The 279036-nt window shown below is 47.7% G+C and overlaps 11 protein-coding genes, 2 long non-coding RNA genes, 1 other non-coding gene and 1 pseudogene across 34 annotated transcripts; 8 read left to right on the forward strand and 7 right to left on the reverse strand.

Annotated features, from left to right (window-relative positions):
• The first annotated feature begins 3092 nt into the window (after positions 1–3092).
• ABCG4 (ATP binding cassette subfamily G member 4) lies at positions 3093–16633 on the forward strand. Of its 4 annotated transcripts, none has more exons than XM_004273303.3 (15): positions 3094–3569; positions 4286–4538; positions 8763–8880; positions 8996–9128; positions 9261–9311; positions 9519–9664; positions 10829–10952; positions 11079–11193; positions 11388–11530; positions 12544–12642; positions 12867–13035; positions 13131–13231; positions 14250–14408; positions 14580–14698; positions 14849–16633. In XM_004273303.3, the coding sequence occupies exons 2-15, from the start codon at positions 4301–4303 to the stop codon at positions 15072–15074; spliced, it is 1941 nt and encodes a 646-aa protein (XP_004273351.1). In that variant the 5' UTR covers positions 3094–3569; positions 4286–4300; the 3' UTR covers positions 15075–16633. The 4 variants fall into 4 exon arrangements, with proteins under 4 accessions (XP_033290307.1, XP_004273351.1, XP_049569363.1 ...); XM_049713406.1 differs by having other exon boundaries at positions 3094–3396; XM_033434416.2 differs by lacking the exon at positions 14580–14698 and having other exon boundaries at positions 3093–3569; positions 14849–14994.
• Positions 16634–20480: 3847 nt separating this feature from the next.
• Positions 20481–35272, forward strand: NLRX1 (NLR family member X1). 6 transcript variants are annotated; one of them, XM_033434412.2, is made up of 10 exons: positions 20481–20838; positions 23220–23289; positions 23760–23848; positions 24395–25014; positions 25778–26593; positions 31910–32505; positions 32748–32834; positions 33619–33870; positions 34184–34463; positions 35134–35272. In XM_033434412.2, exons 1-10 carry the CDS (start codon positions 20487–20489, stop codon positions 35149–35151), a joined length of 3180 nt encoding a protein of 1059 aa, XP_033290303.2. In that variant the 5' UTR covers positions 20481–20486; the 3' UTR covers positions 35152–35272. The 6 variants fall into 6 exon arrangements, with proteins under 6 accessions (XP_033290303.2, XP_033290302.2, XP_033290304.2 ...); XM_033434413.2 differs by lacking the exon at positions 35134–35272 and adding an exon at positions 22527–22654 and having other exon boundaries at positions 20696–20934; positions 34184–35044; XM_004273302.4 differs by lacking the exon at positions 35134–35272 and adding an exon at positions 22527–22654 and having other exon boundaries at positions 20707–20838; positions 34184–35044.
• Positions 35273–35691: 419 nt separating this feature from the next.
• Positions 35692–40077, forward strand: NHERF4 (NHERF family PDZ scaffold protein 4). 2 transcript variants are annotated; one of them, XM_033434419.2, is made up of 9 exons: positions 35692–35944; positions 36504–36715; positions 36985–37174; positions 37265–37401; positions 37663–37867; positions 38092–38288; positions 38389–38607; positions 38756–38956; positions 39213–40077. In XM_033434419.2, exons 1-9 carry the CDS (start codon positions 35692–35694, stop codon positions 39240–39242), a joined length of 1644 nt encoding a protein of 547 aa, XP_033290310.1. In that variant the 3' UTR covers positions 39243–40077. The 2 variants fall into 2 exon arrangements, with proteins under 2 accessions (XP_033290310.1, XP_033290311.1); XM_033434420.2 differs by lacking the exon at positions 35692–35944 and adding an exon at positions 36060–36174.
• Positions 40078–40199: 122 nt separating this feature from the next.
• Positions 40200–46153, reverse strand: CCDC153 (coiled-coil domain containing 153). Its single transcript, XM_033434690.2, is given in 8 exon segments — positions 40200–40947; positions 40950–40989; positions 41255–41384; positions 42803–42899; positions 43399–43518; positions 44054–44119; positions 44545–44626; positions 44929–46153. Coding segments are annotated over 8 exon segments (834 nt in total). The 5' UTR covers positions 45166–46153; the 3' UTR covers positions 40200–40885.
• Positions 46154–49961: 3808 nt separating this feature from the next.
• CBL (Cbl proto-oncogene) lies at positions 49962–138851 on the forward strand. Of its 3 annotated transcripts, XM_049712963.1 has the most exons (17): positions 50373–50507; positions 69493–69661; positions 71300–71547; positions 102386–102532; positions 104346–104502; positions 105324–105445; positions 105783–105920; positions 107230–107317; positions 108133–108264; positions 108478–108681; positions 114992–115123; positions 115210–115590; positions 117333–117427; positions 127922–128062; positions 128441–128541; positions 129260–129442; positions 130428–138851. In XM_049712963.1, exons 3-17 carry the CDS (start codon positions 71420–71422, stop codon positions 130694–130696), a joined length of 2418 nt encoding a protein of 805 aa, XP_049568920.1. In that variant the 5' UTR covers positions 50373–50507; positions 69493–69661; positions 71300–71419; the 3' UTR covers positions 130697–138851. The 3 variants fall into 3 exon arrangements, with proteins under 3 accessions (XP_004273348.1, XP_049568920.1, XP_049568921.1); XM_004273300.3 differs by lacking the exon at positions 69493–69661 and having other exon boundaries at positions 49962–50507; XM_049712964.1 differs by lacking the exons at positions 69493–69661; positions 71300–71547 and having other exon boundaries at positions 50392–50507.
• LOC125965103 (uncharacterized) lies at positions 50724–65284 on the forward strand. The gene is made up of 2 exons (XR_007478610.1): positions 50724–55666; positions 55868–65284. It is a non-coding gene; the product is annotated as an uncharacterized LOC125965103 (long non-coding RNA).
• Positions 138852–139228: 377 nt separating the features above from the next.
• Positions 139229–147161, reverse strand: MCAM (melanoma cell adhesion molecule). 2 transcript variants are annotated; one of them, XM_033434410.2, is made up of 16 exons: positions 147024–147161; positions 145080–145204; positions 144780–144987; positions 144625–144695; positions 144442–144529; positions 143194–143373; positions 142996–143117; positions 142751–142913; positions 142537–142655; positions 142309–142450; positions 142020–142141; positions 141770–141911; positions 141600–141671; positions 141262–141409; positions 140822–140939; positions 139229–140341 (listed from the first exon to the last, which is right to left on the reverse strand). In XM_033434410.2, the coding sequence occupies exons 1-16, from the start codon at positions 147088–147090 to the stop codon at positions 140312–140314; spliced, it is 1917 nt and encodes a 638-aa protein (XP_033290301.1). In that variant the 5' UTR covers positions 147091–147161; the 3' UTR covers positions 139229–140311. The 2 variants fall into 2 exon arrangements, with proteins under 2 accessions (XP_033290301.1, XP_033290300.1); XM_033434409.2 differs by lacking the exon at positions 140822–140939 and having other exon boundaries at positions 147024–147160.
• A 19669-nt stretch (positions 147162–166830) lies between these two features.
• Positions 166831–169633, forward strand: RNF26 (ring finger protein 26). The gene has a single exon (XM_004273298.4). The coding sequence runs from the start codon at positions 167417–167419 to the stop codon at positions 168716–168718; it is 1302 nt and encodes a 433-aa protein (XP_004273346.1). The 5' UTR covers positions 166831–167416; the 3' UTR covers positions 168719–169633.
• A 1635-nt stretch (positions 169634–171268) lies between these two features.
• C1QTNF5 (C1q and TNF related 5) lies at positions 171269–173280 on the reverse strand. 3 transcript variants are annotated; one of them, XM_049713317.1, is made up of 3 exons: positions 173081–173280; positions 172486–172776; positions 171269–172186 (listed from the first exon to the last, which is right to left on the reverse strand). In XM_049713317.1, the coding sequence occupies exons 2-3, from the start codon at positions 172724–172726 to the stop codon at positions 171669–171671; spliced, it is 759 nt and encodes a 252-aa protein (XP_049569274.1). In that variant the 5' UTR covers positions 172727–172776; positions 173081–173280; the 3' UTR covers positions 171269–171668. The 3 variants fall into 3 exon arrangements, with proteins under 3 accessions (XP_049569274.1, XP_033290297.2, XP_004273345.3); XM_033434406.2 differs by lacking the exon at positions 173081–173280 and having other exon boundaries at positions 172486–173021; XM_004273297.3 differs by lacking the exon at positions 173081–173280 and having other exon boundaries at positions 172513–173020.
• Positions 173281–173493: 213 nt separating this feature from the next.
• On the reverse strand, positions 173494–178797 carry MFRP (membrane frizzled-related protein). Its single transcript, XM_004273296.3, has 13 exons — positions 178602–178797; positions 178375–178477; positions 178149–178262; positions 177899–178060; positions 177552–177765; positions 177003–177133; positions 176750–176875; positions 176445–176521; positions 175923–176071; positions 175303–175433; positions 175026–175157; positions 174304–174431; positions 173494–174213 (listed from the first exon to the last, which is right to left on the reverse strand). The coding sequence occupies exons 1-13, from the start codon at positions 178653–178655 to the stop codon at positions 173989–173991; spliced, it is 1746 nt and encodes a 581-aa protein (XP_004273344.1). The 5' UTR covers positions 178656–178797; the 3' UTR covers positions 173494–173988.
• A 7355-nt stretch (positions 178798–186152) lies between these two features.
• On the reverse strand, positions 186153–212199 carry USP2 (ubiquitin specific peptidase 2). Of its 6 annotated transcripts, none has more exons than XM_033434404.2 (13): positions 212049–212199; positions 203132–203940; positions 190804–190854; positions 190160–190259; positions 189852–189963; positions 189643–189753; positions 189418–189482; positions 189129–189232; positions 188960–189040; positions 188747–188825; positions 188414–188521; positions 188108–188228; positions 186153–187890 (listed from the first exon to the last, which is right to left on the reverse strand). In XM_033434404.2, the coding sequence occupies exons 2-13, from the start codon at positions 203897–203899 to the stop codon at positions 187803–187805; spliced, it is 1788 nt and encodes a 595-aa protein (XP_033290295.1). In that variant the 5' UTR covers positions 203900–203940; positions 212049–212199; the 3' UTR covers positions 186153–187802. The 6 variants fall into 6 exon arrangements, with proteins under 6 accessions (XP_033290295.1, XP_004273342.1, XP_033290293.1 ...); XM_004273294.3 differs by having other exon boundaries at positions 190160–190283; positions 212049–212198; XM_033434402.2 differs by lacking the exon at positions 212049–212199 and adding an exon at positions 210997–211132 and having other exon boundaries at positions 190160–190283.
• A 151-nt stretch (positions 212200–212350) lies between these two features.
• On the forward strand, positions 212351–235279 carry LOC117202608 (uncharacterized). Of its 2 annotated transcripts, none has more exons than XR_007478739.1 (3): positions 212351–212468; positions 233667–233779; positions 234130–235279. It is a non-coding gene; the product is annotated as an uncharacterized LOC117202608 (long non-coding RNA). The 2 variants fall into 2 exon arrangements; XR_004485075.2 differs by having other exon boundaries at positions 212372–212468; positions 235051–235279.
• A 118-nt stretch (positions 235280–235397) lies between these two features.
• Positions 235398–240294, reverse strand: THY1 (Thy-1 cell surface antigen). The gene is made up of 4 exons (XM_004273292.4): positions 240148–240294; positions 238020–238080; positions 237187–237522; positions 235398–236666 (listed from the first exon to the last, which is right to left on the reverse strand). Exons 2-4 carry the CDS (start codon positions 238054–238056, stop codon positions 236554–236556), a joined length of 486 nt encoding a protein of 161 aa, XP_004273340.1. The 5' UTR covers positions 238057–238080; positions 240148–240294; the 3' UTR covers positions 235398–236553.
• A 6486-nt stretch (positions 240295–246780) lies between these two features.
• Positions 246781–247678, reverse strand: LOC101289327 (60S ribosomal protein L26-like; annotated as a pseudogene).
• A 10078-nt stretch (positions 247679–257756) lies between these two features.
• Positions 257757–257905, forward strand: LOC117202651 (small nucleolar RNA SNORA76). The gene has a single exon (XR_004485129.1). It is a non-coding gene; the product is annotated as a small nucleolar RNA SNORA76 (small nucleolar RNA).
• Positions 257906–279036: the final 21131 nt, after the last annotated feature.

The following is a 279036-nucleotide window of genomic DNA, read 5'->3' on the forward strand; positions in this document are numbered from 1 at the left end:
TAGGAGAGGATCAATTGCAGGGAATGGAGGAGGTCTATTTGAGGAAAGGGGAGGAGGATCCATTTTGGGCGTTGAGGGAAAGACCATGGTAGGAGATTGGAAATTCGTTCGGAGGATGAGAAATCAAAGCATGCCCCCAGATTAGCAGCATCAGCATAACCTGGGGACTTATTAGAGATGCAAATTCTCTGGCTCTATCCCAGATACTGACTCAGAAACTCTGGGAAGGGGGCCTCGTGATCTGTGTTGTAAGGAGCCCTCCAGGGGATACTCATGTGTGCTAAGCTTGAGAACTACTGCTCTCGAGTTACAAGGTCTCTTCCAGGAGTCAGAGGTGTGCGTTCTACAGAATCAAAGTTCTGTCTTGGAAGGTATGTGGAAGGAGTTGGGGGTATCTCCCAGAATGGGAAGGGTCTCTCCTAGTGGACCTCTAGAAGGTTGGAAAACTTTTATATCCTAGAATGGGAAGAAGCCTGTTCAGGGGAGTGGAGACGGATCTGCTTCATAAAATGGGAAGGTGACACTATTAGGGAATGAGGAAGTTGGACATAGTAGGTCAAGTCATCGTTTAGAATGTGTAGTCTACGTTTTGGATCCCTGGATCCACGACATGAGCTGTGTGACCTCATACTTGTACTTAACATTTCTGAGCTTCAGTTTCCTTATCTGAAACATGGGAGGATAATACTGGCCTCATAAATTTGTTGTGAGGACTGGTTAGACTGTTTAGTCAATATGTGGCTATACAGTGGGTTTCCTGTGCACAAGTTCTGGGAATTCAGGGGAGAAAGAGACAGACCTAGCTCTTTCTTCAGAGATCATATCTCTATGCTGAGAGCCTAGCACGTAGCAGGTATTCAGCAAATGTAGTTTCCCCTCCTTTGCCAAGGAAATGGGAGATTCTTCTGCAGGAAAAGAAATGACCTTGAACCATGGTAAGTCTGACCTGGAGAGTAAGGATGTATGATCTGTTCTTGAGAATTAACAATCATCATCTATTGCTAAGCACTTGAACACTTGAATCTCATAAGAACCTTTTCTTCTGAGAGGCAGATATGTAGGATTTTTTTATCATCCCCATGACATGGATGAGACTCAGAGAGGTGGAGAAATTTGCTTGAGTACAAAACTAGTAAAAGCACAAAGGGTAGAATGTAAATCTTCCGACTGCAAATTCAGGACATGGAAGATGTGTTCACAAAATGGGGAGAGGGTGTCCTGTGTCCTAGAGAATGGGGAGGCCTGTTTCAGGGAAGAGAAAGACTTTTAGTGGCTGCATGACAGGTGTTCTAACCCAGGGAATGGAAGGTTCATCAGGGCAGTGGTTCTCAACTTTGCCCACTCAGTGCGATCAGTTGGAGAGCACTTTAAAATACTAGTGCCTGGATCCTACCTCAGAGATCAGCATGAACTGCTTTGGAGTGTTATCTAAACATCTTTTTTCTTTTTTGCCTCTCACTGTTGTGGCCTCTCCCGTTGTGGAGCACAGGCCCCCCGACGTGCAGGCTCAGCGGCCATGGCTCACGGGCGCAGCCGCTCCGCAGCATGTGGGATCTTCCCGGACCGGGGCATGAACCCGTTTCCCCTGCATCGGTAGGCGGACTCTCAACCACTGCGCCACCAGGGAAGCCCTAAACATCTTTTTGAAAGTCCCCAAGTGATGCTAACTCTCAATCAGGGCTGAGGACTACTGCTCTGGGGCAGGGGGTATGAACCGCACAGGGTGGAAAACTGGCAGAAGACTTGGAAATGTTGGTCTCTGAAGATAGGGAAGGCTGTCCTGAGGAATGTGGACAGAGCATTTCTAAGGGAGGGGAGGAAATTTTCCTGAAAATTGGAAAGTTGTATGCCAGGGAATGGGGGGGAGTGTCATTAAGCTATGGAGTTATCTTGAGAGAATGAAGAGCCTGTCTAGGAAGTGGAGGGAGACAGTCCATTTGGGAATAGGGTTCCCAGAGGCTTCATAGCAGAGAGGACTTTAGGGTTTAAGCCGTGTTCTGTTACCAACTAAATGTGTCCTCTTGACACATGGTTAACCGCACTATGCCTCAGTTTCTTTATCTGTAAAGAGAGGTTGTAACACCAGCCTCATAGGGATATTGTGAGGATTAAATGAGACAATGCAACTGTTGGGGGGGAATCTACAGTAGAGCACTGGGGGTTAACTTGGAGAATGGGGGTTCCTGAGGAACAGTGGTGATGTGGCGCATGGGGTCAGGGGAAGGTAGAGAGGGCTGTATGAAACTCTAAGTCACAGGGTGGGGCCTGGAGACGTCCTGCAGGGGCCGCCAGCCTCCAGGCTTCAGAGAGGCTGGCAGAGGGGGGGACCAGCGGGCGAGAGGTTTGACTGCTAGTAACCTCTCGTCTGCTGCAGCAAGGAGAAGCCTCAGCCACAGCAGCAGTACCAGCAGCCTCCCCTCCCATCCGTCTCTGCTGTGGGACAGGTGGGAATTTAAAAGCTCAGGTCACGTGTCTCTGCTGGTTAACCTACTTACCCCTTGAAGACTGGGGCGGGGGCAGGCGGGGGCCAAGAGGAGTTGCCTGAGGAAGGCGCGGAGCAGGGGAAAACCCCGAGAGTGCTCTGGGCACTTTTGAAGGCTTGTCGGGTGAGGGAGAGAATGCACGCGTATGTGAGAAGACGCCAAAGACAGTGTTCTGTGAGCCCTGTGCACGCCCTGGCACACATGTGCCCCCAGCATCAGGCAATGCCTGTCTTAAAGGCCTGAATTTGCCTGGGAGCATAAACATTTCTACAGTTGGAGCAGGCTGAGCTCTGGGTACCAGTTTAACCTTGGAGCTGCCTGCAAGCTCTCCCAAAGCAGCCACGCTCTGTCTCTTTTTAACTAGTCTCCTCGCCCTTAGAGAGGGAAAGGGTAGGCGGGGGAGGGGGCGGGGGGAGGGAGGATGTCCCACGATTCTTGCTTTCAAAGCATTTTTATCTAGTTTGGGGATTCCCAGGGGATGCCTGAGCTCAAGGGCCAGAACTGAGGGAAATTAATGGGGGTGGTGGTGGTGCAGACAGGCTGACAGCTCCACAATCCCTTGAGAGTGACGGAATCTGCACCCCCAATTCCCCTCCCCCTCCGCCACCACCGTTGTATAGTCTGTAATCCAGGGACGTGTCCCCACTGAGTGACTTCAGCTCTCCCTTCCTCAGTGCCACCAAGTCGGCCCTTCGCTACCAATTCCCCAGTCCCGGGTCCACAACTGCACTCGCTGCGGCACCCCACGTCGCCGACGCGTCGCTCCCCTTCGCCATCCTCGCCCCCCGCGGGCTGCGGGGCGGCGCGGGCTCTTTAAGAACAGCGGGAAGGGCGAGCAGCAGCTTGGAGGAGAGCGCAGTCGCCCGGCGGGTTCGGGAGGACAAGGCACCGAGGATCGGGCTCAGGGAACCAGGTGTGCGCGGCCAAGCTGAGTAGGGGCGCGCCCCTGTCGCCCCTCCCCAACCCTGTCATCTCTCTTCAGACCTGAGGCCCGAGCCCTCCCCTGTTGCCCGCCCCGGCCCGGCCCCGGCCCGGCCCGGCCGCCGGGACCGGGAGCCGGGACGCTGGTGCCGCAGCCGGAGGCAGGTAAGAGGGCCTGGAGTCTTCATCCTCCGCCCGCGGCAGCGCTAAGCATCTCGGCTCCGCACCGGCCCGGGGGCACCTCAAGGTGACCAGGCTTGCGGAAGATGGGAGGGGGATGAGCCCGCCATGGGGGGCTTAGTTGGCAGTGGGGATTTTGAGTCCCGGTGGTGCTCCCGTCTCTGGGGAGAGCCCAGGGCGCGCGGACCGAGGGGCGCAGGCGGGAGGGGCTAGCCAGGGCGTCTCGCCCAGGGATGGGGAGGGAACGCAGCGGGAGGCCCAGAGCCTCCTCTTCCTCCGCCTTCTCCTGGTCCACCCTGTGCTCACCCTGCTACCCTGACCTCCTAGCCTGCAGTCTCCGCCAGCCGCCCCTTCCCACCCACCCCCCATCCAGTCCCCTGGGGCTGCTGGCCTGCGGGGTAAGGAGATTAGAGCCTCCGTGGGGAGGAGGGAGCGGGTGCGGGCTTCGAGGGGCCGAGCTGGGGCCAGGCTAGGGCTGGGGCTGCCCGGGACCGAGGAGAGGTCGGGACTGATCGTTGCTGCGCGGGGAGTGGTGGTTGGGGGAGGGCAGATGCTCTGGCGGTGGGATGTGGGCTGCTCCCAATAGCTGGTCTACCCTGAGAAGGAGGTGGGGAGTGGGGGCGAGGGCACATTAGAAAGCAAAGGAGCTCTGAGCCAGGGATCGGGGTCTGCCCCAAACTGAGCAGGCCCTCTCCCTGCAGGCCGGCGGCGGCGTGATGGCGGAGAAGGCGCTGGAGGCCGTGGGCTGTGGACTAGGACCTGGGGCTGTGGCCATGGCCGTGGCTCTGGAGGATGGGGCGGAGCCCCCTATGCTGACCACACACCTGAAGAAGGTGGAGAACCACATCACCGAAGCCCAGCGCTTCTCCCACCTACCCAAGCGTTCAGCCGTGGACATCGAGTTTGTGGAGCTGTCCTATTCCGTGAGGGAGGGACCCTGCTGGCGCAAACGGGGTAAGGGAGCAGCCTGATGGGGAGTTGTGAGCCCCCATGAGTTGCCCCTTTGGGAGCATGAGGCCTGGATGTCCCCTCTTCTGCAAATCCGGCAGGAGCGGGTCCACTAAAATCTATGCACCTCATTCACTGTGCACACAGCTGAGGTGCCGGGGGTCTGCACTCCCCCTACACCTGTAAGCACCATGGGACACTAGATTCAATTGGTTATTTCCTCTTGCAAGTTGACACTATCACCTCTGGTCCATGAGGAGTTTTCCTTCATTGTTTCAGGTAGAGCTCCTGCCTCTGAGGGCTGATATGAGAAAGTAGGGGCTGTGCTGCAGGGGTTGTCCTCAGTGGTTAGCAAAAATCCTTGGACCTACAGAGCTCTGCTAATTTTAAAAGATGTTCTCATTCCTGTCTTCTTACTTCGTTCTTGCCAAAGTCCTCCGAGACATGGAAGGTGAAGGCTTGACAGGATAGATGACATCCATGTATTAGTAATAAGGAAACTGAGGCCCAGAGAAGTTGAGTAACTTGACCAATGTCACACAGCTAATAAGTGGCAGACTTGGGACCAGAAGCCAGGTTTTCCAACTCTCCATGCAGCGTTCCTTTCTCTCTCTTAACTTCCCTGTTAAGCATTCCATCTCCTCCTTGTTTCTCCCATTAGGACAGTGGGGTAAGGTCTGGCTGGGGCTCTGAGTTCCTTTGAACCCTAAGCATCTCCTGCATCCCTTGCAGCTTTTGCCCCCCCCCCACCCTCCCTGCCCTGGGCAGGTTGAGCTGGGAATAGGGAAGCTGGGGTTTTCTCCAGAGCCTGGGTGTGGATCAGAGGTGGAGCTGGGACATTGTTCTCTGAGGTTTAAGAAATGTTTGGGGTGCTTCAGAGCAGGGCTGAGCCTGAGCTCTCTCTGCACTCCCTACCCTCACTCCCATGAGGGACCAAAAGGTCACAGGGCTTGAACCACTGGAAACTGAGGTATCCGGGCTCCGTGCTCAGCACCTTAACCCTAAGCAGCCTCTCGGCCCAATGAGGAGGTAGTTGTTATTTTCCTAGCCCTCACAGTTTTAAGGAGAAATGAAGATACAAAAGAAATGTATCTAGATGGGCCAACTCTCTTGCTTCAAGCCACCAGCCACAACAAATGGGCACCCCTGACCAGGTCCTTCCCTGCTTTGTCCTTGCCAACCTCATTCTGCTTTACTGGCCATTTTGCCATCTCGTCCATCCCTTGCCCCTTTCTCTGCCCTCTGTCCTCCCCTTTCTGCCTTCTCTTTTCACTTGAATCCCTGTCCCCTTCTCTGGAGGACAGAAGGCAATCAGAGGTAGGCAGAGAGGAAAAAGAGCAAGGGGCGTGGAGAGAGGGAGATTTCTGTCTTTCCCACGTAAGGATTTGTCACTCACCTCTCCTAATTACAAAGGACATTTCTTGATTTTTAAAACCCTTTTCTATTAATTATTATTAATTATCTTACTTATTATTCATAGTAACCTTATTATGTCCTTGGGAGGAGATATACTATCCTTATTTTATAGATGAGGAAATGGAGGCCCTGAAGGATTGACTTCATAAAATTGTGAAGAGAGTTACTGACTGAGGCAGACCTAGAACTGTGGTGGGTCTCCATCCTGAAGGCATGGCAGGCCCCTCCCATGCTGAGCAGTTGTGGTCCAGCAGGAGTCCCAAGACATGGGTTCCTAGCCACTTGTAAGCTGTGTGACTTTGGGCAGGCTGCTTACCCTCTCTTGGCCTTACTTTCCTCATCTGTAAACAGGGATGATAAGAATACCCACCACACAGGCTTGTTGTGCGGCTCAGCTGAGATGTTAGCTGTGAAAATGCTTTGTGAAAGGCAAGCATAGGGTGATACTTGAATTCGGCAATAGTGTTCAATCGAGTGCTTGGTGGGGATTAAATGAAGGGAGGGGTCATCACTGTCAATTTCTTCACCTGCAAAAGAAATTGCTTCCTGTGAGTAGCTCTGAAAGGCATACACTGGCACACACAACCACACGTCTTCCTAATTGACGGTGATGATGAATGAGGCAGAGGGTCGGAATCCATGATTTCCCCTCTCCCAGTAAAGACCTTGCTGTGTGTGTGACCTTGGGTAAGTCACTGGATGTCTCTGGGCCCCAGTTGCCTCATCCATGTTGCTACAGCAGTGACTGAGGCAATGAGCTTTGTAAACTGGAAAGCACCATACGGGCAGTTGGTGTGATCAGGATCCCAGAGTGGGCAGCAGCTGATCCCCTGTCTGACCGGATATGTCCAGAGGGATGGCTGGGTTCTGTGGAGGGAGGGTGAAAGATCACATCCCTTCACTGCCTCTGCTAAGGAGGTAGAATGGAGAGGGAATTGGGCTCCGTACGGGTGGGAGGAGGGTAGTAGTGAGCAAAGTACCTGGTAGGGGATTGGTGTTTCCGCCTCACTGAGGCAGGTCTGCAAGCACAGCAGGCAAGGCCAGCCTCCTTGGCTTCATTCCTCTCCACCCACTTATCTCACCAGTTGACTCCATGGAGTCTCTGCCCTTTGTTCCCTGGATTGTATTACATATATGCTGTTGTATAGCAGAGCTTTTCCTGCCAAAGCCTGGAGAGCCTCTGCCTTCCTTTTCCATTTTGAAATGCTGTTCATCCTTCAAGACTTAGCTCAAATGCCACCTCTTCCATGAAGCCACTCCTGATTTTCCCCTTGCCCTTCCACCCTCATCAATTCCATTTTCTGCATTCTCATTGCACATGATTTGTACTTCTGTTATAACCCTTATTTTATCTTTCTTCAGATCCATAGATGGTTTCTTGTCCATCTTTTTAACCTAGACTATCACCATCTTGAGTGCAGGAACTATGTCTTCCTCATTCTTTTGGTGCACTGTCTGGTACAGAGCTTGGAATGTAGTATATATCAATAAGCGCTTGCCAAATGGGATTAATTATAAAATGTCACTTGTTTTTAATGGGCTCTATGTGCCAAGCACTGTGTCATATGCTTTACATATATTATCTCATTGAATCCTTATAGCAACCCTATGAGATAGGTATTATCATCCTCATTTTACAGATGAGGGACCTGGAGCTCAGAGAGGTTAAGCAACTTGCCCAAGGTCACACAGCTGGTAAGTGTGGAGCCAGAATTTGAACGTAGATCCACCCGACTCCAAACTGGTTCTCTTAATGCATATGCTGCCTCCCAGTGAGTGAATGAACGGTGAGACTTTACTGGGCCATGTTAGGGTCTGCAGAGACAAGCCTGGTGGGCAGAGAGAGCACCCCGAAGAAGGCTTTTTAGAATGAGGCCAAGGCTCTGAGAACACACACTCATAGAACCAACACTTACTGAGCATCTAGTATGTGCCAGCCAGTCTGCTAAGGTTACAAAGATGAGAAAGACACAGACCCTTCCCCCAAGGAGCTCACTGACTAAGAGGCTGGAGGAGGGGAATGAGGGGCAGGCACATGAAGTAACAAACGTGTTGACATATGAGAAGTGCTGTGGGAGTGCAGAGGACAGCCAGCCAGCTCAGGCTGGATCGCTGGGAAAGCCTTCCTGGAGGGGATGAGCGAGTGGCCGCTGTGTTTGCAGAAGAGTAGAGTCTACTGTAACTTTGATCTCCTCTCCACGCCCATCCGTCAGATGTGGAGGTTTTCCCACGACCTTCAGAAGAGCACTGCCGGGCTTCCCTGTGGCACAATGGTTAAGAATCCGGCTGCCAGTGCAGGGGACAAGGGTTCAAGCCCTGGTCCGGGAGGATCCCACATGCCGCGGAGCAACTAAGCCCGTGCGCCACAACTACTGAGCCTGCGCTCTAGAGCCCGTGAGCCACAACTACTGAAGCCCGCGTACCTAGAGTTTGTGCTCCGCTACAAGAGAAGCCATCGCGATGAGAAGCCTGCGCACCGCAACGAAGAGTAGCCCCCCGCTCGCCGCAACTACAGAAAGCCCGCGCGCAGCAACAAAGACCCAATGCAGCCCAAAATAAATAAATTAATTAATTAAAAAAAAAAAAGAAGAACATTGTCACCTTGGGTACTTTGACATTAGTGGTGGTCGTTTCTAGGGGGACGGGATGAGAGGGTATAGGTTATTGTTGGGGCTCTGAGGGTCTCTCCTCCATCCTAACCAATTCACAGTGAGCAGGGACTGCCTATTTCACTGACAGCCATGGCTCCTAAGAGTTTGGGGTGTCTCTGTTCACTGTAGCCCTGATCAAAAGTTCCTCCCTCCCTCACTGCAGGTTATAAGACTCTCCTTAAGTGCCTATCAGGTAAATTCTGCCGCCGGGAGCTGATTGGCATCATGGGCCCCTCAGGGGCTGGCAAGTCCACGTTCATGAACATCTTGGCAGGATACAGGTGAGGACAAGGCTGGGGTAGAGTGGGGGCAGGACCAGGCAGAGGGGTCCCCTGGGGAGCACAGAAGTTGTTCTGAAGTGACGCTGAGCCCCATCCCCAACCAACGTTCCTTCAGGGAGTCTGGAATGAAGGGGCAGATCCTGGTCAACGGGAGGCCGAGGGAACTGAGAACCTTCCGAAAGATGTCCTGTTACATCATGCAGGACGACATGCTGCTGCCACACCTCACAGTGTTGGAAGCCATGATGGTGAGAGCAGGGTGGCCAGCCCCTCCTCCTAGTTCTCCCTTTATCTGCTGTCCCCGTCCTTCCCATTGGCTAAGGGGTCAAGCCTGTGCCCCCTCCCACACATATCTGATCTGCCTTCTCTCTGGGCCCCAGGTCTCTGCTAACCTGAAGCTAAGTGAGAAGCAGGAGGTGAAGAAGGAGCTGGTGAGTGGGGGAGGGTGGGGGGAGGGGGATGGGACAGCTGCCCTTTTCACTGCTGCTGAGTTCTGGGGCCCCCCGAGTTGGGTGGTAGGAGAGGGGCGGCCAAGGCTGGGACATCACGCTTCAGGGAGATGCTTACTTAAATTGGGGTGGTGCTGGGGGAAGCAGAGACTCTGAAGCTGACCTGGGGTTGGTGGGCGGCCGGGCCAGGTGACAGAGATCCTGACAGCACTGGGCCTGATGTCCTGCTCCCACACGAGGACAGCCCTACTCTCCGGAGGGCAGAGGAAGCGCCTGGCCATCGCCCTGGAGCTGGTCAACAACCCACCTGTCATGTTCTTTGATGAGCCCACCAGGTATCTCTCCCGCTCCTCTCCCACCAGGATGCCTCCTCCCCTCAGCCCAGAGCCAGGGCTAGAGGCTGCATCTGCTCCACTGCTGGAGACAAGAGCATGTGTTTGCAGCCTCCTGGGACCAGAGAAGGGCTCCACCCCTGCCAGTCCTGTTGCCATAGCAGCCCCATCCTTCACCCTAGCAGAAATCCCGATGTCCTCCTTGACAGATGTCGCCTCGCCTGCTCCTTCTCTCCCCCACAGCCAATCAATCGCCAAGTCCTGCTTTTTCTACGTTCTTTTTCCATCTCTCAGATTCGCCCCACCCCCATTCTTAGTGCCAGTGCTTAAATTCAGGACATCATCAACTCTTGCCTGCATTTCTGCAATAGACTCCTATCTCCTCATCTCCAGTCTCTCCCAGCCCACCCTTCTTCCAAACTGCAACCAGAGTGAACTTTCTAAAAGAAGAGTCTGGCAATACTCACTCCCCTGCTTAAAAATATGCAGTGATTCCCATTTGCCCTCAGAATGAAGTCAGGGGACTTACAAGGTCCTGGTCTGAACCTATTTCTCTGGCCTCACGTCTTGCTTCACACTGTCTTGTATTTCATGCTCTAATAATACTGAATCACTTATAATTCTCTTAGCCCAGCCATGTGTTTCATGCCTCTGAGCTTTGCACATGCTGTGTCTTCTGCCTGGAATGCCCTTCACCACCGCACCTGCCCTTCCTCCCTCCCTCACCTGGCTTAGCTCTTTCTTCTGCCAGACTCACTCAGGAACCTTTTCCGACTACCCTCCGACACATTTGTACAACAGAGCTGAATCCTCCCCCCGACTTCACCCCGTGTTTCTACAGCATGGTGCACATTACCTCAAATGATCTGTGCATTTCTCTCTCTCTCCCTCCCAACCAGAGTCTATGTCTTATTTATTCATCTTTGTAATCCCAGTGCCTGGCATTCAACAGGTGCTTAATAATAGCTTGTTACACCTAACAGTACTCTGGGCTTCTTGGTACCTCCAAATGCCTGAATCGTACAGTGTGGATGGGATAAAGCGATGGCCAGGGTGACCCCCTTCCTGCCAGCTCCCTCGCCCTCATAGCAGCTGCCCCACCCAAACAGTCCCTTCCCTTGTCTCTGCCCACCTCACCCCGCCCCCTGGTGGCCTCTCTCTGGACAGTGGTCTGGACAGCGCTTCCTGTTTCCAAGTGGTATCCCTCATGAAGTCTCTGGCCCAGGGCGGCCGTACTATCATCTGCACCATCCACCAGCCCAGTGCCAAGCTCTTTGAGATGTTTGACAAGGTGAGGGTCTCTAGGACTCAAAGGTGACCGGCCTGCGATAGGGAGAGGGAAGGGGTCAGTAGAGGTGTCGTGGGGCCTGCCTGACCCGCTCGTGGTGTTTTCCTCGTCCTTCTCTTTCTGCCTCAGCTCTACATCCTGAGCCAGGGTCAGTGCATCTTCAAGGGCGTGGTCACCAACCTGATCCCCTATCTGAAGGGGCTCGGCCTGCACTGCCCCACCTACCACAACCCAGCTGACTTCAGTGAGTGGGGGCCTGTTGGTAGGGGCTGGGTTATGGTGGCGGGCCAAACCTGGGGGTTCAGATCATGCATTTGGGCCTCCCAGGGGCAGAGATCTCACTGTCGCCTGCCTTCCGCACACACCCTAGGAAGGGCTGGCTTGCCCTTGGGAAGCAAGGATAGATCTTAGCTGAGCACACCCCTCTGTGTCCCCCAGTCATCGAGGTGGCCTCTGGCGAGTACGGAGACCTGAATCCCCTGCTGTTCAGGGCTGTGCAGAATGGGCTCTGTGCCATGGCAGAGAAGAAGAGCAGCCCTGAGAAGAATGAGGTCCCTGCCCCCTGTCCCCCTTGCCCTCCGGTGAGTAGGGGTGGAGAGGGCAGAGTGCAGAGTGGGGGAGGAGAGAGAGGGCCTTGGACATGGCCCTGCCAAAGAGGACATGCCCCAGAGGCATCACAACCACTGGGTACTTAGAAAGAACCCAGGACTTGGAATAGACACGCTATTAGCTGTGTGACTTTGGGCACATTACTTAACCCCTCTGAGCTTCGACTTTCTCATTCATTTATTTGTTCAACAAATTCTTACTGAGCATCTGTAGCACGTTGTCCTTAGTGCCACCTGGTAAGCAAGACTGAAGCTGTCTCTGGCCTCGTGACCAGTGTGGTTTACTATCATCACTAACTTGGAGGTGATGATACTTATTTCACAGGGTTATTGGGAGGACTGATTAGATCATCACACAAAGCTCTTCGCACCGTAGCTGGTACAGTTGGTGTTCATTCCATGCCAGCTCTTTTCCTTAAATGAGATACTATAACCCTGGAAGACTGGGAGGGTTATTGTTGCTGTTGTCATCATTATTTTTTTTTGTCATCATTATTATCATTGTTAATAATATTGTGAAACTGGTGGCATAAAGGTATTATACCCTTAGGGTAAATGTTTTCAATGGATTAAAGAGTAGTGACTGGGGAATTCCCTGGTGGTCCAGTGGTTAGGACTCTGTGATTTCACTGCCGAGGGTGTGGGTTCGATCCCTGGTCGGCCAGTAAGCTGCACAGTGCGACCAAAAAAATAAATAAATGAATAAAATAAATAAAGAGAAGTGACTGATCTATGAGTAGCCCCCATGGGTGTCCTTAACTCCTTTCTATCTCCTCCCTCCCAAGTTTTTTCTCCCTCTTTGTGTCTCTCTCTGAATCCCACTCTGATTCACACCGCTAAGGCCAGCTTCCAGGTACCCAACTCAATGGTGGAGAATTCTGGAGGACCCTTGCCCCAGGGACGGGCTCAGGGGTTTTCCCACCAGCTGAGCTGGGTGCGTGGTGGGGGGTAGGGTAGGCTCACCTGATCCAGTGTCCTCTCTCCAGGAAGTGGATCCCATTGAAAGCCACACGTTTGCCACCAGCACCCTCACACAGTTCTGCATCCTCTTCAAGAGGACCTTCCTGTCCATCCTCAGGGACACGGTGAGACATCAGGTTGGGGGAGGGGAGGCTGGCATAAGCCTGGCCTTGGGGGTGTAGGATCCCAGCAGCTGGGCTGGTGATGGGGCCCCTCCCCCAGCAGCTCCCCCTGATGCCCCCGTGGGTCCCTGTGCTTGTGAGGGCACGCCCACATTCCTACCCAGGTGTGACCTGCCCATCCCTAGCCTGTGATCCATCCCCACTCCTCGTCATCACCCCTCACACAGGTCCTGACCCACCTGCGGTTTATGTCCCATGTGGTGATCGGCGTGCTTATTGGTCTCCTCTACCTGCACATCGGTGACGATGCCAGCAAGGTCTTCAACAACACGGGCTGCCTCTTCTTCTCCATGCTCTTCCTCATGTTTGCCGCCCTGATGCCAACTGTGCTCACCTGTGAGCCAAGCTGCCCTGGGCGTGGGACGGGAGTGGGAGGCACGGGGTAAGGCCAGGGTGCTGGACAGCTGTGCCTAATCGGCCTGTGTCCTCAGTCCCCTTAGAGATGGCCGTCTTCATGAGGGAGCATCTCAACTACTGGTACAGCCTCAAAGCGTATTACCTGGCCAAGACCATGGCCGATGTGCCCTTCCAGGTGAGCCTCTTCCTCCCCCGCCACTGCCTCCCTCCTGTCTTGCTCCTTCCATCCTTGCTTGCTTGCCTCCCTTAACCTTGTTACCTGCCATCCTTTCCTTGACTTCTTCTCACTTAGCAACAGGTGGTGAGCACCCACCATGCACCAGGCTCCATGCCAGGCACTAGGGATATAGCAACAAACATGATGGAAGTAGTCCTGACCTTGTGGAACTTATGTTCCGGTGAGAATAAGAGAGGACAAACAGAAAATGATGAAAATAACAGCCCTACAAATGACTCTGTGAATCTTATTCGAGGCAGTAGAGAATAGCGTGGGCTCTGGAGCCGTACTGCTCCTCGTTAGCTGTGAGACATTGGGCAAGTCACCTAATCACTCTTTGCTTTAGTGTCTCATCTATAAAATGGAATGATGATAGTATCTACCTCGGGATTGTTTACGAGAAGGAAATGAGTTAATACATGTAAAGTACTTCCACTACCCTGTTCCAAGCACCAGGGCCACCAATAATCCGTAAGGCACCTTTAAGCAAGTTAGAAAACATGTCCCTTCCTCAGGGTGGAGGCTGCACTCTGCTAGGGTGAGAAGAGCTCAGCTCCACCTCTGGTTGCCTCTTGGTTGGGCGCCTTGTGCAGGGAAGAACTTGCCCTACTGTACGTGGTAGGCTCGGTCCCTGTCCTCCAGGAGTTGACGGCATCCAGGGGAACAAAACCCTCTCATATATACAGTTAATTAATTAACAATATAAGGAATATGCTGGTCCAGATGGGAAGGACCTTCAGAGAAGTCACCGTGCCTGAACGGGTCCGAGCGGGCCTGATGGAAGAGGTGAGACTGGAGGATGAATGAGGTTCTTAGAGCCGGGGTGGAAGGGGATGTGTCAAGTTCATGCGACTGCGTGAACAGGAGTGCAGAGGCCGGAGCAGGCACGGATGCTCTAGCAATTGCTGTCCTGGAGGTTCTGCCTGGGTGGAGTGGAGGGTCTTGGCCTCTGCCCAGCCCTGTGCGCACTCCCCAGGTGGTGTGCCCGGTGGTGTACTGCAGCATCGTGTACTGGATGACAGGCCAGCCAGCTGAGACCAGCCGCTTCCTGCTCTTCTCAGCCCTGGCCACCGCCACGGCCTTGGTGGCCCAGTCTTTGGGGCTGCTGATCGGAGCTGCCTCCAACTCCCTACAGGTGAGGGGCTGGTGGGTGGCGACCCCCAAGAGGGGGGACGGAGTCTGGTGGAAGGAATCAGGGGCTGGCCTAAGGAATGGGATGGATCTATGGGAAACCTGGGGGCCACCTCAGTCCTGGGTCTGTCCTGATCACCCCTGTGACGGCCCGGTCGCCTTTCCTCCCCTCCAGGTGGCCACATTTGTGGGCCCAGTTACCGCCATCCCTGTCCTCTTGTTCTCCGGTTTCTTTGTCAGCTTCAAAACCATCCCCACTTACCTGCAGTGGAGCTCCTACCTCTCCTATGTCAGGTCGGTGCCCCTTCCTCACCATCTGCCCCTGCTCCTGCCTGTAGGAGGCCATGCCCCAAGCGTGAGAGGTTGCACCTGGGCTCTAGCAGTTTGCCCAGGGAGCAGGGTCCCTGTGCTCTGTGTCCCGCTCTGATGCCCTTGCTTGCCTAGGTATGGCTTTGAGGGTGTGATTCTGACCATCTATGGCATGGAGCGAGGAGACCTGACCTGCTTGGAGGAACGCTGCCCTTTCCAGGAACCACAGAGCATCCTCCGAGCGCTGGATGTGGAGGATGCCAAGCTCTACATGGACTTCCTGGTCTTGGGCATCTTTTTTCTGGCCCTGCGGCTGCTGGCATACCTTGTGCTCCGTTACCGGGTCAAGTCAGAGAGATAGAGCTTTGCCCTGGCCTGTGCCCCAGCCCCTGCAGCAGGAAGCCCCCGGCCCCGGCCCTTTGGGACTGTTTTAACCTTGTAGACTTGGGCCCTGGCTGCTGGTGCAGCCGTCCTCCCCTCTCTCAGATCCTCCACAGGCTGGCTGTTGGACTGCGCTCCCAGCCGTGGCCCTGGGACTGGGGGTGCCAGGCCTCCCCGCCACGCCCAGGAGTCTTCCCAAGTTGATGCGGTCTGTAGGTCTGTAGCTTCCTCCCTCCTCTTTCCAACATCTGCATGCAAAGACCACGGGGAGGCTGCCACCCGCCTTCTGCCCCCACAACTCCCCACCTCTGTTGTCTGTCTGGGAGCCCCAGGCTCTCCAGGCCCCCTGACAACTGACCAAAGTGGCCCCCCCGGGGGTCCCCACCACACAAGTGTTTGTAAACTGGGCTGTTATAAGGTTGGTGTTCCAGGGCTGGGCCCTGGTAGGGTCCCCTGGATGTCCCATTTGGACGTTGGAATGGAGCAGGGATGGACTCTGGAAGTCTCTTCCTCCTCCTCACCTCTCCCTGCCCCTAGACCCTGGCTGATTTGGACAATCTGTTGGGACAGAAGCTGGGTTTTCTGTCTGGATCATCCCTCCCAGTCCTGCGGATTGGAGAGGCCTGGCGCCGTGGGCTGTCCCCTGGACTCCTCCCCGTCACCTCTGGTGGGGGCCGGGCCTGTGGCACCTCTGCAATAATGTCTGTGTTTCTCTCCCATCCGCCACTGGAACTGGAGAATGCACTTTATTCTCGGGGGTGCGTGGGAGAAGACCCAAGCCTCCTTTCTCGCTGCTCGCGTGGTCCCGCAATGCTCCCTCACCTCTCCTGAGTTACAGGCACATATATGCGAACAGGCAATCTCAGCCCTACACACACTCGCTGTCCCGCTGTGGCTCACAGGAAGAGTGATGGTGGTGGTGACGGTGGGTGCTGTGGGAAGGGCTGTGTCAACCTCCTCCTGCGGATTCCGCTTTGATTCTAAGGACGAGGCTGGTGCTGCCCGGGGCGTCTCCAGGATCTGCAGGTGTCTACCCACCAGTCTTCCCTCCCTCCCTCCGTCCCAAGCCAGGGGTGGCACAGGGCACCAGCTCCCTGGAGTTCAGGAGCCCACACGAGCACAAGCATGAGCATAAGAGGGACTTGGCCGCTGCCACCCCATGGCTCTTCTTTTGTGTGTCAAGCTGGCGGTCTCACTCCCCCTCTCCTTCCATGGCCACTTGCTGCTCATTCAAACTCTTGTCCGCGTCTCTCCACCTGCTTTCTATCAGCCAAGGTGGGCCCTGGGCACCAGAGCAGCATGCCCACGGCACCAGAGCGACAGACACACCTAGAACATGTCTGGCTTTCCTGGGGGTGCGGGTCCAGGCTCATTCTTCTTCTGATTTCACCTTCCCCTAGGGCTCTTGTCCCCCCTTTGTCCTGTACACACACCTCTCTACCTTCCTTGCCCTGCCACGGATTCTCCCCATCACACAGAGATGCCAGTTGTATTTGTGGGAGTTCACCCATTATTAATAAAACCTATATTTATACAGTATGCAGTGTGTAAATGTGTGTGGGTCTGGCACCTGGTACCACGGGCTGTGAGAGCTCTTGGCAAGAAGCCTATGAGCTTCAGGGAGGCTGTGGCAGGGGATGGGAAGTCAAGCTGGTGAATGTGTATCTTATGGGATATTTGTATCAAGCTTCACGTCTTACAGATGCTTATGTTCATTATCTCAAGGGAGTGTCAGGTCAACCCTGCATTATCTCTCACGACGATCCATTTTGCAGATGAGTGAACTGAGACTTGGATTAAGTAACTTGCCCAAGGACCCTTAGCTAATGGAAGCGGGAACCAGCTCTGACAACCAGGTCTTCTGCCTCCGGACTCCTCATCCTTGGCCTCGGCCCATGATGCTTGTTACTGGTGGATCTGCAAGCTGCGTGCAGGGGCTCTGTGTCTGTTGCATAGGTGCATTCTTGCCTGAGTGACATGTGACTCTCTTTTCAGAACTCGCTGAGCCCTGGTTCCCCAGTTGTGCCTATGGGGGAGTGGGGAGGTTAGGGGCTGTGAAAGCAGTGAGAAGCAGAAAGCCCCAGGGACCTAAGCCCCAGGATGAGGGTGGCAGGAACCCCACTGGGCTCAGCACAACTTTCCTCATTTCTTCCTCGCTTCTTTCCTACCGAGCCACACTCCCACGGCCAAACCATCAACCACCAGGACTACAAATGGCTCTGGTAGCCTGAGATTTGGAGTAGGCGATTGTCCAGAAGGTCTTGAGGGCTGGTGGCAGGATGACCCAAGAAGCAGTACCTTGTCTCTCCCTCTTCCCTCCTGATCCTGAGCTTGGGGACTAAAGGAAGGGGCTGCCATCAGTCCTGCCGGCTGCCTGGAATACCCTACTTGTGCTATGCCCCGGGCTAGGGTAGGGCCCAATCTATGACCGGATGGGTGCTTGCCTGGAGATGGACTAACTTTGTTTCTTATGGGGGTGGGAGCAGGGGGGTGGGAAGTGGGGCATGGGAATGGGAAGTGGGAAGTCTGAGTCCTAGCTCCTGGAATTCTAGCTAGCTAGAGGGGGCACTCTGGGCGCCACCTTCTCCCTGGAATGATACCAATACGTGGCTCCTAAAAGTCAGAGGGCACAAAATTCTGCCACTATATAGTCTTTCTTAAGATTCTTCATTTTTACTCTTTCTCTTTTAAGATGAAATTTAAAATACTCCCCAAAGAGTAAAATTTGTAAGTTCACACATCTGTAAGTTCCCCTTGGAGCTAAAGGAAGTGAACAGCCATTCCAGAGCCAGCAAGGGCCATTCAGGCCCCGAGAACATTCGTAGAGCGGCTCACAGAGAACATTCGTAGAGCGGCTCACATATCTGGGAAGAAAGCTCTTTTGATTCTTGGAGCACCCCCATGAGGCTACTAGGATGAGTATGATCATTTCCTCCTTTTACAGAGAAGGAAACCAAGGCTTGGAGAAGCGACTTGAGCGAGCTCTCAAGATGCTGTGCTCTTTGCCCCGGAGAACCACCTGCGATTTCTCCCCCCACCGGTCTCAGTAACCTGCAGAGGGGGGGCATCCAAGCATGTTTTGAAATGGGCCCACTCTCCCTGAATGCCGAACTTCCTGGACCCAGAGATCATTTCCTTCAACGCAGCTGACTTCTGTGACAGGGTCTGTGCAAGGTGCTGGAGGGCAGAGATGACCAAAGCACTTCTCTGTGCTGTGGCTCTATAGCACCTGCTGCCCCATCCTGAGGTCCGACGACAGAGCACATGCCCACAGTGTGACTCACAGTACGTCTGTCTGCAAGAGGCCAAATTATATGTTATTAATAAAACCTACATGGCTGTCATGCCCGCTGAGGGGTGGGGGAGGGGAATGTCTTGCTCTGAGCTGTGTCCAGTAACGCAGCCAGGGGCCTGTCAGTCTCACGTGGCTAGGTAAGTGGAGTGAAGCTAGAGGAGTCCTCCAGGCCTGAAATGTCACCCCTAAGATCACATTCACAGCGTTACTCTACCTCCTCTCCCCGCACCCCATCCTACTCCTCGTTCAGATCTTTGTTAAAATCAAATGTGCTCTTTTCCGTGCTGCCTGGAATGCCCTTCTCTTCTCTGGCTTTTTAAATTTATTTATTTATTTATTTATTTTGCGGTACGCGGGCCTCTCACTGTTGTGGCCTCTCCCGTTGCGGAGCACAGGCTCCGGACGCGCAGGCTCAGTGGCCATGGCTCATGGGCCCAGCCGCTCTGCGGCATGGGGATCCTCCCGGACCGGGGCATGAACCCATGTCCCCTGCATGGGCAGGTGGACTCTCAACCACTGCGTCACCAGGGAAGCCCTATTTTTATTTTTTAATTGAAGTATAGTTGATTTACGATGTTTCAGGTGTACAGCAGAGTGATTCAGTTATACATGTATGTATATATATACACATATATATTCTTTTTCAGATTCTTTTCCATTATAGGTTATTACAAGACACTGAATATAGTTCCCTGTGCTATTTGTTGTTTATCTAATTTATATGTAGTAGTGTATATCTGTTAATGCCCAATTCCAAACATATCCTTTTTGGTAACCATAAGTTTGTTTTCTATGTCTATGATTCTATTTCTGTTTTGTAAATAAGTTAATTGGTATCATTTTTTTAGATTCCACATATAAGTAATATCATATGATATTTGTCTTTCTCTGTCTGACTTACTTCACTTAGTGTGATAATCTCTAGGTCCATCCATGTTGCTGCAAATGGCATCATTTCACTCTTTTTTATGACTGAGTACCAGCTTATTATTTTTTTAATGTTCATTTATTTATTTGTTTTTGGCTGCATCAGGTCTTAGTTGCTGCACATGGGCTTCCCTCTAGTGGAGCAGGGGGTCCAGAGTGCGTGGACTCTGTAGTTGCAGCACGTGGGCTTAGTTGCCCCGCAGCATGTGGGATCTTATTTCCCTGACCAGGGATCGAACCCACGTCCCCTGCATTGGAAGGCAGATTCTCAACCACTGGACCACCAGGGAAGTCCCCCAGCTTATTTTTTAAGATCTAGTTCAAATGTCACCTCCTGTGCCAGAGGCAGTTCGTAACTTCCTCTCCCAGGCTTTCCTAAGGCTTCCATCTCCCTCTGAAGTACCATCATTTGGGCCCCCTGGAGGGGGGCTGCTATGGTCTGGTCCCTGTTCACCTTGTTCTGGTTGCTAGCCCAGTACCACGTGTTCAGTGAAAAAACAGATGTTTACATGTATAAGTGAAATATCCCCACAGTCCTCAGTCTGGACGGAGGGTAGAGATCATAAAGCCCTCTTCTCAGCCCTGCCCAAGTCTCCTCTCTACCAGTGCCCGACTGCACACCTCCGTTCAGTACAGCCTGTGTTTGCATGTGGAGGGATGCCCTGGCTGTGGGTGGTGGGAGGCTCCTCCATCGGTTACATGGGGCCTGGGTGTGCCCAGTATGGAAGCACAGGGATGAGGCTGGGGTCTTTGAGGACCAGGAAGCCCTAGGGCCAGGCTATGGTTGGGTGCCAGACAAGAGGAGCAGGTTGAGGTGGGAGCTGTCCCTCAGCCCCATTCTTCTGCCTGCCTTGACCCAAATGACCAGAAGCCACACACAGAGGTGTGGGGTCTGAAGAGAGCCAGGTACAGAGGGAGGACCCAAGAAGACCTTGACTCAGATCTCTGTCAGGAGGCAGGCTGAAGCGGTGAAGAGGCACAGAGGGAAGAATGCCCTGGGGATGGGGGATGGGGGATGGGGGATGGGGGTTGCCTCGGGAAGGCCCCGGATTCTTGTTCTTCCCCTTCCTAGTTGGGTCAACCTGCGCAAGTCATTTCACCCTTCTGAGCTGCAGTTCCTGCATCTGTAAAATGGGCATAACAAGAAGCCCTGCCTGGGTGAGTAATGGGATGGAATTGGCGCTCAGTGACCTGCAGAGGGCAGTCCCCAAGGCAGGGCCCGCCTGGATGGAGGGCTGTACCACTGAGGGTGCGGGGAGGAGAGACAGATGGCGAAGAAGTCCCCGCCCCGGGCCTGCTCTCCGGGACACTAGCTCCTCTCGCCATCTCCCTCCTCCCAGGACCCGGCGGCTCGGAGCGCCTGGGATCGTGCTCGCGCTTGCCCGTTGCCGGGCCGGATGCCAGGGCTGGCAGGGCTCCGCGCAGGCGGGCGGGGCGTGCAGGAAGCGCCGTGCGCGCCGGGGCCTCTGGGAGCAAGCGGGAGACTCTGCCGGCGACCGGCTCCCGGGCCTGGGCAGCGGCGGTAAAGGTCTAAGTAGCAGGGGCGGGGCGGTGCTGGGCTAGTGCCACTAGGAGCTGGCGGCTGGGGACGCGTGGGGCGCAGCCGGTGCCCTGAGAGGTGGGCATTCAGGCGGGCTTTACTCTTGGGCTCTGAAACCAACTAGAACTAGGAAAGCTGGGACCCAGTTTAAGAGGAGGAGCTCTGGACCTGTGCGAGCACAGACCCCGTACCTTTCCTGCTGTGCCCTCTCCTTTTCTCACTGCCCTGGAGACCAGCGGTGATCTTCCGACAATTGGCCTCATGCCCCCATCCCCACCGCCAGTCCCATCTTGAGTCACAGGCCCTGCAACTGATTTTATCCCACTGAGCTAGTTTCCCCAAGCTTTTCCAGCCTTCCGGGGCCGTCTCTTAACCCTTCTATACTCCCGCCCCCGACCCCGGGACTCCTGGTCTGAGCCCCAGGCTGCGCCTCCACTGGTTGGCCCTGCTGGCAATAGGGCCCAATGCACCCAATTCTCCCTAAGTGTGCTCTGCCCTTAAGGAGTCACATCTCAGTGGAGACCAGGTGCCAGATAGCTGTATGCTTCATTTAAGGGAGCTCAGAGGGATCAGGAAAGACTTCCCAGGAGAGAGGACCTTTGACCAGGTTCTGAAAAGATTGGGTAGGATTCTGACAGGGGAGAAAGGTCATTCCAAGCTGATGAAAGAGTATGAACAAAGTTAGGGAAGTGGGAGCAAGAATTCAGTAAGCCTGGCCGGTGAGGTACGGGTCAGGGGGAAACTCAGGAAAATAGCTGGTGTGGGCCAGGTGTTTGGACGCTACATAACCTAGGATTTTAGGGAGGCGATTGGTGCCTGGGATCAGGGATGGGAATGGAATGAGACTGAAGGCAGAGGCCACTAAGGAGGAGGAGGGCCTAAGTTAGCACAGGGTGGTAGGGATTATGCAATAGGAACAGGCTGGCAAAGTACTGGGATGAGGAACCGGCAGGGCTGTTTCCACTGTGTGAAGGAGGGGGGAAGGATTTGAAGACAAGTGGAGGAGGGGGGAAGGATTTGAAGACAAAGAGGTCAGGTTTCGAGTAGAAATCATGTGATTGGGAAGATTTGCAGTAAAGTAACTGGAAGGGGAAGAGGGATGCTGAGTTCAGTTACGCGAGCGTGCGGCTGGAAGCATTGGCAGGATGTCCATATGGAGATATCAAATAGGAAGTCATTCATTCATTTATCTATAATTTATGCCAGCCTCAAAGGCAGGTTACATAAAAGTCACAGAGAAGGTAAAATGATCAAACCATTAAAACTCAGCTAAAAGGACCTGATAGCTAGGGAAAAACTTCAGAGGAGAATAGATGATTGTTACTGGAAAACGTTGGCTCAGAAAAGCCACTGAAAATGAACACAGGACTCATAGGAGCGTGCTGGCAGCCAAGCAAAAAAAAGGACACCTAAATAAAACAGTTCACTAGGCTGGAATTCAGGAGAAAGGTGATCGTGAGGCCTCAGGGGAGAACCAGTGGGTGGTAGGATCACTCAGGTGGGGAATGTAGAGGAGAGAGGTCTGAAAGCCAGGCCAGGGCCTTGGCGATGCTGGCATTTAAGGAAAGGCTGATGTTCTCCTGAGGAGGAAGGGCCTCCCTTGGCCTGCATGAGAGGTGGGGTGGGAAAGTGGGGGTGTGTGGGGTCCATTCACACCATTCTTCCTGCAGTGGAACAGGATAGAAGGTGGTGTGCTCAGTCCCCCAGGCCCTGACCTTCTCTCCTGCCATGAGGTGGGGCTGCCATTTGCCTAGGGCCTCTTGGGGCCCTGGTCTGGGAAGAGTACTCCAGCCAGCAGGTGAGCAGGAAGCAGGGGTTTCTGTTGCCACTTCTCACTTTCCAGAGTCCAGCTGGCACCTCCAAGAGAGAAGGGATCCAGACCCCAGGCATGCTAGTCCCAGCTCCGTGATTTACTAGCTGTTGGCCTTGGACAAGTCACCGTACCTCCCTGAGCTTCCTTTTTCCCATCCTAAACTAAGGGAGTCAGACTGGATGATCTTTGAGTGTCCCTGTAGCTACATAAGTCCAGGAACACTTGTCTGATTTCATTTTGCATTCAATGAGTATTTATTGAGTGCCTGCTATGTGCCAGACCCCATGCTAAGTTCTAAGTAGGTACTTGTGAACCGAAACAGATGTGATCCCTGCTCTCATGGAGGAATGGGGGTGAGTGTGTGAATGAATGTTAATCAAATAATTACATGATGAAATATAAAATTTCATAATGACTGCTACAAAGGGGCAGTACATGATGCTATGAGAGCAAATGATGGGGCTTTGATGTAGATGTGGGGTCTGTGTATTGTTGAGCTAATGTGGGTGAATTCTGGATGCTGTTTCTTCCTTCTGCTTTCTCTCTGTAGATGAACGGATCCCCTTCCTGATCTACTGGAGTTGGCCCCTTAAAGGGGAGCGCCCCCTTGGGCCCCCGAGGTGAGGCCTCAGTGTCATACCTTGGGACACATCTGGGCACAGCAGAGTAGCCTGGGAAGGGTCAGGACTTGGAGAGAGCTTGATCTCCTGGGGAGAGTTGGTTTTCCGGGGCTGGAGAGGGTACAGACTCAGCTACCAGGCCTAAGGGGAAGTTAGCTTATATCATCCACAGTACAAGTCACAGTGGTCAGCCAGAGGGAGGACCGGTGGGAAGTGGGTGGAGTCTGGCAGTGGTCAGTCTGAGTTCCAGGCAGGCAGTCAGCAGTGGGGGACTGGAGCGGTAGGGGCAAGACCTCAGGCCCTGGGAAGGGTATGAGAGTCAGATGAGGCTCTGGACTTGGTTGTCCAGAGTCAGGCCTGGATCTCAGGAAGCCAGCAGTTCATCAGTCCAGGCAGGCCTGGACTCTGAGCTTGTGCAGAGCCTGAGCCCAGTAGCCAAGCCCCAGCTCATCCCTTTTCCTTGCTCACAGGGCCTTTATACGCCATCACGGAAGCTCAGCGGGCAGTGGTCCCCCATCAGGGAGGCACGGACAGTTGTTCCAGGGCATCGCTGCAGCTGGTAAAGGGACTGGCTCCTCAGTCAGCCTGAGGAGAGGGGCTGCTGGGCTCCCAGTGTGGGGGTGGGTTCAGGGAACGTGGGGAAGAAGGGCTTGGAGAGAGAAACAAGCAGGAAGGGGGTATAGAGGATCCCTTACAATCAGCCATTAGTGGACCCACTCTCCCTGGCCCCATTATCCATCTGCCCATGTATCCCTTCCTGCAACATTCATGCAGTGCACACTTACGATGTACAAAGCACTGGGAGGGATATAACATCCCTACCTTCAACACACTGCCTCTAGCGGTCAGGTGAAGATCACACATGGATAATCATACAGCCAGTCAGCCCAGACTCACCCTCACTCGTTCATGGCTTCCCACTTTCTGCCACAGGGGTCCAAACTTTCTGGACAGTCTGAGGGAGTCCTGTGTGTCCAGCACCACTGTGGGTCCTGGCATCTCCTGGTGCTGTGTCTTGACCCTGCAGCCTGACCCTACCACCTCCTTAAGCTCCTGAATTTCTCAGCCCCTCTCCCTGACATATTCCCTTTGCCTTCCCATCCAGAAGCTATCCAGCGGCACCGCCAGAACCTGGCCGAGTGGTTCAGCCGGCTGCCCAGGGAAGAGCGCCAGTTCGGCCCAACCTTTGCACTAGACACGGTCCACGTAGACCCTGTGATCCGCGAGAGCACCCCTGATGAGCTGCTTCGCCCACTGGCTGAGCTGGCCCTGGAGCATCAGCCACCCTCTGCTGGGCTCCCCCCACTGGCCCTGTCTCAACTCTTTGACCCAGATGCCTGTGGGCGCCGCGTGCAGACGGTGGTGCTCTACGGGACAGTGGGCACAGGCAAGAGCACGCTGGTGCGCAAGATGGTCCTGGACTGGTGTTACGGGCGGCTGCCAGCCTTCAAGCTGCTGATCCCCTTCTCCTGCGAGGACCTGTCATCCCTGGGCCCTGCGCCGGCCTCCTTGTGCCAACTTGTGGCCCAGCGCTACACACCCCTGAAGGAGATTCTGCCTCTGATGGCCGCTGCTGGTTCCTGCCTGCTCTTTGTGCTCCACGGCTTGGAGCACCTCAACCTTGATTTCCGGTTGGCAGGCACAGGGCTTTGCAGTGACCCGGAGGAGTCAGAGGCTCCAGCTGCCATCATCGTCAACCTGCTACGCAAATACATGTTGCCCGAGGTGAGTGCACCCTGCTCTGCCTCCACTGTCCCCAATTTGCCCCCTCAGGATTTTCGTGTCCTGAGTCCGCATGCTTAATGGGTAGGAACGTAGGCTCTGGATTAGTTCAAATCCTGCCTCTCCACTTCCAAGCCGTGGGACTGAGCAAGTCAGTAACTTCTCCAGCCTTCTGTTTCCTTCTCTCCTTGAGTTGTACTGAACAAACGAGATACTGCCTATGAAGTGCTTAGCACAGCGCCCTGGATCATAGTGGGTGCTCAGTAAGTGTGAGTTATAACTACTGTGGTCGTCATTATCTTCATCCTTGAACACTCAGTCTTCAGGGACGCCCTGGCAAGTGAGGCAATCAGGACACAAGGGTCTTTTTTTTCTTTTTTATAAATTTGTTTATCTTATTTATTTTTGGCTGCGTTGGGTCTTCGTTGCTGTGCACGGGTTTCTCAAGTTGCGGCGAGTGGGGGCTACTCTTCGTTGCGGTGCGCGGGCTTCTCATTGCGGTGGCTTCTCTTGTTGCAGAGAACGGGCTCTAGGCGCACGGGCTTCAGTAGTTGCGGCACGTGGGCTCAGTAGTTGTGGCTCGCAGGCTCTAGAGCGCAGGCTCAGTAGTTGTGACTCACGGGCTTACTTGCTCCGCAGCATGAGAGATCTTCCCGGACCAGGACTCGAACCCGTGTCCCCTGCATTGGCAGGCGGATTCTTAACCACTGAGCCACCAGGGAAGCCCACAAGGGTCTTTCTTAACTCTCAACCATGCTCTTCCCAGGCCAGCATTCTGGTGACCACCCGGCCCTCTGCCATTGGCCGCATCCCCAGCAAGTATGTGGACCGCTATGGCGAGATCTGTGGCTTCTCCGATACCAACCTACAGAAGCTCTACTTCCAGCTCCGCTTCAAACAGCCAGACTGCGGGCACGGAGCTGGGGGGTTCTCAGCCACGCCGGCTCAGCGTGACCACCTGGTGCAGATGCTCTCCCGGAACCTGGAGGGGCACCACCAGATCGCCACTGCCTGCTTCCTGCCCTCCTATTGCTGGCTTGTCTGTGCCACCCTGCACTTCCTGCACGCTCCCACACCAGCTGGCCAGACCCTCACGAGCATCTACACCAGCTTCCTGCATCTAAACTTCAGTGGGGAGATGCTGGACAGCACTGACCCCTCCAAGTTGTCCCTGATGGCCTATGCAGCCCGAACCATGGGCAAGTTGGCCTACGAGGGGGTGTCCTCCCGCAAGACGTACTTCTCTGAAGAGGATGTCCGTGGCTGCCTGGAAGCTGGCATCCAGACGGAAGAGGAGTTTCAGCTGCTGCATGTGTTCCGCCGGGATGCCCTGAGGTTTTTTCTGGCCCCGTGCGTTGAGCCAGGGCACCTGGGTACCTTCGTGTTCACTGTGCCCGCCATGCAGGAATACCTGGCTGCCCTCTACATTGTGCTGGGTTTGCGGAAGACGACTCTGCAGCGAGTGGGCAAGGAAGTGGCCGAGCTCGTGAGCCGTGTCGGGGAGGATGTCAGCCTGGTCCTGGGCATCATGGCCAAGCTGCTGCCCCTGCGGGCCCTGCCCCTGCTATTCAACTTGCTCAAGGTAACAGCCCTAGGATCCCAGGCTGCCGGCCCCCATCCTCCTCGTTCACTCTTGCTCCTGCCCAGAAGGAAACTGCTTCTTCCTGCATGACCGTGAATCCTCTTCTTGGCTCTGTTTCTGATTTGGGCAGTCTGGCTTTTAGTGGGAATGGGTCATAAGGAAGGGGGAGAGAGGAGCCGCAGGCTGGGGAAGGCTTGGAGGGGAATCTAAGGGTGCAGAGACTTTCGTAACAATCCCATAACTCTAAGGATAGGTTTTTGTTTTTTTTTTGTTTTTTGCCTTTCTCCTCCTAGTCTTTGTTGCTGGGCGGCAGGGGTCACTACTGTCCAGGGTCTGTCCTGTGTTTTGCAGGTCCAGAAACCCAATTGTATCTGTTCCTCAGAGGTGATTAGACTCTGGGAGTGATGTCTCATCCTAACTTAATCACCAGAGGCAGGTTTATAAAGCAGATGCCGTTTTATTCATTTATACCAGGAGGATAAATGGCATTGGTAATTGGCTTAGGACGGTCCATCCTGGGTGCAGGTCTGCTCCAGAAACCAAATTACAGGCCTGAGGACTGTGCTGTGAGCAGGGCGGATGTACTAAGTTTTTGATGGGAAGAAGTAGCCACTTTCGGCTGATGTCTGCCGGGTGCCTTGTAAATGAAATATAATTATGATCCCTTTTTTTAAAAAAATTATTTATTTTTGGCTGCATTGGGTCTTTGTTGCTGCGCGTGGGCTTTTCTCTAGTTGCGACGAGGTGGGGTTACTCTTTGTTGTGGTGCTTGGACTGCTTGTTGCGCTGGCTTTTCTTGTTGTGGAGCACGGGCTCTAGGTACATGGGCTTCAGTAGTTGTGGCACGTGGGCTCAGTAGTTGTAGCTCTCGGGCTCTAGAGCGCAGGCTCAGTAGTTGTGGCGCACGGGCTTAGTTGCTCCGCGGCATGTGGGATCTTCCCGGACCAGGGCTCGAACCCATGTCTCCTGCGTTGGCAGGCGGATTCTTAACCACTACACCACCAGGGAAGCCCTATGATCCCTTTTATAGATGAGGAAACTGGCGCTCACAGAGGCTAAGTAACTTGACCAAGGTCACTCAGATAGTAAGGAGAATGACTGGGATCTGAGTGCAGGTTTTGTGTTTCTGAATCCTGTGCCCTTTCCGCCAAACTTTATTGATGTGCTATGGATATTTCTAGGAAGCTATGGCGCCTTGCTAGGTAACCCTGGTTCTCTTTAGAAATGTTTCAGTAATCGGTCTTGGGGAGCAGAGCCCTGGTGAGCTGACAACATTTTAACAAGTTTTCCTTTTTATAGGGAGCAAAGCCTCAGGGTTAAAAACAGGGATTCTGTAACGCAGCTACCTGGTTCACATCCAGGCTCTGCCACTTACTAGCTGTGTGACCCTGTACAAGTTACTTAACCTCTCTGTGCCCCAAGGTCCTTATCTGTTAAATGAATAATAATAGATAATAATAGAATCTATATCATTGGCCCCATATGAGGATTAAATGTCTTCATCTGCAGGACCTGGCACATAGTAAGCGCTATTTAATTGTTTGTTAAACACAAAAACAGTCTCAGGCAGCCCATCCCTTCTTACACCATTGCCTCAGGCAGGGAGGTAATGGCCATTGCTGAGGCCACCCACCTCTTTGAGGATCTGCTTGCATCATCTGGATTGCAGTGAGAGGCCGTGGTCTCCTGACAGGATTCAGAAAGCCACTCAGTTACTTAAGGGGACACCACACCCCTAAGCCCTCTCGGAGGGAGGGTTGCCTAGCAGAGGATGGGTCCCATCTGTTTCTTTATGAGCCTATTGTTTCATTTTCCCAGAGTGACAGTTTTTGTGTCTTGTCTCCAGATGCTTATTGGGGCAGGGGCACTATAACCTCCATGGTGGGAACCTCGCCTGTAAAAAGTGAAGAAAACACATGAGAGGAGGTGCCACAAAACAACCTGGTGGCTCCTGCCAGAGGAATGGACCTCTCCTTTCCTTTCAGAACCATTGCAAGGATGGCAGCTCCCAAACATTCAGTTCTTCAACAAATATTGAGTGCCAGGCAATGTGTTAGATTCGGAGGAAAAAGCAACAGGACCCCAGGTCTCTGCCTTTTCTGATCATACAGTCTCAACATAAACATGTCAACATAACCATGGGATTAAAATTTCTGGGAAGTGCCTGGAAAACAAAGTTCCAGGTGCTATGGAAGTGTGTAAGGGGGGAGGGGGGACCTGGTTTGGGGGGATAAGTAAAGCCTCTCTGCAGGAAGGGCTTTTAATCTGATCCCTGGAGGATTAGCCAGAAGAACTGGGTGTGGGGGGAACACTCCAGGAAGAGGGCACAGCTCTGAAGGAGGAACAACCTTGGCACTGTCAAAAAACAAAAAAGAGAGAGAGAGAGAAGCCGAGAGGACAGCAGAGTGAGCGAGGGTGAGAGGCTGTCATGAAGGCGCCGGGGCTGACAGGGGCCTGTCAATGAAAAATTGATCAATAGTTCATCTGTTGCCAGAAGGGGGACCCCTTCCAGGGCCTGAGAGCGAGCTGTTTTTTTTTTTTTTTTAAATAAACTTATTTATTTATTTAGGCTGCATTGGGTCTTTGTTTCTGTGTGCGGGCTTTCTGTAGTTGCAGTGAGCGGGGGCTACTCTTCGTTGCGGTGTAGCGGGCTTCTCATTGCAGTGGCTTCTCTTGTTGCAGAGCACGGGCTCTAGGCGCGCGAGCTTCAGTAGCTGTGGCTCGCGGGCTCTAGAGGGCAGGCTCAGTAGTTGTGGTGCACGGGCTTAGTTGCTTCGCAGTATGTGGGATCTTCCCGGACCAGGGCTCGAACCCGTGTCCCCTGCATTGGCAGGTGGATTCTTAACCACTGCACCGCCAGGGATGTCCCTGAGAGCAAGTGCTTGTGTAACACTCGGAAATCAATTGTCTGAGGAGACACACGTACTGACAAAGCAAAAGACTTTATTGGGAAGGGCCGCCCAGGCAGAGAGCAGTGGTGTAAGGGAGCCCAGGAGAACTGCTCTGCCACGTGGCTTGTAGTCGCAGGTGTTATGGTAATGGGGTTAGTTTCTGGGTTGTCTCTGGCCATTCATCTTGTTGGCCCTTATTTAGTCTGACTCAAGGTCCTTCCCGGTGGCACGCGTGTCTCAGCCAAGATGGATTCCAGCACCAAGGATTCTGGGAGGTTGGTAGGACAATATTATGGGCTGGCGTCTCCTCCCTCTTTTTGGCCCCTCCTGAATTCTCTAGTTTTTGACAGCAGCACCATGTTCCTTATTGGGAACTCCTGTTGTGAGACAACTCATGCAAGTGGTCATCATCGTGCCTGGCCAAGGCGGGTGGTTTTAGTCAACGGTTCCCTAACCCATCTAAGAAAGAAATGGAAATTTTAATTCAAGCCAATCTGAGGATTATAACCCAGGAGACAGTCTCTCAGAGAGTTTTGAGAACTATTCCAAAGACATAAAGAGGGAGGCCAACGTATTCAATATACGTGATTCAATATATGTGATTTTGGCAACGGGGGTATGTGTAATCAAACACACATCGCAGTAGAAAATTGCACCTAGTCACGAGGAACAGACATCTCAGTTAATGGTTTTAGTGCTTTTCTAAGTATGGAAAGATGCAAGAATCCGGGTTCGTAAAAATTTCTCCTGAAATATCTAAGGACCAGTTCTGTCAGTTTTCCCAAAGCACACAGTGCCTTTTCCTCATCTTCGCCCTGAATTCCTTTCAAGGTTGTTGTAGCCAGTGACTGCAGTGGCTGATGACTTGACGTCGTAGAATTGGGTGGTGGGCGACATTCTTTATTTTACAATCCCTTCCCTTTCAGTCTTAGTTTCAACCAAGGTTTGGGAGGCATTTCGTGACCTATTTGTTCCACAGCACTAGGAATGCTCATTCCCAGGTCAGGCAAGGATTTCACCGATAGGTCACTCAATGTGCTATTAGTGGACTAGACCCTATTAACAGTAGCCAAAATCCTCTGGACCTCTTAATAGTCCGTTGTGATCCAAGGAACGGTTCCCTCTTGTTGTTTCTTCCCTTATCTAGAGTTACACTATTACAGTCATTCATCTTATAGAACTATATATTTGATCGATTGTTTCAAGTCACCTAATCATTGTTAATTTTTTTGTGTGTGTGGTACGCGGGCCTCTCACTGTTGTGGCCTCTCCCGTTGTGGAGCACAGGCTCCGGACGCGCAGGCTCAGCGGCCATGGCTCACGGGCCCAGCCGCTCCGCGGCATGTGGGATCTTCCCGGATCGGGGCACGAACCCGTGTCCTCTGCATCGGCAGGCGGACTCTCAACCACTGCACCACCAGGGAAGCCCCTCATCGTTAATTTTATCTGAGACTCAGTCACACATTTGGTAATGCAAGAAACAGCAATCTTATAAAATAGGCAAATACAAGTAATATAGCTAGTAGTATTAATAGGATCATAAGTAAGTATTGAAGCTAAGATCTTCCACAAGGTGAGGCCCAGTATCTCCTCAGGTCTCTGAGCAGTCTGTTTTGCACCAATCTCTATCTTTAAGGAAAATGATATATTGGCATTGTACATAAAGTTCACCGAAGATGTCTGCATATACAAGGCGAGTGGTGGGTCACTGTGACTCCTTACAGGATTGAGAAAGGAATGTTATCTTCTAAGGAGTTACGTGGCTGGCGCCAGAAGGCGAAAAAGTGATCTTTATGATTGAGCGGGTATTTCTGCCATGGGGGAGGTCTAGTTAAATGCATAGTGCAGATGCACCATGCACACTGGAGGGGAGGGAGGAGGCCCAAATGGGCAGAGAAAAATTTCATGTTTAAATTTTTCTTGTCTTTCCTTAAAATATGAATTTTATTTCATGAGGCCGAATCGTGCAGGGTCTGAAGCAGTAGGAGCAGCATCCGTCATCGCTGCTGTGATGACGATGATGGTGTTGAAGATGATGATGTATTTAAACCATCTAGCCCGGTACCAAGCTGAATGCATAATATATGCTAACTCCTTCCCACCGCGCTTGGGCTTGAAAATGTACGGGGTGTTTGGGAAAAAGAAAGAATTTCCCAGTGTCTGGAGTACGTGAGACGAGTGTTGAGAGGTGACGCCGGAAAGGTCACATTGGGGCCAAATTACGCCAAGTTTTATATTCCACATGGGCAGTGGGGAGCCACGGAAGGTGCTGCAGCAGGGGGAATAGTATGATCAGACGAGTCATGCTCAAGTTTAAGGGAGATCACCAAGCTGGAGCAGTCAGGAAGACTGCACCTTAAGCTTAGGCCAGAAGGCTGAACAGCACGCAGTAGGCTGCAGCGCCCTCACCCTGCTTCTCTTCCAGGTGGTTCCACGTGTGTTCGGGCGTGTGGTAGGTAAGAGCCGTGAGACAGTGGCCCAGGCCATGGTGCTGGAGATGTTCCGAGAGGAGGACTACTACAATGACGACGTCCTGGACCAGATGGGTGCCAGTATCCTGGGTGTGGAGGGCCCCCGGTGCCGCTCGGACGAGCCCACAGAGGATGAGGTCTTTGAGCTTTTCCCCATGTTCATGGGCGGGCTTCTCTCTGCCCATAACCGGGTAGTGCTGGCTCAGCTTGGCTGCCCCATCAAGACCCTGGATGCCCTGGAGAATGCCCAGGCCATCAAGAAGAAGCTGGGCAAGCTGGGCCGGCAGGTGCTGCCCCCCTCAGAGCTCCTTGACCACCTCTTCTTCCACTATGAGTTCCAGAATCAGCGCTTCTCCGCCGAGGTGCTCAGCTCCCTGCGCCAGCTCAACCTGGCGGGCGTGCGCATGACACCCCTCAAGTGCATGGTGGTGGCAGCTGTACTGGGCAGTGGAAGGCATGCCCTGGACGAGGTGAACTTCGCCTCCTGCCAACTGGATCCTGCCGGGCTGCGCACGCTCAGGCCTGTCTTCCTGCGTGCCCGGAAGCTGGGGTGAGGCCCTGTCCTCGTGCACGCGTGGAAGAGAAGGTGCTTGGGAAAGCAAAGGGAGTGAGGAAGGACCAGGGGGTGGGGTGAGATCTGGTACGGGTGGAGGTGACAAGAGCTACAGAAGGGGACACAGCTGTGGACTACAAGAGGCAGGATGGTGAGGGAGGGGCCCGGTGGGTGGGCAGGCTCCATGCCGAACTCCTTCCTTGGTTTCTCACCTCCTCTCTGCCCACCTTCTGCTGCAGCTTGCAACTCAACAGCCTGGGCCCCGAGGCCTGCAGGGACCTCCGAGACTTGCTGCTGCATGACCAGTGCCAAGTTACCACCCTGCGGTGAGTGCCCTGGGAGGGGGCTCCATCCTGCTGGCCAGCTAAGGTCAAGGGTGAGCTCCCCACCTCCCAACATGCCTGGAACAGGCGCACCCATGCTGTAGTAAAGAAGGTGGGAGTGTAGACCTTGACCTACTCCCCACCCCACGACGTCTAGTACAAGCAGCCAAGCAGGGGGAAAGATGCCACCAGCCATAAATTGGTGCTAAAAAAGCCTCTTGCCTGGCTAAAAGCAGCCTGGGGTGGGGGGGTGGAATAACACCCAGGCTGGTTACCTGGTAACGACGCCACTGATTCCCTCCCAGGATTTTCCCTGTCGCCTCACAAGGATGACCATGACGCTGGGCACTCAATAGATGCTCCCAAAGTGTTTACTAGCAACCCAGACGCTGGGTTCCTGATTTTGGGTTGGAGGAAGGGGAGGTGAATGAGGAGGGAGGGAGAGGGGGATGGGGAAACAGGAAGGGAGGATGAAGCAGGGGCTGGAAGGGGGGGAAAAAAGGAGCAAGAAGGAACATGGTAACGAGGAAGGGGAGAGGGAAGAGGGGAGTCTCAAAGGAGAATGGAAGGCGGGAGGAGGGGAGGGAGAAGCCGGCTTCCACCCCACCCTCCCTCCTCTACGGTGAGCCTCACCCCCGTTTCTCCATTCTCTTTACCTGGGCCTGCATTTCTCTGCGTCCAGGCTGGTCTCTGCCCCAAGCGGTGCACCGTTTTGGCCCAAGTCCCAGTGCTTAGCACAGGACATCTGCTAGGGGCCCTCATAACCTTGGGGTGCTTGTGGCCCTAGGCTGTCCAACAACCCACTGACGGCGGCAGGTGTGGCCCTGCTGGTGGAGGGGCTGGCGGGAAACACCTCGCTGAAACACCTGTCTCTGCTGCACACGGGCCTTGGGGATGAGGGCCTGGAGCTGCTGGCTGCCCAGCTAGACCGTAACCAGCAGCTACAGGAGCTGAATGTGGCCTACAACGGCGCTGGCGACACAGCGGCCCTGGCCTTAGCCAAGGCTGCCCGGGAGCACCCTTCCCTGGAGCTGCTGCAGTGAGTCTTGCCCTCCACTCCCATCTCCCCACCCACCCCTTGGTGATTGGCCCTTCCCCTGCCCTGATTCTCCACCACCATTTCTCCTAGGGTCCTAGTGGCCCCATTTCTATTGACCCTGGTCCCACTGAATTCTAGCATCATCCCTGCCTCCCAGTGGCCACCACCGTCCATCTCTGGCTTATTGCAAACACTTACCCCGTTGCATTTCACAAGCAGGGGAACTGTTATGAGACCGCTTACTCTCTGTCCACCCACCCTCTGCCCCTTCTTCTCAGAGCTGAACAGCATCTACTGTTCTCTCTCCTGCTAGCCTCTACTTCAACGAGCTGAGCTCAGAGTGCCGCCAGGCCCTGCGGGACCTGGGGAGCACCACTGAGGGCGGTGCCCGGGTCGTGGTGTCGCTGACAGAGGGGACAGCGGTGTCCGAGTACTGGTCAGTGATCCTGGGTGAAGTCCAGCAGAACCTCAACAGCTGGGATCGGGGCCGGGTCCGGCGCCACCTGGAGCTTCTGCTGCGGGATCTGGAAGATAACCGAGGAGCCACCCTTAATCCTTGGCGCAAAGCCCAGCTGCTTCGAGTGGAGGGCGAGGTCAGGGCCCTCCTGGAGCAGCTGGGAGGCCCTGGAAGCTGAGACAGGGGCAGCAGTGTGTGTCCCCTGGCCCCAAGCCGCTTCTGTCTGTGGCCTCCTAGCTTGCACTACCGCTTCCAGAAAGATCCCTTCAGGGCTGGAGGCAAAGGAATGGGCACAGCTGTGCCAGTTGCTCTCCTGGGGCATGTCCAACCAGTGCTTCCAAGTCTGGGGTTTTCAGGGTCGTGGAACACGCTTCCCCTCCCTTCGGCTAGAAGGACTGAAAGATGTGGCGTTTTGGTGGCCCCACCTTGTCCTGTAGCGCCACCACCAATCTCCTCTTGGACTGTGCCACCTGGGGGCACACTTCTTTTGTCGGCCTTGCCAGGGGCCTTGCCAGCCAGATGTGTTGGAGGGCCTCCGCGTCCTGCCTTTATGCTTTCTGGGGACACCCTGGGACACCCAGGATGCCAGCAGCCACTTTCCTCTCTCACTGGTGCTGTGTCCTCACCCTTGTTTCCCCTTCACAATGGTACCCAAGCTCGGTGGCCCCTAGGGGCGTGGGTGCTGACTTGCTGCTATTAAAGAGCTGTGTCTTCCAACTACTGTGGAGTCTTTTTTGCCTGTTGCTTTCAAGAAAGGGTACTGTTTTGGTCATTCTGGTTAAACCACTGACCACTTTCTGTTGCAGATGTTTCTTGGGCACTAGTTTCAGAGGCCCTGAGGGTGGCGCAAGAACAAGATGTCAGCATGGAGGTAGGCCATGTTGGGCCATAGGGCTCCTGTCCCCCTTCTCACACTCTTATTCCAGGCTTGGAATTACAGTGCCCAGCAATTACAGTGATCTTTCTCGCGCGGAGGGGGAACTGGGATGGCAGCAGAGTCTCCTGAGAAAGTCGGGGCTCGAGAATAGGGCAGGAGGGACAGACACACTTCCCCAGAGGACAAGACTCTCCTCCCGTTAACCATTACCGACCGCTTCTAAGGCAGCGTCTTGGAGGAGGCGGGACGTGGCGGGGTAGGTGGGAGGGCCAGCTGGTTTCGATGGACCTTGTCCCTGCACTGAGCCTGGCTCGCTGATCCAACCATGCAGGCAGCTGCAGGTAAGAGGCCAGGAGAAATCCTCTGCGGGGGGCTTTAGGGCAGAGGGCAGATTGGAAGGCTTTGGGACCAGGACACACTTGGTACTGGGGCTTGGAGCCCTGAGGCAAGTAGACTGGAAGTCAGGAGGGGAGAGGTGAGTGGTTGGATGTGTCTGCCTTACTGGTCCACGCCCTGTACTGATATGCTGGGACTTCCGTGCGTATCAGGAGGCCTTGGCCGGGGAGGGGAAGGAAGGGGAAGGGAAGACCCTTTTGGAGCGAGTCCTGAATTTGGGGGTTCCCCGAAGTCCTTTCAGTTAATGACCATGGAAGAGGAGTCTCGGGGGGGCAGAATGTGCCTCTCCTCCCCTCACCCCTTCTTTTCCCAGCAGATCTTCAGGACACAGCTTCCTTGGCCCCGTAAGTGCTGTGCTGTGAAGGACTGGGGCAAGGGGAGGAGGGATTGAAGGTGGGGAAGCTCTTCAGCTGCCATTAGCCATTAGCACCTCAAGGCGAGCCTGGGACCCAAGTCCGGATGTCAGTTTTCTCCTACCTGCTTGACTTGCTTCCTTGCAGGAAGTTTGAGTTTAACCCCAAACTGGGCATTGATAATCCTGTGCTCTCCCTGGCTGAAGACCACGAGCCCTCTGGTAACCCCCCACCACTTGGGGCAACCGTTTCCTTTCCCCAGAGCCACCAGGGCTCCACACAGCTTCCCGTCTCCTTGGTAACCACTCACTCTGTCTCCCTCTGATAACAGCCTTGGTGGGAGTATCCACGTGGCGGTGGAAGGGGGCCAGGCATTTCCTGTCCCTGCCACTCTGCCTGGTCCGTGTTCAGTCCCCCTGCCCAATACCTAACTGGGCAGAAGCCTGTCTGGTGTTCTATCACAGGGCAGGGTCTGCCAGACACAAGGTGACTTGTACTTGGGTCATGTCCCCTCTCCTCCCGCTTTTCTGCTGCCCACCTCCCCTTCCAGATCTCTGGAGCCTGGAACGACCTCGCTTCTATCTGCTCAACAGAGAGGAGGGCAGGAGTTTTGGCTTCCACTTGCAGCAGCAGCGGGGCAGGGCTGGGCATGTGGTGTGCAGGGTGGAGCCAGGCACCTCTGCCCAGCGCCAGGGTCTTCGGGAAGGAGACTGTATCCTGGGGGTGAACAACCATGTCGTGGAACATGAAGACTATTCAGTGGTGAGGTTGGGCTGGGACCCCTGTGGTACAGGAGAACATTCTATAGCACCTCAGGGAGACAGAAGCCGGTTGGCCACCTCCCTGGGTATATGGGGGCAGGACCCAAGCCTGAACCTCCCCCACCTCCCAGAACTTAGGGACGCCCAGGCCCGAATGGTTGCGTGAAGGTCTCCAGAGAGCTGGTTCCCATGGTGAAAAGTGTAGCTTCCAGGGAGGGGAAGCTGGCAAGAGGGGCCAGCCCAAGCCTGCTCCGTGTGCCCACCGTTCAGGTGATACGCCGCATCCGGGCCAGCGGTCCTCGGGTACTGCTGACGGTGTTGGCGCAGCACGTGCGTGAGGTGGCCCGAGCTCAGCAGGGAAACGACGCCCACCTCTGTCCCACGCTCGGCCGAGGGGTCCGGCCTCGGCTGTGCCACATAGTGAAAGACAAGGGCGGCTTTGGCTTCAGTATCACCCAAGGTGGGCTTGGAGCTCGGGAGGGCTCAGGAGGGGGCTCTCAGCCCTGCTCTGGGCAGGCAGCAGGCAGGGACTTGCTGTTTGTGCTTCCAGGACATCGGGGTCCTTTCTGGTTAGTGCTGAGCACTGGAGGAGCAGCTGAGCAGGCAGGAGTGCCCCCTGGGGCCCGGCTGCTAGAAGTGAATGGGGTCAGCGTGGAGAAGTTCACGCATACCCAACTCAGCAAGAAGGTATGACTGCCTGTTTCCCATCCATCCTCACCCCTCGGGCCTGGTCCCTGCCTCTGGAAGCAGACTCCTCCTCCACACGCCTAATTGCCTGATCCGATCTTGTAGCTGTCACCATCCTTCCCTTTATGCTCTGTGCTGGGTCCTCCCCTCCCTTCCCTAGTGCCTCATTCCTGGGCCTGGGGAGAGGGGCTGTGAGGAGGCGCCTGCCTCTGCCCTCCCTACCCAGGTGGTTGACGCTGATGCCCTGCTGGGTCCCCACAGCTTTGGCAGAGTGGCAAGCAGGTGACCCTGCTGGTGGCAGGGCCAGAGGTGGAGGAACAGTGTCGCCAGCTGGGAATGCCCCTGGCTGCACCCCTGGCAGAGGGCTGGGCACTGCCCACCAAGCCCCGCTGTCTGCATCTAGAGAAAGGGCCCCAGGGCTTCGGGTTCGTGCTCCGAGAGGAGAAGGGCCTTGACGGTAGGCTTGGTGAGTGAGAGCCCTGGGGGCAGGGAGGGAAGGTGGGCCTTGGGGTGGGCACACAAGTGTATATATACACCTCTCAGTGCACACAAGTGGTGGCCCTGGCTGAACCCCAGCCCGGGCCTCCTCCTCTTGTGTAGCCCTGGGTCAGTCCCCCGGTGTGCATATGGTGGCCTGGGCCGGCACTGGGGGTCAGTGGGGAAGGAGCAGTGAGGATGTCTGCATCCCAGGTCAGTTCCTGTGGGAGGTGGACCCAGGACTGCCAGCAGAGAAGGCCGGGATGCAGGCTGGGGACCGGCTGGTGGCTGTGGCTGGGGAGAGCGTGGAAGGGCTGGGCCATGAAGAGACAGTGTCCAAGATCCGGGCGCAGGGCTCCTGCGTCTCGCTCATCGTCGTTGACCCCGAGGCTGACCGCTTCTTCAACATGGTGCGAGCTGAGGGGCGGGGGCTAGAGAGAGGGCAGGAAGAGAGCAGGGCTCGGGTGGGGGAACAAGCAGCATGGTTTGTCCTATCTTCCTCTTTTCCAGGTTCGCTTGTCCCCACTTCTCTTCTTGGAGAGCACAGAGGCTCCTGACTCTCCCCAGGATACCTGCTCAGCCTCTCTGGTTGAGACCAGGGACCCACCAGTTGAAGACACAACCGTCCCACGCGGCTTCCGCCAGTGCTGCCTGTACCCTGGGCCTGGCGGTGGCTATGGCTTCCGACTCAGCTGTGTGGCCAGTGGGCCTCATCTCTTCATCTCCCAGGTGACTGATGCCCCAGGGACCTTGGATCTTTTCAATCATTTGCCTCTTGACAAGCCTTCCTCTGCTTCCCTCCCAGAGCCTCAGTACACCCAGCAGACTTTTCCCTGGTGTTCCAAGCTCTACATTCCCCCTCACCCCATTCCACCAGGTGACCCTAGGAGGCTCAGCTGCCCGGGCGGGACTGCAAATGGGAGATGTGATTCTGGAGGTGAACGGGAATCCCATGGGCGGAGAGAATGACCTGGAAAGACTTCAGCAGCTGGCTGAGGCGGAGCCACCCCTATGCCTGAAGCTGGCGGCCAGATCTCAGCAGGGCTTGGAAGCCTGGATTCCCCCAGGGTCTGGAGAGGTGAGGAAGAAGAGACAGATGGACTGTGAGTCAGCCAGAAGAGGACAGAGGGGAGCCAGAGCAGAGGGCAGAGCGGGAAGCTGCAGGGTGAAGCAGGGTGGGGCACTCAGGTTGGGACTTTAGGCCATGGTACGTGGGGACAGAAGGACCCAGGGAAGAAGCCCCGTTCCTGGGCATCCCAGTGAGGGGGGGGGGGCACAGGGAAAGGGAACTCTTCTGGTCTCTGAATGACCTCTTCCCTTCTTTCTCTGCTTAGGACTGGGCTGTAGCCTCAGATCTACTGTAGCACGCCCCATGCCTGGCACAGATCTGCCCAAGCTTTCCTGTCTCCACTCTCCAGCCTGAGGTGGTGGGAGCTGAGATGCTCTCTTTAAACCAGAAGCTGCAGCTCTAGGACTCCGGATACCTCCATCACAGGATAGTCCTTGGCCTCCCTCCCTTCCCATGGGCCCACATCCTAGAAGAGGGTGTGGCCAGAGGCCTCAGGTGGGCCCATGAGGGATTCTCCCCTTTGATTCCAAAGGAAGTCACATGGGATCTTTGGGAGCTGTGCCCCAAGGATGAAGATCTGCGTGAGATGAGTGGTATGATTTTGTGATTTATAACAAGAAATATATGTGTGGCCTTCATACCCTTTCCTGGCACAGAGCTCCTAAAATGCTTGGAATTTCCTAAGTAGTAAGAGAGAGAAAGCTGTCTTCTGTTTTTGACAATAAGCCCCTTTCAACTACACCTAGTTTTGTTAATGAGGTGACTCTTGAAAAGCACCTGAGAATGGGGCACTGGTTTCCAGGGGAACCAGTCATGTGATTAGAGGTTTGGAACTTTCAGTGCCCCACCCCCACCGCTACCCTCAACCTCCTGGGAGGGGAGAGGGACTGGAGGTTGAATTAATCACCAGTGTTCAATGGATCTTGCCTACATAATGAAGCCTCCATAGAAACCCAAAAGGACAGTTTCAGAGAGCTTTCCGTGTTGCTGAACACGTGCAGGTGCTGGGAGGGTGGCGCACCTGGAGAGGGCGTGAAGCTTCCATGGTCATACCTCGCCCGGTTTATCTCTTCCATCTGGCTGTTCCTGAGTTGTGTTCTTTATAATAAACTGGTAATCTAGTAACTAAACTGTTTCCCTGAGTTCAATCACTCTAGCAAATGATTGAACCCAAGGAGGGGGTTGTGGGAACCTCTGATTATAGCTAGTAGGTCAGAAGCACAATCTCTGGACTCGAGATTGGTATTGGAGGTCGAGGGCAGTCTGTGGGACAGAACCCTTAACCTGCGGGATCTGATGATACCTCCAGGTAGACTGTGTCGGAATTGAGTTAAATTGTAACACAAAAGTTAAATTGTGTCAACGGAGAATTACTTGGTGTGGGAAACCTCCCTCCTCCACGTTTCACCAGAAATGAAGTAGAACTGAGAACGTTGTAGCAAAATAGAGAAGAAACAGAGTTTTCCCTTTCCCGGCGGGCTGTGGGGCCGGCTAGGATTGAAGCCACCTGGAATTTGCCCTAAGCATGACTCCAGGACTGTTGGGTATATTGCAGGAACTTGGAGACCGGCTGCACCTTCCCTCTGTGGGCACCTTAGGATTGTGGGAGCTGGTGCCTGGTCACCGTTGGTCTATTATAGAAATGGCCTTTCCCCACAAATCTGGCTGCCTTTGTTTGTGTTGGTGGGGGTAGGGTGACCAAAAGGGCCTCAGGCTCAAGGGGTGGGACCCAGTTTCTCTAGGAGAGAAGTTGAGACCTTGTCAAATTTCTCTCTTCTTATTCAGTCTCCAGGGTAATGGGTCAGCCCAGAACTGAGATGTTCCTATGAGGGGCACTCATCTCTGCCCAAAATCACAGCCCCCAGTCCTGTTGAGTTCTACATACAGACAGCGTTATTGCTGGGGCCTCAGAGGGCCCCAGAGACTAGAGGCTCACAGTCAAAGATCCAGGGGGTTGAGTCCAAACTGGCGGAGCTGCTCCTTGTGCCGGGCGTGGACGGCTTGACGGCTCTCAGTTTGGCCGAGAGCCAGTCCAGGCTGTCCTGCAGACACCAAGCTTCAGATCTCAGGAAGGGAGAGGGCTGGCTGAGGGGTGTCCCAGGTTGGTCTGTAAGCTGTCCTGGACAGTGTTTTTTCAAAGCTCTTATTCTTCGTGGGTAGGCATGGTTGTATCCCCTGAGGATAGAGCAGAGTTCCCTACGGAGATGCTTCTTTTCCTTCCCCCTGGCCTGTCATTGTCACATTAGCTGGGATTTTTGGGGGGGTGCTGGGCACTGGGATGGCTGGCCTTCAGAGGGTAGGGCTTACATGTAAGATTTCCTCGTATTTGGCCTCCATGTCTGCCACGTGGGCCCGAAGCTGAGCCAGAGTTCGGTCCCACTCTCCAAGGGCCTGCAAGGCCTCTCTCCGTGTAGCCCTCAGCCTCCCTTTGGCACATCTCTGGGGACGGGGGCAGAAGGATGAAAGAGGACAGGACGGTGACACTCCACCCTTGAACAGAGTCTCCAAAGGGACCCAAAGAGCAGAACTTGAGTGGGATCATTCCAGACTTCCCCAGAGCCATCAACTTTCCCATAGTTCCTATAAAGAGCTGAAATATACCATTAAGGTAGAGTAGAGAGAGTGGGCTTGGGACAAGAGATCTGAGTCCCAAATCTGGTTGTCATTTACTACTTGTGTAATGTCTGACATCTCTCTCTCTGAGACTCAGTTTCTTCATCTTTATAGAGAAAATGACCCATACTTCACAGGCTTGTTGTGAGAGTTAAATGTGATAATGTATGGGAAAGCACCTAGTAGGCAGGAAGTGCTTCATAAACGCTGACTGCGTTTAAATTTGAGATAAGGCAAAGATTAGGAAAGGGGCTCAGGGCCTGCATGGCAGATAAGCAGCTCTTGGATATCTATAGCTAAAATAAAGCTATTTTAGGATAAGAAAATTTGAGGCCAAAATTGTGGAAAATCTGTGCACCATGCTAAAATTTTTCAACTCTATCCTGTTACCAAGATGGAAGAGAACAAAAGCTTATATATATATACACACACACACACACACACACACACACACACACACACACACACATACATGTATATGCTTATTTAGAAGCTCTCCCATTTATTAGCAAATAGTTATTTAGGACCTACCATGCATTAGGCCTTGAAGATAAGGAAATAAGTAGTTAAACAGTTTCATTTAAGCTTGGTTTCATTATAAAAATCAGCCAAACTGAGCGGGAATATGTTTTGCTTATGGGAGACATGGCGGTGGTGGGGAGTGAGAACTGGATTTGGAGACACCACTGAGAGAGGGAAATGGGGTGAGAGACTTAGGTCGTCTTCTTCTTTTTTTTTTTTTTTTAAAATTTATTTATTTATTTATTTATTTATGGCTGTGTTGGGTCTTCATTTCTGTGCGAGGGCTTTTTCTCTAGTTGTGGCAAGTGGGGGCCACTCTACACCGCGGTGCGCGGGCCTCTCACTGTCGTGGCCTCTCTTGCTGCGGAGCACAGGCTCCAGACGCGCAGGCTCAGTAGTTGTGGCTCACGGGCCTAGTGGCTCCGCGGCATGTGGGATCCTCCCAGACCAGGGCTCAAACCCACATCCCCCGCGCTAGCAGGCAGATTCTCAACCACTGCGCCACCAGGGAAGACCAAGGTCTTCTTCTTATAGCTTAAGATTTTTTTTTTGCTGTCCTGAACCGTCTGCTGCGATTCTCAATGGTGGGAAGGTCAGTGGGGAAAGCAATATGAGAGCTTAGATTGCAGTCTTCTAGAGAAGAAACATCCTAAATCCACCTCTTCAGTCTGGGCAGCAGCAGTGATCCCCCGAGAGAAAGGGCTTCGAGGGTGGGGAAGCTGATCTAACTGCGCCCAAAGGCGCCTCACTTCCTCCTCCAGCTGCCTGCTTTGTGTCTCCATCACCTCCTGCAGGGTGCAGCACTGACGACTCATGTCTGTGGTGGGGATGGTGGGTGGCCAGGGACCCAGGTGGGGACAGAGGGATGGAGAAAGGATGGGAAGTTGTGAGTAGGGAGGGCTCTGCTTGGTCCAGTGGGGCAGATACATAAAGGCCTTTTGGTTCTTCTTGTGGTGATTCTGAGAAGCTGGGGAAGGAGCTAGGAAACAAGGTCCCCTTCCCCCTGCCACTCAGGATGGGGATTCAGGCCCTTCTCTCCACTCAGTCCCACAGGATGAATGAGATAAAGGCTGTGGCTGCGTATTGTAACCCACACAGCATCAAGCGTGTGGCATGGGCCATCATGGAAGCTCCCTGCCCAAGATCCCAGAGGCCTTTGTTTGGTTCCTTCAGGATTCTTGTGTGTGCTGGGAAGGCTGAGACTAGGCATGGCAGATGCGAGTCCTCCTTGTCTCCCTACCCAGCAACCTCTGGCCCTCTTGGGTGTCCTCTTCCAGGCCCCTGTCTCCTGCCCACCTGCTTAATCAACTGCACACCTGCATATATGGCCTTCCCTTCACTCCAGGCCCCCTCCAGTTCAGCCTCCAGTTCTTGTATCCTCTGCTTCAGCTTGTCTTCAGAAGCCTTGGCTTGGCAGGCCTCATCCCTCCACAGAGCTGTGAACAGTCCCAGAGCAGCCCTCAGGACTGGCTGGGGACTCCACTAAATCAGCCCTGATGGCCTTGATGGACTCTGCCCACCTTTGGAAACCTGGCAGCAGGCTGCCAGTCTCTCATTGTCATTCTGGTGTTTGTATTTTTCCCCCCTAGAATCCTACAGGCTCTTCGTTACTAAGAACCACAAACTCCCTCTGTGTTCTGGCTATGAAAAATAGCTGCCTTGGGACTTCCCTGGCAGTCCAGCGATTGGGACTCCATGCTTCTACCGCAGGGGGTGAGGGTTCGATCCCTGGTCGGGGAACCCTCATTCCGCGTGGTGCGGACAAAAAATTAAGAAAAATATAGCTGCCTTTATCAGCCCTTACTGCCCACCGTTTCCTCACAACCCTAACTCTTGACAATCTTTTTCCACTAGGGGATGGTTAGAGATCAGCTCAGCCCTCTACCGTAGCTCCAACCCTTCAAGCTCCCAGGGGTACAGAAATGCCCATTGTCCCACCTCTATTGCCCCCAGAACTTCCACTCTTCTTACCCAAGTGGTCTTGGAGCATCTCCTTTTCCAGCAGTGCCAGCCTGTGTATGGATTCAGTCTCCACATCTGCCCTGGCAAGATGGCAGAGCCTCAGCTTGTCAGGATCTCAGCCTTACCTACTCCCCTCCCATCCTCATCCCACACCCTGGAGTTTTTTTTTTTTTTTGCAGGATATCTCAGGACCACTAAATGAGGGATCTCTGATGGCAAAGTCTAATGAGTTCACTGCCCAGCACATAGCAGGTACTCAAAAGATGTGTAATGAATACATAAGGAAGGCACAGAGCCAGAGGGGGCTCAGATGGGCATGGGTGCTGATTTTCCCACTTCCCCAGCTCCATGGAATCTGGATGCAGATACGAAGGAGGAGGGTCAAGACAGCTCCGTCTTATCGGGCAGAGGGCTGAGTTCTCTCTGGAGGACCTCTGCTCGGTCTCTGAGCCAGAACGTGGAGAAGCAGGGGGCACTCACCTCCACCCAGCCTGACTCACCAACAGCTGCATTCCTTTTCTTCTTCTGTGTCCCAGGTTTTGTCCCTTTCTCTTTGGTCTTAGGTCGTATTTCCTTGCTGTCCTGGGGGAGAGAGGGGACTCGTATTTAGGTCTGGACAATGGAGATGCTTACCTGACCCCTAGACTGAACCAGGAGTCTCAGGAGAATTAGTGTTCTAGTCTCCAACTCTGTCTCTTATACTTTTCAGAAGCTTCTGTTCTTGGTTTCCTTGGAAACTTAGGCAAGGCTGAGGCCACTGGGAAGGATGGAGTTGTTTCTCTCTATCGGTCAGGTTCTGAGTACAGAAATCATTCCTCTCAATCCTCTTTCAGAGAAAACAAAGCTCAGTACCTGGTCCCCTTCCCTCTTCCCATCATCCTTACCCTGCCTCTTCCTTTCTGCAAGACCCTCTCTTGCCTCTGTCGTGTCTCCCTGTGGTGTGACCCACTCACGAGGAGGGGCAGAGAAAAGGCCCAACGATCTAGGAGCCAGAGGAGGAGACTGGGTTCTGGGAACCAATCCAGAGTGGCAAATTTCTGTCCGGGGCGGGACTGAGAACTGGAAGGTTGGGTTTCTGGAGGCGGCATGTTGTCCGGGCAACTGGGAAACATGGTGTTCATAGGAAGGTAGAAGGGACTAAATACAAAGCTTAAAATACCAAGGTCTCAGAGGGCCAATACTCTCCTTATCCCCAAATCCTAAGTGTAGTTTGAGGAGAAAGGGCTTTGGAGCCGATCATCTATGATTCACTTCTCTGTAGCACAGCCTGCAATTTGGAGACTTACAAATTACAGATTTACACATCTGAAATAATGCTGTTGTGCTGATACAGAGGAAAAGGACTGACAGTAGCCATTTTGGGCAATTTACACATCCCAAGGTCTCATCAGCAAAATGACATTCTCAGGTTTAAAACTGAAGCTCTCCTTCAGGAAGGCACTCTGTGGTGTATGAAGGAAAGAAGTGCAGAAGAAGGTGGTTGAGAGAGTTTCCCCTTTCAGAGAAATGAGACGCAGAGGAGAGGTAGACCCAGGACCCCAGGGTGTTGACATAGAGAGATGCAAATGGAGAAGAAAGGGCACTGGTTAGAGATAGGAGCTGTGAGTTCTTTTCCCCTCCGTCCGGATATGTAAACTTGAGCAAGCCATTTAAACTTGCTCAGCCTCAGTTTCCTGGTCTTGAAATATTTGATTTTGGGGAATTCCCTGGCTGTCCAGTGGTTAGGACTCTGCGCTTCCCCTGCAAGGGGCACAGGTTCGATCCCTGGTTGGGGAAATAAGATCCTGCAAGCCACAGCGTGCGGCCAAAAAATAAAAAAGAAATCTTTGATTTTGTAAATCTTGAAAGGCCTGGATTTCCCCTGGGTATTTACAGGACTATCTTCTCTCATTGTGACTTAATGTATTGCTTCTTTTCCCGTATTCCTGTCTGTGGTTGACTTTCAGACAGGTGCTGAGAAAATACCTTGCTTGGCTCTCTGCAGTACTGAGTTGGTTGGGGCTCCCTCTAGTGGACTTACTTGACCTTCTACTGAGTCTCCTGCGTTTTTCTTTCTTTCTTTCTTTTTTTTTTTTTTCCGGTACGCGGGCCTCTCACTGTTGTGGCCTCTCCCGCTGCTGCGGAGCACAGGCTCCGGACGCGCAGGCTCAGCGGCCATGGCTCACGGGCCCAGCCGCTCCGCGGCATGTGGGATCTTCCCGGACCGGGGCACGAACCCGTGTACCCTGCATCGGCAAGCGGACTCTCAACCACTGCGCCACCAGGGAAGCCCATTTACTGCCTTTTTTTTTTTTTTTTTTTTTTTTTTGTGGTACGCGGGCCTCTCACTGTTGTGGTCTCTCCCGTTGCGGAGCACAGGCTCCAGACGTGCAGGCTCAGCGGCCATGGCTCACGGGCCCAGCCACTCCACGGCATGTGGGATCTTCCCGGACCGGGACACGAACCCGTGTCCCCTGCATTGGCAGGCGGACTCCCAACCACTGCGCCACCAGGGAAGCCCTTCTGCGTTTTTCTATTTAAATTATTTACTGAGCAATGTTGGGGGGTTGCCCCCCACTTAGGGATGCTTCTTGCTGGAGTCATGAAGAGTTGGAAAAATAAATCTGGGGAAGGGACAATGACGAGTGGTTTGCCCTGGTCAGCAGCCCTCGTCCCCCACCCCCTCTCTCCAGCCCTGTGCTATTGGGAGCCTTGTTGTCTGTCTGTCACTGGGATCTCTGGACACCATACTGGCTAGAATGAAAACAGCAGAAACTTCAGGGCTTTTCCCCTTGCGGATTAAGGGAACTGCAGACTCTTTCTTTAGATATTTCTATCTCTGTCTTCCTCAACATTTTTTGGTCATTTTTGGTCAATTGCCTGTTGTCAGGAACAGATCTGAAGAAATAGCCGTGAGATCTGGGGGAAAAAATCCTTCCTCTAGGGAGCAGGCAGATTCAGGCAGAGGCTGATGATATTTATTTGTCACCTTCGTGGCTGCAGGGTACCTCTCTGACCCCGGGGACATTTTACAGAGTAAAGAGAAGAAGCGGCCTTGTCCTTCCCGTTGCTTACTGTTCCTGTACCTCAGTGTCAGATAACCTTGGGCACATCTCCCAAATCGGAGATTTTTCTTCTAATCTTGAAGCATGTTTTTCATTTATTCCCCCCCTCCCCCCAGAACCCTCTCTCCCTGAGTAGGAATGCAGTAGAGGTTCCTGTCCTGGTCCTTCCCTTCATCCAGAAGCCTGTTTGAGGACTTTTGAATAGAATAATTAGTGTCTCTGTTGTGCTGATGCACGGAGTCCCATATTGAGGACAGAAATTACAGAGTATAAACAACATATCGTGTCTCAGAAAAGCATTTAGTTTTCAAATATATTCAGTCAACCGACTTTCAGGTGCAGAGAGGATGTGGTTTGGGGCGAAGGTGAAATGGAATAAGAAAATTGCCACAGGTCACATGATGTGATACAAACTGAGCCAGCTGTAGAATAATCCAGGAATGAGAATGACATTGTGATCAACAATTCAACCTCCAGCACATTATGAAAAGAAGCCAAGTGAAAATTGTGAAAGAAAGGCCAATCTTTCTTTCTTTCTTCATTAACCTCAGTTCATAAGTGAAAACAGGAACGATCATTTCAGCACAACTCTGTCTTCCTTTGAATAGGATCCCTTCTGGGGGTTTTAAAGAGATACAGAGGAGAGAAGCATCACCCTCTCTACTTCATGCAAATGTGAGACAAATATAGGTCATCATATATTAAAAGAAATATGGGACTTCCCTGGTGGCGCAGTGGTTAAGAATCTGCCTTCCAAAGCAGGGGACACGGGTTCAAGCCCTGGTCCAGGAAGATCCCACATGCCGCGGAGCAACTGAGCCCGTGCGCCACAACTACTGAGCCTGCGCTCTAGTGCCCGCGAGTCACAACTACTGAGCCCACGTGCCATAACTACTGAAGTCCACGTGCCTAGAGCCTGTGCTCCGCAACAAGAGAAGCCACCACAATGAGAAGCCCGCACACCACGACGAAGAGTAGCACCTGCTCGCCCCATCTAAAGTCCGTGCGCAACAACAAAGACCCAACGCAGCCAAAAATAAATAAATAGATAAATAAATAAAAAAGAAATATGGCTTACTACAGCAGAAAAAGAGTGCAAATTTTACAATTCCATTCTATACAGACCATACTGAACATAATGCAAATTGGAAGCCTTAAACCAAGCCAGAGATGTACAATGATGATGTACATTGTGAAGATGACCTACAAGCTCATACACAGCTCCAAGGGTTAATTTCTTAACCTATATTCCATAAAATCTAGGATTTGACTACGAGGGGAAAAAGTACCCTTGCATGTCTATAGTGTGCTAGGTACTGTGGAAGACCAAAGTCGATAAGACAATATAGCATAAATTAATGTGTGGCAGGTGAGAAATAGATGGTTATGGAAATTTAGAGGAGGACTGTCTGGAAAGGAGGACAATATTTGAGTTGAGTATAAAAAAATGGATTGGACTTTAGTAGCACTCTTTAGGCAGAGGGAATGCTCTGAGTAATAGTGATGAAAAAAGAAAGAATTGTGGTATTTTGTGAGTTGGTGAGTCACCCAGCATGGGATATATGTACTGGAGTAGTACAAAACTGCAAGGTAGTTTGGAGTTAGATCATAACTGTTAATTTCATTCAGGAGGCAATGGGGAGTGTTTAAAGTGTTTTGTTTTGTTTTGTTTTATGCTGTCAGACCTATACGTTAGGAACACTGGTCTGGTGGCAGCATGGATTGGAGGTGGCAGGGAAATCAGTGAGGAAAAGGTTTCAATAGACCAAGGCAGAGGGAAGGAGAGCCTGCAACTAAGGGTGGATGCACTAGGGATGGGAAGTTTTGACAATTATCTAAGAGCTTTGCCTATATGTTTTCTTTAGACGTTTTAACTCTTTCTAGGTAGGAATTGACTAATGGAAATTCTACTGATAGGAAATAATAATTTTGACTCTGCAATCAATCTTAGATACAGGCCATTGAATTACAGACAAGGATATTTTTTCCCCTCTTACAGGACTGTTTGATAAGCTTAATTCCCTAATCAGTCAAGAGCTTTGTAGAAGAGCTAGGTGGGGAATCTAAGGAGGAAGTGAGTACTTATTGAGACACCAGGGCCTGCATACTCCCAAAGCGGAGGCTCAGAATTAGCAAATTGGGGCAGGGCACTTCCTTCTTTGGGAGAGAGGTTCTTTTTTTCAAAGTTTTCAAAGGAACTTTGAGACTAGAAAAGTGGAAGTGACTGGGAACCGCATTACTGTTCCCTGGGAGGAGCGAGGACTCCTCAGGCCAGGGCTTGAAGCTCAAGGTTTCCGTGGTCAGGGCTTGATGCTGGCAGTGCCCACCTGTGGTGCAGTGTGCTGCGCAGGGGAATCTTAAGTACACATTCAATTTCCAGAAAAGGAACTTGTGTTCAAAGCAAAAAAAGGGGTAAGTGTTTTGTTTTCAGAAGGGTCAAAGGGCCTGGAAGAAGAGCTCGAGGCCTAAGTGTCTCAAGCCTTTCTGGGGTCTAATCAGGATGCAACAATCTGCAGCATTCACATTCCTGTCCTTGGTCCTGACTTAACTAGTTTAAAACACTAAGGAGTGGGGAAAAATTTCCCTTTTTCTCCCACAGTGTTAAGAAGCAAACAGCTTTAAGTTCAATTTCCTCATTTGTCAGGTGTGGGGTAAAGACTTGAAGTTCAGATTCTTTCTATGGCCACCTGTCTTAATTTAAATAGCCCAATGACCGCCTCCAGGAGGGTCATCCCACAACCCACAAGGAACACGGAGGGCTCGGCTTCTGCCTAGTGCGCAGGCTCCACGTTAGACCCCGCCCCGCCCTTTCCCCGCTCCTCCAGCAGGGGGCGCAGCGCGAAGGTTCTGCCTGGGCAGCGTCCCCCCACCTCGCGGTAGGGGCGGGGGAGACGGCGCGGAAACTTGGCCGCAGCTTTCCGGGAGCTGTGGCTCGGAAAGGGGTGGCGCAGGAGGGGTCGCTCCCCAGTCCCGACGCGGCCGCCGGCTCCGCGCGCTCCTCCCTCCCCCGGGCTCGCGCTCTCTGAAGGGGCGCGCCCGCGCGGACCCACGCTCCCGGCGCCGCCCACTCCCCTCCCCGCGACCGCCCCTCCCTCCGCCCGGACGGCCGGCGGCTGTGACGGCGGCGGCCGGGAGAGGCCCCTCCTTCACGCCCTCCTTCTTTCCCTCACTTGCAGCCAAGCGGAGCCGGCGGACGCGGCTGGGCCCCTAACCCTCCCCGGGCTATGGCCGGCAATGTGAAAAAGAGCTCTGGGGCCGGGGGCGGCGGCGGCTCCGGGGGTTCGGGCTCGGGAGGCCTGATCGGGCTCATGAAGGACGCCTTCCAGCCGCACCACCACCACCACCACCACCTCAGCCCCCACCCTCCGGGCACCGTGGACAAGAAGATGGTGGAGAAGTGCTGGAAGCTCATGGACAAGGTGAAAGGCCTGCAGAGGACCCGCGGGAGCAGGGGTGGGCGTGGGCGGAGGGGCCGAGGGACGGGAAGGAAGGGACAGAGGAAGCTGGGGGAGGGGACGGGTCATGCGAGGCTGGGGAGGCGAGGAGCTGGGGTGACGGGGCGCAGGGGTGGGGAATATGGGGGTGGGGAGGAGACCTGGAGGATGGGGGTCGGCGGTGGGGGAAGGGCTGCGGTTGGGAGTGAGGGAACGTTGAGATGTGTGTTTGGGGTTGCGAGACAAAGATGGGGTGGCGGCTGGGGTGAAGGGTAACTGGGGAGCCACCAGGGAGGAAGTATAATGGGGGTGCAGAGTTTGCGGCTCTGTGTAGGGTGTAGGGATGTGGGTCACGGAATTGGCCCCGGGAAATAGGAGGGAGGGGGTGAGGAAGAGCGCTTGATTTACCAGCTGGGACTGTTAGCTGGATGAGCTCTGACTAGGGAATTAGGTTTACGGGCTCTGGTTGAGAGACCTGGGGTCCTGACAACTCCGCAGGCAAACTGCGCTCTAGGTGAGCGTATAGTTTTTGTTTCTGTTTTTTTCTTCTCATTAAGATGCAACACCAAGAGAAAATAAATGGGGGGTGTTTAAATGAGCCAAGGAAGGAACTTTCCTCCACATCTAGCGCTGGCTCAAGTTTTTCTCCTCCAAAACATTGAATGGGATCCATTGCTGGTGCTGAGATAGATATGCACTGATTAAACCACAAGTTCTGGTCATAACCATTATTTTAGGAGAGATATGTTGACTGAGCGGGTTAGGCAGCAGATTCTGACTTCTTCCAGAACTTCCTCCTTACACACACACTGCTTGTCGTTGGGTTCTACTTTTTTTGGTAACAGAACCTGACTCCTTATTATGGAACCTGACTTTAAACTTGTTAGATGAGCTGCTTTGGTCACTTTTTTTTTTCTTTTTTTTTAGCAAGTGTGAAAAATAACCCCACTTTAAGTTTGGCATTTGAGAGAATTTTACTTCCTTATAGTTGTGTCTGTATAGTGAAACATAGTAGTTAGTCCCAAGTATTTAAAAGTGTTTAAACAGTCTAACGGTTCGTTCCAGAGAATTCAATATTTCCTTGCTATTTTTCACATTTATTAATAACTTATTTTTGCAAAATTCATTCTGCAGATGAAAGGTGATTATTAGAAGGATCAGGCATAGCTTGTAAGAGAATGGTGTTATTTCCTCCAGAGTAAAATTGTTTTTCTTTGGTGCCTCTCTGGGCCTAGATTCCTCTTCTGTAAAGTTCTTCATGGATTGTTTTGCACTAGAAACAGCTAATAAAAGTGACTGTGAAGCACTTGGCAAATATAAATGTTCTATATAAATTCTTAATAAGTCCCGTGTATGAGTTAGCACTCCTGTAGTGCATACCAGTGGTTTCAGAAGCTACTTTTTCACTGCTGGTTTTTCTCATGTTAAGTAATTGGTATGGTAATTAATAAACAAGTATTTGTATGTTGATTATATTGGTGTTATAATGCTAATTTCATTATTAGAAATTGTAATAAAACCATTAAAGAAAGTTAGGCATAAAGGAAATTTTAAATGCATTGACGCCTTGAAAATATATATGGAATATATTCAAAAGCCGAAGATTGTAGGTTTGCATTTTAGGGATTTAGAGTTAATGACTTAAAAAGTTTCTACTGGAATGAAAAAACATTTGCATTTCTAATTAGTTTCTCATGGTATCAACATGCGATGTATCAAAATCATATTGATTAGAGACCTCTCCTTAAAAATAATAAACTTTTTATCAAACTTTTGAGTCTATGTAACGTAGTCCTTAAAATAAGATTTCCCTTTAAGTCTTTCTCATTCATCTCTTTAAAGAGTGTGTATTGAATTATGATTTCTTCCGCAGAATGTTTAATTATTTGGGAAGTATAAAGACCTCTCAGTTTTGAGTCAATGCTTTTCAGGTTTCGGTAGTTTCAAGGAAAGTAGGCTTCTAGCTTTTCCATTCTAGCGTTGGGAAAGGAATGTTTTATTCTTGTGTTGCTTGTTTTGGAAAATGATTTTTAGTACTTTTTGCCCCATATCACATATTACTGGTTGTGCTGAAATGAAAGTAGTTCTTTCTGATGTATTAGTCCAGTAGGTTCATACTGCTTTCTAGATTTTCTGACTAATTCTGTGGTGGTGTTAGATTGCACCGTCTCTTTTACTCTTGCTGTTTAGAGCATAGATGTTCTCTTTTTTCACTTTATTGTTGAAAGCCTTAAATGTATCACTAACCCTTCTTGACTTTATGCCATATGATATAAGTGGAGAAGAACTTAGTGTCAGATCTATAGATGTCCCACACATTTATTGACTTTAGCTCTAAGTCACCATCTCATATCTGTTTTAACCTTGTCGTTGAAGCTAGGTGAATATTATCCCAGCCTATTATTAATCAGTTTATTGGTTTAGCCCTGGGAACTGTCTCCTCTTCTCCAATATTGGATGTATACGGATGGAGAAGTTGGCATAAGTCATGGGTTCTGGTCAACATAGGCCCAATTTACTATTCCATTGCAGAACTTAAACTCATTCTTGGAAAAATGCTTGTGCTAGAATGCTTGCTATTAAACAGAAGATGTGGTCAGCCTCTAGGTTTTTTTTTTGCCACCTCGGTATATTGTAATTAACATTTGTGAGGATACTTGTATGTGAAGAAAGTGGCTAGTAAGTAAAGAGACAGCAGGGCAGGGGAGTGGAGAGAGCAATCATATAAATTGCCTTGAATGTAAATGTAGAAGTATCAAGGTATTTAATTTAGTGAGAGACTCAAAATTCCGTTATGAAGTAGAGTGGGAGTTGGCAAACTTTCTGTCACAGGACAGATAGTAAATACTTTAGGCATTGCTGGCCACATATGCAGTCCTATATTATTTTTTTTTTAAATAAATTTATTTTATTTATTTATTTTTGGCTGTGTTGGGTTTTCATTGCTGCACACGGGCTTTCTCTAGTTGCCGCAAGCAGGGTCTACTCTTTGTTGCAATGCGTGGGCTTCTCATTGCGGTGGCTTCTCTCATTGTGGAGCACGGGCTGTAGGCACGCAGGCTCAGTAGTTGTGGCTCATGGGCTCTAGAGCACAGGCTCAGTAGTTGTGGTGCATGGGCTTAGTTGCTCCGCGGCATGTAGGACCAGGGATCGAACCCTTGTCCCCTGTATTGGTAGGCGGATTCTTAACCACTGCACCACCACGGAAGCCCACTATATTCTTCCTGTTGTTTTTACAACTCTTTAAAACTGTAAAAGCTGGGCTTCCCTGGTGGCGCAGTGGTTGAGAGTCCGCCTGCCGATGCAGGGGACACGGGTTCGTGCCCCGGTCCGGGAAGATCCCACATGCCGCGGAGCAGCTGGGCCCGTGAGCCATGGCCGCTGAGCCTGCGCGTCCGGAGCCTGTGCTCCGCAACGGGAGAGGCCACAACAGCGAGAGGCCCGCGTACCGCAAAAATAAAATAAAATAAAATAAAAGCCATTCTTATCTTGCAGGTGTACAAAAAAGGCTGCAGGCTATAGTTTGTCCACCTCTGAAGCAGAGCATCATGCTGGCAGTATTTTAGGTCCATGCTATGTTTTTATTTTAAATTAGCTTATGTTAGTAAAACCTTAAGGTGTTCGTTTTTTTTTTTTTTTTTCCCTCCCGTATGGTACGCGGGCCTCTCACGGCTGTGGCCTCTCCCGCTGCGGAGCACAGGCTCCGGACGCGCAGGCTCAGCGGCCATGGCTCACGGGCCCAGCTGCTCCGCGGCATGTGGGATCTTCCCGGACCGAGGCACGAACCCGTGTCCTCTGCATCGGCAGGCGGACTCTCAACTATTGCGCCACCAGGGAAGCCCAGGTGTTCATTTATTTAATGGACTATAATTTATGGGAAAAATGCTTTCCTTTAAAGCATGGGTTTAAAAAAGCATTGTAAAAAGATAATCCTTCTGCTACCTACCTTCTCCTGCTTGCCCTAAAAAAAAGCACCTTAAGTAACTTCCTGTATTTTGGAAATAAGATGCACTTAATAGAATTTATGAATCGGTGTATTTCATTGGACTCTTTTCTCCCTTTCTTCTTACCTTTCTTCCTATGCTTGCATGCTCACTAAATCAGGAGCATAGTAGTGCTAGGTGTAAATTCTTATATTCCAGGAGATTACATTATAGTGATAAGTGACTGTGTGTTCAAAGTGATATGGGATCTCTTAAGTTTAAACATCATGTACATATTTCTTCTCTATCTTAACCTCTGAAGATTGTAAACTCCGCGAGGACAGCAACTGTAATCTCTTTATCTCCTGCAGTGTCCAGTCACAAGGCCTTACACAATAGTAAGTGCATTGTAAATATTTGTTAAACTGCTTTGTGTGCCCCAAAGGAATTCTGAAAGGAAAAGGTATGGGGGTGGGAATCATTTTTAATTACATTAAACTTATTTCTTTCTTTCAGTAGTTCTTTGGCGGTGTCATCCCTATTTTATGCATACTTAGCCTCAGAGAGGTTATGTAACCTAGTGAATAGGGGAGCTTGACTTGGAATCCAGGATTACCCACCTCCTAAGGCTTAGTTATTTCCTCCGTACAGTGACTTCTCAGGTATACAACAAAGTCTTGATGACAAAAGTCATTTTTCAGAAAGTGACCTGTGTAGGTATACAACAGCAATTCTCACACACGCACACACACACTCTCACACCCGCCATTCACACACTCAGGCAAAGTAGATGTTCTCTTGAATGATGTTAACGTGGTGTTTAACTAGTACCATTAAAAGAAATCTCTTCTTTTAAGTTAAGGGTTTGTGTCTCTTCAAATTATGTGGACTGGTTACTTTGCATGGTTATCATGGAAGTTTGTACACGTTATTCTCCCATTGCACTTAATTCATGCCATTCAGCTCTGATGGCAGCTGTCCTTGATGAAACATCTGCAGTGCGGTGGGGGGGCTCTCAATACAATAAATGTGGGCATTTCATCTTGTAACACCCACCAGGTGGTGCTGGTTCATGTTATGTTTCTTCTAAAAATTGGAAACCCTTTCTGTTGCTATTGTATTAATAAAGTAGGTGTTTATTTTCTGGTAGTCAGCCCCTTCCCAATTTAATTTTAACTCTAGGAATTTTAGTCACCCAGGAATTTGTGATTAAAAATAAAGGTAGGGACTTCCCTGGTGGTCCAGTGGCTAAGACCCCACGCTCCCAATGCAGGGGGCCCGGGTTCGATCCCTGGTCAGGGAACTAGATCCCACACGCTGCCACTAAGAGTTCGCATGCCACAACTAAAGATCCCGCATGCCGAAACAAAGACCTGGTGCAGCCAAATAAATTAAAAAAAAATAAAATAAATAAAAATAAAGGTATTGGGATTCATTAAAAAAAAAAGTGATAGCATTTACCACTTTTTATTTCATCTGTCTCTCCCTCCACTAGAGCTCTTCAGGATCAAGGCTTTGTCTTTTTTTAAAATTTATTTTTGGCTGCACTGGTTCTTCGTTGCTGTGCATTGGCTTTCTCTAGTTGTGGCAAGCGGGGGCTACTCTTCGTTGCGGTGTGCGGGCTTCTCATTGCGGTGGCTTCTCTTTGTTGCGGAGCACGGGCTCTAGGCGTGCGGACTCAGCAGTTGTGGCTCGTGGGCTCTAGAGCGCAGGCTCAGTAGTTGTGGCGCACGGGCTTAGTTGCTCCGTGGCATGTGGGATCTTCCCGAACCAGGGCTCGAACATGTGTCCCCTGCACTGGCAGGCGGATTCTTAACCACTGCGCCACCAGGGAAGTCCCAAGACTGTCTTAACATCAGTTCCTGTGCCTAACACATAGTACGTGCTGAATGAAGTGCAAACATTTTAACAAAGTAAAATGAGATCAAAACATGTTCCCACATTTTCTATGTGATTAATTAGGAGGATCAGGTAGGGAATCTTTTTTTTTTTTTGAGTGTTGAATTAAAGTAACATTTACTAAAAGTAGTTTTACCTTTTTTGGTTATAAGGGTAATATACAGTCATTGTAAACAAAAAGGTTGTGTTGTTTTCATGCCTATTAAAAATTCCCCCAAGGGATGTAAAATTCTCCCTAGTTCCGTATGAAATGTGAGCTCACTGAGCATTTCATGTGATTCATGATAGAAATTTTGAAGGGTATATGGAATAAAAGTAGGGTTAGGCCAGGGAAGAACGTAATCTGCCCTGTTCATTTCATGGCTTTGGTTGAAGTTTTTGGTGACCCTTGCTGTAGTACAACCTGTTTTTAATATGTTGTTTGTTGGCTGTATACACATGGGCAGATTGGTCCCCAAGTCTTCACTTTCAGTGGAGTTCATGTTATAGTCAAACATACAGATAATGCTTATACTATGAAAATCACCCCCCTAATAACTAACCTAGAGCATTAAAAGAAAAATGGACTAAGCATTAGTTTGAAAACTGAGTCTAAATTTCAATCACATTTTCCAATGAAGTTGTTAATTCTGATCTTAGAATTAATTCTGATTGTTAGGTTTGTTGGAAGAGGGGGATTATAACAAGCAAGTCATTGTGAAATGTTTTCATGATTAGCACATTTTGTGCTGGAAGGAAATAGGTGGGAGTAGTCAACCAGGAGCACTGGAAGCCAGCCTCAGCTCTGTCCCCACAATGTTCCTTCCTGCAGCAGCTTCCAAAAGGAGGAGGGGAAAGGGGTGCAGTGATGGTATTGGTGGTACACACCCACTGGGGATTCAAGCCCTAGGAGATGGAATGTCACTGCCATAGAAACTCCTAAATCAGCAATGACCCTGGGTCTCCCCTCTGCAACTTTTGGGATGGGTGGCGAGTCTTGCTTAGCAGACTCCTCTGCCTTGGGTGCCTTCTTACAGCCACCACTGACCTTCCCTCTTGCTCTGGGATCAACCACAAGAAATCTTAAAATGAGGCCAACTCACTGCTACTTCATTGAGGGGGATGGGATACTAATTCCTGCCTCCTTCTTTCTTAGACCTACTTTGAATAGCAGTACACAGGTGTAGCACTCTTTGTGAAAAACAATTTATGAACCATAAAATATGCAGAACAAAAATGTAAAGGTCTCCATTTACTCTCATACCTCAAAATGACTGCCCTCTCCAGAGGTAACCAGTGTCTACTGTTTGGGGTCCATCCCTCCAGTCCCTTTTTCTAAGCAGCTCCGAGAAGGCTGGATGGATAGCATTGCCCTTGAAAGATTTATGACTTGAGCAAGTTGTTGCCTTTTTAGCATTTACTCACTAAGACTGATAACCGAGTTCTAATAATTCCTTATATTGCTGAGCAGTTTATAATTTCACATCTGATACAGCAGAAATTTCAAAATAATGTGTCTTATGAGAAAGAAACAGATTCAGAGAGTTTAAGTAACATAAACCACCCAACTAATACTTTTATTTTTTTATGTGGATCTTGAACTGCTGTTCAGACTCTAAGTGATTATTTTTTTAAAAGATTATTTATTTATTTATTTTGGGCTACATTGGGTCTTCGTTGCTGCACGCGGGCTTTCTCTAGTTGCGGCGAGCGGGGCTACTCTTCTTTGCAGTGCGGGGGCTTCTCATTGTGGTGGCTTCTCTTGTTGCGGAGCATGGGCTCTAGTCGCACAGGTTTCAGTAGTTCTGGCACGCGGGCTCAGTACTTGTGGCTCGTGGGCTCTAGAGCGCAGCCTCAGTAGTTGTGGCGCACGGGCTTAGTTGCTCCACGGCATGTGGGATCTCCCCGGACCAGGGCCCGAACCCGTGTCCCCTGCGTTGGAAGGTGGATTCTTAACCACTGTGCCACCAGGGAAGTCCCTCTAAGTGATTCTTATAAGCCAGTGCCTCTCAGACTTTAACATGAATTCAGATCATCTGGGGATCTTGTTAAAACATAGAGTCTGAGTAGATCTGATGTAGGGCCTGAGATTCTGTGTTGCTGACAGGGATCACACAAGTAGCAAGGCCCCATACCACAGTTGCTTTTTTTTTTTTTACATCTTTATTGGAGTATAATTGCTTTACAATGGTGTGTTAGTTTCTGCTTTATAACAAAGTGAATCAGTTATACATATACATATGTTCCCATATCTCTTCCCTCTTGTGTCTCCCTCCCTCCCACCCTCCCTAAAAGGTGTTAATTATTATGTTCTTAAATTTGGAAAGTAATACATACTTATAAAATTACACATTTTTAAGCAAAAGTGGGATTTTTAAACAAAAACGCTTCTAGAATTAAAAATTTTTTTTGCTACATTATGGAGATTATCCATGTTAATACTACATGTAGGTCTCCCTGAATAATTATTTTTTATAAATTTGTTTATTTATTTATTTATGGCTGCATTGGGTCTTTGTTGCTGTGCGCGGGCTTTCTGTATTTGCAGTGAGCAGGGGCTACTCTTCGTTGCAGTGCGTGGGCTTCTCATTGCGGTGGCTTCTCTTGTTGCAGAGCATGGGCTCTAGGCAGGTGGGCTTCAATAATTGTGGCACGCGGGTTCAGTAGTTGTGGCTCACGGGCTCTAGAGTGCAGGCTCAGTAGTTGTGGCGCACGGACTCAGTTGCTCTGCGGCATGTGGGATCTTCCCAGACCAGGGCTGGAACCCATGTCCCCTGCACTGGCAGGTGGATTCTTAAGCACTGCGCCACTAGGGAAGTCCTGAATTCTTTTTTTAAGGGGTGTATAAGATTTTATAATATGGATATATATGTTTATTTAACAAATTCATATTGATAGTCTTCTAGGTTATTTCTGATTTTTAATACTAGAAACAATGCTGCAGTGACTATTATGCATGTGCTAAACATTCTTTAGAATAAACTTCTAGAAATGAAATGTACTGGGTCAAAGGAATCATACATTAAAGTTTGAAAAGTATAATATTGGCACATTGCCTTCCAAAAAGTCTGCTTTCATCCACAATCCTTGTCTAGTTTGTTGATTTAAATATGGTAGCTGATTCCTAGTTACTTTAGGTGAAAATTACGTTGGCACCTTTTCCACCATCACACTTTCATTAAACATGAACTTTTTGCTGGGTGCTAGGGAGTTAAGGATGACTCAGTCCTCATACTTGCAAACTGGTGATATAACTGAAGGTGTTCAAAGGGATCAGGGAACCCCCTGTGGGAATCATTAGGCAAATCTTTACTTAATCCTTGAGACCAGAGAGGATTGGGACTGGGGAGGGACTAGACCAAGCAGAGAGCTCCACAATATCCTAATTCACAGTTGTGCCTTAATTAGGGTCTGACATCCAAAAATGATGCTAAAGTCATTTAATCTCTTGTTCATGCTAAGTATTGGTTTGAAGTTGCACTGATAAGTCTGAGAAGAGAATTATATTTTCCTTTTAAAAACAGAATCCCTGTATAAAAACTGCATGGTTAAGCTGTTAGCGCATGTCGGTTATTTAATTTCCTACATTGTACTGGCTGTATTTTTTTTTCTGCAATTAATGTGATAAATGAAAGTAATGAGATTGGTAATTAGTTGTAAGTGACATAGTGCTTTAAATAAATAGTGTTGGGAGGTATTTGAGAAGTGTTGGGTAGTAATTACAGTTCAAGTCCCTGAATGGGTTTTGATAAATCAGTAATGGAGAAGAGTAATTAGAAGTAAAAGACTTTTTTTTCTTGGAGCCATTATCTAGTGATGATATGTTTCTTTTAAAAAAAGTATGGGTTTCTGATTTCTCTTTGAAAAACTGTCATAAGTTTTCATTTAAAAGCTTCACTGTGTAGTTACACTTGTAAAACTGTTAAATCTCTTCAAATTTCTGAGTTGATTAGTTTCTAAAACTTGAAGCTTTAAGAAAAGAAATTAATTGATCTAACTCTTAATTTATAGAGGGAGAGAGACCTAGAGAGATGAGTAACTTGCCCAGGGTCACATAGCCAGTTAATGTCAGTCACCAGACTAAGACCCAGGTCTCTGGACTCCTACCCTGGTGTCCTTTCTGCTGTACCTCCTGTTCTCTTGAGCAACTGATTCTTTTAAAACTGTAATCAAATTTTATGTGTTTTATGTATAGCTCACCATACTGAATACTTGCTTTTGAAGCTTAGTGCTTATTTTAATCATGCTTTTTAACATATGAAAAAGTTTGAAATGAAAAATGATTCCATGGATAAGTTAAGGTCTACAGAGATAAAAATACTTAGTCATTCACAGTCATATATGCTTATAGTTTTCTGCCTAGTTAGAAATACAATTCCTTAGTGTTAGAAAAGATTCTGTGTTCAGAACAGAATTAGGCATAGGCACTGTTCTTTGTAACTTTTCTGTTTTTAAAAATTTAGCAATTTCCAAACATAATTTTACTCCTCTTTGTTGTAATCATAGCACTTTCCAAATTTTTTCTATTGACCATTGAGCCCTTGGCAGAAGCAAAGGGAGGAGCTAGGCCAGTGAGGAAGCTATTATGAATGGAGTATATAGCAGCTGTGCAAGGATACTGTTGGTTTCCCAGAACTAAGCATATTTCTTTTTGACATTGTTCTGAGTGATGCTGTAAATGTACAGGCAGAAGTAAACAAAAGGAAGGCATTTTTGCTATTGTAAGACTTGGAAAGCAAAATAAAATTGAGAACAGACTAAGCAGGAAAGTATCTTTCGGAAATTTTTTGGTGAATTTTTTACGCTCAGAATGCACATTTGTGCTTTAGAGGTTAACTAAAACTGCCAATTTAACATTCACTGATAAAGGCAGGTTCTTTTGGCTTTTGATGTTTGTTAACTATTGACTTGAATTATTCACAAAGCCTTTTGGAAACTTTTTCCCTAGAGGTTATAAATATTTAGGGAATTTTTTTTTTTTTCTTTACAGAAGATTTTAATGTCAAAAGAGTTGCTCTACCTATATACTTACTTTATGGTCTGTGTTAGTGTTAAGGAGTGCTGATTTCCCTGGTCATGTGATTGATTTGTCTTTGAAAGATCTTGAGAAAAGCAGATATTTAACCTACAGTTGATCTTTACAAGGTCACATTCTAAGGAGGGACAGATAACATTTGTGGAACGTACCTGATAGTAGTTTGAAAATGCGAACTAATCAAGTGTTTGGGAGACATTTAAAAACTCATGATATTTTAAATCTGTTATGAGGGGTAATATGTTTTTTCAGGTCATTGTCATTAATCAGCGTTTATTTTATTTTATTATTTATTTATTTATTTATGCGGTACACGGGCCTCTCACTGTTGTGGCCTCTCCCGTTGCGGAGCACAGGCTCCAGACACGCAGGCTCAGTAGTTGTGGCTCACGGGCCTAGTTGCTCCGCGGCATGTGGGATCCTCCCAGACCAGGGCTCGAACCCGTTTTCCCTGCATTAGCAGGCGGACTGTCAACCACTGCGCCACCAGGGAAGCCCAATCAGCGTTTATTAATTGCTTACTATAGGTTGGGCAGAGCAATTTTAGTTTAGTTTTGTTGTTGTTGAAAGGAAGTATACCTTTTTTTCCAGAGGTATTAGGCGAATAATGCATTTTAACCTGAATTCTTAATGTTAATGCATTTGCCTTTAAATAGGAAGAATATATTATGGGTTGGCATGTGTAGCTCTGGATATAAATGTAAATAATTTGGGGGGAGCTCTGCTTGCTTTGGACCTTTGAAGGAGTGGATACTGTAGTTTTTGCAGATTGTTGGTCACCCTGTTCTTGGGTGGCCTGCTGCCTTTTCTCTATTCCTTGGTTACCAAGTAGTCAGAGACTATGCAGGTTTGGAAGGGTAGCTGTGGCATGGCCAGATGGTAGGAATAAGGGTGTCAGTTTCTGGGAGTCAACAAAGGGTGATGTGAGGTCTAACATTCTGTCTTCAATAGATAATTCCTGCCTAACCTGCAGTTAAACCTGGTCGAGTTGTATGGAAATGGGGAGGGAACTGGCATTGAATGTCTACTTTATTGGAAACTCTGCAGTCCTTTCATAAACATTTATTATGAGGTGGGTATTGTCGCTGTGTTACAGGTAAAAGAACTGAGGCTCAGAGGTTAAGAAATTTACTGAAGGTAAATGACTGAAACAGGACATCCTGATGTGGCTATTTGGTGTAATCTTGTCAAGATACTAAAACATTTTAATTTTAATTCAACACATAAAAGCTTATATTTTAGTCTTCATCATACTGTCTCCTTGTTAATTCCCTGATACTCCACATCTCTCCCTTAATGACCCTCTTCACCTCGCTCTCTACACTTTAGTCTCACTGACCTTTCTATTCCTCAAATCCAAACCTATTCTCATAGGGCTGTTGGATTAGTTGTTCCCTCTGTTTGGGCTACTCTTCTGCTGATTCTACATGACGGGCTCCTTCCTGTAATTTTAACTCTTAGCCTAAATTCACCTCAGAGAAGCTTTCCCTACTCACTGTGCTAAAGTAGTCATCCAGCATTTTCTTATTATTCTATTTTAATTGTCTGTATAGAACCTGATATTTTTCTTGTTGATTTCCTTTTTGTTGTTTATTGCCTGATTCCTCTCAGATTCAGGGGTATCGTATTTTTACTTCTGTGTCCCAGTGCCTGACATATATTTGTTGAATGGATACGTTGAGAAAAATCAAAATCAGGTGCAATCTTCTTAAACGTACTGCCTTCATATCTCTGAATCTGTATCTGTCTAAACCTGTCCTCATTCCCTTTCTGCCTGTTTTAAAGGAAGGAGGTGTCCCTTCTTTTAATGGTATTGGGTGTTTAGTGCTCTAGCTGTGTTGTAGATCCCGTTTTCCATTTTCTTTTAATTTATCTTTTTCTCTTCTGGTTCTTTTTCCATATAAAACATGCTCAGTATTCTCTGAAGATAGAAACCTTCGATCATGTACCTCTTGTAGTCTTTGCTGAATCTTGATCTCTTAGTCTCAACATCAGTCTCCCCTAACTCCCTCCATGGACTATTTAAGAACCTACCATTTTAATATTTTTATTATAAATATATATTCTGTAAAAATATATTCTGAATATATTCTTCCAAATGAGGTTTTGGAATGTAATACTTATAAATTGGGTACTATTTATTTTAATTGGTATGAGTTCTTAACTCTGTTGCATTTAGAATATAGCTGTCTTCTGAGGTAGAGTCTTTTTTTCTTGACTGTGTTGTTCCCTTTTGGCTTGAAACCCTTGATAGGATGAGCAGCTTCCTAAAACACTGTTAAAACATTCATAAATCATATATTTTTGTTGATTCAGCTTGTCTTTATTTGCCAGGCTTATATAGGGCTCTTTTTCAAGAGTACAGGAAATGATGTACAGAGGATAAAATATTTAGTTTAAAAATTTTAATACTGTCTTACATCATTTGAAGAGACATTAGTAATTAAATTGGAATTTTGCAATTGTTCCAGGTGGACCTAGTGATCCCACTTCTGGGGGATCTATCCTAAGGAAATAATCTGATGTTTAGAAGAATAAAATGCCCAAAGATGTTCATCACAGCGATACTTGTAATAGCAAAGACTTAAAAACAGTATAAATGTTAAAGTGGAGGGGATGGTTTAAGATATGGTATGTCTATAGAGTGGAATCATTTAGACATCTTTAAAAAGTTTATAATGAGCTTTTGGTGATGCAAGAAAATAGGCATTTTAAAATATTAAAGAGTAAGAAGTCAGACTTCTGCTTCTACCATTGTTAGACTAGGCTGTTTCGAACCAAATAATACTGCTGGCAACTAGAAAAGCTAGAAGATGTTGAAGAGCTATGAAGGCAGTGAGGAATTAGAGGCCAGGTTCTGGAAGATAAGGAAAGCTCTGAGAGGTAAGCCTTATTTTTGAGGCTGCCTTTTCCATGAGGTCATTGCTGATTCTGGAAGTGATAGCTGAGAGGCTGAATAGAGTTTTCAAAATGCTCATGTCAAAAAAAAAAAAAAATGCGCATGTCAAGGAGGACAAAAAATTGGAATTAGGGCCTGCCAAGGTGGAGGGCCCTGGGAAACACTCTAGGTTTTGGGGTTGGGTCCCTGAGGGCCTGAATTGTAGGAGTAAGGGTGAAACAGAAGTAAACCAGTCTTTACAGGGCACTGAAGACTGAAGCCCAGCTTTTTAATCTTCTCAATTTTGGGTTAGATTAAGATGACCTGGAATTCCTAGTGTCCCTAGCCAAATCTGACTGCTAGAAGCAAAAGTAAATCCTTTCTGGGCTTCCCTGGTGGCGCAGTTGTTGAGAGTCTGCCTGCCGATGCAGGGGACATGGGTTTGTGCCCCGGTCTGGGAAGATCCCACATGCCACGGAGCGGCTGGGCCCATGAGCTATGGCCGCTGAGCCTGCGCGTCCGGAGCCTGTGCTCCGCAGCGGGAGAGGCCACAGCAGTGAGAGGCCCGCGTACCGCAAAAAAAAAAAAAAAGTAAATCCTTTCTGAATAACATCATCCGTAGCCTCAGATTGTCTCTATAATTTTTTATATACAGTGTTCAGCACTCAATAAAAAATAATTAGGCTTACGAAAAAACAAACTACAACTGAAAACCAACAGGAAAGATTGATAAAAGGTACATACAGGGGATACAGATATTTGAGATATCAGTCATGGACTTATATCTATGATTAATGTGTTAGAAGAATTAAAGATAAAATAGAGGGCTTCCCTGGTGGCACAGTGGTTGAGAGTCCGCCTGCCGATGCGGGGGACACGGGTTCGTGCCCCGGTCCGGGAAGATCCCACATGCCGCGGAGCGGCTAGGCCCGTGAGCCATGGCCGCTGAGCCTGCGCATCCGGAGCCTGTGCTCCGCAACGGGAGAGACCACAACAGTGAAAGGCCCGTGTACCGTAAAAAAAAAAAAAAAAAAGATAAAATAGATAATTTTGTCAGAGATCTGAAATGGTAAATGATGAAATAGAAATTCTAGAACTGAAAAACACAAGAACTGATTGTTAACTCAGTGGGTGGGTTTAATAGCATAAAGCTGAAGGAAAAATTAGTGAGGTAGAAGGTAAGTCAGAAAAAAAAAATCCAGACTGAAGCATTGAGAGACAAAAGGATGGAGAATACAGAAAAGAGTATGGGAGGCATATGGAATATTGAGTAAAGGTCTTATGTATCAGTACTTGAAGTTCAGCAGGAGAGAGGAAAGAGAATGGGGCAAAAGCAATATCTGATGAGAAATTGGCTGAGAATTTTCCAAAACTGACAGAAATTATCAAGTTCCAAACTGAAGCTCTATAAACACCAGGAAAAATCCAGAGTAAACTACACCTGGGCACATCGTAGTAAAACTGTTGAAAACCCGAGGCAAAGAGAAATCTTAAAAGCAACCACAGAATGAGACATTTTATCTTCAAAGGAGCAACAGTGAGACTAACAGCCTGACTTTTCAACAGTGACAGTGGCATCTAGAAGGCATTTCTCATTTTATTGCACTTCATTTTATTGCACTTAACAGATAATGCGTTTTTTAATAAATTGGAGGTTTGTGGCAACCCTGTGTTGTCAGTTGATGATTAGCATTTTTTAGTAATAAAGCATTTTTAAATTAAGGTATGTACATTGTTTTTTACTAATACTATGTCTTGTACACTTAATAGACTATAGTATAGTGTAAACATAACGTTTATATGCACTGGGGAACCAAAAATTTTGTGTGAGTTGCTTTATTGCAATTCTTGCTTTATTGCCGTACTCCCTTTATTGCAGAGGTTTGGTACCGAAACTGCTATATCTCCGAGGTATGCCTGTAGCTATAAAATGATGACAGAAAATAACTGCCAATTCTTATCCAGGGAAAATAGCCTTTGAAAGTGGTTACAAAATAAAGATGTTTTGAGATAAACAAAAACTGAGGAGAATTTGTAGCCAGCAGCCTATACCCTAAAGGAAATAAATACTAAAGGATGTTCTTTAGGCTGAAGGAAAATGATTTCAGATGCAGTGAAGAGCATTGGGAAGGGGGGTTGTGTGGGTAAATGTGAATGAATATTGGCCGTATAAAATAATAACAGAAGTAATAGTAATAATAATGACTTGTGGACTTTATATGATATATGGAATTAAAATGTGTGATAGTAATAGCACATAACTTGAAAAGAGTAAATGGAGTTAGTGTCCCAAGTTCCTTGCGTTGTCTGGGAAGTGGTAAAAGTACTACTTTATATAAGATTTAATGACTCAGAGATGCATTTTATAATTACTAAGGTATTCTTTTAAAGAGTAGTAAAAGAATATATATTTGGCAAGCTGTTGGGGGAGAAAATTGGGAAAATAAAAAAATGCTTAAACCGGAAGAGGGCAAGAAAGGGGAGGTAAAGGAAGATGAAACAGGAGAGATACATAGGAAACAAATAGTAAATTATTTTATTATTTATTATAGGATCAGTACTTATTAAGTGAACCATATGAAATTGCCAGTATTTGACCTACAATAATAACAGTTTCATAGTTGAAGTGTAAACAGGTCAAATTGGTTAAAATCAGAGGTTGTCAGAATTAAAAGGAAACCAGCTATATTCTGCATGACAAAGTCATGCATTAAATGTAAGAATACAGAAAGTTTGAAGATAGAAGAATGGAAAAAGATACACCATGCAAACACCAACCCAGGAAGGTTGGTTTAGCTATATTAGATACATTAAAGGGGACTTTAAGGCAAGAAGTGTTTCTAAAGAAGGATATTTCGTTGATGAAAGTACAGTTTACCAAGAAGAAAATAAAAAGGATGTTGAAAAAAAAATACAGTATTATAATTGCATTGATTTTTTTTAAACAAATGGAAAAAAGGAAAAAGTAGTTCAGTAGTTCTTATGATCTATCGTTACTAAAATGTTAGTGTTGTCAAACTAATCAGTCTTTGCATTTATGATTTAAAAATATTTTTTTAATTGGAGTATAGTTGATTTACAATGTTGTGTTAGCTTCAGGTGTGCAGCAAAGTGAATCAGTTATACGTATACATACATCCACTCTTTTAGATTCTTTTCCCATATAGGTCATTATAGAGTATTGAGTAGAGTTCCCTGTGCTATACAGTAGGTCCTTATTAGTTATCTATTTTATATATAGTAGTGTGTATATGTCAATCCCAATCTCCCAATTTATCCCTCTCTCCCCTTTCCCCCACTGGTAACCATAAGTTTGTTTTCTACATCTGTGACTCTATTTCTGTTTTGTAAATAAGTTCATTTGTACCATTCCTTTAGATTCCACATAAAAGTGATATCATATGGTATTTGTCTTTCTCTGTCTGACTTACTTCACTCAGTATGACAATCTCTAGGTTCATCTGTGTTGCTGCAAATGGCATCATTTCGTTCTTTTTTATGGCTGAGTAATATTCCATTGTATATATGTACCACATCTTCTTTATCCACTCCTCTGTCAATGGACATTTAGGTTGCTTCCATGTCTTGGCTACTGTAAATAGTGCTGCAGTGAACATGGGGGTGCATGTATCTTTTCAAATTATGTTTTTCTCCAGATATATGCCCAGGAGTGGGATTGCTGGATCATATGGTAGTTCTGTGTTTAGTTTTTTAAGGAACCTCCATACTGTTCTCCATAATGATTGTACCAATTTACATTCCCACCAACAGTGTGGAAAGATTCCTTTTTCTCCACACCCTCTCCAGCATTTATTATTTGTAGATTTTTTGATCATGGCCATTCTGACCAGTACGAGGTGATACCTCTTTGTAGTTTTGATTTGCATTTCTCTAATAGTGATGTTGAGCATCTTTTCATGTGCTTTTTGGCCATTTATATGTCTTTGGAGAAATGTCTATTTAGATCTTCTGCTCATTTTTTGATTGGGTCATTTGTTTTTTTGATATTGAGCTGTATGAGCTGTTTGTATATTTTGGAGATTAATCCCTTGTCGGTTGCTTTGTTTGCAAATATTTTCTCCTGTGGGTTGTCATTTTGTTTTGTTTATGGTTATGATTTGCTTTTGTGTCTTAAGAAATACTTCCTCTCTGAGATCATAAAGTTCAACAAATATTTTCCAAATTTTTTTCTAAAAACTTTAAAGTTTTTTCTCCACACAAGATCTTTAATTTATCTGAACTTTACTTTTCATGTAACGTGTAAGGGATGTAATTTTTTTTCCCATATGGATAACCAGTTTTCCAGTAGTTTTTCTCTTGAACTGATTTGTGTGTGTTTTTTTCTTTTTTCGGCCACACTGAACGGCATGAGGGATATTAGTTCCTCTACCAGGGATCGAACCCGTGCCCTCTGCAATGGAACCACCTAGTCCTAACCACTGGACCTCCAGGGAATTCCTCTTGAACTGATTTGTAATGCCACTCTGATGCTGAATTTCCATACATGTGTGTCTCTGTTTGGGCTCTCTTCTTTTCCATTTGGCCATTTATCTGTCTTTGGTCAACATCACACTATTTTAATTCTAAGATTTAAAAAAGTCTTGATAACTCATTGGGTAACTACCACCTACTTTGTGACTTTTCAAAATGGGCTTGGCTGGTTTTGGTCTCTTTTTCTTCCGTGTGGGTTTTGGGATCAACTTGTTAAGTTCCATGAAAAATCTTTTTGGAATTTTGATAGGAATTGCACTGCATTTATATACTAATTTGGGGGAGAACTGACGTCTCCTTAAACATGATAGGGTTCTTCATTAATTTCTGTTTTTATGTTCTTCAGTGAAGTTTTGTAGTTTTCTTCATAAGAGTGTTACACATTTTTTGTTAGATATATTCCTAGGAACCTTAAATTTTTATTTATGCCATTCAAAATGGCAGCAATTAAAATTACATTTTAAAATTATTTATAAAATTTTTATGAATGCTATTTTGGTTTTTTTTTTTTTTTGGTATATCAGTTTTGAATCCAGCAACCTATTAAACTGTTTTGTTTCTAATGTTTTGTCAATTCTTTCATTTTATTCATGGACAGTTATATCAGCTACAAGTAAAGTAAAATTATTTTCTTTCTGTTACTTATATTTTTACCACCTATGTATGCATATTGCATCAATATAGTTTAGAGGGATATCTTTGTAATAGTAATGTAGTCATATACATGTAATTGTAATGTAAATATTTTGTTTCTGGTTTCTTTAGATCTACTTTGTTTGAGAGGAGCATCCACATGGTAGTGTATTGTTGCTAATAAATATACTACAGTTTATCCACTCTACTGTTGATGGACATCTGGGTTGTTTGCAGTTGTTAGTTGTTACACATTTTTGTATGTGTATCCCAGTATACCTTTCCAGGGGGAGATCTGCAGGTTTGTAGGGCATATAAGTCTTTAGCCTGACCATACAGTGCCGAACTATCTTCCAGGGTGGTTTTATTAGTTTAGATTCCCACCAGCAGTATTTGAAGGTCCTTGCTCCTTGCCAGTGGTTGGCATTGCCAATTTGGTGTGTGTAGTGATAGTATCTAATTGAGAGCTTACAATTGTCATTTTAATGAAATTAAAATGATTAATGAGATTAAGCACAATTTCATATGTTTATTGGTTATTTGGATATCTTCTTTTGTCAAGTTTTTATTCAAGTCTTTTGTCCATTTTTGGGAATTCCCTGGTGGTCCAGTGGTTAGGACTCCATGTTTCCACTGCTGGGGGCACGGGTTTGATCCCTGGTCGGGGAACTAAGATCCCGTGTGCTGCGCGGTGTAGCCAAAAAAAGAAAAAAAAAAAGATAGTCCCTATCTTACTGATTTGTAGATGTTCTTTATATATTCTGGATATGTATGTCTGGATATATACATATTGTAAATACCTTCTCTGATTTTGTACATGTGTTTTTACTCTTTTGTGGTATCTTAGAAATTCTTTTAGAGTATAGTAGAATTTAATTAATATTTTCCTTTATTAATGTTTTTTATGGTCCTGTTTAAGAATTTTTTCTCCATCATGAAGTAATGAAAGATAGTTTTCTTGTCTTCTAAAGCTTTATTTGCCTTTCGCATTTAGGTCTAGAGCCCATCTAGGTTTTTTGTTTTGTTTTGTTTTTTGCATAGTGTAAGGTAAGGATTTAGTTTGATTTTCTTTTTTTCCTATATGGATTGTTCCACTACTGTTTTTGGGAAAGATCACTCCTTTGTGATGTCAAGGGTCTATATATGTGTGGGTCTATTTCTAGAATTTTCTGTCCCACTAATTTATGTCTCTTCCAGACACACAAAAATCCACATAAATGGAAAGTACTAAATAAGGTGGTAGGAATAAATACAAATTATTAGTCATTACAACAAATATAAACTCACCAGGTAAAAAAAAAGATTGTTACATTGGATTAAAGAAGTCTAACTATATGTTCTTTAAAAGAGACCTACTTAAAACTAAGAACTGAGAAAAGTTGAAAGTAAAAGAAGGTAAAATGAATTAACCAGGCAAATTCTGAGAGTTCTGCATTTATATGGGAAGGAATGGTGTCTCAGTTCAACTCTTTGCTGGGTCCAAGGCCTCTGTGCTCCTGTCCCCTAGTGGTTGTTAAAGCTCTAGGCTCCTACGTTACCAGGTTTACCTCCCAGGGCAGCCTCGTTCTTTATTTCTGCCCCTGGAAATTTTCTTTATTCTGCTGTGGCGTGAGCCATGCATTTCAGAGGAATTCGCCATGCTTCATCTAGCATTTTTTAGGCATGTATGTGGATGTCTTCCCCACCCCAATTGTTTAGTCTTCTATGTGTTGTCTGAACTGTTAGATATGGTTTTAAGAACCCACCCTCTAGGGAGACTACTAAAAATGTAAAGTGATTGCCTGTGGGTGTGGGTGTGGGTTAGGGATCATTTCTTATATTCTTGTGCATTTTTCGTATTTCCGCAAAAGAGCACATATTTTATAATTTTCTAAACTTAAAAAAGGAAATTGCCCTTAAGATCCTCCAAGTAATAGCCCTTCTTTTCCATTTGTTGCAGGTGGTGCGGTTGTGTCAGAACCCAAAGCTGGCGCTAAAGAATAGCCCACCTTATATCTTAGACCTGCTGCCAGACACCTACCAGCATCTCCGCACTATCTTGTCAAGATATGAGGGGAAGATGGAGACCCTTGGAGAAAATGAGTATTTTAGGGTGTTCATGGAGAATTTGATGAAGAAAACTAAGCAGACCATAAGCCTCTTCAAGGAGGGGAAAGAAAGAATGTATGAGGAGAATTCTCAGCCTAGGTAATGGAGAATACTACACAAATATTTATTCAGGTCTGTGACTGCCTGAATAAGTAACACATAGAAATAGTTGAGTTGGTTTTAATTTTATGTCAACAAGAATAGAATGCAAAGTTGACATTTGACTTAAAGCTGTGTTTTGTCTAAAAGGTTACCTTGGAGAGTATTGATCCATCCGTAGCTCTGATTATTTGTTTACCTCTGAAGTCAGTGACTTACAGTCATGAAGATGAGTTGGAGGCAGTAGGTCTTTCAGAGGCCCTGAAGATCATGAAAGTTTGTGGATAGGTGAGAGTCTGAAAGAAAGAAGTTGGGGTTGGCAGTAAACAATAAGAGGATTTTGCCCGAGCTGGTAGCATATTAGGTAGGTTATAAGTATGGGATAATAGGAAAAAAATTAGCCAGTAGTTTGGATAACTTTTTTTAATAAAGCCAAGTGAAATGACATTTCCTTTATAGGTAAAGTAACTTTTCAAATAGGATAGAATAGAATACTTTTCAAATAGAATTGGCAAAATGCAGTTAATTCAATAAACATTGGAGGGACCAATAGGTATTCTTTTGTACTTATTAAATACTAAAAACTATACTGACTGTCCCATATGTTATTGGCTTGGTTGTTGTATATTATGCACTGGGAGAGAAACAGGTTGATTGTATCCATGGTATAGTTGTGTTTGGTTTTGTCTTATTGGAATTAAATATTAACTCATCTGGAACAAGTAATAAAATGTAAATTCTATTATAATTTTTAGGGAGTAACTTACTCTTGAGAAGTGACTTGAATTGGGAGGGACAGTAATTTCTGAGGGCATTCAGTTAGCATGCCGAGCAGTAACTTACTAACTGGTATCCTTGTAGCGTTTGACTCTGTTGGCTTAGATTCTGGGAACCTTCATCTCTCACTTAAAATTTTACCCACATCATTATTCATGTTACCTTTACTGGGACAGATTACTCAGGTTTGGTCCAGAGTATTAGTATTTTCTTCTTAAAAAGGTTTCTGGTAACTGAATTCAATCTGTAGGAACCTTTGTAACATCTCATTTATGTGAAAATGAACTTTGTCCATTTAAATTATTTAAATTTCATGACTTTTGTAGTTTTGTATTGCTGAATTAAAAAAATAATTTTGGACTTTATTACGTACCAAAACTTAAAAATTTTATTTATTATCCACAGTGTACTAGGTTCTAATTCTAGGCGGTGAAAAGGAGAGTTAAGATTCAATTCTGATGTCATGTGATAAATACTTTAATAGAGATATGTACAAAATGCTGTATGAACACAGTTTTACCTAGTGGCATCGGGGAAGGTGGCACAGAGGAAGTGTTATTTGAGCTAGATTTTGAAGGGTAAGTAGGAACTTTCTAGGCAGAGAAGTGAAGAAAGGGCCTTTAACACAGTGGCATGAAAATGCAGGCTCTGTTTGTTTAAGGAACGTGAGCGATCTGGTTTGGCTAGAATTAGGGGAGATAGATAAGCTGGAAATATGGGTTGGAGTCAGATTGTAAAGAGCTGTTTTTTGACCTCAAGACTTTCTCCTATAGATAACAGGCTGCCATAGAACAGGTTTTTTTTCTTTTTTTAATAGTGGAATAAAAATTGTAGATTTTTCAGTCTTCTTAGACACACTGAACATTGTTTGACTTTTTTTTTTTTTTTTTTTAAATGACACAGTTCGTCACTGAGAGTCAGAATAGTCTACTGGTTAAGAAGAGGAGGGACTCTGAAGCCAACTGCCTTAGTTTGAATCTTAACTTTTCCACTTAACTTAGCTGTGTGATTCTTCGGTTTCTTCATCTGTAAAATGAGATAATAGTATTACTTTCCTTGTAGGATCGTTGGGAGTTTAATAAGTAACTAAATGTTCGGTACTTACAACAGTGATTGGCACATTGCAAGTGATAAGTGGGTTAGCTCTTATTATATTAATCATCTTCATTATTTTCATTACTATAAGTATAGATTGTTGTATCAGGCTGTTTATCATTGGTACTGCCAGAACCTAATGAAATGCGTAGACCAATTTGCCCTTACTAAATGGCTTCACACAATGCTTGTAAGTTCTTTTACCTTTTTAACAAAACCTTACTGTCAGTATGTCTGTCCGTATCAATTTCATTTCCCCTAATACGAAGCTTTTAATCCACTATAGGCTTTGACCATACAACCAGGTTTGTACAAATTATATATAAAGTGAGAATAAATAAATTTGAGGTGAGAGTACATTTTTTTTTTCCAGTAAAGGAAAACATGTGGCTTTACTGTACCATCTTTGCGATCTGTATTTTGGTTGTTAGGAGGCTTTTTTTGTATTCAGTTTAAAAAATTGAGATATAATTCATATACTATAAAATTTACCTTGTAAAGTGTATAATTTAGTGGTTTTTAGTGTGTTCACAAAGTTGTGCAACCATCACTACTATATAATTCTAGAACATTTCTGTCACCCCAAAAAGAAACCCCATGTTCATTAGCAGTCACTCCCCTTTACCCACTCCTGCTTCCCTCCAGCCTTTGGTGATCACTAATATTTACTTTCCGTCTCTGCGGATTTGCCTGTTCTAGACATTTCATTTAAGTGGAATCATGTAACATGTGGCCTTTTTTGTCTGGCTTCTTTCTTAGCATGTTTTCACGTTCATCCATGTTGTAGCATAGAATAGTACTTCTTTCTTTTTTATGGCTAAATAATATTTTATTGTATTGACATTTTGATTATGGACATTTGGGTTATTTCCACTTTTGACTATTATTAATAATGCTGCTATGAGCATTTATGTACAATTTTTGTGAAGCTCTATGTTTTCAGTTCTATTGGGTATATACCTAGGACTGGAATTACTGAGTCATATGGTAATTCTATGGTTAACATTTTGAGGAACCACCAAACTGTTTCCACTGCAGCTGCACCATTTTACATTCCCCAAGCAATGTATGGGGGTTCCAACTTCTCACCAATACTTATATTATTTTGGTTATAGACATCTTACTGGGTATGAAGTAGATATCTCTTTGTGGTTTTGATTTTCATTTCCCTAATGAGTAACATAATGAGCAGTCTTTTTACATGTTTATTGCCCACTTGTATATGTTCTTTGGAGAAATGTCTGTTTGAATCCTCTGCTCATTTTTTTTTTTTTTTTTTTCCTTTTTTGCGATACGCGGGCCTCTCACTGCTGCGGCCTCTCCCGCTGCGGAGCACAGTCTCCGGACGCGCAGGCTCAGCGGCCATGGCTCACGGGCCCAGCCGCTCCGCGGCACGTGGGATCCTCCCAGACCGGGACACGAACCCATGTCGCCTGCATCGGCGGACTCTCAACCACTGCGCTACCAGGGAAGCCCCCCTCTTGAGATTCTTAATGAATTTTAGGATTAGCCTGAAAATTACTACCAAAAGGGCAGCTGGAATTCTAATAGGAGTTGCAGTGGACCTCTAGATCAATGTGGGGAGTACGGCCATCTTAACAATACTAAGTCTTCCCAGTCTATGAACATGGAATGTCTTTCCATTTATTTGGGTCTTCTTTAATTTCTTTCAGCAGCATTTTATTGTTTTCAGTGTATAAGTCTTTTGCCTCTTTGGTTAAATTTATTCCTAAATATTTTTATTCTTTCTGATGCTATTATAAATGGAATTGTTTTCTTAATTTCATTTTTGGATTGTTCATTGCTGGTGTGTGGGAAGAATACAGTTGAATTTTGTGAAGTTTTGTATTTGACCTTGTATCCTGCAACTTTGCAGAACTCATCTATTGGTTCTAGTCGTAGTCGTTTTTTTAGTGGATTACCTAGAATATTATGTAAATAAGATCATGTTTGCATGATCTCTATTTGTATGCAAATGATGATAGTTTTACTTCTTCCTTTTCTTTGTGGATGCTTTTTTTCTTGCCTAATCGTTCTGGCTGGAACCTCATATGTCGAATAGAACCTATGTTGAATAGAAGTAGTGAGAGCAGACATCCTTGTCTTGTTCCTGATGTTAGGAGGAAAGCTTTCAGTCTTTCACCATTGAGTATGATGTTAACTGTGGGATTTTCATAGATGCCCTTTATCAGGTTGAGAAAGTTTCTGTTTTTTTGCTCAATGTTTTTGTTTTTTATCACAGAAGAATGTTATAGACCTTTTATGCTTTGTTCCTGCTTTTTCTTCTTGGGAGAGAGAAAATTTGTAGACTTGTAATATTCTAGAAGAAGTGAATATTTTGAGTTGCACTAAGGGCAAGAATGCAGGCAAGCCTCAGGAATAACTGAAACCATGGTTGAAAATGCTACCAGGACACTGCATTCTCTCAATGCAGATTAATGTCTGAACTGTGGGGAAATCTGGCCTCTGCTACACCCAAGATTTACATCTTACACGTTTCTTACGGTAGCAGAGCATCTACCTCTTGGTTCCAGTTTTGACTTAGGCTTGGCATAGATCAATTGATTATCTCTGGACCAGTCAACTCTGGAAAGAAAAGCTAAGTGCTGTGATTAGTCCAGCGAGGGCAAGGTGTCATCTCTAAACAAACCTGCTATGACTTGGGGAACATATCTGTTCCCCCAAAGCCATGTACATGAGGGAATTTGTTGCCAGATTGTATGTTGAGGAGTTAATCCCTTAAATATTCTCTAGAAGAGTGTACATAAGTGTACCTATCAGTATATAATATAGTTGCTTCCTGGTTTTGTTTTAGAGAGGATCTTAGGTAAATTAACTTCTCTAAAGATATTTGCCCTCATTCTTCTTAGAGTTTATAAAAAATTAATTCAGCAAAACCATAAGCTGCTTTCTTGCCTTTTATCTTTAACTCTCATTTTTGCGCCTGTTTTCTTTAGAGCGCAGGACGTTATAGTAGAAGCTGAATGGGATTATACAGTGCAGTTAATTTTAAATTGTCATTGTCTTATTGTATCCATTTTGGAAGTAAGATTAGACTTTTCTGTTGTAATTATGTTATCTTTTTAGAGGTAGTTATAAACTGAAATTGTCAAAATTTGGTTTTGTTGTATTCAGCCAGGAATAATTCAGAAATAACTAAAAGCTTATGTGCTAACCATTCATTAAAGAAAAAATAGTAGTATTTTCTCTGTGGTAGGCACTGCTCTAAGAACAGTGATAGAGCAGTAAACAGCTCTCATGATGCTTATAACCTTATGTTCTCTCGTTTTTCCATTAGTTTCCAAGCTATAACCACTGAACTAGTATTCTTTTGGTTTCCAGATTATCCTCCAGTGGAAGAGTGGTGATTCACAAGCTAACAGCAGTATTTGTACTGCTGTAGTTTTTCCCTAGCACCCTGAAAATAGGTTTCAACAAGTGTGCCAAATCCCATTGGTAGATAATGGTGGCTTAGAACTTTTTGTTGAGGACTTTGGGCTTGGTGAGAAAAGATTCCCACTTACATTAGGAATGCCTTTCTTTCTTTTTTTTTTTTTTTTCGGTACGCGGGCCTCTCACTGCTGTGGCCTCCCGTCGCGGAGCACAGGCTCCGGACGCGCAGGCTTAGCGGCCATGGCTCACGGGCCCTGCCGCTCCGCGGCACGTGGGATCCTCCCGGACCAGGGCACGAACCCACGTCCCCCGCATCGGCAGGCGGACTCTCAACCACTGCGCCACCAGGGAAGCCCAGGAATGCCTTTCTTACAACTGGGAAAGGGGCAGCACCAAGCTCCTGTATCTTTTTGGTTCAGGAGAGAGATGATGATGGCTTGAAACAAAGTGGTGGTAGTAGAGATGGAAAGAAATGGACAGAACTTGCTGTGTTTTAAAGCTAGCATAACATGATTTGCTAATGGATTGGATAGGTTTCTGGTTTGAGCCAGTGTATAGATGGTGTAATGGGAAGCCATGGAAAGCCATAAAACGGGAAAGTCATAATCTGATTTTTCTTCTACAGTGATAGTATTGGCTGTTGTGTGGGAAATGGATTAGGCTTGTGGAAGTAGCAAGGATGGAAGTAGAGGGATAGGTTAAAAGGTTACTGCTGTATACCAGGTAAGAGATGAGATAGTATAGACTAAGGATGAAAAAGTTGAAAGGAAGAAAAATGGACCAATAAGAGGTGGACTGGAGCTAGACTCAATAAGAATTGCTGGTGGATTGGACAAGAGAAGGGTGAGAAAAGATGACAGGGAAGAATCAAGGATGTAGGTTTGTGGTCATTAACTCTGTCAATTGGTGGCGGCAGTTACTAAAATGGGGAATTCAGAGTACAAATGTGGGGAGAAGTACATTGAGAGAGGGGAATTAAGAGTTCCATTTTGGACAACTTTAAGTTTGAGATATTCTCATGAGCCATCTAAGGTGATATGTCAAGCAGGCAATTGGTTGTCTATATTAGAGTTTGGAGTTCAGAAGGAGAGGTCTGGAATAGAGATAGAAATTTGGTGATGTTCAAGAACAGTATTTAAAGCCATGAGAGTGGGCAAAATCATCTGGTGGGGGAGAGAAGTCAGCAAAGCAGATTTAAAAGGAGGCACAGCAAAGGAAGAAAGGAGAGAATAGATTAAAGTAGTAGGCAAGGAATAAAAAAACAAAAACAAAAAATTCTCTCTAAAAGGGGAACCCTCCTGTACTGTTGGTGGAAATGTAAATTGGTGCAGCCACTATGGAAAACAGTATGGAGGTTCCTCAAAAAACTAAAAATAGAGTTGCCATATGATAATAGCAATCCAACTCCTGGGCATATATCTGGACAAAACTGTAATTCAAAAAGATACATGCAGTCCTATGTTCATAGCAGCACTATTCACAAAAGCCAAGACATGGAAGCAACCTAAATGTCCACTGACAGATGAATGGATAAAGAAGATGTGGTGTATGTGTGTATATATATGTACAATTGAATAGTACTCAGCCATAAAAAAAGAATGAAATAATGCCATTTGCAGCAACATGGATGGACCTAGAGATAATCCTGCTAAGTGAAGTAAGTCAGACAGAGAAAGACAAATATCATTTGATATCACTGATATGCGGAATCTAAAAAAAATGATACAAATGAACTTATTTACAAAACAGAAACAGACTCACAGACTTGAAGAACATACCTGTGGTTGTCAAAGGGAAGGGGAGCGGAGGAGGGATGGAGTGGGAGTTTGAGGTTAGCAGATGCATACTAGTATATGTAGAATGGATAAACAACAAGGTCCTACTGTATAACACAGGGAACTATATTCAATATCCTGTGATAAACCATAATGGAAAAGAATATAAAAAAGAATGTGTGTATATGTATAACTGAATCTCTCTGCTGTACAGCAGAAATTAACACAACATTGTAAATCAACTACACTTCAATTTAAAAAAAAGGAAAGAAAAATAAGTATCTTCCCTTCCCCCATCCAAATTCTGTCTAAATAGAAAATTAACAAAGGAAATAAATAATCCATGAAAGAAGAAGCATAAAAGACCAAATATGAATATTAAAGAGCAGTCCAATTTGTTAGTCATAAAATAATTTTCTTTTGACCTGAAAAATTGGCCAAAAAAAGGGAAAAATCAAACAACAAAAGGAAAAATCTACTTATAATTAGTGTTTAAAAGGGGGGTGTAGGAATGTGAGTACTCTCATACCCGGTGGTGGTAGAATGAAACTGGTTTAGCCTTTCTGTCTGGAGGGTGATTTATATAGAAAGATTTAGAATTTTGCTCAATAGTTCCACTTTTAGAAATTTATCAGAAAGAACAGAAAAGGGATTTGGGTTAAAATACAATTACAAAGCCATTCATTTAGATGCTATATATGAAAGGCAAAACCTAGAAACAACCTAAATGTCCAGTGTAAGATGAATTACATAAACAAGAGAAGATATGGTGTACAATGTAGACACTAAACATTTTTTGTCGATGAAGATTAATGATAGGCAAACAATGTATTAAAGAAATAGGTGAAGGTGTCAAAAGGTACAAATTTCCAGTTATAAGATGAATAAGTCCTGGGGCTATAATGTACAGCATGATGACTATAATATTCCTATAAAGGAGAAGAAAAGAGACCACAGAATTGTATGTATAACTAATAAGATCACATTTTTGTAAAAAGTAAGAAACATAGAAAAAACCTGGAAGGAATGATACCAAAATATCAACAGTACTTATTTCTAGGTACTGGAATTAGAGGTAATTTAAATTTTCTTTCTGTTTATATATTTTCTAAATTTTCTATAATTAATATATAATCAACCAAATTGTATTTCAAATGAAGAAAAAGATGTGATACCTCTTAGGTGACAGCTTGGATTCACAAGGACGATCCTGGAAAACTTCCCATTTCTTGTAGTAACATGATTGGTAGATTCAGTTGAGTTCAGTGAACCTAGTCAAAGTCCTAAGTTCCCAGCTTAAGAGGCTAGAAAACTGGGCTAAAATGGAGAAGGTGAAGTTTCAAGGCGGTGAAGAAGTCACATTTAGTTCTCAAAACCATCCTGTACAACTCTAATATGACAGTGCTTGCAGACCAATCATAAGTTACTATGGTTTGTTAATATGTGATAATAAGATCTTAAGAAATTCTAATGTAGGGGTTGGCTGAAATTCTAATGGAGGTGTTGGCTGAATGAGTGCCTAAAGTACTGTTTGTTTGCTTTAAACCAAATATCTACTTTGCTGTGTAGAGCTTTTGTTAATTAATACAGTTTTCTCCTCAAGCTTTTTGGGTTCAGGACCCCTTTACACTCTGTAAATCACTGAGGACCTCAAAGAACTTTCATGTATGTGGGTTATATCTATCAATATTTACTATATTCAATATTAAAACCAAGAAATTGAAAAATATTTAAATATTTAACATAACTATTAACATTTAATAATAACAGTAACAAGCCCATTACATGTTGACATAAAAACATTTTTTTAAACGTGAAGACATTTTAATGGAAAAAAATTTTTTTCAATTCTTTTTTTTTTTTCCTTTTGGCCACGCCGCACAGCTTGCAGGATCTTAGCTGCCCGAGGAGGGATTGAACCTGGGCCACGGCAATGAAAGCCTGGAATCCTAACCACTAGGCCACTAGGGAACTCCCTGGAAAATATTTAAAAAAATAAGTAGTTTTACATTTTTGCAAATCTCTTAAACTGCCTCAGTGGACATTTTATACCTTGTTACATTAACATTCATTGGTCTGTCTTGCACTTGGAATGAATCTTTAACCCATGCACGATTTTGTAGCATCATACCTTGGTCGCTTGGAAAATATTGGTTCACTAGGTTATGTAGATTTTCAAGTGTTGACACATCATTCTACAATCACATTCATTAATTAAATATCATTAGAAAAGTTTTATTTGGAAACTGTTAAGCTCATAGTGGAGGATAGGCTTTTTTTTTAAAATTCTAATTTTTGCTTAGAAGCTTGAGTTTTATCATTGACAGCAAAAACTATCAGTTGTTTTCCTTGAGGTGACAGGTCACTTTGTTTATTTTGGAGAAACTGTCAGCCAAATATTCGAGTCTGAGTAACCATACTTTGTCTATTAGTCATTCTTTTAAGTAGAAATGGTATTCCGTGCCATGTATGAAAATCCCACAACTAACATTATACTCAATGGTGAAAGACTGAAAGCTTTCCACCTAACATCAGAAATAAGACAAGGGTGTCTGCTCTCACCACTTCTATTCAACGTAGGTTCTGTTCAACATATGAGGTTCTAGCCAGAGCGATTAGGCAAGAAAAAGAAGTAAAAAGCACCCACAAGGAAAAGGAAGAAGTGAAACTATCTCTGTTTGTACATGACATGATCTTGTTTGTAGAAAATCCTAAGGAATCTACTAAAAAAACCACCATTACTGGAACCAATAGTTGAGTTCTGCAAAGTTGCAGGATACAAGATCAAATGCAAAACTTTACAAAACTCAATTGTATTCTTTCTTCACACTAGCAGTGAACAATCCAAAAATGAAATTAAGAAAACAATTCCATTTATAATAGCATCAAAGAGAATAAAATATTTAGGAATAAATTTAACCAAAGAGGCTAAAGACTTGTACACTGAAAACAATAAAATGCTGCTGAAAGAAGTTAAAAAAGAACCAGATAAATGGAAAGATATTCCATGTCATAGATTGGGAAGATTTAGTATTGTTAAGATGGCAGTACTCCCCACATTGATCTATAGGTCCAGTGCAATTCCTATTAGAATTCTAGCTGCCCTTTTGGTAGAAATTGACAGGCTAATCTTAAAATTCATTAAGAATCTCAGTAGGACTTCCCTGATAGCACAGTGGTTAAGAATCTGCCTGCCAATGCAGGGGACATGGGTTCAATCCCTGGTCCAGGAAGATCCCACATGCTGTGGAGCAACTAAGCCCGCATGCCGCAACTACTGAAGCCTGCGCGCCTAGAGCCTGTGCTCCACAACAAGAGAAGCCACCGCAATGAGAAGCCCATGCACTGCAACGAAGAGTAGCCCCCACTTGCTGCAACTAGAGAAAGGCTGCACGCAGCACCAAAGACCCAATGCAGCCAAAAAAAAAAATCTCAGGGGACCTCAAAAAAAGCAATTTAGAAAAACGACAGAATTGAAAGACTCACACTTCCTGATTTCAAAGCTTTACTACAAAGCTACAGTAATCAAGATGGTGTGGTACTGGCATAAGGACAGACATATAGACCAATGGAATAAAATAGCCCAGAAATATACCTTCACACATATGGTCAATTAATTTTCAACAGGGATGCCAAGTCTTTTCAACAAATTGTGCTGGGAAAACTGGATAACCACAGTCAAAAGGATGAAGTTGGACTTTTACCTTATATACAAAAATTAAGTTTAAGTGATCAAAGACCTAAATTTAAGAGCTAAATAAAAACCCTTAGAAAATCTTCATGATCTTGGATTGGGCAATGATTTCTTGAGTTATGACACCAAAAGCACAGACAATAAAAGAAAAAATTGATCAGTTGAACTTCATCAAAATTTAAAACTGTATCCATCAAAGGACACTAACAAGAGAGTGAAAAGACAGCCCACAAATTGGGAGAAAATTTTTGCAAAACATATATTTGGTAAGGGATTTAAATCCAGAGTATGTAAAGAACTCTTAACAACTCAACAGAAAAACACACACACACAAAAACCCAATTCAAAAGCGAGCAGAAGATTTGAATAGACAGTTCTCCCAAGAAGTTATACAGTTGGCCAATAAGTGCATGAAACGAAGCTCAATGTCATTAGGGAAATGCAAATCAAGGAGATACCACTTCACACCCATTAGAATGTCTTATGAAAAAAGGGAAACTGACAAAAGTTGGCGAAGAGACATTGGAGCCCTCATCCTTTGCTAGTGCAGATGTAAAATAGTGCAACCACTGTTTAAACAGTTTAGTGGTTCCTCAAAAAGTTGAAAATGGGATTACCATATGATCCAGTGATTCTTCTAGGTATTTACCCCCAAAGAATCAAAAGTAGGGACTTGAACAGATATTTGTACAGCCGTGTTCATAGCAGCATTTTATGGTAGCCAAAAGGTAGGAACAACCCAAGTGTCCCTCAGTAGATGAATGGAGAAGCAATATGTGATGTATACATACAATGGAATATTATCCAGCTATAAAAAGAAATGAAGTTCTGATACATGCTACAACATGGCTGAACCTTAAAAGCATTGTGCTAAGTGAAATAAATCAGACACAAAGAGACAAATATTGTATGATTACACTTATATGAGGTATCTAGGCAAATTCATAGAGACGGAAAGTTAGAAATGAGGTTACCAGGAGGCTGGGTTGAGAGAGAGTAGGTAGTTACTGCTAACATTTCTGTTTGGAATGATGAAAAATTCTGGACATGGATAGATGTGATGATTATACAACGTGTGGATGTACTTAATGCTACTGAGTTGTACACTAAAAAATGGTTTAAGTGGTTTACAAAAAAAGGTATTCCACCAAAAGAGCGACTACTTCAACTATTTAAACATTGCGCATGTAAATCAACTATGCTCCAATAAAAAATTTTTTTAAAAAACAACAAAAAAAGACATTGTACAAATGTGTTTCCTGAGGACAACTGTTATTACAACAGGAGTGCTTTTCATGTACTTCTTATTTTGTCACACACAGTGTTTTTAAAAATGTCCTCAATATTCAAAATTTAATAAAATTAATGGTGTTTCCTGCTTCATCAAGGACATTCTTAAGTGCAACTCGCATTTTGTTTTTGTTTTTACTGCAAGTCATGGTGAAGAGTACAGTGCCTACATGTACAGTTCAGTGCCCCTGCCTTGATTCAGCTAAGGCACCAGCAGACTCAACCCAACTTTGTGCCTTCAATGCAAGTATCAACACAGTGGAAAAGATGAATCATGTGGTGTCTTAATATTATTATGGAAATAATTTTAACATTGCAGACCCTCTGAAAGGGTCTCAAGGACTCCTAGGGATTGCATAACACACTTTAAGAACTGCTATATTGATGTCCACATTTCAAAAATGCTATAGCCATTTTTGAAAGTGATTAATGCTGCTGTCATTTAGGTACTGTTCCTTCTAATCTCTTAAAGAGTAAACTTGTTATACTGTTCCAATACTGCTTTATAATTCTGGCGCAAGGCAGGCTAATCTTACCCCTTTTTATGTTTGAACCATTGTACATTTCAAGGGAACAGAATATCAAGGCTGGTAAATAGATTTTAATAATTGCTGGTCCTGTGGATAGGTTGTAGCTGCTTAGATTGTTGTCTCGAGGGGTTCAGTGGATAAAGTTTCCTGGGTGGAATAGAAATGTCTTCCTTGGACTTGGGAAAGAGATATGACAATGCCATAATTTGCTCTTTGTACTATTTTAATCTAAAATTTATAGTTTTGGAAAATTTTTATCTTATAATTTCTTCAGAAAAAAATTCTTTTGTTCCCTTCCTTCTACTCTCCTTCAGGGGACTCCATTTATATATATATTTGGCCACTTGATATTGTCCCACAGGCCACTGGTGCTCTGCTCACTTTTTTTCCAGTGTTTTATTTTGGGGAGTTTCTATCACTGTGTTTTTGAGTCAGTTAATCTTTTCTTCTGCAGTAGTTAATCTGCTGTGAGTCCCTTCCATTTTAGTTTTCATCTCTAGAAGTTGGATTTAGATCTTTTTTGTGTTTTCCATGTCTTAACATGTACAAGAGTTTCTCTACCTTTTTGTATAAATAGAATATAGTTATAATAACTTTTGATATCCTTGTCTGTCAATTCTGTCATCTGTGTCACTCATGGATTTAATTCTACTGATTTGTTTTTATCCTCACTAAGTCATATTTTCTTGCTTCATTGCGTGTTTGCTAATTTTTGATTGGATGCTAGACATTGTTAATTTTACTGTGGTAGATGCTGGATACTTTGTATTCTTATAAATATTCTTGAGCTGTGTTCTGGGATACAGCTGAATAGTTTGATCCTTTTAAACTTTGTTAGGCAAGGCCAGAATAGCTTTTGTTTTTTTTAATTAACCTTTTTTTAATTGAAGTATAGTTAATTTTGTAATACAATGTCATGTTATTTTCAGGTGTACAGCAGTAATTCTCTCTATATATGTATGTGTGTATATATATTCTTTATCAGATTCTTTTCCATTATAGATATTGAATACAGTTCCCTGTGCTATACAGCAGGTCTTTGTTTATTTTATATATAACAGTGTGTATATGTTAATCCCAAACTTCTAATTTATCTCCCCCCGCCCCTTATCCCCTTTGGTAACCATGAGTTTTTTTTGTATGTCTGTGAGTCTATTTCTGTTTTGTAAATAAGTTCATTTGTATCATTTTTTTAGATTCTACATATAAGTGATATCATATGGTATTTGTCTTTCTGTCTTACTTCATTTAGTATGATAATCTCTAGGTCCATCATGTCGCTGCAAATGGCATTATTTCATTCTTTTTTATGGCTGAGTAATATTCCATTATGTGTGTATATGTATGTGTATACAGACGCACACACACACACCCCACATCTTCTTTATCCATACGTCTGTTGATGGACACTTAGGTTGCTTTCATGTCTTGGCTATTGCGAATAGTGCTGCTGTGAACATTAGGGTGCATGTATCTTTTCAGATTAGAGTTTTCTCTGGATATATGAATAGCTTTTAATCTAGCCACATGCTAGATTCTACCCATGCTCTACCCATCTACAGATTTCCACCCCCCTCCTTCTCCTTTATGAGAACTGGGGAGTGTTTGCTGTACTCCTTTCAGGTGGTTCTTTCCCTGTGTTCATCAGTGCTCAGCTGTAGATCTCCTAAGCTTCCTCTCTCTATGCAGCTCTCTCCTCTCTTGTATTCTGTACTGAGGACTCCAACTGACATGGTTTCCCCAGACTCACAATTCTGTCTCCTCAACTCAAGAGACTATCAGGCTCTGCCTGAGTTCCCCCTCCCAGTTCTGAGGCCTAGAAACTCCAGGCAGTAAGTTCAGTCAGTCATAGAGTTCACTTCCATTTGTTTCCCCTCTCTTAGGGATCACAGTCCTCTGCTGCATGATGTCTACTGTCTGGAAACCATTATTTCATATGTTTTGTCCAATTTTTCAGTTCTTTCGAGGAGGGTAAAGCCAGTCCCTGCAGTTCCCTCTTGGCTGAAAGCAGGAGTCTCGGTCTAAAATTTAATTTGGGATTTTTGCAAATTCAGATGCCATTAATATTACGTGCTTGCTATATGCCTGAAAAGTTCCAATGTGGTCTAGCCTTTACTCGCTCCCTACCTCGCCACACATGTTAATTGGGTACTCTCTCTTTTATGTTGAACAAAATGAACATGGCCTTTGCTTTATGTATTTTACACTTTATAAATATGGAAACCGAGGCTCGGAAAGTTAGAATATGTTACCCAAGTACATACAGCTAGTAAGTGCCAGGGCCCTTTTTTTTTTTTTTTAAGCTAATCTACCACATGTTTATTACCAATTACTTCGGTTTTCTTTGTCTGAATGTAAAGGAATGATGATTGTGTATTTCATTTCACATTGCAGAAATGATCCCATGGAGGCCATATTTCAAGTAGTATATGAAATGGTAAACTACATAAACTTGGGGAAGTTAAAACATTTTAATAGGCATGTCATTTGAACACAAAAAATACCAATACTGTGATTTACTACAGCATTAGGTATTCACATAGCAAGAGAATTTCACTCATAATACTGCTAATAGAGCATAGGCTTGATTATGCAGATAAAGAGAGAGAGAGAATGTGAAGGTACCCTCCCTTGCCTCCCCTCGAAGCATCAGTGATGACTTTTATAAAACCAGAGCAGTATAGAGAAGTAGGCAGTGAATGTCAAGTAGAATGTGCAAAAGCCTTTTCTAATCACGTTGCTCTAATAGTGCCAACCAAGACTTGCTCTAAAACCATAGTACTTGTGAAGTCTACAACTGCATTTAAATTAGAACATCTTAAAGAACAAGCTCAAAAGCTGGCTACAGGAATTTTTTTTTTGCCTGGCTGTAGTATACAAAGCAGCAAAGGCTTGCTAGAGGTACCTAGTAGTGTGAAAATGTTAGAAGCATTATGAACTTGAATCCTGGCAATGTATTTTTTTTTACTTACTGTGTATTGAACCTGAAATATATATTATCTTCGGAAAGCTTAAATCCTATGTATTAAATTTGTTAAAGAAATGGAATAAAAAACGTTCGTTAACATTTTTCTTTCCTCTTTGTTTAAACCCTCCCCCCACTCCTTTACATGCAAAACACTCATCCTGCTTAGTGTCTAATAAAATATATCTAAATGATTTAAGTATTCAGAGTTAATATTTCTTAACTTGTTTCATTCTTATTCTTATGGTATTTTTCTTATATTATTTACATTTAAAATAATTAGTTGAATGTTTTATTTTCCCTGTAATGTTGAACCAGATTGTAGTGATCCCTTTTCTTCTATTCTTCTGTTCTAACTTCAAAGAGAATGATTAAAAAGCCACTTAAGAAAGGAAATCTTTCATCATGATTGCTGTTAACAGCGGGCTTGAGCTAAGTTCTCTTGACGTGAACTTTTGTGAAGGGCTCTTTAGGCCTGTATGTGACTGAATATTATCTATTTTATTTTTTATCACTGGATTAAGGTTTTATAGACTAGGTGAGTGATTAAGGTACTGCCTAATTGCACAGTTTCTCAGTGTGACTTTCACTTAGTGGCACACACACAGGTCAGTAAACACGTAGTATGGTGCCGTGAGGTTCAAGCAGTCGTCGTGTTAGATGCTAAGTGTGTGAGCTGGGTCAGCCAGATGGACTCCTCTGCCATTTACTATCTCAGTATATGACCTTAGACAAGTTACTTCTCTTTGCCTCAGATATCTCATTAAAAATGCTTTCGTAGGATTGTTGTATTATAATGAATAAGTTAATGTTTAGAAAGCACCTAGAATAATGCCTGGTTCACAAAAAGCAGGACCAAAGTATTTGATTTTTTAAAAAAAATTAGAGATATACACTTATTGAAAAATTATGGGAGGGAGCAAATTGTTAAGAAAAATGTATACACTTCAAAATAGTTGAAGTAATAAATTTTATGTCATGTATGTTTTATCATAATTTTTAAAAAAGAAATGTCATGGTTCACAGGCTACTGAAGTTTTCTTTATGCAAGTATTCATTCAGCAAGTATTTTTGAGATCTTGCTCTCAGTACATTCCAGGTGAACATCAAGCTTGAATTCATAGGTGGAAGGATGATCCTGTATAGAGACGCCATATTCTCTTGGTGTCCTGTGGAGAGGAGTGTTTGAGTTGAGCACAGTTGGCTGTATCATGAGACTGGGCTCCAGGAAAGGGACTCAACCTACCCCAGTATACCCCTGCACTCTCTCTTTTTATGGGGGTCAATGTGATAAGTGAGGTAAAAAGTGTGAGTCTTGGGTGCCACCTATTTACAGGAGTTGCTAAGAACCAGCTGTCTGGTAACTAGAGACTGCAGAGGTCCCTTGGGAAGATGTTAGGAGGAGCCCCTGGTCCTAGTTAGCTCGTTGCCAAGCAATCCAGAAAGAACAAGATGACTGACCAGTCAGGAGTCAAATGCAGTAATCCAGGTAGGGTGATGGTGGTTTGGACTAAGGCGGCAACTGAACTATAGTGGAAATAAAGTCATTGGCTCTATGAATTAATCATATATATATATATTGCATATGAATAGCTTATTCCTCTGTTTGCTAAGTAGTTTTATTCTATGGGTGTACCACAATTTGTTTATCTGTTCACCTGTTGGATGTACATTTTAGTTGTGTCCAGTTTTTGGCTATTATAAATACAGCTAATAGGAACATTCATGTCCAAATCTTTGTGTGGGCATATATTTTAATTTCTTTGGGGCAGATATCTAGGGTGATATATAACGCTTCACTGGATTCTATTTAATAATCGTTTAGGATTTTCCCATCTATTCTGGTAAGTGAAATTAGCATATAGTTTTTTTCTCATGGTCTTTGATTATGGAAGTAATCAAAATGAATGAGTTTTCTTTCTGTATTTTTGAACAGCTTGTAGAAATAAGAGCTTTTATGGGGAACGTATAGCAAAAATTCTTCCATAATGCCATCATGGTCTAATACGCGTGCTTGTACACACATGTGTATGTGACTGTGTCTATGTGTGAGAGCAGGGAATGGATTTTGATACCTACTCTATTTAATGGTTTTTGGTTTACTCAGGGTTTGGAATAGTCCATTTCCCCTAAATAAGTTTACGTATGGTGCTTGCCATATAGTAAGCATTCAATGTTTATGAAATAAATTAGTGAAAATTACTGGAAGAGAGTTCATTGTATTCTGTTATTAAATTACTGTTTATATTTTTAGTTATGTCTCTAATTTTGTTAGATTTAAAGTTTGTGCATTCTGAAGATTTTTACAATTCGTCATGAGAGGTTTAATTTGGAACTCTTATGAAGCTTTTAAATTTCTTGTATTCAAGTCAAGATACATGTATGATTTTTCTCCATTTTTTATATATTCTTATGCTTTATTTTCCCCCATTCATGAATATACCTCTGCTCCTCTGACAATAATTGAAATTTTATCACGAGTTTTACTTTACTGAGTAGTAAACACAGTAAATGTTGTTTACTTTTGCACAGTGCCTCTAATACCTAAGTTCCATATAAGTTTTCCTGCTGGGAAGTATGATAAATACCGCTGAACAGGTGTTAGAAGCCCTAACATTTGAGAATCTTTGAAGAAGTGTTAAGAAACTCATTGCGTTTTCATCAACTCTGTGTTTCATCTGCATAGAAGATACGGAGAAACAAAGATTGGGTCTCAAAGAGTGGCATTAATTCTGCCTCATGTGAGAAAAACTAAAAAAATTAGCACTATATTCTTATAAAGGTGAATATAGCACACTTAGAACATTGATTGCCCAGTGTTTCCAAATATTTTTCACATGGTTTTGTTTTTAAAGAAGAGAAGCCTGCCACTCCTGTCCTTTTCTGACTCCATCATACTACCTACCCCCCTACTCCCAAAGGGAGAAATTCCAAATCTTTTCAAAACTGTACTTCAGTTTCTTTTTAATTTTCTTTTTTCTTGGCCACACAGCGTGGCATGCGGGATCTTAGTTCCCTGACCAGGGATCGAACCTACGCCCCCTGCATTGGAAGAGTGGAATCTTAACCACTGGACCGCCAGGGAAGTCCCTCTTTTTAATTTTTAAAATTTTATTGAGATATAATTGGCTTACAGCGTTATTTAAGGTTAAGGTGTGCAACATGATTTGGTAAAAATTCTATTTCATTTTGATTATCCTGTGTGAGGGAATTAGCAGACAGGTCATTCCCAACAGTGTCAACAGTCTTATACATGATTTCACAAATCTGTTTCCCTACTTGCTCCTCTTTCCCAAGCTGCCTGCTAGACATGCCATATTATTATCTTTCAGACATCTCACACTCGGCATGTCTGAACATTGAATGTATCCTCTTCATTAGCAAACCAACTTCCTCTTCTGAGGTCCCTCAGTTAATATTATGTAGTGGTGACAGGTGTGAGTTACTGAGATTGCATCTTGGATTAATTTCTTTCTGCTGAGGTTTGTTAATCTATAAAGTGAGGATAATAGAATCAATCTTAGAGGATTGTGAATGAAAATTAATTAAATAATAAAAAATATAAAATGCCTGACACATAGTAAGCCCTTTAAATGTATTAGCTTTATTAATATATATATTTTTTAAGACCCTACTCTCAGCTGCTCAGGCTCAGTTTCAGGTTCATCATCTCCGCTCTCCTACTCAGTCATCTCATCTGCTTGGTTTTGCTTCTGCAGTATCTCTCAAATCTGTCTTATTTTACTGCCCGTGTTCGGGCTCCCATTACCTTTCTACTGCAGTACCATCCTGATTGAGCTTTTTGCTTTTGTCGTGTCCTCACTGTTTCATCTTTCACACTGCTTGCTGTCATTTATGGCCTCGAAACAGATTCGATGTCACTCCCCAGTTCCAAACCCTTAATGACTTCCTGCTGCGTTTGTAATATCTCTCACCCCGGTAGTTAAATCTCTACATTTTGAGTCCTGCCTGTGTTATTCAGTTTTATCCTATGCTACCATGATTCTACATTCTAGCCATGTCCGTTTATTTTCGAGTCCCTGAACTTTCTTCTACTGAGCCTTTGCTTTGGTCATTCCCTTGGCTTAGAATCCCTTTCCCTTCCATATTGTCTGTTGAAATCCCATCTATTTCTTTAAAATCCAAGAAGCCTCCTGAATTATACTAGTTTTAATTAGTGCTTCTCCTACCCATGCTCTTGTGACTCCTTGTTTTTATTGATACTTCACTCTTGCACTCACCAAAGTCTGCCTAAATGTGAGTCTGCTTTGATAACTAGTCAGGGCCAGGAACACCTTCTTTCCTGTGTTATCTGACGTCTTTATTTATAGCTTTTTAATAAAAGTATGTTGAATTTGATAAAAATACTACTAATTAAATACTAACTAAATAAGTAAAATGCTAATACCAGAGTTTTACAGAGACATAGAATCTTGAACTTGAGGAGGATTATTTTTCATGGAAAATATATTGAAGAAAATGGCAGTGATGAAGATTTTTCTGGTATTGATGCCTCCAAACAGAGATGCAGATAGATATAGAAAATTTCATTATCTTTCCCAAGTTTTGAGAATAACAAAGTTTAGTAGCTACTCTGTGTTTGTTCAGAGAAACAGTATATTTAAATGGAAATGGATGTCTGATATGTCATATACTCAGGAGTTAAATAATTAATGATAATTAGATATACTTTCTATATACTTGATTAGATTGTATTAGAGCTGTCTCTTGCTCGGTATATAATTTTCTTTGTCTGTCTATGTATCTATATACTTTTAAGTTTATTTTTTAAGTTCACAGGATAAAACTTCTGAAAAGGGCTTGGTGGTTTTTGTCATTTGTTGGGGGGAGGGTATGAGAAGTTTTGGAGATTTCTGTATTATGTTACTGATGTGCTTGTATGTTCTTTAAGGAACTGGTATAGAGAAATAGTAATCAGTTCTCAGGGTTAATATGCTTTTAGCTGCAGACAGATGCTCCAGTGTATGTAACTTACATAGCTGTCTTTCAGAACTTGGGTTGAGTAAATTCAAAGGTTGTTTTGAAATATAGAGAAGTCTGATTATATTCTTGAACTCTTTAGGAAATAATGATGATAGTACCATAAGTTAATGTAACTTAGTGAACATTTGCTGAATGTTCACAATGAGTTTTAAGCTATTTTTGTTTTTTTCCAACCACACTAAAACCAAAGGTATTAACTTATAAATATTATGTCTCTATGGTATGTGCTTTAATGAATCACATTAATCATTTAAAAATACTGACTTGGGCTTCCCTGGTGGCGCAGTGGTTGAGAGCCCGCCTGCCGATGCAGGGGACATGGGTTCGTGCCCTGGTCTGGGAAGATCCCACATGCCGCGGAGCGGCTGGGCCCGTGAGCCATGGCCACTGAGCCTGCGCGTCTGGAGCCTGTGCTCCGCAACGGGATTGGCCACAACAGTGAGAGGACCGCGTACCGCAAAAAAAAAAAAAAAAAAAAAAAAACTGACTTGGGTGTAAGTGATCTGTTTTACATGAGTTAGGAAAGAAGGAATATATCTGTGAAAAAATAAATCTTTTCCAATAGTGACTACAGTGGAGAAGCATGGCAAATACTTACTGCCTTAACCAGGTGGTCAAGGTTAACATCACTAGTGATGTCATGTGGACTTCATGTACCCTCCAATATGATGTGTTGAGATAGGCACTTCACTTCTGTGATATTGTGTCCATAAACTCATAACCCCAGTCAGAGCATGAGAAAAACATCGGCTTTACATATTGAGACACGTTTTACAAAATACCTAACCCCAGTACTCCTCAAAACTATTAAGGTCATGAAAAACAAGGAAAGACTAAGAAGCTATTACAGACCAGGGGAGACTAAGGAGATGTGACGAATAAATATAATGTAGTATCCTAGATTGGATCCCAGGATAGTTAAGGACGTTAATGGAAAAAACTGGTGAAACCTGAATAAAGTCTAGGGTTTAATTAATAGCACTGTACTGATGTTGGTTTCTTAGTTTTGGCAAATGTACGACAGTAATATATTAAGGGAAACCAGAGCTGAATGAGGGGTATATGGGAATGCTTTGTACTATCTTTGCAACTTTTCTGTAACTCTAAAATTCCAAAATAAAAAGTTTATTTAAAAAATAAGTAATATTTTTCAAGTCTATAAATGTATTGAATGTCTCTTAAGTGCAAGGCAGTGTGCTCGCCACTGCAGGGCATAGAGTGTGTAAGGTACCTTCACTGCCCCTGCCCTTAAGGAGTTGTCATCCAGCTGGGGAATAGGACAACTGATACAAAGTAGAACATGATGAAGCCAGTACAGAGTGTGAGCAAGATGCTATAGGGGTGTGGGTGTGGGGTGTCTGAGTTTGAAAGTAGACATTGAATGAAGACTGGGAATCCTTCCCCACCCGCCCCCCCCTCCCCCGCCCCTAGCGTCCACACCAAGAAGATAGCATTTAAAATGAATTTTGAATGGGCAGGACATAGGTAACCATAGTCATTGGAAAGGAAATACATATCATACCAGCAAGTCTGGGCTCTTGAATCACAGACCTGCTCTGCCACTTATTTGCTCTGTGACCTTGGACAGGTTATTTGATGTCACTAAGTCTTTGTTTCTCCTTGTAAAATAGGATTAGTAATTTCTATTTCAAAGCATTATTATGAGAATTAAATGAGGTATACATGTAGCTTAACAAAGTATCTGATACACAGTAAGCTCTTAATGTTAACTATTAGAGAAGGAGAGGACATATATTACTGATGTAACACCATCACTGAAGGCCTGGGGCCTGGAAAGTATAGAATGTTTTGGGAAATATTGAGTAGTATCTGTCTAGAAAGGTGAATCAGGACCATATTGTGAGTGCTTTGACTTACAAGCAGAGCAACTTGAACTTTTTTGGTGGTTATTGGGAAGTCATTGAGGATTTTGGTGTAGAAGGATTAAGGAGATTGAGTCTGTGTTTTAAGATTAATCTGATAGAAGTACGAGGGGCATGTTGGAGATTCTCATGTGGGCTGCTGCCTTCCCTTTTATCTGGTGAATTAGATTAGTGTTTCTTTAGGTTTAAAATTCTATGAAACAGCTCAAAATGCTCTGAATGATAATGTTGTAATCTGTTACCATGTAACTTGGGGGTCTCGGAAGCAGGACCATTAGTATATTATCAAATATACTTAATATGTTTAGTGAAAAAGGCCATTGATATTTTTAGATACATTGGCTTAGAATTTTTTTGAATAGGTGATGCTTTTTGCCTCGACACCCCTCTTTTTTTTTTTAGCAGCTTAAGCAGATACGAGTTAAACAGTAATTCATTGACTTCCTGTGAAGCTTTGTTGAAAGAAGTTCCGTTGTATCTATTTTTAAAGCTGATTACTGTGAGCAGAGGACGCTGCTATTGAGTTATAAATGTCATCTCAGTATGTTCTCACTCAGCATTCTTTGGATGACACTAGTGTTTGCATATAAGGTTTTGGAGTTTAATGAATAGAAAAAGCAGCACAGTTATCACTGAAATAGTACCAGTAAATGAAATACTTAAAAACATGGATCACTTCACTATTGAGCAGTATAATTATTTATCATCATTTATGTAGGTTTTACAGCCCACACCATGGCTGAATGGCAAAGAGTGAGTTATATTGTGACCTCATTTGGGAAATATTTTACAGCTCCAAAATGGCATTGTGTAATGTTGTGCAGTTTGTCTGTCAATCATTGTATTGTGTTAATCATTCTGAAACTTACCTGCTGGGAAGTACAGGATCATTGGGTCTACAGATATTATTAAAATAGATTATTGGGGTTTTCCCCCAATGTTTTATTATAAAATTTTTTTATTATAAAAGTCAAACAGAAATTGGAAGAATTTTATAATAATTATATACATATTAACTAAATTATTGTTTTCAAAAGGAAAGCTCCACTTTCTTCTCTTTTTAAAAATCAAAAAGACTTCTGAGTGTTTGAACCATTTTCACATGTGATAGTATTTTCATATAGCTGAGATGATTTTTGATGTTTCCATGTTATTTCTTCAGAAATGATAAAATTCTTTGAGTAAAATAATTCACTACAGATTCTGGAATTTAACCAGATCCCTAGTGTTACGAGTAGATAACAGTATTTTAATTTATCCCCATATATGGTTCATACAATTAACTGTTCATTTAAATTCCATAAGATATAAGTTTATTTAAATTCTTTGCAGGCAGAAATAAAATATACTTTTAAAAATTATTATTTCTTGACATAATTTCTAGCCTGTCACGTAAGGATAAAGTGCTAGCTTTCTTTCTCTCATGTCTTCTTCAATATTATGAAAATAAACTGCTGAAGTTAAGGTTTCTTTTCCAGTTTCAAATCAGTGATATAGCATAAATTTATACATTTTTATAAATGGAAAGATATCTTTAAGAGTAATTGGTTCCAGCTTCCTTATATTACATTGGAATCAATGGAGGCCCAGAGAGATTAAATAACGTCACAGGACACAATAAATTAATGCTAGACCAGGAAATACATTTTAGATTTCTAGTCGTCTTGACTATTATTATATATATTTTCAGGTACTCCTTTGTAGAAAGAATAAACAGAGCATGCTTGTCAGTTATAGAATTTATCTCTTGACTGTCAAAATGGAGTTTCAGAAAAAGTAACCATAAGTGAGAATATCTTTATGAATACATTGGACTGATTGTTTTGTAAGTCATCATTTAATATTTTTCTAGAAGATCTCAACCTCTCTCTCTTTTTTTAAATAAATAAATTTATTTATTTATTTTTGGCTGCGTTGGTCTTCGTTGCTGCAGGCAGGCTTTCTCTACTTGTGGCCATCAGAGGCTGCTCTTCATGGGGTGTGCAGGCTTCTCATTGCGGTGGCTTCTCTTGTTGCCGAGCACGGGCTGTAAGGCATGCAGGCTTCAGTAGTTGTGGCACGTGGGCTCAGTAGTTGTGGCTTGCGGTCTCTAGAGCACAAGCTCAGTAATTGTGGCACACGGGTGTAGTTGTGGCGCACAGGCTTAGTTGCTCCACTGCATGTGGGATCTTCCCGGACCAGGGCTTGAACCCATGTCCCCTGCATTGGCAGGCGGATTCTTAACCACTGCGCCACCAGGGAAGTCCAAGAAGATCTCAGTCTCTTAATATTCATTTCTCAACAGTCTTTTTCTTCTTGAAACTTTTATTGTACTTCTAAGCGATGGAACATTCTCATTGAAACAAAAAAGAGTGGTACTACTCTCCGTACTTGTCTTAAACATTAATAAATACATTTTAATATAGAGGGTTAATATATCTCCCCATACTATGTTCTTTTTTCCATTTCCTCTTTCTCTGCAAGGTACTTTGTGGCCAAGAGTTACAAGGCAGCTTGTTTTTCAGTATTTTGTGTAATAGAAAATGCATTGGTTGGCATCATTTGAGGAGTTTTCTGTTTATCTCATATTCATATAAAGGCTACTTTCCCACACTGTCTTGCTTGCTCTATAGAAATGGTGATTGTGGTTTCTATCAGGTTGTATTATCTTTCTACTTTTTTTTTTTTTTTTTTTTTTTTTTTTTGCGGTACGCGGGCCTCTCACTGCTGTGGCCTCTCCCGTCGTGGAGCACAGGCTCCGGACGCGCAGGCCGAGCGGCCATGGCTCACGGGCCCAGCCGCTCCGCGGCACGTGGGATCCTCCCAGACCGGGGCACGAACCCGCGTTCCCTGCATCGGCAGGCGGACTCTCAACCACTGCGCCACCAGGGAAGCCCTATCTTTCTACTTTTGAAGCTGAAACAGAAGCTATAATTGTGCATTTAATTTTTATATACTTAAATATTAGTGACATATAAATCTTAGTCCCTTACTAGCTGAAATTATGCACAAGAAAATGTATACCATTACTTTAGGCCTGAGGTACAAAGGTACATTGGCTTTTAGAGTAGGACCTGAGGTAGGGGGAAAATAACTCACACCAGTCTTGAACCTTTTTAAAAATTGACACTGCATACTGAATCAGCATTTGATTATGGGGAAGTTGTGAGAGGACAAGAGAAGGGAAAGATGGAAGCTATAGAGTAGAATTTGCAGTTACTTAGATGTAAATGGTTAGCGTGAAAGGTAGTAAAAATTACCTTCTTCAAATACTGAGTTAAAGAAAAGCTTGTATTGATCCTACTTGCTGCTACTCAGAGAAGGAAAAGTTTTGTCTTCAGGGCATTTACAAAAAATAGAACAATTGTTGTTTCTTTGTGGATATTTGGAGAAATGTTAGAACATATTGTATGAATTGAAGTAACTGCTGACAGAATTTTGAAATGTATTGCTTACTTGTAATAAGCCCAAATATCTATCATGCCTCATTGTTCTAAGTTTACATGTTTAGACAGATTTTGCTGATTAAATTCTGCCCTATACACTGTAGACACGGAGCCATAAGCCTAAGGCCTTAAAATGTTATTGAAACAGAATTTAAACTTGGACCACTTACAAAATACCCTGACCCATGGGCTTTTGTAGATTCTTTTTTCTCGTTTTAAGAAGTGTGATGCTTACAGTGCACATCTCTGGTGGTTTTAAGAAATGTAAGCTGGCTTTTTGGGGGATGCATCCTTGAGTATGAAAGTGTCTTAAATTGATTTTCAGTAACTATTTCAGTCAGCACTTCAAATTGCTCTTAGGCACCTGGTGACATTACATCTTTGCGGTCAATAACTTTCACCTTTTTGTGGCTTACTTCACAAATTAAAACTTTTTGTCCATTATATTTTGGTATGTATATTTTATCTCTGATCTAGCATAGTACTGGATACCTGGTAGATTCTCAGGGGAAAATTATTTAAAGAGTCAAAGATGCTGACATGGCCCAGTCATCCAAAGACTCGCTTCCTGCCTTCTCTTCAGAATTGGCTTAAAAATCAACAATAAGAGAGGTTCCTAAGACCACTCCCTCTAAAACGGCAATCTTAACATGCCTCTCTTCTCATACCCTCCTTTGTTTTTCTTCAAAGCCTTTTTCTCCTACTACCTGATATTCTACCATGGGAATGTGAATGCTATAAAACCAGGAATTTTGTTTTGTTGCATTGTTGTATCCATCCCTAGTGCCTAGCACACAGTATGCAGTCAGATGTTTTCTAAAGGTATAATAAAGGTTAGAAATTATGCCAGATGCCAAAGGGTTATAAATATATATCAGAAATGAATTCATCCCTCATGTACACAAATAACTGTAGTACAAGATGGGTTCAGATGACATAAGAGAACTTCAGTGAAAATACTGGGGGTATTTTAGAGGTTTATTACTTCTAGCTGGCTTCTTAGGAAATGACAGTTAAGCTGTGTCTTTTGCAGACTAAGGAACAAATAAGCAGTGGTTCAGAGGTGCAAAAGTGAATAAGGGTAGTATGTATAAGAAGAGGTAAAACGTTCAGTTTGAGTAGAATATACTAGTGAAATTAGTTATAAAGGTAGGTTAGACCCAGGTTAGTGGAAAGTCTAAAAATCAAAGTTGAGTTTGGATTTTGTCCCACTGGTACTGTAGAAATTGGTTTTCCCCCCCTCCTTGAAAGGCAGTTATGTGTGGTATGATTGAACGTGCATAGGAATAGACTGAAGATGGAAGTTTGAATTATGGAGTAGGTAGGCGCAGGTAGCAAGGAGTGCATATTAGAATAATAATACAAATTCAAAGGTAGGATTGACAACAAATGATTAGCAAATTGACAAGTCAGATATGGAGACTAAAGAAAATGGAGGCAGCTAAGATGACTGACTCTAAGGTTCTGAACTTGTGGGAAGTAAGATGGTGTTGTCATTAAATACAGAAAATAGAGAACATGAAGAAAGAGCAGGTTTGAGAAAGAAGGTTAGTTTATTTATTTTTTAGAAGTATATTTATTTAATTCCAATTAACAAATTTGTTTTTTTAAATTGAAGTATAGTTGATTTACAGTGTTTCAGGTGTATAGCAAAGTGATTCAGTTGTATATATATATTCTTTTTCATATTCTTTTCTATTATAGGTTATTACAAGATACTGAATATAGTTCCCTGTGCTATACAGTAGGTCCTTGTTGTTTATCTATTTTGTATGTAGTAGTGTGTATCTGTTAATCCCAAATTCCCAAAATCTGTTATTACCGCCCCACCCCCACCCCAATCCCCAAGGAAGGTTAGTTTAATCTTGAATGTGTTGCTTTGTGGTGCTAGCGTTTGAATGGAGAAATGCAGTAGGCAGTTGGAAAGCTACTAAGGCCTAAGATTTGGGAACCTTTTGCAAAGCAGTTTTTGAAGCCTTGAGATTGCAAAGGAAGAGTCAAGAGGGAAAGAAAGGAAAATGATGGAGAGCAAATTCTTGGGAAATAGTTATGTTAGGAGAATAGAAAGAATAGCCAAAGGAAGAACAAAAGCAAGTAGGAGAACCAAGAGAGGATGACATTGGAGCGACTAAGGAAAGACATTTTCAGGAAGAAGTAAGATTCAAACCTGTTTCTTGCAGAAAGAGTTCTGTTGTAACCTTGGGAGTATGATATATGTATTGTGTGGGCCAAAAGGTTCGTTCAGTTTTTTCCATAAGATGGCTCTAGTAGCACTTGGTTGTCTTTAACTTCATTGAAAACAATTTTGTTAGGTTGTATGTGACAGCTGTCATATCAGTGTGCATTTAAAAAAAGACTTATCAAAATTGGTGAATTTTTGTGTAGTCATTTTAATATTGAAGATGGAAGAAAAAAAGCAACATTTTCAGCATATTATGCTTTATTATTTCAAGAAAGGTAAAAACGCAACCGAAATGCACAAAAGATTTGTGCAGTATGTGGAGAAGGTGCTGTGACTGATCGAACGTGTCAAAAGTGGTTTGTGAAGTTTCATGCTGGAGATTTCTCGCTGGATGATGCTCTATGGTCGGGTAGACCAGTTGAAGTTGATAGCCATCAAATCGAGACATTAATTGAGAACAATGAATGTTATACCTGGTGGGAGATAGCCGACATGCTCAAAATATCCAAATCAAGCGTTGAAAATCATTTGCACCACCTTGGTTATGTGAATCGCTTTGATGTTTGGGTTCCAAATAAGCGAAAAAAACCTTCTTGACCATATTTCCGCATGCGATTCTCTACTGAAACATAATGAAACATTCCATTTTTAAAACAAATTGTGACGGGCGATGGAAAGTGGATACTGTACAATAGTGTGGAATGGAAGAGATTGTGGGGCAAGCGAAATGAACCTCCACCAACCACACCAAAGGCTGGTCTTCATCCAAAGAAGGTGATGTGTATTTGGTGGGATTGGAAGGGAGTCCTCTATTATGAGCTCCTTCTGGAAAACCAGACGATTAATTCCAACAAGTACTGCTCCCAATTAGACCAACTGAAAGCGGCACTCGACAAAAAGCGTCCAGGATTAGTCAACAGAAAGCACATAATCTTCCATCAGGATAAGGCAAGACCGCATGTTTCTTTGATGACCAGGCAAAAACTGTTGCAGCTTGGCTGGGAAGTTCTGATTCATCCGCCGTATTCACCAGACATTGCACCTTCGGATTTCCATTTATTTCGGTCTTTACAAAATTCTCTTAATGGAAAAATTTCAATTCCCTGAAAGACTGTAAAAGGCACCTAGAACAGTTCTTTGCTCAAAAAGATAAAAAGTTTTGGGAAGATGGAATTATGAAGTTGCCTGAAAAATGGCAGAAGGTAGTGGAACAAAAGGGTGAATACATTGTTCAATAAAGTTCTTGGTGAAAATGAAAAATGTGTCTTTTATTTTTACTTAAAAAACCAAAGGTACTTTTTGGCCAACCCAGTATTTTCTCTGATACACGTTTTTCTGCTATACTGTTTAGCATAGCTCTTTACACATAGTAGGTTCTCAACAGCTTAGCATATCCTAAGGGAATAATGGACTCTCTCCTGCTTATCTTTAAGGATTAACATTTGGCAAAATGTTATATAAATATTGAGTGCAGTCAGGTGTCCTGCAGAAGTCTTTGGGAAGTCATTGGGACTAATTTGTGCTTTGCAGATTTTCTATCATGTTATCTGTGATATATTCTCGATAGTTTCTATTTTTGTTGCCTCTTTGGTAAAATAGTAAAAGTCCTAACCAGCAATAATTGAAGGCTCTTAAAGTACCAGGAGGAAAACAGTTAATGGAGTTTAGGGATTGGATAAGTGCTTGTATTTTTTATCTTACTTGAGCTATTTAGCATATGAATTATTTTAGACTGTCTTCAAAGAATATTAATTTTATCACTTTTGTAGGTGCTTTCAGAAATAAGAGACTAGAAAGAATATAACTTGATACAAGTGCAGGAAGACAAATATCAAAAAACTGAAGCTGATTTGTTGAAAAGCTGATTAGAAAGATTTCAGCAGTGTTTTGCAGAAAAGTTAGGGCTATAGGGACTTAGTGCAGCATTTTATCCAGGAAAGACAAAGATGGGACTAGTGGTGACCCTCCAGTATAGCATTAAAAGAGAAAAATCTATCTGTATTAAAGAGAATTTTTAGGCAATAAAATTGATCATGAATTGACTTGAAATTTCATAGTCCCCTTGTGTGACAAAAATTGACTTTTAAAAAAATTAATTAATTTTATCTTTGGCTGTGTTGGGTCTTCATTGCTGCGCGTGCGGGCTTTCTCTAGTTGGGGTGAGCAGGGGCTACTATTCGTTGTGGTGCACGGGCTTCTCATTGCGGTGGCTTCTCTTTGTTGCAGAGCACGGGCTCTAGGTGCATGGGCTTCAGTAGTTGTGGCATGTCGGCTCAGTAGTTGTGGCACACGGGCTTAGTTGCTCCGCGGCATGTGGGATCTTCCCAGACCAGGGCTCAAACCCGTGTCCCCCTGCATTGGCAGGTGGATTCTTAACCACTGCGCCACCAGGGAAGCCTTTATTTTTAATTTAGATGAATTATGGTAATTTAAACATCCAGATTAGTTCATGCAAAGCAGGAAATAATATATTTTGCTTTCCTAACATTTCTTTTGTGAGTGAATGGTTATATCAGTGTACAACTTCTTACACGTATTTGTTGAGTCCTCTTTACCTGTCATCCTAAAAAAGTAAGTTTGTTCATGTAAGTTTATGCTCAGTTATTAGATCTGATTAATTTAAGATTAAAAGTCTTAAAATAGATTTCTGTTAAATTTTTCTTATTTACCATAAAACATTGAACAGAGGGAAAGGAGTAGACCTAGTGAATGCAGCAGTCTTTCTTGCAGTATAAATTACACACCTAGTGTAGTGAATTCAGCACATTTAAAATAAAAATAATTTTATGTGTTCATTTAATCATTGCACTTCTGATCATTTGTAGGCGAAACCTAACCAAACTGTCCCTGATCTTCAGCCACATGCTGGCAGAACTAAAAGGAATCTTTCCAAGTGGACTCTTTCAAGGAGACACATTTCGGATTACTAAAGCAGATGCTGCAGAATTTTGGAGGAAAGCTTTTGGGGAAAAGTAAGACTCAAAATAATGAATTTGAACTATGAAGAACTGAAGCTTGTGTTTTGGGTTTTTGTTTAGTTTTTTATTGATGGAATATTTAAAACATGGGAAACAGAAAAGTAATATATGTGTACCTACTTCCCAACCTTTTTTTGCTCTGATTATTTTTTTTAAAAGAAATAAACCTTTGCAGTTCCGTTGAAACCCACGCTCTTTGACTGAATGCTCTTCTCTTTCTTTACTCATCCATTATGCTGTTAATGGACATTTACATTTCAAACTATTTGCTATTGCAAAACAGTGCTGCAGAAAGCAAAATTGTATTTGTCTTCATATGCAAGAGTTTCTCAATAGTTACATACCTAGAAGTGGGATTGCTGAGTCAGGGGGTTTCACATCTTCTGCTTTGCCAAATATTGCCTAATTGCTTTCCACAGTGGTTGTACCAGTTTATATTCCTATAAGTAGTGCACACATGTTCCAGTAGCTCTGCAATTTGACTAACACTGATGATATGAATTGGTATCATATTTTGCTTTATATTCCTAAATGACAAGGGAGCTTGAGCACCTTTTCACATTTGTCACCAATTAAGAGTCTTATTCTGATCTTCCTATTCCTATTCCTGACTTGTCCATTTTCCTATTGAGTTGTTTGTCTTTTTCCTATTGTAAGATACTAACTCTTTGTTAGTCACTTACATTAGAGATATTTTCTCCTAGTCTACGGCTTGTCTTTCCACTTTGTTATATTGTCTTTGATATTCAGAAGTCTTACATTATATAGACAGATTTATGAGACAAGTTTCTAAGTATTAATATAAATGTTCTTGAATATCCCCTGAAATTTTGGTTCAAAGAACTGAAAAGGTAGAAAACAATAAAATTTTTCAGTTGAATATACAGATCCTAATGTAAATCTCTCTTTAAATGCTTTCTTTCTTTCTTTTTAATTGAAATATAGTTGACGCACACTATTAAGTTAGTTTCAGGTATATACTACATATTGATTTGAAGTTTGTTAAACGCTTGATTTATTTTAAAAAATCATGTTTAAACATTAAATATAGAATAATTAGTGATTTTTAAAAACTTAATTGAAGAGAATGGGAATGAGTTTAACTTTGTTCCTTTAACTTAATAACTAGCTACATTAGAAGAGTTTGAAACGCCACTTGTTCTCTTACTTTCAGGCAGGTGAATACATAAACTTTTCAAAGGCAATGAGATTTTATTTTATTTTTTAAGATCTTGAGAAATAGAAATCCCACAATATCTTTTGCTAGCCATATCTGGGGTTTAATCATTCTCATGTTAAATAATTTCTTCTTCATCTCTATCAGAACTCTGTTCTTCCTGTACCTTAAGCCTATATTCCTCTAGTGAAGTCCTTGATAGTGTGGGTTCCTCAAAAGAACACAGAGTGTTTTATGTGCTTTTAAAAAGTTAAACACAAGCTTTCAGTTAGTAAAGATCTGGACACAGATTATATCTGTTATACAAAAAGGATAATCTTATCTCTCTTTCCAAAGCTTTTCTAATAGAACAAATGTCTGAAGAAAGATGAGAAAGGGAATGAACTTGTAGCATTCTGCCGAAGAAAAGTAGAAAAAGATGTCTCTATTATTAATTTATTCATTAGAAAGTTAAGAAATGTATCATTTATGCCCTTTCTGTTCTCAATGTAAAATATAGTTCAGCTTCTTTAAGAAAATTGAAATTGATATTGAGAGCTTAATGTGGCTCTCTTTTCCTTGAATGTAGCAATGCCTGAAATTATCTGTTATCTCACTCCGCCTTCTCTCCCACCCCCACTCCCATCCTAGGACAATAGTACCTTGGAAGAGCTTCAGACAGGCCCTTCATGAAGTACATCCCATCAGTTCTGGGCTGGAGGCCATGGCTCTGAAATCCACTATTGATCTGACCTGCAATGATTATATTTCAGTGTTTGAATTCGACATCTTTACACGACTCTTTCAGGTAGGATACTAAAACGTTGGCTAAACTAGTTATTGCTATTTTTCTGAAGAGAAACCTTTTTAAAAAATAACATTTGGACATTTGGGATTTTGCCTATTATGAAAATATTTTTATTCGTTCTAGAAACTATAGCCAAAAAAAAAGGTTAAAACTACTCTATTTTATATATACAAATTTTTTTTGTAAAAAGAATAACTATATAATCTGCTTTATTCCCCTCACATTTATAATCTTTCTCTATTATTAAATATTCTTCTTTGCATCATTTTAATGGTTGTAGAACATCCTAAAGATGGGTATAATATATTTAGTGGTTCTGTTATTGAACATTTATGTATGTTTCCAGCTTTTTCTCCTATGGTATTGAAATTCTTGATTGTTAATACTGAGATGTATTGATGCTCCACAAAGAACTCACTTCTTTCTTTTTCTAAAAACAATGGGTGTATATGCCACCTTGTGTAAACCTTTATTTGAAACTTCTTACTTGCACATCTAGGCCTTGCCCTGTTTCTCTGTTTTTGTTTGTTGTTTAGCCTCACTACTGTTGGTTAGAGCTGCTTGGAAATTTTCTGAATTTCATTTTGTATAGTTAAGTTTCTCCCTATAAGCATGTGTAATTTTCTTCTTAGCTTTTCAGAGTTCTTATTTTCCAAACATGTTTGTCTTCCCTTAAAGTAACAACATGATTGAAAATATGTGACACTAAATGGAGAATTTATAATTGAGAATTCAGGTTGTTTTTCCTTTTGTTCTTCATTGCTCTGAGGCTGGTTGTATGTCTTGAGCCAAATGGTCTGATTGATCTCTTGTTTCCTTAGCCCTGGTCTTCTTTGCTCAGGAACTGGAACAGTCTTGCTGTAACTCATCCTGGTTACATGGCTTTCCTGACATATGATGAAGTGAAAGCTCGGCTCCAGAAATTCATTCACAAACCTGGCAGGTCAGTGCAATGAAGCAAAGAGGTTTATTCACCTGAACTTTATTCTCCTGTGACCTTTGCTGAAATAGAGGAAACATGATCTTTTACTAGTTCCCCAGTGACCACATTTCTGCGGCAGAATTGATATCTGTTTATCAGAGGAATTGACATATTCAGATACTATGATTTGATAAATGCTTTCAAGCCACTTAAGAATTGAGCTTATATGTCTTTTGCTTTTGGTCTGAAGCCATTAAAGAATCTATTATTGATGGTCCTTTTGATTTTTGTCTCTGTCTTGTCTTTCCACCCTAATGCAAGTATGTATATTAAAGATTTTGTTTCTCTCTGTTCTCAGTTACATTTTCCGGCTGAGCTGTACTCGTCTGGGTCAGTGGGCTATTGGGTATGTCACTGCTGATGGGAACATTCTCCAGACAATTCCTCACAATAAACCTCTCTTCCAAGCGCTGATTGATGGCTTCAGGGAAGGCTTGTAAGTACATACTGTTTGCCATCTGCTAGAGTCTAGGAACTTAGGGGCTGTAAAACTGCATCATTAATGACTTTATTCCAGGTTTCTTCTGCAGATAAAGATTCAGGACACATATTGACAGGTTATATTGTAGCCCCCGCTATTGGGGCTATTGGATTTTCAGGTTCAGTAGGACTTTGGTTTTTATTTTGGAAGGATTCCTTGAGTGAAATTATTTTTCTCTACTACTTCACTTGTTACCCTGAGTAAATTTTATCTTTCTTTTTTTCTAAATGTTAATTTATTTTCAAATCTATGCTAGATTTTAAAATATACCAATTAGCAGAAAACGTTACCTGTTATTTGACTAGCCAACATCAGAATGATTAGACGTTCCTGATGGCAGCACGCTCAGTGGCCTTCATCAGCCTTCATCCTAACTTCGTTTTGATTCAGCAGCATTTCTTCAGGCTGTGGGCTTTTGTAACCTCTGCTAATATTTATGACTAAGTTCTTATTTATTCCAGAATTGCTATTCCTTTTGGAATTCAAATTGATTATCAGTTGGTAAGCACTAAAAATACTAACAGTTGACCAGGTATCAGAAAACGACTTGTGTTTTAAAGTGATTAGGAAAATCCATTTTCCATCATGCATCGTCTTCTACAGTAACACTGGAGCTGAAAGGGGTACTTCCCCAAATGGCAGAGCAGTTTGATGCTAGAAGCTTCCTGGTAGTTGATCTCGGTGGCTTAATTTGCTTCTTGTTACATTTCTTTTAAATTAACAGACTTCTCTGGTGGTCCAGTCTTTAAGTTAGTGTCTCTCTGTGTTAAATCTGTAAACAAAGGTATTTCAGGTCTTTGGTCAAAGCAAATGTCATTTAAATTAAGAATTTCCACTTTGTGGCCATCCACAGATTAAAATAGGAGTTGGTAAACTGCGGCCCACAGACTAAGTGTTTTGGTACAGCCTGCATCTAAGATAGTTTTTCCTTTTTAAAGTGTTGTTAAAAAAACAACCAAAGAAGAATGTGTGGCACAGACTTACGCGGCTTGCACAGCCTGAAATATTTACTCTCTGGTACTTTACAAAAAAGTTTGTCAACCCCTTGATTAAAATAGAGAAAGAGTATCAGTGTTTGGAGAGTATCTTCTTGGAACTGATCTGTGTTATTTAATTTTTTTGAAGTACTAGTAAAATTTATCTTTGCATTTATGCAAAATTGCCCTTTTAGAATGAGAGAATTCCTAGATAACATTTGTCTGTATTAGTAAGCAGTGATAAATTGGCTTCAGTAGAACCCCAAGATTGGTTACTCTTTTTATAGCTATTTGTTTCCTGATGGACGGAATCAGAATCCAGACCTGACAGGCTTATGTGAACCAACTCCCCAAGACCACATCAAAGTGACCCAGGTGAACTTTGTTTTAAATTATAACCATATTACTAGAGCCAAGCTTTTGTATAATACTTTACAGAACTGACAGTAGAATTATATTAAGTGATTGGAACACGTAAATTTTAAACCATTGACTAGATTAGTGAATTTAGGTGTGTGTGGCTTCTTTTCCTTTTTTTAAATAAATTTATTTATTTTAATTTTTTTTGGCTGCGTTGGGTCTTTGTTGCAGCGAGCGGGGGCTACTCCTCGTTGCTGTGCGCGGGCTTCTCATTGCAGTGGCTTCTCTTGGTTGCAGAGCACGGGCTCTAGGCATGCGGGCTTCAGTAGTTGTGGCTTGCTGACTCTAGAGCATAGGCTTAGTAGTTGTGGCGCACGGTCTTAGTTGCTCCACGGCATGTGGGATTTTCCCCGGGCCAGGGCTCGAACCTGTGTCCCCTGCATTGGCAGGCAGATTCTTAACCACTGCGAGACCAGGAGAGTCCTGTGTGGTTTCTTTTTAAGCTGTGCTTCTTAAAATAGGGCCAAAGGACTTCTCTGGTGGTCCAGTGGTTAAGACACCGTGCTTCCATTGCAGGGGGCACAGATTCGATCCCTGGTCTGGGAACTAAGATCCCACATGCTGCAGGGTGCGGCCAAAAAAAAAAAAGGACCAAGACTAGGTGCTTTCTGTTTTAATTGAACACTGTTGTGACACTTTCATACAAGCAAAAGTAGTATTAAAAGTAACAGTTTTCAATTTTCCTGTTTTTAGCATTTACAGTTGCAGTCATTCATTCAACAGATATTTGCAATAGGCTGAATAATCTCTTAATTTCTTTTTAATCAAAGGAACAATATGAATTATACTGTGAGATGGGCTCCACATTCCAACTGTGTAAAATATGTGCTGAAAATGATAAAGATGTAAAGATTGAGCCCTGTGGACACCTCATGTGCACATCCTGTCTAACATCCTGGCAGGTATGGATCCAAACCATGCTCTTTTCTCAGCTAAGTAATGACAATGAAGAATTGGGGATTATATATCCTTTACGGATATAAAGAATGGCCTGGTTTGTGGGGTAGGTTCTAAACTTTTGATTCTTTTTTCGTTTCTAGGAAATGTATTTTTAGTGGACGAATATTTTAAGAACTTTCAGATGTGTCTATTACCATCTCCTGTTTCCTTTGCAGGAATCAGAAGGCCAGGGCTGTCCCTTCTGCCGATGTGAAATTAAAGGTACTGAGCCCATTGTGGTCGATCCCTTTGATCCTAGAGGAAGTGGCAGCCTGCTGAGGCAAGGAGCAGAGGGAGCTCCCTCCCCAAATTATGATGATGATGACGATGAACGAGCTGATGATTCTCTCTTCATGATGAAGGAATTGGCTGGTGCCAAGGTAAGCTTCAGTTTAAGAGACTGTGGCAAAATCCATTATCAGTTGTGTCCTAAAGCAATAGAGCACTTAATGACATCCAAAATACAAGGAGTAACAATAGCTAATATTTATTGAACGTTTACTGTGTGAGAAAAAATGATGCTAAGTACTTTACTTATTTTAACTCATAATCTTATACTGATACATATTCCCGTAACCATATGAGTAGATATTACTGTTATCCTCATTTAGCAGTGGGAGAAACCAAGGCACAGTGAGGCTAAGGAATTTGCTGAAGGTCACACAGCTAGTAAGTCGAGCCAGAATCTGTGGCCAGACATTCCGGCTTCAAGGCCCATGCTCTTATTGTCTGTATGCTAGAACAGGGCTCTATTCAGATACCTTGGTAGAGAAAATGAGGGGTGAGTAAAAGAATTGGACCCATTTTGCTACTGTGAACAGAATATTTTCTCTAATGGAGTCTTGGCATTGGAAAGTTAGGTTTGGGCGGGAGAAATGAGGCACCGTTAACAACCAAATAAATGGCAACTACAGTGATCGGAGGGTAATAGGAGGTACCATACAGAAACTAAAACTAGAAAGGTCCTAGTAAAGATGGGAAAGATAAAGGCTAAGAAAGTATGTGAACAAGTTCTGTTACGTCAGTGGTAGGGTAAAACAGGGATTTATTCACTAATTAGAAGTAAGGCAGTCATTGAAGATTTTAATAAATATAGGGCAAACAGAGGTTCTAATATGTTGTCAGTTCTCTAGTTTGGACTGTTATAACTTCATAGGAGGCATTTTTTTGTACAAAAGAAGCTTTCTTTTATACCAGCACCTGACTGCCTGGCACATAGTAGGTGCTCAATAAATATTGAAAGGATGGATTCCATCTCTTAAGTGATTGTATCCAGTGTATCTTTTCCTTTCTGTCCTCAATGTCACTGCCTTATTTCAGGCTCTTATAATCATCTGTTCGTCCCGCTTCCAGAGTCATTGATCTACAGCACATACCTTGACTACCTTATTCCTTTGCCTCACACTCTTTAATGACTTCTCATTACTTAATGGAGTAATAAGTCCATTCTCTTTTCTAGGCACTTTGCCCTGGTAATCCTTTCCACTTCGTATTTTGTAATCCAGCAAGACTGAACCACTAAAAATTTCTCCGTGCTTTTGTCTTGATAGTTTCTATGTAATTTAGCTCAGTTTTCATTTCCTAGGAAACCTTTCCATACTCTACCCTGTTTCCCCCATGCCCAAGACCCACAAATAATCTAGGTCTGGCCAAGTGTTTCTGGGATGCTATGAATATGTCTGCCATAGAACTTATCACCTTGTAATATTATATTAAAAGTATTTCCTGGGAATTCCCTGGCTGTCCAGTGGTTAGGGCTCCACGCTTCTGCTGCAGGGGGCACCTGTTCAATCCCTTGCTGGGGAACTAAGATCCTGCATGCCACGTGGTGTGGCCAAAAAAAAACCCAAAAGAAAGTATCCGCAGGGGATTGGGTCCTGGAGTCCCAGCAGATAAAAAAATCTGCAGATGCCCAAGTCCCTTATGTAAAGTGGCACAGTGCAATGAATACAGTCGGCCTTCCTTACTCATTTGGGTTTGGCAGAATTCAGTTCCTTGCCGGTCGTAGAATTAAGATCCCTGTTTCCTTGCTGATTGTCAGCTGACGGTATTTTTTAGGGGCCAGCTACATTCTTTGGCTCCTGGACTCCTTTCCTCCTCCTTCAGTCATGAAGGTTCTCAACTTTTAAGGACTCATGTGATTAGATTGGGCCCACTTGGATAATCCAGGATAATTCCCCTATCTCAAGATCTGTACCCTTAATCACATCAGCAAAGGTCTTTTTGCCAAGTAAGATAACAGATTCTCAGATTCTAGGTTTTAGGGCATGAACATCTTCCTGTGGGAGAGGGGACCGTGATCATTATTCTGTCTACTACAGTCCATATAACAGAATGCTCTGCAGAGTGAACTCAGTTTACATATACTTAAGTGGAAAGCTGTCAATGTGTATTAAATTAAAAAAACAACTGTATATTATATATAATATCACCTTATTTCTGTTAAAATTATTTAGTTACAAAAGAATTATTTTAACATGCATGGGGGGAAAATTGGATGACTACACATCACATTACTATTATTTCTGAGGCTACAGGATCAGAGGACTTTCATTTTATGGTATGTTTGAATTTTTCACGGTTAACACATACTACTTTTGCAAGCTGTTTGTTGTGCTAGTTAAGTAGCTCTCTTGAGTGCTATATGGGATAAGAAACCTAAGACAAAGGCCCAAAAGGAGATAGTAGTTTTATTTGGGAAGAGAATATATATACAGGTGAAACACTATTTAATACAAGCCAGACAGTGCACATTATTCTAAATTGTTGGGTGCACAGTCTAAGTGCTATAGGACTTTAGAGGAAAGAAGAAATTTAACAGTTTTTTCTGTAGCTAATATATATAAATGAGATTAAATTTACTCATTTAAATAAAAGTAATAAATGCATACTGTAGGGCTTCCCTGGTGGCGCAGTGGTTGGGAGTCCGCCTGCCGATGCAGGGGACACGGGTTCGTGCCCCGGTCCGGGAAGATCCCACATGCCGCGGAGCGGCTGGGCCCGTGGGCCATGGCTGCTGAGCCTGCGCGTCCGGAGCCTGTGCTCCGCAGCGGGAGAGGCCACAGCAGTGGGAGGCCTGCGTACCGCAAATAAATAAATAAATAAATAAATGCATACTGTAAAAATTCAAGTAGAAAAACGAACAGCTTCATATATTGTTTTGCACTTGGCTATTCTGTAATTCATTTAGTCTCTTCTTAATGGACATTCCTGTTGTTTCCAGGCTTACACATATGGACATTCTTTTGCAAGTCTGTCTGTAGGGTAAATTTCTAATAGTGGAATTGCTAGATTAGAGTATGTCCATTTAAACTCTTTGAGAGAGGAGAGGGATATAATTAGTGGTGGGACACATGGGAATTTCAGAAAGCCATGGTGTTTCATTTCTTAGCTGAATGATAGGTTCTACGTGGGTGTTTCATCTTTTATTATTCTTTGTACCTTATAGTTCATCATCTACTTTGTATGAATAAAATACTGGAAAAAAAATATCTTAACTTTTTTTGTTCCCAATTTTTTGTCCTAAAGTCACTCCCAAAGTATATGAGACTATGAGAGTGTCTGTTTCGTTATATCCTAGTAGCTTGTTGTTGCTTTTTGCTGTTTGTTTCGTTTTGATTTTTTTTTTTTTTAAATTATTTTTGGCTGCATTGGGTCTTCCTTGCAGTGTACAGGCTTTCTCTAGTTGCGGCGAGTGGGGGCTACTCTTTGTTGCGGTGCGCGGGCTTCTCATTGCGGTGCCTTCTCTTGCTACAGAGCATGGGCTCTAGGCACACGGGCTTCAGTAGTTGCAGCACGGTGGGCTCAGTAGTTGTGGCTCGTGGGCTCTAGAGCACGGGCTCAGTAGTTGTGGCACACGGGCTTAGTTGCTCCGCGGCATGTGGGATCTTCCCGGACCAGGGTTCGAACCCGTGTCCCCTACATTGGCAGGTGGATTCTTAACCACTGTGCCACCAGGGAAGTCCCTGATTTGTTTTTAAAATAGTGAATCTACTTTTTAAAAAATTCCATGTGATCAGTGCACTTGGATTTTTTTTTTTTAAGTTTAAAAGAATTGCTAAAAGGTTTACAGAAATGTCAGTTCCCTGCTTCTACCCCCTCTAACGCCTGTGTCCCATTCAGATTTTTCGGTTCTAAAAGCTGTTCCTTAACCATATACTATACTGCTTTCTCTTGATTCTGCAATATTAGTTATCTGTTTAGAAAAGGATTTAAATGTCTTATCTCCCTCCTTCCTACTCCCTATCTTCCGACTATAGTTAATTTGAATGTTTTTTGGTTCTGTCAGTATTCAAGTGATTTTTGCTCCCTATTGTATCAAGTAATATACTACAATGTGTTGATAATTACTTTTGCTTTCTTTTACAACCTTCTGCTTTTCTGAAATAGTTGATTTACTTTTATTTCCTTAGTGTTCAGTTTGTACCTGTCACGACCACGTCTTACCAAACATCCTCTTGATATGATTTTCTGTGGAGTAAATTCTATTAGCATATTAATATAGTAGATATTATGTTATATAGTATACTAATATATGGGAGTCTGCCATGTTTTGGCTCCAGTCTGGACTGGTTTTTCGCTGGGTGTGCTGCATTCCATGTCACGCTGAGGTGTCTCCCCTCACCATCATCGTGGGACTTCATTGCCTCTTCTTTGTGTTGGAGTGCCTATTTCTTAACTCCCATGTTTTTATGTTTCTTGCTTTAACTTCCTTGTTTGGGTGGAGTATGCTCTCAAAATAGCTTTCTGTGAAAAGGTGAGAGGTGAAATTTTTGAGACGTTTGATATCTTAAAATGTCTCTATTCAACCCTCAAACTGACTAGGTACAGGATTCTAGGTTGAAAAAAAAATTTAGCTCTATGAATTGTTACAGCCTCAGTGACTTCTAGTTTCTGGTGTATTTTTGCTCTTTAGTACCTCCTTTCCCTCTATCCTCAGAAGCCTTTAGGATGTTTTCCTTATCCTTGATTCCCTGAAAATTTAAGTGTTTTGTTGGTTGGTTGATTGGTTATTAGTTTTCTTTTCTTTCTTTGGGCTAGCTATGCAGTGAACGCTTTCTATATGGGTATTTATGTCCCTTAGGTCTTAGAAATATTCTTGTATTATTTCTTTGATAATTCGTCCCCGTATGTGCTTTTATCCTTTTCTGGAACTTTGTTGTATGTTGAGATAAAGAAACATCTCGTGGGTCGGTTATGATATTGAAACGTGAATTGAAGAATATGATTAACTCAATCCTCTGCCCTTTAGGAATGAGAAGGAGGGATGGATGGTGGGAGGGATCAAAATAGGCAGAGAGGGCCTTCCAAATTGAGAAACAACTTGAACAAAGTTAGGGAGGTAGGAATTGCAACACAGGGCATTATGGAAAATGCTGTTGGTTAGGGAGACCAAATTAGACTTGAGAAAGCGAGGCAGGAAAGTGACATTTTGTGACATGGGAAAGTGGAAGTTACTGATGGATGGGTTTTGAACTAGTGAGTATTTAAGGATGGTTAAGCTGGTAATGGTGAGCAAAATGATTTGGTGAGATAAGAATCTAGAAGTTGGGAGAATCACTAGAAGGGGGTTTTAATAAATCAGGTCTGAAGTTGGTAAGTAGAATGAAAAGGAAGATATGGATATGAGATTATTTTATGGGAAAATCAACAAGATGCAGTGACTAGATATTGATGATGAAGTGAGAGTTAGTTTGACTAATCACTTTTCACTTCCTTAACCCTTGAGGTGTTTAGCTGCTCATGCTGCATTGACATGGAGCCCGTTTTCTTAAGCATGAGTAAAAGCAAGTAGCTGATGATGCAGCCTTTTTTTCCCTCATTCACCTCCCAGCATTAATGATAGGACTCAGTATGGGGATGGTTGTTTCTCTGTCACCTTACATAAGTGCTTGTAATACATGTTTGCCTATTTTCCATCTATTTTGCTTTTAGGGAATGCAAATGTGAATTAGTATTTTGTATAAATTCTTGTATATCTCTTGACAGCTTACTTGGACAAGCTTATCAGCTACTCATCACCCTGCTGTAGGCAGGGAAATGGAAAAGGTTATACATTTATTTGTTTCTTTTGATTTGGCACCTCAATTTTTAGAATACAAATTGACAAAAAAAATTATCCCTTTTAATTACTGAATTGAAATAGCATTTCTTTGGAAGAACTAAAGATGCTTTTTAGTAATACCATTGATCATTTTCTCTTAAAAATCTCTTTTTTTCTTTTAATCACAATAACCCATGGAGAATTTATTAACTTTGATTTCTTTCCTCGTTCTGCCCCTTAATCATTATTTTCCTAGGTGATTTGTTGAGAGGTTAATGTATGCCCCTTTCTTTTAATATGATTTTCTGTTTTTAATCTTGGAAAGATTTTTTTCTTTTTCTGAAGAGGAAAATATGGGAAATTGTAAAGTTTTCTAAAATTATAAGCTAGGAAGCTTTTTATGTAGCACAGCCTTTTCTAGATATTACATTTTGCCTGTAGCTTGCATCTGCATGGTATTTCTGTGATTGAGAGCGCCCTCTTCTGGTGACATAGAAATAATTCAGGAAGCACTACCTTAAGCCAAAGTCAGGCTCATTGGTATATTCTGTGTTCATGTAGTACTTGTTGTGTACATCTTTCAGAGGAGTTGAGAGATACCATTCCACCAGACAAGAATAACCTATTAGGAAATTTTTTTGTGTTAGGTGGAACGACCTCCTTCTCCATTCTCCATGGCCCCACAAGCTTCCCTTCCCCCAGTGCCACCACGACTTGACCTTCTACAACAGCGAATATCTATTCCTTCAAGTGCTTCTGGTCTTGGAACTGCTTCTAAGGTAAAGCATTATCCATTTCTACATTTTCTGATTCTTTGTTGTGTATTAGTGGGGTTTGATTGATTGCTTCCATCATGCTTCCACAGGCTCCTTCTGGCTCCCTTCATAAGGACAAACCATTACCAATACCTCCCACTCTTCGAGATCTTCCACCACCACCCCCTCCAGACCGGCCATATTCTGGTGGAGCGGAAACACGGCCTCAGAGACGCCCCTTGCCATGTACACCAGGCGACTGTCCGTCCAGAGACAAACTGCCCCCTGTCCCCTCTGGCCGTGCTGGAGAAGCATCATGGCTGCCTCGGCCAATCCCCAAAGTACCAGTAGTTGCGCCAAACCCTAGTGACCCCTGGACAGGGAGAGAATTAACCAACCGGCACTCACTTCCATTTTCCTTGCCCTCACAAATGGAACCCAGAACCGATGTGCCTAGGCTTGGAAGCACATTCAGTCTGGATACCTCCATGGTGAGTCCTGATTTTGAAATTATTTATCTTAATAACAAACATTCGTGGATGGCATTGAATGGGTCAGTTCTGTGGTATGTTTTGTACAGGATTCAAGGATAATATTAATCCCTACCCTCAAGAAGTGTATATGTTAATATGTTTGTTATGCAATAAATGTGTTTCTGGGTGTGTATGCCATGAGTAGTATAAATAGAAAACACTTCAGTTTTAAAGAAAGGAGAGATTATTTCTAGATAGAGCAATCATGAGGGCTTATGGAAAGAGTGGCATCTGAATTTGAAATATTCTTTCCAAAGTGGATACAGTTTTAAAATAGACCTACAATGACAGAAATGCTCAAGATGTATTGTGGGATAAGAAGTAGTTTAATTTGAGAAAAACAAATTTTGGGTATCAGAGTAGGAAAAGGGGCTAGAAAGGAGCCTTGCTGCTAGATTAGAGCACTTTGTATACCCCCTCCCAAAAGAATTGGAATTTATTTGGTACAAATGAAGAGTGCGTGAAGATTAAATTAGTGGAGTGACGTGACCAAAATGATGGTTTAAAGAGAGGAATCTAGGAATAGTATGCAGGATGGATTGGAAAGAGAATAGATTGAAAAAAGGGAGGTTAGCAGTCCATTGGATAAGCATGAGATAATGGGTCCAGAACAGGGGGTGGGAGAAGTATATTCCTTCTTTTGTTGGTTCGTTTATGCACTGAGCAAAAAAGTTTGCCCTCACAAAGTTAACATTCCACCGGAGGAAAGATGGAAAATGAACAAGATACGTTACAAAACATGTAAGATAGTGGATTCCGACGAATGCTGTGGAGAAAAATAGGGTAAAAACAGGGTATAGGGAAAGTTGGGATGGGGCAGGTACATGTAGGGATGGGGTACAATTCTGAGCAAAGACCTGGAGTAGTGTGGGGAGTGACCTGGAGCAACGGGGGATGAGGGAAAAGCAAGTGAGTTTGGGAGAGTCTATTTGAGGAATAACAAAGGGGTCTCATATAGCTGGTACTGGGTAAACAAGGGGAAGAATCCTGGTCTAGGAGCAGGAGGGGGAGCTGGTTTAGGTCGAGACTTTAGGGAGCATGAAACAAAGACCCAGAAAGGCTTGAAAGTAGTCAGTGGGTGGAAAAAAGGATGAAAAATCGCATACACACACATATACACATGCACACACCCCAGAGGTTTTGAACCTGGCTAACTAGCGACAGACATGTTGAATTTGAGATGAGCCATTGAAGGAAGAATTGTCCAGTAGGTAGTTAGAAATCCAAGAAAAAGATGGAATTGGAGGGTGAAGTTAAGAAATCCTGTGGTCCTTAAATGAACTATGTATTTCTTCGTTGAAAGGGAAAGGGGAGGGTAACTTAGCATTCAAGTGGCATTTATGTGATAGGCAGTCTAATTAGTGAGAGTGGATTAGGTTTGACTTTCTGGTGGCATCAGTATGGAAAGATGTATAGATTTTTTAAGCTAGAATGGTATTTGTGCAGACAGCCAGTTTCCTCAAATCTTTCTACAATTAAAACAAACAAAAAAAACCCATTTCCTAGAACTGTCTCCCTAACCCTTACATTTGAACTTTCAAATATACTTTTGTCACACATAATAATCCTTAAGCATGGCATTGGGGGAGAGGTCTGTGTCTGTATGATTGTTCTTGTTATTTTGAATAGATTAAATAAGTAAGAGGAGATACTTAGCTGTATTAAGAAGGTTCTTTTTTTTTTAACACTTTTCTTTCCAGAATACGAATAGCAGCCCGTTAGCAGGTCCAGAGTGTGAGCATCCCAAAATCAAACCTTCTGCATCTGCCAATGCCATTTATTCTCTGGCTGCCAGGTAAGTTTACTAAAATTATATTTCATACAGTAGAGTTGATACTTTTAAACAACTTATTTATAGAAAATTTAGAAAACCCAGAAGAGTATAAAGAAGAAAATTAAAATTGACCTGTATTTCCATTATGTAAAAATTATCATGTTTTGGACTGTTTCTTTCCATTATTTTCTCTGTGCATATGTACATAGATCAGTCTTGCTGGGGCTCATCAATTTTATTAATCTTTTCAAAGAAGCAATTTTTGTTGGGTTTTGTTTTTTAAATATTAATTTATTTGGCTGCACTGGGTCTTAGTTGCAGCACATGGGATTTAGATTTAGTTCCCTGACCAGGGACTGAACCCGGGCCTCCAGCATTGGAAGCATGGAGTCTTAACCACTGGACCACCAGGGAAGTCCCTAAAAGAAATTTTTAAAAAAGCCAACTGGGACACTTTCGCGGTGTGGCCAAAAACAAAAAACAATGAAAAGGTCGGCAGCAATCATTTGACCATATATGTGAGGATTTGTTGATACTTCTAGGCTTTCCACTCTATTCCATCAGTCTATATGTCTGTCTTTATGCCAACACCACACTCTTTTTTTTTTTTAATTTATTTTATTTAATTTATTTATTTTTGGCTGCATTGGGTCTTCGTTGCTGCGTGCAGGCTTTCTCTATTTGCTGCGAGTGGGGGCTATTCTTCGTTGCAGTGTGCGGGCTTCTCATTGCGGTGGCTTCTCTTGTTGCGGAGCTAGGGCTGTAGGCGCGCGGGCTTCAGTAGTTGCGGCTCACAGGCTTTAGAGCGCAGGCTCAGTAGTTGTGGCGCACGGGCTTAGTTGCTCCGCGGCATGTGGGATCTTCCCAGACCAGGGCTCAAACCCGTGTCCCCTGCATTGGCAGGCGATACTTAACCACTGCACCACCAGGGAAGTCCCTGGACCTTTTTTTTTTTTTTTGCGGTACGCAGGCCTCTCACGGTTGTGGCCTCTCCCGCTGTGGAGCACAGGCTCCGGACGCGGAGGCTCAGTGTCCATGGCTCACGGGCGCAGCAACTCCGCGCCATGTGGGATCTTCCTGGACCAGGGCACGAACCCGTGTCCCCTGCATCGGCAGGCGGACTCTCAACCACTGCGCCACCAGGGAAGCCCCCCTGGACCATTTTTAAAGTCTATTGAATTTGTTACAATATTGCTTCTGTTTTATGTTTTGGGGTGTTTTTTTTTTTTTTTTTTTTTTTGGCCGTGAGGCATGTGGGATCTTAGCTCCCTAACCAGGGATTGAACCCACACCCACTGCATTGGAAGGCAAAGTCTTACCTACTGGATCGCCAGGGAAGTCTGGAGTTTTTCTATTTGTGCAAAAAATGTCACTGGGATTTTGATAGGGATTGCATTTAATATGTAGGTCACTTTGGGTAGTACTAACATCTTAACAATATTAAGTCTTCCAATCTATGAACATGGAATGTGTTTCTGTTTATTTGTCTTCTTTAATCTCTTTCAGTGGTGTTTTGTAATTTTTTAAAAAAATTTATTTATTTTACTTATTTATTTTTGGCTGCACTGGGTCTTTGTTGCTGCACACGGGCTTTCTCTAGTTGCGGCGAGCGGGGGCTACTCTTCGTTGCGGTGCACGGGCTTCTTATTGCGGTGGCTTCTTTTGTTGCGGAGCACCGGCTCTAGGCGCGTGGGCTTCAGTAGTTGTGGCACGTTGGCTCAGAAGTTGTGGATCGCAGGCTCTAGAGCACAGGCTCAGTAGTTGTGGCCCACGGGCTTAGTTGCTCCGCAGCATGTGGGATCTTCCCGGACCAGGGCTCGAACCCGTGTCCCCTGCATTGGCAGGCGGATTCTTAACCACTGCGCCACCAAGGAAGCCCTGTAATTTTTATTGTACAAGTCTTTCACCTCTTTGGTTAAGTTAATTCCTAAGTATTTTCTTCTTTTTGATGCCATTACGAATGGAATTGTTTCTGAAATTTCGTTTCTAAGTTGTTTATTGTTCATGTATAGAAATGCAACTGACTTTTGTGAGTTGACTTTGTATCCTGCTACCTCGCTGAGTTGATTTATTAGTTCTAACAGCTTTTTTGTTGAGTCTTTAGGGTATTCTACATATAAGATCACATCATCTGAAAAAACGGAGATAATTTTACTTCTTCCTTTCCAATTTGGATGCCTTTTATTTCTTTTTCTTGCGTAATTGATTTGGCTAGAACTTCCAGTACTATGCTGAACAGAAATGGTTAAAGTGGGCATCCTTGCCTTGTCTGTGATCTTACACGAAAAGCTTTCAGTCTTTCACCATTGAGTATGGTGTTGGCTATGGGTTTTTCATATATGGCTTTTACTATGTTGAGGTACATTCCTTCTATCTATTTTGTTGAGTATTTTTATCGTAAAAGGGTGTTAAGTTTTTTCAGATGCTTTTTCTGCATCAATGAGATGATCATGTGGTATTTTTTTCTTTGTTGATGTGGTGTAGTATATTGATCAATTTTCATATATTTAACCATTCTTGTATTCTAGGTATAAATCCCACTTGGTAATTCATTGTATATAATCTTTTTAATACGCTGCTGAATTCTTTTTGCTAGCATTCTGTTGAGGACTTTTGCATCAGTGTTCATAAGGGATATGGGTCTGTAGTTTTCTTTTCTTGTAATGTCTTTGTCTGGCTTTGTATCATGGTTATGCTGGCCTCATGGAATGGGTTCCCTCTTCAATTTTGGAGAAGTTTGAGAAGATTTGGTATTAGTTTGTCATTAAATGTTTGGTAGAATTCACCAGCGAAGCTGTCAAGTCTAGGGCTTTTTTTGTTGTTGTTGGGAGATTTTTTGATTACTGATTCAATCTCCTTACTAGTTATAGGTCTATTCAGATTTTTTTTTTCTAATTTATTTTGTTTGTTTATTTTTGGCTGCGTTGGGTTGTCGTTGCTGTGCACAGGCTTCCTCTAGTTTTGGTGAGCGGGGTCTACTCTTCATTGCAGTGCGCATGCTTCTCATTGTCGTGGCTTCTCTTGTTGCGGAGCATGGGCTCTAGGCACACAGGCTTCAGTAGTTGTGGCACACAGGCTCTAGAGTGCAGGCTCAGTAGTTGTGGCGCACAGACTTAGTTGCTCCACTGCATGTGGGATCTTCCTGGACCAGGGCTTGAACCTGTGTCCCCTGCATTAGCAGGCGGATTCTTAACTACTGCGCCACCAGGGAAGCCCAAGTCCTCTGTTTCTTTACTTATCTTCTGTCCTCTTGTTCTGTCCATTATTATGAGTGGCGTATTGAAATCTCCAGCTGTTTTTGTAGAGCTGTCTGTTTCTCCCTTTAGTTCTGTCAGGTTTTACTTCATATATTTTACTGTCATTCGGTGTATAAATGTTTATAAGTTTTAAATCTTCTAGTGTATATAATGTTCTTTGTCTCTTGTAACGTTTTTTGATTTAAAGTCTATTGTTTCTGATATTAGTATAATATCAGAGTCTCTTATAGACAGCATATAATTGGATCGTGTGTTTTAATCCAATTTGCCAGTCTCTGTCTTTTGATTGGAGAGTTTAACTCATTTATATTTAAAGCAATTACTGATAAGGAGAGACTTCTGTCATTGTACTATTTGGTTTCTGTATGCCCTGTAGTTTTTTGTTGCTTATTTCCTGCATTACTGTCTTCTGTGTTTAGTTGGGTTTTTGTGGTGAAATGTTTAAGTTCCTTTTGCATTTCCTTTTGTGTATACGCTATAGATATTTTCTTTGTGGTTACCATAGGGATTACATTTAACATCCCAAAGGTATAACACTATAATTTGAATTTATGCCGGCTTAACTTCAATAGCATACAAAAACTCTTCTCCTTTACAGCTCCACCACACCCATTTTGGTTGTTGATCACAAGATTACATCTTCATACATTGTGTGCCCCTAGTTCTTTTTAAACGAGTTCATGAACTAGTTCTTTTAAATGCATTAGTTTCCTAAATTATGCAGAAAAAGAGATTTGGAGTTACAAACCAAAGTTACAGTAATAGTGGCTCTTACACTTTCCCTTTAAATGTATTGCTGTCTTAAATCATGTGGAAAAAACCAGAAGGTACAGTTACAAACCATTGTTACAATAGTACTAGCTTTTATAATTCTCCATGTACTTACCCTTATTAAAGTCTTTATTTCTCCATACAGCTTGAAATTACTGTCTAGTGTCTTCATTTCACCCTGCAGGACTCACTTGAGCATTTCTTTCAGGGCAGGTCTAGTGGTCATGTACTCCCTCAGCTTTTGTTTATCTGGGAATGTCTTGATTTCTCCCTCACCTTTTTTTTTTTTTTTTTTTTTACCCGATACGTGGGCCTCTCACTGTTGTGGTCTCTCCCGTTGCGGAGCACAGGCTCGGGACGCGCAGGCTCAGCGGCCATGGCTCACGGGCCCAGCCACTCCACGGCATGTGGGATCTTCCCAGACCGGGGCACGAACCTGTGTCCCCTGCATCAGCAGGCGGACTCTCAACCACTGCGCCACCAGGGAAGCCCCTCTCCCTCACTTTTGAAAGACAGTTTTACCAGATACAGGCATACCTTAGAGATATTGTGGTTTTAAGTGTGCAGTAGCATTATGTCTAAAAATATATATGTACATACCTTAATTTAAAAATACTTTATTGCTAAAAAATGCTAACCGTCACGCAGGCCTTCAGCAAGTCATAATATTTTTACAATAGTAAAATCAGAGATCACTGATCACTGTAACAAATATAATAATGAAAAACTTGAAATATTTTGAGAGTTATCAAAGTGTGACACAGAGACTTGAAGTGAGCAAATGCTGTTGGGAAGATGGTGCCAGCAGCCTTGCTTGATACAGGGTTGCCACAGATCTTCAATTTGTAAAAAACACCATCTGTGAAGTGTAGTAAAACAAGGTATGCCTGTGTAGGAGTCTTGGTTGACAGCTTTTTTTTCTTTTAGCGCTTTGAATATACCGGCCCACTGTCTTCAGGCCTCTAAAACTTCTGATGAGAAGTCTGCTCATAATCTTATTGAGGATCCCTCGTACGTGATGTTTTGCTTCCTTCTTTATCTTTGTCTTTTGAAAATGTGGGTCTCTTTGAGTTCCTTTTCCTTGGAGTCTAATGAACTTCTTGGATGTTTATATTAATCATTTTGGGAAGTTTTTGGCCCTTATTTCTTCAGATATTCTCTGCCCCTTTCTTTCTCTCTCTCCTGGGACTCCCACAATGTATATGTTGGTCCTTTGGTGGTGTTATGTCCAACAGCTCCCTTGGGCTCTGTTCAGTTTTCTTCAATACTTTTTCTTTCTGTTTGTTCCTCAACCTTGATAATTTCCATCGTTCTGTCTTTCAAGTTCATTGATTCTTTCTTCTCGGTGCTCAAATCTGCCTTTGAATCCCTCTAGTAATTTTTTTTTTTCATTTCCCTTGTACTTTTCAGTTCCAGAATTTCTTTTTTGTTTCTTCTTAGGTTTTCTGTCTCTGTTGATACTTCCATTTTGTTCACATATCATTTTCTTGATTTTCTCCACATCTTCCTTTAAAATCTCATGGAAGTCACTTCAGCCAGAGCAGGAGGGGCTTACAACAATGCTGGGAGGTGCAACAACAGTGGTTGCTGCCCCTTTGTCAGCATCTCTGTGAACAGGAGCAGCAATCAGCAATCAGAACACAGATTCCCAATATTTGGAGGGCTGAGTCCTTTGTGCCACCCTGGCTCCTGCAAGCTGTGTGCAGGCTGCTCCAGGAACATTTGCACAGCTGCCTGCTATGTGGCAGGGTTGAGAATGGGTAGCTGCTACTATGCTAAGAGCTGAAATTAACAGCGATTTAGCCTCCCAGTCTTCACCTGGAAGTTACAAACCTTCAACAGACTCTAGAGTTCCAAAATAGTTACATCAGACAACTTCTACCATCTTCCCAGAATCCTCGTTGAGTATCTGCTTTTTGTTTGTTTGTTTTTGCGGTACGTGGGCCTCTCACTGCTGTGGCCTCTCCCATTGCGGAGCACAGGCTCCAGACGCGCAGGCTCAGCGGCCATGGCTCACGGGCCCAGCCACTCCATGGCACGTGGGATCTTCCTGGACCGGGGCACAAACCCTTGTCCCCCTGCATCGGCAGGCGGACTCTCAACCACTGCGCCACCAGGGAAGCCCGTATCTGCTTTTTGTTTCATTGCTTTCTCCTCTTTATTTTATTCTTCCAACTTCCTTTAGGTTTTATTCGTTATTTTTCTAGCTCCATGAGATGTGTGCTGTATTAATCTGCTCAGGCTGCCATAACAAAATACTATCTACAGACTGGGCAGCTTAAGCAGCAGAATTTAATTTTCTCATAGTTCTGGAGGCTGGAAGTCCAAGATCAGGATGTCAGCATATTTGGTTTCTGGTGAGGAATCCTTTACTGGTTTACATGCTTGCATAACCTTCTCAGTATGTCCTTGATACATGGCCTTTCCTTGATACGTGCACACACAGAGAGGTAAAGAGAGCAACAGCAAGCTCTCTGGTGTCTCTTCTTATAAGCACACCAATCCTACTGAGTCAGGGGCTCATCCTCAGGACCTCATCTAACCTTAATTCCTCAGATGTGGCCCCATGTTCACAGACAGCCACACTCAGGATTAGGACCTCAAAAGTAATTTTGGGGAGGACACAAACATTCAGTCCATAACAGATGCTGTAGCTGCATTCCACAAATTTTGATATGTCCTGTTTTCATTATCATTCACTTCAAAATATATGGTTTTCCATTTGTGATTTCTTCTTTGACTCATCAGTTATTTATGTGTTGCCTGATTTTCAAACATTGGAAGATTTTCTGGTTACTCTTCTGTTACTGCTTCCTAGTTTCATTCCAGTGTGGTCAGAAACCATACTCTGTGATTTCAATTTGTGCTATTTGTTGAGACCTTTATTGACTAGTTTATGGTAAATTCCATACATATTACTACCTTCATTTTATAAAAATGTATATTCTGCAGTTGTTGGGCACAGCATTCTGTATGTGTCATTTTTTAATTGTATTCAACTATACTATCTTCCTGCTGATTTTTTTTTTTTAAGTCTACACATGTTCTGTCAAATACCAAGAGGAGTGTGTTAAATTCTCCCCCTATAATTGTGGGTTTCTCTTTTTTCCTTTAGGTCTATCAGTTTGTATTGTATATGTATTTAGTATATGTAATTAGGATACATAGAAATTTAGAATTATCAACTAAATGATAATTGTTTTGATTATTCCATTTACTCTCTAGTTCTGCTTCTAACCAGCTTTAGTCTGTTTTTACTTGTATTAAAATGGCCACATCAGCTCTCTTGTAGTGTTTGCATGATCTTTTTCCATCCTTTTACTTTCAACTTTTCTGTGTCCTCATTGAAGGTATGTTTCTCGTAAGTAGTATATACTTGTTGGCTTTCTTCCCCCCTAAATCCAGTCTAGCATTGTTTTTTGTTTGTTTAAAAATAATTGGAATATTTGTTCCTACTCTTTTCTCCATTTTCCCCATCTTTTCTGTGTTCATTTTTTCCTACTTTCTTTCTTTGGGATTAAAGTATTTTTTATTATACCGTTTCGCTCCTAATACTCTTTTAACAGTTACCTTAGGGATTCCAACATATCCCTTTGACTCATTAGAGTCTACTTTGAATCAGTCCCTCTTAACACTTTCTGGACATTTAAATTTCCCACATATTTATACTATAGCACTACTCATTTCTTCCTGCTTTACCACACTTCCACCTGGAACCTTTTTCCTTCTGCCCAAATCACTTCCTTTAGAGAGACAGGGTGTGGCGGGGAGAGAAAGAGGAGGGGCTGTTAGTGTATCTTCTATTAATGGATTCTCTCAAATTTTGCTTGACTTAAAATATCTTTTATTTCACTTTCATTTTTTTTAAGATATTTTCACTAAACATAGTACACTTGACCCTTGAACAACTTGGGGGTTAGGGACGCTGACCCTTCCCGCAGTGGAATATCCAGATATAACTACAGTGGGCCCTCTGTATCCACAGTTTCACATCTGCAGAATCAGCCAACTGTGGCTTGTGTCGTACTGTAGTATGTATTTATGGGGAAAAATCTGGGTAAAAGTGGACCCGTGCAGTTCAAGCACATGTTGTTCAGAGGTCAGCTGTATTCTGAACTGGAGTTATTTTCTTTCAGCACTTTAAAAATATCATCCCACTGCCCTCTGACTTTCATTGTTTCTGTTGGAAAATTAGCGTAATGTTGCCCCTTTAAGGGCATGATTCTTTTTCTGACTACTTATAAAACCTTTTTGTTTTTGGATCCCAGCAGTTTCACTATAATGCGTCTGTGTAGTTTTCTTTATATTTATCCTTCTAAGGTTTGTAGAGTTTATGGATTTTGTCATTGGATGTTTTTAATCAGTTTTAGAAAATCTCAGCCACTGGGAATTCCATGGCGGTCTAGTAGCTAGGGCTCTGCACCCTCACTGCTGAGGGCCCAGGTTCAATCCCTGGTCGGGAAGTAAAATCCCACAAGCCGGGCAGCGCGACCAAAAAAAAGAAAAGGAAGAAGAAAGAAAGAAAAATTCAGCATAGAAAATCTCAGCCACTATTTCTTTTTTCTTTTTTAAAAAATTTTTATTGGAGTGTAATTGATTTACAATGTTGTGTTAGTTTCAGGGGTACGCTGTTTCTTAAAATACACTGAATAGTGCAGTCTCTTTCTCCTCTCGCTCTGTGACTCCAGTTACCTGAAAGTTCTACCTTTTCACCACACCTCATATAGCTCTTATGCTCATTTTTGTGTTTTCCATTCTTTTTCCTCTGTTTAGTTGAATCTGAATAGTTTCTGCTCTATTTCAGTTCCCTAATCTTCTGTTTTGCAGTTTCTAATCTGCCCCAGGATCCATCCATTGTATTTACAAATACTGTGTTTTTAGGTCCTAGAATTTCCATGTGAATTAAAAAAAAAAAATTATTCTGTAGTTTTCTAATAAAATTCTCCATCCTCTGTTTTAATGGAATATATAAATTATAATTATTTTAAAGGCCATGTCTGTTATCTCCAACTTTGTCTCTCTAGTTTGGCAAGACAACCAAAGTACTACTACTTTTTGCCTGGTTTATCAGAATCTAGTCCCACTCATACGTGGTTTAAGGATTCGCAGTAGCTCTGGGGAAAATTACAGGCAGAATTTCAAACCTACTTCTCTACTGTTCCCTTCTCCAGGATTTTTGACCCCTCGTGCCTTGGCCCAAATTCCAATCCCTCTCTCCTCAGTCTCTTGAAACTACCTTGAAACCCCAAGTTCAGAACCCCTAATATGGGGCTTACTGTAGTGTATTCTCCTTTTCTCTGGAATCTTGGCCTCTCAAATCTTGGCTGCCTGGTTGCTCTCCAATGCCTTCTTTCTTTTGCATATTTTCCTGCTTTTATAGCTAGCTGTTCTAGGCAGACGGTTAGACAGTGCTTGTTACTTGGCCATAGCTACAGACATGTAAAGTGTATATATGTTTTAGATCAAGATGTAGTTTTATGTTTTCCCTTTTTTTAAACTTAGCATTATATCTTGGGCATTTCTTCCTATCAGTTAAAAAGTTCTTCAAAATCCTCACTTTATTTTTTTTTTTTGATATTTATTTATTTATTTGGTTGCATGGGGTCTTAGTTGCAGCAGGCAGGCTCCTTAGTTGCGGCTCACAGACTCCTTAGTTGCAGCACGTGGGCTCCTTAGTTGTGGCGGGTGGGCTCCTTAGTTGCAGCTCCAGAGCTCCTTAGTTGCGTCTTTCAGGCACCTTAGTGGTGGCACACGGACTCTTTAGTTGTGGCATACATGTGGGATCTAATTCTCTGACCAGGGATTGAACATGGGCCCCCTGCGTTGGGAGTGCAGAGTCTTATCCACTGTGCCACCAGGGAAGTCCCCCAAATCCTCACTTTTAATTATTGCATATTATTATGTAATGTAGCTGTAACATCATATATTTAATCATTCCCTGTTGTTGTATATTTATTTTGTTTAAAAGCTTTTACTGTAATAACTTTGCTTCAGTGAACGTCTTTTTACATAGCCAGAGATGCAGCCAAGGTAGAATTACTGTGACAAGAGAATGTGAATGGTTTAAAGTGTGTATTGCCAAAATGCTTAATGAGTAAGAGGTGCAATTGTATCTTTTTATTAACATCATCAACAAAAAGAATTAAAATTTTTGGATTACCCTTTTAATGATCCTTTTCTCTTTATGAAAATAGTATGTGTTAATTATAATAATATTTAGAAAACACAGATAAGTGATGCTAAAGAAATAAGTTATCCATAATCTTACCACCTAGAGTCAGACCGTGATCAGCAACATGTGACATGCTCATTGCCAGTTTTGTGTGTATGGAATCGTGCTGTACGTGCTGTTTTTCACTAGGAGTATCTTGAACATTGTAGGATGTTATATATTTCTTCTACAATGATTTTCAAATTATTTCAAATAGTTGCAAAGCAGTTCATTCTTTTTGTTTTCTTTTTCTGTTTTTTATTCTTCATCTTCCAGACCTCTTCCTGTGCCAAAGCCGCCACCTGGGGAGCAGTGTAAAAGTGAGGAGGACACAGAGTATATGACTCCTTCCTCTAGGCCTGTGGGACTTCAAAAGCCAGAAGTGAAGTGGCCTCTGGAGACAACCCAGAGTTCACGGTAGGTTCACAACAATCCTATTTGGGAATTCAGTTGACACCAACTCACCTGTTTGGCTTGCTGCCTGCACATAGCATTACCCAGCCAGAAATGAAGCAGAAAGATGTGTGTAACCTCTAATGTTTTAAGCTTCTTGCAGCTGTAAGCAATTCCACTTAATGTTTCTTCAACATCACAGTAATTTCAAAAACATACACAGCTACTACTAGTAACAAGAGTCAATCTTTTGATATGTACTAGTGATACTGGCAAGAGGAGGATGGAGATTCTTGATAGAATCAGGGTCTAGAGAAGTTGTGAATAGGTATATCTTAATAAGTTTGCGGATAACAGAGTTCTGTTTCTGAAGATCATTATGCCACTTTCCTTCTGGTCCAGAGCCTGTGATTGTAACCAGCAGATCGATAGTTGTACATACGAAGCAATGTATAATATTCAGTCCCAGGCGGCACCGTCTGTCACAGAGAGCGGCACCTTTGGTGAGTAGTCGTTCTGCTACGTTAACAATCATTGATGTGCCGGAGGAATGAGCCTGTAATGTTTGGCCAATGAGAACTTGACCTACGCGGAATATTCGTAAATAATTTTCTTGGCAAAATACCTTTGATCTACGGCAGTAAAACCACCTCCTCTGTTTTATTTCCCATTTACACAGCTAGTTCCTTTTGTGTTTTTCATCCTTCTAGGGCCTGGAGGCCTTTGTGTTATATGGCCTGGATCGGCAGTGCTGACAGCTAGCTCCCTCTTATTCCCATTGCTTTTCAACACTGATGAAATTCTTGTGTGTGTGGGTGGTGAATACTCAATTCCCATACTAACTAGCTTACCAAGTTGAAAGTTCAGGAAGGCAGTGCACACAACAGGGCCCTTTGGCTGATCTTCCAAGGTGAACTGCAGATGAAAATGTTGAATGAATGCTATAAAGCGGTGCTTGAGTCTTGGACATCAGTGACTGTTAACCTTGGCAAGGGTAGCTTTTGACATGTTCAGAAAAGTAGAGCTGCAGGATTGGTGCAGATCTTATTTTCCCTGTTTCTTTTATCTCTATGCACAGGGCCACACGGTGTTTGGCCCCTAGTGGTTATTCGGTAACCATTTGATTCCGTATGTGTTTGAATGAACGGATGCCCCCGTACTGAAATGTTAGAAGGTGAAGTACGTTGGAGAAAGAAGATAACTGCACAAACTGTTCTCTAGGTGAAGGGAATTTGGCTGCAGCCCATGCCAACACTGGCCCTGAGGAATCAGAAAATGAAGACGACGGGTACGATGTCCCCAAGCCACCTGTGCCCGCAGTGCTGGCCCGCCGCACGCTCTCTGACATCTCCAACGCCAGCTCCTCCTTCGGCTGGCTGTCTCTGGAAGGTGATCCCACAACGAGTGAGTCTCCAGGCTACCTTGGGTTTGTCCTGAAATGCTGTATGCCTTCTTATTTATACTGAAACAGAGATGACTGCCTGGTGACAGTAAGTCAGTAGCTGGAAGGAGTGGACTGAAGTGGGAGGAAAGCTGGTCCTGGGTCCCAAATTAGGAAGTTAAACTGTATTCAGGCTCTTGAGGATTTTGCCAGACTTAGAAATGAGGTTGTTCCTTAAACCCTGGCTCTTCCTGCACTGGGGGTAAGTATTAATAGGATTTCTGGCTCTTTTGAGCGTGCATGGTGACAGTAGTAATTCATTTTGATGGTTCAGACCACACTTCTGGGCGCTGTCCCTGTCCCATTGGAGAGGAGGTGTGCCAGCTCTGGAAAGCACACTGAGTAGGCCTGGAGCCAGCCCGCATTTGAGCCTTGACTGTTAAGGACTGTTCTTCTTGCACCTGTGGCCGCCTGGGAGGGCAGCAGCCAGAGTTGCTGTCACTTTAGAAATGGAAGACAGCCTTCAGGACAGCTGGTGAAAAGGATACATGGCGTCCAGTTGCCCAAACAGGCAGTGGTCCCCACCCACCCAACCTTGTTTAATGCTTCTTCACTGCAACCTAGACTTCTTTCTGTTTCCTTATTTGTATAGGGAGAAGTTTAGCGTCTTCTCTGGCCCCTCAGAAGTGTTTTTTAACTAATTCAGGCAGTGATGTGTGTGAAAACTTGGTGCTCAGTGTAAAGCGTGGTGCAGGTGCAGGTGTTCTGTGTGGAGGGCAGCGTGGTCCCTGTCGGTAGGACAGGCGCGTGGTGTCTTTAGAAGGTTGTTGTGCTGCGAGGGGAGGAGGCTGTAGACAGAAGCCCTTGAAACGGTAAAACCCCGCCTTGTGACCGCACGTGTACCTGACGGACAGTAGGTCCGTAATATCTCGTATTAGCACATCGTTATCGGATGAGGATTCCCGCCCCGCCCCGAGTTGCAAACATTCTCTTTCCTCTTTCTTCCAGACTTCGCTGAGGGTTCCCAAGTTCCTGAGAGGCCACCCAAACCGTTCCCTCGGAGAATCAACTCTGAACGAAAAGCAGGTAGCTGTCAGCAAAGCACCGCCGCCACCTCACCGCAGCTCTCCAGCGAGATTGAGAGCCTCATGAGTCAGGGATACTCCTACCAGGACATTCAGAAAGCTCTGGTCATTGCCCACAACAATATTGAAATGGCCAAAAACATCCTCCGGGAATTTGTTTCTATTTCTTCTCCTGCCCATGTAGCCACCTAGCACACCCACTCCGTGCCGCAGCTTAGAGGACCGAGGAGCCGGGAGCTCTTGCTCGAGTAGCACCTAAAAGGGCAGAGAGGTTCCTTTGGAGACTTCACAATGAGGTCTTGCCCTGTGTGGGATATCACATCTGTGGTTCCAAGATTTCAAAGCAGTGGAATGAGAATGGAGCAGCTAGGATGCTTTATTATTTTATTTGTTTTGAGAGTGCATTTGAAGGTGTCCTTCAGTCCCTCCCCACTTGGAGAGAGTGTGGATTTTTATTAAGTGGTAGCCTACCTGGGGAACGGTCCAGAAAGCAGTCGGAGAAGCACTGTGCTGTAAATCCTAATTGAGGACTTAAGACTTTCTTAGGTTAAGGATGTGGTTGTGTGCGTCTTGTCTGTCTGTCTGTCTGTGGTTGTGTGTGTCCTGTGATTATAAGATTTACCTGCTGTGTGTGTTAATCCCAGGCAGGGAATTAGCACAAGAGGTTTAAGAAGGAATCTTAAAGACTGCCAGCAACTGTGGTTTTATACCCAGCCCCAGTGTGTATTACAACTCCAACACTCCCCTTTGGCTTGGATTATAATGTGCATAGCTGAAGTCTTGTATTTTTAAAACACCCTCCCTCTGTCCTTTCCTCAGTCTCCTCCCCCCTCCTCCTTCTTGGCGTCTTGTCATTGGCAGTGGGCTTGCTATGACCAGCCTTACTGAAGCCGAGCAGCTTATAGGATGTTCTTTATTGTGTGTGATGGTGTTGATTTGTTTGGTAGATAGGTGGGAAAAAAGTACTGTTGCTCTATCATTATGGTCCTGTTTGATACTCGCAGCGAACACTGGTCACTCCAAAGCACTGTTTCTATAGGAACATTGAGTCTGTTTTGAAAAAGGTGTTTTAGTTATCCTAATGACATAGTGACTGATTTGAGATAGAGGCCTTCAGATACATTCCACGCCCTCCCCAGAAAATAGTCTGTGGGAGTCAGTTGCCTTGGTGCCAGGTGTGTGTTCTAATGTAGGTCACGAGGTTTTCTACTTAATGGGAAGGGAAAACATTTGTTTCCAGCATGGCTTTCTGGCCCAAATACCATGAAGCTCTTAGGAAGCTCCATTCACACGCTCTTTACCTTGTTGTACATAAAATGCACAAAACAGACAATAAAGATTTATCTCTTCAGTTTTTCTTCCCAGTGAATTTCAGCTTATATGGGTGTCTCCCTTTGAATATGAGCCAGGTTGTAGTTTCAGAGATGATTTTTTCCTTTGCCCTTTAAGGAATGGGGGGAATACCACCCATGGTAGCACAGCATTCTGCTGGTAATTAGCACCAACCCTACCTTGGTGCCACCCTTGCTTTTCTCTTGTGCCTATGGCTTTGGGAATGTAACGTTTCCTTCTTCCTTTCCTTCCCCTTTCTTCTTCACGTTAGGTCCTATGTACTCTTTAGTGACTGCATTCCCCACAGTAATTAGACATCACTGGGTGTAATAAATGACTTCACTGCGGACAGACAACATGTGAAAAGCCCTGCAGCTTGTGCCATCGCCAGTTTGTAAAGAAGACTCAGAGTCTTGTGTGGGGCACCGTTGGTACGTTCCTGCAGATCCTGCCAAGATACCACTTGAGTTCAGTTAGTTCTCTGGCTAGGGCCTCTTACTGACTTCCCTATAGCAGTGTGTAACCTTCCTCCTTGCCAGAAGCAAGCCTGCACTTTGATAAATCTACCTTCCTCACAATCTAAATCATGGTTTTGTCATGAGATCCAAAGAGAAATGACTTTCCTTACACCTGTTTTCTTTCCCATCTTGTCATCTTTGGACCTAAAACTTTAACTCTTCTCTTGGCTTTCAGCTACTCCTAGGTCCTTTGATTTTCTCCTCTTGCCTCAGAGCCATTTATGTTCCCAGAGGAGATAGTTCAGGGCTTTTTGCTGACTTGCTGTGGTTACCCAGTGTCTCCTCTACGTGGCAGAAAATAATACAGCCCCCACCAGGTGCAGGAGGGCCTGAATCGCGATGGAGAGGGCAGAGGAAAGCGGCAGAGAGTAGGAAACAGTAACTAGCATCTCCTTCTCAAAGCCAGCGTAGTGTTTCACTTGTGGTAGCGTTCAGTTTTGCACTTTGTTTAGATGTCGAAGCCCTAGACAGAGAGCTAGAGAAAATGGCCGCAGTCTGCATACCTCTCCACACTGGAATTTTTCCTTGTCTGTAGATACTGCCCGTGGTCTGAAGATCTATCAAGAGAACAAAGCACTGGTTCTGCATATCTGTTGCCTTTTCAGAGTGCATCCCAAATCTTCCTTGAAGATTACATCCTCACTTACCTAGGCTAAAGGCAGGTTCATCCTTTCTTTTCATAACGGAATACGCTCGAGGCTCGTCAGGTCAGCCCCCAAACTAGGTGTCAGATCCCTGTGTTGAACGTGGGGATCCAGGTTGAACTGGGTGTGCGCCATTGCATGGCTTGGTTCTTAGCTTGTCGGCCATGTATCTGCAGGTGTTCAGGGTCTTAGACCATTCTGTGAGGGGTTTTCTCTTTGGATGCTCTGAGGTCACGCCTGGGTCCACGCCTGAGATTGCCAGGTGAGGCTCAGGAAAGTTTTTGCGTGGCTTTTGTGTTGAGGATATTTCCAAAACTTTAACTTCTTCAATTTTCCTTTGACTAAGGCACCGATAACCCATTCTTCGTCCTCCATTTGTATGGCAACTTTTAATTCTTTGGCTCTGCTGTGATTTTAACTAAAATTGACCTTTCACAAGTGGGCTTTGAATTTCGCCATTTTCGGCAAACACATCCCCTTTCCCGCTCTTAATTACAAATGGTTCCTCCTCTGTTACCTGTCAGGTAAGTAAGGTAAAAACCACTTTGATGTTTTCCTTTTTCTCAAGTGCACTAGGCTGTTCTGTTCAACCTGGCCTTCTGCTTCCCCACGTCTCCCTGGGCTTTACACAGCCGGCCTTGTTGCCGGGTGCCTGCTTTGCAGTACTTAATCAGCTGCACTTGCTGTACTCCTTCCATTAAAGTCAGGAGTTATCAAAGTGGAAAAACCCTGTGGGCTCAATGATATACCTCCCTTTAGGTAAATAATAGATTAGGCAGTTTATCGTCTCAGCATTTATGTGTTAATATTTATATAAATAGTGATATATATCTGTGGATGGCCATTCTCTTCCACTAGCTCTCTCTGTCCCCCAGTGTCACTCTACGTATTCTGCCATTCTTCTGTTCTTTTGCTCCCTGTACAGACTCTCAACACCAGGACCCAGGGTGTGGGGTGGTACTATTAGTATCATTTAGCTGTTTTGTGGATTTAAAAAAAAAGCTGGGGGGTTGCTATTCCTCACACTTAAAATATTTATTTCCTCTATAGAAAGGTAAAATATATTTTATGGTCCAGTCAGCAATCTTCCACATGAATTTTTGTATATTTGCTTGCAAAATAGGGACCAGCTATATGTTCTCTTTAACAAGATGTAGACCTTTTTGTGTGTGATCAGCCATGGCGTTAGTGCAGAATATCTCCTACCTCACATCATGAAAGGCGGAGGGATATAGGCCCTCTTCCCAAACTGTAGGCGGAGGGATATAGGCCCTCTTCCCAAACTGTAAGTCCCCCTTCTTGCTGTTGGCCCTTCTGACTCTGCAGTGACCACTGCCCATGGAATAACGGTGTTCTGACTATTGGCTTAGCTCTAGCATTGTGTTTGTTCATTCAGCAAGTGTTTATGAGTGATTACCATGAGCGTGAAGTGTCAGCTCTGTGTTCTCCCCTGCCACCATATGGTGGTTTACTGATGTTGAGCGGTTGTACTTGGGCTGTCTAGCATGTGCATTTGGCCCTAAAATAGCCGTTCCCAATAAGATTGTGCAGGTTACATTCACAGCTCTTTTATGTAGACATTTCCTTATAGAGCTGTCCTGGTTAAAAATCAGTTCAAGACACTCCCATTAACCCCTATTGTCTTCCCATAGCTTTGACAATGTCTGGGAGATTCCTCCATGTAAACCTCATGGATACCCACCATTTCTATGTGTTTAAGTAGAATCTGTTTGGTGGTGGGTTGGTATGTCGGCTCCGAGTTGCACAATAGGGCAGTTAAATGTTTAAGTAAAGCATCTGCCTACAGACCCCTTTCCACTCTAGTGCCTTCCTTGATCTTTTTACTGAGCTGCCTGTACCTCTGATCCCCTTTGTAAGGAAGTTTTCTTATCACCCTTCTGGGACCTCTCACCATCTCCCATTCTATATGGAACTTGTTTTCCAATCCTTCAACAACCTTTCAGCTGATCCTGTGTCTTAGAAGGGCTGAAGGCGTGCGAGAGGGATGGGCACCTGTTTCTGGGTCCTGATCTTCAACCAGTTGTTTGGTCTCCCAAGAGCCAGGCAGTAGCGTAGGTTGAACTCAGTCAGTTCTCAAAAACGTCAGCCTGTATCTCTAGGGGTACGGAGCTTAGAGACCATAGAACTTAGGATGAAAGTCAACACGTTATTATCCTCCTAGACCTTCAGGCCCTAGAAATTCTATCTAAAGTATTCTCAGTTGGCATAAAGCATTACTATTTCTACTTTGATCTCAGTCTACATTAGCAGTCTCTCTTTAGAAATGCGTGTAGCCATGTAATGCACGGAGATGGATGCATAGTGGAAGAAGGTCAGGGCTGTATCTTTGACCGTCCTGTTGAGCAGTCCTTTGGATGCAAGAAACAGAAGGATTAAAGCAGGGGAAAGGACGGAATCATACGGACGCAGGGTATTTCCCAGAACCCAGGATAAGCGGTACAGTTGATTCTGCGTGGAGCTGAGAAACTTTGCAGCTAGTCCTTTCTCCTGCTCGTCGGTCTGTCGGTATGCATGGCCCCAACACAGGCACCCCAGTCCTCACGACCCCCAGCTCACCATTAAATGGGATCACCGTTTTAACAGATTCCCAGTGCCTCTTGGTTCATATTCTCAAGAAAGACTATGATCAGCCCAGCACATGGATCAGGTATCGACCCCCGACTTTGCCACACAGGGCAGAAGCGGCATGCTGGTTCAGATGGGAAGCAGGGGCAGGGGGAGGTTCTCAGGGAGGCGGGGATAGATACCCTAAAATACTTTACTCTGGTAGTAAAACTTACCATACTGCTCTTCTGAGAGTGGAAAGGCAGGCATGGGACTATGTCTGGGACTTGGAGGAAATGCTTAGGTTAAAGTTAATTTAGGTTACTGTCTTCTTTGTTGCTTTATTTCCTGTTTTTCTTCCCTTTATGAGTCTTGGCATCCAAGATTTCTTACCTCCCTCTTTAGGACCAGTTTCTCCTGTTCTGGAGCTAATCTTTTCTTAGGTGACATTTCTTAGCCTTCATTCAGTCTCAGGTTTCTAGGCTTCTTTGATTTCATTTAGAGAGCAGATCACAAATCCACTGTAGCCCCTACCCATGGACTTCTGGGCTCTCTTCAGGTTTTAGTGCTGAGAACATACTCATTCTATGGGCCCGTGGCCTGCCTCCCTCCAAGCCCTCCTCCCCACCCTTTTATCTGGTCTTTCCTCTATGAGGGGAGCTCTGCAGTAATATTCTTAGGCAGGCCTTCCGAGGTACCTCAGAAACTACTTTGCCAGTAAGAATTTATAAAGTTGGGACAGTTGCCAGGATATAAATTAGGTATAGATTCCAATTTAGAGAAACTTTTTACTGAGAGCTCTTTAGACAGGATGCATTTGTCCGCCCTGTCCAGTTGCTTCCTTTGTCGTCCTATAGTAAAGCCTTTATTTTTTGGTTTTTTAAAACTGTGCTTCTGCTTGCCTGAATCTTTTGATCTTATTTATCTCATCCGGGAGCCTGTCCTGTGTTATTAAGGCATTTCATAATCACTTATAACTTTTTTAAACTACTGGAGTCATTTGATGTACACAGAAGTAACCTAATAATCCAAAGATATACACTGAGGCCCGTGATGAAGGCTGGGGCCTGTGTGTTCGAAATTCCCTTCTAGGCGCCAGAATTAAGGGGCAGAGGGATAGCGGTGCCACTCGCCTTCACAGAGTTCTAGGAAATCTGGGTTGGTTTCAAAGGCGAGCACCAGTTTTTCTTGGTTCCAGAAAGTAGCCCAGGAGTAAGTGGGGGAGATCGGGGTGGGGAGAGCGAGGCCTGCCTGGAGGCTTACTCGCAGTTGGCTGGAGAGCATGGTGCCAGAGGGCCAGCTGTTGACTAACAGACTAACAACTGTTTGGAGATCTCGCTGCCTCTTCCCTTGTTCAGTGCTTGAGAAGAATGTGGCTGACCGCTCCCTGTGTTTGTGGAGAGCAGAGGCTGAAAGCGAACCTCGCGTCTCCTACTGGTTTGGCAGTGGAACAAATCAGAGTTCTGATTGCCCGGCCCCGTGTTCTTATTCAGTCCCCAAAATGAATGTGTGAGGCGCTCTCCCGCAGTTCTCCTTCTGCCCCTGGGCCGGTTTGGGAGGCCAGAGGAGTACTGCTCCGTACGTGCTCTCTGAGCCTCCTCAGGCCCTGCGCTGCCTCCATGCTGAAGCCCTGAAGTGGGGTGTGCAGTGTGCCCACGCCTGGCACTCTGGCATGGGCGCTGATGTGCCCTTTGTGTCAGTTCCCTCCGCCCTGTCTACCTCTGACCCTGTCCTGGGTGAGGGTGGCCATGCTTATGGCTGTCTGGAGACTGAAGAGGCAGAGAACTGCTTACAAGTCTGTAGACCACATGTTTTCTCTTCCTTGGCTTGTTCCTTCTGCTGTCTGGGTGAGTGAGCCATGCCCATGAGAGTGGATACCTCCTCTCCTGACCTGCCCTTCTCAGCACTGTTTTAGTGTCTTGGCCTTGACCTCCTGCTGAAACGTGTGGTAGGGGTGTGGCAGCTATGAGGTACCTCCTACATCTGCTTTCTGGCTGTGGTGACTTGGGATTTTTAACCTTATATATCTTTTTTTTCCTTTATTCAAAACAAAACAATTTTTAGCACACTGAAAAAAAAAAAAAAGCCAAACATTTTGTGCCTTTCTAAGGCAGCACTGTATCCCAGGCTGCATTTTAGGACTTAATATGGAAATACCAGAGTCTTAGCTCCTCTACCTTGAGTGTCATTAGTCCCTCTGGTCTAGGGGAGAGGAAGTGCTCCGTGTGCCTGGGGAGGTGACCCCCAGGTGCAGCGTGTCCGCGGTCCCTTCTCCCTGCCACGGTGCTTAGTTGGAAGAAATGAGCATTGTATCCCAGGATCATCTGGTTGGTTCCAGTCAGAATCTCAGTTATCAGGTTGAATGTTCTGTGTTCAGCAGGAAGAGACAGAACGTTCCATGATTTCCAGGCATACTCTGGACCATTTCAAGTGACCCAGCCTCCCGATCCTATTAATGACCCAACTTCATGGAACAGTGTAGGGTGGACCCTCCCGAAGAGGGGAGGTGGTTTGGTTGTTCGTTTTGTCTTGTCTTTTTGCTGGGTCCTGAACTGGCCTAGACCTCCTGCCTGTCCCTTAGACTTGGCTTTCCTTTCATTTGAAAACTTCAGACATAGAGCATTAAGCAACTAGTGCCCTCTGCAGGGGCGAGTTTTCCCCTGGGAAGGGCAGCAAGGACCACATACCGGAACAGAAGCCTGTCCTCAGTATTGTGGCCACTGTAGGTTTCGACCAAAAAAAAAAAAGTTTTCTGTATGATGACATTTTACTTATCTCTTTTCCTTTTCTCACTTCTTCCCTGCCTTTAACTAATAAAGAATTGGGAGATAGAAACAATTCTTTTCAAAGTCCTCCTTATTCAGGATTTTGACATTCTTGGCCTGGGTGGGGCTGGAGAGAACTTGATACTTTTCTCCAGAATGAAGAGTCCCATTTGTATATCAGTGTTAAAAATAAAACAAAATGAAAACTTAGATGAGATTTTTGTGGACTATTTTAAAAATGTGTCATTAATATAAAAAAATTATATTAGCAGTATTTAATCATTCTCACCTGTAAAGAATAAAACAGAAGGTAAATATTCTTACAGAGAATAGCAGAGCTTTAAGATTCATTTTCATTTTAAGTCCGTTTTTGTTTTGCCAGTGTATTAATGTTTAGAGGTTCTGTTATACTAATGTTATTTATTAATTTTTTTCATTTCCATACACAGTTAACTAAAGAGCTTTTTCAGGCACCCATGTCTGTAAAAAAATATTTTTAAATAAAGTTTCTTTTGTTGTAGCAGACCCGAGTTCTTGGTCATTTGTGGGTTAGGGAGTGATATATCGGGGAGCTATGGGGCCAGATGCCTACTCGTACCAGTTCATCAGCAGAAGTCTGTTTTGCTACCTTGAGGGCAGTCTCAGTGACAGGGGAGGGGCAATAGCTCCTTGCCAGCAGCTCGCCAGGCTCTGCAAGCTGCCCAGATAGAGCAGGGCGGCTTTGCTGCTCAGTAGGTTCATTATCCCGTGTTAGAGCTTGAGCCCTCTGCTCAGAAGCAGAGGTAACCCCCGGTCCCTGCTCCCAACTGCAAAGGGTTTTGTGTTCCTTTTGGTGCAGTGCTAATTCTGGAGGCCCCAGGCTGCTGTGGTACCCCATGATGAATAAAAAACAGTGTAAGATTTCTGGGACAATTAAGCTTTATTTTTCATATATATACACATATATAAAAAGGAAACAATTTGCAAATTTACAACCTAACAAAACCATATATATACACACACACGTACGCACAGACACACGCAGAGACATACATACCCCAAAGCTCTAGCCAGGCCCGTTTCTCATCTCCAAGTACCATTCTCCCATTAGGGCCTTTCTTCTAAGGTCTAGGCCCATTAGCTCAGGCTGTAGAAGTCTGGTGCTAATATAACTTTATAGCCTTAACCCTCGTAAAGGACAGTCTGGACCTCATCTCCAACCCCTACCCCCAGCATTCAGTCTTACGTGATTCCTTGAGAGGGTAGGGGAGCCAAATGAATGCAGGGGCTCGGGCCCAGTTGCCTTAACTCTGGAAAGCGGCACCCAGCTTCCTTACTGCAGGGACAATGAGATACACCCAGGATACCTTTTAAGGGACGACACCAGGTCCTGACTTCTGCCCAGAGAAAGAAAAGAGTGTCGCAAAGGGGACTCCAGAGGCAGGCAGGCAGGCTGGCAACTGCTTCTAGATACTGCTGGGGTCTCTCCAGAACTGGTGTGAGCAACATACGTCACCAGCAGAGAGAGGCCTGGGCTCACCGCATCCTTACTTCAGTGATACAGCTGAATTATGAAGCCAGCCCTGGAGCAGTGGAGCAGGAAGTCAGCTCAAGATAAATAGGCTACCTAATTCGGCTGCTGGTAGAAGACAGGTATTTACATCCATATGTGTAAAGAGGAAACAAGTTCTGCAAGAGACTCTCCTGTGTGCTTCTGGGATACCGAGGCCCCCTCCTTGGCATGAGCGTCACTCAACAAATTGAGACAGTGGTGGACAGGTCCCTGAAGAGGGGGCCTCCAGGGCCACGTGAGGTCCTTCTCAGGACAGCTCTGGTCCTGGCCCATGTGCCCTCTGAAATGGGGTCTGCAGGTGAGCTGGAGGGGGGTCTTCTGTGTTGTCCACTTTAGAGGCTTTGGTGACCATCCTGAGTGCTGGGGAGGAAGGTGAGCAGGGAACAGGAAATGTTCCAGGCGGGGGAGGGAGCGCCGTGCGATTCGGTGGGCTAGTGCCTCAGATCGATGTATTTCTCTCCCTAAAGATGGGTGAAGAGCAGAAGTGAGGGGGGTGTTCAGAGACACTGACCAGGGTTTAAGGTGTGAGCGCTAAAAGAGAGGAGGGACCAAAGCCACAGCTGATGAACTAGGTGCAGCCGCCTGGAGGGAAGAAGCCGGGGAGGGGGTGGGGATGGCAAGGCGGGGAATAAGAGATGAGGCCCCCGAATCGCACTGGGCCACACTTCACACCTAGTGACGTGAGCCGCCAGCTCTGTTCAGGAAATGGTGATGGGACGGGGTCTTGCTCTCAGTCCTGGCAGCTACCCTCTCTCGGGGTCCCTCAGCCACCTGCCTGGCCCTATCGTCTGTGCGTGGTGTTAGGAAGGCAAGATGGGGCCGGCTCCCCATCTCCAACAGGGAAGGATGAAGGATAAAGTTAGTGTTCAGCAACCGTCAGCCCCTGCCACTCCCGGTGCCTGAAGATGTGTCAGGCTCTGGCCACAGGAACTGCCTCCTACCTGGTCTCCTGGAGCCCTCTTGTCACCGTTGCTGCCCTGAAGGAGGCCCATCTCTTCTGGGAGCTTATCTGACTTAACTTCAACTACAAATTCGCCCTTACGAGACGGGGGCAGCGTGCTGGGAGGAGGGAGGGAGGCAAGAGGTTGGCAACTCGGGGGCAAGGGGATGGGGGCTGTTGGGAGGGACGTGGGACTGGGTACTGAAGGGCTCTTAGGTGCTCCGGTCTGGCTCAGGGAAGGGCCACAGGGGTGAGAGGGAGGAGTGTGGTGGACGGAAGCTGGGTAGTGGCGGTGAGGCGGGGAGCGCTCAGACCCAGGGTCCCCCTCCTGCTCCTAACGGCTCAGTGGGCACAGGGGCCAGCAGGGCAACATCCCTGAGGAGGCAACAAGCTGGCAGCGTGAGATGGGGTGGGGCGCGGGGTGCCGGGTGCCGTGCTCACATCTCTTGTTTGCCTGACCGTCCGCACGGCAGCTTGCCCTTCTTGTAGAAGAAATAGAGGACAGCGCCCAGCACAGCCAGGACCAGGACACACACGGTCACGGCCACGATGACCACACCCTTGCTTTCGGGCTCTGTCAGCTTTTTCTCTGTCCCAAAAAGACACCCCGAGTCACTCCCTGCCCCAGGCTGCCATGTTACCATCGCGGCCCCGCCCAGCCCAGGGCTGATGGAAGATGGGCCGCTGATCGTTTTCTCGACAGAGCTCCCCTGGGCTCCCGGTCAGGGCAGAGTGAGGACGTCCTGGCACAACCCTGCTCCCGATCCAGCCCAGCTCACCTGTGGAGGTGCTGTTGGCTCTAGCATAGGGACTGACGGTGGAGGTGCTGAGGCTAGTGCTTCTGTTGGAGTCTGGGGTGAAAGAGGTTAAACAGATGGGGGGAGGGTGGGATAGGAACGTGCCCTGCTTGGGCTTGCCCCCACCCCACTCTGCAGGACCAAGCCCTTACCCAGCTCCAGGATAATGATGGTGGTGTTTCTGCCCAGGGAGTTGGAGGCCACGCACTCGGCACCTGTCTCCAACAGCTCTGGGGTCACAAGGACATTCAGGACGCTCAGGACACTCTGCGGATCTTGGTCCTGTTCGCTGGCCTACAAGGAAGGAGACGCAGTTCAGGGGTGGGGAGGATGCTGGGTCGTGGCAGCAGAGCCCGCGCAGGGATGGACGAGAGCCTGGGGGGCCGCCATGTGCCTGCTCACCGTGCCATCGACGCTCCAGACGACGCTGGGCCGAGGATGCCCTGAGGCCTCACAGGACAGATTCAGCATGGAGTTCTCCTTCACCCACATCTTCCTCTCCCTCAGTGCCATCCACGGGGACCCTGTGGCAGGGCGGGGAAGGGTGAGACAGCAAACCCTGCCCGCCTGCCACCCCCCTCCCCACCAGAGCCCCCCAGGGCAGCGGGTGGCTTTCGGTCCCCAAAGAGCTTGAAACCACCCAACTCAAGGTGGCTTCAAGGGGCCACCTGATCTCTGCCTAGGGCCTCACCAAAAATGGCCACGTTGACGAGCTGGGTGCGGTTCAGGCCGGGAACGCTGGGCACAGATGCCACGCAGCGGTAACCTCCCCCTGCCTCCCGTTTCAGGTTGCGTAATTGGAGCACAGGCCCCTTTGCCAACACCTTGCCTGTCTGGGGTGAGAGATGGGTCAGAGGTCACTCCTAGGCACACCCACCCCACAGCCCCTTGCCCCGGAGACCTGAGCCCACCTGGGTACCTTTTCTCTCAGCCACTGGAACTCAAGGTCCTGGTTACTCTCTGCCTCACAGGTCAGGGTGAGGCTGCTGCCCTCCTGGCTCTCGGGGGCTGCGGGGCTCACCCGGACTTCAGACACATCTGGGGACGCAGCAATCGTGTCAGGCAGGACAGGGCGGGGCAAATTCCCTCTCGCCCCAGCCTGGTCCCCCTGTCCTGGGCCCCCAGCCCCTCACAGTTCACCACCAGCTCCTGCTGGTCGCTCAGCAGCGATGCCGTGCTTTCCAAGTCCAGGCCCTGACATTCGTAGAGGCCGCTATGCTCCTTCCGGGCGGGCTCCAAGACCAGGACCCCGTTGTCATCGGTCCTCTCTTCCTCCATCTCCCTGGTGCTGAGGTTCTGCGAGAGGACAAAGGCATGATCAGAGTGCGCCTCCAGCCACTCCTGCTGCCCCCCTGCACCCAGAACAGAGGCCCCGCACCTGCTTGCCGATGCTGAAGTGGGGCGGGGGGTTGCCATCAGCCAGACACCTGATCTCCACGCGGTCCCCCTCCTTCAGCATCCCCTCAGGCTCCACTTCCAGCCACACTCTCTCTGCCGGGTCTGCACAGACAAAGGGGGCAGCTCTCAGCCCAAGAGCTAGCAGGACCCAGCCCCACAGCGATGGGTCGGTACTCACAGAAAACAGGGACAGTGACCTCCTTAGATTCCTTCATGTGGTTCCCACTGGGCAGCCGATAGCTGAGCTCGCAGTAAAACTGGGCATCTTTGTCCTCCTTGGTCAGCTGTGCCTTCAGAACGCTCCTCAAGGTGTACAGACCACTCGACTCCACGATCTGGGACGACTGGATGTGGACCCCTGGGCAGGGAGGAAGGGGCGAAGGGCTCGGCCTCAGCTCCGCCTCTAACCCCACCCTATGATCTCCTGGGTCGGCGGAATGGCAGGGGAGCCCTTGTAGAGAGAGGGCCAGGTACCAATGCCAGCTGCGGCCCTTCAACCCAGCAGTTTCCTGCTCGAAATCTACCCTAGACAAACACACATAGGCACACATACAAGGATATGTGCAAATACTGCTACAGGGATTTAAAAAAAAAAGGAAATGAGAAAACACTCTGGACATCCACTAATGGGAACGAATGGTTAGCTAGACTATATTATATACACCGTGTGAAATGCCGGCAGTAGGAAAACGATCAGGTAGATCTAAATAGAGTGACCTGGAAAGATTTCCAAGACTTGTCGTCAAAAGGAAAACAAGGTTGTGTAACAATGTGTAGCGCACAGTGTTATTCAAATCAGGGTTTCTCGACCTCAGCACCACTGACGTTTGGGGCTGGACATGCCCTGTGCCCTGTAGGATGTTTACAGCATCCCTGGCCTCTACCCGCTAGATGACAGTAGCACCTATCCATTTGCGACAACCCAAAATATTTCCAGACACTCAAGTGTTCCGGAGGGGAGCAAAATCACCCCTAGTTGAGAACCACTGATTTAGATAATAAAAAACAAAAGCCTATGTAGTCCTAGATATATTTACATGTGTGAGTAAGTACCTAGAAGTAGGCTAGAAATCAAGGATTGCATCCGTGTGAATACGTACACACTGATAGCACAGCTATTTCTGGGAATGGGTCTGGGGCAGGAAGGAAATTTTCCTTCTAGATTTTCCATAGTTTGAATTCTTATGAGAATATTTTCAAGGATAACTTGTGTACTTAAAAAAAAAGTAAAATAGGAACTTCCCTGGTGGTCCAGTGGTTAAGACTCTGCGCTCCCAATGCAGGGGGCACGGGTTCGATCCCCGGTCGGGGAACTAAGATCCCGCATGCTGCGTGGTGTGGCCAAAAAAAAAAGTAAAATAAAATGCAAGGTGGTCCCCATATTGTGCCACAAGCATGGCTTTTAAGGGCAGAGAGGATGACTTACGGTTCTTCTCCTCCTTCAGGGACTGGCTGTTCTTGTACCAGGTGACTTGAGGAAGGGGGTACCCATTCCTCCCCACACAGGTGGCAACCTAAGGAGGACAGGGTGTGAGTCTCCCTGCCTCTGCGACCCCGCCAAGCCCACCTTAGCTCCTGCCTACCCGCCAGCCACCCCGGCAGATCTCACCTCCCCAGGCTCCTCACTGTTCACAGAAATGCCCAAGGCATTGACCTGGATGAGTGGCTCCTCCGGAGCTTCTACAAGGGAGAGAAATGGGGAGGGGCATGGGACCACCACTTCCGAAGCCCCACACTGCCCACCAGGCACGGACAGGCACTCACTGTAGACACGGAGCTGGATTCGGTGCTCCTGGGACTGAGGGCGCTTGCCCTGGCACAGGAAGATGCGCTCATCGTGGGGGGTGATGCCTGTTAGGGCCAGAGTAGTCCCTTTGTCCTGGAGGCTGAGCCGATTCTGGTACTCCCCAGGTTCGCTCTGGCCCTGGCCCTGACGCACGCGGAAGATGAGTGTTGGCTTCTCCTTGTGGACCTAAGGGGAGGTGGCAGGGAGGAGGTGAGCGTCCTGGGGCTACATGAAGGGCAGAGCCTCCCGCCCCTGCTGCCCTCTCTGGGAGCACTCACAGAAAACCAGTCCGCGTGGCTGAAGTTGCCCGGGGAGTGGGAGGGGCCACATTTCAGAAGGGCCGTGCCGCCCACTTCCACCTCCACCAGCTCCGGGTCGGGCTGCTCAGCCTCTCCAGGCACACCTGGCGGGGAGGCGGTGGGGGAGGAGCTGTGTCAGCTCCAGCTGCTCTCCATACCCTCCACTCACACCGCCCGCTGCAGCTGCTCTTCCTGCCACTTCGAGGGTCTGAAGGGCACTGTCCTCTCCTACCCCTCAACCACTCTTTACCCCCGAACCCTGGGCCAGCCCTCTCCCGGTTCAAGGGAGTTGGGGATGGACATTTCTGGTCATTGGAGCAGAGACCCTGAGCACCAGGAACCTCCCAGATGAGGCTGGCAGAGGGGCAACCCAGGCTCTGGGCCAAGAGGAAGGCCCCTTTCCTTCCAGGCTCCCTCCTCCCCGGGTGAGCTCAGAGTGTGGGAATGCAAGGCATGTGCGAGGCCGGGGCACACAGGCCCTTTTTGTCCCCACACCCAGAGGAAGACATCTCTACCCTTTGCCCCCCCACACCCCCTCCCCAAATCCCCCATAAAACCCAAAGGGCAACCCTGGCCAGGAGGCCCTTATTTCATACTCCTTAAGCAGCACCGCCGTGAACATCCGACACTCTCAGGGGACCCCATCCTGGGAGTCTTGTGAGTATGGAGGGGTCAGAGTCACGGAGGGGGCCAGAATCTCTCCCCGGGGTCAGGGCAGGGGTCAGGCCAAGGGCCAGGCAGTGGGCAGGAGTGACGTCAGTGGTGCTAGTGCGCTGCCCGCCCCGCGAGGAGGTGATGTCACTCCATACCATCTGGCTGGACTCGGGTGCCTGGGTGGTTGGCCTGGGCTGGCTCCCAGATAACAAGGGCAGATGGAGTGGTCTTCAACCCAGAGCAAAAGCTCCACACCCCTGACTCCGTTTCCCCGGAGCTAGAAGAGCAGGGCCGGGTGGGGCTGGACCTTCTGCAGCGGGTGGAGCCCGATTTAGCCCTTTCCCCAGAAGGGATTGGAAGGCAGCAGCCAAGGGTACCCCAGGGACACCGTCGGCATGGGCACGAGGCCATCGAGTTGGGTATTGCTTAGATACCCAACCAGGGTATCTAAGCCAGGCAGCGGCTGGAGCCCGGGAAAGGGAGCCAAGAGAAACAAGCGACACCGTTGCGGCCCATACAAGGGCAGCGTGAACCCGGGAGCTCCCGGCTCCTAGGCAGTTCCAGAGAAAAACTCCGAGGTGCAGGGGCGCATTTCCCACCTGAACTTGGTCCCATTCCGGGAGGTGTAACAAGTCTGGGGCGCTTCCACTCTGGTAACCCTCGATCCCTCGTCCCTGCCATCTGTGATCCCGTCACCCGGGTAGGCGCGAGGCGACCCACACCGCCCTCCAGGCTTTGCCAACGCCCTGCCGGGGTGGGAGCCGCCGTTCCTCCCCATCTCGCTCACCTCCAGCCTGGCTCGAAGCCCAGGCGGGAGAGGGAGGGGTCGGCGCACCCCTCCAGCTAAGAAAGCTGCCTTTCCCAGCAACAGGCGGGCGTGGGATTCAGGATTTGGGGATGCGCTGTAGAGGCGCCTCCCGCCAAGGCTCCAATCACGGGCTCCCCAGAGAAAGCACCTGAGAAAAAGCTCTCACCAGCGGCCCCAGGGACTTGGCTCCACCCCTTCCCGCTCCAGGCAGCAGCCCCCTCCCCGCCTCCCCAGTTCTGCTCCCGGGAAGGTCTGGAATAGAGGCTGCAAACTGGCTGCAAAGAAGAGTTGCACGCGCGCAACGCGCCGGGTGCCTGGGACCCGGAGAGAGGAGCGCACGACGCAGCGCAAAGCCCCGGCCCCCGCCGCGATGCCAGCTCTCCTCCCGGGCACGCTCCGCCGGACTGCCGGGCCGCTCCGTTGGGGGCGCGGGCCCCCCCCACCCCAGCGAGCTCACTCACCCGCGGCGCGGCGACAGCAGCAGCAGGCGGCGATCAGGAAGGCGCAGATGAGCCCGGACCGTCCCATGCTTCCCGGCCGGAGGGCGAGAGCGAAGTGAGGGAGCTCGCAGCTGCCGGGGCTGACGTCAGGGGGGCGGGGGAGGGGGCCAGAGCGCTGAGGCCGGCCCGCCACGCCCCGCGCAGCCCCCCCCCCCCCACGCCCCCGCCCCGCGCGCCGCAGCCCTAGGGGGCGGGCCCGGCGCCGAGATGCCCGGAGCTGCGCTGCGGAGCCGCGCGGCGCGGGGTGGGGGTAGGCCGGAGCCTTCCTCCCAGCCCCCAGCTGGGGAACGGAGAGGGGGCGGTGACAGGTGTCTCCGGGGCGAACTGCCTGGCCGAGGCGGCGGCGAGGAGAAGCTGGCCCGGATACCTGGAGTCCCGCGGGGTCAGACCCCCGCCGCGCTCACTCCTGCGCAGCCCCAGCCAGCCCGTGTAGCCCTGGGGGACCTCCTGGCGGGGGAGCCGCCGAGCAGGTTCTTGGTGTCCCTGATGGGGGCCTCCCTCCCATTTAGGCTCTTCTCCCCGCCTCCTCCTCCACCCCGCCGGACCCCTGCCACAGAGAAAATCAGGCTTCCCAGAATGATTGCACCACTGCAGCTGCCGCCGGCCTGGCACTGCCCCCAAGCCTGGCAGTCCTGGCAGCTTTGAGGGAAGAACACTGAGCCGGGGCCCACAGACCCAGAGGTACCTGTACTGGCGAGTGGAGATGGTGTTCTAAGGACTGCCCCTTCCACCCCAGCTCTTGCAAGTCCGTCTCTGACTAGAGGAAGGAGGGAGGGGCTGAATTCATAGGCCCAAGGTTGTCACACTTGTCCAAGCCCAGATCTTGAGAATTCTGCTTCTGCCCTCTTCACTCATTGAGCCCAGCCTGGACTCACTTTCCTCTTGCCTGAATGAAGAAAAGAGGGGGAAGAAAGAGTTAACAGGTGCAAGGTCTCCAGCTTGACCCCCAGCACCTGTTGCTGTTCCTGAGGGTTGAAAGGACCCCCTGCAGCAGGGCTCCGCCCCCCTCCACCAAGCCCCCTAAGCTCCCCTATGGCTTATGGCTCAGCAGCTGGGGGTAGGGGATCGGAGGAGGAATCAGAACTGACTCCAGGCCGCCCTGCCCGAGTGGGATCTGCCACACGGTGAGGTGAGGGGGACCCTGCAGCTCCTCTCATCCCCAAACCCTGGGTCTTCTGGCCTCTTGAACTAAGGCCCTGGCAAGTGAGACGGACTTGCCTCATAGAGACCCCAAGCACCCTGGCCCTGGGAAAGGGCTCCACTTCCGCGGGGACTCCTTCAACAGGGAGGGTCAGAAGGGGGCCTGGATTGGGGGTAGAGTCCTGTCACCAGGCAGGCAGCCTTGCTGCTGGCTGGGGGAGGAGCAGGGTGAGGCAGCAAATGCCAGAGATGGGCAGGTGACTTGAGAGGATGCTCTGGGATGGCGTTTTGATGACGCGGAGATGACTCTCAAACCACATCAGCCTCTTCTTTCACAACCTTGCTGACCCCCTCCTCACCTCCATTAGTTTCCAGCCAGAGGCTATGCCAGGCGGGCCAGGCCAGAGGCCTGGCGCCTGGGGGAGGGGGAGGGGGGGGGAAACAAGAGGAGAATGGTGCTTCCCCATCCCCCAGAGTGAAGGTATAGACTGGCCCAGGGCCCAGAATGGAATGGATGCGTTTGCTTGTCTGCAGGGGCAGGAGTGGGAATGGCTGGAGGATGCTGTTTGCCCTGGCAAGCTCAGAGCGGGCATGCTGCTCTGCTTCCCTGCCCCACCCCCTTCCCTTCACTTAACACCATTAACTAATCATTCTCCTCTCTCTGGCCTGAAAACAAAGCCAGCTAACCACCAAGGACGGTCAGTTCTTAATTCTTCTTCCGTCCTGAGCCGAGTGAACGTAGGTGGGGGTGGAGAAGCTGCCTCCACAGTGAAGGGGAAATGAGGTTAGAGCCCAGGGTGACATCCATGTCCTGCACGTCCCCACCAAGGAAGCACAAAGACTGTCCTTTAAGTAAGCCAGTAGCTTGGGGCGATCTGGGCTGCCAGAGGTCAGGGGGCAGACAACTCCAGGACAGCTTCACCAGGGGGGCACACTAGGATTCCAAACCAGAAAGAGGTCAGGACTTTGGAGAGGACTCAGAGGGGACTGGAGACAGAAGAAAGGGGAGTGACGGCAGCACAGGGTGAAGGAGCAGAAGGTGGAGGGGATCAACCCTCCAACTTCTCCAAGATGCCAGAAGACAGAGCTTCAGCAATCGCGGGAAAGAGAGAAGGCGGCAGGGGAAGAACTTCCAGTGACAGAGGACGGAGGTCCAGCAGGAGGGAGATCAGGGAGGCCGCGGCAGGCCTTCCGTCGGCAGATACCCTTGCGCCTGGACTGGGGTGGAGGCGGCCTCGCCCAGAAGCAGGCCAGGATCAGAAGTGCCCCAGGTCACAGTCCTAATGCCCTGCCTCATTTCTCTCCGAAGGAAAGGGTAGGAAGGCTGCCTTCCTCCACCCCCATGGTTGACCCAGGCCACTCAGACACGAGGGGATTCGCGGTGCAGAATGCCCTCGGTGTGTCTCATGGGCATAGGTCTGACCACAGGTAGAGAAACTGAGGCTGGGTGGGGTGGTGGCCTGGGTCTGGGTCCCTCAGCTCCCGTCTCCAGGGTGAGCGGGGGCTTTCATTTCATTGTGCCCCCCCACCCCGGTGGAGTTGGAGGTCAAAAGACAAGGCTGGGCCTGCCCCTGGGGGCTCGCTGGGGTGAGATTAAACCCAGGAGCCCTCTCTCTCTCTCTCATAGTGGGTACAGTGGTCTCCCACTCACCCCTCTGGTGGAGGGGCCTTAACCGGGAGGATATGAGGAGGGCGGGTTGGGCGGAGGAAGGAAGCTTAGAAAGGCAAGCTTACAGCTGCAGTGAGAAGGAGCTGCGGGTGGAGGGGCAGGTCAGCAATGTCGGCCATGACCAAGGCTGGGCGTCCTCCCCGGCCTGGCTGCAAAGCAGGGTTCGGTCTGAGTCTTTGGAGGGGAGGAAGGAGAATTTTTCCAGAGTCGGGATCTGAGCTGGGAGAAGACTGTGCTGAGGGAGTGAAAAACTGGGTAGGAGGAGGGTTGGGGGGCAGCTGCTGCTGAGGACATCAGCGGGCCAGGAAACCGGATACTGCGGGGCTGGGTGGGAGATGCTGGGGAAGAGGTTGAATGGGGGGAAGCAGCCCCTATCCTGGCCGGACGCAGTCTCACCCATGTCCTTCGCACCTGACCCGGGGGCAGGAAGAAGGAGGTGCGGCCTGGATTGAGGTGTGCCCCAGAAACACCATGGAAGAGGAGGAGGGGGACTTGGGGGGGGATGGGAGGGGCTATTTTTAAACTTGGAAAAACCGTGAGTGCGTTCATCTCCACCCTGAGTGCTGGAGGAGGCAAAGGACCCATTGTACAGGGGTGCAGAGAAGGGGAGGGGAAGGGAGGTGGTGGCACAATGGCGGGGATTATGCTGGAGCAGGCCGGGGAGAGGAGGGCGGGGGAGGGGCGTCTCCGTCACAGCTGGCCTACTGAACCCTGGGGTCGAGCCAGGCTGGGGCTTGGACAGGGGTTTTCCCACTCTCACAAAGCCCCCCTCTTGGGGAGGTGGGGTCTGTCTCTGGCATCCGGTGTCGCCTCCTGGGGAGGGGTCTGCGGGTGGGATTCCCACAGCCTGGCTTTCCCAGGGACTGACTGCGGGGTCTGTTCCCAGGCTCCCAGCATTCCAGCGACTCCCCTGGGAGCTGCTGGCCTCCCCTCTCAGGCCCTTCTCTGCCAGGGAGTGCGGGAGAGAAAGAGAAAGAGGATGTGGGTGCATGGGGACACTTCCTGGGGACTAGGGACCCATAAACCAGAGAGAGGATAGCAGTGGGTGGGGTATACTGAGGGGGATCACATCCTTCCCATCCTAGCCCCCGCCCTGTTGAGCCATCCTTCAGACCGAGATTGTCCCTCTAGTCCTCTCAGACCCCAGGGGCCTCTCCACGTGGGCAGCCCTCCAGCACCCAGGGCCTCAGCCCAGGGGATCCCAGGAGCCCCTGCTCCCCAGGTCTTGACCGGCGGAGGCCGCGGGGAGGCGGGGCATCCGGCCGCTCTCGCACCAATCCAAACATTACCATAAATGCTCAGGCCGTGGCGGGCCGGGGAGGGGCTCGGGCAGGGGACCCTGGGGCTCTCCGGAAGCCTCGAATCCGGTCTCCAGGCCTTTCTCAGCGAGGGCTGGTAGTGGTGATTCAGCCTCCGCTTTGGGAAGTGAGGGGGGCAGGGGCAGAGTTGCGAGTAGGGGTGGGCTGGGGTGTTGCGGAGAGAGCCAGGCTGCGTGAGGAGTCCCTGCGGACGGCCTCCCGGGGGTGCAGTGACCTCTGATCGAGGAGAGAGTAGGACTGCGCAGCCAGGATTTCGGCATCAGAGCAGGGGTGCGGGCTTCTGGGTCGCCCTCTAGCCCCGCTGGATCCACTCCTGTCAGCTGTAAGAATGGAGCCTCTTGCTCCCAGTGCTGGGTCTCTGCTCTCTGGCCTCAGAGGACCTAAACATCTTCCCACTTCCTCCTGCCATCCTAAATTTGGAGAATGGAGCAAGTTGGGGGCAGGGGGAGGGCACAGGGCAGGATGCTGGGAGCCTACACCTCTCCCCCTCAGGGAAGTTCACATCCGCTCCCCAAAATACCACCACCCAGGAGGAGCAGTGTCCCCAGAGAGCTGTTTAAATTTGACTTTGAGTTGTCCCTGAGGAAAGCCTAGGTAGTCTACCAGAGAGGAGCCTACAGGAAGCCTAGGGATCCCGGGTTCTGCTGTGTCTCCTCTCTGAAGGCCACTTCTGCATTGCGTTTTCCCTTCCACACAGAGCTTTGAACAACCCAGGAGGAGCCCTGGAGGAGGGGAGCCTTGTTCCACTGCACCCCTGCAGGGGCCTGCGATCCCCTCTGTAGTTGCCACAGCTGATCTTGGAGGTGGGGAGAGAGATGGGAGGGAAGAGGGGTGGCAAGTCGATGACCTGAACCCTGCCTCCCTGACCCATACCCCAGGGCCCAGGGCTTCAAGGGGACTTGAAAAGAGGAAGGATTCGGAGTCAGAGAAAAGCCCCAGGGGCTGTGCTCTCCCTGGCACCTTCCCTTTGTGTCCCAATCACACTGGAAAGTGCTGGTTCAACTTTGGTCTCCAACACCCGGCTGTAAACTCCATGAAGGAGGCTTTGAGACAACACTGCTGTTTAATTAGCTAATCTTGGGCAAGTGGCCAAACCAGTGACTGTTCAGAGGGGACATGGCAGTGCTCGGAATGAGAGAAGAAGCTGCTCATAGCTAATATTTGCACAGTGCTTTACAACTCAGCCCGTCACTTAAGGGTCATTTTCATCACTAATGTTTATCTTGATCTTTGCAACAAAAAATGACGAAACAGAAGTGAAAAGAGTTACATGACCTAAAGTCAGGCAGCCTGTGAGTCATGGAGCTACGTTTTCTTCACCGTGGTAAAATACACATAACATAAAACTTACCCTTTTAACCATTTTAAGTGTACAATTCAGCGGCGTTAAGTACACTCACAATGTTATGCAACCGTCACCACTGTCTAGTTCCAGAACTTTTTGATCACTCCGAGGAGCTAAAATTTGAACCAAGGTTGATGTAACTCCAAAACCCGGGCCCCATACCTGTCATGATTTACAGCCGAATTTAGTAAGCATCTCATGGAAATGAAAGCAGCGGATTGGAATATCACCGAATTATGTGTATAAACAGGAAATGCAACAGGGGTTCAGAAGAGGGAGCATCCACGTGGACTCTGCCTGCACTTGCCAGGAAAGGCTTTCTGGAGGTGTGGCGGCTTCAGTGAAAAGTCAAGTTTAGATAGAGGAGGAGTGAGGATAGATCATTCCAGGCAGGGCAAGTGGCACAAGCAATGAGAGGGGGTGGGGAAGAGAGAAAGGGGCATGCACAGTGAAAACTGCTTCTTCTGTATAAGAAGAGCTTCAGCATGGGCAACTGGCTAGAAGATCAGGCTGATGGGGGAGGCTGGGAGACCTAGCTTGCCATTTGCATAGCAAGCCCACTGCTTTCACTTTTATTATACGTTTACTTGGAGTGTCTTAAGGAGAGCTTCAGCCACTGCTACCACCTGTTGGTACCACCCTTATGCAAACAGCTGGTACTAAATAAACTGTTACATGGCTAAATAGAAATTCAACAGGGTAGAGGGTGCATCTATGTGAGAGCTTGGGCAGATGAGGTGAAGTTAGGTCATGGGGGAGGAACTTGGATCTTGAGATAGAGTAGGCAATGGGGAGCCACTGCAGGTTCTTGAGCAATGGCAAAATGATGTGATGAAATTGAAATTTAGATTTATAATAGTTTCTTTATTTCTTCTCTGCCTGAGAGCGCCCCCTGGCGCCCCTAGTTTCAATTGTTCGCTCATCTTACGGAGTAGGTGGGAGGATGGGGGTACTGAAACGCTGGACTGATGAGTTGCAGAAACCAAACTCTTAGGCCTCATTTCAATTCGTCCTGAGCGATGACAGCACTGCAGTACAAATAGAGGTGACATGTGGACAGATAGGGTTTGCTTTGAAGGAAAAGGGCATTGTGGTGGCTCCCTTCTCTGTCTTGTAACTGAACTAGGATATCGTGTTTAGGGTACTAAGTTGGGGGCGGGGGATGGGATGATAACTAAGACGAGGTCCATGTGCTTGAGAGTTCTGTACTCTAGTGAGGGGGACAGACAAGTAAACAATTAGAATACAACGTGCCAAGTACTAGGGTGCAAAGATGCACGTGAAACAGTTACTTAACTCAGCTTGAGGTGACCAGGGAAGGCTTCCTGGAAGAGTTGACACCTAGCTTCAAATTAAGGGATAATGGTAGGTACCTGGGTAAATGGAGTGTGACAGCATGCTCTGTGCAGGAGACGACTAGCGGTTGGTTAGTATCCTGCAAGGGAGGAATGAATTGAGTGAGGGATGAGGCCAGATTACAGAGGATTTGTAAACCCTGGTAAATGACCTAGCACAGCAGGGTGTGTATAAATGGTTTTGAGTAGGGGAACACCTGCCAATCAGTTTAGATCCATCTGAGTTCAGCCCCAGAGGGACAGAACCAAAGGTCCCACTTTCTAAGGTCCCATTTCCCCTCCCAGCTTCATCCTCTCCCTTGGGTGACTGAGGTTGGAAACTTCCAGCCGCTTCTGGGGAGGCTGCTGCTACACCTGGGGTATGGCCTTATTTCAACAAGTCAATCCATCCCTCTGATCATAGCAGCTCCACACTAGAGTGAAAGATAAGCATGGGAGGGACCTTGTCCCTTATGTCACCCACCATGACTGAGAGCCTCTTGGTAGCCTTTTCTCCTTACCACATCCAACTTGAGGTGGGACACAACACTTTTGAGTCCTCTATAAACAATCTTTGAATAAACTCCACTCAGTGGAGTATATGCAGCTGTTAAAAGGATTAGGACACTCCCTATACGCTGATATGGAGTGATCACTAGAATGTAATATTACTTATTTATTTATTTGGGGGTCATTGACACTTTTTATTGAGGTATAGTTGATGAAGACTACAGTTTTAAATTAAAGCTTGATATAGAATGCTACATGTGGAATGCTACCTTTTGTGTAAGAATATTTTATATTATCTACATCTATATTTATACTTTCAAATAGAAACAATGAAAGGACCAAACCCACCAATATTTGTGTGGCCAGGTCAGATACAAATGAAGGTTGAAATATTTGAATTATTTGAAGGCTAACCAACTCTGTTAAATATGCTCTGTCCTCTTACCTTGACAAATAGCCTTTCTAATGACAAAATTAAAAAATATGTGAAGCTGTAGTTTTTGTATGACAAAGTCAGCAAAATATCCAAGATAATTTAATTAAACTATCATTGCACGTGCCTGGGTGTTCTCACGTTGGCCCAGCAATGCTTGGATGGATAATAAAGTCATATGCAACTCATAGTTATTATATAATATTCCATTAAATAAATTCTTCTTGCCTTCATTTTGCCAAAATCCCAAATGCATATTCTGTTGCCAGTAATGCCAAATTAACTTACTTTTCTTGAGTTGTTGTTCTTAGATGTTTACAAAATTAATTTCAATAAAGAGAAACTTTGCTCCAAGCTGAAATTATTACTAATATTTTTAAAGCAATACTTAGATCAGAATTGAATCATAAATTTTATATGTCATATTCAAATATTATAAAGGAGTCACAGATTATAAATATTAATATTTTAATAATAAATTTTAATATTTATTTATATTTTATATTATTTTTATATATTTATAATTTATTTATTATAATAAATATAATATTTATTATATTATTAAATTTTAATAATAAATTTTAATAATTAAAATATTTTTTATCTTATAAAGCTTTATCATTATAATTTTCAATATATTTTAAACCAATATCTAGCTCCATTTGCTGTTTAAGTTTTACTTTTTTCAAATTATTCAGTGCTAACCTATTATTTAAAAAAAACCCCAAAGAGTAGTATTTTGCTACATTTCTTCAAATCTCTCTGCAATTGAAACTGTAATTTGAACTTGACCAGAAGTTAGTCTCTCTAGAAATTAGTCTGGGGATTACTTGCACGTGATTCCTTTCCTTTAGGCCCATGCAAACATTTTTATTTCCTTGTTTTAGTTTCTGTGTATATGTATTTAACTCTATTTTGAAATAATTTCAAACACTCAGAAAAGTTGCAAACATAGTATAGAGTCTTTGTATATACCTTTTGCCTAGTGTCAAAGGTGATTAACATTTTGCCACAGATTTTGCTTTTTTTGGCTGTGCCCTGCAGCTTGCGGGATCTTAGTTCCCCGATTCCCCGACCAGGGATTGAACCCGCGCCCTTGGCAGTGGCAGTGAGGAGTCCTAACCACTGGACCGCCAGGGAATTCCCCAGATTTTGCTTTTTTATCCTCTCTAAGTTACAATTACTAAAAATTTTTATTTGATATGTGTGCACTTATGTATAATTTGAGTTTATGAATCATGAAAGTAGGTTGCGTACGTCATGCTCCTAGGTCCCTTAATACTTCAGTATTTCCTGAGAAGAAGGATATTGTCCCATACAACCACGAAACAGTTACCAAATTTAGAAGATTTAAACTGATACAAAACATTTCTAGTCTATAATCCATATTCCAGTTTGACAAGAGTCCCAATAACGTGCACTGTGGCATTTGTCTTTCCCCTCTGGTACAGAATTCTCTATTGCCTTTAGTCCTCAGGTCTCATTACTCTTCTTTAATCTGCAACAGTTCCTCAGACTTTGCTTCATATTTGTCAATTTGGATTTGTCTGGTGTAATCTTGTGCTTAAATTAGGGTTATGCACCCCAGGCTGGAATACTACATAAGTAATATATACGTTAGCATCCCTTAATGGTTCTGGCCTGAACCAGTTTTTACCATGATGGTTTTATTTTATTTTATTTTTAAAATTTAATTTAAATTTTATTTTTATTTTTGGCTGCGTTGGGTCTTCGTTGCTGTGTGTGGGCTTTCTCTAGTTGCGGCGAGCAGAAGCTACTCTTCGTTGCGGTGCGCGGGCTTCACATTGCGGTGGCTTCTCTTGTTGCGGAGCACGGGCTCTAGGCGCACGGGCTTCAGTAGTTGTGGCTCGTGGGCTCTAGAGCGCAGGCTCAGTAGTTGTGGTGCATGGGCTTAGTTGCTCCGCGGCATGTGGGATCTTCCCGGACCAGGGCTTGAACCCTTGTCCCCTCCATTGGCAGGCGGATTCTTAACCACTGAGCACCAGGGAACCGCCTATGTTTTCTTATTTCCCCGTCTCTCTCACACAGAAGGTACCATACGATATATAATATTTTGCACTTTGCTTTTTTTCACTTAAAAGTGTAAACTGGGGCTTCCCTGGTGGCGCAGGGTCCACACCCATGTTCACAGCAGCACTATCCACAATAGCCAAGAGGTAGAAGCAAGCCAAGTGTCCACTGACAGATAAATGAATAAACAAAATGTGGTCTATTCAGACAATGGAATATCATTCACCTGTAAAAGTGGTTGAAATTCCGACACATGCCACAACGTGGATGAAACATGAAAACATCATGCTAAGTGAGAAAAGCCAGTCACAAAAAGATGAATACTATACAATTCCACTTATATGAGGTATATAAAGCAGTCAGATTCATAGAAACAGAAAGTAGAACGGTGGTTTCTGGGGGTCGGGGGGAAGGGGAAAAGAGGAGTTTTTATTTAATGGGCGTAGAGCTTCAGTTTTGCGAGGCAAAAAGGTTCTGGACATCTGTTTCACGATAGTGTGAATATACTTACCACTACTGCACTGTTTGCTTAAAAAGGGTGGAAAAGTTAAATTTTACTTTATGCTTTTTTTACCACAATTAACAAAACCAAAAAACCTACATTTGCATTTACCTTTTGACCCAGATATCCACTTCTAGGAATTTACTGTTAAGACACCTTCAACAAAATGAAAATTTATTGTAACATTATTTATAATGGCAAAATATTGAAAATTATCTAACAGTCTGGACAGGAGATTGGTTGACAAAACTCTGGTAGGTAAATCCAATGGAGTACAATGCAGCTGTTAAAAAAAAAGGAATAAGGAAGAACTATTTAATACAGGGTAATTTCCAGTTTACACTTTTTTTGTTGTTGTTATAAATTTATTTATTTTATTTATTTATTTTTGGCTGCGCTGGGTCTTCGTTGCTGTGCGAGGGCTTTCTCTAGTTGTGGCGAACGGGGGCTACTCTTTGTTGCAGCGCGCGGACTTCTCTTTGCAGTGGTCTCTTTAAGACCCTGCTTTCAATTCTCTTGGATATATACCCAGAAGTGGGATTGTTAACTCATATGGTAGTTCTATTTTTAGTTTTCTGAGGACCCTCCATACTGTTTTATATAGCAGCTGTCCCACTCCACAATCCCACCAACAGTGCACAAGGGCTTATCCTCGCTATGTCCTTGAGGACACCTGCTATTTTCTGTTTCCTTGATAGCAGCCATCCCATTGGGCACAAGGTGGCATCCTTTACCAGCACCTCTGTCAGAACCAGAAGTGCCCAGCATCCCCTCATATGCCTGCTGGCCAAATGCACATCGTCCTTGAAGAAATGTCCTTTCAGATCTTCCGCCCATCCCCAATCAAGCTATTTGATTTCCTGTTGTAGAGTGGTAGGAGCTCTTTCCACATTCCAGACACAAACCTTCATTAGATACACGATCTGCAAATACTTTCCCCAGCTCTGTAGGTTGTCCTCCCTACTCTGTTGATTGTGTTCCTTGATGCACAAAAGCCTCCAAGCTTGGTGTAGTCCCATTTGTTTATTTTTTCTTTTGGTGCTTATCGTTTTGGTATAATATCCAAGAAGTCATTGCCAACTCCAGTGTCATGAAGCTTTCCCTCTATGTTTTCTTCTGGGAATTTTAAAGTTTGGGGGGTCTTATGTTTAGGTCTTTGTTCCATTAAAAAAAAAGTTTATTGGAGTATAGTTGATTTACAATGTTGTGTTAGTTTCAGGGGTACAGCAAAGTGAATCAGTTGTACATATAGATGTATCCACTCTTTTTTAGGTTCTTTTCCATATGGGCCATTACAGAGTATTGAGTAGAGTTCCCTTGTTTATATAGTGTAAGCTAAGTGTCTAAATTCATGCTTTTGCATGTAGCTATCCCAACACCGTTTGTTGAAGAGACTGTCCTTTCCCCATTGAGTGGTCTTGGCACCTTTGCTGAAGATCATTTGACTATATATGTGAGAGTTTATTTCTGGCTCTCTATTCCATTCATTGGTCTATATGAATGTCTGTTTTTTGTTGTTGTTTGTTCTTGTGCCACAAGGCCTGCAGGATCTTAGTTCCGGGGCCAGGGATTGAACCCGCGCCCCCTGCAGTGGAAGCATGGAGTCTTAACCACTGGACCACCAGGGAAGTCCATGAATGTCTGTCTTTATGCCAGTACCACACTGTATTGATTACGGCAGGTTTGTAATAATGTTTGTGTAGATATTGCCAAACTCCTCTCCACTGGCGTGGTAACATTTTACTTTCCTACCAGCAACGTATGAGAGTGCCTGTTTCTCCAGTGCCTTGCCAACAGAGTGTACTGTCAAGCTTCATTTCCTTATAGTTTCTTAGAATGCAGCCTCTTTAGCTTTAGGTAGTATTTTGAAATTTAAAAGAAAGTATTTCATCCTTTTGAAAATAAAACAACTACTGGACATGCAAAAGTCACGGATCTTACATGTTTCACAAAAATTAACAGTCTCATAGACCTAAATGTTCAATGCAAGACTCTAAAATTTCTAGATAACAGGAGAAAATCTAAGTGATCTTGAGTTTGGCGGTGAATTTTTGGCATACTCTGTGAAAGAAAAAAATTGTTAAATTGGGCTTCATTAAAATTAAAAACTTAAGTTCTGTGAAAGACATTGTTGAGACTGAAAAGACAAGCCACAGACTGGGAGAAAATATTTGCAAAACACATATCTGATAAATAACTGGTAATCCCCAAATATATTTATAAAGAGCTCTTAAAACTCAAAAATAAGAAAACAAAAAACCCAATTTAAAAAATGGGCTAGGGGCTTCCCTGATGGCGCAGTGGTTGAGAGTCCGCCTGCTGATGCAGGGGACAGGGGTTCGTGCCCCGGTCCGGGAAGATCCCACATGCCGTGGAGCGGCTGGGCCCGTGAGCCATGGCCGCTGAGCCTGCGCGTCTGGAGCCTGTGCTCTGCAACAGGAGAGGCCACAACAGTGAGAGGCCCGCGTACCGCAAAAAAAAAAAAAAAAAGGGCTAAAGACCTCAACAGACACCTCACCAAAGAAGATGTAGAGATGGCAAATATCCAAAGATGTCAGCGTCACTTGTCATTGGGGAATTGCAAATTAAAACAAGGAGAGGGATTTCCCTGGTGGCACAGTGGTTAAGACTCCGGGCTCCGAGTGCAGGGGGCCTGGGTTTGATCCCAAGTCAGGGAACTACATCCCACACGCATGCCGCAACTAATAGTTTGCATGCCACAACTAAGAATTTGCATGTCACAACTAAGGAGCCCACATGCCGCAACTAAGGAGCCTGCGAGCTGCAACTAAGGAGCACGCCTGCCACAAGTAAGGAGCCTGCCTGCCGCAACTAAGATCTGGCACAACCAAATAAATAAATAAATATTTTAAAAAACCCAACAACAACAAGGAGATGCTATGGCACACCTATTAGAATAGCTAAAGTCCAAAAACACTGACAACACCAAGTGCTAGAGAGGATGTGGAGCAACAGGAACTCTCATTCATTACTAGTGGGAATGCAAAATGGTACAGCCACTTTGGAAAATAGTTTGGAAATTTCTTATAAAGTGAAACATACCCCTATCATACGATCCAGTAATCATACTCCTTGGTATTTACCCAAATGAGTTGAAAACTTAGGTCTACATAAAAACCTGCACACAGATGTTTATAGCAGATATATTCATAATTGTCAAAACATGGAGGCAACTGCGTCATGTCCTTTAATAGGGGAATGGATAACTGGAAGGTAATCCATACAATGGAATATTATTCAGGGATTAGAAAAAAGTGAGCTATCTAGCCATAAAAAGAAATGAAATTGAGTTATTTGTAGTGAGGTGGATGGACTTAGAGTCTGTCATACAGAGTGAAGTAAGTCAGAAAGAGAAAAACAAATACTGTATGCTAACACATATATTGGAATCTAAGAAAAAAAAATGGTCATGAAGAACCTAGGGGAAAGATGGGAATAAAGACGCAGACCTACTAGAGAATGGACTTGAGGATATGGGGAGGCAGAAGGGTAAGCTGGTACAAAGTGAGAGAGAGTCATGGCCATATACACACTAACAAACGTAGTAAGGTAGATAGCTAGTGGGAAGCAGCCGCATGGCACAGGGATATTGGCTCGGTGCTTTGTGACAGCCTGGAGGGGTGGGATAGGGAGGGTGGGAGGGAGGGAGACGCAACAGGGAAGACATATGGGAACATGTGTTTATGTATGACTGATTCACTTTGTTATAAAGCAAAAACTAACACACCATTGTAAAGCAATTATACTCCAATAAAGATGTTAAATGGGAAAAAAAAAAGAGCATATGCAAAAAAAAAAAAAAAAAGTGAGCTATCAAGTCACAAAAAGACATGGAGGAACCCTAAATACATATTGCTAAGTGAAGGAAGCTAATCTGAAAAGGCTGTGTACTGCACGATTCCAATGATATGACATTCTGGAAAAGGCAAACCGATGGAGACAGTAAAAAGATCAGTGATGGTCAGGAGTTGGGGCTGGGGGTGAAGGAGAAAAGGGATGAACAGGTGGAGCACAGGGGATTTTTAGGGCAATGAAAATATTCTGTATGATATTGTAATGGTAGATACACGGCGTTATACATCGGTCAAAACCCATAGGATGTACAACACCAAAAGTGCACCCTAATGTAAACTACAGACTTCAGTTAGTAATAATAGTGTATCAATATTGGCTCATCAATTGTAAAAAAACAAAGAAACTAAAATAGTCAAGTTTAGATTTAGATTTGTTAAACTTTTGCCAATATTATTAATAGTAAGCAACAGTCCATCTCAAATACATGTGGGTAGCAAGAATAATTTCATTTTCTACTTGTGACCATGATTTACTCTTTATTTGAGAATCTTCTGTTGTTTTGCTTAACTCTTCAAGTTCTTTTAGCATCATGTGTTAATTATATCTACTTGTTTTAACAACCTGTAACCAGAATGCTCGTCATGCTTCCAAGAACGGTTGGAAGGTCAGATGTGATAGGTGTCTTCCTAAGATGTTTCAACTTTGGGTAGATCCAGAAAATATTGTATATAATCTTTTTAACATTCCAAAGAAAGCCATCATGATCACAGTCAAGGTAAAGTCTAGTAACAAGTTCAACTATGTGCCACACAGGGTATATGGCGCAAAAAAACGCTTCTGGATTTTTCGTTAAAAAAATGACCTGGGGGCTTCCCTGGTGGCGCAGTGGTTGAGAGTCCGCCTGCTAATGCAGGGGACACGGGTTCGTGCCCTGGTCCGGGAGGATCCCACATGCCGCGGAGCGGCTGGGCCCGTGAGCCATGGCTGCCGAGCCTGCGCGTCCGGAGCCTGTGCTCCGCAACGGGAGAGGCCACAGCAGTGAGAGGCCCGCGTAACGCAAAAAAAAAAAAAAAAAAAAAAAAAAAAAAAATGACCTGGGGGCTTCCCTGGTGGCGCAGTGGTTGAGAGTCTGCCTGCCAATGCAGGGGACATGGGTTCGAGCCCTGGTCTGGGAGGGTCCCACATGCCGCGGAGCAACTAGGCCCGTGAGCCACACTACTGAGCCTGTGTGTCTGGAGCTTGTGCTCCGCAACAAGAGAGGCCCGTGCACGGCGATGAAGAGTGGCCCCCACTCGCCGCAACTAGAGAAAGCCCTCGCACAGAAATGAAGACCCAACACAGCCAAAAATAAATAAATAAAATTAAAAAAAAAAAAATGACCTTGTTCACCTTTATTTTTACTAAACCATGTCAGTCCCATTATCATGAACTTGCTCTCAACATCCTTTTAAATCAATGCCTAAAATTGTAAGTTGCTTTTTTCCAGTCCTTCCCTTAAGTCAGAACAGGGCTAAAACCAATTAAATACGCACACATATTTCATCCAGACACACATATAGACAAATTTTTAAAAATATGAATTAATATTACAAATGTTCCTCAGCCACTATGGCAAATACCGCATTAATTTCTGAGTATTTCTGGAACCACAAACTGGAACAGGAAGAAAAGAAAGAGGATTTGACTCGTTAATTAATGTATTTCTTTTCTTCCCTAAGTGCTTCAATGGCTCAAATCCTCCCTGGTACAAACCACAGGTCTTTGTGGCATTTTGGACAGTCACCTCATGTTTCCAGGACACAGATTATGAGACGTGAAGTGATTCTCTGGACCTGAACAGCGTTATTACCAGAGCTGATGTTTAGGGTTATGGGTTCTCCTGTACCGGTGCCAAGCCTCGGATCCTGATTGAAAGAGGAAACTATTTTTTGGTATGTTTGTGATTTGTGAGGCTAGGGGGGTACTGGGAGGGAACAGGGTGGAGGGGGCAGGATAAAAGCAAACCTTTCCGTTTTTTGCTTTTTGTTTTTGGCTGAGTTGCGTCTTCGTTGCTGCGCGCGGGCTTTCTCTAGTTGCGGCGAGCCGGGGGGTGGCGGGTGGGGGCGGCTACTCTTCATTGCGGTGCGCGGGCTTCTCATTGCGGTGGCTTCTCTTGTTGCGGAGCACGGGCTCTAGGTGCGCGGGCTTCAGTAGTTGTGGCTCGCAGGCTCCAGAGCTCAGGCTCCGTAGTTGTGGCGCACGGGCTTAGTTGCTCCGCATCATGTGGGATCTTCCTGGACCAGGGCTCGAGCCTGTGTTCCCTCCATTGGCAGGCGGATTCTTAACCACTGCGCCACCAGGGAAGCCCAAAAGCAAACCTTTTAGGAATGTACCTTTTTATATGGTGTTGATTTGGGGACCCTGTAAATGATTTGCCTGATTAAAAAGCCAAATTAAATCAAAAAGGAAAAAAATCCAACTCTAAGACCATGGCAGTAATATGGATTTTACTGAATGCTTGATGGGGAGATGAAGGGGAGGGTTATAGTACACACAATACCACAAAACAAAACTCCTGAATTAGACATTCTTTCTGGTTTTATCCCATCTCTTAATCCTCAAGGCTGAACAACCTCTAAAAACCCCTTCTGTTGTCCCAGCTAGCATCTCTCACCTAGCAACACAAAAGCCCTGCACTTAGCGCAGCAGCAGAAACCAGCTGTTTTTCCAGGAGGCCCCTGGGCCAGATGTCTGAGAGTTTTAGGTCGTACCACTATTATCTTCCATGACACAATTCTGCAGGGGTAGCGCCTCCAGGCATTAAGTTTTCTCCAGATCTGGCTTATTTTCTTCTCAACCACTGCAACTCACACTAGTAAGCAATTTGAACTTCCTCCCTAAAGTCAGGTGCTGTTAGTTCTTTCGACCAACACTCTCCAGTCTTCCAGCCTCCAAATAGAGGATGACCCCTGCTATGGCAACAGTCAGTTTGAACCAGCTGTTATCTGAAACACAGTCCTAGAAAGAAACATTATTGAGTCAGTAGAGATACTGCTTGAGTCCAGACCCAACCCAACCACAATGATCACCTCAAGGGGAGTGTTAACAACCTCTCAGCACTGGGAAGCGCCTTGGCTTCTCTAAGGCGGGGGTCATCCGAGCACTTCTTTTGCCTTGTGGTAGCATGGTACTTTCTTATATTTCTAGCTTAAGAATGGATAGCATTTTGCAGTAATTCATTTGTCACAAGAATTTTGGCCACAGGTCACCTCTGCCTGCCCACAACTAGAACGCCCGCAGAGTCAAAGGTTGTGGCTTGTTTATGCTAAACTAAGCTGGTTTTGGCTTAGTGTGTCTCAGATCACTCAAAGGGGAGGCTAATTAGTCCCAGACTAATGGAAATATTGTCTTAGAGGATCCTGCCAACTTCAAGGTCTTTCTCAGCCTGGAAAGCTGGCTGGTTAATTACACACAGTGCAGGCACAGCAAATTTGCTGAGTTTGATTTTGGACACATTGAGTTTGAAGCACCAGTGGGATATCCAGCAGCTGTCCAGGAAGCATGTGGAACCTGAACTTTACAAGAGAGATTCAGGCTGAAGACACAGATTTGGGAATCATCGTGTAGAGAGGAGAGGGGGCCATGATGGAGACAGAAAGAATACAGGAGAGGGTAAGGTCCAGAGGCCAAGGGTGGAGGAAGTGGTCATTGATGTCAAGTGCTGCAGGAAGATAAATTAAGAACATAATAGTGTTCACTGGACAGGTAAAATTTCTGAAGAGGACAAGTTATGCGTGGTGGGTTCAAGTATCTTGAAGAGGAGGTGGGCATTTTCTCCAAGATTTGAAATTAGGGGAAAAATGCAAAATAAGACCCCCAGCAACAATAACCACAACAGACTGTGATCTGGGCAGGAGGTTAAATAAATCTTTATATTATTCTCCTTTGTTTAGAGAAATTAGCATTTTGTGGCTAAAGCATAGGTGGGGTTGGGGGTAGAAATAGACTGTTCTGTAATATAAAATAACAATGGGAAGTTGGAGTCTGATGGCTAGAGAAAGGGAGGGGAAACCTCAAAAGGAAGAGGAAGACAAAGGGAAAACATGTCTCAGAGAAAACATTAAGTTGGGCCTGACAGATGTGAGAGAGAGGCTGGGGAAAAACCAGTGGAGTTTTAGAAGTTGCAGTCCTTGCCCTGCACTATGGTGTAACCCCTATTGGGAGCCCCTCGTTTCAGTAAAGGTGTGCTGCATCCCTCACCTTCGTATGCATCAGTGGTGCTTTGGGGAAGAAAGGATTCAGGCAGTATTCAGGGTGGGGTGGCAGAGACAGACACTTTCAGCAGTCCAGGCCAGAGTGGAGATGAAGAATTCAATGTGCTAACTAAAAACTGTCACTAGCCACCATAGTCACTGACCTTCAACATCCCCTGAAAGGAGTTCAGGGCAGAGATCAGGAATGAGGCACTCTGTGCTCTGGGAAAAACTGGCAGAACAGGCCTTCAGATAGTTATTTTCAGGAGAAGATTCTACGAGCCCAAATTCTTGCATCTTCTCACATCTAGAAAAGCACTTAAATCATTAACGGAGACATCTGCTCCTTGTGACCAGCAGCAACCTTCTGCCAAAATGTGTGCTGAATTGCACGTATGCCCCCCTTACCAAAATTACACATATATTCACCTCTCCCCTTACCTCTTCAGAGTAGTTCCTCAGAACTATCTCAGAGGCTGTCTCCTGGGCTATAGTCCTCATTTCACCCCAAATGAATCTTAACTCACGACTCTCATGTTTTGCTTTTTTTTTTTAAGTCGACAAATGCAAGCAGGAAATGAAAGCAATGGAGGCCAGGGGAAGGATAAGACCTCCAAGTATCCTTGGGCTTAGTAGAGAACACTAGGCTTCCCAATATACTTGGGATAGGATCTTAGATATTTTGAAGATTATTTGAATATTAAAGAAGAGGGTAAATTTTTGAGGAGCCTACTAAGGATGCCCAGGCAGATATCTAACTAGAGCGTTCAAGTAAACAAATTAGTAGGGCCTGGGCTAGGAGGGTGAGCTATTTCCGGCATGTGACCTCCTTTTCTCACTGACAATGAGGTAATCTCCTGAGGATGCTGAGAAAACGTGATAGAGCTTGAGGAAACAGTTTGGAAATAGCACCTTGGGAATCCCCTATCACAATCTGTTTCCCCTTGAACTACTTGTGAGCAGGCACGTCTTAAACATTTTTTGTATCCTCATTTGTACAAATACAAATCCTCATTTGCATTTGTAGCAGGCTCAATAAACGACGGAATAAATGGATGAATGGAGGAGGACGAACGACTGAGTCTGAGGCTGCGGAGGCGGTGCAATCTTAGAGCCCAGCTCAGAGGCAGTGACCGCCAACCCGCACCTAAACAAATCAAGGCTGGAGGCCAAGTGAAAAGAACAGCGCCCACATTATCCCAGTCCAAAGTCCTGCTCCTTTAGGGGGCGGGGCTAGGGGGGCAAGTTCACCTCTGCCCTTCAATTGACCAATCCTCGCCTCAAGGGGGCGGGGATTTCAATCTGTTCCCCCCCACCCCTTAAAGTACTAAATATGTTTGGGCGCCGTTCAAACGGACCAATGAGTGCTCGATGTTTCCTGCGCTTGGGCCTCACCGATTGGCCAGAGTTCGTCGTCCCTCCCTCCTTGTTACGCCTTTTGCCCCACCCGGTAGCACACAAGATGGCGGCGCCCAGCGGAGTAGAGGCCGCGCCTGGGGTTTGCTGAGGCTCGTTCCCTTCCCCGCTGTTCCCTTGGGCGCGAAGCGCCGCGAGCCCAGAGGACGGGGGCCGGGCGGGGACAGAGGCACCTGCGTAGCTGGACCGCGAGCCCGCGCCCAGCCTGCGCCGCCCCCACCCGGCCCCGGCCTGGCCCGATCCCTTCCGTTCCCGGTCTCCTCTCGGTCTGACCCGTTGCCTGGCCGTGGTATGCCACCACCAGGCCTCCAAAGCTGAGGTTTCTCCTCCAGCCCGGGATCACCTCCACTCTAGAGATGTTTGGGCTATTTCCTCCCAAAGATCCCGCCTTTGGGGCTCCCGGACCGGCATCTGGCCCCCTTTCCCTCCGTTGAGACTCCACTTCCTTCTAACCCACTTCTTCCTCAGATTCTCCCTGTATTGGAGACTGCTCACTTCCCTTCCAAATTAATCCCCGACCTCCTTCTTCCCCCAAATATTGACAGCCCTGACACCCCCCTCAACCGGGAGCCAGACTTCCTTTTGGACTAACCCCCATAGCCCTATCATGGAGGCTGTGTACCTGGTAGTGAATGGGGTGGGCCTGTTGCTGGATGTGCTGACCTTGGTGTTGGACCTCAACTTCCTGCTGGTGTCCTCCCTCCTGGCTTCCCTGGCCTGGCTCCTGGCCTTCATCTACAACCTGCCACATACGGTACTGACTAGTCTTCTGCACTTGGGCCGTGGAGTCTTGCTGTCACTGCTGGCCTTCATCGAAGCCGTGGTTCCCTTCACCTTTGGGGGCTTTCAGGCCTTGTGTACCGTACTATACAGCTGCTGTTCTGGCCTGGAGAGCTTAAAGCTCCTGGGGCACCTGGCCTCTCACGGGGCGCTTAGGAGCCGGGAGATCCTGCACCGGGGTGTCCTCAATATGGTCTCCAATGGCCATGCTTTGCTGCGCCAGGTCTGTGACATCTGTGCCATCACCATGAGCCTGGTGGCCTATGTGATTAACAGCCTGGTCAACATCTGCCTCATTGGCACTCAGAACCTCTTCTCCCTGGTGCTGGCCCTGTGGGATGCAGTGATGGGACCGCTGTGGAGGATGACGGATGTAGTGGCTGCTTTCCTAGCCCACATTTCCAGCAGTGCTGTGGCCATGTCCATCCTCCTCTGGACCCCCTGCCAACTGGTACTGGAGCTCTTGGCCTCTGCTGCCCGCCTCCTGGCCAGCTTTGTGCTTGTCAATGTCACTGGCCTGGTGCTGCTGGCTTGCGTGCTGGCAGTGACAGTGACTCTGTTGCACCCGGACCTCACCCTGAGGCTGGCCACCCAGGCGCTCAGTCAGCTCCATGCCCGGCCATCCTACCACCGGCTCAGAGAGGATGTTGTGCGGCTCTCTCGCTTAGCACTGGGCTTGGAGACCTGGCGCCGAGTCTGGAGCCGTAGCCTGCAGCTGGCGAGCTGGCCTAACCGGGGAGGGGCCCCTGGGGCCCCCCAGGGTGGCCCTAGGAGGGTGCCCTCAGCCAGGACCTGGCGACAGGACGCTCTTCCTGAAGCTGGGCCCAGATCAGAGGCAGAAGAAGAGGAGGTCAGGATGGCCAGAGTGACAGCTGCCCGGGGCCGGGAGAGGCTCAATGTGGAGGAGCCTGTAGCTGGGCAAGACCCATGGAAATTGCTGAAGGAGCAAGAGGAGCGGAAGAAGTGCGTCATCTGCCAGGACCAGAGCAAGACGGTGCTGCTTCTGCCTTGTCGGCACCTGTGCCTCTGCCAGGCCTGCACTGAGATCCTGATGCGCCACCCTGTCTACCACCGCAACTGCCCACTGTGCCGCCGGGGCATCCTGCAGACCCTCAACGTCTACCTCTGAAGACTCCCTCCCCGCCTGCCCATCCCTCCACGCTCCACACAGCCACCTGCGCTAGGACAGCATTCACACCTGATCTCTGGGTCCCAGCCTGAAGCCCCTCCTGCCGCTATGGCCGTCCTGCTGAGCCTCGGAGCCATACGTCCGGGACATGGAGATGGGAAACTCTGGAAGACGGTGCCTTGGCTGGGGGCAGGGTAACAGCTTATCCTTACCCAGTGGGTCCCAGTGATGCCGAGGGTGGTGAGTGTGTGTCACTCCGCGAGGCCCTGAGACTGTTCTCTGTGGACTCCCCTCCACCTTGCCAGGGCCCACCCAGATACCCGCGTGTGGGGCTCCCCCTCTCCGCTTCTGGTTGTTCTGTTGGGGATTTGCAGGTTCTCTCCCTGCTCCCTTCCCACTTCCTCCCCCGCTTCTGCAGCCACACACATCAGTGTCATTTGGGTGTTGTGGCAACTCAAGGGCCTTGGAATGATCTTGAACATTTGCTTTCAGCTGGAGCCCCTGTGCTCTGGCAGGCTTTGGGGGTAGTGTCTCTCAGGTGCCCTTAGAGCTCCTTCTACCAGTCATGATCTTACGAGGCTCCCTTCTGACCTGACCCAACAGCTGGGATGAGAATTAACCCCCAGGTGTGTGTGTGTTTGCACCTGGCTTTGGGACCATGTGCCCTCTGACACCCCAGCACCACTGGGAACTGCAGGGGGGATAGCCAGATTTCTACTCCTATCCCTTTCACTCCCCACATCGCAGAGTGAGAAGGCATTCCCCTTCTGTTCGTCTCTCCCTGGCATCGGGGAGGGCAGACTGTGCACATTTCACTAGGGTCCAAATACAGAAGGGGCCAGGGCCGAGAGGCATGCAGGTCCCTGAGGTGTCTGTCTGGCCCAGGATCCAATGAATGAAGTTCTGTTACAGCTCTGACGGCCTCTGTGTGCATCCTTGCAAGGGCGAGCCATTGGTTAGGGTGACGGATGCTGCAGCAGGGTCCTTCGGTCCTGCCGGAGTCACAAGTGTGGTTGGTGGGGGACCTGGCAGAGAGGTAAGATAGGGTGCCTTGGGGAGAGCCCCTGCCAGGTGTGGCTGGCTTTGCTTTCACCCTGTCTGATTTGTGCCCTCTCACGTGCACAGCTTTTGGAAAGCTCTCCTTATCTTTTCTATCTTTCCAGAATTAGCCCTAGGAGAGAGGAGTGTGAACTTGCTCACCCTTTGGGTCAGCCCTCCCAGCTTTTTCTCTGGTGCCACTGTTCCCAGGAGGGAACTTGGGGTTCCTACTGCCTGGAGTCCAACCTGCCCTCAGATCCCTGGAGGAGTTGGTGCTTGTCGTTGTGACTCTTGGCATAGAATGGCGCCGTGATGGGCTGGAGTATGGCTGTGGGGCCTCCTGGTGGACAGCTGGGAGGCCTGTCTCTAGCTCACTGGGTCCAGTCGCCATTGGTCATATCCATCCTCACATGACCTGCAAGGGGGGGGGGACACTACCCCATAATTGTATGTTAAATCTAGGAGCATGGTGCCAGGGACAGCCTTCTGGAAGGGGGTGGGGGAGGGGAAAGCGGTAGATGGGAAGAAACCCCGAGGAGAGGCCCCTCCACTTTCTCTTGGGTTGAGAGCCTGAGCCGATGTGGGCGGGCCAGCCCGGGTTTGTTAGTCTTCGGGTCGGGGGTGGGGCAAGGAGAGGAGCCTTGGAGGGGCTTTGCGGCTAGCCTCAGACTGAGTGGTGTGGCCGGGTTCAGTGAGTGACTGTTCCCCACATGCACCTTGGAGTTGGGAGGCCTGAGGAAAGGCTCTTTTTTCCCCTTCCCCCAACCCTGGAGAGGGAGCTGAGCAAGGGGAGGCTTGGTTCCTTCCAGTCTCTGTTTAATGTGAGGATAAACATTTTATGAGAGAAGATAAACTTCCTGAGCTGGGAGCAAATGACCCCCTTTTCCTCCACCCCCATCTGGAATCCCGCTGGCGGAGCTCAATACCCTTCCTCCCCCTAACCACCTTAGCAGTCAGGAGCTCGGCTACCTAGGGTCATTGCTGCATCCTGGAACTGGGCTGCCCCCTCGTGGCCATCTCCAAGATGACATCTCTGGACACCCAGGGACACTCCACTCCCCTGGCATGCGGGACAGAGAAGCTTTCCAGTCATCTAGGGACCAGGCAAGTAGCCAGAGCAGCCATGAATGAAAATCCTGGCTTCCTTTCTGTTGGTCAGGGCAGGGATGTGTGTGGTGAAGTCCCACCCAGTTCATATGACATCTCTGAGTTAGAAAAAGGGCTCCTCCTTCTGGGTGGCCAAAGTCTGACACCAGGACACCCTCCTCAGCAGGGGCTCCCGTTCACAACCTCCACCGCTTACCCAGCAGGTCTGTGGAGTGGCCTCTCCTTCACCTGGGCCTGCTTCCTGTATCTCCTGGCCCATAGCTCCATCCAGCCCAAGAGCCCTCCCTTCTGCCTGAGCACCCTCCCCACCCACCGTCCTCCCTCTTCTCCCCATTCTCAGAATCAGGGCATCCCCACCAGTAAAGAAGAAAGGCTGAAGCCAGTAAGAGGGTTTTTGTTGTTGTTGTTTTAAGATTTATTGAATGATCTCTGAGAAAAGGGCCCAGGAGCAGGAGGGATGAGGGAAGACCCAGAGAAGCAGAGGACTGGGAAGGGAGCACCCCACCTTGGGGTCCTGGGCCAGAGCAACTGCGGGGACTCCCACCTGCCAGCACACCGCCAGCACGCTGCCTGCCAGCACTCCTTTGGTCTAGGGCAGAAATCCAGCCACTGCCCCGTGCTGCCAGCCCTGATCTCAGCCTCTGTCCCCATCCCCTGCCTGCAGCAGAACGGAGAGGCCCCCACCCCACCTCCGCGGTCATTCACAACATTCCAGGGGGGCCAGCCCTCCTGGATGACGTGGCTGTCAGTGTCATGCCCTCCTGCCCTTCGAGTGAGACAGCGTGCGCTCACTTTCCAGTGGGCATCAAGCGAAGACTGGGGAGTTGTGCCAGTCAGAATACACTAGAAATCCAGAGAAGGTGCTGTCTGTCTTGATGCTGGCATAGATGCCAATATAGTCACCCACGCCCACCTGTACCCACACCTGGTCTTTGGGCTCCAGCCTCACCATGGTGCCCCCGGAGAGCGAGGCTGGCTTGGGCCACCCCCCGAAGAACTGGAAGAAAGAGGCGATGGACTCTCCATTCTTGACCAGATCGAACTGCAGGCTAGCCCGGTAGACGGTGGCGTGGACGGCGAAGTAGTAGACCCCGGGCACGTGGCAGGTGAACTTGCCGGTGACGGCGTCGTAATGTCCCTGCTCATTCACCAGCACGCGGTCGAAGGGTAGGGGCGCGTCCGACGGCGGGGGCACCCGGCTCTCTGAGCGCTTGGCACTGAAGGCGGAGCGCGGAGGCACCGAGCACTCGCCTGCCGGCCCGGCCGCCCCCACGGGGCCTGCTTCTCCTCGCGGCCCGGGCTCCCCACGCGGCCCCGGGAGGCCTGCAGGGGTGGGGGTGGGGGGAAAGCGGAGCAGTTAGGGCGCGCCTGCCGCGGGCCTCCAGCATCCTCCCTCAGCCTCCCAGCTGCCCCTTCCCGGGCGGGGCCGCCCTGCGCCCCAGGACCCGCTCCACGCTTCCTGCAGGCCTTGGGGCAGATCTGAGGGTCCCAGGGGTTCTGGCTCCCGCAGCTGAGTCCCTCTCTCCCGGCTCCGGCCGGGTCGGACGGGGACGGGAGCGGCGCCCCTAGCGGCAACCCCGAGCCCCGGGCCCCTGGGAGCAGGAGAGGGGCCGCACTCTTACCAGCCTCCCAGCGGAGGCGCTTCTTACCCGGCCTCCCGCCCTCGCCTTTCTCTCCCGGAGCGCCGGGCGCGCCGTCGCGGCCGTCGCGGCCGTCGCGGCCGGGCAGACCCTGGCTGCCATGGTGGCCCGGCGTGCCGGGGAGGCCGGGGTGCCCCGGGCACAGGCTGGGGATCTTGTTGTCGTCCAGCGGGGGCGAGCCGGCCGCCAAGCCCAGGAGCAGCAGAGCGAGGAGCGGCCTCATGGCGCTGGCACGCGGAGCCCGGACGCCGCGGGCCTCTGGTCGTCTGTGGGCTGGGCAGGACAGGAGTCGGGACCCAGAATCCTGGGACCTGCCTCGCTCCCCGCCCCGGCGCAGCCGGCTCGGTCCCCACCCCACTGCCATGTCCCTGAGTGAGGCTGAGTGGCCTCGAGGGGACGAAGAATGGGGCGCCCCTAGACCCAAGAACCCCGAGAGCACTGCGCAGGGGGAAGGAGAGGCCGGCCCTCTCCCCACCACCACCCCGGGCCGGCGCCCAGTCTTTCCCACAGTCCCCTCCCCCATCCCCATTTCCCCGCCCCCCCCCCCCCCCCCCCCGCCCTTCGCGACCAGACTCACCCCCCTCCCGGCTCCCGGGGCTGCTCGCTCTCTCTGTGGCCTCCTTCGGGTCTCTCGCTACTCCGGACCCTCCAGTTGACTCCTGCTTGCTACCTTCCTTCCCTGCGCTTCTCTCTAGCCAGGCGCCCCCTGCCCTAGGCGTCCCCCTGGTCCCGGTTCGTTCCTTGCCGGCTCTGCTCTGCTCCTCCCAGACTCCAAGAGGAAACCAGTTGTTCGGGGGCCAAGAGCCCGGGCCGGGAAATAGCAGGGAAATAACTCGTGGTGTCGCCCGGCGGCCGGCCAAAGTTTGGTGGAGAAAGGAGGGAGAGATTTGAGGCGGGCGCAGAGAGGCAGAACCATGAGAAACAGACGCTCAGGGCATCTACAGCTCCAAGGAGCTGGAAGGAGAGATGGTGCCACGACGGAGATCAAAGACAACACTCTAGTCCAGGAGAAATAGAAGCTGAGAGCCGAGGGTGGACGGTTCTAGAAGCAGTAGACAACTGGATCCCCAGGGCTCAGAATAGAGGCTGCCACATGACTAGGCACTGGATACATTCTTTTTTGGAATAAATGAAAAAGTGAGAGAGAGGGTGGTAGAGAGCCTGAAAAAGCAGATGGAGATGAGGAAGGTAGAAGGTGGGAAATTGGGGTCAGAGGCTTGGGTGGGAAGCAATCTAGATGATCACTGGTACAGTGTGGAGTCAGGCCAGCTGTTTGCAGCAGCTGGGGCAAATAAAAGGATAGGGAAGGATCTGGCAGGGTGGGAGGGTCCCGTTAGCCCCGCTGAGGACTCCTCTTCCCCTCCCTGGGAGGACCCAGAGGGGATGGGCAGAGTCCCATGCTGGTCCCCTTCCTTTGCTCCCCTACCTGCCCACCCTGATAGGCAAAGGAGGCTGGGCAGCAGAGGGCAGGGGCCCGCCTCAGGGTCAGGGCTGGGCACAAGCCTCCAAGCCAGCTGCTTCAGGCAGCCTGTTGCAGTTAAAGGGCCAGGGGGTGCCCAGTAGTGCCAAGCCAGACTGGCACTGGCGCTCTGCCTCCTGGCAGACAGAGCGGCAAGGGGGAAGGACACTGCCTAGCGGGGTGCAGTGGGGCACAAGTAGCCCACAAAGGAGCCTCCGGAAATTCTGGTAGCAGGGCAGGCTTGTCAGGCTCTGTGGAGGGAGGAGACCAGCCCTCAGGCACCCTGGTCCCCCAGTTCCCTCCCCTGCCTGGGGGTTCCTCCTTATCTCTCCCTGGAGCACCTTGTAACCTCTGAGGACCTCCACCACCTCCTCCTGGGTGGCCATGCCCACCCAGATGTTAGGGAAAGCCGTGGTGTTGTAGCTCAGACCGATGCACATCTCCACCTGGACAGGTTCACAGGCCAGCTCTGCAGGGGTGGGAGGGGAGGGTCACTCTGGGGAATACTCACTGGCTGTGTGAGCTGGGACAAGTCACCTAAGTGCTCCCTATGGGTCAGACGGGGAGAATCAAAGGAGATAACACAGAGAGATGCTTTATCCATGTTGAGGATTCCTGTTTTCCTTGAGAGCCTACTCCAGGCATCATTCGCCAGCCCTGGGCATCATGCAGGCACATCTATGATCTCAGGGAGCTAGGGGCACCAACATTGGCAGGACCAGGGCATCTGGAAGGAGCTCCCCCGCTCTCCCCCCATCTCCGAGGTGGGCCCTGGAGAGGGCCTCTCTGTGTGACAAGGCTGGATGGGCTCTTGAAGCCTCAACCATCAACTCCCAGATTCCCGTTTCCCTCGGGGGTGACACTAAGTACCCTTGCCACTCCTGGGGGAGAATCCCTCCAGTATTTGGTGGAGTGGTCCAGAGTCAGGCTAGTGGGCCCCCCACCCCATCAGGGAAGATAGGGATGGCTGTTACGACACGTGCCAGTGGGTTTCTAGGGATGGGCACCCAGCCCGCTCAGGCCTGCCAGCCCCCCTTGCGGTGCCCTGGGGCAGGCTCCTCACCTGGGGGTGGGAGCAAGGGGATGCTGCAGTTGTCATCGCTGCTCTCTGTGCAGTCTCTCCACATGCCACACATCCACTGCAGATTCTTACACCCTCCATCCCGGCAGGAGAACTCTCCGGGCCCACAGGGGTCTGCAGGCACAGGGGGCATGGCAGTGCCCTGGGACATGCCTGTACCCCCACTGCCTTCACAGTGCCCTGACCAGGGTCCAGAGCCCTTCCCTGTTCTCCTGGAGGTGCCTCCACTGCCCACACTCACTCTCCCAGGGCCACCTACTCTCTGTGGCATTGAGGGCCCGGTAGGTGGCCGAGAAGCCCCCGATGCTGATGCCATGGTCTGTCCTAAAGAGCACAGCCAGCTGGTGATGCGAGGAGATGAGGCGCGGAGGCGGCTCTGCTCCACAGAACCTGCCCAAAGCAGACAGCAGTCCTGGCACGGGCCCCCCCCGCAGACGCGGCACGGAGCTGGGTGCTCTGGGCGACGCCAGAGGGGATGGGAGGCATAGTCACTGACTCATGGGACTGGTGAGGAAGACACACATGTTCAGGAGACAAAGTACCAAACAAACGAAACAAACTGCTTGAACTGGAGCCCCTTCGACCTGGGGAGAATCAGTGAGGGTTCTGGGGGAAGCTATAAATAGACCGGGCAGGTGGGAGAGCTGGGACGGGGAGAGCCTCCTGGAGGAGGTGATGTAAGGAGCAAAGGTGAGAGGGACAGGTACGAAGGTGAGGAAGGACGAGCCTTTTTCAGGGTGACAGTGCGGGACCTCCAGCTTGGCGCAGGACAAGACAATGAAGCTAGTGCCTGTGTGGGCCGGTTTGTAGGAAGCCTTGACCTCGGACTCTGGAGGATGGGGTTTATCCTCAGCTCCTCCCCGCTGGCTCCGCCAGTACCTGCCCAGGAGGCTGAGGGCCCCTGAGTTGCGGGTCTCATACACTTCCACGTAGTCAAACTTGCACTCGTCCTGAGCTTCCAGGCTGAAGTTGTGGAACAGCAGTTCGACGCCATGTCCAGCGGGCACCGAGATGTGCCAGGTGCAAAGCTGGGGGAGGGCACAGGTGGAGTAATTTATGGGTTCCTTCTTCTGTCCCAATCGGGGCCTCCAGGCTTGAGCTCCAGATGGGCTTCCCCCTGCTGCAGGCCGGGTAGGGAGTGGGTGGGCCCTGCCCACACTGCTCGCATCATCGGTGGTGGCGGAAGGGCCTTTAACTTATCTGGTCTCAGAGATAAGCTTACCCAGCACGGGAACATGGATACCTAGTAAGCACTTAATACTGTTCTCTTCCTGCCTGCTTGATCTCTGACCTTCCCAAGTACAAGGCAGCATCTGCCATGCTGTTCTCAATCGCACTAACCCGGATGCTCAGGTGTGCCCACGTGGGCTGCACCACCCTCCCTATGGAGCGCTGGCTTACCTGTTGGTGAGGGTACTGCTGCAGGTAGCTGGGAGCAGAGAAAGTGCCCTGGAGCCCAGTCAGATTCCCCCCACACCCTGTAGAGAGGAGGAGGAGCTCATGAGTTTGCCAGGGTCTGTGCCTTCGCCCGGTAGGGCCAGCAGGGATGGCAGCGAAGAGTTTTGGCTGTGCCCGTGGGGAGGCAAGTTCTGGGCCAGAAGAATGACCAGGCAGGTTTGGAGCTGGGCCAGGCCTGGGGAGGCCAGCCTGAACCTGGATCAGATGCCTGAGGACAGTACCCGCCCTGAGGCTGGCCGGGCCCTTACCCGAGAACTTGGCGCTGCAGTTGGCCTCGTCACTGCCATCAGCGCAACTGGCAAAGCCGTCGCACACCGAGTCGGGTAGCAGGCAGACGAGCTGGTCGCAGGGGAACTCATCGTGGGCACAGCTCCCTGGGGGCGGGCATCTGGATTCAGAACCCCCTAGAATCTCTACCCCTTTTGCAGGGCTGGGAGTGGCTGGAGAGGGGGGAAGCGGACAGTTGACAGGTAGCTGGGGACCTGGCGGGAAAACACTCACCATGACCGGGGGCCACGGCCTGGTACCAGGCATGGAAGCCAGATCCTTCCACGCTGCTGTCGGAGACGAAGGCCACGCGGAGGTGGCTGGCATTGGTGTTGAGTGTTGGGGGAGGCACCCTCCCACACACTCTGCAAGAAGCCAGATTGGGAGTGACGGAGGCTCAGAGCTCAGGGCCAGCCAGAGTGGAGCCTGCCTGGGCCCTGCGGTCCTCTTCCCTCAAGCCCCGTCCTGGGGACGATGTGTCCAAAAGGTTCCTTTCATTTCCAGCAGAGCTCTGACCTCCCTAGCTCCTGCACGTCCATTCTTGAGGCATTCATCCATGGGAAAGATATGTGGGAGTTCCAATTTCCAGATTTGGAAACCAAGGTCAGAGAGGGGAAGTGACCTTCCCAAGGTCATACAGCAAGATGGTGGCAGAGCTGGGCCCAGAGGCCAAGTCTCTCCGTTTCCTCCCAGTCAAGAATTTCCCACTGCAGTTCCCTGGTTCTGCCCTCCAGACAGTGGTTCAGGAGGGGGGTGGGATCTCCTGGGGGCAGAGGGACCCACCTGAGGAGGGGGCCTTCAGGCTCAGGGGAGATTTCCAAGCGATCAAAAAGACAGGAGGCCACACTCTCCACGCTGAGAGCTTCGATCTTGAGCTGTATTGCATGGTCTGTGGCCACTTGGATATGCCACACGCAGTGGGCGTTGGGTGGGTAAGGGTCTGGGTAGTCGGGGCTGCTGAAGAAGCCCCTTGGGCCAGGAAGGAGGCCCCCACAGGCTGCAGGGACGGAGGTTAGAGTTCAGAGGTCAAAAGGAGAGAGACTTGTTTTTATAAGATGCCTCTTCCCGGCCTCCCCTCCCCCCTGCCGTCTTGGGCCCTTCTCCGGGAAGATCTGCCCCGTAGTACTCACTCGACTGGGGTGCGGGGCTCACGCCTGCCTCCGGTTGCCCTTTAGGGGTCCCAGTTGCCTGAGAGGTGGTGGGGATGGGAGTGGGGGTGGAGCCAATGGTGGTGAGGCCTTGGGAAGGCAGTGGATGATGGGAGGGCCCGGACGCGGCTGTAGCCTGCAGTTCTGGAGGCAGGAAGACGGGGGAGTGGGATTCAGAGGTGCTGGATCTCTTGCAGGGCATGGGAGACTCATGGAGGCCTTGGGAACTTACGGGCCAGGATGATGGCCACCAGCAGCCCCAGCAGCAACAGCAGCAGGCTGGCCAGCAGGAGGACACACAGCCAGGAGAAGTGGCAGTCAGGCTGCAGCCCTCGGGGACGCCGACCTGCGGGCAGGCGGGGTGGGCTTTTGAGAGCCCTTTCGCTTGGGCATCTCTCACACAGCCCTTAGCCGCTGGGCCTTTCTGTCCTACCCAGCTCACCCCGTGAGATGGTTACCATGCCAGGGAGCTCGGGTGCTGCAGCTGGCGTCCTCCTGGAGGCTGGGTAGGGGGCAAGGTGGCCCTGATTCAGGCTCAAAAGCAGGATTGCAGAATTCAGTCTGAAGGGAGAGACTTGAGGGCTGAGGGCCGGTGGCAGCACTGCCTGGCAGGTGTGTTCACTGGGCACTGCCAGCCCTAGGTGGGCATCTGGGTCTTGCGGGAGTGGTCCTGTATGACCCTTACCTTGCTCAGCTCTGTCGCCTCCACGCAGAGGATGATGTCTGAGCAGTCCTTCATGGCTCTAGGCTCTGCATGGCTTTCTCGAGTCCCTGCGACAGCCCAAGACCCCAGAGGGCCTGCTCCCTGCCCCGAGGCCGCCTCTCAAAGGGGCAGCCTCTGCTCCGCTCCCTGAGGACGAGGGCTGCCAGGCTAGACCAGCTCTCCCGCTGCCCTGGGCAGACTGGTTCCAGGCTGGTTCTGGCTACTGGCTATTCTGTCTCTGTGTGGGGGAAGGGACAGCAGGCAGAAGGAATCCGCAGTGGCATGAAATGGTCCCTTAATCCAACTCAGCTGAGGATGCCGAGGTCGAGACCCTGGCACAGAGCAGCGGTCCTTAAAGGCGCAGGCTGAGAACACCCCGTGGAGGAAGCTCGGTGCTCTGTCGGGGGTGTGACCAGGGGGCTGGCCACCCCATCTCCTAACCTCACTGAGGTGCCGAGTGAGTGTCTGAGGGGTGCTGGGAAGGAAGGGAGACAGCGGGGCAGTTTTACAGGCACGAGGGAGCCTTCGAAGCCAGGCGTGACGGTTTGGCAGCTTCAAGGCCTGTGAGTCCTCAAGGTCCTGGACAGACCAGCAGCCCATCGCTCCTGGCCATCAGGGCGACCGAGGCATTAGCCAGGCTGGGTCTTTGGAAGTTCCCCTAAAGCACCTGGGTGCCTGGGACAAGGAGATAAGTCTTTCTGGGCTGCTTGTGTCTGTGCTGATGTGAGTCGGGGAGCTTGAGGGGTTGGCTGCCTCAGCCCGTAGGAGAAAGGGCAGTGGAGGAGGTGACGCTGCCCAAGGCCTTGGACGGGTCGGTCAGGGCTGGCCCTTCAGATGGGCTGTGGAATCCGGCAGGTGGTACCATCTGCTGTTGCAGGATAGAAAGCCTGCCCTCTGCAAACTACATCACTCCGTGACTCTCTTTCTCCACGAGCGAAGTTCTCTCGGAAAATCCCAGCCTGGCGCAGCTGTCCTCGGGGAGAAGGGAAAGGGCTTGTTAATCTGTTTTGTGTTAGCCGTGCTCACACTGAGTTGGGTAGGGCAGGAGGTGGGGAGGCAGAATAATATTTCTGGCTACTGTTTGTAGAATGTCTGTTACGTATTAGGCCCTGGGCCAGAGGTCCTACGTGCAGTTTCTCTCCTTGAATCACTCTGGGAGGTAGCATAACCATTTTACAAATGATGGCCCAAGGCTCCGAGAGGTTAAGTAACTTTCCCAAGGTCACATCAGCTTCCCCAAGATACAGAGACAAGAGTTGAACCCAGGGCTGGGTAAATCCAAAGTGCATGTTTTCTCTGACACATGTCTTTTTTTTTCCTTTTTTAAATATTTATTTATTTATTTTTGGCTGCGTTGGGTCTTCGTTGCTGCTCACGGGCTTTCTCTAGTTGCGGTGCACAGGATTCTCATTGCGGTGGCTTCTCTGTTGCGGAGCACGGGTTTTAGGCGTGCAGGCTTCAGTAGTTGTGGCACTCAGGCTCAGTAGTTGTGGCTCACGGGCTCTAGAGCACAGGCTCAGTAGTTGTGGCGCACGGGCTTAGTTGCACCGCGGCATGTGGGATCTTCCCGGACCAGGGCTCGAACCCATGTCCCTTGCATTGGCAGGCGGATTTTTAACCACTGCTCCACCAGGGAAGCCCCACACATCTTTCACTCTACACTGGCCTAAGGCAGGCTGGTGACAGAGGGGAACTAAGTGAAGAACCCAGTGGGGAGAGAAGAAACAAAGGAGACAGATTCTGCGATCCCCGATCCCCCGCGGCAGCTCTCTTCACACTCAGGAGATCCCCCTCAACACCCAGCTCCTCTCCTTTCACCCCCTAGAGGGCCCGGGGCTGCTTTTGTCTAGCGGACAAGCCTTTCCTTGGTCCTAAGATGTGAACTGCTTTTAGAGGGTTTGAGAGGTCAAAAGTATTTCTATAATAACACGTAGGTGTTATTTGTCCTTCTCCCTTTCTTTCCTTCCTCTTGAGTGAACAGCGTGGTTTCCAGAGGCTGCATGATGTGAAGGAGGTGAGAATCCAGTTAATGAGATTTGCAAAAATGTAAAACAAAGTTATCCTTCTTACTAAGTTCTTTTTGTTTTGGAAAATGTAGTTTTTAAAAAAATGGGGGCTTCCCTGGTGGCACAGTGGTTGAGAGTCCACCTGCTGATGCAGGGGACATGGGTTTGTGCCCCTGTCCGGGAGGATCCCACATGCCACGGAGCAGTTGGGCCCGTGAGCCATGGCCGCTGAGCCTGCGCATCCGGAGCCTGTGCTCCGCAACGGGAGAGGCCACAACAGTGAGAGGCCCGCATACCAGGAAAAAAAAAAAAGAAAAAAAAAAGGGACTTCCCTGGTGGTCCAGTGGTTAAGATTCCATGCTTCCACTGCAGAGAGCACTGGTTCGATCCCTGGTTGGGGAACTAAGATCTCACAAGCCAAGCCATGCGGCACGGCCTAAAAAAAATTTTTTTTTTGTTAAATGTTATTTATATTAGCATGTAAAAGATTTGCTGTTATTTTAAAATTTATTTAAAAATTAATAAGAAAAGGGACTTCCCTGGCGGTCCAGTGGTTAAGATTCTGTGCTCCCAATGCAGGGGGTGTGGGTTCAATACCTGGTCGGGGAACTAAGATTCCACATGCCGCGTGGTGTGGCCGAATAATAATAAAAAAAAAATTAATAAGAAAATATTTTAATTCCTTTCCATTCTGATTTTAACACGGTAAATGTTAATAGCTATAACAGCCAGGGAGACTTCTTGGAAGAGGTGGGCATTTAGTCTAAAGTTAGAGAGTTGAAAAAGATTTTAATAGGTAGAATTTGGGGGTTGGGTAGGGATTCCAGAAAGGAGGGGGTACTTAGCACTATGGGCCTAAGAAGGCTGGGTTGTAACCCATTTTAAGCAGGGAGTGGCTTGGTCAGATCTGGGTCTCAGAACAGCCCCTGTTTGTGGGAAGGTGGTGGAAAGGAGGCAAGGGGGAGGCTGGGAGGGCCAGAAGCTTCTCTCTGGCTTTGCCATTGCCCATGGCCATCCTCCACGACACCCCTGGCTCTGCCGGCACAGGTGCCCTTGCGACTGGCTGCTTCATGGACGTGTTCCTAGGGGAGAAGGTCAGCCAGGCCAGGGGCCAGGTCAGGGTGGGAGAATGGCACCGGTAAAGGGACAATGAGAGAAATAGAACAGACACCCCTCAGCTCATCAGCTCATTTGACCCTCATAACAGCCCTGGGAGCCAAGGTCAGGGAGGTGTGTTTGTTCCCATTTTCCAGATGTAACTGAGGCACCAGTTACCAGGCTGGGTTTCAGAGCTGGGTCTGTTGGATTCCTGATTCTCAGCTTTTGGTCTTCCTTTCCTTTTCTTCCCTTCCCTTCCCTTTCCCTTTCCCTTTCCTTTCCTTTCTTTCATTTTATTTTTGGCTGTGTTGGGTCTTTGTTGTTGCATGCAGGCTTTTCTCTGGTTGTGACGAGTGGGGGCTACTCTTCATTGCAGTGCGTGGGCTTCCCATTGTGGTGGCTTCTCTTGCGGTGGAGCATGGGCTCTAGGTGTGTGGGCTTCAGTAGTTGTGGCACACGGGCTCAGTAGTTGTGGCTCGCAGGCTCTAGAGCACAGGCTCAGTAGTTGTGGCGCACGGGCTTAGTTGCTCTGCAGCACGTAGGATCTTCCCGGACCAGGGCTCGAACCCATGTCCCCTGCATTGGCAGGCGGGTTCTTAACCACTGCGCCACCAGGGAAGCCCTCCCTTTTTTTTTTCTTTCCTTTCTTTTACATTTTCCATGTTCTTTCTATAAACCATGTAGAATAGTGGGGGCGAGAGGTACTGTGGGCAAGGACTCCTGCAGGCTATGTGTGCAGAGGACGCCTGGGCTGTGAAGCCCTGGGAGGTTTCAGGCCTGCGGCCATTGAGCTCCAGGTTGCTTGCTTCATTCTTGGCTGCCTCTTGGGCTTCCTCTTCTTCCTTTGCAGGCCCCGGGGCCTCGGCCTTCTTGCCTCTTCCTTCTCCGGGGGTCTCCCCATCTCCCCCACTGCCTGCAGGGACACTGTGTCTCCAGCCCTCCCTTTTCTTGCTGCTGTGGGGACGTTTGCATGGACTTTCCTGCTGACGGCTATGGATAAAACTAACAAGCAAAGGGAAGTTACCTCTTTTCTTGCTCAAGTGATTTCTACACCCCCGGAAGCTCCACTGGGCTTTTGCTTTTGTTCCTGCAAGCTTGGATCCTGGCAACTCGGCCTGGCTGGCTATCTGTGGCTCCCCCCGACCTTTTTTTTTTTTTTTTTTTAATTTATTTGTTTTATTTATTTATTTTTGGCTGCATTAGATCTTCATTGCGGTGTGCAGGCTTCTCATTGTGGCGGCTTCTCTTGTTGTAGAGCACAGGCTGTAGGCACGCGGGCTTCAGTGGTTGTGGCTCCTGGGCTCTAGCGCGCAGACTCGGTAGTTGTGGCACACGGGCTTAATTGCTCCGCGGCATGTGGGATCTTCCCGGACCAGGGATCGAACCTATGTCTCCTGCATTGGCAGGCGGGTTCTTAACCATCGTGCCACCAGGGAAGCCCTCTGTGGCCCCTTTATAACCAGGAGGGGCAAGGCCAGCTTGAGGTTAGCTATCACCTTCTAGACTCCGGCTCACTAGCTCTCCCTCCTGCTGGCCCTCCAGCTCCAACCCTCCACTCCAGCCAGACCAGCCTCTTCCTTGTCCCTGGCACACTGTACCCACCCTACCTGTCTTTGTCCAGGCCTGTGCTCTGATCTGAATGCTTTCCTTTTGCTGGCTCCCAGGGCCAGCGTTATAGATGTGCATTAGGACTTGACTCCCCGCCACCCTCCCGAGATCCATCAAATACTCTCTCCTCTCCTTGTTCATTGCCACCCCTACCCTTGACTCTTACCCTCTGGTTCCTGGATCTTTAGTCTCTAGGAGCCCGGATGCCTGCAGCTCCATCCCAGCCAACCCACTGCCGTCTCCAAGGGGCAGGTTACACCGAGTATCAGGAAATCAGAAAAGCTCAGCCCTTGGCTTTGGAATGCCCAACCAGTGGCTCTGCCTCACTAACTCTGTGTGGTTTGGGCGATGCTGTACTTACTTCACATTCCTGAAAAGTCAGAGGCACCCTGAGAGGCCAGGGGAACTCAGCATTTGCTGAGGATCACCCAACTAAGAGAATCTTAGTGGAGCATTGATGGTGCAGTACTGGAAATAGAGGTGAGGTGGGGGAAATAGACATTCGTTGAGTACCTACTATGTGCCGAACACTCACAACTCTGAGTAGCTCTTGTTATGCTCAGATTACAGAGGCGGAAACTGAGGCTCAGAGAGATTAAGTAATTTGCTTGGACTGGGAACGCTTGGACTCCGCTGTCTCCTGCCTCCTGCACAGGTGCTTGTTTGTGCCCCTAGAACAGTGAAGGACGGGACCCTCAGAGATGTGTGGGCCCAGGTATGCGACAGATAGTGCTGGTTTTGCCCTTGGGTGTGTGCATGTGTAGAATCAGGGAGTTCCCTGGTTACGTTGCTGTTCAGCTCAGTTGATAATAGACACGGGGTTGGGAAATTTGCTGCAGAATGTCCTGCAAAATGCTGTCAATTATTCGACCAAAAGGAAGAGTATTCAGATGGAAAGAGATCTGCGTGGGGAGTCAAGATCCCTGGGTTCCGTCCTGCCCCCGCCACCGACGAGCTGGTGGACTCGCGGCTTCTTTACAGCTCGTGTCCTCACTGGCAAGGTAAGAAGGTGGAGAAGGTGACCCCTACGGAAAGTGGTATGCATTTTCTGAGCACTGATCACTTTAAAACGTATAAACTCTCTAACGTGGAATCAGGGAATCAGAGGTGTGCAAGTCCTCTAACGTAGGACTTGTACTTAGGGAAAAAGTGACTTGGAATAACACTTGAGCTGAGACCTTCGAGGTCCTCTAGTCCAATCTCCCTCATTCACAGATGAGACACTAAGGCCCAGAGGGAGGGAGGTTCTTGCTCAAGGTCACACAAGAACAGGTGCAGGGAGAGCTCCACCGCTAGGGAGAGGCCTGTTGGGATGCCAGCAAGGAATGGGGGAAGAAATCCCAGTTGCTAGGAGGCAAAGCTGATGGGTAAGGAAACACGGGGACAGGTTGTGTTTGGGGATCTGTGCAGCACTAGGACCTGTTGCCATGGGGATGAGAAAGCACCACAAGTACAGAAAGGAGGGCTGGGAGCAAGGGTGGAGGGGGCTGAGCCCCCACCCTCGATGTTAGTTATAGTCTGTTCCCCAGTGGAAGACAACAAAAGCACACAGGTGGCTTCTACCTCCAGTGAAGAACTAGTCACAGGAGCGGTACAGCACCTTACACTGATTTGAGGCTCAGCCATCCATTTTGCTCTAAGCCTAATGTTTCCATCTTGAAGGTGATCCTGTTCACTTGTGGTTTGGGGGAAATTATTTTTCTTGCATCGGGCCCCTTCCAGGGAAGGCCGGGGAGAAACCTCAGGCTTGAGTCACTCTTATTTTCAATCCTTTCTGGGAAATGCCTCCCTCCCCCCCCAAAAATGGCCGCCTCCAGTCTCAGCCCAGGAGGTGAGTGTGACAGCAGGTGCCGCTGGGAGGGAGAGTGACAAGCAAGGGAAGGAGAGATAGGCCTTGATTTCTCAGTGTGTGGAGCACGGATGGCAGTTAGGAAAATTCCCCATAAAACACTTTAAGCTCAACTGGTGGTGACTTAAGTTTCCCAAGTTCTGGGATTGGTGGCAGAAATGGAAAATCTGAACAAGTCTGAGAGAAAACTCAAGGAGCCAAGTCCCTGGCGACCCCAACGAGGCCCTCCCTCCAAGGAGTTAAATCTGGTGATGTCTTGAAAACACCATTTTAGAGAACAACACCTTTAATGTAAAGGCTGCTGTTTCCAGGTATTAGTGGGGCAAGTTGAGATCTTTCATTTAATTTATTGAGGACCAAGCCTTGATCACCCCACACCCAGGCATAGCCACTCTGCTCTAAGAGCAAACGTTGCTGTATTCATCTCTGCTGGAGAGACCTGTCTTAGCTCGTCACAGGTCTGTACAGGCACCCAAGTGCGTCAGCAGAGAACCACCAGAGTGCCCCTACTAGCAGTTAAAAAGCAGACAGTCCATTTAAAGTGATGTCCGTTAGACATGCTGATTTCCTTAGGTGTGAAGCCAGGGTTGTAGTCACGTGGGAGATGCACACTGAGGTATTCCAGGGTTGTGGTTATGTGGGAGACGCACACTGAGGTATTTAGAAGTGACAGGACACCTTGCCCGTAAATGTTTTGCCCCAAAGAATAAAGTATACATAAACAAATGTGGCAAAATGTTAATGTATCAGTGAATCCAGATAAGGAATATAGTGTTCAAAATGTGTACTAGTCCAGCATTTTTTTTTTTTTTTTACAGAATTGAGAAGTTTAAGCTAAAAAGTGGGTAGTTAACTTTGTCCAGAACTTGGAATCTACAATCTGATTGCAGCAGTAAACTATCTCCACTGATAGGCTAGGAGCGCTTCCTGGGTTCAGACCTGTCCCAGATCAAGATTCCATCACGTACCAACTTACTTCTCAAAGCTATTATTTATTCTGTACAAGGTTCCACTGTACATCACACATTCTTCTCCTCTTGCTTACACAGTAAACAAGTGTACACCAGCCCTTTGGCTCAGGTTCACAGGTCTTCCCTGGAGAAGGGTGTCAGGCCAGTTAGACTCAGGGTGTCTTTTTCTGATGCTTCCTGGGAACACTGGAAAGTTCTGGGCTCCGAGGGGCACAGGTGGGGCCCAGCCGTGTGGGTGTGCAGAGGGCTCCACGCACAGACCTCCGTGCCTTGGTGCGGAACAGCTGTTTTCTAGGGGGCAGCACAGAGTTTTGCCCGACTACTTAGGGCAGAGTCAAGCCCATGGGAAAGAACCATACAACTGAGGCAAGATGTCCCCAAACACCCAGGCTCCAGCTCCCAGGTTGGACTGTAGACCGATGCCGAGAGGAGCTGGAGCTGGGGGTGGCATGGGCATCCCTGAGAAACTCGGTCCAGAGGGCCTACGTCAGGAGGCTCTGAGAAGGGCGTGTGGGGCAGGAAGGTCGGAGAGGAAAAGCAAGTTAAGGAGGAATAAATTAAAGGTGAGAGAAGCTCGAGGGTAAGGGGCTCCTGCTATCCTTCCAACAGCTGGGGAGTAGCCCGGGACTGGGTTAGAGGAGGCTGGCGGGAAGAACTTGATAACACTATCAGAAGAAATCTCCTTTCACCTGCTCTCCTCTTCACCTCACTGCAATGCAAAACAAGCCAGGGGCTACGGGCGCGACCCTGAGGCTCCCCGGCGCTCTGAACATGGCACTGGGGAAAAGGGAAGAGGCTGAGGGATATTTCAGGGAGGGGCAGTCACCCCCTGGTCCCCAAATGCTATAAGGCACAATTCTTGGAGGCAACTAGATTCCATCCAAAACGTTAAAAAAACAAACAAGAAACCTGTCAGAGCCCAGGTCTACTGTGGCTGTGCTTGGGGCCTGGCCAACTCCCACCTAGCACCACTGGGGGCTGGCACGAGAAAAGCTGTATTTTGAAGAATTAAGGAAAAAAAAAGAAAAATGACCAGCACAACGTCCCAGCTGTGAAGAGGTGTGAAAGACAGCATCTCCAGTCTGAAAACTTTAGTTACGGTAAATTAAAAAAAACAGCTGGGCTTTTAAAAACCAAAAACAGCTTTTTTCAAAGACGTCCCCTCATCTGTCCCCCCGGAGTTAGCAGCGTTAAGAGGGCTCTTGGCTCATGGGTGTTTCTCTTGCTCCTGGGCCGGTGAAGACGGGCAGCGATCCTCCCCAGCAGGCTCTAGAGGGCGCTGTCTCTCCGGGAGGCCGGGGCTGGAGCCGCGGCCAGCGGATGAGGAGCTTCTCCCCACAGACGGCTGTTTAATCACACACAGGAAGAAACCACAAGCTTACAGATGCAAACATGAGAAGCCGAGGGACACTGTGCTGGCTCGGTCTGTGTCCTGCCGGTCTTCCCTGCCAGGCGGGGCTCGGGGGCAGCAGGCTCCCCACCCCAGACGCTGGCCAGGCTGCAGCAACTCCTGCTCGGCAGCTTCACTTTCCTTTAGTTTTCGCTTATTAGTCAGGTGGGTTTTTATTTTTTTTTTGCCTTTTTTGGTCTTTTTAAAAAAACTTAGGGTGTAGGGCCACCACGGGGAAGGATGAGGTGTAGCTCGTCGTTGCTACATGCGGGAGGGTGGACTGGCCAACTCGTAGAAGAGCAAGTAGGCGTCGCTGGTGCGCACTTGGCCGGAGGACATGGGGGAGACGCTGTGGAGAGAAGACAGGTCAGCCTGGCGGCCGCGGAGCCCCAGGACACGACAGAGCGGCTGGGGGAGCGTGAGGGCCCGTCTCTGATCTACTGGACACCCGAGGCCACCCTCTTCTGGAGGGTCTTCAAATGCACAGCACCCCTTTTGGCCCTGACCTTTTCCGGGTGAGGTACAGGTGCCTGACGGCCGGGAGCCGCGCTCGAGGCCTGTCTCACCTGGAGTCATTGAACGTGTGCCATTCTCCCGTCACCGGGCTCCGGCAGTAGGCTGTGTAATGGCCGCCCATGGTGGTTCCGGAGTGATTGGACACAGCATACAGGTTGTAAACAGCGTGGTCTGAGGAGGAAGCACAAGGCGTCCAGCCCCCGAGGCATCCCTTGCCCTCGGGCCCCCCCCTCCTGCCGCTACTCCCAGTTTCCACGTCTCACTCCTTAGCAGCGTCCCTCCACCTCTTGGCCTCCCCGCTGTACCTTAGACACTTGTGCCTCGGTTCTGCGCCTCCAGTGCAGAAAAATACTTACTGGTGTTTTCTGAGGCAAATTCTCTCAAGTCCAGGTCTCTTAGTGGGAAATTCACAAATGTTGTAAGCTTGCTGGTTCGTATCCTGGATTCTGAGAACCGCTTCAGATCTGGTATTGGTGTGAGTCAAGGACAGACAGGGTGGCAAGAACAGAGTCCGAGAACAGGAGACAGAGCCCCTGAGGGTGACTGCGCTTCTCAGGAAGCAGAAGGGCACGCGGGAGGAGAAAAGCCGCCTGACGTTCTGAGGTTCCTACTCCGTTGGCCCTCACCTGGGCCCTTGTCATCAGTCACTCTCTAATGTCAAGTCCCTGCCCTGACGAGCTGAAGGATACGGAGCACCAAGATCTTTGGGAACCTCTGGATGGAGAACTTCTTTATACACCGCTTTCTGGCTCGGCAGCGACAGCATGTCTGAAAGACAGGATAGACAGAGCTGGGAAGGACTCACGAGAGAGGCCAACAGGCGAATCCAGCAACTCCTAGGCTGGTCCGCCCCCGAGAGGGCTCAGGGAGATGCACTCTCGCTGCCAAGGAGGGTGACTTACTGGCTTTTCATCGCCATCAAGCACATCCTCTTTGGTGAAGAGCCTCATGCAGTCCATTAACGTCACCTCAGGATAACCTCGCTGGGAGAGAGAAAAATGAAGGTCAGAGGTCGCTGACATGAAAGGGTAAGAGCGGGAGTTTCAGATGCAGGGGGACAGGGGTGCGTACCTTAGCAATGGGCAGAGACAGGTCCCAGAAGGGATCAAAGACTGTAGAACAGTAACCACAATCAGTACACGTCAGGGAGCTCTTCAGCTGCCCGACAAAGAGATCTGGGGAGAGACGGACATGCGATGCTTAAACACTGTGTCTCCTTTCTCACCGCTCCCGCCTCAGACCTTTGGGTGCTGGGCACTGGATAGCAGGAGGGGTCCCCGGGAGAATGGGCTTCTCATGCTCTGCTCAGGCAAAGCACTTAGCAGGGAAGGCAGGCATTGCCCCCCGTGCCCGCACTTACCCCCGATCCGACTGTCTTCCCGTTCTAGATATTTCCTCCACATCTGGCGCCCTTTCTCATCATCACTAGGACCCAGAGAGAGAGGAAGACAATTGGGTCAGAGCTCAAACCATGATAAGTTTAAAGGCCTAGGGATCTAAATCCTTAATATCCAAAATTCTCCCCAAATCATTACCCCCAAAGAAGTTCGTGTAGTTCTGCCCCCAGCACTCTCCTCCTACTTACGGAAGATGGTCGAAGTTTTCAGGGTTGGACCTGGGCCTCGCTGTGACCCGGTTCACCTCATTGTGGAGCCCGTCCAGAAGGAAGCGAAGAAACTCCTGAGCGTCCTGCTGACTGAACCCGAAGAAAAGGGAGTGAGCGACACCTCTGGCCCCTAGAACCTGCTGCTGCTGCCACCCACCCCGGGGAGGTCACGTCCCCAAGGCCCTTACTTATAGCCGACGAAGCGCGGTGCGTATCTCTGGATCTGGGTCTTGAACTCAGAGGGGCTCACCACATCATTGGGGGATGAGGTCCATATGGTCTGGATTAGTTTTGCAAACTCTATTGGAAGGAGAGGGTAGAGAGGGGCGTGGAGGACAGCTAAGCCATTTTCTCTATGAAATTCTTAAACTAGAGTCCCAACTAAAAGAAGCCAAAGAAAGAGAAATAGGAGAGGAACACATGACACACAACTACTAGTGCAGCGACAGCAGAGTGGGAAAAGCGTCCTGAGGGGGAGCAGGGCCGCGCCCCTCACCTTCCATGAGGGCTGTGTGTGCACTGCTGCTGTGGCCGAGGTCCCGCATGTAGAGCCTCTGGAGGCAGTAGTCCCTCAGCTCCCGGGTGTTGCTCAGGCACTGCAGAATGGAGTTCATGAAGCACTGCGAGAGACCACCTGCATGTCAGCCGCGGAACAAAGACCCTGGCTGGCATGTCTAGTTACGTCCTACCTAGAGCCCTCTGGTCCATCGGGCCCAGAAATGAATCCTCCCACAGCCTCAAGTGCCTCTTTTTGTAAGTAAAGCGGTGAAGTGAGGCAAGTTCCCACTGCTGGCACAGGTGATGTAACTGGTTATTTACTACAGAGGTGTGCAAAAGGGAGTGGGGGAGCTGGACAGAAGTGGGTGGGAAGTGATGGCTGTCCTCGAGGAGAAGGATCCAGGACAGTACCTAAGCTGCCAGTTCAAAGGGCAACTCCTCTTCAGCAGGGCTTCCTGCTGGGGGCGGGGCTGAGGAAGAGGTCGGCAACTTTGTAAAACACCAGCCAGGAAGGGCAGGTACCAGCTGGCCTAGCGGGTAGGGAGGGAGTTGGCTGGAGCCAGGAGGGGACTCTGGTTAGACGGTCCCAGTTGGGATGGTAGGGAGTGGCCTCAGGAAAGAAGTGGGCTAGGAAGAACTCACCGTGTTCCCAAGGTTTCGGAGACCAGCCAGACCCTGGGTACTCTTAGAATTCTGTAAGCAAAGAACACGTGGCATATTCAGGCTGAAGGAAGAGGCCTGGCCTATGTTAGGTTCTCTCTGCAACTTTCTGCCAGTTGTAGCCACTGGCATCAAGCCACACACATTATTCTCTCTTCAACTTCAGTCTACATACGTTGTAGGCAAGAGGGGTGTGGAATGCCTGTCATTTTCAACACACAAGAAAAATGTTCTTCGAGGCTTTGCTTTCTTTTATCGACTACGTGTTTTCCCCCATCTTTATGTTACTTTTTATTCTCTGCCATATTGGAGACTGGAGATGAGAGCCAGAGACCAGGAGTTCATATACCTGGCTCCAAGAAATTTCAGGCCCCAAATCCAGGCATTCTCTCAAATGACCTCCATCAGTATCCTGACATGCCTGATGTCTAAAGCAGCTGTCACAATGAGCACTTCAAGGAGGTCTTGCAAAGTTCAATGACAAAACATCTCAACTGAGTCTAGATCTTCATCTGGGGAAAAACCCTAGTTGGCCTGCCATTCTGAACCGCCAGAGACAGGTGGAATTCCTTCCAGCTGAGCTCAGCTCCTGAGGGCTGATTAAAGCCTGGGAGAATCCTCCTCGCCTGGTTCAGGTTTCAACACCCTGACTGGCCACCGGCTGGGAATCCTTCTGATGGCAGGTTGGGCCAAGCAGAGGTGAGCACCTGGCTGAAGGCGCTCCTCTTGCTCTTGTCCCTACTGTGGAGGCTGGTGAGGGGGTGGGAGGGAGAAAAGGTGCTCCGGCGAGGACTCTGAGCGTGTTTGTCCAGGTCTCTTGGCTGACCCTGGCCTGACCTCCAAGGAGTCAGAAAACCTTCAGGCTCAAAGGGTTAACGCATCGGCCTACAGATGAGCCTTCCACCCTCCGTCTCAGGGAGGGGACCTGGGAGCAGGCAACTCTGGAGCAACACTGGCTGGGGCATGCGTGGGGCCAGCTCAAGCCTGATCAGAACAGGAGCCTGAAATAACTCAGCTAAAATTACTCATGCCGTGTGCTGTCAGCAGCTCAAAGCCCATGAGGTTGTCAGCATAAGGGGGTGGGCTGGGGAGAGGCAGGCTGAAGGAGGGCTTTTCTCAGGTATTGCCCTGCTGATCCCACAAGTGGGAAGATCCTTCCTTGCCAATTCTCAGGTCTAACACTAATAGGTAGGGAAGGAAATACCTAAACCAGCAGAGAGACCTGCTGTCCACCTGCAGCTAGAAAGAAAAGCCTATTGGCAGCAGGTGGGGTACAAACACCCGCTGAAGAACAGCAGTGTATGGCCCCAGACACAGAATTTAAATCTTCACGACAATCTCAGTAAACCCTGATGCTCCAGTCAGAGGGCCACAACAGAGATAACTCCCCGGACAAAGACCTTATCAGCATTTTGAAGTAGACATGGGGCCCAACAGAAACACTGATGTCTCCGTGTTGCCCATTCGGAACTAAACGTTAAAGCCTGCCCACGACCGAATACCTGCTCTTTCTTCCCCAGGACACCCACTCTTACATCTATTTCCGGCAGTGCTTTATTAGTTCTTACCCCCCCTCCCCGTGCCTCAGACAACATCTGTCTAAACGGGCCACAGAAGCAAAGCATTCTACCGCTGGTGACTGTCGCTGTCCACCAAAGGGGGCCCGTGGCTGAGGCAGTAGTCATGCAGCTCTAGTGGGGGTGGGGCAGTGGGAGACTGGAGGCATCTCTCTAATGAAGCATTCCTGTGGTGTTGACACTTTTAACTGTGACCCAACAGAGGGAAGGTCACGGAGAACAGCTCACGACCTACGGCAGTTACTATTCTCGAGGCTCTACCCCTGCTTATGGCCTGGCGGGTGGAGAGATGGGGGAGGCTCCTTCAAGGCATCGCTGGGACCCTCTTAGTTCTGGGTTGTGCCTTTGTCTAAGATTTCCTGAGCTCAAAACTACTTGCCAATTTCTAAGCACTCTGTGTAGAAGGCGGCTGGGTAACAGAAGTCAGGGGGTGGGAGCGGAGGGGAGAGCAGGGCTGTTCTCTGCCCAGCCAGATATTCTTCTGCCATGAATAGGAAATCAGGAGCTGCAGGGAAAGTCAGCAGTTTCCATTCCAGAGAGAAACAAAATGTCCCAGGAGTGACCTTTCTTACGGGAAAAACAATCCTACCTCAGGGCCGACAGGGAGAGGCCCAAACTGGAGAAGTGGGGAGAGACCCTGAACAGCCAGCCTCTCACCAGGAGACAAGGAAATGACTCCAGTTGGGATGCTGGAACTCAAGTGCAAAGAGCAGAGAAAGTTCGGGTCAAGAGCTTCCTTAAAATTAGCCATCAGCAAACCTAATTTGACTCGGTAGCAACTACTGTTCTTGAAGGTAGATGCCACCTCCATTGCCAGCAAACAGACAGCATTCACCTCCCAGGGAAGGAGCAGGGGGCTCATAAGAGCCTGTTCTATGTTAACGCGGGGGAAACATCTGGGAACACGAGCCATAGAAGAAAGGCTGATGGAGGTTTGTGTCTTCACACTCGAGACCCCAGGAAAGGGCTTTTCAGCTTACTTCACCTGTGCCATGAGGGTCAGCCATGGCCAAGGAGGCTGGTATGGCCCTGGCACGGGGCAGTGCACACACTGCCAACACGGGAGCTGGTGCTGTTACATAAGACTTGTCAAGCTCTGGCCCCCTCTCTCTTCCCCGAGGGGGCAGTGCCCAGCCTTTAGCCCCAGCATCACTCTGGGGCGGCTACGTCATTTGAGGGATCCAGTGCCCACTTAGCTGAACTGGGGAGGGCTGGGAAGGGAAGGGACGTTGACCTCTTTCCCCGTCTGCAACTCCTCTGCCCTTCACGGGGTCAAAGGACCCCTGTTACCGACCCTCTGGGAAAGGGCCTTTTGGAACTGAGTGTCGGGGAGGCGGCCCCTTTCCCACCAGCCTTTCTTGCTGGGTTTGGCCTTGGAGGAGTCACGCCCGCGGGGTCCAGCGAGCTGCCCGTTCCCTCACACACCGAGAACTAGTCAAGGTTACGCTTTCCTGCACCTGTCCTGATAGGTGCCAGGAATTAAGAGTCCAAGAGCCACCTGGTGCAGGGGTCGACGAGAGGGAAGGGGAAGGGGGGTTCGGAGGACTCCGGGGCTGGGACCTCAACAAGGGGTGGGGGCCGCGAGTAAGCGTGAGATCACCCGGGGAGGGGCGTTCCTTGCCGGGAGACCCTGGGAAAGGAGGGGTGGGGGCTGAGGACGCTCCGTGCCCGGGCCCGGCGCGCGGCAGCAGGGGGCGGGAGGGAGGGCATCCCGGGGAGGAGGCGGAACCCCAGCCCTCGGCGTTGGGGGTCCCGGAAAAGGGCCCCGCGTACCTTGGCTTTGTTGAGCAGGAGCCCCACGAAGGTGGAGAGCAGCAGGGAAGGGGAGAGAGGGGAGCGCGGCCGCAGCTCCTTGGCGAGGGCGGGAAAGGGGGCTGCGGGGGGATCCTCAGGCAGGGTCACGGTGTACGAGGTGCGCATGCTGACGGGCGGGTGGCGGGCTCGACCCCTCGCCTAACGTTGGCCAAGGGGGCGCGGGGTAGTACCGCGCGATCCCACGGCCCGGACGCCCAGGCCGGCGAGGCCGCCACAGGACACCGTCCGCGGCGCCCGGCGGCAACCGCTACGGCAGGCTGATCGCGCGCTCCTCCGCCTCAACCTCCGCGGCGCACGCCGCCAACCGCCCCTGCACCGGCTCTCTCTCTCTCTCTCTCTCTCTCTCTCTAGCAGACTGGCGGCCCCGCCCGCGCCGCTAGCCGCGCGACGTCAGCGCTGGGGCGGGACCAGGGCTCCAGCTCCGCCCCCGCTGGGCCCCGCCCCCGGCCGCCAGCACGCGGACCCGAGCGAGGCTGAGACCCCGCCAGACCTCGCGCTTCCCGCGGGTCCGCCCACCGCCTGGCTGCCCCCAGCCCCCTGCCGCCGACAGAGCCCGCCGGCCGCAGAGACCTGGCAGCCCCCGGGGGCCGGCAGGACCGGAGCGCGGAGTCCGGCACCCACCTCGGGGTTGGGACTCGAGAAACTGTCTTTGAGGCCCGCAGAGGACACGTCTCCAAGGACGAGTGTCAGCCGGGTGAGCTTCCCCCAAGGCGGCAAACGATTCCTAACTTTTTGGGGGCTGCAGATCATTTTGAGAACCCGATGGAAGCTCTGTACTCATTTTTTTCAGGGAAAAATGCACCCACGCACAAACTTTTGCACAGCATTCAGGGGGGATTCAGCATTCAGGGCTTTCTTGGAGCCCAGCATCGACACAGACCGTGAGGGTCACAGGGCCCAGGTTAGGAAGGTAGATTTCCACGGCTTTGGCATTGAGCACCCCTCCTCCCTCCAGCCCTAGTTTGGCCCACTGTCAAGAGAGGCAATGCCCATATTTTTATATGGTACAATACATCACCGTACCTTTTGGCCCCAGGAAGGAACCTTTTCTGGCCTCTTCTACCCAGTTACCCAACTCCATCTCTCCTAGAATCTCAAATTTTGATTTGTTTTCGGGAGATGGGGAGAAAGTACCACCACGGTGGAGAAATAGGTGCTCAGCTGGTGTGGGGTGAGTGTACTCCTCTGACCCGAAGGGCAGCAATGCTTGAAGGTTTCTGCTGCTCCACCCCCCTCACCTATCAGGGACCCACACAGAATCTGCCTGGAGAAAGTATCTTGTTTGGAGCTTGATGGGTATTTTTAGCCAGTATTTTTAGCATTTAAAAATACTCTGGGAGGCAGCAGTGTGTGCTGTTACTCATCTGTGGCCTCCTTCTGTTTCCCTTGGCCTGTCATCCCTACATGTACACGCACACGGCACACACGACCACAGCCACATGGGGAGTGTGTCCAGGACGCATGTATGGCTTGTACCCCAGGACTCCCACAGAACAGCGATTTTGTGCTACTGAGGGGGGAGCACAGACGGTTGCCCCTGTGTGTTCCAGCAGCGGTGGTGGGAGGAGTGCGCAGGTGGCAGGAGCTGCAGGGCGTTCTCCTGGGTGATAAGTGAGGCTTGATGTTAGGAGGGGTGATCTCCACAGTCACTCTCCTTGCCGGGTGACCAAACCTGGACCCTGGACAAAATGCAACAGCCTTCCTCCATGCTTCCTTCTTCCTAACCACACCCTTCCTAACCACACTGTCTGCAGCAAGGCTTGCATTTCATCACATCACTCCCCTGCCCTGAAACACCCGACTCTTCTATCCATTCTGGAAACCTCAGGTAGCCCTGTCTGTGAGACTGTCATCCATAGGCCGGATGACACCACTGTCACCACCCTCACTCTTCTCTGATCCCCGCTGTCAACCAACCTGCTTTAGCACTTGCCTTCTCTCGCTTAAAAAACAAAATTGCCGGGCTTCCCTGGTGGCACAGTGGTTGAGAGTCCACCTGCCGGTGCAGGGGACACGGGTTCGTGCCCTGATCCGGGAGGATCCTACATGCCATGGAGCGGCTGGGCCCGTGAGCCATGGCCACTGAGCCTGCGCGTCCGGAGCCTGTGCTCCGCAACGGGAGAGGCCACAGCGGTGAGAGGCCTGCGTACCGCAAAAAAAAAAAAAAAAACAAAAACCTGCCACCGATGAAGTACTTACTAAATGCCAGGCACTGCTAAGTGCTTTATATATATTAGCCCAGCTAACTTGCATAATAACACAGTGATGTAGCAACTATTACCTCTATTTTCTAGATGAAGGAACTTAACCCCTGAGAGGTCCAATGACTTTCCAGGACCACGTAGCTGGTAAATGGCAGCATGGGGCTTTGAACCCAGACAGGTCCTACAGCAAAACCCATGCTAGGAACAATTACCAGGAGATTCTGGAATGCCTTTCCTGTTCTCTGCCAGTTACCAACCTGTAAATTCTGCTCAAAACTCATGTTTTCCACAAAGCCTTCTCTAATGAACTCCACCCAGCTCGAAACACCATCCCTGTATACCCTCAGTCTACTAGCATTCAGTTTCCACTGTATGAATTTGTCTTAATATGTTTATCTTTGTGTTATAAGTGTCTCTAAGGCTTCTGTAAGTGGTCTGAGCTTGTGTGTTGATTGTACCATCACACTGATACCTCCTGAAGGGCAGCGTTGTGGGTTCTCTTAGTGGGTGCTTAATAAAGATGTTGAGCTCATCATGAAAGGGGGCCAGAGCAGGCTCTGCTGGCCATCCTGGAATTCCCATTGAGCCTCAGAGGGTGGGGCGAGTCTGGGTTTGCATGTTGAGTAAGTGAGCTGCAGGAAGCGCTATCAGGTGCTCACCCCCTGGAGCATTTGGCCTGTCTCCCCATGACGTAGGCCAGCCACCCCAGGACATCATGACATTCTGCCAGCTCTCTCCATCTTTCCTGGGATGCGGGAGGTTAGGGGCATTGCTGGGAGAGGGGAGGCCCAGCTGGAGAAAGCTCCTGCATGGGAGCCCTTTGAGAAGCCGGGGCGGAAAGAATTCCCACAGGGTCCAGTCTTGTCAGGCAGGTCTGACGGCTGCAGGACACCGCCAAGGAAGAACCGAGGTCCTTTCTCAACTAGCCAAGCCCCTCTGAGACCCTTTCTCCTCAGTGCCATTTCGTGAAGTGGGGTGGGTAAAGCATATGGTCTTCTGGGATCTGAATCTGGCTCCGGCTCCATGACTTTCTGCCTCAGACACACTGAGCTGATCTCTGCAGGGCTCATTCCTGCAGCCCGAGACGGCCATTTCTCAGACCCTGTGCTTGGCCTGCCTCCCCCGTAGGTATTTTCTCACCTCAGATCCTTCCTGGCACGGATGGAGTATTTAAATAAATTAAAGTCAGCGTTAGCTCTACGAAGGCAAGACGGCGAATACCTTGTTCCCTCAGATCTTAGTGGGCAGCTTGGTCCTGGATTTGGAAACACTGCTTAGGCCCTGCTCCTGGGCGCACCTGCTGTTACCACTGCAAACGGGACAGACTGGTGGCCTGATTGACTGAACTGGTAGGGGCTCAGAGTCCTTGTTAGGAGGTTTGGCTTTCAGCCCACGAGTGCCCTTGGGGACGGAGGGCCAGCCAGCGGTACCTAGGTCTGTAGGAAGCTCCGCCTCCCTGCATCACTCAGACTCCAGGAGGCCAAAAGCTCTGTACTCCTTTGAGCCCCTGGGCAGTCTGGCCTGAACCAGCTGGATTCCAGAGGCCCACACACTTCCCTCTCTCGTTTATACCTCTGTGTGGGGCACCAGTTTCTATGGACCCATTGAGGTGAGAGGGTGCAGGGGGCCACGTGTGCAGCTCTGGGCCCTGAACATGCTGTTCATTTCTGTAGCCGATGGTCAGTGGAGCGGCTCTCCCGGGGGCAGGGAACATTTTGCCAGGCTTGGATTAACTTCTGCCTTGCTGAGCCCACCCCTGCGCCACGTTAACTCATGGAGACATCCCCGAGGCGGGGTGGAGGGGGAGGCAGGGAGCACAGTGCGGGGCACTGATTGAGAAAACGAGCCTGGGTAAGGCAGCACCAAGGCCACCAGCCAGGTCATAGCCCACAGCCGGTCTTCAAGGGCTGGAGACATCAGTGTCTGGCTGATTCTAACCACAGACTACAAACCGACTGCCCTTTCTTTCTCAGCAGCTAGTACTAGTCCTGGCCGTGGGACTCCTCTGGCTTAAGGGCTCCTCTGTGTGACCTTCCTATGCTGTCAGCACAGATTCAGGCCCTGAGGAAGTTCAACCTCCTCTGGGTGGCCGAGTGGGTGAGGACAAGCCCCAGGGTCTCAGGCCGCCAAGCTGGACAAATAAGACAGCAGGGATGCAGTTCGGAGTGGCTGAGTAAACAGTGAGAAGGCAGGGGACGGAGAGGAAGGTCACACCTCTCACCCAGGAGCCCTAGGGCAGCCCCTGCTGTCCTCAAGTAGTTCTCTTTGGAGTAAAACTCCTCCCTTCCCCCTACTGCTTGGCAGCAGTAAGTCCAAAGTCCCACCCGAGAGAAAAATCACATGACCTCGGCTTATATAATCTCCCTGTCACTGAACAGCTGGAACCCGAGGCTTTGCGAGATGAGTCAGCAGCCCCAGTGGCAAATAGGACCCAGGTGCCCAGGCCGTTTGCTCCTAGCAACAGGTCCCAGAGCAGAGGGCACGGGTGTGCAAGAGGCCGGGTCAGGCCCTGCATCTGAGCCGCAGATGCCCGGCCCGTGGCCTGTGCTCTGGAGGGCCCCAGGAAAGAAGGAGGGTGGCCTCGGCAGGGCTGAGGCCAGCAGGCAGAATGCCAGGGCCGGGGAGGGAGCAGCTGGAGGGGGTGGAGCGGAGGAGGATTAGGATGGATTGTAGGGGTTAAAGCGCAGCCCTGGAAGGGCTCAGTGGGAACAGCTTGTCCTTCCATAGGCCCAAGGGAACAGGAGAGGTGGGGCAGAGGGGGGACGTGCTTGGGCCCCTGGCTCTCTGCAGGGCCAACTCACCTGGCCTGGCTTCCTGCCTTGGAGTCCCCACTGAAGGTAGTGAAAGGTTTTTTTTTAATCAGTTCTGAACCAACACACCTCCCTCCTCTCCAGTCTGTCATAAGGTGGAGCCTGGGGCAGCCCTCACTGTCCTAGGCTGAGCTGCACCCTCCGTGGAGTGGCATTTTGTTGGTACTTAAGCAAGCTGGGGGTGAGGTGGGGGGTATTCAGAATTCTTGTCCCCCTACACCAGTTCTTCACCCGTGTTCAGCTGAGTCTGTGACAGTCCAAGTTCACGTGGGCTGTTACTATTAACAAGGGGACTGAGTCTGGTTAGAACTGTTCTAGTCACCGGTGGGCGGTCCTGCTTGTGACCTCCCTTTACTGTACTTCAGCTGTAGTTCAGGTCAGCTACCCTGAGAGCCCTGGGGCCACGGCTGCCCCAGAGGAGTCAGATCATGCTGGCTCCGCCCCAGGATGCACTTCTTTCTCACCTTTGTTCCTCCCAACGGGGGTCCCCTCTCCCACTCTAGTCAGTTGCCAAGTGCCCCTTCTTTTCCATCATCTCCTTTCCCCACTTAAGTTTAAACCGACTCTCCCATCACATGTTACTGGTTTCAGATTCCTCCACATCCATTATTTGCTTTGAACCTCATGACATCCCTGGGAGGTGGGCAGGGCAGGCATGACCATTCCCTTTCATGGGTGAGGAAACAGCTCAGGTGAGAGGTGTCCAAGGTTAAAGAGGCAAAATGTTCTTCCAGTGGTCAGAGCAGCCCATCCCAGCCTCGGATGACCTCTCCCTTCCCCATCACCTATGACACCGCAAAACACCTAGGGAGGCCTCCTACTGCCGCTGTTTTTGGAACTTATCTCCCCAAGTTAGTTGTGCATATGCCCGAGGGCAGGGGCCATGGCTCACACCTCTCCTGCCCCTGGAGCACCTGGAAGGGGGCAAGGAGGACTGACATGTATGCAGCACCTACTACGGGCCAGGCCCTTTCACACGCAACCTTTGATTCCTCACGACAATCTATGAAGTGGGAACTATGATTGCTCTCGTTTCACAGAGGAAACAGGTTCAGAAGTTCAGGAACTTCTCTGAGGTTATGCTGCTAGTAAGCGGAGCACCGTAAATGAATGAATGAGACAGTAAGATCCCCAGATGGAGATCGGAAAAGAAACTGGACCTGGTTCTAGGCAGAAGTGGTCCAGGCCCCACGCACAGGGATGTTCTCACGCCAGCAAGATGTAGTCAACTCCAGAGGCGAGGGTGAGGGTGGTGAGGAGAGAGAGGGGTGAGGTTAGAGGGGTGAGGGTGAGGTTAAATCAAGGTCTTACACCACGGAGCCCACGAGGGGCGTTTCCCAGTTGATAGCATCTTCTGGAGCAAGAGCTCACAGTGAAACCCTAGCTCAGTTGTCGGGCTGCTGGCTACTTCCCTGTGTTGTGGGATTGCTTCTGGACGGGAGGAGGGACGCTAGGGTGGCTGAGTTTGCTCCGGGTCAATCTGCCACTCCTCCGAGGTCCTCTCTCAGAATTCCCCTCACCCTGGCCCTGGGGGTGGAGGTGGGGCCGGGGTGTCCCCTGTGGAAGGGGTGGAGGGCAGCAGGCTCCAGGGAGGTTTGGAATATGCCTGAGTGGGAAGGAGGAAGCCCTGCTCTCCTGGGATTGGGCCTGAGAGTGGCTCTGCAGTTTAGTCTGTGGAGGGGAGGTTTTTGGACCTCGGTGTGCTTGAAGATTACCTGACAGTCTTGTGAAAAGGGCAGATTTCCAGGCACTGTCCCTAGAGAATTTGATTCGGGGGTGTCTGGGTGGGGTCCAGACCCCTGAATTGTTAAGCTGTGTAGGTGATTCTGAGGTAGGCAGTCTGCAGACCCCACTTTGAGGAACATTGAGCCCCGTAAAGAGCCCTTCTCGGGCTTCCCTGGTGGCGCAGTGGTTAAGAACCCGCCTGCCAATGCAAGGGACACGGTTCGAGCCCAGGCCTGGGAAGATCCCACATGCCGTGGAGCAACTAAACCCGTGTGCCACAACTACTGAGCCTGAGCTCTAGAGCCGCGAGCCACAACTACTGAGCCCACGTGCCACAACTACTGAAGCCTGCATGCCTAGAGCCCGTGCTCCACAACAAGAGAAGCCACGACAATGAGAAGCCTGCGCACCGCAAGGAAGAGCAGCCCCTGCTCACCGTAACTAAAGAAAGCCCGCGTGCAGCAGCAAAGACCCAACATGGCCATAAATAAATAAATAAATAAATAGCCCTTCTCTTTTGAGCAAAGGGAGGGTGCCCCTCAGAGGCCTCTAGCACCCAAGCCCCTCCACTGAGAGCTGTGCAACACCAGACCTGTTCAAGGGAATCACGCTCCACCTCAAGCGCACGTGCCCTGAGAGCATGTCTTTCTCTCCCGGGCCAGCTCTGTCGTGTGCCACTTCTCGTCCCTCCGACATAGCCAGCCCTGCCCTTTCAGGGCCTGAACGCTCTGGGAGGCACCAGCCTTTGCATCTCCCATGGCACCTCACAGACGGCCCAGCAAGGCCAAGACTCTCTAAGTAATGGTATCAAAGTTGTCCTCTCAAGACCTTTAGTTATGACGAGCTTCAAGATCCGTGCCTCAAAGCTCCACCCCTATCTTGCACCCCTGCTCCATTTTTCTGGACAAGCCCCTTAAGCAACATTTCTTGCTATGGCATAGCTATTGTTTCCAAGAGACACGTGTCCTAAGAGTAGGAGAAGAGTACATAGAGTAACGAAGGCAACACAACACCCAGTTCTCCTGCCCATATGCTTGCCTGTCCATCTACCCACCTACTCATCCACCCAACCATCCATCCATCCACCCAACCATCCATCCATCCATCCATCCATCCATCCATCCATCCATCCATCCACCCACCCACCCACCCGTCCATCCACCCACCCACTCACCAATCCATCCATCCATCCATCCATCCATCCACCCACCCACCCACCCGTCCATCCACCCACCCACTCACCAATCCATCCATCTATCCATCCATCCATCCATCCATCCATCCACATGATAAGCACGTCAGCTGAGTTCTACACTGAGCTAGGCACATGGTGAGGGATCTAGAGATCTGATTTCTTTCTCATCCTATGAGAGCTTACCATCTAATGGGTAAACTAATGACTACAGAAAAGGCAGAATTGTAGTCAGTGCCCCAAGAGAGGTGTGTTCAGGGATTAGATGTGGGTGGGGCCACGCCAGCCTTTACTCTGTCTCCAGCAGAGCCTCTTCCCTTATTCGAGCCCAGGCACTATTGGAGTAGAGGGATTGGATCGTCTAAAGCCCTAGACAAAAAGTTCTGCACCATTTTCTCCAAAGACACATGAGGACAACTCCTGTCCAGACACCCTGTCCTGAGCCAGGCAGGGTCCATCAGAGGAGAGACCCTCTTCTTCTGATGTCTTATGTCCCAACGTTAAGCCACGTCTCTGGACTGGGAGGTGAAAGCCTGAGCAGGAGGAGAGATGCAATCAGGGCCAGGGGGCCTCTCTTACCACGGGGCACACTGGTGGTCTGGGGGCCTCAGCAGTCAGTCCAGGATGGGGCAGGGCCTGCAGGGGACCCTGGCGTGTTGGGTGGGAAAGTAGAGGATAAGAATCCCAGTGTACGTGAGGGTAGCTGAGCATTTCCAAGATGACTGCTGGGCCATCACTCAGTGCACGGGTCATGAAGTGGGTTTCCTGGGGAGAGTGGGAAAGCCCCTGGGCAAAGGCATCAAACCATGAGGGCACCGGACGTGCCGAGGTTACTTCCCTGGCTCATCCCCACCTGGGCTGCAGGAGCAGCCGCTGTGAGGCCTGGGAAGAAAAACCTCTGCCTTCGATCATCGGTCAAGTTGGGAGTCCTTTCCTCATCAGTGGCTGCCTCCCCAGCCCATCACCGGGTCCCTCGGGCAAACTCACCATGGTGTTTCGCCCTGGGGAGCTGGAGCAGCTGGACACAGGGGCCTGGCCCTTGCCCTTCTCCCACAGCGTGTAACGGCCACTCAGTCGGTAGGTGGGGCTGAGGACTTCAGGGACTCGTGAGTGAGGGGCCTGGGTGGGCACCTGCGGTGCGCTGCCCTTGCGACCATAGCTCTCCAGGTAGTCGGCCAGGTACTCAGAGCGGCTGGCTGCCTGGTAGAGCCCCTGCAGGGCACATAGCTCCTTGCGCGTGCGGGCCAGCATGGGGCCGCGGCCCAGGTCTAGCCGGTAGCTATCTGAGGTCCGGAGGCTGGAGAAATCCCGGGCCAGGTCTGATTGACTGTTCGACTTCTTCTGGGTCAGGGTTACCCCCTGGTCGCGGGCATTGATGGGCAGGTAGCTGAGGGAGCTGGTGGTCACTCCATAAGGGACGCCACTGCCCCCGCTGAGTCCACTCCCTGAAGGCCGCTCGGTGCCCCGAGTCTGGCTCTCCGCACGCTTAGCACCCCCGATGACATCGGGTCTCAGCAGGGGGCGGCCTCGGTCATAGTCCAGGATGGAGGGGGAGCCATACGTATGGGGACGGGTGAGGAAGCTGGTGGGGGGGCTGGGCTTGAAACCAAGCTTCTCCTTCTCCAGGAAGGAGGCAGCCAGGTTGGCCCCGTAGGAGGAGGGAGTGTAGGTGCCATAGCCCGATTTGGCATAAGGGGCATCTGTGTAGCGGGCCGATTCTGTGTAGCGCTTCAGGGTGGAGGAGAGCTGGGACATCCTTCAGGGCGGCACTCAATGGGAACTGGGAGCCTCATGGGCTGAAAGACAAGGAAAGCAGTTGTCAGAGGGCCCTGCTGGGGGTCAGGCTCCCACTGTACCTGCTCTCCATCCCCAGCTGGCCAGACCTCAACCAGGGACCACACAGTCTAATTCCACGAGAGGCTGGCCCGCTGCTGAGACACACCTCTGCATTTGCGCGCACGCACACAGGCATGCAGGTCTCCACGCACCGGTGCTTTCACACCTCAGGGAAAGCATGAGAGCTGAGCTGGCTTTCATAAACCACACCGGGCAATCCGTCTCAGCACGTCCTGGCCACTCCAATTGCTCCCCTCAAACACCCCAGGGTGAGGCAGGGACTGCCCTACCTCTGCAGCCCTTCAAGCAACAAATAGTATTCCAACCCAGGTCCCATCTGCTTCCTCTCCTCAGCTTCTGCAGATACTCCCGAGATGGGGGGATGCCACCGCCCTCACCCCCTGGATTGGAAACGCTGGACATTTCAAGAGTTAAGACTGCTCCCTTGCTTTCTGACCTACGGGACGAGCAGGAGTCTTTTGCGAATCTTACACTGTCTGAGCTGACATGACCTGAGAGGATCACTTGGCCAGATCCTTGATGAGAAAAAGGAGGCCCATGTGGTTTGGGGGAGGCGGCGATGAGTGGCTGAGCAGGAGCCTGACCTTGGTCTCCAGACCCAATCCCAGAGTTCTTCCCTGGACATGGTCACCTGCTGCGGTGGGGGATCCTCGTGTGGTAGAGCCCACTGTCTTCACTGATCTAAGACTTCTGTTTCAAGTGGAGTCAGGGCCCTGTGGCCTCCCAGGGGTTCTCCCCTACCCGCACCCATCACAAACTGCTCATGGTGATAATGACTTGTGCAAAGGGGGCCCCCTAGAGGCTAAAATCCTGCACTGCAGGCAGCACTCCTGTCCCTACCCCCAGTCCTTGCAGCTGGGGTGGGTCCGCTGAAGGAACACAGAACCTCTGAATTGAGGAGTTTTGAGAGCCCTAAGGGGTCATCCATCTTTTTTTTTAAGTTTCATGTCATATATATTTTATCACAAGTAAAAGAAGACATTTCCACATCCATCATCCAATTGAATCTTCCCAAGGTCCCAGGGAGTGGGCAGCCATGACCACACTTTACATAGAGGACACTGAAGCAGACAGGGGCGAAACAGCCTGAACCAAGTCTCACCGCAGAGACATCAGATTTGGGAATCCATCCCAGATTTCCCCACTGCTGAAACAAGGGTGATTATCAGTTAGATGCATTGCACCTGTTACCTACCCTCACTGTTAAGGTTGCTTTAGTTGTTGCTACAAAAGACTTGCACATCCTCCAGATCTTACTCAGACTAAACCGCAAGATGTTTGCCCAAGTTGTTTTTCAGGAACTTGGAGTCAGCTGTGTCCAGTACATGCTCCAGCCAATTAAGACTGGTTAGGACCATCAACCCCTTCCTGGGCATCTGAGAGTGTCCACTCGATGAAGGGGTCATCCATCTTAAGTTCTCTGTTGTACAAATGGGAAAAGCGCCGCTGACTTGCCCAAGGTCACGCACTAGCAGGCCCAGGGCTGGCGTCCATGTCTCTCAGATTTCCAGCCCAGTGCTCTTCCCACTTTACCTCGACTCAGCACCCCCATCACATTTAGGCTCACGTGGGGGCCCGCAGAGTCCCTCCATCACCGTGAACATGCAGGCTTTATCTATAATGGAGCTGGAGGGCAGAGGTGCTTGGAGGGAGAAGCAGGTAGGATCGGGCCTCTTTCCTTGAGGGTCAGCAGGGGCTCCTGGGGCGGTGAGGGTGCAGAGTCATCCAGGACCCTCAGAGGAGTGTGCGTAGGGGCCAGTTTTGATGTGCCCCGTGGCTGACTAGCTGGGTGATTTTGCCCTAGTCATTTAACCTCCCAAGCCCCAATTTCCTCACCTGCAAAATCAGTATAATAATCATCATTATGATTCCTGCCTCCCAGGGTTGTTGCGAGGAATAAATGAGATAATGACATGTGAAAGCTCTCAACAATGACAGTGGTTATTATCTCCTCCCCCAGGCCCCGCCAGGCAGCCCGGCTCCTCCCTTTGTAGGCCTGTAATAACGTCAGGGCTGGCTGTCTCCTGCCCGGCGGGCGATGAGCGGGCAGTGGGCAGAATCTAGCTGTTCGGCAGCCAGTGGCTCGGGCAGTCCACAGCCTGCCCCAGGCCGCAGCCCCAGCCCATTAGGGCAGAGAGAAGCTGGTGCCAAGCCTCAAGTGCTGAGGGCCAGGCAGAGAGCTCGAGAAACAGTCCACGTAAGGCGTGAGATAGGTGCAGGGGTGGGAGGTGAGCAGGTGGCACCTTCCATATAGGCCCCAGAACAGAACTTGTAGGCCCTGCCAGAGACCTCCAGCCATTTCAGTCTAGGCCGGCATCAGAAAGGCATGACTTATAAGTTATCGTCCACCCTTTTCCCGCCCGGCCCGGAGGCCCCCTACCCTTCATGTACACTCCCTCCCCACTGTGTTCCCACCTCCAGCATGACTTTCACCCCTTTCTAGGAAAAGAGAACTGGAGGAGGGCTAGGGGAAACCACAAGCTTCCCGCCCATCTGCTTAGCTTTCTGGGGTCCAGAGAAGGAAGAGAATGAAGGCTGAGAGAGGCCAGGGGGAGAGACAGAAAGAGGCACAGGGGGCGGGGGCGTGGGACCAGTCCTCCTCGATTTCACTTTGGAGAGCGCCATCAATAATTCAAAGTCAAAGAGACTCCAGGTCTCAGGAGCTGCGCTCTGGGACACCTGGCAGCCAATCAGATATGACCCCACCCCACCCCACCCCCACCAGGGCAGGAGCTCGTACCTCCTCCCCTTGGGCCTCTCTACGCCTCCCCACACTGAGGCTCCCAGGCAATTGGTATTCTGCAGGCAGTGCCCCAAGCTTGCGACCTCTCCTGGCCCTGCTGATGCAGAAGTGCTGGGGCCAAACAAGGTGCAGCAGACGGGGACAGACGGCCCACAAGTAACACTGGGAAGGGTTGGGGTCTGGAGGTGGAGCCGTACCTTCCAGTCCCCAGAATCGCAGGAGGGCTCCTAAGTCCCTCTCTCCTGTCTACTTCAATCTGGCAGGCAACTGGCAGACCTGTCCCTCCCTGCAGCCTCAGGTGGTCATGCCATCACTAACAGCCCCCTGGAAGCTGCCTCTCAGCGCTGGCAGCTGGTTTACAGCTCCCCTGTCTGGGGAGAGGGTCCCTATTGGGGCTGAGGCCTTGACATGCCTATCCCCTCCCCCAACCCCCAGTTTCACTCTTGAGGACAGTGCCAGCCAGCATCTTTCAGGTGAGCAGACAGCTTGGATTGGCGCCCCTTGCATTACCTGGCACGGCTGTCCCTGGAGGCTGCAGAATGCACCCCGGGCGGGAGAGTGGGCCGGGGCCCTGGCTATAGCCTTGCTGCGCAAGACAGGGACAGGACGGGCACTCACATGGCCACGAGTCTCCTTGTTGCCAAAGGAACGGCCTGAACTGAATGGCCCTTTCATGGGGCAGTGGGAGGCCAGCCGATTGGCTGTGATCCCCCGTCCCCCTCCCTGCCCAGCATGGGGCCCCTGCTGCCCGACTCCTTTCACTGTTTACCCAGAGCTGGCAAGTACAGGCATGTGGTTCCAGGCAGTGCCTCCCCAGGTGCCCGCCACCTCAGACAGCAGGGGCAGCCTCCCTGGCCAGCCTCCTCCTCCGTGCCATCTCACTGGGGCCCCCGGCTTTTCCCTGCTCTGCCAGGCTTCCCTCTCGCTTTGCTCAGTTTCCCTCTCTTGGGAGGTGTGGTGGCATCCCTCTTCCTGAAAGGATGAGTGAGCCAGCTGGCCACTGTCCCGCCAGCAGGTACTGAGCACCCCTGGACCAGGCATCACCCTGAGTGCTTCTCGGGCTGCCTCTCATTTCTCAGCAGCCCGAAGTCCAACACTCATACAGCCTTCCCCGCGCCCCTGGCTTACAAACAGCATTTGAAGGTTTAATTTTTTTACATTAAATTGAAATTCAAAATATTTTCATTCAAAATTTTAAAAAAATAGACAAGAAATTTAAATAATGAAACATTCAAACGAAGCATTTAGCATTCATATTTCTGAAGTTATTAAAGCTTAAAACTGCACTAAGACGTCTGCATATTAACTCAACCCTCACGACTGCCCTAAGCAACAGGTGCTATTATTATGCCCATTTGCAGATGAGCAAACTAGGGTTGGGGGAAGTGATGTGGCTTTCCCCAAGGTCACACTGGGAGCAGTGACGGAGCTGGACTGGGACCTACCTGGGCTCTGCCTGCTGACAGCTACCCTGGAGCCAACCCCCCACCTCCCTTCTCACTTCCCTGGCCTCCCCCTGAGCTGGCACAGGGTGGGGGGCCTGCAGCATGGGGTTGAGGGGGATCCAGGCATCCACTGTCTAGGCAACAGCATGGCAGCTTCAGACTCCCGAAGGAGCTGCCCTTCGAGTTTCCACTGCAGGCGAATGAAAGCCAGGTGCAACCTGAGCCCCAGTATGATGCTGATCGGCCGAGACATGGTCCAGGAGGCCTCCATTTCACCCATGATGCCAAGCTCCTGCATGTCCCCTGGCACCAGCATCTGGCCCCAGCCAGGGCCCTTGGCCCAAGGCCTGGTTATGGACATGCCCCCCAGCCTCCTACCCTTGCTGCAGCTCAGCCCACCCCCCGAGGTACCCAGACTAGGTGAGTCAGGGGTTAAAATGAACCCTATCTTCCTGGGGCCACCAGCCCTTTACGTCAGCCACTGTCATTTCCTGTTGCTCACGTGAAGGGCTCCGTAACCTGCCCAGCCAGGGGAGGGACTTGCTCCCCAGGAATCCCTGGCACTCCTGGCCCCCAGGGTAGGGGATGGGTGATGCCCAACATCCCAGCAGCCTTCACAGCCCCTCTCTGCCCAGATCTGCTGTCCTTTCTGGGGTGAAGGCATGCCAGCTTCTGTGGCCTTGCCACTGCCTGGATAGAGAGCCCCTAGCTGGGCTTCAGAGGTGCGCCTCAGCCGGATTTAGTCCCTTCCCTCCTACTCAGGTGTCCGGGACAGGTGAGTGGGGAATCCCAGCCAGTTCCACTAGGTGCTTGCGAACCTCCACAGTGGTGACCTCAGAGCTTCCCAAAGCCGCTTGCTAACAACATCGGAATGAGACAGTGAGACAGCTGACCTTGAAGGGTAAAGTGGGCTGAGAGAGGGGCCCTGTCATCTACACTTTCCAAGCCGCACGCCCAGCTGCTGGGGCACTGTCTACACACAAGCGTCAATTCCCAGGTTGAGGAATGTCCCGGCCAAAGTAGAGGATGCAGGTGGAGTGGAAGGTGAGGGTGAGGGGTATTTGTGCTCTCATAGTCTAGGAGTTCTGTTTACTCCTCTCAGGCCCACTCCCCTCCAGCCTGCCACTAGCGGCTCTGCCTCTCGGGAACTGGCACCCACCCCACTGACCCACCAGTTTAGTGCCTAATATGCCTTGGCAGGGGTCATCCAAGGGGCAGTGGGTCCCTCTCAGTCTCTCTAGATCCCAGTAGTTACCCAAGTGCTGGGAGTGGGTGAAGAGGTAAGATAAAGAGACTGGGGATTAGAGCCAGAATCCTGCCTGGAGGAGAAGAGGTGGTTGGGCTTAGGGCAGTGTCTCTATAGGGCGCTCCTTGATTTGGGGTTGGGAGGGGGGTGGGCATCGCTACACTTCCAAGAAAAGGCAAAGATATGGGCCCCCGGGCAGTATTAGAACCCTTAAATTCTCTTTTCCAACCACCCTTCCAGGCACTCTCCTGGTACCCACCCCAGGGGAGAGCCCCAGGCTCCCTCCCTCTCCTCTAGGGCTTCATTGTTCCTCCTTCTGGCCTCTGAGCCCTTGGTCTTGTCCGTAGCACCTACCAGGCCCGGTGGGGCGGCCTCTCATATGCTCCCCCAGACAGACAGGGCTCCTCCAAACAGACAGTCCAGGGCCCTCTGGACAATGGCCCTGTGAAGTTCGGACATCAAAGGGGCAGTTACTGACCTGTGTCTGGGGACACTGGACAGGATCTGGGGGCTTCTCCTTCCCCAGCAGGGCAGGGAGTGCAGTGGCCAGCCCAGAGGCAGGGCTCTGACTCGGCCGGGTAATCCGGAGCTCAGGTTACCGACTCCGATATATATAGTATCTTATCTGACCTCACGGAGATGGCTAGCTCCACTCGCTGGCATTCCAAGCTCGGGGAGAATTAAAGGGGCAGTGGCAGGCCCTCCCCTTGAGGTGGGCCGGTGCCAGGCAAGGAGATCCTATGAGACTGTTTGAAAGGAGGCATTTTGAAATGGAACAGAAGGAGGATTCAAGGGGAAACAACTGGAAAGAGGGTAGAGGGAGGCGGGTGGGATTAGGCAAAAATATGGAGAAGGAGGTGTCAGTCGCTGAACTGCAGAAGAGCAGGAAGCCTCAGTCCACCTCCTTTAGTTTTGAAACGGAGGAGACCTAGAGGCAGACAGCAGCTCGCTCAAGGGCACACAGGTAGGGAGAGGCCGGAGGGACCCCTCTCAGGTTCCCGGTCCAAACTCTTTTATAATGGACTTCTAGGCCTGGGCTTGTATTCTGGGGCTTTCCCTTTTATTGGCTCTGAGACAGTGGGCAAGTCACTTAAGCTGTCTGGACCTTATTTAGTCTGTAAAGCAAGAGCAATAATAATGCTGTACCTCACAGGTGTGAGGGTTAAATAATATTTGTAAATTTCCTGGCCCATAGTAAGAGTTCAATAAATGATAATTATTACTAGATTGAATACTTCCACTTATTATTATAATCAGTGGTAGTATTTGTAGTAGTACCTCCCGGGTGAAGCTTGCTAGGGAGAAAAGGGCCTCCAGGCCACCCTGCGGGAGTGCTCTGTTCTAATGCCAGAGATCAGCGCCATGGTTTTCTGAGCTGGTCCATGTCCCATAACTGGCAAGGCAAACGAGCCTTGCCCTATTCCCAGATGTCCAGTCCACCTATCAGAGAAGGGCCAGGCCCACTTGGGCTCCTTCCTCCTCCACCCAGAAAAATATAGCAAGTGCAGATTCCCCCAGGCTACCGGGAGCAAGACTGGCTGCTCTGCTGTGTCCACTCTACCTGCAGGAGTGCTCAGGATGCCGGGCCTACGGAGCGGGGCTGGCTGGGCAGGGTCACAGGAAGAAGCTGCTGCATTCTTAACCTCTGGGGCCTCGGTGCTCTTGTCTGCTCGCAGTCTGTTTCTCCTGTTTCTCGATGGCTCTCCCTGAGCACTGGGAGTACCCGGGATGGTGCCTCCACCCCGTCTCAGCAGAGGCTACTGACTCAGCTCAGGTCACGATGATGCACTTCAGAGGACGCCCTCGTACCTGGCCCTCATTCCAGTCCTCCTTCCGACTCCAGCTTGGCATCCTTTACAGCATCAGAGTAGTGGTGGCTACCCCAACCCCAGCCCAACCAGCTCTCCTTTCCTCCACTTTATGCGTCCCCGACTTGGGGACCTTCTCATGCCTGTGCCTGGGGAGGTGAGCTCAGCAGGATGCAGCTCAGGCCCATTCTAAGAGCAGCCAGATGAGCAGGTAGATGTTCACACCTTAGCTAGAATGGGTTGGCCAGAGCTTCCTTAGACTTAAGTATAAGTTACTTGCCTTGGAGCACCGCGTGCCTGCTGCTGGTTTGGGATTGGTGAGAATTTCAAAGATGCCTCTTTCTGGTTTGGGATTGGTGGAAAATCTCTTCCACTTGACTGCTACCCTCCCCCCACCCCACCCTCTTTGGCAAACTGACCAGAGACAGCCCCCAGGAGCTTTGAGAGGAGGGAGTAAATGAGCTGCCACGCACACGTGGGGAGGGGGTTGTCAGGGTCCAGGCGTCACTCTCAGCCACATCCCACACAGGCCTCAGAGACCTGGTCCTGCCCAAGCACCGTTTCCTTAGAACACACTGATCAGCACACAGATGGCTCTTGCCGGCACCCTAGGCTGTCAGCTGGCAGGCCCCCGCCCCCCCATACAACTGGTACCCACAGCTGGAGATCCTCGGCGCAGCTGGCGCTCGCCCTACATTTCTAGTGCCCATTCTGCCCAGGCTGTCGTTGACATCTCACTTTCTGAGCCTCAAAAGGCACTGCCCTCCGCATCCCCCCTCCTCAGTCTCAGACAGGTGGCACGTACCTGCCTCTTCTCCGAAGACGGACGAGTCGAGCCGGGCACAAGCATGGAGCTGCGGGTGAGTCCCGGCCGGTACTGGAGCAGCGCAATGAGCAGCAGCTGACGCAGAGGGCTCCCTGGCCTCGGCTCCTGCCCGCCTCTCCCGCACCTCCGCAGGGGGCCCGGAGAGGACCTCCCTGGGAAATCGGCGCCACCCAGCGGACAGCTGCCTCATTGCGCCGGGGCAGGCAAAGCGACAGCCCGCGTCTCGCGTCACTGAGACGCGTCACTGCTATTGGCCTGTTCCTATTGTGGCGTCATTAAAGCCCCGCCCGGCCAGGATCTCTCAGGCGACCGATATATGCAGAGAACCACGTGGAGGAAAGGCACGCGAGTTTGGAGGGGGTGGAGCACCTGAATATGACACGACGGGGCAGCTGGAAGGTATTGGGAAAGAGGAAGGGTCACGGGGAGAAGGCTCAGAAGTTGAACCCCAGGGCGTATGTATCAGCCTTCAGTTTTTAGGGAAGGCTAAATGTTCCCGCTCCTTCCCACCGGGCTGGGAGAGGGCCAGTTCTTCTGCCTCTTCTCTTTTTCGCTCCTCTTTCTCTACTCTGCTCATTTTACTCGCACGAGACCAGTGACTGATGGTGCCTCCTTGAGTGGGTAAACGGTGGCACTGAGTCAATGGAAGAGATTCTCTTTTGTCTTTCAAGAAAAAGCTGAGAGGAAACTTGAATTTTTGCGGTTCCCATTCTTTGTGTATAACCTTTCCCCCATCCTCCACGGTGGTGAAGAGAACCACACAGCCAGGTAGATTGGTGCCAAGGCAAGTCCAGGTTTTCAATTTCACCTGGACCATCAGTCCTTCCAAGTGTCCTTAGCTCTTTCTCTTCTCTTTGGCTGGTATTTCTGTCCATCACCACCCTCCTCAAGTCCCTCGAGTCTTCTGTTTCCTAGAGAAACTAGAGGCAATCAGGAGGGAAGCACTTAAAGTTCTGTGTACAAACATAGCCGAATCCATTCTTAACTCTGCTCCAGAAGCAGTGAAAGAGGTGTCCCTCTTTCTTGTCCAAGACAAATCCCTTCTGGATCTCAACTCTTTTGTTTCCTTAATGTTACCCAAAAACTGGGTTCGCCTCTTGGTGGGTGTTGAGCCAAAAGACACAACCAGGCCAAAGATCAGGAGAAGGAAGAATGTTTTACTTGCAGCAAGTATGGAGAATACAAGGGATCTTCCCCAAAGCAGTGTCTCCCTGAACAGCAAAACTGGGGAAGTTTTAAGCTAAGAGTGCTTGCGTATTCCTGACGGGGCTTGAGCGGAATTCAGCATAGAACTGGGCCAAAGTTGGGCTTCCCTGGTGGCGCAGTGGTTAAGAATCCGCCTGCCAATGCAGGGGACACGGGTTCGAGCCCTGGTCTGGGAAGATCCCACATGCTGCGGAGCAACTAAGCCCGTGCGCCACAACTACTGAGCATGAGCTCTAGAGCCTGCGAGCTGCAACTTCTGAGCCCGTGTGCCGGAACTATTGAAGCCCGTGTGCCTAGAGCCCATGCTCGGCAACAAGAGAAGCCACAACAATGAGAAGGCCGCGCACCGCAACGAAGAGGAGCCCCCGCTCGCTGCAACTAGAGAAAGCCCGCAAGCAGCAACAAAGACCCAACGCAGCCAAAAATAAATAAATAAAATTAAAAAAAATAAAAAAAGAATTGGGTCAAAGTTTAACAGAGAGCTTTAGTTGATTGACATTAGAGTGTCAGAAAAGGTCAACATCATTCCTTAGGTTCGTACCAGTCTAGGGTCTCAGCAGATAGTTACCATCCTCCACCTGGTTTGGGGGCCTTAGTTCCAGCCCAACTCAAAGATTTGCATCAGATTGTTATGTATATCCCTTGAGGAGGAACTAGGGCTCTGTTTTATTAAACTATTGTTCACTGTTGCTTACTGGACTATTGTTTCTTTTTTTTCCCCCGTGTCCTCAAGTCATTCTCTATGTCTGCGTCTTTATTCCTGCCCTGCCACTAGGTTCATCAGTACCATTTTTTTTAAAGATTCCATATATATGCGTTAACATATGGTATTTGTTTTTCTCTTTCTGACTTACGTCACTCTGTATGACAGACTCTAGGTCTGTCCACCTCACTACAAATAACTCAGTTTCATTCCTTTTTATGGCTGAGCAATATTCCATTGTATATATGTGTCACATCTTCTTTATCCATTTATCTGTTGATGGACATTTAGGTTGCTTCCATGTCCTGGCTATTGTAAATAGTGCTGCAATGAACATTGTGGTACATGTATCTTTTTGAATTATGGTTTTCTCAGGGTATATGCCCAGTAGTGGGACTGCTGGGTCATATGGTAGCTCTACTTTTAGTTTTTTTTGTTTGTTTGTTTGTTTTTTGCAGTATGCGGGCCTCTCACTGTTGTGGCCTCTCCTGTTGCGGAGCACAGGCTCCGGACGTGCAGGCTCAGCGGCCATGGCTCATGGGCCTAGCTGCTCCACAGCATGTGGGATCTTCCCAGACCGGGGCATGAACCCGTGTGCCCTGCATCGGCAGGTGGACTGTCAACCACTGCGCCACCAGGGAAGCCCTACTTTTAGTTTTTTAAGGAACCTCCATACTGGTCTCCATAGTGGCTGTATCAATTTACATTCCCACCAGCAGTGCAGGAGGGTTACCTTTTCTCCACAGCCTCTCCAGCATTTATTGTTTCTAGATTTTTTTGTGATGGCCATTCTGACTGGTGTGAGGTGATACCTCATTGTGGTTTTGATTTGCATTTCTCTAATGGTTAGTGATGTTGAGCATCTTTTCATGTGTTGTTTGCAATCTGTATGTCTTCTTTGGAGAAATGTCTTTTAGGTCTTCCACCCATTTTTGGATTGGGTTGTTTGTTTTTTTTGATATTGAGCTGCCTGAGCTGCTCATATATTTTGGAGATTAATCCTTTGTCAGTTGCTTCGTTTGCAAATATTTTCTCCCATTCTGAGGGTTGTCTTTTCGTCTTGTTTATGGTTTCCTTTGCTGTGCAAAAGCTTTTAAGTTTCATTAGGTCCCATTTGTTTATTTTTGTTTTTATTTCCATTTCTCTTGGAGGTGGGTCAAAAAGGATGTTGCTGTGATTTATGTCACAGAGTGTTCTGCTTATGTTTTCCTCTAAGAGTTTTTTTTTTTTTTTAATTTATTTTTTTGTGGTATGCAGGCCTCTCACTGTTGTGGCCTCTCCCTTTGTGGAGCACAGGCTCCGGACACGCAGGCTCAGCAGCCATGGCTCACGGGCCTAGCTGCTCCGTGGCATGTGGGATCTTCCTGGACCGGGGCAAGAACCCATGTCCCCTGCATTGGCAGGCAGACTCTCAACCACTGCGCCACCAGGGAAGCCCCCCTCTAAGAGTTTTATAGAGTCTGGCCTTACATTTAGGTCTTTAATGCATTTTAAGTTTATATTTGTGTATGGTGTTAGGTAGTGTTCTAATTTCATTCATTTACATGTAGCTGTCCAGTTTTCTCAGCACCACTTATTGAAGAGGCTGTCTTTTCTCCATTGTATATTCTTGCCTCCTTTGTCAAAGATAAGGTGACCATATGTGTGTGGGTTTATCTCTGGGCTTTCTATCCTGTTCCATTGATCTATATTTCTGTTTTTGTGCCAGTACAATACTGTCTTGATTACTGTAGCTTTGTAGTATAGTCTGAAGTCAGGGAGCCTGATTCCTCCAGCTCCATTTTTCTCTCTCAAGGTTGCTTTGGCTATTCGGGGTCTTTTGTTTTTCCCCACAAATTGTAAAATTTCTTGTTCTAGTGCTGTGAAAAATGCCATTGGTAATTTGATAGTGATTGAATTGAATCTGTAGATTGCTTTGCGTAGTATAGTCATTTTCACAATGTTGATGCTTCCAATCCAAGAACATGGTATATCTCTGCATCTGTTTGTGTCTTCTTTGATTTTTTTCATCAGTCTTATAGTTTTCTGCATAGAAAAGGAGGTCTTTTGCCTCCTTAGGTAGGTTTATTCCTAGGTATTTTATTCTTTTTGTTGCAGTGGTAAATGGGAGTGTTTCCTTAATTTCTCTTTTTGACTTTTCGTTGTTTGAACTATTGTTTCTTGACTGCTTTTCCTTTGTTTCTGCATTCCTTCCCTTCCCTTAATCTCATTAATTACTGAGACTTGTTCAAGGGCTGGCATTGTGGCCAGGCTTAGATCACAAAATAGCTTAAGCCAAAAATGACTTCTCTTCCATCAAGAAAGCCATGCCCAGTTCTCTTTCTCCAGGGACCTTCTACCCCATCTGCTTACCTTCGGACCCTCATTGCATCGCATTTTATGGACAGCTACTGGACACTCCAGGTAGTCTTCTAGGAACTGAGGATGTAACAGTGAATAAAACAGGCAAAGTAAGTTAAGGGGCTTACATTCTAGTAGAAGTAGAAGACAGTAACCAAATAAGGAAATAAGTAAAATATATAGGATTGGATGGCAGTAAGAGCTATGGAGGCAAATAAAGCAGAGGGGATGATACAGAGTGTATAACGTGCCATCAGAGGTCTCAATGAGAAGGTGACATTTGAACGACCTGAAAGAGGTGAAGGAGTGGGCCATCTAGAAATCTGGGCAAAGAATGTTCTAAGTAGAGGGAACAGTAAATGCAAATGTGCTGAGATAGGCATGCGCTTGCCACCTTCGAGGAAGAGCAAGAAGGTCAGTGTGGCTGGAGTGGAGAGAGTGGAAGATGAAGTCAAAGAGATAAGGGAGGACCTCACCTTGCAGGGCCCTAGGCCATTTCAATGACTTTAACTTTTACTCTGAGATAGGAGCCATTGGAGGATTTCGAGCAGAAGAGGGACATGGATGTCATTTTTGCTTTAACAGAGTCCCTTTAGCTACTGTATGGAGGACAGACCTGAAGAGAGCCAGAGTAGAAGGAGGAGACTGCAGTCATCTGGTAGGAGGTGATGGTGGCTCAGGTCAATGTGGTAGCAGGAGAGGAAGTGAGAAATGGTTGGATTCTGGATGTATTTTGAATGTAGAGCCAACAGGGTTTCCTGATGGATTAGGTGGTGTGAGAAGAAAGGATTTTTTGGTCTGAACATGAACTGAGGATGTATAGGCTGTGGAAGGAGCAGATTTGGGAGTGGCGGGGAGGTCAGGAACTTGATTTAACACATATTAAGTTTGAGATGTCTATTAGGCATGTCATGATGCCACGAAAGAGGCTGGATATACACGTTTGGCAAAGTCTGTGTTGGAGATATAAAATTGAGAGTCTTCAGCATATAGATGTTATTTAAAGTCATGAGATTAGAAGAGATCACCAAGGGAGCAAATATAAATAGAAAAGAAAAGATGTGCAAGGACTGAATCCTGGAGCTCTCCAACATTAAATGGTTTTGGAAGTGAGTAGGAACCATCAAAGGAAGTGAAAGGAATGGCCAGTGAAGTAGGGGAAAAAACCACAGGAGGTGATGGTATGCTGAAAGCCAAGAGAAGAAAACCTATCAAGGAGGAAGATCAATTGTGTCAAATGCTGCATGTAGGTTAAGTAAGATGAGGTTGTTGGTGACCTTGACAAGAATGGTTTTGGTAGTGGTGGAGTGAAAGTTGGGTTGTGGGTGGTTCAAGAAAGAATGGGAGGAGAGGGAGGGACAAGGTATAGACAACTCTTTTTAAAAAATATTTATTTATTTATTTGGCTGTGCCGGGTCTTAGTTGCTGCACATGGGATCTTCATTGCCACGTGTGGGATCTTCGTTGCGGCATGCAGGATCTAGTTCCCTGACCAGGGATCGAACCTGGGCCCCCTGCATTGGGATGGCGGAGTCTTAACCACTGGACCATCAGGGAAGTCCCCTAGACAACTCTGTGGAGGAATTTTGTGGTAAAGGAAGGAGAGAGATTGGGTGGGAGTTAAAAGGAGAAGTGAGGGTAAGATGTTACCTGAACAAGCTGGGGTCTGCTCTCCTGTGCACAGTAAAGCCAATCTACTGACACTGGGCTGTAGTGAAGGAAAGTGCAATGTTTATTGCAGACACCAAACAAGGGGCACAGGTAGCTAATGCTCAAAAGAAACTCGAACTCCCTGATGACTTTCAGGAAAAGGATTTAAAGATGGGGTGAGGGAAAGGGTTGTGGGGGTGTGTGATCAGCTGGTAAACATTCTTCTGATTGGTTGGTGGTGAGATAATCAGGAGTTACTATCATCAATCTTCTGGTTCCAACTGTCTGGGGTCTAAGTGTTTGTGGTCAGCATGCAGTTAACTTCTTCCACCTGGTGAGGGTTTCAGTATCTGCAAAACAGCTCAAAGGACATGGCCCAGAATACTATCTCTAGCCCTTGAGGAGGAACTAAAGGTACTTGACTTGGTTTAACGGCTAAACTCTAATTATTTTGTCTTGTTTGACTGTTTTCCTTTGTTTCTGCATTTTCTCACTTCTCTGATTAAATTTGTTCTTTGGAACTCAGGGAAGCCCTAGGAGGCTAAAGTTTTTCTACAAACAAGAGGCAGGCAGAGGACATGGGAAGGTCTGTCCCGGGAGGGCCCCATAGGGTCCTGCTCAGCTACAAAGAAAATTTTTTAAGTTGATGAGATTATATGCTTGGATGTTGATGAGAAAAAGCCAGCAGAGTCAGAATAGACGATGCGGGAGAGAGATCAGTGGAGCAACGTCCTTGATGAGGTGAGAGTGGATGGATCTAGTACAGGAGTGAGGGCTTGGCTTCGGCCAGGGCACAAAGGGTACATCCAGAGTAAGAAGAGAGAAGGCACAGCGTTTGGGCACCGATGTGGCAGGTGGACGGATGTGGTGGGAGCTAGTGGACGTTCTCTCGGATGGCCTCTTTTCTCTCAGTGAATTAGGAAGCAAGGTCAGCTGAGAGTGAGGATGGAGGAAGGGCTGGAAATTTAGAGAGGTGTGCGTGGGGGGCGGGAGTGGTAGTTAATAAACTAGCCATCTCGGGGCACTTAACTTTGAGTGTGTATCGGAATCACCTAGAGAGTCTGTTAAAGCCCCGTCCAGAGTTTCTGATTCTGGAGGTCTGAGGTGAGCCTGAGAATTTGCATTTCTAACATGTTTCTGGGTGATGCTGAGGCTGCTGGTCTGGGGTCGGCCCTTTGAGAGCTAGCTAGCGCGTGCCAGTGAGCGGGAGAGTGAACGAATGAATTGTGGACATACAGTGGGATTGTCAGGCAGCATCAAGGGCCCATCCGAGGTTAGAAATCATGGATTGGAAGTGTCTCCATTCAGTATTCTTTCCCATCACATTCAGTCACTGTCCCTGGGTAGAGTCCTGTCTTTAAAACTTTCATTTTCTGCCAACTTTCCCTTTGACATATAAGTCTCCCAATTCTTCCCCTTAAAAGCATGAAAATCTCGCTAATTCCCTGGCGGTCCACAGTGGTTAGGACTCTGTGCTTTCACTGCGAGGGCGTGGGTTCAATCTCTGGTCGAGGAATTAAGATCCTGTAAGCTGTGTGGAGCGGCCAAAAAAAAAAAAAAAAAAAAAAAAAAATGAGTTCATATTCATGAAAAGCTCTCAATAGTGCCTGACATGTAGTGAGTGCCTAAGATCACTGTGATCTGCTACTCATCCGTCAGCTACTACTTGTATGGGCTGACGATGCCCAAATCTGTATTTTCAGGTGGCCCTCACTCCTGAGTACCAGTCATAATTATCCAAATGCCACCTGACATACCCTTGGACATCACGTCAGTATCTCAATTTCAGCACGTCCAAACCTTAAACTTATCATTTTCCAACCGTTTGTTCCCCTTCCTTTAATCCCCACGTCTATGAACGGTGGCATCATCCAGTTTGCTACCAGAAATTTGCTAGTTTCCAAGTTCTCTCCTCCCATAGTTCTCAAACAGAGGTATTCTCTTAGTCTACCAACTCAGGAGACATAACATTGTTTTTCTGTACCATTTCTCTTTGGAGCCAGCCCCTATTCTACTGCAGTGGTGAACACTGAGTTTCAGTCACTTGATGGAATTGCTCCTCCTTTCTCCAGGGATTGCCTGAACTCCAGGGGGTTTCCCATACGTATTTGCTAAAGCCCTGGAGGAAGTGGCCCTTGTTATTAAGTGGCCATCCAAGTGTCCACTGGGATGTCTGCTTCCTGGTTGCTGCTTGTGTGGCCTTGTTAGGTTTGATGTGTCTCTGCTACCTCTGGGTCATTCTGGGACACTTGAGAATTATTCTGCGGCTTCCAGGCCCCAGAGTAGCATGAGAAAATATGATGCTGTCCAGGGTTCCAGCTGTGTCCAAAATAGGCTGCACTCTGCAGTCATTTCCTCTTTCTGGGGGCCTGTCCCCTATCTGAGGACCTACCCAGGATGGGGCGGTGGGGATCCACAGTGGTCAGATCTCAAAACCCTCTCTGGGTTTTTTGCTGTCTCTGTGCTTTTCCTCTGGCTTTTGTCTGCTGGTAGGCATGCTAATGGGAGGCCTGGCTCTACCCAAGATATTTTCTCCACATCTTCTGTCCAGGCTGTGGCTCCTTTCTGTCTTATTAAGGGTCTAGGCAAATGAGATGTAAAAGCCAGAAGTGGCTTCCCATTTTTTCCCCTGGTTTTTGCTGTCACATCCTTCCACTGAAGCATAAACACAAAAGCTTGGCTGGTTAAAGTGGGGCTATGGGGGTAAAGGGACGCCAACAAAAATAATATTTAAAAATATCACCGTATTCACTACATCTCATGGAGATCATATCTTTTATTTTTAAAAAATAGTTATTTATTTATTTATTTTGGCTGCGTCGGGTATTGGTTGCTGCACGTGGGATCTTCGTTGTGGTGTGCGGGCTTCTCTCTAGTTGTGGCGCGCGGTTCCAGGGTGCGTGGACTCCTCGTTGCGGCACGCAGCTTCTCTAGTTGAGGCGTGCGAGCTCAGTTGTTGTGGTGCGTAGGCTTAGTTGCCCCGTGGTATGTGGGAACCTGCGTACCCTGCATTGGAAGGCGGATTCTTTACCCCTGGACCACCAGGGAAGTCCCCGGGGATCATAGCTTTTTGATTTTCTTTCTTTTGTTCCCCTAAGGTTCTCCTCTCTCCATTGCTTCTGTCTTAGTTCGGAGTTTCATTCTTATAAACCTCCTGGTTTGGCAAAATTTTCTCCTGGTTTGGCAAAATTTTCTCCCCAACCCCGAGGGTCAAGTTGCTGGAACAGTAGGAGGTTTTTACACTTGAAGACCTCTGATGAAAAATAAGATTAGGAAGACTGAGTGACCTATTTAATGCCCAATAAATACTTTATCCTGACTAAAATCAACACTAACATTTAGCACGTGTAGTAAAGGAAATATCAGTAACATTTTACAGATCTGAAGTTAGCAGTAATATGTATATTGTAATTTCTACTCATCATCCCTGGGTGATTTCATCTTTTTAGCCTTTTCCTGCAGTTTCAACAAGAGGGTGGTAAATCTAGTTTGTTTTGATACAGGTGATGTGTAGTTAGTTCTCCTCACGCCAGGTACCTTCTGCAGGCAAGTGATATCTTCTGAGCTTTGGGATTTCCAGATGCTATGGCCCCCACTGGTCCCATCATGGTCTTTGAGCCATTTGGGGGAACCCTCTATAAAGGGTGCCTATCTGAGATTGGATCGTATGATTTTTTTTTTTCTTTGTGGTACGCGGGCCTCTCACTGCTGTGGCCTCTCCCGTTGCGGACCACAGGCCCCGGACGCGCAGGCTCAGCGGCCATGGCTCACAGGCCCAGCCGCTCTGCGGCATGTGGGATCTTCCTGGACCGGGACACGAACCCGTGTCCCCTGCACTGGCAGGCGGACTCTCAACCACTGCACCACCCAGGAAGCCCAACAGGCGGATTCTTAACCACTGCGCCACCAGGGAAGCCCAAAACCATCCTTTAAAAGTTGCAAGTTTTCAGTTTCTAGAGAGGGAGAGACTTCACCTTGTGGCTGACTCTTTACGTTGGGAAAATCACCACAAAGGGCTTGTAGTTTCCTAGATGTAGAGCAAGTGTCCAGCACTGAGCTGAGAGGAATGTTAGCTCTGATGGGTGGGAATTGTCTTCTGCCCTTCTTGCTCGTTAGAAGGCAGTGGGGAGAAAGCATTTCTTGGCTCTGAGTTTCGAGCACTCTTGCTGGGTCTGGGCCCAGCGGGTGTGTACAGGGGCCGAGGTGTGAGACAGGGGCACGGAGGGCTGGAGGTGATGGAAGGTGAGAGGGAGCGGGGTGGATGGCGGACGTCCTACAGGCCTACTCATGGCGCACACGGCTGGCTAACGTGGACATTTTGGAATGAAATGAGTTGACGTGTGTTGTGAGTCTGGGTGAGTGGCTGTTCGGGTTAGAGGCGTACCCCAGCCTGTGCCTCGGAAGGAAGTGGAGTTTCCACTGTCAGTTGTGCTGAGACAGGCAGTAAAGAATGGGAGGTGGTGGACCTTAGACTCGCGGTGAGAGGCTTTCCCCTCTCCAGGCCTCCTGACACTGTGTTCTGGGCTCTGAGGCGTTGGTGTGCTCTGAGCATTCCTGGAGCTGACCCTTGCCTCAGGGAGTGAGGCTGAGAAGTGCTCCTTTCAGGGCCCTCCTGTCCTTGCCCTGCCTCCCCTTCATGAGTTTGCCTGAGGTGGGATAGCTCAGCGGTTCAAACAACCATGGTTCCCACCCATGTCTGGTCCAGCTCTGTCCAATAGAACTTTCTGTGAGGACGGAATGCCACCAGCCACATGTGCCACTGAGCACTTGAAATGTGGCTGGTGTGGCTGAAAAATTGAAATTTTAGTTTACTTCAGTGCAATTTGTTTAAGTCTAAATACTCACATGTGGCTAGTGGCTACCATATTGGACAGCTCGGGTCTAGATGGCAGGAAACCATGAAGCTGTAAAGCCTGAAGCCTGAGCCCAGAGCTGTGACGCTGGCTGATGTCATCAGAGGACACGGAGGCTCCAAGAGGCTGTGTCACCCTGTGTGAGGGGTGGAGCTGCCCCAGAAGGCCCCGCAGCAGGAGGGGGCGGTGTACTGAATGTGCCAGGGCTCCGGCTGCCAGAGAGTGGGCCCCTCCTGCTGCTGACACACCGGGAGCCCAGGACGGTGGGACCGGGCATCAGGCCATAGTTAAGCTGTTTGCCTACCGTCCCCCAGTGACTGCGTCAGGCCAGTCCTACCTGTCTGGCTCAGTCCCCAGAGGTCCAGAGAGTCCAGCGCATCCATTATCAGCACACCTCTCCTGTAGCATCTCCTCGCCTGGGCCAGGTCCCGCCCCACCCCCTAAAGCCCCTTGTGCCCAGACACTGCTCTGGGGTGGGCAAGCTCTGCTTCATCCTCAGCCTCTTCTTCAGAGGTTCTCTTGAGCTCCGGCCTTAAATGAAACTCACTGTTCCCTGAGGACACCATTTCCCCTGAAGCCTCCTTCAGTGGAGTCTGCTTTTGCTCTGACCCTCACACACCTCAGGGTCGGGAAGTGGGGTTTGGGTTTCCTAGGGCTGCCATGACTGGGTGGCTTCAAGCAACAGAAATTTGTTTTCTTACACTTTTGGCCAGAAGTCTAAAATCGAGGTGTTGCTGGGGCCGGGCTCCCTCTGAAGCGTCTAGGGGAGCGTCCTTCCTGGCCTCTTCCAGCTTCTGGTGGCCCCAGGTGACCCCTGGCTGGTGGCAGCGTCACTCCAGTCTTTCCTCTGTCTTCACATGGCTGTCTGCTCTCTGTGTCTCCTGTTTCTCTGTGTTCAGATTTCCCTTGTCTTATGAGGACGCCAGTCTTTGGTTCAGGGTCCACTCTAGTCCTGTGACTCCATTTTAGCTTGATTACATCTGCAGAGACCCTATTTCCAGATAAGGTCACATTCTTAGGTACCGGGGATCGGGACTTGAATGTACCTTTGTTTTGGGGGGTGGGCCACAGTTCAACCCACAACAGGTCGGGTAAGTGTTCTTCCTCATTTGCTCTCTCCTTCAAGCGCCCCTGCTGGATCTCCAGGCACCTGGTTACCCTCCTGCCACCCTTCTTCACTGCTGTCCCGTGCTGGCTGCCGGTCGCTTGTCTCCTGGCTCACTGTCTTCCTTTCTCCCCCTTCTCTTTCATCATCCTCCATGATTTCAGCAGCCATGTGCATACTCCTTGCAACCCTCTGGCCTGTCAGCTTCTGGCCCCCTTTACCTCCTCTCCCCTCTGACCTCTTCACATCCTGACCCACTTAAGACTCTTTTTTATTTTTTGGCTGCCCCGTGCAGCTTGTGGGATCTTAGTTCCCTGACCAGGGATTGAACCCACGCCCCCTGCATTAGAAGCATGGAGTCTTAACCACTGGACCACCAGGGAAGTCCCTACAATGGATCATTTTAATCACTGCTTTGCTAACTTCCTCTATTCCTTTGCCCCTCCTTCCCTCTGCTGCTCGTGCCTGGAAAAACCTGGACCCTCCCTGAGGCCATCTTCCCTTCCTTGGTATGCCTGCACCCATGCAGGTGAATGACCCTCGAGAAGTTCACCCAATTAAGTCCCCTTTATATTCATGGCCACACACCTCAGATGGGTCACACTCAGCACTGCCCAGCACTTCTATTATGTTTCCATGGTATGTTTATTTTCCCACCGTATTAGCTTTCTACTGCTGTGTAACGCATTACCAGAAACCTAATGGCTTAAGACACCCATGTATTATCTCACAGTCTGTAGGCCAGAAGTTCTGGTGGGCTCAGCTGGTTCTCTGGTCAGGGTCTTACAAGGCTAAAATCAAGGTGCTGGCCAGGCTGGCTGTTACCAGGAGGCTCGGGGCAAGATTCCACTTCCAAGCTCATGTAGGTTGTTGCCAGAGTCCAGTTCCTTATGGCTATGGGTGTGAGGTCCCTGTTTCCTTGCTGGCTGCTGGCTGGGCTCTGCCTTCTGCTCCTAGAGGCTGCCCACAGTCCTTCTCATGAGGCCAGTGGTGGCACGTTGAGTGACCCTTGTGCTTCAAATCTCTGTCTTCCTCTTCTGCCACTAGCCAGAGAAAGTTCTCTGCTTTTAAGGACTCACGTGATTTCATAGGCCTACCTGGACAGTATTCCTCTTTTAAGATCAACTGTGCCATTTAACATAACACCGTAATGGGGGTGACATCTCATCTCAGTCACAGATTCCAGGGATTAGCGGTATAGGATCTTGGGAGGCTATTTTTAGAATTCTGCTTACACTCCCACCTTTTTTTTTTTCAGTCTGAATCTCATATGGGTTTTTTTTTTCTTTTAAGGTCAAATTTATTGTCATAAAGTTATTCATAATACATTATTATTTTTTCCTTGTTGGTTATCTATTTTAAATATAGCAGTGTGTACACGTCAATCCCAAACTCCCCATCTATCCCTCCCCCCAACCCTTCCCCGCCCGGTAACCACAAGTTCATTCTCTAAGTCTGTGAGTCTGTTTCTGTTTTGTAAATAAGTTCATTTGTATCCGTTTTTTTTTTTAGATTCCACACAGAAGTGATATCGTATGATATTTGTCTTTCTCTGTCTGAGTTACTTCACTTAGTATGATAATCTCCAGGTCCATCCATGTTGCTGTAAATGGCATTATTTCATTCTTTTTAATGGCTGAGTAATATTCCATTGTATATATGTACCCCACGTCTTTATCCATTCCTTTGTTGATGGACATTTAGGTTGCTTCCATGTCTTGGCTATTGTAAAGAGCATTGCCATGAACAGAGTCCCCCAAGGACTCTGCTTCCATGTTTTTCTCTGGATATATGCCTGGGAGTGGGATTGCTGGATCATATGGTAGCTTTCAAAATAAAGTTTTTAAAAAAATAAAATTAAAATTTCTGACTACAGTAACATGTATGTGGGAGGGGGTAAGTAGAGTTATAATATCCTGAGGGCTTTGATTTATCCATAAAGAGGATAAAGGATAAATTTGATTAATTTAAGAATTTGATAGGTTAAATGTGCATATTGAATCTTAAAAAGAATCCCCTGGGGCTTCCCTGGTGGCGCGGTGATTAAGAATCCGCCTGCCAATGCAGGAGACACGGGTTTGAGCCCTGGTCCAGAAAGATCCCACATGCCACGGAGCAACTAAGCCCGTGCGCCACAACTACTGAGCCTGTGCTCTAGATCCCACAAGCTACAACTGCTGAGCCCGTGCGCCACAACTACTGAAACTATGCGCCTAGAGCCCGTGCTCCACAACAAGAGAAGCCACCGCAGTGAGAAGCCTGTGCACCACAACGAAGAGTAGCCCCCGCTCGCTGCAACTAGAGAAAGCCCGTGCACGGCAATGAAGACCCAATGCTGCCAAAACTAAATGATAATAAATAAAATAAATAAATAAAAATTAAAAGAAATAAAAAGAATCCACTAAAAATGAGGTTGGCAAACTCTTTCTATAAAGAGATGGGTAGTAAATATTTTGGCCTTTGCAGGTCCCTTATAGTCTTTTTAAAAATTTATTTATTTATTTATTTTTGGCTGTATTGGGTCTTGGTTTCTGTGCGAGGGCTTTCTCTAGTTGCGGCAAGTGGGGGCCAATCTTCATCGTGGTGCGCGGGCCTTTCACTGTTGCTGCCTTTCTTGTTGTGGGGTACAGGCTCCAGACGCGCAGGCTGCGTAGTTGTGGCTCACAGGCCTAGTTGCTCTGTGGCATGTAGGATCTTCCCAGACCAGGGCTCGAATCCGTGTCCCCTGCATTGGCAGGCAGATTCTCAACCACTGTGCCACCAGGGAAGCCCTAGTCTTTTCTTTTTTAATAGATCTTTATTAGAGTATAATTGCTTCACAATACCGTGTTAGTTTCTGTTGTACAACAAAGCGAATCAGCCATGTGCCTACATGGTCCCCATATCCCCTCCCTCTTGAGCCTCCCTCCCACCCTCCCTATCCAACCCCTTTAGGTGGACACAAAGCACCAAGCTGATCTCCCTGTGCTATGCCGCTGCTTCCCACTAGCCAACTGTTTTACATTTGGTAGTGTATATATGTCGATGCTACTCTCACTTTGCCCCGGCTTCCCCCACCCCATGTCCTCAAGTCCATTCTCTATGTCTACATCTTTTCATATGGGTTTTTTTAATTAAAAAAATTTTTATTGACGTATAGTTGATTCACAATGTTGTGTTAGTTTCAGATGTACAGCAAAGCGATTCAGTTACACATATATCTATGTCTGTATCTATTCTTTTTTTTTTTCTTTTTGCAGTACGCGGGCCTCTCACTGCTGTGGCCTCTCCCGTTGCGGAGCACAGGCTCTGGATGCGCAGGCTCAGCGGCCATGGCTCACGGACCCAGCTGTTCCACGGCACGTGGGATCTTCCCGGACCGGGGCACGAACCCGTGTCCCCTGTATTGGCAGGCGGACTCTCAACCACTGCACCACCAGGGAAGCCCCTGTATCTATTCTTTTTCAGATTCTTTTCCATTATAGGTTATTACAAAATATCGAACCACTCCTACTTTTTGACATGCCTATTTTCTATTATCTACTTTTTTCAAACCTGTTGCATCTTCCCTTCATCTCCTCACCCTCTTATTTAGCTGATGGCCTTGCTACTCGTGTGGAACCCCCTGAACTTCTACCCTCAAGTTCACAAACTCCCCTCTTCCACACCCATCTCCTTTGCATTTATTTCTCGTCTAGATCCCTCCTTTCTCACCTCCCCAAGGACTCTGCTTCCACATTTTCTTCTCCCCCTTGTTCAGCAGTCTTTCCCTGTCTTCGTAAGTAATCGCCATGAATGTACACTGTGCTCTAGTCTCTCCCATAAACAACTCCCCTTGACTCTGCTTCCCACACCACTCACAGCTCAGCGTCCTGGAAGAGAAGTCTACACCCTCCCATTCACTCGCTCACCCCCTCCAAACTGGCCTCTGTTACCCCTGCTCCACTGAACTGCTCTTGTTAAAGTGACTATTGCTGCATCACAAACCGCTCCAACATTTAGCGGCTTTAAACAATTTATCAACTTGATTGACATATACACACTACTATGTAGAAAATCGATAACTAATAAGGACCTACTGTCTAGCACAGGGAACTCTACTCAATACTCTCTAATGACCTATATGAGAAAAGAATCTAAAAAAGAGTGGATGTATGTATATGTATAACTGATACACTTTGCTGTACACCTGAAACTAAGACAACATGGTAAATCAACTATACTTCAATAAGATTTTTTTTTAAGTGTAAAAAAAAAATTATTGATGGACTTCCCTGGTGGTGCAGTGGTTAAGAATCCACCTGCCAATGCAGGGGACATGGGTTCGAGCCCTGGTCCGGGAAGAGCCCACATGCCGCGGAGCAGCTAAGCCCGTGCACCACAACTACTGAGCCTGTGCTCTAGAGCCCGTGAGCCACAACTACTGAGCTTGCGTGCCACAACTACTGAAGCCCGCGCTCAGTATTTTCGTGCCCTAGAACCCGTGCTCCGCAACAGGAGAAGCCACCGCAGTGAGAAGCCCGCGTACTGCAACGAAGAGTAGCCCCTGCTCGCTGCAGCTAGAGAAAACCCGCACACAGCAACAAAGACCCAACGCAGCCAAAAATAAATAAATAAATTTATTTTAAAAAATTTATTAATGTGTTTCATGCTGCTCTGGTTACCTGGGAACTTCTCACTTGGGGTTTCTTTCTCACAAGGCTGCAGTCAGCAACTGCTGGGCCGGGAGTCATCCAAAGGCTCACCTGAGCTGGATGTCCAAGATGGCGTAGTGACTCGGCTGGCAGTGCATGTTGGCTGTTGGCTGGGAGCTTAGCTGGGGCTGGTGACTGGAGTGACTGCATGTGGCCTCTATGTGACTTGAGCTCTCAGAATGGTAGCTGGGTTCCAGGAGGGTGTGTCTCAGGAGTGAGCATTCCTGGAGAACCAGGTGGAAGCTGCAAGGCTTCTTATGACCTAACTTTGGAAGTCATGTAGCATGATGTCTATCATACACTATTGGTCATAAGCAAGACACAGGCCATGCCAGGCCCAAGGGAATGGGATTACACAAGGGCATATTTTATTTAGGGGGTCATCTTTGGAGACTAGCTACCATAGTCACCAACAACTTGGTCCTCGTCTTACTTGACTTCTTAACAGAAGTGGACCTAGTTGATTGCTCTTTTTCAAAACTTTTCCTTCTCTGGCTCCGCTAACCCCTGGCTTTCCTCTTTCCTCACTGGCTGCTCTTTAGTCTCTGTTGTGTCCCCCTAAACTCTAAGTATTGGACCACCTCAGATTCTAGGCCTGGGCTCAATTATTTCTCTATAACACCTCCCTGCATGATCTTACTTGTCCCGCGGTCAGTGCCTACCACCCAAATGCTGATGTCTGTCGAGTTTTCTCTAACTCCCATCTCTCACCTGTGCTCAGGACTGGGAGAGCCAGCTGTCTTCTCGATACTCCATTTGGATATCTAATGGGCATCGCAGATTTAACAAATCCACTTCTCCACCCCAGTATTCCCCATCCTTCTCTGTCTCAACACATGACATCACCACCCACTAATTGTTCAAGCAAAAACCCAAGGGTCATCCAGGATTTCGTCTCCTTTCCTTTCAACACTCCACCTCCATCTAAACCACTAGTAAGCAAGTCCTCTCTGTTTTTTTTGGGTTGGGCATTAATATATTTCTTTAAATACATTTGATTTATATTGTTTAGTAAACTAATAGAGACTAAAAGTATTACTAGGTTTATAATGTAAAAGCAGTCTGTTACCCCACCCTACATTCTCATTCCCCAAAGCAACTACTCTCAACTATTTCAGCTAGTTTTTCTGCTATTTACTTTACTTTTATATTTCAAAATTTCTCATATAGCTATAGCTATTTCTTGGTTTTTCAGTTTTAAGTCTTATGCATTGACTTTCACCTCTGGAAAATGAGGTTTAGCTCTCCTAATGCCCATTTTCTCCCCCACTAAACACATGCACTTAGTCTTCTCCCATCCTCCAATATAGCTTTATCACAATTTTTGGTTAAAATCACTGTTTAGTGTTTATATTAGTATGACGCTATAAATATTTCACATCTAAGCTGTGTAATGTGCTATATGATTAGAATTCTTTTTTTCCTCCCTCTGGCGTTTCTGGAGTTAGTACTTGCCATCTTTTTTTTTTTTTTTTTGGTTGTTGAGAATTTAAAAAAACCCTTATTTGAAAATAATTAAAAATTTACAACAGTTACAAAAATAGTATGACGAGGTCCTGCGTACCCTTCATCCAATTTCCCCCGATGGTAACATTAAAAAAAAATATATATATATATATATACACACACATATTTATTTTGTTTGCACAGGATCTTAGTTGTGGCATGCAGGATCTTTGTTGCAGCGTGTGGGATCTTTTTTGTTTTAGTTGCGGCATGCATGTGGGGATCTAGTTCCCCTATCAGGGATCAAACCCGGGCCCCCCGAATTAGGAGCATGGAGTCTCACCCACTGGACCACCAGGGAAGTCCCCAGTGGTAACATCTAATACAACTGTAGTACAGTATCAACACTGGGAAAATCGATATTGGTAAAATCCACAGACCTTACTCAGATTCACCAGTCCTCCCAGTTTTAACTCTGTACGTATCTCAAAGTCACCATTTCTGTTTTTGCCATGCAATTTTTGTCCAAGCTACCATGATCTCTTTTAGGATTATGGCAGTACCCTTTTGATTTCTTGCTTCTGCTGTTATTCTTCTCCAGTTCATCTTCAACAAAGCAGCAAGAGGGATCTTCTAAAAACATTATTAGAACAAGTCCTTTATCACTTCCCTATTGCCCTTACAATAAAATTCGAACTCTTCACCATGACCTCCAAGGCCCTGTGGGACCTGGCTTGCGCCTACCTCTTCAGTGACTTTTCTTTTTTTGGCTGCTCTGCGTGGCTTGTGGGAACTTAGTTCCCTGACCATCGAACCCAGGGCTCCCGCAGTGAGAGTGCCAAGTCCTAGCCACTGGATCTCCAGAGAATTCGCCTTCAGTGACATCTTGTACCCCTCCTCGCCTGGACACCTTGAACCCTTTGTGTTCCCTCCGTCTGATTGGTTTACTTGCTTCATGTCCATCTCCTGTACCACAATATAAGTTTTATGGGGAAGGAACTTGTCTGTACCATTCACAGGTCTCTTCTCATTACCCTGCACAGATAGTTACACTCCCTGGCATGGGGTGCACACTTAGTAAATGTTTGAATGGATATGACTGGGGCAGGGACCCTAATGAAGGGCCCATGTGCTCTGAGGGCTGTTGTATCAGCCAGCAGTTTTGTTGCCTGAGAGAGGGGCTGAGGCCTGTCCTCGGACTAAACCCACAATGGCTTCTACTTCCCCTCCCCAAGTCTGTCAGGATATAGAAGAAATAAAATAACATTTCTTTCTTTGTAATCAGCTTACGAAATAGTAGAGCCTGCTTTTTGTGCTAACTCCTACCATGACCCCTCCTCTGGGAAGCCCTCTAGCCTGGCTAGGGGCCCTACATATGTATTCTCATAGCACTTTACTGAGGTAAATTTTACTTTTGAGGAAATTCACCCATTTTAGTGTACAGTTTGATGAGTTTTGACAAATGTAAGTGCTCGTGTAAGCACACCAAAAAGTTCCCTTGTGCCTTGGCTGTTTCCTTTTTTTAAAAAAAAAATTGTGGTAAAATACGTATAACCATTTGGTGGCATTAAATACACTCACATTGTTGTGCCACTACCACCACCATCCATCTCCAGAACTCTTTTCATCTTGCAAAACTGAAACTCTGTACCCACTAAATAATAACTCCCCATGTCCCCTCCCTGTAGCCCCTGGCAACCACCATTCTACTTTCTGTCTCTCTAAATTTGACTTTTGGCTTTGTGTGTGTGTTGTGTGTGTCTGTGTGTGGTAAAAAATACATATAACATTTACTGTCTTAACCATTTTTAAGTGTACAGTTTAGTTGTGTTAAATAACAGCTTCTTTTTAAGGTACATTTAGGTTCAACTGTGAGTGCAGAAACTCCAAATAAGAGTAATTCTGACATGGTATTCCATGGCTGCTTTGACAGTTCTAACATCACTAGGAATCCAGGCTGTTGTACTTTGTGATGTAACATAAAACTTCTATCTCATAGTCCAAGATGGCTGCTCCATTTCCAGCCGTTGACTCCACATTCCAGCCAGCATGAAGGTGAAAGGGGTTGAAAAGCGCACATACTCCCTTTAAGAGCACTTCATAAAAATTGTACACATTATTTTGTGCTAATGTTCCATTGGACAGAATTTAGACACATGTGCACATCTTGCTGCAAGGGAGCTGGGAAATGTAGTCTTTATTCTGGACCATATAATCTAGTTCTAATTTGTGGGTCTATTGCTGAGAAAGAAAGAGAGAATACATGTTGGAAAACCCTCAAGCAGTGTCTGCCACAGCTTCTCTGCCTCCTAGCCCCAATCACTGCACTGAAATCAATTCCTCACTTCTTACTGGGCTGTAGATTCCTTCAGCCAGGGGCTATGTCTTTTACCTTTTAGCACAGCCAGGTGCTTAACGTTTTTTGTACAAATAAATCATTCCAGCACTACTATCTTATTTTATTTTTTATTTTGTTTTATTTTAATTTTGGCTGCACTGCACGGCTTGCGGGATCTCAGTTCCTTGCAGTGGGGGTGTGGAGTCCTAACCACTGGACAGCCAGGGAATTCCCCTGTCTTATTTTTATTTATTTATTTTATTTTTGGCTGCGTTGGGTCTTTGTTGTTGCACATGGGCTTTCTCTAGTTGCAGCGAGCGGGGGCTATTCTTCATTGTGGTGCGCGGGCTTCTCGTTGCGGTGCTGTCTATTGTTGCGGAGCACAGGCTCTAGAGTGCAGGCTCAGTAGTTGTGGCGCACGGGCTTAGTTGCTCCGCGGAATGTGGGATCTTCCCAGACCAGGGATCGAACCCGTGTCCCCTGCATTGGCAGGCGGGTTCTTAAACCACTGCACCACCAGATGCGCCTCCCGCCCCCCCCATCTTATTTTAGAAATCAGAAAAATGAGGCACTGAAGGGTGAAGTGACTAGGGTCATCTAGCCCAGGTTCCCACTGAATTCAGGAAGTTGCTTTCCTGCAGGCTGGACAGGTGGCCTCCACTGACCATGCCCACTGCCAGGCACTCCTGCCTCTGCAGCTGGGCGGCTCCAGCCATCAAAGGCCCCTTCCGGTGTAGAGCCACACTTGGCCTCCGCAGAGCTCTCCCATTGGTCCTACGCTGCCCTCTACAGCATGTGCCCACTTCCATAGCTTCCCTGCCCCCAGGTCTTCCCTTTGCCAGGCAAAGACGCCCCCCGGGAGTCTTCACATGACATGATACTCCCGAGGGGTGGGACACATTCGGGGCCTGAGAGCCCTGGGCAGGAGGCAATCCCACCTTTGTCCTGAAGCCCTGCTTCAGGGTTAGCAGGAGGCAGCTGGCGACCCTCGCGCTTTGCCAGAACTCTGAAGGACCCCAGGCCCACCGATTCCTCAGCGGTAGGTGAGGGAGTGCTTTACTCCTAACCTGGGACCTGCTTCTTTCCCATGTAAAGACGAACCTGCCCATCACAGCACGGGAGCTGCGGACACAGTGAGGACAGGGACACCATGCTGGGGGGCAGGGGCTGGAGGATGTGTGTCACGGGTCCCCTGGACGCTGGGTACCTTTATTGGTTGGCCAGAGAAAGTCCCTGCGTCTCCCCACGGTGACCCACCTCGTTCTTCCCGAGGGAGCCCCTAGGTGTTGGGAAGACCCTCACGCTGCGCCGTGGGCAGGTGCTCCTGTCTCAGTGGACGGATGTGTGGAGAGGGGCTTCTTTCTCTTTCTACCGAGCAAGGATTCCACGCCCTAAGGTAAGGACCAAGATGGCCAAGGGGGATGTGGGGGAGGGGTGAGGAGGAATGGGAAGGGGCTCGGTGGGGTGGGCTCTGGGCATGTGTGCAGGAACCAGGGCCGGCCCCAGCCCTCTTTGTAACTAGCCAAGTCCCTGAAGACGTGCCGCAGCACTCTTCAGCTCTCCTGACGTGACCGGGGAGGAACTGGCTGCCGTCGTGGACTGGCCCCAGGAGCCCACCGCAGCCCCGGCCCGCAGTCTTTCTGGGTTGGCTTGTGCTGTGAGGCCCGACGGCCCTGCCTTTAAATCGTCGAGCCCCTTCCCAGGCCCAGGCCTGTTCCTTTCTTCTCTGTCCCTGCCTTCCTATAGCCCCTGGACCTCAGAGGCCTCTGTGTCTTTTGAAGCTAAGCCCACTCACCGTGGCCTTGGGCTCTCCTCCCACAGGCGTGGCTGCAAAGGGACCCTTGTTGAGGGGCCGCTAAACTCTTCAAGGAAACAGTGCCAGGGTGACAAAGACCACACAGGAGGCTCACACAGGTGCCAGGGTGTCATGGCTTCTCACAGTTGAGGCTGAACGCCTGGCTTCCCAGTTCCTTCCAGAAAGACCTTCCAGCTTTAGCTCTTACTACCCCGAGGGTGGCATTTGAACTCCCTTCCCCTACAAAGGCTCTTCATTTTTTGGCTGCAAGCAGGGCACAGCAAAAGGGCCCTGTGTCCAGGCTGGCTACACTGTCCTGAGTGGCCAACAGCCCACGTGGGGATGGGTGGGTCCCCGTGGTCGGTGACACGGGCAGCTCCTTCTCTTCCTTGAGCGCTTCTCTTGCCCTCTTCCGGCCTGGCCACTACGGGGCTCACTGGCAAAGCTCAGGTATCAGTGGGAGGTGTCGCAAGAGTGGGAGTCAGTGGCGTGAGTTTAGATCCTGGGCCTTTAAGCAAATGCTCAGAAAAACCATCCTACCCAGCGCTAAATACCAAATGAGTCAGCTTCTGGGTAGTCACTACTGTCCTCCCCCAGATTCCCTTCTGGGGGCTGCCTCACTCTGGCAGCAACTGAGACCCAGAACCACCCTGTGATGCTGTTCTAGTCCCTTCTACCAGGGGGCGCTTTCTACTCAGTGACTTTTAGGGGAGGGAGCTGGGGCGGGCCTCAGTGTTCTCTCCCCACCCCCAGTGCTTTATGTGGCCATGTTGGAGTTAAGAAGAGACGCTTGTCCTCACACCTTGATGATGAGGGCAGCTCCCGCGTACCGCCTCGCTTCCCGAGCCGCCCCTCTGTGCCCCTCTCTATAGCAGCTGTAAGCTGACGGGGCATTTCTGAGAACATCCAGACGCCAGAAGGCAGACTCCGTGCCTTCGTGCCTGTTAGCACGTTCTGGAACCGGCGCCATGCGGCTTGGCCCACACATGGGGCAGGTGAGTCCACAGAGAGGGAACATTTGTTTATTTGGGCAAACGTGCCGTGTTAGAGTGGTTCTGAGAAGCCGGGCATGCAGTGGTCCACCCCTGGGGGGCGGGGGGGGAGAAGGGCTGCAGAAAGCAGGGATGGGGGAGAGGAGGAGGTGGCGGGTCGGGCCTCAAGGCTAAGGGAGGGGGGCGGGCCTGGGGAGAGAGGAGCAAAGCAGAGACAGACAGGAGGACAGATTCCAGAGGCTTGGTTTTATTGTACAGTATTCTTTTTCCTCAGTGAGATGCCATAAGCTGGGGTGGCACTACACACGGTCACAGGACGGGGAAGAGCCGCCAGGTGCAGAGCTGGCTGCTGGGAAAAGCCACCCCTCGAGGCATGTCCACTTATGGGTATCACCCCACGGCCAGCCCTAGGCCCCCGAGAGGTCCCTGAGGAGGCAGGTCTCTGGGGCGGGGGCCTATCTGAAGGCTCGGGCGCTGCTGGGGGAAGACGGAAGAGCCTCCTGGGGAACACGTGGGCCGAACTCCGTGTGGCTCAGCCAGGGGCTCCACCTCATTCACTGCCTCCAGCTCTGAGTTCTGGAAGCTCCTAGGAGCTTGGGATAGCCTGGGAGGGGGCCTGTCCTCCTCTGCTACCTCCCAACTGCTGGCCGAGCCAGTGCGAGACGCTAGCTCCCATTTTTAGCTTCCTCACTGGGGGGAGGGATGATGGACCCTGCCTTCCACCTGCCTCACCAGCCCATCAGCACTGCTTCCCGGGCAGAATCTGCATTGTCACTGGACCAGACGCCGGGCCCGGGGCCCCTTGGGGACTTCTGCAGGGTAAGAAGGCGGCTTTTTGCTGTGACGGAAAGTGCTCGTGGAGACGCTCGGTTCTCTCCTCACAGGATGGGCCACAAACGCTTGGCAGCGCCCTCACATCCGGGGTCTTCAGGCGCCATCCCTACTGCTGAGGGATGTGCTAGGGCCAAACACACCCCTCCCCCTCCTCGCCCAGGTCTCTCCCAGGCCTCTAGTCCCGGTGGGCAAGGATGACCGGCCCCAGGGACTGATACCCCTCCCATCCCCTCACTCTCCATCAGGTCCCCAGCCCTGGCTTCCCTTTTCGCGAACTGCCAAAGAAAAGGTAGGATAAGTCCTAAATCAGACAGAAGCAGCTCTGGAACTAAGGATACAAATAGGCAGTGGCGTGCGGAGAGGGTAGGGGGTGGCAGTGGGGGATGGGAGATGATGGCATGCAGCAGTGGGATTCCTTAGGGGCGGTGGGGTCCCCACTTCTCCCCAAGGTGTGTGGGAGGTTGGGGGGAGGGGGGTCAACTGACTCCGAGAAGTAGGGTCTCTGGACGGGGCCTCGTGGCTTCCTGTATTCTCCATGGGCCCAGCCAGTCACAGGGAGATGAAATCCATGGCCTGCAGGAGGGGCAGCGAGAGCAGAAGCAGGAGCAGCCACGAGGTGCTCTGGATCAGCAGGCTCGTGCCTCCGCACTTGACCAGCGTATCTGTGGACAGAGGACGGGGCAGAGAGGCAGGGCGGGAATGCAGAGCGGCCGGGACTCGGGCAGGCCCAGGCCCAGGGCAAGGCTGCTTTCCCTTGGGGAGGGTGGCACCGTGATGTCTTGGCTGGAACCAGGGCCAACCTGGTCTGACAGAACCAACCACCTTTCCCACCTGAGCCCTTGAACAAATATCCCCACAAGGAAACTGGGGGTGAGGCAGGTGCCATCCTGCTTTCCAGGTGGAGAAGGAGGTCCGGGGAGGCCGAGTGATCTGCCCGCAGTCATGGGGGAAGCGTCTGCCACACCACTCTGCCCGTCTGACCGTCCCCTTAGACCTTCCCCCATTCATGCTGAAGGTAGCGATTCCGCTGGGCACAGGCAGCAGTGGGCGGAAGGGGAGGGAAGTTAGGGGACCACTCCCTATTGTGGCCCAGCCAAGGGGACTGCCAGCTGGCCCAGCCAGCCCGTTCCTCCCCAGCCTGCCTCTCCCAGCTTCCTTGGTCCTGTTGGGGGTTTGCCTCACCTCTGAGCACAGAGACGTTCCTGTTGGAGACGATGGGAGTCTGACCAGAGAGGTGGAGTGCGCACGTGTAGGTCCCCTCATCCTTGGTGGTGAAGCCCGACAGGTAGAGGACCTTGAGATTGTACTTGCTGAAGAAGTTGGTTCGGGAGCGGTATGCGTGCTCAGGGACCCCAATGGTGCCAAAGAGCACGTGCTTCTTTGTCTCACGGGTCAGGCTGAACTCGTACTGAATGGGCAGGTTGGTGGTATTCTCATGGCGGCAGTCTAGACGAAGGCTCTGGTCCACCAGGCAGGCTGTCAGGCTGGTCACCTTCTGCCCACGGGCCACCTGTAAGACTGGCACCAGCAGTGCCCCCTCCGAGTTGGTGAGGACCTGTAGAGCAGGGGGCCTCCCATCCACGTTAACAGTAGAGAAAGGCCTGGCCAGGGAATGGCACAGGGTCTGCTCTCTGAGCACCTCTCCCCACCCAGAGGTCCCTGAGGGCCAGTCTACCTTCCCTACTGCAGGCCCCAGCCTACCTCCCTCTACTCTAGTCGTGGGTCCCACCAGTATGTTCCAGGGGCAGGAGACCTTGGGGGAAGTTGATGCAACATCCTGGTTCACACTTGGAGATTCCAACTCAGTATGGGGCAGGCTCAGTGAATTGAGTTTCCAAAAACCATCCCAGGCAGTCAGAAGGTCAACTAGGTTGCTCAGCTGACTTAGGGATAAAAGGAGCCCTCTCTCTCCTTTAGTCACCTCTACTTTCTGAGGTCATGAGGAAGAAGCTAGCTTCTCTGAAAGGAAGGCAGCCAGGGTGCTTGGAATCCCAGCCCTGCCCCTTGCCCGGTACCTGTCAGCAAGAGAGTGATGCCAATGGTAGGGTTCATGGTGCCGAGAGCTCAGTCCTGGATCTGGGGGTGCAACAGGATGGGAATCAGCCAAGAGGTGGGGCAGGTGCGCCCGCACTTACTGCCAGGGCTGGGGGCCCCTGGGAGACATGCCATAATGGCCACGGTGGGCATCCAAGCCCCTCTCTACAGCCCTCTCCCCTCCCACCTCTCAGTGAATGTGACACTGCCACTCAGCCCTTCCCCATCTGGGAAAGCAAGGGGGTTGGAGAACACACCCTTCCGTGGTGTGTATGTGTGCTGAACCCTTACTAGCTGGGTGGCTTTGAGTAAGTGACTTTAACTTGACCGTTTCCTCTTTCAGGAAGTCAGGGACTTCCTAATTTTTTAATCGTAAAATTTGCAGAACACCCAATTTATTATCTTCACCACTTTTAAGTGTACAGTCTCCAATCTCCAGAACCCTTTTCATCTTGCAAAATCAGAACTCTCTACCCATGAAACAGAAACTCCTCATTCAGGGCCTACCTATTTCTCGTTCAGAAGAAAATCCCCAGTGCCCGGACAGTTCCTGGCATACAACAGATGCCCGAAAGGTACTGAATGAACCTGGGCTTTAGATACCCACAGGGTTGTGATGGGGATTAAGAAAAATGACAGACATCTGGCACTGCTGGAGATTAAGTGATCCACGGCCTTAGTCCCCGGCCTCTTAGATGAGCGTGGTTGGGTATGTGTGGGGCCCCAGGTAGGACCGTACTTGGCACACCGCTAAGGGTGTTCCCGACTGTGTGTGGGGAAGGCGACAGTGCCATCCTATTGCATAGGTTCTCTGCATCAGAACCAAGATGTTTCCAATTGTCCAGCTCTCTGGGCAGGATTCCTGGGCCTGCAGCTTTCCAGTCCAGCTTCGGTAGCCTCCCTGCCTAGGCTCTCTGCCCTGTCTTTTTTTTTGCAGCCTAGGCTGAATCTATATCCCGGCGAGGCGACACAGAGCGGGTAGCCTAGCCCGTCTGCAGCAGTGCTCGCCAGGGAGAGGCCACAGCAGGGGCGTGTGCCTGCGAGTGCGCGGGGCCGTGCCCTGGTGCGTGCGCCCTGCTGAGCAGGGCGCGCCGCTAGCCGCGTCTAGGGTCCCAGGCGCTCAGCCCAGTGGGGGGAGGGGGGAGGGGGGAGGGAGGGGCGAGACTGGGGCTCCCGGGTGCCTGCGGCTGCAGTCGGTTCCCTCTCAGACCCCTGCTGAGAGGGACCCGGAGGTGCCGTTGGGGAAGAAAGGGGGGTCGACATCTGGTTTAGATTAGCATACGCTGAGTTACAGAGGGGGTGGCGAGCTTGGGATCTAGGAGAGGAAGCGGGGGAAGCAGCGGCTAGAACTAGAAAGGAAGAAATGGGGCTGGGACTCAAGGGGATGTAGAGCCAAAGGGAGGGGTAGACAGCTGGAGGGGAGGTGCAGTCTGCCTTTCCTCGGCCTTGCGTCCCCGCAGCTCAGAACCCGGAGAAGCTTTGCTCTCCCTCCTCTCCAGCCCGCGTTCGACTAACCCCACCCTTATTCCGTGTCCCTATTCCAATCCTCTCCTTTCCCAATTGAGGTCCTTCTTCCCCCTCTCTCATCCTTTTCCAGTTCTCGCCTCCCCCGTCTGCCAGCCTTCCTCCCAGTCCCCGCCCCAGCCCCCGCCCGCGGTACTGCGGTTTCCCGTTCCTTGGATGCCCCGCACCCAGCCCGCAGCGAGGTCGCAGGGCAGAGATATCCTTCAGTTTGCGGTCCTCTGCTCCCCCAGTTTCACCGCCCCCCACCCCTGGTCCCGCCTTCGCAGGCTGGCTTTGGGGACGTCTGGCTGGAGAGCGGAACGCAAGGCTTTCCTTGGCGCCCTTCCTCCCGGTTCTCCTCCAGCACCCCAGCCCCAGGCGAACGTTCCCCAGCGGGCGAAAGTTTCGCCGCGACCCCCGGCCTGCAGCAGTTGCGTCCGGCTCCTGCCCCTGCCTGGCAAGCATCCCCCTCCTCAAGCACTGAGCGGCTTCTTCCCAGGGCGCCCTCCGACCGTTTTCCGAAGCCTCGGATCGGGAGGGCCTGCCTGGGCGCCAGGGGGCCTATTATCCCTGCGCCCCGGGTCCCGCCCTGCCTCTGGCTCCTACCTGGGCTCCGGTTCTCGGCCGCAGCAGCCTCCTCCAGACGCGCTGCCGCCTCCAGTTGCTACACCCTGCCCGGCGCCCGCAGTTTTCACCAGGGGTGGGAGAGGAGGAGCGGGGAGGGCCCGGGGGCTCGGCCAATCAGAGGCTGAGTGGGTAGCGGAAAAAGGGTGGCAGAGGGAGGAGGAGGCGGTCCGATATTGGTGCGGGACTGTGGCCGTCCGCAGCCAAAGGGGGCCCTCACTGTGGCTGGCGGACCTGACCAGGGATGGAGGGGTTCAGGACCCTGGAGATCAGGGTGGGGCCGCTAGCCGCTTCCCAGAGCCCCGCCAAGGCTTTAATCCTTTCTTCTGACCTAGGCTTCACAAGCCTGTGGGAAAACCAAGGGGTAAGGGATGAATGATGGAGGCCAGCAACTGAGCCCCCTTAGGCAGCGCCCATGCCTCCTCGTTTCCTTTTCAGCTGGAGCCCATCTCCACAGGAGCCGCCAGTGAGAGGTTTTTGGTGTTGGAATATTCCAGGTTTTCTCCAAAGGAAGATGGTAGGGTGTTTTTCCACATTGGAGCAGCCCTTCAGAAGCAAGGCAGCACCTGGTCTTTCCTGGTCCCCAGCCCTGCTCCGCCCCCTCACCCAGCCTAGAACACCCGGCCCTTCAGCGACTTTCTGCTCTTGGGCACCGTCTCCCTCGGCTCCTGGGCTGGCGCTTCCTGGTGCAGACAGCTAGAAGGTTCTTCTCAATTTCATGTACCCCTCCTGCCCCCACTCCCACCCAAGTCCTTGAGTACTGTCTGCTTGGTCTTCAGACAAGGGAAAGGGTGCCGCCCTCTATCAAGCGTTCTGCTGGGCACATTACATCCATGGCTACAATCTGCTGGGTTCATCTCAGCCCACTCTCCATCCCACTTCATGGTTAGTAAGTGGGAGAGCTGGCCGGTTGACTTGGGGTGTGGAGCCCCAAGTCCTCAGTGCTGAGCCACTCCACGGCTGCATCCCAGACCGGTGGGAGGGGGAAATTGTGGAACTGTGGGAAAGGGGAGGAGACAGGACCAACTAGAAATGGATACCACGCTTTTAATCCCCTGGGGCACCTGTCCTTGCCCCATTTATTTGACGTCATCAGAGGCCCTTGGATTTTTTTTTTTTTTTTTTAACAGCCAGTGCTAATGACTTGTCTCTCCCAGCCACGGGTGAGGTGAAGTTTTTGAACAAAGATCTATTTGATTGAGTTGCATCCTTGTGGCCTCTTTGTGAATTCTGGTGGGGACATCCTGTGGGCTGGCCCTGCCCCCCTGCCTACCCCTTCTCCTATTCTTTCACAGACATTGGGCCTGGCTCCCTCACTGCAGTTTCCATTAGTGTGATGGCACTGTTGGAAGCCATCCCTGGGCTTGCAAATGGGAGATTCATTTCCCTCTCCCTCCCTTGGAGGTTAGGTGGCCTCCCAACGCTTACAATGATGGAATTTTCTAACGGGAACAAGCCTCGCAGATGGTCAAGTCCAGGGGCCCTTGGCTCTGCTAAAAAACAGAAGCTCCTGGGGCACTTTATGAGAAATGCAGCTGCCCCTGCCCCCCTGGGATCTCCCTAGTCTAGTAGTAGAGCTGCCTGAGTCTGCACTTTTCACAAGCTCCCAGGCCTGGGACCATCCCTCTTCAAAGATCAGGTGACCTGGCTTCTCATTGTCTGGAGGGTAACTTTTAAGGCCCTGGATGTCCTGGCCCCTGGCAGCCGACCTCTACCACCACCTCATCTTTCCCTTCCATCTTCCTGCTGCATTCAATACGTGCTAGCCTCCTCCTTGGCACGCCACGCAGTGTCTTTCCTGCTTAACAGCTTTCTGGTTCTCAGTCCAGGATCTTTCCTATCAGAGCACAGTTGCTTTAGTTGCTTTAGCTTCAGCCTAACCAACCCCACCCCGTCACCGGCACACACACACACACACACACACACACACACACACACACACACACACACACACACACACACACACACACACACAGATGGGGCTGGAGGTGGTTACTCTTTTTGGCAAGACATGAGGATACCCAGAGGCCCCTTAACTACCGGAGATATCTGGGCTCTGTCTGGACAAGACCCTGCATGCTGTGTTTTCCACTCTATGGCCCAGTCTCTGAGTGTTGCCGGTTGGAAGGCCTAGCTGTGCTATTTTGATAAGTTTATGAGGACCTGGCCTATTTTCTGGGTCCCCAAGCACTTCACTTCAGGAAGGGGTGGGGAGTGTGGACTCCAGAGCGTGCGGCAATTGTGCGTCTGCTAAAGCGAGGTCTCCGGCTGGACGGAGTTAATGGCTCAAGTGAGACATTTAGGGGCTGGGATGGAACACAGGGTGGTGATGGGGAGGAGATTTAAAACTCCCATTTGCTAATGGCACAGGATAGGAGTGCTGAAAGCAGGAAGGGTTTAGAGGAATCCACCCAAGGCAAGATTTACTGGCAGACTGTGGCTGCCCTGTTGGTCCCTTAGATCTTTCCTCTCCCATCATCTCCAGTTGCCTCATCTAGAGACACATGGAGTAAATACACCTCTAAAAATGCACATTCTGGGACTTACCTGGTGGCGCAGTGGTTAAGACTCTGCGCTCCCAGTGCAGGGGGCCCGGGTCCGATCCCTGGTCAGGGAACTAGATCCCACATGCATGCTGCAACTAAGAGTTCACGTGCCAAAACTAAGGAGCCCACCTGCCACAACTAAGACCCGGCGCAACCAAATAAATAAATAAATATAAAAAACAACCCACAAAGTAATAAAAATGCACATTCCTTTAGGATGACCAAGGGACTACCAACCATTCACTCTTTTTATTGCCCTATTTCATCAGATTGTCTTTTTAATCACAGAGGTGGCAGAAGCCATCTCATCATTTTATAGCTGGAAAATGAGGCCCACAAAAGATAATGATTTGTCAAAGGTCAAACAAAGATTTTGGAGCACAGGCAAGACTAGCTAGATCCCAGATCCCCTGACTCCATGTACAGTGCTCTCCACTGCTCCCAGGGTGGGTCTTCAGACTTCTGCTAGACTGGCTTCCCTGGTGCATGGTGAGATGAGAGAAACAAGGCCAAGGTGGGGTGCTCTGAACATAGCTGTCAGGTTGCTGCTTTGTTCTGATCACCTCCTATTCACTCTGTTGATAAGGGAGGATTCCCAGATTCCCACCCTAGGGTTTTGGAGATAGTTGAACACATGACCCCTGACACTGGACAGATGTGATTGACAGCAGTTTATTAGTCCCCTGTACTCACAGCCCGGAGGAAGACACCACATGCCAGGCACTGCCACTCAGGAGCTGCACTCAGGAACAGTGAAAAAGTGGGAGCTGTGAGGCAGGCTTTGTCGTACCCAAAGGGTGGAATGCTCATTTCCCGCAGGAGGATATGATTGGCTTGTTTGAATAATTCTGTGGGCTGGCGGGGAACGGAAGCCTGATTCTCAGGGATAAGCAGGGATTATACCTGGTCCCTGTGAAAAGGAGGGTTAATTGACCAGAAGAACTTATCAGCAGAAACTGATAATTGGGAAGGAGAATTTGTGGTTAGGCCACTTGAGACCTTCCCAGTTGGATCACATGTTAAGACAGCTTTTGAGCCCTAATTCTGGGCTAATTGAGGCCACACACCGGCCCTTCCTTGCAATGGTCTATTTTTTCATTCTAAGGTTTTACCTTTCCATTTTTTTGAACTGATGGTAGTAGGTGGTGTGTTTTTAATGTCCCTTCTAGGCACAAAAAGTGGTAACTTTCTGTTGCTCCCCAAACTTCTTTGGAAATATGAGTAGTCTATGTAATTGAAAAATCTTGGAACCACTGCTTGACCCTCTGCTGCCTCTCCTAATCTCTAGTTGAGGTCAACTCCTTGAGTGAGGTCACTCCCCGAAGAAATGCATGTTTGGTTGGAGAGTATGACAAAAAAGAGAAGTTTCTCTTAGAATGCAGGGCAGAGGGCGAGAGGTCAAAGCACCAATGGAGATAACACTTTCAACATTTATTTAAGAAGGTTTATTCATGAATGTTTAACTAATCAAATAATTAAAAGACATTATTTTTTATTTTTAAAACTTTATTTCTTTATTTACTTTTGGCTGCTTTGGGTCTTCGTTGCTGCGTGTGGGCTTTCTCTAGTTGTGGTGAGCGGGGGCTACTCTTCATTGCAGTGCGTGGGCTTCTCATTGCAGTGGCTTCTCTCGTTGTGGAGCACAGGCTCTAGGTGCGTGGGCTTCAGTAGTTGTGGCACGCAGGCTCAGTAGTTGTGGCGCACGGGCTTGGTTGCTCCGCAGCATGTGGGATCTTCCCGGACCAGGGCTCGAACCCATGTCCCCTGCATTGGCAGGCAGATTCTTAACCACTGTGCCATCAGGGAAGTCCTGAAAGACATTATTGTTAGGCACAATGTTCTAGACACAGGACTAGACCCTGGGAATACAAAGATCAATAGAGCACAGTCTGCCTTCGAAGGCTTGTCCAGTGGGGGAGATGAAAATGGTAAATAGATAGTTAGAAAACAATAGGGTAAGTGCAGAGGTAGAGATGTGTGTAAAGTATTGTGGCAGCTCAAAGAAGGGACAACTAATGACCCAGTCTGTCAAGAGAGGCCTTGTTGGAAGAGGGGAGGCATGAACTGAGTCTAAAGAAAAATGGGAGTTACCCAGGTGTAGTAGATTGTTACAGTACTGCCCTCCAATGAATCATGTATCCTGATATCCATGCCCTCATGTGATCTCCATCTTCATTGACTCTGGACTTGGCCATGTGCCTTGCTTTGGCCAATGGGCTGTCAGCAAATGAGATGCAAGCAGAAGCTTGATACGTGTTTGTAGTTGGGACTTGCCTTCTTGGAATTCAGTTGCCACATGAGAAAGTTTGAGCAGCCACGTAGAGAACTGAGGTGCCTCAGTTTGTATCAACCACCACTTGGGATCAGCTAGCCCCCAGTTAACCTGCCACATGATCACAAACACATGTGTAATCCTAACTGATGCCCCCAAGAATGGAAATGAACCACCCCCAATAAGCCTACTAAGGTGGTTTTAAAACCTGGATAGAAATCCTTTGATCTTCCTTTCTCAGGAAGTGAAGTCTGTGTCCCACCTGAGTCTTAATGGATTTGTGACTGCTCCCACCGACAGAATATGACAGAAGTGATGCTAAAAGGCTTTTGAATTTAGGTCTTAGAAAGGCCATACAGCTTTTACTTTGTTTTCTGGGACACTTGCTCTTGGCACTGCCATATGCGATGTCTGACGACCCTAAGGCTATGCTGTTGAAGCCCCCGTCCTGCGGAGAGGCATCATGGAAACACTCTAGACCCATGTGAACCTAGCTTTCAGAGTCATTTCAGCCCAGGCTCCAGTCACGTAGATAAAGAAGCTTCCAGACAATCCGGCCCCAAGCTGTTTGAGTTGTCCGCCTAACTGTTCGAGTTTTCAAGCTGAGGCCCCAGATATTGCGGGACAGAGACAAGTCTGAATTCCTGACCCACAGAATCCGTGAACTTAATAAAACGGTGGTTGTTTGAAGCTGTTGTTTTAGGTGATTTGTTACGTAGCAATAGGTACCTGATACATAAATTGGTACCTAGAAGTGTGGTACCTAAACATGCTTTAAAAACCTAAACCTGGGGCAGTGGCTTTGGAACTGGGTGGTGGGCAAAGGTCTGCATGATAAGCAGCAAGGAGGCTGTAGTGCAGGCTGGAGGGGCTGTGAATGAACTGGTGGGAGAGGCTGGGAAAGCAGTAAGGAAACTGCTTGGAGGCTGGACCAAGGGTGACTCGTGTCATATACGGTGGAGAAACAATTGGCAAAAACATTGCTTTTGGTAACAGAAAACGCACCTACTGAGTGTGGATTTAGCTAAAGGGATCTAGAGACAGAATGCTGAAAGTGTCATTTGGGTGCTTCTAGCTGGCATGATAAGGTATTATAAGAGAGATGAGCTAAATGAGGATCTGTCCAGTTTGCTGAGATGGAAAAGAAAACTGGTCTCATTTCCAGCCTCTCCAGCAGGCAATAGATTCTCAAAGTGAGAACTAGCCTAAAGGTAAAGATTAAATCAAGCATATGATTGTAGAAACTTCGTTCAGACCCCAGGAAGATTTAAGATGGTGCTTAGTAGACCTTCTCAGTTAAACAAAAGGGTTTCTGAGAAAATTAAGGCTGCCGTCCCATAGCAGAAATAGAGTCTTCTTGAAACTAATTATGCATGTGGCTTTTGGTGCGCAAAGTGAACCCAATAATACTCACAGAAAACCCATAAAGTTTTAAAGAGTATTGTATTGGCAAAGACTCTATCAGTTTGGACTCAAGGGGAATGACACAGTTAAAAATGAAAAGAGGCCTTGGGCCCCCCAACTATCTATGGACAGTAAGCCGGCCAATATTCACACAGGCCTTTTCTTATGGAAAAGAAAATCCTCTCAGAGGGCAGAACCAAGAGCCCAGAGGATATAACTAGAAGCCAAGGGGAACTGAGCTCTATTCAAGTCACATTCCCTGCCTCTGGAGTAGGGGGCCTGATAATAGTGCCTGGTTGGATTCCAGAATGGCTTTGAATTCCATGATCGCTTCGTGCCTCCTGTTTCTCCCCCTTTTCAGGGAGCATCTATTGGGGTTATCCTGTACGTGATTTACCGTTGTATGCTGGGCACGTGGGCAGCAGATTTCTTGTCTTGTTAGCTCACAGCCTTCTGGATCAAAAGGAGCCACACCCGAGGCGTGGTACCCCAGGAGATTCAGCCACATCCAGACCTGCTGCATGTTATGAGATCAAGGCCTTTGAGCCTGCTGTCGTGATTGGATACTACTTCGGGTGTTTTGGTAGGGGGTGTATATTTCACACGTGGGAAGGCTGTGCATCATTAGGGGTAGAGGGCAGACTGTGGTAGATTGCTACCTTCATGGCTCCCCAGGGAGTCACACCTCTTCCATATTGATTCTGGACTCAGCTGTATGACATACGTTGGCCAATGGGATTTGAGCAAATGCGATCAGGCAGAAACTTCATAAATGCTTGTGCGTTAGGGCTTGCTGCTTCTTTTTTTTGTTTTCATTTTAACAGTTTTTAATGAAAATTGTATGCAAGATTACTTTATTCCTGCATCTTCTCAATTGTTTCTTTCTTATATTTGCCCTTTTCCTTTCCTACTTGGTGAGATTTGGCTTTACATTCGAGGATCTTTCTGCGGTCTTTATCCAGCTTTAGTCTGGTGATAACCACCTTGCTGGAGTGAATGCCCACATGGACAGTCGTACCATTAGCCTTCTCCCACTGCACTCGTTCACTGCAGATGACATATTTCTTCCTGTAAACCTGGACTACTTTGCCAATTTGCTGCCCTTTGTAGTGCCCTCGTACAACCTGAACTTCATCGTCCTTTCGGATGGGCATGGATCGAACATTGTGCTTCTGTCTCAGCTCTTTAGAAAGAGGGGAAGACATAATCTTCCTGCGCATGTGGGAAGGTGCACTGAAATTCCTTTTCTGGTTTTCTATCAGTCAGAAGTCACGAAGGGACTGAACTTCATTTTGGCCGCCGGCACTTTAGCGATGGCTGTAAAAGGGAAGAGGGCTTGCTTCTTAGAACCCAGCTGCCACGTGAGGAAGCCCAAGCTAGCCGCGTGGAGACAGCTCAACTGAGATGCTCCAGTTAACAGCCCCACCGAATTGCCAGGTATTGAGTGAGATGTTCTAGGGTCGTCCAGCCCCCAGTCCACCTGTCAACTGACCACAAATGCATGGGTGAGCCCTGTAAGTCCGTATGGAGTATAGGTGAGCCGTCCCAGCTGACCCCTGACCAAACTGCTGACTCACAGAATGGTTGTTGCCTTTAGTTACTAGTCCAAGTGGTTTGTTACACAGCAGTAGATAACAAATAAACCAAGTGAAGAGAAGCAAGGGCATTTAAGGTGAAGGAGAGGGCATGAACAAAGGCATAGAGACAAAGCAAAGCAAAGCGGATGTGGGGAAATACAGGTGGTTTGGGGTTGCCTGTGGCAATGAATGTTGAGAGGGATCGCTGGCGAAACGGGAAAGACCCAGTTGAGGAACATGGGTAATGTGAGGTCATCAGAGTTTTATCAGAAGGGTGCAGAATGGCCAGAGAGATGCCTTCTTTCAAAAGATTACTCTGGGGCGGTGTAGGGGATTAACTGAGGGCCACATGGAGCGTCTCCTGCTCAGCTGGTCCTTTCGTCTTGTAGTGGGTTCAGAGCAGAGGTAGAGAGGCAGAAGGCAGCTTCTGGGGGAACAGGGTGGTGTGATAGACACTTCCTTGAGGTCAGGGTCTGTGTCTGCCTTATTTACTGTTGTATCTCTAGGGCCTCCGGGTCCTAGCCCAAAGCAGATTCTTAATAAATATTTTTGAATGAACATATAAAGAAATAAGAGCAATCAAGTATCGTCGGTGCTGTTTGTCAGGCAAAAAAGGCAGGAAATTCCAAGGAGAGTTTGGGAGAAAGTAGTGGTTATTTTTCTGGAAAGAAGAAGAAAGGTGTTTCCAACAGAGGGAGTCTCAGAAACAAAGGCATGGAAGTGTGAACTGTGTCTGGGGAACAACACATTTTGAAGTTCTGTGTGGTTCACACATGGAGTGGGCAGGGGGAGTGGAGGGATGGTGCCTGAGATGTGGCTGGGGAGGGAGAAGAAGCCAGATCACAGAAGACTGGATTTATAAGGCTAAAGGTTTTAGACTTCATCCAGTAAGCAGTGGGGAGCCATGGCAGGCTCTGAAACAGGGAGAAGTGTGATGAGACTTGCTTTCTGGAGAGATGAGTGGAAACTGATGCGATGGTGTGGGATTGGAAGGATGCACAGGACTGGATGCAGCACAACTGGGACCATAGGAGTTCGGTTGAAGGGGATGAGGGCTTGAAATGGGGCAGGAGCAGTGGAGATGTAAGAGGTGGGACGGATGAGAGAGACCCACATGGGAGGATTCACAGCACACGGGCACTTCATAGGTGTGTTTGGTGAGGTCTGGCAAGAATTCCCAGGTTTTTGGTGTGGTTGCTCTGAAAGAAGAGAAGAGATGAGGCAGCTTTGGGGCAAAAGATCATGAGTTCAATGTCAGCCATGTTGAGTTTGAGGTCCTGTGGGACGCGCAGTGCAGAGGTCCAGGCTGGGGCTGAGGAGCAAGGTCTGAGTGGAGGGCAAATGTCTACTAGGTGTTGGCAAATAGGTGGTAATGAGCACCCAGGGGGCACTGTGGTCCTAGAAGAAAACAAAACCCAGGACAGGACCTGAAGGAGCACTGGTGTTTAAGCCACAAAGGAGTGTGAAAAAGTGCCAGAGGGATAGGAGAGCCAGGAGAGAGCCACGCCCCAGGCATGGGCAAGTGGTCAGTGGTGTCAAGTAAAGACTAAAACGCATTCATTAGATTAGCAACAAGGTGGTCACCGGGTGAGGACAGTTTCAGAAGCTGGTGGGAGCTGAGGTCGAGGTCATTGTTTAAAAATATTGGTTTTATTATCATTTAGGTTTGGCCGGGCCAGCAGATGAGGAGATGACTACCACTGAAAAGGTAGTTGGTTATATTCATATATCTCAAGAGGGATGCACGCCACTCTACGGGGGGTGGGGGAGCTGCACTGGGAGGCACTAGTGTGGGAGGCGGAGGCAAAGGGGAAATTGTGGGCAAGAGCCATTTTTGTGGTTTCTGTGGGAAGGGACAGATGAGGCAGATTAAACAGGTTTAGGACTGGCTAGTTTGAATAATCTCAGTGGTCTCTGGGGCACAAGGGTGTCTGCAGTTGGCTGGTACCCGGCCATGGGATGATTAGGGCAGGTGGCTAGTGATCTGGAATGTGAGAGCCTGATAAAGGAGATGGTTGAGGGTGTGGGCACCCTCAAATCCGATTGGTTAATTGAATTAGATTGGTTAATTAGGTTGGTTGATTGAACTGGTCGGTTTGCATTTGAAAGGTGCACTGGTGGGTGAGTGGTTTACTACTTCCAGGAATTGGCTGCCCCTGGGAGGGGCGGTCACCCCAGATGTCAAAGCATCAGAATACAGAAAATAAACTACCTGGTTAATATAGTCATGGGTTGGGCAGTGAGTTGAAAAAGACTGAAGACGTGAACCTTGTATGTGAGGGGCTGCTGGTGGTTTCCTCTTCTCTCAAAGGTGGCTAGAGGTGGTGAGGGGGGGTTGCTGGTTTCCAAAGCAAAGGACTGGAGTCTCCCATGAAGGTCAGGACCTGCCCACTGGTGAGATCTTGCTCGTGCCCATCTCCTGGGCAGCAGCGCCTGGCAAAGGTGCTCGAGAGCATGGGCTGTGGGGCTGCTGGGCTTTTTCAGGCTCAACCTCAGGGTTTTGGCTCGGCTGAGCTCAGCTCTTCTCAGTCTGCACAAAGTCAGAGGAGGGCCAGAAAGGGCTGTCTGAGAGGTGAGAATAGCCCCCCTGAGTCCTGACTCAGTCTCTCCAGTAAAGGGAAAACAGATTAGCAGTTTTTTGGCGGGTACCGCTGTGCCTAGGGATAAACAAGACTCATCCTTGTGGAATGTGAGCAGAGTTAGCATTTTTTTTTACTGGCTTTTGGGGAAAACAAAAAAATATGGGCAGAGGTCCCACAGCTGTCTGAAGCCACCTCCACCTTAACTTTCCAGAGCCAGGACACATCTTGGGCAAAGCTGCCTTGTAAGCAAGCTGTTACCTCCTGACTTGCAAGCTCATGATATGTTAACTCCTTCTGAAGAGGCTGACAATTACCCAACACCCCTTTCCAGCTGGCTTCAGCCAATGGAATTGCGGCATGCAAATGCAGCATCCTGCAGCTACTCTGGGTCAGGCTAATCCAAAGTAGGAGGAATTTTCTCTAAGAGGGGAAATTCAACTCTTAGACGGGGAAAATGAAAAAAAAATAGAAATCTTTTCTTTATGTTGGAGGCATTTCTGCTGCTCGTTGGCAGGAAGGAAGGGAGGAGAATGTCGATGGGTATTCTTTTTTCCGAATGCACTGAGTAGGAAAGCATGTGTTTCAGCTTCTCTGGTGAGAGCATGAGGTACAGTCCAGGAGTCCGTGTGATGCTGTGTGTGGGGGGGTGGGCAGTTGTGGTGGCTGGAGCTCTCTGTTCACTTAGACACTCCCCCCAGCCCCTCTCTTCAGCTTTCCCAGGAAGATCTCTGTCCATCAGCCTTCCAGGAGCTATTGGAGGAATGGGTAGACCTGGTGGGGGCGGGGGGGAGGGGAGTGACTCCGAGTACAAAATCTTTCTTAGCCCAAACCCTGGGAGTCATCCTCTCTTGCTTTCACCCCCATGACCAGCCTTTCCTCGGAGTTTGAATTCTACCTGTAAAATGCCTCTTGAAGCCCGCTCTTCTTTCCACCCTCATTGACACAGCCCTAGCCCTAGTACTCATCTTCTCTCACTCGGAGTATTGCAGTAGCCTGCTAATTGGTCTCCTGATGCCGGTTTGTTGCACATTGCTCCACAGTGCTACCAGAGTGATTTTTTCCCCCGAAACCATGTTTTAAAAATTTTTTACATACTTAAAATGTTTGCAATGCATGTATGTGGTTCTAAATTCAATGATACCAAAGAACATGGAGTAAAAAGTAAATCTTGATCAACTCCTGTCCTCTAGCCATTGCTACAGTTGTTAGCAATCGTGTATCCTTCCTGAAATAATCCATGAATATAACATTGCAAGTCTGTGTTTTAGAGGAGAGGTATGGAGCACACACAAATGCAGTGTTTTATACATTTTGCTGTGCATCTTATTTTTTTACTGAACAATGTCTCTTGAGCATCATTTTCTTGATATATCAGGACATATGGATTTGACTAATTCCCTTATCAGTGGTATAATATTCCATTTATGATCATATTACAGGCTCTTCAACCAGTCCCCTATCAGTGGCTATTTAGGTGATTTACAAACTGTACTATTACAAACAATGCTTCCGTGAATGATTTATACAAATATAATTTTACATGTGTTTGATCTATCAAATTTCTTAGGATTTGAGTGCCTTTAAATATTATTACTAAATGTCCAATTCAAATTATATTACTAAATATTTTCCCTCTTGCAAAAATGAAGAACATGTTTATAACTTCAGTCCAAACTCTTTCCTGAGCTCTGGCCCATTGATCAACTATTACTTAGTAGAGCCACGTGGAGATCTGATATGTCCTAAATTGACCTCCAGTCTTTTCCACGGCATAAATGGGACCCCCATCAGCACAGTTGCTTAAGCCAAAAACTCTGAAGTCATCTATGATTACTTCATTTCCCATGCTGCCCACTCACATCTCCCATCTACCTTCCATAAACCTTTTAACTCCACAGCCTCCTACAGCTGCAGTCTTCCACCAAAATAATTTCACTGCTACCACTCAAAGCTTACGTCATCTTTCCTCTGGACTAATGCAGTCATAATAAGAGTAAATGGCTTATGAAGCACTTTCTATGTGCCGGGCACTGTCTAAGTGTATTACAAACACTAGTTCTTTTTAATCTCAAAATAACCCTCAAGGTAGGTGTACCATTTTTAACCCTGTTTTACAAATGAGGAACTGAGGCACAGAGAAGTTCATCAACAGGTATGAGGCTGAGCTCTTGAATACTATTTTCAACTGTTCCTTAAATTTCCTAAATAATCCTCCTTGTGCCCCTTACAGGCCATTTTCCAAATCAATGCTCTTTTTAGACATGGAGCAGATCATGTCCTGCTCCTCTTTAAAACTCTTCAGTGGGGACTTCCCTGGTGGCGCAGTGGATAGGACTCTGTGCTCCCAGAGGGAGCAGGGGGCCTGGGTTCAACCCCTGGTCAGGGAACCAGATGCCACATGCATGCTGCAACTAAGCATTCACCCCTACTATTCAGACTGCATTTCCTTCAGTTCCCAATGGTGCTGGGTTGAAATTTATGGAGGGGACTAGGGTGAGGTAAGACACTGTCTGGGGTGCAACATTTCAGAGGATGCCCAAAACCTCAGTGACAGAGATAAACAATATTTTATTGGCAATATTTCAAAAACCAAAACAAATGCAAAAAAAGCCATGATGAACAAAATACCAGCCTTTGAAACAAAGACTGGATCTGAGTCAACACTTACACGATTCACATTGCCTGCATTGCCTTTATCCTGGCCCCGTCACAAGAGAAGGACTGTTGTCAGCATCTTAAACGTAGCAAGAAGAATTGCCTTTTTAAAAAAGTACAAAACAGAGAATTCTCTGGTGTTCCAGTGTTCCAGAGTTCCAGGTTAGGGCTCTGTGCTTTCACTGCCGGGACCCAGGTTCAATCCCTGGTCAGGGAACTAAGATCCCACAAGCCACAAGGTATGGCCAAACAAACAAACAAAAAACAATAAAAAAGTACAAAACAAACTTCCTTTTATTAGAGTATAAAATACATAGAAGACACAGCACACATCACCTGTACAGAGCTCGCTGAAAATTTTCACAAATTCACGCACAAGGGCAGCCAGAACCCAGCCCAAGAAAGCAAACCGACCAGCCCCCCAGAAGCCACCCTTGTGCCCCTTCCAGGCACGAGCTCAGGATGAGGTTAACCCCTAGCCTGACATTCCCCCCCCCCAAAAGAAATTTGAGCTGAAATTCACACAAAATACAATTAACCATTTTAAAGTGTATAATTCAGTGGCATTTTATATACTCACAGTGCTGTGAGACCACCACCTCTATCAAGTTCTAAAACATTTTCATCTCCCCAGAGGAAAGCCCTGTCTTCATTAGGCAGTCATTTCTGATTCCCCCTCCCCGCTGTCCCCGGCAACCACCAATTTGCTTTCTATCTTTAGGGATTTACCTATCCTGCATATTTTGTATAAAAGGACTCATATATGACCTTTTGTTTCTGGCTTCTTTCACTTAATGTAATGTTTTCAAGGTTTATCCCTGTTTAGCAGGTATCTCTTCTTCATTTCACTTTGTGGGTGAATAATATTCCATTGTATGGATAGATGACATTTCACTTATTCACTCATCCATTGATAGACATCTGAGTTGTCCCCACCTTTTGGCTGCTGTGAATAGTGCCTCGAATAGTGTGAACATTTCTGTGCACACTATTTGTTTTAATAAGTATTTGTTTGAATACTTGTTTTCAATTCTTTTGGATATATACCGGGAAGTAGAATTGCTGTGTCATATGATGATTATATGTTTCACTTTTCGAGGGAACATCACACTGTTTTCCACAGAGGCTGCATTACTTTACATTCCTACCCATGATGCACAAGAGGTCCAGTTTCTCCACGTCTTCCCTACCACTTACCTTAAAAAAAAAATTACAGCCATCATAGTGGGTGTGAAGTGGTATGTTATCAGGGTTTTGATTTGCATTTCACTAATAACTAATGATGTTGAATATCTTTTATGTGTTTACTGATTGTTTGTATATTTTCTTTTGAGAACTGTCTATTCAAATCCTTTGCTCATTTTAAAATTGGGTTGTCTTTCTGTTGTTGAATTCTAAGAGTTCTCTATATATTCTGGATGCTAGACATTTTAAAGATATATGATTTGCAAATGTTTTCTCCCATTCTTTAGGTTGTCGTTTTGCTTTCTGGATGATGTCATTTGATGCACAAAAGTTTTAAATTTTGATGAATTCCAATTTACCTAATTTTCCTTTGGTTGCGTGTGCTTTTGGTATCATACCTAAGAATCTATTGCCAAATCCAAAGTTCATGAAGATTTACCTTTTCTTCTAAAAGTTTTATAGTTTTAGCCCTTACATTTATGTTGTTGATTCATGTTGAGTTAATTTTTGAATATGGCATGACATGTGGGTTTAACTTCATTCTTCTGCATGTATATCTAGTTGTCCCACCGTATATTGAAGAGAATATTTTTTCCCTCTTGAATAGTCTGGGCACCCTTGTTAAAAACCAACTGGCCGGGCTTCCCTGGTGGCTCAGTGGTTGGGAGTCTGCCTGCCGATGCAGGGGACGCGGGTTCGTGCCCCGGTCTGGGAGGATCCCACGTGCCGCGGAGCGGCTGGGCCCGTGAGCCATGGCCGCTGAGCCTGCGCGTCCAGAGCCTGTGCTCTGCAACGGGAGAGGCCACAACAGTGAGAGGCCCACGTACCACTAAAAAAAAAAAAAAAAAAAAAAAAAAATCAAATAGACTATAATAGTATAGGATAGAATAGGATTGAAAGTATGAAAATACATGATATGTAAGGTAGGAATTGCTTTATGAAAATCTGTGGGGGGTGTGTGTGTGTGTGTGCGTGTGTATTTGTACTGGGTTGCTGTGTAAATTGAATATGTTACTATGAGTTGCAGTAAAAAACGGTTGAAAAATATTGAATTGCCACATTTAGCAGAACTCAGTTGCAACTTCGACCTCTTTTCTTATAAGGGAGTGAGTGGGGTGCGGGGTTACACCTAATCAAGGGAGAAGGAAAAGAGAGGGCTCTTTAGGCTGAAAATAACAAGCTCATTAAAATGATGGCTCAAGAACTTTATCTGGGTGGCATTTTTGTAGGAAATGGGCATGAAATATTTTATTTCAAGGGCATGAAACAAAATAACTGCAGTTGAGAAACTGGCTGTCACCATGTCTCCACACCATTGCCAAAGCAAGAAACCCAAGAGCATTGTGAAGATTTTCCATCTTTCCTGTCTGTGGAGCTGGTTCATGAAACCCTGGTGCTGGTTATTATCGTTAATTTTAGCAGTAATAATGTTTGCAGTACTAACAATCCTGTAAATTTATTGAGTTATTTCAGCTTTCAAAGATCTTCCCCACCTGTCTTTTCATTTAATTGTACAATGAGCCTGGAACTAGTCAGCACAGGTAGGATTATACTCATTTTATTTTAGAGGAAACAGGCTCAGAGAGGGCAGTCCATGCTCACTCAACCCCCTTCTGTGTTTCCCAATTCCTCCCGGCTATGCTCTTTTGGCATTTGAGGGGACCCAATAAATAAATCCCCTTTCCATGCCTGAATTCACAGCCAATTGAGAGACAGAGACACAGGGTGGAGATAGAAATATCAGCTTAATTATGGGTAAATGCTGGAGTGGACCAGAATTATGACTACTGGGGGCTCAGAGAGTCCCCTGCTGCACCACAGCTTGACCCCAGATAGCACATAATCTTTGATACATCACTGTTCTCACAAAAGGAGAGGTCTCCAGAGGTCCACCACCAAAAACAAACAATCATGGTCTAGTCGTAGAGTGGCTAGAGCCCCATCTGTGGCAGCTAGCGCCTGGGATTTGATGGCGAAGAGCTGTAGAAGGAGCTTCTCACTCCCCTCAGGGTAGCTAAGGTGGCTGGATCAGGGGCTGGGGTGGAGCAGGGTGGTGGGAACCAGCTGGACCAGTAGGCATGGGGGTGGGGTGGGGGGAGAGCCCTGAGGTCGGATCATATATCCACACCACCATGTGTTCACTGACATTGGAAGGTGGGATGGAGATGCTGAGCCTGGATTCCTTTTCTGGGCCAGATTCTCCATGGAGGCTGAGGTGGTTTTGTTTGGAGGTGCCTTCCAGCAAGCAGAGTACTTAGAGGCAAACCCTCTCTGGAAGAAAGCTTGCTCAAGTTAGGCTCAAAGGACCCTCACAGATTATTACTATGAGCTCTTGAATAAAGATGACCAAACCCATGAGAAGCCGAGTTACTGTGCCTGAGAGTCACAGAAACAATGGACAACAATGAACAGTACATTCCAAGGACTGCAGATGATGGAGTGTCAGATATTCAATATAGACTAGTTATATAGGAAATGTTTAAAGTATTAAACGTATAAAAATGCAGTGCTTCAAAGAAATATAATTACAAAGAACATATAAGAGGAAATTATCAGGAACAAACAGATCTGAAATAAAAAAAACCAAATGTGGTGGTTGTACAATATTGTGAATGTACTAAATGCTACTGACTTCAAATGATTAATTTCAAGTTATATGAATGTAACGTCACAAAAAAGGATCACCTCAAAATGAAAAATGTAATTGTTGACATGAAAACTCAGTGGATAGGTTTAAAAAGCACAGTTTTGACAGACACAGTTGAAGAAAAAAGCAGTAAACGGAAAGATGTATTTGGAGAAATTACCCAGAATGCCACAAAGAGGAAAAGGAGATGAAGAATATGAGAAATTAAGAGAGAGAAGCTAGAATCAGATGGTCTGATAAATGTCTAATTAAAGGAGACAAGAGAAAGAATGAAGGACAGGCAGTATCCAAAGAGATTCAAGTCACATCTATCATTAATAGTACAATAAGGAAAAAATGAACAATCCTTCACTTTAGTGGAAGATTTCAATGCATCTCTCTTGATTATTGATAAGTAGAAAAATATATATCAGCAATGGTATAATGAATGGAAACACAACACAGACTTTTTCTAATGGACCTATATAAAATTTGGCATCGAACAATTAGAAAACATTTTTTCCCCCAAGTATACACGGAACATTCATAAAAATTAATGATAAAATTTCCCTACATATTTTAAAGTGTAAGCGTTATAATAGACTCTCTGTTTACAAAACAATTCAATAGAAGTTTATAACAAAAGGACAATTTAAAACACTTTCTATATATTTGGGAAAAAAAACCAAAACCTGTCTCATGAATCAAGAAGAAAGCATCGCATATATTTAAACGTAATTAAACGCGCTGCCTTTGAGCCCTCGCCGCGCCTGCGCGTGGCGCTGTGGCGGGGGGCGGGGAGGTCAGGCTGCAGCGCCAGAGCAGCACGCGCTTGCGCATAACTTGGGCCGTCTGCTCCGCGGCGGCGGCTCTTTTAGCAGCGAGCTAGACTGCGGCCTTGGGCTGCCGGGGCTGGGGGCTGGGGAAGACGTCGGGGGTCCTGCAGTCTCTGCTTATTCCTGTACCTGTCCTGTGAGTCCGAGTGTCCTGTCCTCTCCGTGGAAATCAGTGAGACGGGCAGGTTCATTCAACCGCGGCGTGGAGGGCGTCTGCAGGGAGGGGAGATGAGAATCCGGCTGTGGCCTTGAACAGACTGAGCGCTGTAGTGCACTTGACACGAACTGGCTCCCGGTCTTGAGCTGCATGGGCTGAACTCGTCTGGCTGAGGTGTATTCGCGGACTACTTAGAAAAACCGCCGTTTAGGGTCAACTGCTTATTTGGATATGCCCCAGATAGCTTGAACAGCTCACAAAGACAGGGTTCTCTGCATTGCGGGGCACAACATAGGCACCTAAATAAATGCACAGGCACTCCTTCGTAAGCCACGTTCTAGATGATAACGATCCCTCCTGGATTTAGGTGAAATGTGCATCATTTCTGAGTACAAGGCAGCACGTGTTGAAGGGCAGGTATGCACAAGTGCCATGTCTAGCCGCTTTGGTGCTTAATGACTGGAGGGGGGCCCCAAGTTAGCAGGGTTAGTAGGCAGTTGGTGTAAACTCTAGCTCAGGAGCAGGACTTTTAAAAATAGGATAATTTTTTAGGCGAGGATAGGCGATAGGATAGGCGAGGATAATAGCGCCTACCTTATATCAGGGTGTGGTCTACTTTGGATCCTCTAACAGAACGGGTCCCCTGACCACCCAAGAAACTGAAGCTGCTACTGGCAGCTGAGGGCCCAGGTTTATTCTGTACCACAGTTTATTCTGTTCCTGTTATCTAAACAAGATTAAGTAGAAATAACTTAGATGCTTATCTAGTATTTGACATGAGATATTTATTTTGTGAAACAGTGCAAGCGATTGTAAATCCCCACATACTATTTGATTAAGTGCAATAGGGTATAGTCACGTGTAATCTCTTTACACAGTAGTGCATCTAGTCCTTTGCCTTTAATTATTGCACAAAAATTATAAGACCAGCGAAAAAGACATGCACACTGATAGGCAAATTGGCCTACACAATGATAAATCAGAACAGTACACTGACTGGAATGGTCCAATAATTTAAGTCAAATCTTTTAATGGTGCAATTAAAGTAATCAAATAAGGGTTCAAATAGGGTTTTTTCAATATATTAATTTCTTTAAAGTCCTGTTCAGGCAAGGTGCTGTTGATGTTTAAAAAAACACAATTAGCTTTGTCCACAGATGTCAAAAGTTACCCAAGGTAAGTTTGATGTTGAATGCAGCTTTAAACAATTAAAAAATTGTATTGAGTGTACTTCTCAAAGCAAATTATACAGTTTGAGAGAGCCCCGAAACCTGTAAACTAAATGTTCTTACACAAATGCACAAGATAAAGTTGGCAACGTTAGATGTCACGTTAAAAGAAAAGTAATTAAAACTGAATGATAATGGAAATACTACAGATAAAAACTTGTAGGATACAGCAAAGATGTTTCAAGGGAAATTTATGGTTTTATATTCTTATATTAGAAAAGAAAAAAGGCTGATGAACATTAATATAAGTATCCAAAGTAAGTGGTTGAGAAAAGAACAACAGAATAGGCTCAAAGAAAGCAGAAGGAAGGACGTAGTGAAAATATGAGCAGAAATCAGTGGAATGGAAAACACTGATGCAGCAGAAAGACTCAACAAAAGTTAAAGTTGGTTTTTCAAGAAGATAAACGAATAGACAAATCTCTGGTGTAATGAGGAGACGGAGGAAGGGAGAGAGAGAGAAGGAGAGAAAAGATATATATAATTAACAGTATGAGTGAAAAGAGGATATAACTACAGATACAACAATGTTTAATAAAATAATGTCAACAAATAATACCATCTATGATTTGAGGTTAGATAAAATGGACAAATCCCTAGAAGATATGTCACTTACCAAAATTCTGAATAGTGCTATAACATTAAAACAAGTTTTATAGGCTTTTACAAGAGAGTTCTTTCAAAAATTAAAAAAAATTTTAATTAGGGCTTCCCTGGTGGCGCAGTGGTTGAGAGTCCGCCTGCCGATGCAGGGGACACGGGTTCGTGCCCCGGTCCGGGAAGATCCCACATGCCGCGGAGCGGCTGGGCCCGTGAGCCATGGCCGCTGAGCCTGCGCGTCCAGAGCCTGTGCTCTGCAACGGGAGAGGCCACAACAGTGAGAGGCCCGCGTACCACAGAAAAAAAAACACAAAAAAACAACAAAATCAAAATGGACTAAAGACTTGAACATAAGACCTGAAACCGTAAAGCTCCTAGAAGAAAACATAGGCGGTAAGCTTTTTTACAGAGGTCTTGGTGATGATTTTTTTTTTTTTTAACATCTTTATTGGGGTATAATTGCTTTACAATGGTGTGTTAGTTTCTGCTTTATAACGGTGATGATTTTTTGAATCTGATTCAAAAGCAAAGGCAACAAAAGCAAAAGTCAAGTGGGACATCACACTGAAGGCAACCTATTGAATGAAAGAAAATATTTGCAGATCATATGTCTGACAAGGCGTTCATATCCAAAATATGTGAAGAACTCATACAACTCAATAGCAAAAAACCCAAAGAATCCAATTAAAAAATGGGCAGAAGATCTGAATAGACATTTTTGCAAAGAACACATATGGACAGCTAACAGGTATATGAAAAGATGCTCAACATCACTAATCATCAGGGAAATGAAAATCAAAACCACAATATCACCTCACACCTGTCAGAATGGCTATTATCAAAAAGAACAAATAATAAGTATTAGTCAGGATGTCGAGAAAAGGGAACCCTTAAGCACTTTTGGTGGGAATGTAAATTGGTGTAGTCACTATGGAAACAGTATAGCATTTCCTCAAAAAATTAAAAATAGAACTACCATGTGATCCAGCAATTTACTTCTGGGTATTTATCTGAAGAAAATGAAAACACTAACTTGAAAAGACATCTACACCCTCATGTTCATTGCAGCATTATTTTCAATAGCCAAGATCTGGAAACAACCTAAGTGTCCAGTGACGGATGGATGAATGGGTAAAGAAAATGAGGTATGTATGTATGCATGTATGTATGTATGTATGTATGTATGATCTATCTATCTAGTGTACACACACACTGTATTATTACTTAGCCATAAAAAAGAATGAAATCTTGCTATCGTGACAACATGGATGGACCTTGAGAGCATTATGCTAAGTGAAATATGTCAGAGGTGGGTCTGCCCCCTTCCCCTAGACACAGAAGCTGGACCATAAAATGAAGTCAATTCCAGGGACTGGGTCAGTATACTCTCAAGACACATGGGAGATCCTGGGTGGGTGGAGATGGTGGGATGCAGGTGGGATGCAGGAAAGAGTCAGGGAGAGGCAACGTCCAGGTCACCAAGAGAAGAAGAAATGGGCCAGTGGTACCAAGGCCAAGAGGCCGGGACAGTTCCTGGTCTGGCAACCCGGAGGTTACTGGTGAGCACAGCAGGGGCAGTTTTAGAATATCAGTGGGGGCAGAAGGCTGCAAAGCGGGAGCAAGTAAATGGAAGCTGTGAACAGGTCACTTCCTGGAGAGGTTAGGTTAGGAAGGAGAGCTGGGTGGTAGGGAAAGCAGTGACAAAGGAGAGGGAAGACCTGCATCCTCCGCCTGGCACCCTGACAGGCCCATAATTAACACTGAATGAATGAATGAATAAATAAACATACAAAGGTCTAATGGTGAAGGGAAGGAGCCAGTGGAAAATATTAAAGACGGGGCAGAAATTTAAAGTGAGCCAAAGGCAGAATTTCAGAAGACAAACTGTGGAGGTTACAGTCTTGTCTAGTGTGTGGGTCTCCATCAAGAGCCTTCGAGGCACAGGATGAAGTCCCTGCTGTGGGTACAGCCTAGGCTGGGAGGTCCTTGATGGAGCTGGACTGAGCTGTAGTCAAGGAGGAGGCCAAGGCAGACAGCCTTGAGAGGTAGAGTCAGGTATGGAGGCTTCAGTGCAGCCAAACAAGGGGATGAGGGCGGAAGTTGGAGGCGCTGGCAGCAAATCTTGAGGTGCAGGTTGAGGCGAGAGGTTCAGACTTAGAAGACAAAGGGCAAGAGGGTCCTGGAGGCCTGAGGTTGTGTGGGTGCCGCCTGGGAGCTGGGTGACGGCTTAATGGAGGAATATCTTCCCTGAGATCGTTCCCTGCAGAACTGTCCTGCTTCCTTGCCTGGAACTTCCTGTGGTTACAGCGACTTCTGCTAAAACCAGGGATCGATAAGCCATGGTACTTGTGCCATCTGGAAGGGGCTTGGGGATACAAATTGTATCCCTCTCCCTTCCCCTCCACCACCAGAGATTACACCAGCCACTGAGAAGGTAATTTCATATCTTCTTAATCTGCACAAGCACCCTATAATGTATTGTGCAACTTGGGACACTTCTGAAAGTGAAAGGGGATGCTATTAATAATTATGCCAGAAGGACAAGCATAAGCTGGGACCATCCCAGGAAAACTGGGATGTATAGTTCCCTACCTATAGGGAATCTGATATCAGGTTCTCTGATACAAGCTAAATTTGAAGATGTAGCTTAGATCTCTAGTTTAGATGCGGCCCCTTCTCTCCCACAAATCTAAACCTTGGGAGTTGCATGCCATGGAGCTCTGACAGGCCAACAGAGCAGACTTGGAGGGTCCCTCCCTCTGGGTCAGCCATGTGGAATGGGCCTGCAGGCCTGCCTCACGTGGGCAGATGAGGTACAGGGAATGGCGGGCGTTCTCATGGGTTACGGTAGGGTGGGGCTGTGCTCAGGTGTGTGAACCCCATGCAAACAAAAAGCACAGGAGAGCCTTCCTGGCCAGAGCTCAGGGAGTGCTCAAGGACGTGGGGAAGGGGCAATAGGGCACGCTACACCTGCTTCAGTGGCCCACTCTCCAACAAAACATGGCCCCATGTCATCAAGCACCAGAGCATCTTATTAGCTACCGAGGGGCGAGGTGGCAGGTTTTTCTGCTGCATTGGCCTCCTTAGGGAATAAGATCAGGACTCCCGACCTCCATGAGAGGCGATGGAAAGCAGAGGAGAAGTTCTTTTTCCAACACAATCCAGCGTGTGGTCCATCTCCGTCCAGTTGCTGTGTGTGTGAGCCACTATTTAAGATTTCTCCCACCACCTTGCCAAAGTTGGCCTCAGAAAACAGACCTTCACCTCAGGCATCACAGGTTGAAAGGAAGAGGCTAGGGTCACAATTCTTAAACAATCCAAAAAATGAGAACTATGGAAGGATGTGGAGAAATTGGAACCCTTGTACGCTGTTGGTGGGAATGCAAAATGGTGCAGCTGCTATGGAAAACAGTATGGCAGTTCCACAAAAAATTCAAAATAGATCTACCATGTGATCCAGCAATCCCACTTCTGGGTATTTGTCCAAGAGAACTGAAATCAGGATCTCAAAGAGATATTAGCACCCCTTGTACATTACAGCACTATTTACAATAGCCAAGATGTAGAAACAACGTAAATGTCTATCAACCAATGAATGGATAAGCAAAATATGGTCTATACATACAATGGAATATTATTCAGCCATAAAAGAGAAGGAAATTCTGCAATATGTGACAACATGGATGAACCTTGAGGACATTATGCTAAGTGAAATAAACCAGTCACAAAAAGACAAATACTGTATGATTCCACTTATATTATGTATCTAAAATATTCAAACTCTTAGAAACACAGTAAAATGGTGGTTGCCAGGGGCTGGAGGGGAAGGGGGAAAAGAAGAGTTACTAATCAATGGACATAAAGTTTCAGTTTTGCAAGATGAATAAGTTCAAGAGATCTGCTGTACAACTCATGTATAGTTAACTTTACTGTACACTTAAAATTTGTTAAGAGGGTAGACCTCATGCTAAGTGTTCTTGCCACAATAAAATAAAATTTAAAAAATTATGCAAAGAAAAAAAGACTGGAAGGAAATACACAAAAAATGCTAACAGTGATTACTCTGATTTGTAGGGCTTTGGGTGATTTAAAATATCTATACTTTTTAGTATAGTTTTTGAATTTTAAACAAATGAGTATTATTATTATTATTATTATTTTTTGCGGTACACGGGCCTCTCACTGCTGTGGCCTCTCCCGCTGCGGAGCACAGGCTCCAGACGCGCAGGCTCAGTGGCCATGGCCCACGGGCCCAGCTGCTCCGCGGCACGCGGGATCCTCCCGGAACGGGGCACGAACCTGTGTCCCCTGCATCAGCAGGCAGACTCTCAACCACTGCGCCACCAGGGAAGCCTGAGTATTATTTTTATACTGGAAAAATAAAAAAAGCCTGAATTGTTACCCTTCGACTTAACTCCTTTGTTTGTTTGTTTATTCATTATTACTGTTTTTAACTGAAGTATAATTGACCTACAATACTATGTTAGTTCCAGGTGTACAACATAGAGATTCTATATTTCTATACATTAGAAAATGATCACCACAACAAGTCTAGTTATCATCAGACACAGAGTTACTATATTATTGACTATATTCCCCATGCTGTGCATTTCATCCCCATGACTCATTTATTTTGTAACTGGGAATTTGTACCTCTTAATTTCCCTCACCTCTTTCTCTCCTCCTCCACCCCCGCCCCTCGGGCAACCACCCGTTGCTTCTCTGTATCTATGAGTCTCTTTATGTTTTGTTATGTTCGTTCATTTGTTTGCTTTTAGATTGCTCATGTAAATGAAGTCAATGGTGTCTGTCTTTCTCTGTCTGACTTATCTCACTTGGCATAATACCCGTCAGGTCCATCCATCTTGCTGCAAATGGCAGGATTTCATTTCTTTTTTTATGGCTGAGTAATATTCCACTGTACATATATACCACACATTCTTTACCCAGTTTTCTATTGAAGGACACTTAGGTTGCTTCCATACATTGGACATTATAAATAATGCTGCAGTGAACGTAGGAGTGCATATATCTTTTCGGGTTAGTGTTTTTGTTTTCATTGGAAAGATACCCAGAAGTGGAAGCGCTTGATTGTTTGGTAGTCCTATTTTTAATTTTTTGAGGAAGCTCCATACTGTTTTCCATAGTGGCTGCACCAATTTACATTCCCACCAGCAGTGTACATTCCCACCATATCCTCACCACTTGTTATTTGTTGTCTTTATGACATTGTTTTTTTATTTGAAATATAGTCGATGTACAATGTTATATTAGTTTCAGGTGTACGTATAGTGACTCAATATTTTTATAGGTCATACTCCACTGAAAGTTATTATAAAATAATGGCTGTATTTCCTTGTGCTGTACAATATATCCTTGTTGCTTATTTATTTTATACACAGTGGTTTGTAGCTCTTAATCCCATACCCCTATCTTGCCCCTTCCCCTTCCTTCTCCCCTGGTAACGCTAGCTTGTTCTCTGTGTCTGTGAGTCTGTTTCTAGTTTGTTATATTCATTGGTTTGTTTATTTTAGATTCCACATATAAGTGATAACACACAGCACTTATCTTCCCTTATCTCACTTATTTCACTGAGCCTAATACCCTCTGGGTCCATCCACATTGTCGCAAATGGCAGAATTTCATTCTTTCTTATGGCCAAGTAATATTCCATTTATATCTATCTATCTATCTATCTATCTATCTATCTCACTTTTTTATCCACTTGTCTGTTGATGGACATTCGGTTGCTTCCATATCTTGGCAATCGTAAACAATGCTGCTATGAACAATGGGGTTCATGTATGTTTTCCAATTGGTGTTTTCACCTTTGGGGGTTATGTACCCAGGAGTGGAATTGCTGGATCATATGGTAGTTCATATTTTTAGTTTTTTGAGGAAACTCCATACTGTTTTCCACAGTGGTTTCACCAATTTACATTCCCACCAACAGTGTACAAGGGTTCCCTTTTCTCCATATCCTCGCTAACATTTGTTATTTGTAGACTTTTTAATGTTAGCCATTCTGACAGGTGTGAGGTGATATCTCACTGTGGTTTTGATTTGCATTTCTCTAATAATTAGCGATATCAAGCATCTTTTCATGTGTCTGTTAGCCACCTGCATGTCTTCTTTGGAAAAATGTCCATTCAAGTCTTCTACCCATTTTTTGAGTGGTTTGTTTTTTTGATACTGAGTTGTATGAACTATTTATGTATGTTGGATATTAGACCCTTATTGGCCATGTCATTTGCAAGTATTTTCTCCCATTCCTTAGGTTGTCTTTTCATTTTGTCAGTGGTTTCCTTTGCTGCGCAAAAGCTTTTAAATTTAAGTAGATTCCATTTGTGTATTTTTACTTTTATTTCTCTTGCCTTAGGAGAGAGATCCAAAAAAATATTGCTATGATTCATGTCAAAGAGTGTTCTGCCTGTGTTCTCTTCTAGGAGTTTTATGGTTTCAGGTCTTACATTTAGGTCTTTAATCCTTTTTGAGTTTATTTTTGTATATGGTGCGAAAAAATGTTCTAATCTCATTCTTTTACATGTAGTTGTCCAGTTTTCCCAGCACCACTATTGAAGAGACTGTCTTTTCTCTATTGTATATCCTTGTCTCATTTGTTGTAGATTAATTGGCCATAGGCAAGTGGGTTTATTTCTAGGCTCTCTATTCTGTTTCAATCTCATTGTGGTTTTGATTTGCATTCCCCTGATGATTAGTGGTATTGAGCATCTTTTCATTTACCTGTTGCCATCTACGTGTCTTCTTTGGGAAAATGTCTGTTCCAGTCCTCTGCCCATTTTTTAATTGGGGTTTTTTGTTGTTGTTGTTGTTTGTTTTTTTTGACATTGAGTTGTGTGAGTTCTTTGTATATTTGGGATATGAAACCTTTATCAGATATATCTGTTGCAAATATCTTCTCCCTTTCAGTAAGCTGCCTTTTTGTTTTGTTGATAGTTTCCTTCACTGTGCAAAATCTTTTTAGTTTGATTAGGTCCCATTTGTTTATTTTCGCTTTGGTTTCCCTTGCCTGAGGTGACATATCGAAAAAATATTACTAAGATCAATGTCAAAGAGTGTACTCCCTTTGTGTTCTTCTAGGAGTTTTATGGTTTCAGACCTTACATTTAAGTCTTTAATCCATTTTGAGTTTGTTTTTGTATATGGTGTGAGAAAGTAATCTAGTTTGATTCTTTTGAATATAGCTGTTCAGTTTTCTCAATACCGGATGCTGTCTTTTCTCCATTGTACATTCTTACCTCCTTTGTCATAGATTAATTGACCATATAAGTGTGGGTTTATTTCTGGGCTCTCTATTCTGTTCCATTGATCTATGTGTCTGTTTTTGTGCTCATACCATACTGTTTTGATTACTATGACTTTGTAATATAGTTTTAAATCAGGGCACATGATACCTCCACCTTTGTTCTTTCTCAAGATGTTTTGGCTCTTTGGGGTCTTTTGTGTTTCCATACAAATTTTAGAATTATTTGTTCTAGTTCTGTGAAAAATACCATTGGTTTTTTATAGGGATTCCATTGAATCTGTAGATTGTTTTTCTCGGTCTGATTTATTTTACTTAAGCGTGATACTCTCCAGGTCCATCCATGTTGTTGCAAATGGCAAGATTTCATTCTTTTCTATAGTTGAGTCTCTGTTTTAAAGTCAATTTTCTCTGATGTAAGTATTGCCGCTCCAGATTTCTTTTTGTTTCCATTTACTTGGAATACCTTTTTCCCATCTCCTTACTTTCAGTCTGTGTGTGCCATTAGATTTGAAGTGAGTCTCTTGTAGGCAACATATATATGGGTCTTCATTCTGCTTTTGCTCTCTTCCTTTGTGTTTGATTCCTTTCTCCTTTTTTGGTGTGTGTGTCTATTATAGATTACCTCATGGTTACCATGAGGTTTATAACTAACTAACTAACTATTTTAAGTTGATGATCTCTTAAGTTATAACACATTCTAACAAGACTGCATTTTATCCCCCTCCACATTTAATTTTTTTTTTGCAGTACATGGGCCTCTCACTGTTGTGGCCTCTCCCGCTGTGGAGCACAGGCTCCAATGTGCAGGCTCAGTGGCCATGGCTCATGGGCCCAGCTGCTCCACGGCATGTGGGATCCTCCCGGACCGGGGCACGAACCGACGTCCCCTGCATCAGCAGGCGGACTCTCAACCACTGCGCCACCAGGGAAGCCCCACATTTAATATTTTTGACATCATATTTCACAATGAGATATTTCCTTTTGTAATTTTCATATCTCTAGTTTTGGTCTTTTCTCTTCCACTTTGAAAAGTCCCTTTAACATTTCTTGTAAAGCCTGTTTAGTTGTGCTGAACTCTTAGCTTTTGCTTGTCTGTAAAACTCTTTATCTCTCCTTTAAATTTGAATTATAGCCTTGCTGGCTATAGACTATTCTTGGTGTTTCCCTTTTATCACTTTAAATATATCATGCCACTCCCTCTGGCCTCCAGAGTTTCTGCTGAAAAGCCAACTGAGAGTCTTATGCGAATTCCCTTCTATGTAACTAGCTGCTTTTTCCTTGCTGCTTTTAAGATTCTCTCGTTATCTTTAATTTTGCCATTTTAATTACAATGTGTCTTGGTATTTTTCTCTTTGGGTTCATCTTATTTGGGACTCTCTGTAATTCCTGGACTGGGTATCTGTTTCCATTCCAGGTTAGGAAAATTTTCAGCTATTATTTTTTCAAGTAAATTCTCTGATGCTTTTGCCCTCTTTTCTCCTTCTGGGACCCCTATAATGCAAATGTTAGTACCCTTGATGTTGTCACAGAGGTCTCTTAAACTATCCTTATTGAAAAAAACTCTAGGGACTTCCCTGGTGGAGTAATGGTTAAGAATCCACCTGCCAATGCAGGGGACACAGGTTCGAGCCCTGCTTCAGGAAGATCCCACATGCTGCAGAGCAACTAAGCCCCTGTGCCACAACTACTGAGCCTGCACTCTAGAGCCCTCAAGCTACATCTACTGAGCCGGCACACCACAAATACTGAAACCCATGAGCCTAGATCCTGTGCTATGGAAAAGAGAAGCCACCGCAATGAGAAGGCTGCACACCACAACAAAGAGTAGCTCCTGCTCGCCTCAACTAGAGAAAGCCTGTGCACAGCAATGAAGACCCAACACAGCCAACCCCCCCCCACCAAAAACCACCAAAAAACAACTCTAGGGACTTCCCTGGTGGTCCAATGTTTAAGACTCCATACTTCCACTGCAGGGGGCGTGGGTTTGATCCCTGGTTGGGGAACTAAGATCCCACATGCTACGTGGTACAGCCCCCAATAAATAAATAAAAATGTAAAAAACTCTTTTTGCTTTTTTCTGTTCAGCTTGGGTGATTTCCACTGCTCTGTCTCCCAGTTCACTGATTCGTTCCTCTGTATCATATAATCTACTGTCGATTCCTTCTAGTGTATTTTTTTTCAGTTATTGCATTTTTCAGCTCTGTTTGGTTCTCCTTTTATTTTCTGACTTTTTGTTAGAAGCTTCTAACTTCTCACCCTGTTCATCCCTTCTTCTCCCAAGATCTCTGAGCATCTTTTTGATCATTACCTTGAACTCTTTATTGGGTAGATCACTTATCTCCACTTTGCTTAGTTCTTTTTCTGGGGTTTTATCTTGCTCCTCTATTTGGAACATATACCTCTGTTGCCTTATTTTGCCTAATTCTCTGTTTTTATTTCTGTATATTAGGTAGGTTGGTTACGTTTCCTGATCTTGAAGTGGCCTTATGTAGGAGATGTCCTATGGGGGTTGGCAAGACACTCCCCTCTGGTCATCAGAGTTATATGCTCTAGGGGTGCCCTGTATGTGGGTTACATTGGCCCTTCTGTCACTGGGGATGTGACTGCTGTGGGTACACTGGTAGGCGGGACCTGCCCTGGCCCAGTTGGCTGCCAGGCTCTGCCTTACGCAGAGGCTGCTTGCTGGGGGGCAGGGCTGGTTCTGGCGTGGCTGGCAGGGGCCGAGGGGGTTCCAGAGCTGGTGCGGGCTCACAGGTGTTTGGGGCTGGGTCACCATGGGTCTGGCTTCTTGGCCTGGTGGGGATGTGGATCCTGAGACTGGTGCTGGCCAGTTAGTGGACAGGTAAGCCCCTGGGGCTAATGGGCTAGAGGGAGGAGTCCAAGATGGAGCTTGCCAGCACCACTGTTCTCATGATAGAATGAGCTCCCCAAACGGCTGCTGTCAGCATATGTCCCCACGGTGCGCTCCAGTCACCTCCCGCCTCTCTGGAAGGCTCTCCAAGATAAGCTAGTAGGTGTGACCCTCTGCGCTGAGTCTCAGAGCATGTGGGATTCTGTGTGCTCCTTCAAGAGCGGAGTCTTTTTCCTACAGTCCTCCAGCTCTCCCATGTATGAGCTGCACTGCCTTTCAAAGCCAGATGTTCTGGGGACTCATCTTCCCAGTGCAGGACCTCCTGGCTGGGGAGCCCAGTATGGGTCTCAGACCCTTCACTCCTTGGGAGGAACCTCTGCAATTGTGATTTATCCTCCCATTTGTGGGTCGCCCGCCTGGGGGTGTGAGTATTGACTGTACTGTGCTTCCACCTCTCTGCCCATCTCATTGTGGTCCTTTATATCTTTAGCTGTGGAAAATTGTTTCTGCTAGTCTTTGGGTCCCTCTCATTGATAGTTGTTCTGTAAATACTTGCAGTTCTGGTGTACTTGTGAGAGGAGGTGAGCTCAGGCCATCGTGGCCATCCCTCCACCCCCAAAATTAGTCTAAGCTCCTTTAAATGGCTTACAAAGATGTCCTCTCCTGCTGAGTCTTACCCAATTTCCAGGAGGAGACTTCCCCCTGTTACTGGGCCGTGACTGCTATATGTCTTAGTCATCCTTGCAACCTCAGTTCCTAGTGCAGAGCAGAGACCTGTGCCACGTTCTCTAAGAGGATGCTCAGTCGCGTGGCATACATCACTTGCAACCCAGAGAGTCGTACACCCTCTATTCCTTAGAGGAGACTATTTGGGAAAGTGCCTTGGTCCCCAGGAGTTCTCTTTATGTTGGAAATGACAGGAAACCTGTCCCAACTTGGCTTACGCAAGAGAGAGAATTTGTTGGCCCACTAGCTGCACAATCCAGGGGTATGTCAACTTCAGGTGAGGCTATGCCCAGGATTCTACTTCATAGGGACCCAGTTTCTCTTTCCCTTACTCAGTGCCTCTTCTTCTGTGTTGGCTCCATTCTCAGATAAACATTCTCATCATGGCCCCCAAATGACAGTCAGCAGCTTCCAGAGAATCTCTTTCCTAGAGGAACAGTGACTACCTGCTCCAGACTTACTGACTTTGAATGGAGTAGTGCCTATTACCAGACCCAAGGGACTTCTTAGGGTCCATGTCTTGGTTCAAGCCAATCAGCCTCTCCCCTCACCCCTTGCCTCTGGGAATAGAATGGCCATCAACTCCAGGGAAAAGCTCACAGGTGGAGAATGGGGGAGGAGAAAATTGAAAGACAGTTACCAAAGCAGAGGAGAAAGGTGCTGGGCAACCAAAGAATGAGAAAACCCCTTACACTTGGACTTGACAGTAGATAATAGGAATGTTGGAACGGCAAGCCCAGCCACCACATCTCAGTGGGACCATCTCAGGGTACAGAGATCGGCAGGAGAGTTCTGGTCCAGGGAGAGCGGACCCAGGATAACTCCTGGCGTGTGTGCTTTGAGTGGGCATGAAGGGTACAGCTATAATAGCACAGATGGGGCAAACTTCAAGGTAGCTGGAAAAACGGATGTTTAATTACTTCACACATTCATTTATTCCACAGTATTTAAAAGATCCACCATGCTACACACTAACAAACAAACCAGTAGTTACTAGTGTTCCTGTCCTGGCTCTGCTGATAGCTTGTTGTGTGAACTTAGTCAAGTCATTTCCCCTCTGGGCCTTAGCTTCCTCATCTGTAGAGTGAGGGTATTGGATTTGTGTAAATGGTTCATATACTTTGGGGACCAAACAGACAGAAACTGTTGAATGAGGGAAGCAGGCAGTATGAACAGTAGAGCAAGGTGGGGCTTGTGGCTAAGTGGACAGTGTACTCCTGACTGAGATGGGCAACCTATTCCCAGCACCAGGCAGTTGTCACTAAGAGAAAGTGCCAAGGAAACATTGCCAGGTCTTCGGGGTTTTTTTCCCCAAGAAAAACAAAAAAACCGTATTTTTACATAAAATCTGATTTTTACGTGTTAGTATCCAAATCAAAATTTTAAATAACTGCAGAGGCCAAACAAAACATGTCTGAGGACCGTGTGCTTCTTCGGACTAGATGGTCCATAAGGTCCTCTGGCTTAGTCTCTGGTGCCCCTGACAAAGGGAGATAGGTGGTGGGGAAAAGGTGGTAGCACTTCTAACTGTGGCTGAAAAAGAAAAAACAATCAAAGTGCTAGATTAAAAGATACATGAAGAACTAGGATAAGTTGGCAACAGTCTCTTCTTTCCATACATTCTGGAAGCTATCTCTGTACTCCCCTTTCCTTTCACATGCCCTAATATGCTGTCTAGTCTTCATTCAGTTGAACCAATCTGTGTCTATGTGATTGGACCCTTCTAGGGATAGTGCTGAAGGAAGGAACGCCCCAAAAGGGAAGCTACTTCACCTTCATCCATCCATCCATCCATGAATCCATCCATCCATGCAACCATTGGTTTTCAAATTGTTGAGTGTCATTTTATGTTTCATACCATGCTAGGTACCAGGGACCCTTTATTCAGTTGATGGCCCTGGTTAAACCCTGGGGAGAAAGATAATTTTTTCTTTTTTTTCCCGCCATGCCGTATGGCATGTGGGATCTTAGTTCCCTGACCAGGGATCGAACCCATGCCCCCTGCATTGGGAGCGTGGAGTCTTAACCACTAGATTGCCAGGGAAGTCCCAAAGATATTTTTTTCTATGGTACATCATCAGAGCTCTTTTGTTAATGCCCTAGATGTGTCTCGCAATCAGGAGCTAGGCACTCACAGAAGCCTTCAGGGCATAAGCTCCTTATCTAAAGACTCAATGATTTAAGGACCCTTCCTGCTTGCAACTCCTCCCTAATAAATATATTGTAAAGGCAAATTCTCTACTCTTCTTTGGCCTTCCAGAAAGGTTAGCAGATGGGAGTGGGGCCCACAGAGAATATGCTCTACCTGGCAGATAGGGTGTTTGGAAGGCTGATTTTAGAGCTGCAAGCACCAACCCCTCCTTCTATTTATCCTATTAAGCAATTAACTGAATAAGGAGATTCTGAAAGTCACAGACTGCTTTTTCTCTGTTCCTCGATTTGTGGTTGTTTTCTTTCCCCTGACAGTCTCAGGAGACTGAGCCAGGGTCTCCATGTTACAAGTACATCTTGTATATTTAATCTGGAGCCCTTAATAAACTTGGGGGCAGGGTAGAGGCTGCAAGGGAAGCCCAGAATTAAAACCACATCCTGGGTTAATGAGATCTCTATGTAGCCTCGCTTACTTCTTTTCCCACTCCCAGACTTTGCTCCTTTGCCCTCCTTTTTTGGGAAGAAACACATCTCTGCTTGCCTAGTGGAAGTCTGTGGAAAATCCAGTTCATAATCCACAGTAACCTTGTTGACAAACACCCGTCCCCCAGTGGGAGAGCTGCCTGGTGAGAACATATTCATTTAAGATCACGTTTTGGTGGCTGCAGGCTAGCTCTTCAGGCAGAGCGGAGTTGGGCAGGAAGGAAAGATGGGAGGATTTTCCTACCAATGGAGAACCTGGAGGGAACAGGGCATCTGCCTCCACCTCTGGGGGTGTGGAATGGAAGAAGACATGAGTGACGTGACCCTTGGGAGATCTCCTGGTAGGGAAAGCCGGGGAGCAGATCTGAATGCCAGGAGACTTTCTACATAGGGTCTGGATGACTCAGACTAAATTCAAGTCCCAATTCTCCAGGGTTAGCAGTGTAGAGCAAAACTTCCCTTCCAGGTCACGAACGGATTCTGGTCTCAAATTTCCCCCGGGATTCTGCTTCCTTTGGCTCTGTCACTAAAGAGCTCCGTGGCCACTCCCGTTGGCTTTAGGTGGCTGGTCCAGCCTGAGCTGGAACTGGGATCATTGCCTCGATTTCCCTAAACACAGCTGAGTCAAGATTGGGGTATTTAACAAAGCATTGCACAAGCTTCAGGGATGATGAAGGGGAAATAAACACAGAAAGGAACATGAAACCAACCCCTGTGCCAGCTGGAGCATCTCCCCGTTCCGCCCAGGGCTCTATCCTGACCTTTCACATGTGACAGGGGTCACCTTGTCCCACCTTCTCTGTCCTGGGAGAACATGACCCTCCATGAGAACAAGGTCCCCACTGTTGCATCTTGGTGGATTCTTTTTTTACTCTTTTATTTCTCAAATTGTTCAGAAACCAGACTATTTATTGGGCCCCCCCCAGATACACCTATTTATTGGGGCTCCCACCAGAGACACACCATTGGAATCAAGATATAAATGTAATGGAGAAAACCCCCAAGCCATCCAAATGAGCTTAATTCATTAAATTATTATGTTTCTTGGCAGGTCCTTGATCGAGGCTTCCTTCCTGGGTTTGTCTTCTCCATAAATCATGGTAAGGTTGGGGGTACTGAGGGAGCCTGGCTCACCCCCAGCACTCCTGGGTGAGGGCAGAGCAGAGTTCCCAGCAGTTCAGCTGTGGAGCCAGTTTCCCCAGGGAGTAAGAGAGGTCATGGTCTTTCTCTTTGGGCTTCTTGGAATCCTGTGATCACAGGAGAGGGCTGGGGTGAGGGCTGCTGGACTCTGGATCTCCCCTTACGCTGAGGATAAGTGATGTGGCTGTGATCACTGGCTACCTGGTTAGGCCTCCTGACCCGTCGCTTGATCTCTGCTTCTGTGGCTGGTCTTATTCATTTTCTCAAGTTCAGCTCCCACTCCTGGGAAGCATTATATAGGCTACCGGGGATGCAGCACTGAGAAGCCCAGACTGAACTCCTCCTTTGTGAAACTTACATCCCACTGGGGGAGCAGACATCCAGGTACCCAGTAAGTGTCTTAAGGTTCAATCCCCATAGTTTTGTGCTAAATGGGTTCCAAATAGTCCAATTATAAAAGGAGAGACCACACTCCTGTGAAGTTAATGAAAAGTGTATTATCTGGTGGGGCATGTTCATAATGGGGGAGGCTATGCAATGTGGAGTGGGGCTGTACGGGAAATCTCTGCACCTTCTGTGCAATGTTGCTACGAACCTAAAACTGCTCTAAAAAAATGTTTATTAAAAAATTCCGAAGGAAAACAAGAATTCCGAGTGAATAAACAACAAGGTCCTATTATATAGCACCAGGAACTATATTCAATATAGTAATAAGTATATAGTAATATTCAGTATTACTAATTGAGTATAGTAATATTCAATATAGTAATAAACCATAATGGAAAAGAAAAAAATATTCTGGTTTGGGAACACGGTTTCTTAGCATCATCAAGAAAAGGAGACCTTAGGTAGCTATAGTCACTGTCCTAAAAGAATTTCTGCATAAAATAAATTTTAAAATGTAGTAAGTACCTTTGCTATGCCTCTAAAAATTCTGAGCTATGGTACTGCTTTCAGCGAGGCAGCCCAACCCAGAGCTTTAATAGATGCCCTGGGGCTTCCCTGGTGGCGCAGTGGTTGAGAGTCCGCCTGCCGATGCAGGGGACACGGGTTCGTGCCCCGGTCCGGGAAGATCCCACATGCCGCGGAGTGGCTGGGCCTGTGAGCCATGGCCGCTGAGCCTGCGCGTCCAGAGCCTGTGCTCTGCAACGGGAGAGGCCACAACAGTGGGAGGACCGCGTACCACAAAAAAAAAAAAAAAAGATGCCCTGTATGAAATAATTTTAAAAGACATATTAAATGATTTTCATAGTCAAATGTCGTAGTATAAGAATACTTTGAAATTGATACATTTTTAGTTTGGGGACTGATTTTTGTTTTGCAAGCGGAAATAAAGCAAACACTGAATTTAAAAAGTGGATTATTTTCCTGGCACAAAACGTAAAGACAGTTCAAATGACACTATGCATAACTAAACTGGCACTGACATGAGAAAGTCCCGAATAGTCACAGGCTGTGCTTCCTGGACATCCTGTCCCTGCCCCCAAAGACGTGAACTTGAGTATTTCCTTGTTCACCAGGAGCTGATGGTGGGGGGTAGCTGGAAGGCACGAGGAAAGCCCCAACTGTGCCTCTGTCTGAATGAATGTTATGGCAGGATTTTCCTGTGATTCAAGCTCTATGATAAATGCTCCCAGGGTCTGAGACAGAATAGCAGAGGGCCCTGGGTGAAGAGGACCCCTAGGGAAGCTTCTCCCAGGGGCTGATGTTTGCGGAAGAGCCTAAAGGATGTATGGAAGGAGCTTGAGATTGGAATGAGGGGTAGGTGGGCTGCAGGGCTGTGGGCGGAGGAAGGAGACGGTGCTCGTGGGAATCCCAGAGCAGCCCAGAGGCAGCGGTCCTGAGACCGCGGCTGGGGGATCCCAGCACCCAGGCCAGGCCTGTTCTCCTCCAGTGAAAGCCGGCGTCTGCATCTGCCTGCTTCTCTTCAGGTACCAACTGCAGTGTTCATCGTCTGTTTGCTGCATTGTTCTGACTTTGGCCCATCCTGACCTCTTTCTACCTCCCCCTCAACCCTAGGAAGTAGGTTCTGCTCTCATCCCCATTTTACTGCAAGGAGACTGAGACACAGCTTAGGTGAGCTGCCCAAGGTGGCACAGAGGGTCAAACTCAGGCATTCTGGCTCAGAGCTGTGCTGTTAACCGAGGCCACCCGAAAGTGCACCTCACTGAGGCACCGCCTCACGGCTTCTGTCCCCCCCACCCCCCCAACCTCCAGCCCTGCCAGGGCTGGCCTTGTGGGTGTGTCTCCACCTCCCTCACATTTATGGCCCCTGCTGGGACATCGGCATGTGCCCAGGCCTGGCGGGCTGCTGCTGGGAGGAACAGGAGGGGACGGCTTAGTGAGTGCAGCCGCTCACCACCCGTCCTCTGCCCTCCAGGGGCCTATGGAGCGTGTATGTGGGCATCAGGGCAGGGGCCTTCCTGAGACTTCTCACCCATGCGGGGCTCTGATCCCCCCGTCATCATTATCGCTGAGCAACAACTCCGTGCCAGACTCTGGGCTAATGCTTTCATTTCAAGACGACCCTGTGAGCAGGATACAGGTTCCAGCTATGGCTTTTCTAACCTTAGGGTGACAAGGGGTATTTGTGGCTTGGGTACCCAGAGATTGGGGTTTGGGGTTGCAGAGACATCAAGGCAGCTCTAGCAATGGCCTTTCTGCTGTCTCTGCTTCTCTCTGCATCCATTCCCCTTTCTGCCAGCCAGACTGCTCCACTCACTTAGATTTCTGCTTCCCTGTAAGTCCTGTGGCATGAAGCCCACTGTGGCAGCCTCAGCCCTCACATTATGTGGTCTTTTTTTTTTTTTTACATCTTTTATACTTGCTTTACAATGGTGTGTTAGTTTCTGCTTTATAACAAAGTGAATCAGTCATACATATACATATATCCCCATATCCCCTCCCTCTTGTGTCTCTCTCCCTCCCACCTCCCCCATCCCACCCCTCTAGGTGTCACAAAGCACCGAGCTGATCTCCCTGTGCTATGGGTAGTGCATATATGTCCAAGCCACTCTCTCACTTCGTCCCAGCTTACCCTTCGCCCTCCCCATGTCCTCAAGTCCATTCTCTAGTAGGTCTGTGTCTTTATTCCCGTCTTACCCCTAGGTTCTTCATGACATGTTTTTTTTCTTAGATTCCATATATATGTGTTAGCATACGGTATTTGTTTTTCTCTTTCTGACTTACTTCACTCTGTATGACAGACTCTAGGTCCATCCACCTCACTACAAATAACTCAGTTTCGTTTCTTTTTATGGCTGAGTAATATTCCATTGTATATATGTGCCACATCTTCTTTATCCATTCATCTGTTGATGGGACACTTAGGTGGCTTCCATGTCCTGGCTATTGTAAATAGAGCTGCAATGAACATTTTGGTACATGACTCTTTATGAATTATGGTTTTCTCAGGATATATGCCCAGTAGTGGGATTGCTGGGTCGTATGGTAGTTCTATTTGTAGTTTTTTAAGGAACCTCCATACTGGTCTCCATAGTGGCTGTATCAATTCACATTCCCACCAGCAGTGCAAGAGCGTTCCCTTTTCTCCACACCCTCTCCAGCATTTATTGTTTCTAGATTTTTTGATGATGGCCTTTTTTGTTTTTTTTGATGTGGACCATTTTTAAAGTCTTTATTGAATTTGTTACATGATTGCTTGCTTTATGTTTTGTTTTTTTGGCCATGGGGCATGTGGGATCTTAGCTCCCCGACCAGGGATCGAACCCGCACCCCCTGCATTGGTCCAGTCCCAACCACTGGACCTCCAGGGAAATGCCATCACGTGGTCTTTTGCTCTCAGTCCTCATTTCCTGCTGTATCTGTTAGTTCAAGAGGAGGAGGGAGACCCCACCCAGGGCCTGTGGTCACTTGGAGTGACCGTGGGACTGCCCTTGAACTTGGCTGGACAAGCAGTGATAGTCGTCACTACTACAATATCACAATTTGCATTTTACAGGAGGGGAAGCTAGGACCCAGAGAAGATAAGTAACCTGCCTAAGGTCACACAGCAAGTTGGGGACAGGACTGAAATTAGGAAGAACTCAGAGCCACCAGACTCCACAGCCTCTTGCATCAGACGTTGGGGGTCCCCAGGCCTAAATTCTAACTTGAGATGCCTCCACTCATTTTCTCCACCTTTACGTTCTGCTCCCCCAGGCCTCTCTATGCTCTGTTCCTTCTCCTGCTCCTGGAAGGGTAACTCCTCAGCACACCTCGACTCCCAACCAGCTGGGCAGAGGAGGAAGACCCAGGGTCTGGGAGGCACCCAGGGGCACCCTGGAGTGAGCAGGGTGGCGGTGCTGGAGGGAAGAAGATGCTTCCTTGAAAGGACGTTCCTACTTTGGACAGGCTGCCCCGCTCAGGCCCTGGGTCCCTAATGGGACAGTGATGGTCGTTTTTTTAAATCTTTTTTGGAACTGTTGGTCGACTTTACTCCTGTCCCGTATTTATTGGCAGCAGGTGGTGCAAAAATCGTGGAAGTTTAACAGCAAACCTCGTGAGGCAGTTTGAAGAAAGAGCAAAGAGAACTGGCCCATGGAGCAGGCGGCAGGGGGCGCTCAGGATGGCCTCACTTGCGAG

The sequence above is a fragment of the Orcinus orca genome, chromosome 8 (assembly GCF_937001465.1).
Source record: "Orcinus orca chromosome 8, mOrcOrc1.1, whole genome shotgun sequence".
Lineage (NCBI taxonomy): Eukaryota > Metazoa > Chordata > Mammalia > Artiodactyla > Delphinidae > Orcinus > Orcinus orca.

Bases quoted from the DNA above. Each gene is read 5' to 3' on its own strand.
- NHERF4 (XM_033434419.2), top strand. From the start codon at position 35,692: ATGTGTCTGCCTTACTGGTCCACGCCCTGTACTGATATGCTGGGACTT. The intron at 35,945-36,503 runs GTAAGTGCTGTG...CTCCCCTTCCAG, and splicing joins GACACAGCTTCCTTGGCCCC to ATCTCTGGAGCCTGGAACGA. The intron at 38,289-38,388 runs GTGCGAGCTGAG...CCTCTTTTCCAG, and splicing joins CTGACCGCTTCTTCAACATG to GTTCGCTTGTCCCCACTTCT.
- ABCG4 (XM_004273303.3), top strand. From the start codon at position 4,301: ATGGCGGAGAAGGCGCTGGAGGCCGTGGGCTGTGGACTAGGACCTGGG. The intron at 9,665-10,828 runs GTATCTCTCCCG...CTCTCTGGACAG, and splicing joins TTCTTTGATGAGCCCACCAG to TGGTCTGGACAGCGCTTCCT. The intron at 14,409-14,579 runs GTGAGGGGCTGG...CCTCCCCTCCAG, and splicing joins CTGCCTCCAACTCCCTACAG to GTGGCCACATTTGTGGGCCC.
- C1QTNF5 (XM_033434406.2), bottom strand. From the start codon at position 172,867: ATGGCAGTGGGGTGGGGACCGAGCCGGCTGCGCCGGGGCGGGGAGCGA. The intron at 172,187-172,485 runs GTAAGAGTGCGG...CCACCCCTGCAG, and splicing joins GCGCCTCCGCTGGGAGGCTG to GCCTCCCGGGGCCGCGTGGG.
- NLRX1 (XM_033434411.2), top strand. From the start codon at position 20,487: ATGGAATTGGCGCTCAGTGACCTGCAGAGGGCAGTCCCCAAGGCAGGG. The intron at 23,849-24,394 runs GTAAAGGGACTG...CTTCCCATCCAG, and splicing joins CCAGGGCATCGCTGCAGCTG to AAGCTATCCAGCGGCACCGC. The intron at 33,871-34,183 runs GTGAGTCTTGCC...CTCTCCTGCTAG, and splicing joins CCTTCCCTGGAGCTGCTGCA to CCTCTACTTCAACGAGCTGA.
- CBL (XM_004273300.3), top strand. From the start codon at position 50,313: ATGGCCGGCAATGTGAAAAAGAGCTCTGGGGCCGGGGGCGGCGGCGGC. The intron at 50,508-71,299 runs GTGAAAGGCCTG...CATTTGTTGCAG, and splicing joins GCTGGAAGCTCATGGACAAG to GTGGTGCGGTTGTGTCAGAA. The intron at 115,124-115,209 runs GTAAAGCATTAT...ATGCTTCCACAG, and splicing joins GTCTTGGAACTGCTTCTAAG to GCTCCTTCTGGCTCCCTTCA.
- MFRP (XM_004273296.3), bottom strand. From the start codon at position 178,655: ATGAAGGACTGCTCAGACATCATCCTCTGCGTGGAGGCGACAGAGCTG. The intron at 178,263-178,374 runs GTAACCATCTCA...GCCTGCCCGCAG, and splicing joins CACCCGAGCTCCCTGGCATG to GTCGGCGTCCCCGAGGGCTG. The intron at 174,432-175,025 runs GTGAGGAGCCTG...CCACCCCTGCAG, and splicing joins CCCCTTGCTCCCACCCCCAG to AGCTGGCCTGTGAACCTGTC.
- MCAM (XM_033434410.2), bottom strand. From the start codon at position 147,090: ATGGGACGGTCCGGGCTCATCTGCGCCTTCCTGATCGCCGCCTGCTGC. The intron at 144,530-144,624 runs GTGAGATCTGCC...TGTCCTCCTTAG, and splicing joins ACAGTGAGGAGCCTGGGGAG to GTTGCCACCTGTGTGGGGAG. The intron at 140,342-140,821 runs GTAGGAGGCAGT...ACCCATCTTTAG, and splicing joins AGAGGGCTCCAGGAGACCAG to GGAGAGAAATACATCGATCT.
- USP2 (XM_004273294.3), bottom strand. From the start codon at position 203,899: ATGTCCCAGCTCTCCTCCACCCTGAAGCGCTACACAGAATCGGCCCGC. The intron at 190,855-203,131 runs GTGAGTTTGCCC...CTTTGCTTACAG, and splicing joins CCCCAGGGCGAAACACCATG to AATTCTAAGAGTACCCAGGG. The intron at 189,233-189,417 runs GTAAGTGCGGGC...GTCTCTCCCCAG, and splicing joins GGAAGACAGTCGGATCGGGG to ATCTCTTTGTCGGGCAGCTG.
- THY1 (XM_004273292.4), bottom strand. From the start codon at position 238,056: ATGAACCCTACCATTGGCATCACTCTCTTGCTGACAG. The intron at 237,523-238,019 runs GTACCGGGCAAG...TGCTGGTGCCAG, and splicing joins CATCACTCTCTTGCTGACAG to TCTTACAGGTGGCCCGTGGG. The intron at 236,667-237,186 runs GTGAGGCAAACC...CTCTGTCCACAG, and splicing joins GAACGTCTCTGTGCTCAGAG to ATACGCTGGTCAAGTGCGGA.
- RNF26 (XM_004273298.4), top strand. From the start codon at position 167,417: ATGGAGGCTGTGTACCTGGTAGTGAATGGGGTGGGCCTGTTGCTGGAT.